Raw genomic sequence first — 274,048 nt, 5'->3', positions numbered from 1 at the left:
GTGACAGCCAACACCCAGCCTTTTATGTGAATATTCTGGTATTCACATATCTAGGTTCACCCAACCTTTCAGGGGGGTTATTTATTTGAAAGGTAGAGTTGGGGGAGGGGAGACAGAACCTTCCATCCACTGGTTTACTCCCCAGCTGCCTGCAACACCCAGGGGACTCCACCCAGGTCTCCCATGTGGATGGCAGGGACCCAAGGGAGCTGAATCAGAAGTGGAGGCCCAGACTCAAGCCCATACTCGGAGGGCTTATCTTACAACTCCTTTCCTTAGACTGCGTTGCTCTCCTGAGCCAATCTAAGTCGATTTTGCTGGCTCGTTCCATTTTTTATCCTTTGGCCCCAATTTCTTGTCCAAAGCCCAGTATTCAGAAATAAAACAAAGAAAATCATTGGTAGAGACTTTTTTCCATGCTGTGGCGCTGGATTTCTTTGATCTTAGAAATGACTTTTTCCGAATTCTGCAGTCAGAATTCCCTGAGGGAGTCAACTCACAGCCCAGGCAGGCCTGGAATGCAAGGGTGACTGGGTTTTCCCAGTTCTTCTAGTTACTATTATGAAAGTGTTACACTTGGTAGGGGCCAGTGCTGTGGCGCAGCAGGTCAAAGCCCTGACCTGCAGTGCCGAGATATTCCACTTCCAATCCAGCTCTCTGCTGTGGCCTGGGAAAGCAGTAGAAGATGGCCCAAGTCCTTGGGCCTCTGCACCCATGTAGGAGACTCGAAGAAGCTCCTGGCTCCTGGCTTCAGAGCGGCATAGTTCCGGCCATCTGGGGAGTGAACCAGCAGATGGAAGACCTCTCTGTCTCCACCTCTGTAACTCTTTCAAATAAATAAAAAAAAAATTAAAAAATTTTAAAAAAGGTTACACTTTGTGGAAAATGAAATCTCCACATGATGGCACCGTAATCTACAGAATGAGAGGCTGTCAGTTTATAAAGGCCAAGAACTTGGCAATGATAGTGGGTGGTTATTAATAAAGCGTGATTTATGAGGCATTTCAGGTATATGGTGATATGAAGTTCTCTCGTTTCATACACAGGCTCAGGCTGTGTTTCCCTTTACAAGTGCATTTTCCCACATGGTTTATTTAATAACTGCATCTAACTCCTCATTACCTTAAATATTTTTTCTGATAAAACATGGAAATGTTACACTTAAAATTATTTTTAAAAGATTGATTTATTCATTTGGAAGTCAGAGTGACAGAGAGACAGACAGACATCTGCCATCTGCTGGTTCACTCCCCAGATGGTTGCAATGGCCAGGGACTGGGCCGGGCTGAAGCCAGGAGATTCTTCTGGGTGTTGCACACGGGTGGCAGGGCCCCAAGCACTTTGGCCATCTCCTGTTTCTTTCCCACGCCATTAGTGGAGCTGCTGGGATTTGAACTGGTGCCCATATAGGATGCCAGCATTGCAGGTGGCAGCTTTACCCAATATGTCACATGCCAACCCCTAAAATTTTTTATGTCTTTAAAGATTTACTTATTTATTTGAAAGGCAGAGTTACAGAGAGAGAGGACAGAGAGAGAGAGAGAGAGAAAAGATACATCTTCCATCTGCTGGTTTACCCCCCAAAATGGCTGTAATCACCAGGTCAAAGAGAAGAGCTAGAAGTTCCTTCCAAGTCTTCCGTGTTGGTGGCAGAGGCCCAGAACTTGGGCCATTTTTTGCTGCTTTCCCAGATGCATTAGCAGGGAGCGGGATTGGAACCAGAGTAACCAGGACTTGAACCGGCACCCATATCGGATTCTGGCATTGTGGGCCATGGCTTAACATGCTGCACCACACCACTGGTCTGATACCGAAGGCTTCAACGACAGATTTCAAACAGAGAGAGGATAAGGAAACAGAAACGCTCATCACCCTTACTGGTCGGTTCACCCCGCATAGATGTGCTGACACAATGCTATACCCCATAAAGACGAACAAAGTCACATGTTACTAACTTGTACAAAGAGGCCTGCTTTGGAAATTCTGACTTAGCTGGACAGCACAGGCCTCAGGGAAGTCCTTCCAGCAACCTCCTCAGATGACTGAGGTGCAGCACGATACGAGCGCCAGGGATCAACGCGGAGCAGCGTTGTAAACTTAAGTCAGACCCGAAGCATGAAGCCAATAACAATCCCACGACAGAGCTTTTCTTTAATTAAAATTTCATTTATTTTCAAGTACATGAAGCATTCATGCAGTACAAAATTCACAAGGCCACCAAAGGGAAAGTAGTTTATATTCTTCTATTCTTTTACACCTCATCCCGATTGGAGAGATTTCATTTTCCACAAACTGTAACCTTTTTTAAATTTTTAAAATTATTTTTTTAATTTATTTGAAAGAGTTACAGAGGTAAAAGGAATAGGACCTGGCACCTTGCACAGGACCCAGAACATAGCAGGCTCTTCACAGTATTTGCCAAGTGGTTCCTGGGTGGTCTGAAAAAGAGAACTGTTAGGAAACTGGCGCAGTTGTAGCCACAGGTGGCCACATGGCCCAGCTACCTGAGCCAGGCTCCACCCCCATCCTAATGGGATTCGCTGCTCCCGCTTCCCTGCCCGCCCTCAGGCAAAGTTTTAAAAGGGCCTGTTCCTGACACGTGCTCTCTCGGTCCTTCTCTCCTGCTCTCTCTCAGCTCTGCTCCCTGCTCTCTCTCGGTTCCTCTCTCTAGCCTCCTCCTCTGGGCTCCTGGTTCCTTTCTCTCAGTCCTTCTCTCCTGCTCTCTCGGTTCCTCTCTCTAGCCTCCTCCTCTGGGCTCTTGGCTCTGCTCTCCTCTCTCCTCTTTGCTTTATCTTCTCTCCTTGCTAGCTCTTCTCCTCTCTCTCTCTCTCTTACAGTCTCGCTCTCTTCTTTCCTTCACCACCCCTTCACTCCAGTCTGTAGGTTGTTCCCCAATAAACCCTTCCCTTACTCCGGTGTCCGGTGTGCTTTGCGACAGCTAACATTAAGATATAACAAGAACTACCGAAAGGTTTCAAGGTTTGCAGGCAGGGTGGTGAGCTGACATCCCTTCTAGAATTTACTATGCTCTTCACAATGGGAATCAAGATGAGACCTGGAAAATCAGCCTTTAGCATTTCTGATCACATGACTGACTGACTCGCAGGAGATGACCCTAAGCAGCAGCAGGTTTTTCAGGAGTTTATCTTCTTCTGGAATGTTTCACCGTGGGCTGTGGGGAAACAGAATGAGCCCACCTCTTCTCCAGATGTCCTCCAGGTGTCTAATTGCCAACACCTGTGACTAGGTCAAGTCTTGTTGCAAAAAGGTTGCAGATGCTGAGATGGGAAGACTTCCTGTGGCGATCACATGGGTTCTTCCAAGTGCAAGAGGGAGGCTGAAGAGAGAATGAGAAAGAGCAGCAAGGACTGGCCTGCCTGTGCTGGCTTTGAAGATGAGGGAAAAGGGCTGAGTGACCCCAGAAGTCGGAAGCTGACTTACCACTCCACAGCCACACGTCAAGGCCTTTCTCGTAAACACATATGCCCTTAGGTAAACAACATCAGGAGCAAATGAGCAGGTGGAGAAAGGGATTGATCACGATTTCCCTAAGTCTATGACCAACGGCCATCTAGTCACCCAGCACAGGGCCGACCTCGGTCCCCTGTGAGAGTCTATGACCAACGGCCATCTAGTCACCCAGCACACGGTCAGCCTCAGTCCCCTGTGAGAGTCTATGACCAACGGCCATCTAGTCACCCAGCACACGGTCAGCCTCGGTCCCCTGTGAGAGTCTATGACCAACGGCCATCTAGTCACCCAGCACAGGGCCGACCTCGATCCCCTGTGAGTCTATGACCAACGGCCATCTAGTCACCCAGCACAGGGCCGACCTCGCTCCCCTGTGAGAGTCTATGACCAATGGCCATCCAGTCACCCAGCATAGGGCCAACCTCGATCCCCTGTGAGTCTATGACCAACGGCCATCTAGTCACCCAGCACACGGTCAGCCTCGGTCCCCTGTGAGAGTCTATGACCAATGGCCATCCAGTCACCCAGCATAGGGCCGACCTCGATCCCCGGTGAGAGTCTATGACCAATGGCCATCTATTCACCCAGCACACAGTCAGCCTCGGTCCCCTGTGAGAGTCTATGACCAACGGCCATCTAGTCACCCAGCATAGGGCCGACCTCGATCCCCGGTGAGAGTCTATGACCAACGGCCATCTAGTCACCCAGCACACGGTCAGCCTCGATCCCCTGTGAGAGTCTATGACCAATGGCCATCTAGTCACCCAGCACAGGGCCGACCTCGGTCCCCTGTGAGAGTCTATGACCAATGGCCATCTAGTCACCCAGCACACGGCCAACCTCGCTCCCCTGTGAGAGTCTATGACCAATGGCCATCCAGTCACCCAGCACACGGTCAGCCTCGATCCCCGGTGAGAGTCTATGACCAATGGCCATCTAGTCACCCAGCACACGGCCAACCTCGCTCCCCTGTGACTTTCCAGGGTCTCCTAACCTGTTTTGTTTCCTGCCCCCTCCCCCCTTTTCTCTCTCCTCCTAACGACTCCCTTTTCTGAGCTAAAATACTGATCACGTAGGGATAAATATCCTGTGTCAGTCTCTAAACCACACACACGACTCATTTTTTTTGCTCATCTTCCCCCCCCCCCCAAGATTAATTTATTTAAAAATCAGAGTCACAGAAAAGAGGGAGAGACAGAGGGATCTTCCACCTGCTGGCTCACTCCCTAGATGGCTGTAACGGCCAGAGCTGGGCCAGGCCGAAGCCAGGAACCAGGGACTCCATCCGGGTCTCCCACGCAGGTGCAGGGCCCAAGCACGTGGGCCACCTTCCTCTGCCTTCCCAGGCCATCAGCAGGGGGCTGGATCGGAAGTGGCGCAGCGGGACTCGAACCTGCTCCCATAGGGGATGCCGGTGTCACAGCAGGTCCCTTTCTCTCACCTCTGCTTACCGCCAGGTCAGGACCCCGCCACTCGCGGCCTCGGGGCTGGCGGAAACCCACCGAGCGCCCCGCGTTGCCCACCCCCGGCAGGGCCTCCACCCGCGCGACTCCCCACGCGTCCTCGCCCGCGGGCCCTCGTGCGTGCCCCGCGGGGCTCCGTTCGCCGTGGACGGCGCGCCTCTTCGAGTCCCCTGCCGGAAGGCGGTCGCTCGGCCCTCGGACCGCCGCGTTCCCGGGGCAGGGCAGCTCCACTCCCCGCCCTCGTGGGTGCCCGCGCACTGACCGGCGGCCTGGGCGAGCTGAGGGAGCTGGGAACAAGCCGGACCGCCCGACAGCCCCCAGGTCCGCAGGCCGCGCCCGCGGGGCTCGCCCCAAGCACGGGCTCGGTCCAGCGGCTCGGCCGGCCACCAGCCCGCGGGCTGCACGCAGCGGGCTTCCGGCGCACGCGCGGCGCATCCGCTTCCGGCCCCTCCCCTCCCCCGCTGGCCCCGCCCCTCCCCGCTGGCCCCGCCCCTCTCCCCGTGGCCCCGCCCGGCCCCGGGTTCCATTGAATTGTTGGATTGTCCCGCCGCACTCCCGCTGGCGACCGGCAGGGGGCGGAGTTCGAGGCTGGGTCTCGGCCGGGCGTCCCCCGGGCGGCGGTCGCGGAGTGGGGGAGGGGGCGCGGTGCCGCCGGCCGCGGCGCTACTTGTGGTTGGTGTCGGAGGGGAGGCGGCGGCGGCCGCCTCGGCGCTGACGTGGGGGCGCCTCGCGTCCGCAGCCAGTGACGAGTCCGCTACGTAAACGCCGTCGCGGCGGGTAAGTGGCGCGCCGGGCGGGCCCGAGACCCAGAGCCGGCGCCGCGGCGCAGGGGGCGGAGGCGGAGGCGGGGCGGGCCGGGGTCAGGGCGCCCGGCCGAGGCCCCCCGGGGGTCCCCTCGGAGCCGCGCGGACCCCGCCGCCCACGCCCAACCGCCGCGGCGCTGAGGCGGTCGCGGCCGGCGGGAGACGCCCGCGGCTCGGAGGGGACCCCGGCGGGGCGGCTCCGTCCCCACAGCCGCCGCCGGTCGCGCCGGGCCGCCCGGCGAGGGTCGGAGTTGGGGTCCGCGGAGGTGGGGGTCGGACTTGGGGTCCGCGGAGGCGGGATCGGACTTGAGGTCCGCCGGGGCAGGGGTCGGACGCGGGGTCCGCGGAGGCGGGGTCGGACTTGGGGTCCGCCGGGGCCGGGGGTCGGACTTGGGGTCCGCCGGGGCCGGGGGTCGGACGCGGGGTCCGCCGGGGCGGGGTCGGACGCGGGGTCCGCAGAGGCGGGGTCGGACTTGAGGTCCGCCGGGGCGGGGGTCGGACTTGGGGTCCGCCGGGGCGGGGTCGGACGCGGGGTCCGCAGAGGCGGGGTCGGACTTGAGGTCCGCCGGGGCGGGATCGGACGCGGGGTCCACCGGGGCGGGGGTCGGACGCGGGGTCCTCGGGGGCGGGGGTCGGAGGAGGGGTCCGTGGAGGCGGGATCGGACTTGGGGTACGCCGGGCGAGGGTCGGATGCGGGGTCCGGAGAAGTGGGGGTCGGACGCGGGGTCCGGAGAGGTGGGGGTCGGACGCAGGGTCCGCGGAGACGGGATCGGACTTGGGGTCCGCCGGGGCGGGATCGGACGCGGGGTCCGCAGAGGCGGGGTCGGACGCGGGGTCCGCCGGGCAAGGGTTAGACGAGGGGTCCGCAGAGGCGGGATCGGAAGCGGGGTCCACCAGGGCGGGGGTCGGACGAGGGGTCCGCAGTGGCGGGATCGGACTTGGGGTCCGCCGGGCGAGGGTCGGACGCGGGGTCCGGAGAGGTGGGGATCGGACGCAGGGTCCGCGGAGACGGGATCGGACTTGAGGTCCGCCGGGGCGGGGGTCGGACGCGCCTGCACCCCCGGCTCCATCCTCCGGGGGAGCGAGCTGCTTTTCCCCTAGAGGAAGGAACGCGCGTGGCACAGCGGTGCGTGAAGCCCCTGGCGGCCCGGGAGTGGCTCGGAGCCGGGCGCATGGACGCGTGGGCCGCCGACACGGGCGCTTCTCTGTCCGTTTTTCGTGTTGCCCCGAAAGTGAGCGCGGGTTCCCCGCTGATGGACTGAACCTGCTCCGGCTCCTCTGTGGGGACCAAGTGGCCTGCGCTCGGGGCCACTGCGGCCGCTTGGTGGACAGCACGGAGCGCGTCCCGCGGTGAGCACCGGGGCGGGGTCCTGCACGGACGCGCGGCCAGCTCGCCAGTGTCCCGGCGCCGCCCCGAGGAGCTGCGGGTTCGGAGCCCTTGCTGTCCCGGGCCGCGGCCCGCATTCGTCCCTAAGGAGAAGCCTGGGATGCCTGACTCGGTGAAGCGCCCTGAACTGATGGGTTCCGCTTGTAAGAGGCAGCTTTGTGAGTCACAAATCAGCGGTGCAAAAGCGCATCTCCGAGAACACACGTGGTCCTTACGCGCGTAGAGACGAACGTTTCGTGATTCCTTGTGGAGGACACGGGAGGGATTGAAAGTGGAAACCGCAGTAGATGAGCTCACGGCATCTCTGACGCCTGAGAAAGCAAACAGGAAAACCCAAGGCTCGCGTTCCTGTCCTCATGACAATAAGTCTTACGGCGTAATTCAGCTGTAGCATTCACAGGGAAAGGTGAGCCCACGGCCGGCTTTCCTGGGCGCGTCTGCGAGACGTATGTGAAACTGCTTTTGTAAGCAGAGGAACTGTACAAGCTATGAGTTATTCGGGAGTTTTGCTTAAATAACTGTCTCATTGGAGAGTAGAGGTGTTTGCCTCTAAGAGAGCTTTAGAAGCTCTTTTTTTTTTTTTTTTTTTTAGATTTATTTATTTATGTGAAAGAATTAAAGAGAGAGATCTTCCATTTGCGGGGCCCCAGGTGACCACACCGGGAGCCAGGAGCTTCATCTGGGTCCCACGTGGGTGCAGGGGCCCAAGCACTGGGGTCAGGGGAGCTGGATTGGAAGGGATTCAGCTGGAACTCGAACCGGTGTCTGCCCAGTGTAGACGTGGGCTGACCCACTGCTGCAGGCCTGGTCCTGAAGCCCCCTCCTGTGAAGGTTTCTGAAACCCCTCCCCTCTCCCCAGCTGGGGAGCATCATCGGGCACGTTCTCTCCAACTGGTGCGCACATGGGTGCCGGCGCTGTAGGCGGCAGCTGTACCCGCTAGGCCACAGCTCAGCCCTGGGGCGTGTTCTCTCAACGGTAGTACAGCCAGGCCAACTACATGGCAAGGCTCTGGGAAACTTTAAGAGTGGTGCTAATGTGATTTCAGTATTTTACTTGAGAGTAAAAGTTTATAAGATAAACTCCCTTCAAAGTTATCTCAGTGAAGTTTTAAAAAATAAAAAGCAGACCTAAAATTAGATCAGCTAATTTAGAATGACAAAATGTCATGCAGTTTTGTTCCTACTCTCAAAGAGCCTTATTTTTTTTTTTTCATGGGTAGCACAGAAAATGATTTATATTTCCTTAAAAGTGTTTCGGACTTTGGATACTAGCATTGATTACATGAAGGCGTCCGTCTCTGGAACTGGGGCGGCTGTGTCACAGGTGCAGAATCGTGCGCTGGCCGTGGACAGTGGCGTGCTGCCACTCTTAAAGTCGCTCAAGCAGTGACATTTCCTTAGGTGCCTTCCTGTGCTGAGAAGGAGACAGGTTTGTTCAGGTGTGCCACACAGGCCGATCCAGGTCGGGCTGAAGTTCAGTTAATCCGAGTGTCGGCTCTAGGTTCCCAGGTTTACTGGTTAGTGATCAGTGTGTGAGTGCTTACCTGCAGATGTGTTTTGAACGGGACCTAAAGTGCCATCACGCAGCCTGCTGTTGGAAGAGCCGTGAGGGCCAGGATGGTGGTGCAGCAGGCTAAGCCGCCACCTGCTGCGCCAGCAGCCCACATGGCCGCTGGTTCGCATCCCAGCTGCTGCACCTCTCCCATCAGCCCCCTGCTAATGGCCTGTGAAAGGCCGCGGTGGATGGCCCAACTCCTCGAGTCCCTGACCCCACATGGGAGACCCCCCGAAGCTCCTGGCTCCTGGCTCCTGGCTCCGGCCTAGCCCAGCCCCTGCCATTGCAGCAGTCTCGGGGTATGAACCAGCAGATGGAAGAGCTCTGTAACTCTTTCAAAATAAACAAATAAAATCTAAAAAAGAAAAGAAAAAGCTTACCGTGAGTGAGGCAAGCAGGCCAGTCTTCTCCACAATACAGCATTTGGTTTCCCTTCTTCAGCGCTGGCGATGGGTGCTTGAAGGCTGGAGGCAGGCCACGACTGTGTGAATTCATTGTTCATCGCCACCTTAGCAGCTGATCCTGCTTGATTGTGAAAAATTGAATTGAAAGAGCAAGCTGCTTGGATAGTTAGTCCTTTGATGACTTCAAAAGAGTTAAGATTTCTTAAATAAAAGTTTTAAACAAATTGACTGGAGGAGCCCTGGACCTGTGTCTATTAGGGAACTTACTGATTTGATGTGTACCTTGTGTTTGCAACATTAAAGACATTATTTACAAGTGTTTGAAATATTTATTTACAGGTATTCCTCCTGGCTATTTCTATTTTTACACACAAGTTAGATTGTTACGTGAAAATTTTTCTAACTTTGCTTTAGAAAGAACACAGAGCTTTAAAAGTGGCACAATTTTCTGATTTTATCTCACTTCGTTTTTCCCATACTCCTCTTCACTTAAAATACCTGACAACCCTGGGCTTGCCCCTGCCAACTTGAGATGCTGGCGTTTGGAATGAATTCTCCCTTGGGCTGGTCCTGCCTCTCCCAGCCTTGTAGTCAGGCTGGCCGGGAGCGCTGGCTCCATCCTGTGAGCTTCATTTTCACTCTCTTTCAAGCCTTACTTGCTGTTAGGACTTCAGTTTTCATCTATTAAGACTGCTTTCCATCATGGCCGTGTCCAAATAAGGTCGGAGTTTGTGGACTCAAGAGGCTTCCATAGCCTTGGCAGCTCATGACAAGAGCCTCGGGTGATCACTGACGTCATAAGTAAGAGTGTCAATTGTTAAATCAACAGCGGGAGTCACTGTGCACCTACTCCCTATGTGGGATCTCTGTCCTTAATGTGTTGTACTATGCGAATTGATGGTAAAACCAGTCTTCAAACAGTACTCTATACTTTGTGTGTCTGTGTGGGTGCAAACTTGAAATCTTTACCTAGTATGTGCTAAGTTGATCTTCTGTATATAAAGATAATTAAAATGAATCTTAACATGGGATGGGAGAGGGAGTAGGAGATGGGATGGTTTGCGGGTGGGAGGCTGGTTATGGGTGGAAAAACTGGTATAATCCGAAAGTTGTACTTTCAAAAATTATATTTATTAAATAAAAGTTTTCTAAAACAACAACAACAAAAGACTACTTCCCCAAACAACTGCACCTGCTGCAGCCCAGACCTGGAGAAACGGACTGCGCGCTCGGTTCTCTTTCTGCTCTGGGAGCTGACTGCTTTTGATTTCTACTTCCTTTCCTTTTGACGATGCTAGTAGCATTTGTGGATTCTTTTTTTCTTTAAGATTTTCTTGCAGAAACCAACTCAATAATGCGTAGTTTGATCTCATTTTTGGGTTTTTACAAGTGGAGCAAGGGGGTAGTGTTTAGCCTGCTGGGTGACACACGGTACGGATGCCTGCTCCCAGTGCCTGGGCTGAAGGCCAGCTCTGCTGCCGACGCCAGCTTCCTGCCCGTGCAGACCTTAGGAGGTGACAGGCAATGACTTAGCAGTTGTGATTGTCACCCGTGGAGGAGACCTGATTCGAGTTCCTGGGTCTTGGCCTAGTCCTGTTCCAGCCATTGCTGGCATCTGGGAAGTGAGCCAGACAGCTCCGTCTGCCTCTCAAAATAGACATTGAGGAGAACAAGAACGTAGTCTGTTTCACAAGTGTTTTATAGAGAACTCTTCATTTTTATAATTTTCCCCAATATTTTGCAGTTATCTGCAACTGTGAAATCTAATACAAAAAGCAGGACTTTTTTTTTTTTTTTTTTTAATTTGAAAAGCAGAGAGAAATCCTCTATCCTCTGGTTTGCTCCCCAAATGGCCACAACAGCCAGTGCTGGGTCAGGCTGAAGCCAAGAACCTTGAACTCAGTCTGGGCCTCCCACATGGGTGCAGGGGCCCAGGCACTTGGGCCATCTTCCACTGCTTTCCCAGGTGCGTTAGCCGGGCTCTGGGTCAGACCTGAAGCAGCGGGACTTGATCTGGTGCTCCTGTGGGATGCTGACATTGCAGGTGGTGGCTTAACCTGCTGTGCCACAGTGCTGACCCCCAAGCAGGACTTTTTAAATACGTTTTTCTCTTATTATATTTCCAAATTAGTTTTCATAGGAACAGCTGCCTTTTTAAATGATTTCATCAGTTGCATAATTTTATTTGATGAGTTCCAAAACTGCAGCAGTTGGCTGGCTTACTCAGGTTTGGTGATTGTCAGCACTGACTCCTGGTGAGCGTCTGTCGCTGCCGATGGGGGCAGAAGTGCTGGGGCGCACTAGAAACGCTCTGCACAGGGCGTTAGCTGCATTGTAGGTTTCACAGAGGACTGGAGAACATTGGGTAACAGAGTGGGTCGATGAGGTGGGAAGTGATGCGGGACGCTTTCACAGTCTAGCAAGGTTGCCCAAGAAGTTTAGTTCTTAAATATTCCCAAGTTTCTCAGAGCTACATTAAGAGATTAATATAGTTAACCACAGCAGAATAGGTGTTCAGAATTGCCTAAATATGTGTCTAATACTATCCTTTTCTATAAAAGGATATATATTTTATATATTTTAAATCAGTATAGAGAGCTGTCCAAGAGTACTTCCAAAAGTTAGATAAGTGGAATTGAAAGGTAAGTTTATTTTGATGCAAAGTAAACTCAGAATCCATGCCTAGTTTTTTGTGATATTATGCATTTTCCATAAATTTTTGGAAGACCCCTCATATGCATGGGTATACATTTTTTACACCAAATAAGTTTATCCTTCAATTCCATCATCCATGAATGTTTTGAAGTACTCTCATATATGAAAGGATACTGATAACAATGACATTAAATGGGACTGTTAAACCACAGGTGAAAAGTACAGCGAATGCCAATGTTAATTCTGGAATCAAACCTAATGGTATAGATGGTATCGAACAGAAATCCACATCTGGGAATATTTTTTAAATATTATTTGAAAGAGTCACAGAGAGGCCGGCGCCGCGGCTCACTAGGCTAATCCTCCGCCTAGCGGCGCCGGCACACCGGGTTCTAGTCCCGGTCGGGGCGCCGGATTCTGTCCCGGTTGCCCCTCTTCCAGGCCAGCCCTCTGCTGTGGCCAGGGAGTGCAGTGGAGGATGGCCCAGGTGCTTGGGCCCTGCACCCCATGGGAGACCAGGAAAAGCACCTGGCTCCTGGCTCCTGCCATTGGATCAGCGCAGTGCGCCGGCCGCAGCGCGCCGGCCGCGGCGGCCATTGGAGGGTGAACCAACGGCAAAAGGAAGACCTTTCTCTCTGTCTCTCTCTCTCTTACTATCCACTCTGTCAAAAAAAAAAAAAAAAAAAAAAAAAAAAAAAAGTCACAGAGAGGCAGAGGCAGAGAGAGAGAGTGTTCTATCTACTGGTTCGCTCCCCAAATGGCTGCAGGGGCCAGGGCTGGGCCAGACCGAAGCCAGGAGCTCCTTCTGAGTCTCCCACATGGGTGCAGGGGCCCAAGCACTTGGGCCTTCTCCAGCTGCCTTCCCAGGCATGTTAGGGAGCTGGATTGGAAGTGGAGCAGCCGGGACTCGAATTGATGCCCATATAGGGTGCCACAGGCAGTGGCTTTACCCACTTTGCCACAGCACTGGGCCCCAGAATATTTTTTTAATGTTTAATATTAAGAGTCTTCTGTTCCCCCAACGCGACGATGGCCGGGATAGGGCTTGACAGCACCAGGAACTAAGAGCACAACCAGGTCTCCATGTGGGTGGCAGGAGCCTAACCACTGAGTCATCTCTCTCCCAGGCTGTGCATTGGCGGGAGCTGGAGTCAGAGTCAGATCCAGGGATTCCTGGACGGTGAGTGAGGAATGCATGTTTGCATTTGCATTTCTCGTTGAGCAGATCAGGGAGGTAGAGATGAGGCTTACGTGCGCCGGAGTAATTTAAGCAGAGGCTGTTGCTTTAATGATGTCAACAGAAGATGGGAATCAGCGCTGAACCGGTGGCCCTGTCTGAGCAGGGAGAGGATCAAGCGTTGCTGGGAAGGTGGAATTACTGGGTTAGCTAAGCTGGTGTTCCTGGCTCAGTTAGACGTTTTGCATGTGTTATGCTGCTTTCTCCTCCCAAGGTGACTTGGCAGGACAGAATGTCTCCAGAAGTATCCACCTCTTATGTCAGTGTTCTGCATACCACACCACTACTGCATTGCTAGACCACCTTGCTGCCTTGAACTGGGAGGAGGGGAGGGGATGCTGGGGTTGCGTGGCTGAGTCAGCCGCGTTGCCTTTGCCACGAAATAACGGTGCGACAAGAGGAGACTGGTGAAGCAGGAGAAGCTACCTGGGTTTCATTGAACATGAGTCTGGGGATCTGTGAACAGCTCCTAAGAGATACGCACCAGGCCGGCCCTTAGAGAGCTGGGGCTCAGGAGGGAGGCGGAGGCTGGACCAGAAGCTTGGACTATTGAAGAAGGCTGCAGTCGGCAACCCCGGGAGAAGGGGTGGAGGAGATGGTTGGGACTGGAAGCCTGGGGAATGACAACCTGCGCTCAAGGGTGGGCCGAAGGAGGCAAAGCAGAGCTAACGGGTTGGAGGGGAAGCCCGAGTGCGTGTCCTCAAGACTTGAAGGAGGACGGCGTTTCGGGGCGGTAGGGAGTGTCGTGGGGATGTTAGAGGGACTAAATGTGGCCTGCGGGCTTGAATTGCTGCTGACTACAGGAGAGCAGCTGGATGAGAGGATTTTCTGGACTGCCGAGCCAGCCCGAGCGGCTGTCCTTCTGGAAGGCGGCCCGTGGTGTTCCTCTGGCACTGCGGCTGCCTGGTGGCAAGCTGGTGCCTCCCTCCATGCCGACTGCCTCTGGGAAGAGGAAGTGCTGGCTGCTCCTGGGCTCCGCTGAACACCTTTTTCTATTTCTAAAATTATTTTGATCTATAAAAATGTATTACTGAAGTAAGACACGATGTTTCTGAGAGAAAAACAGCAATTAGCAGTTGTTACACGGCCCTAGGCTCATCGCCATTGTTACATAATATTATCATTCTTCATTTGCACATTTTTTAAAAAGATTTCTTTGGGGCTGGCGCTGTGGCATAGCCGGTGAAGCTGCCGCCTGCAGTGCAGGCATGCCATGTGGGCACCGGTTCAAGTCCCGGCTGCTCCACTTCTGATCCAGCTCTCTGCTATGGCCTGGGAAAGCAGTGGAGGATGGCCCGGGTTCTTGGGCCCTTGCACCCATGTGGGAGACCCGCAGGAGGCTCCTGGCTCCTGGCTTTGGATCAGTGTAGCTCCAGCCGTTGTGGCCAACTGGGGAGTGAACCAGCAGATGGAAGACCTCTCTCTCTCTCTCTGTGCCTCTCCTTCTCTTTGTGTGTAACTCTGACTTTCAAATAAATAAATAAATCTTTAAAAAAAGATTTTTATTTATTTATTTCAGAGGTAGAGCTGCAGGGAGAAGGAGAGACAGAGAGAAAGGTCTTCTATCCACTGGTTCATTTACCAAATAGCCACAATGGTGGGAGCTGGACCGATCAGGAGCCAGGAGTTTCTTCTGGGTCTCCCATGCGGGTGCAGGGGCTCAGGCACTTGGGCCATCCTTCACTGCTTTCCCAGGCCACAGCAGAGAGCTGGATAGGAAGAGGAGCAGTCGGGACTAGAACTGGTGCCCGTATTGGGTGCCGGCACTGCAGGCGGCTGCTTAGCCTACTGTGCTACCATGCTACAGCGCCAGCCCCTACACAGTGCTCTTAGATGTCCACCTTCTGGAGAGCAATGTGTTCCACTGTGTCCCAGTGCCCAGCATAAGAGCCTGCCATATGATGGATGCCAGGCACTGCCTAGAAGATGAACGATCCAGCCTTCTTGCTTGCACAACTGCCAAGGGGATGAGAAGTCCACGTGTAAAATGCCAGCGTGGTATAACAAAGCCCAGTCCCAAGGAATGGCCCGTCCTTGCTTTAGTTCACGTGCGGGTATCCCTGTGGGTAGCAGGGTGGAAATGCTCTACCCTGTCTCATGGTCCCTCTGCTGGACGGGGTGGGGAGGGGGAAGGGCAGACAAGTGGCAGCCGTGGCCATTGCTGTAGGGCCTTCAGTGAGGTCTAGCACACCCGCCTGCTGTCTGCAGTTGCAGAGGTCACTGGGACGGGTGACACCATTTCAGAGGTGACACTGCAGGGGAAGCCAGAATGCAGTGTGTCTGGAGCTGAGCAGTACCGCGGCTGGCACTGAGGGCTGAACGTCATGGTCCTTCCCAGTTCCAAAAAAATTAGGAACTCTGAGATGTTCTTTTGTCTTTTTAAAAAAAACATTTATTGTATGTTTTTGAAGGGAAAAGTTAGAGAGGGAGGAAAGGAGGGAGGGAGGGAGGGAGCGGGAGAGAGAGAGAGAGAGAGAGTGAGCTAACTTCTATCCGCTGACTCACTCTCCAGACAGCCTCAGTGTCTGGGCCTGGATCAAGCTCAAACCAGGAGCCAGCAGCTTCATCCAGGTCACCTAGTGGATGACAGGGTCCCGAGCATTTGGGCCATCTCTTGCTGCTTTTCCATAGCAGGGAGCTGGGTCAGAAGCAAAGCTGACCTCGAATATGGGATGCTGGGGTTGGTGTTATGGTGTAGTGGGTAAAGCCACTGCCTGCCATGCCAGCATCCCATGTGGGCACCAGCGCGAGTCCTGGCCGCTCCACTTCTTATCCAGCTTCCTGCTGATGTGCCTAGGAGAGCAGTGGAAGATGGCACAACTGCTCCAGCCCCTGCCACCTGTGTGGGACCTGGAGGGAGCTTCTGGTTCCTGGCTTCAGGACGGCCCAGCTCAGGTCATTGGGGCCATTTGGGGAGTAAACCAGCAGATGGACAATTTCTCTCTCTCTCTCTCTCTCTCTCTCTCTCTCTCTCTCTCTCTCCTTAACTCTCCCTTTTGAAGAAATAAATATTAAAAATGTATTGGGGCTGGCATTGTGGCGTAGCAGGTAAAGCCACCACCTGCAGTGCTGGCATCCCATATGGGTGCCAATTCTAGTCCCAGCTGCTCCTCTTCCAATCCAGCTCTCTGTTGTGGCCTGGGAAAGCAGTAGAACATGGTCCAAGTCCTTGGGCCCCTGCACCCACGTGGGAGATCTGCAAGAAGCTCCTGGATCCTGGCTTCAGGTCGGCGCAGCTCTGGCTGTTATGGCCATTTGGGGAGTGAACCAGCAGAAGGAAGACCTTTCTCTCTCTCTGCTTCTCCATATTTGTGTAACTCTGACTTTCAAATAAATAAATAAATCTTTAAATATGTATAAATATATGGGATGCCAGCATTGTGGGTGGCAGCTTACCCTGCTGTGACACTATGCTGGCCTCCTTTTGTTTTTTTCTTTACCAGTTTTGCTTCATTCTGCATGTCAAGTGTATATTAAAAAAAATCTTTAACACAAAAAAGGTTTTGAATAAGCTGTAAAAATTCTTTGTTAGAACCTGTTTGAATTTAAGACAAAGAAAAGTTGACGGGAATGTTTATTGCAATAGAGTGCAAGTTAAGACAGTGATAACTTAGGGCTATGCTGAGTACGTAGTAGGTGATTTCAGCAACATTGGGTTTTCTTCAGTAGCAGATAGTCTGAGAAGTAGCACGTAACTTAAGTTTTGTGGGTTTTTTACCCACAGTCTTGAGCGGTTTTAATTTTTTAAAAATGTTGTTATGATCTCTCAATTCCAAATTACGATTTTACTGCAGGAGACATAAAGAAGAAAACGAGGGCGGAGCAAGCACTGACTGCAGATGCCTTAATAATGAGCAAATGTAGCAGGAAGAAGTATATGAAGACAAACCCAAGGTAGGCGGGTCTTCTCTTCTCGGGGAAGTTCGGTGCTGACTGAGTCCCACGTGCGCAGGGACTCACTCTTACATTCTCATCACCCAGCCGCACGCACGGTGAAGGTGTTCACCTTCTCAGGCGCTCACTGTCCCGGCGTGGCCAGGCTACGCAGCTGTCTACACTTGCCCTACGCTGGGTGCTGGCCTTTGTGGTTAGAAAGTAGAACGCATACGTGTGTGCGTGGATTTAAAATTTTTTAAAATAATATTTGAATTCCACCTCCTTGGGCGTTTTGAAGTTCCCGCATGTAAGGATGTGAACAGTTCAGTGGAACTGTAGAATTAGAGGGATCCCGAGTTTTTGTCTTGTTACCTTTTAGGCCATGCTTGTATACCATTTTGAAAAACAAAGTTCTCACCATTGTTTTACAGAAATCCAAATAGAATTTGTCACGTATCCTTTTGATTACTTTCAGAGACATTCTGTTTCATCAGTTGGATCTAGCTCTAAAGAGAAAATAAATTTTCTATGACTTTCTTTGGTAAAGGCATTTGAAAATAAAGAACAGAACAACTTTGTTTTCCTTTTCCTGTTGAGTTCCGGTTTTGGAAGAGGTGAGAAAGGACGTGGAAGGGTGCGCACCGGCTCTGCAGTGCAGTTTGTCTTTGCCAGTCAGACACCACTGAGGTTTCAGAAGCTTACTGGCTGATTGACTACTGTAATTATAATGAAGAAACTTCCCGTGTTATTTTCCAGGCCTGCATTTCCTTTTCCCATCTCGGCCACTAACTTATGTGTTAAACCACTTACCTGGGTACCCATAATAGCATTCCTTTAAAATATTTTTCCTGGGGGCGGCATTGTGGCACAACCTGTGAAGCTGCCGCCTGCAATGCCAGCATCCCATATGTGCGTCTGTTTAAGTCCCAGCTGCCCGACCTCCTGTGCAGCTCCCTGCTAATGTGCCTGGAGAGCAGTGAAAGGTAGGCTAGTGCTTGGGCCCCTGGGCCCTCGTGGGAGAGCTGGGTGAGGCTTCTGCTGGCTCCTGTCTTCGGCCTGGCCCAGCTGGGGCCATTCTAGCCACTGGAGAGTGAATCAACTGATGGAAGACCCCTCTCTCTCTCTCTCCCTCTCCCTCTCTCTTTCTGTCTCTGTCTCTCTGCCTTTCAAATAAATAACATAAACCTTAAAAAATATTTTTCTGGGGTGGGCATTTGCTGCAGCAGTTAACCCACTGCTTGGGACTCCCCCTTCTTTATTGGGGTGCCCAGATTTGAGTCCAGGCTCAGCTTTCCATCCCAGCTGCCTCCTGACGGGCACCCTGGGAGGCAGCAGGCAGCGGCCACCCTGCAAGAAGCCCAGATGGAGTTCCTGCTCTGGCTTTGGCCTGGCCTAGCCCTGGCTGTTTGACAGCGTCTGGAAAATGAGTCAGCAAATGGGAAATCTCTGTGTCTCTCTGCCTGTTAAATAAATAAAAATTAAAATGCTTTGCCTTTTTCCTCTCGCTTTTCTTTTGTTTACATGGCATGTCTAAATAACTTTTATTAATTGCCTCTGTTTCTATAATTGTGTTAATTTTTGAAAATATGTTATAGGTTGTCTACCTTTTTCTAAATTGCATTATGCAAATAGTACTGTATTAGTATACTTTAGTATTTTGAGGATTTATACTATGATGCAAATATTCTATTATAGTTCTAGAAAATAACTGAGTAACAAATACAATTCTGCTTCTAAAAATAGTTCATCCTAGAAATCTTTAAACATTTAATGGAGGATCCCAATTTTTTTTTAAAGATTTATTTATTTATTTGGAAGGCAGAGTTAACAGAGAGAAAGGGAGAGACACACAGAGAGATTGATCTTCCATCTGCTGGTTCACTCCCCAAATGGCTACCATGGCCAGGCTGGACCAGGCCAAAGCCAGGAGCTTCATCTGGGTCTCCCTCATGGATGCGAGGGCCCAAGGACTTGGGCCATCTTCTTGTTTTTACAGGTGCATTGGCAGGGAGCTGGATTGGAGGTGGAGCAGCTCTCGTGGGATGTTGGTGTTGGGACTCCAGTGCTTATATGGGATGCTGGTGTCACAGGCCATGCTTAACCTGCTATACCACAGTGCTGTCCCTGAGTTCTGACTTATTCAGAGTGATTTGGGATAATATTTATTTTTTTATCAAAGGGGAAAAGGTTTGCTAAATAATATACAGGAGATTTCAGAAGAAATATTTAATCTCATAAGAAAAGAATATTACTGCTCTCAATTGTTAAGTTTAAATATATGCACATTTTGGAGCCAGTACCGTGGCTCACTTGGTTAATCCTCTGCCTGTGGTGCCAGCATCCCATGTGGGTGCTGGGTTCTAGTCCCGGTTGCTCCTCTTCCAGTCCAGCTCTCTGCTGTGGCCTGGGAGGGCAGTGGAGGATGGCCCAGGTGATTGGGCCTCCACCTGCATCGGAGACCAGGAGGAAGCACCTGGCTCCTGGCTTCAGATCAGCGCAGTGCCGGCCATGGCAGCCATTTGGGAAGTGAACCAACGGAAGGGAGACCTTTTCTCTCTCTCTCTCTCACTGTCTATAATTCTACCTGTCAAATAAATAAAAAATATATGTATATGTATGCACATTTTAGGAACTCCTTATCTGTCTTTAGAATTGAGGACTGAAATATTTGCCAGTATTTTGTTTCCTGATACAGTGCTTATGAACTTGCATGTTTGTTTTAGTTTTCTATTGTCTTATATGTATTTATTTTTAAATATTCTATAACATATAATTGCTAACTGGTTCTTCATCCCTCTAATAAGGATTGTTTAAAATTAAAATGGTGCATAGTTAAGAAATGTTAAGACTGCTATTAGTTCTAGTATAACTGTTTACTTTTGGCTGTTATAGGAAGAGTTTGGGGATATGTATCCTTTTTTTTTTTTTTATTTTTGACAGGCAGAGTGGACAGTGAGAGAGAGAGAGACAGAGAGAAAGGTCTTCCTTTTGCCGTTGGTTTACCCTCCAATGGCCGCCACGGCCGGCGCATCGCACTGATCCAAAGCCAGGAGCCAGGTGCTTCTCCTGGTCTCCCATGTGGGTGCAGGGCCCAAGCACCTGGGTCATCCTCCACTGCACTCCCTGGCCACAGCAGAGAGCTGGCCTGGAGGAGGGGCAACCGGGACAGAATCCAGTGCCCCAACCGGGACTAGAACCTGGCGTGCCGGCGCTGCAAGGCGGAGGATTAGCCTATTGAGCCACAGCGCTGGCCCAGGGAGATGTATTCTAAGATGCATTTAGCAATAGTAATACAGGATTATTACTATTAGTGGCTCCTTCTCTTACACTCATGAAAATCATCCCACTCGAGCAGCCAAGGCTGACGTGCATTGACATTGTCGGTTCGTCACTTACAGCCGGGTTCTGGGTCCTGCGGTCCTGCTGCAGTAGCGCTTGAGAATGCCCAGGGTGCTCAGGCCCTGAAATGCTAGCTGAGTCTCTGCCCTGAGTGCCAGCCCGGGGTGGATTTTTAGTGGTTTACAAGGTTGTACTGGAGCACAGCTGGACAGAGATCAGAACAGACTCATGAAAATGATAAGGTATACATTTTAAGTTGCTGGTGTCAGACTTACTCTTCTGCAGGTGGTTTTTACCTGCAAATAAACTGGTTTGAGTATCAAAGTTCTACTGAATGACAGGTGCCGAGCGCCGAGCGCCGAGCGCCGGAGGAGGTACGGTGGGATCACACCAGCGGGTACAGCCAGTGTGGAAGTCACAGCGCTTCTGAATGAAGAGGGGATACTCGGGCTCAGGCTGAGTCGCTGGCAAGACCTCCTTGTCATCTCCTGCAGGCTGCCTATCGTGTGCCTTGCAGACACTCCGTTTCTCTAAGCCTTATTTTCATACACTTATATCTGACCGTGACATAGTCTTCCAGAATAATCGATTGATTGAGTGATTGAACACTTAAAGTGGCTGCTGTGCTCGGCACTGGGAACACATGGAACTCTCAGACGTAACCCTGTCCCGAAGCTGCCGACATTAGTGTTAGTGCTGTGTGTATTGTATGCCAAGCCAGTGCTGTACTGGAGGCACACACAGAGTGCTTGGGGAGCTCAGGGGAGAATAGCTAATCCTGCCCAAGAGTAGGTTTTGAAAGATGCTGTCCTTGAGCAAGGCCTTACAAAACCTGTAGGAATTTGACTGTGGGTCAGACAGGCATTCTGGGAGGAGAGATGTCAGAGATGAGAGCTGGGGAGGTGGGGCGTGAGCATGAAAGAAGGGCTTGTTGGGGACTGGAATGCAGAGGATGGAAAGAAGTGGAGTGGCTGGAGTGGGAGGTAAAGGGTCACCTTGGGAAACAGATTGGTGATTAGAAAGACAGACTTTTTCTAGAAAAAAGACCTTGCTTTAGAACCTAGTTATGCTGTTTATAATACCTGTATGTTAAGATTATATACTTTTCCTCTTCAAGATTTATTTTATTTGAAAGGCAGTTACAGAGAGGGAGAAAGGGAGAGAGATCGATCTCCCATCTACTGGTTCACTCCCCAGTTGGCCACAACAGCCAGGGCTGGGCCAGGCTGAAGCCAGGAGCCAGGAGCTTCTTCCAGGTCTCCCACATACATGCAGGAGCCCAGCTCTTGGGCCCTCCTCCATTGCCTTCCCAGGCACATAAGCAGGGAGCTGGTTTGTAAGTGGAGCAGCCGGGACTTGAACTGGTGCCCATATGGGATGCTGGCCCTGCAGGCGGCCGCTTATCCTGCTGTTCCACAACACTGGCCTTCTAGGATCAGACTCTTTGGTTGTTGTTGTTAAAATATTTATTTGAGAGGCAGAGTTACCGAGAGAGAGAGAGAGAAACAGAGAGAGAGAGAGAGGGACAGAGAGAGAGAGAGAGAGGGCTTCCATTCGCTGGTTCACTCCCCAGATGGCTGCAACAACTGGAGCTGGGCTGATCTGAAGCCAGGAGCCAGGAGCTTCCTCTGGGTCTCTCACACAGTTGCGGGGGCCCAAGCACTTGGGCCATCTTCTGCTTTCCCAGGCCACTAGCAGGGCCCACGTGGGATTCCAGCTCAGCAGGCGGAGGCTTAACCTGCACCACAGCACCGGCCCCTATGATCAGATTCTTAACCCCACTATCTTCTTTTCCTTATTGTTAAACAAAGTCATTATACTACCTCATAATATTGTCAAGGATCAAAACTGCTAGGTACTTATCCTGTGGTGGTAAACAATAAGTGGTAGTTACAGCTACAGTTATTATTAAAGAAGTTTGGATTTTATCGTGTAGTCGAGAGGAACGTATCAAGGACTTTTAGGTTCAGAGTGTTTTGAGCAGTGCGTGCTTTATCTAGAAAGAGGACTCCGGTCCTGGATTGGGGCCAGGAAGATGCAGTGGTGGCAGTGGAAATGTCAAGAAGGAAACTTGACTGTTCTCTTTCTTTCTCTCTCCTTTTTAGAAGAAGATTTATTTATTTATTTCAAAATCAGAGTTACAGAAAGAGATCCATCTGCCAGTTCACTCCCCAGATGGTCACAAGGACCAGGGCTGGGCCAGGCCAAAGCCAGGGACCAGCAGTTTCATCTGGGCCTCCCATGTGGGTGGCAGGGGCCCAAGCACTTGGGCCATCAGCTAGGAACTGGATGCAAAGTGAGGCATTTGGGACTTAAACCAGCATCCACGTGAGATCCGGCATTGGCAGGGGGCAGCTTTACCCGCTACGCCAAAGCACCAGCCCCTTAACTTCTGTCCAGGTGGAGCCATCACACTGGGGCCTGCTGCTGCGGTGTTAGGGTGACACACAGGTTTCCGTCTGAACCATGGGCAGGGTGGTGAGGTGCGAACGCCAGAGGTGGAACTTGCGTGTGGAGGAAGAGCGGATCCACTGTTTGAGACCCCTGCAGGACCTCTGTGTGAAGACATTAAGTAGGAATTCAATTATGTGAGTTTGAATTCAGGAGACACTTCTGGGCTGGGCAGGCAGGTTGGAGAGTCATCAGCTTAAAACTCCTGTTGACCTTCACAGAAAAGGATGATAAAAAGCAAGGAGAGATTGGAGGGTGAGGCGAGAAAGCTGAGCGGAGCCCTGAATATGTACAGATTACAGATTACATAAACACTGAGCAGGCAGCTCCACTGCCAAGTAGCTCATGGAGGCGTTGCCAGAGAAGCAGATGAGCATAGGAAGATGTGCACCAGGACATCAGATGGTTTGAAGGAAGATGGGGGTGGGTGTTTGGAGCAGCAGCTAAGGCACTGCTTGGGATACCTGCATCCTTGGGTTTGAGCCCTGGCTCTGCTCCGGGTTCTGGTTTCCTGCTAACGTGCACCCTGGGAGACAGCGGGTGATGCCTCCAGTACTTGTGCCCCTGCTGCCCACGTGGCAGATGTGGATGGAGTTCTAGGCTCCTGGCTTCAGCTCGGCCCAGCGCTGGCTGTTATGGGCACTGGGGAGTGACCCGTGGATGGAAGAGCTCTTCCTGTTTGTCTCTGTCTCGCTATATTTCAAATAAAATGAAAATAAATAAAAAAGTGTTTGTGGGAGGGGGTGGGGGGGTTCTCTTAAAAAAAAAAAAAGGTGTCACCAGTTTGAATGCTAAGGGAGCGCACAAGATAGGACTTACAATGTACATCGGCCTTGGTGATGGATTGGTTTCCTTTTCCAGACAGCTTTGGAGCCGCAGTTCCAGGGTAGGGTGGGCAGGAAGTGAAGAAATGGGGGCAGTATTGGCAGTTTAGGGGTAGGGGAGTGAGAGCCTCGGGACAGTATCCGGAGAGCGACTTCCAGCCCAGCAGCGTTTGAATTTCTTTTGCTTATCAACAGGTAACTTTTGCTTATTGTCTGATTTTTTTTTTTTAAAGATTTATTTTTGTTTATTTGGAAGGCAGAATGTCAGGGAGAGAGGAGGGAGAAACAGAGATTTTCCATCTCCTGGTTCTCTCCGCAAATGGCCATAATGGCCAAGGCTGGGCCAGGCCAAAGCAAGGAACCAGGAGCTCCACCCGGTCTCCCAGGTGGATGGCAGGCACCCGGCACTGGGTCATCTCCCACTGCTTTAGCAAGGAGCTGGATCTGTAGTGCAGCAGCCAGGACTCAACCAGCGCTTCACTGCCGTGTCGCCTGTGGTGGCCCTTGCTGTGCCACGATGCTGACGCCTGTTTTCTGGTTCCTGACTAAACTTCATGTTGCTATCAAACTGTTAAAACTTTGTATGGAATAGGTATTTAAAGTAATTTTTTAAAAAATAATTATTTATTTGAAAGGCAAAGAGAGAGAGAGAGACAGAAAGGTTTTTCATCTACTGTTTCACACCGCAAATGCCCCAAACAGCCAGGGTGGAACATTTTGAAACCAGAACTCCATCCGGGTCTCCCCCGTGGATGGCAGGGACCCGAGTACTTGGCCCATCATTTGCTGCCTCCCCAGATGTCCGTTAGCAGGAAGCTGGGAGGGGCCGTGGGGCCAGGACTTGAACCCAGATACCTGATATGGGATGTGGACATCCCAGGAGGCACAGACCAAATGCCCATCCTTCTACAACGTAGGTGAACTCCATAGATCCTGCAGGACCCAGAGGAGAGGAGGCGTCTGAGTTCGGTGGAAAGTTTCTTTCTGGAGTGTTCAATCTGTCCCTAAGTTCATTGTATCCAACTCCACCTGCCACGCACGTCTACCAACGCTACCCTGTCTCCCACACCGCATCCCCTGCCACGTCTGCCAACGCTACCCTGTCTCCCACACCGCATCCACCTGCCACGTCTACCAACGCTACCCTGTCTCCCACACCACATCCCCTGCCACCTCTACCAACGCTACCCTGTCTCCCACACCACATCCAGACCTCCCCACGCCTCATTCAGGTTGTCTGCTCCGGTCAGCTGTTCTGTTTCAAGGCAAACTAGCTTTTTTCCTCTTGTGGTCCATCTTTCCTTTTCTGCTTGGGGAAGTCCTTTTCATCCACTCCATCCTCATGCAGACTTAATCATTCCCTCCGGTTTTCCAACGCATTTCATGCGTAACATGCTTCATATAATTTGTGAAGATACTCTGTGTTCATTACTTGTCTCCTGATAGGCTAAGTGTTTCTTAAGTCAGTTGGCTGTGCAAAGTTAGATTGCCCCAGGAAATTTGATTTTAGTGGGTTTGGAGTTGAGGCTGAGTATCTGCGTTTTGTGATTAGACACTTTGATTCTGATGCAGGTTGTCCGAGGACCATACTTTGAGAAATCAGGCACCTGCTTGTCAGAGGGTTCCTTCAGGGCAAGGGCCAGGAGTTAGCATGCACATGTGTGTTTTCAGGGCCTGCCACATATCAGTGCTAAATGAATGCTTGGAAGATGACCCGAGTTTACTAGGGGAGCCCCTGCTATCTACAAACATTGAGGAGAGAGTTAAACTGTTGGCAGAATCTTGAGAAATCTGTTAACAAGCGTGTAAGAAATAGTACAAGGCAGCATTTCTTATGTTTCCAAAATACTCTGCTTCGGCCTGCTTTGTGGAAAAGGGGTTTGTGTTAGGGTCAGATGCTATAAGACAATGCTGACTCCTGCATCTGCAGCCGTCTCCTCGGGTGTAGTTGCATTCCCAAGCTCCTGTGATGTTTGGCCACTATTCTAGAAGCCCTTTTAATCTGGGACGTTAGAAGGCTTGGCCCCCTCTCCCCAGGTATTGGCTTTTCACGTCCTGGGCACTGATGTTCTGAGGTGCTGTCTCTGGGAGCTGCTCACAGCAAAGACAGAGTAGCGGGAGTTGGTGGTTGAGGCGTTGTGATGACCTGGCTTAGCTGGAGTTGGAGAGGCCACGCTGGGAAGTAGTAAGGGAAGAGATAAAGGAATGGGAGAATTTAAGAAAGACATTTTCCCACGGTAGGCTACACGCTGTTGTCTTGGTATCATTGCTCTAAATTCTAGTGTAGCCTGCAGTGAACGGGTGTGAGAATGGCATCATGTAATGGCTAGTGAAATGCGAAAGGGGGTGTTCAGTGACAGTGGATGAAGGGTCTGCAGGATTATGGCAGTTAAATCTGGAGAAACAGTGAGACCTTCAAATTCAAGTTCTGAGTGGCTAATACACACACACATGCCTTTAGACCACTAAGGTGAAACAAATTTTGTTGACAATTGAAAAGATATATTACAGCAGGGAGCAGTTCCTATAAGCAAGTTTTAAAATTTTAATTTAGTTTCTGTTTTGTATTTTCTGTTAATAGGATACAGTTTACTGGGGCGGGTGCTTGGAGCAGTGTTTGAGACACCACATCCCTCCTCGCAGGACCTGGGTCCAGGATCTACCTCCACTCTCAGTTCCGTCCTCCTGCGAATGCACACCCTGGGTGACAACTCAAGTACCAGGGTCCCTGCCGCCCCATGGGAGACTCTGACTGAGTTCCGTGCTTCTGGCCCGGCCCAGCCCTGGCTGTTGAGGACATTTAGAGAGTGAACCAGTAGATGGGCAGTTTCTCTCTGTCTCTGTATATGTATCCCACTGCTTTTCAGATAAATAAAACAAATAGTTTTTAAAGGGTAAGATTTATTATAGAATGGTTTACCTTCTTGAGAGACTCCATTTAGAAGTCATTAGCTTAAATGGAATTCATAAGCAAATGAAAATCACACTGAAAGTTTCTTGGGCCGGCGCCGTGGCACACTTGCTAATCCTCAGCCTGCGGCGCTGGCACCCCGGATTCTAGTCCTGGTTGGGGCGTTGGATTCTGTCCCAGTTGCCCCTCTTCCAGGCCAGCTCTCTGCTGTGGCCCGGGAGTGCAGTGGAGGATGGCCCAAGTGCTTGGGCCCTGCACCCCATGGGAGACCAGGAGAAGCACCTGGCTCCTGGCTTTGGATCGACACAACATGCTGGTCGTAGCGGCCATTGGGGGGTGAGCCAATGGAAGGAAGAACTTTTTCTGTCTCTCTGTCTCACTGTCTAACTCTTCCTGTCAAAAAAAAAAGAAAAAAAAAAAAGAAGCTTTTACTGGAAGAATTAGATTCTCTTTAAATAACTGGGGAGCTGCAGGACAAATGGTCACCTGGCTGATACTCAAGGCTTGTTCATCAGAAAGTGGTCGGTGCTAGCAAGACGCGTTTTTATACGGTGGCACAACTGAGATTATCACATTGCATCATAATATAAAGCAAGTGTGTCGGCCTTGAGAATCATATTTAGACCTATCTCGTCAAATAGAAAGCTGGATTTGTATTCATTCACACTGAACAGAAGGCTTACAGTAATTATCAAACTTTATTTTAAGCTTTTTTGTTTTAAGTTTTGAAACCAGCTAATTCCCATAGACATTCGCAGTGTTCCCTTGGAAGTGTCCATATCCAGGGAGCAGAGAGGTCCCTTCGTTTGGAGGCTTAGGATTCTGCCACTGAACTTACTTGAAAAAATAAGAGTACAAGTAGATGTCAGAAATGGCTCTCAGAAAGCAAGGTAAAATGGGATTTTCATTAGTTCCAAATTCCTCAGGGCCTTCATACTCTTCCTTTTCACTGTGTTTTTCAGACAAATGACCATGGAAACAGTTGCATCTCAGCAGGATGGAAGTGTGGCAGATTCCGGGGCTGGGAGCACATCCGCCCACGCACAGCCTCGGCCTGGGCAGAGCTCAGTCCCCGCGTTAGCTCAGGTAGGCGCAGGCAGGCAGTGTGGGAGCTCCATCTGTGGGCACAGGCAGTGTGGGAGCTCCATCTGTGGGAGCAGGCAGTGTGGGAGTTCCATCTGTGGGCGCAGGCAGTGTGGGAGCTCCATCTGTGGGCACAGGCAGTGTGGGAGTTCTCTCTGTGGGCACAGGCAGTGTGGGAGCTCCATCTGTGGGCACAGGCAGTGTGGGAGTTCCATCTGTGGGCACAGGCAGTGTGGGAGTTCTCTCTGTGGGCACAGGCAGTGTGGGAGCTCCATCTGTGGGCACAGGCAGTGTGGGAGTTCCATCTGTGGGCACAGGCAGCGTGGGAGCTCCATCTGTGGGCACAGGCAGTGTGGGAGTTCCATCTGTGGGCACAGGCAGTGTGGGATTCCATCTGTGGGCACAGGCAGTGTGGGAGTTCCATCTGTGGGCACAGGCAGTGTGGGAGTTCCATCTGTGGGCGCAGGCAGTGTGGGAGTTCCATCTGTGGGCACAGGCAGTGTGGGAGCTCCATCTGTGGGCACAGGCAGTGTGGGAGTTCCATCTGTGGGCACAGGCAGTGTGGGAGCTCCATCTGTGGGCACAGGCAGTGTGGGAGCTCCATCTGTGGGCACAGGCAGTGTGGGAGTTCCATCTGTGGGCACAGGCAGTGTGGGAGTTCTCTCTGTGGGCACAGGCAGTGTGGGAGCTCCATCTGTGGGCACAGGCAGTGTGGGAGCTCCATCTGTGGGCACAGGCAGTGTGGGAGTTCCATCTGTGGGCACAGGCAGTGTGGGAGTTCCATCTGTGGGAGCAGGCAGTGTGGGAGCTCCATCTGTGGGCACAGGCAGTGTGGGAGCTCCATCTGTGGGCACAGGCAGTGTGGGAGTTCCATCTGTGGGCACAGGCAGTGTGGGAGTTCCATCTGTGGGCACAGGCAGTGTGGGAGTTCTCTCTGTGGGCACAGGCAGTGTGGGAGCTCCATCTGTGGGCACAGGCAGTGTGGGAGTTCCATCTGTGGGCACAGGCAGCGTGGGAGTTCCATCTGTGGGCACAGGCAGTGTGGGAGTTCCATCTGTGGGCCCAGGCAGTGTGGGAGTTCCATCTGTGGGAGCAGGCAGTGTGGGAGTTCCATCTGTGGGCGCAGGCGGTGTGGGAGTTCCATCTGTGGGAGCAGGCAGTGTGGGAGTTCCATCTGTGGGCACAGGCAGTGTGGGAGTTCCATCTGTGGGAGCAGGCAGTGTGGGAGCTCCATCTGTGGGCACAGGCAGTGTGGGAGCTCCATCTGTGGGAGCAGGCAGTGTGGGAGTTCCATCTGTGGGCACAGGCAGTGTGGGAGTTCCATCTGTGGGCACAGGCAGTGTGGGAGTTCCATCTGTGGCACAGGCAGTGTGGGAGCTCCATCTGTGGGCACAGGCCGTGTGGGAGGTCCATCTGTGGGCACAGGCAGTGTGGGAGCTCCATCTGTGGGCACAGGCAGTGTGGGAGCTCCATCTGTGGGAGCAGGCAGTGTGGGAGCTCCATCTGTGGGCACAGGCAGTGTGGGAGTTCCATCTGTGGGCACAGGCAGTGTGGGAGTTCCATCTGTGGGCACAGGCAGTGTGGGAGCTCCATCTGTGGGAGCAGGCAGTGTGGGAGCTCCATCTGTGGGCACAGGCAGTGTGGGAGTTCCATCTGTGGGCACAGGCTGTGTGGGAGTTCCATCTGTGGGCGCAGGCAGTGTGGGAGTTCCATCTGTGGGAGCAGGCAGTGTGGGATTCCATCTGTGGGCACAGGCAGTGTGGGAGCTCCATCTGTGGGAGCAGGCAGTGTGGGAGCTCCATCTGTGGGCACAGGCAGTGTGGGATTCCATCTGTGGGCACAGGCAGTGTGGGATTCCATCTGTGGGCACAGGCAGTGTGGGATTCCATCTGTGGGAGCAGGCAGTGTGGGAGTTCCATCTGTGGGCACAGGCAGTGTGGGAGTTCCATCTGTGGGCACAGGCAGTGTGGGAGTTCCATCTGTGGGCACAGGCAGTGTGGGATTCCATCTGTGGGCACAGGCAGTGTGGGAGTTCCATCTGTGGGCACAGGCAGTGTGGGAGTTCCATCTGTGGGCACAGGCAGTGTGGGAGTTCCATCTGTGGGCACAGGCAGTGTGGGATTCCATCTGTGGGCACAGGCAGTGTGGGAGGTCCATCTGTGGGCACAGGCAGTGTGGGATTCCATCTGTGGGCACAGGCAGTGTGGGAGTTCCATCTGTGGGCACAGGCAGTGTGGGATTCCATCTGTGGGCACAGGCAGTGTGGGAGCTCCATCTGTGGGCACAGGCAGTGTGGGAGCTCCATCTGTGGGCACAGGCAGTGTGGGAGCTCCATCTGTGGGCACAGGCAGTGTGGGAGCTCCATCTGTGGGCGCAGGCAGTGTGGGAGTTCCATCTGTGGGAGCAGGCAGTGTGGGAGCTCCATCTGTGGGCACAGGCAGTGTGGGAGTTCCATCTGTGGGAGCAGGCAGTGTGGGAGCTCCATCTGTGGGCACAGGCGGTGTGGGAGCTCCATCTGTGGGAGCAGGCAGTGTGGGAGCTCCATCTGTGGGCACAGGCAGTGTGGGAGTTCCATCTGTGGGAGCAGGCAGTGTGGGAGTTCCATCTGTGGGCACAGGCAGTGTGGGAGTTCCATCTGTGGGCACAGGCAGTGTGGGAGCTCCATCTGTGGGAGCAGGCAGTGTGGGAGCTCCATCTGTGGGCACAGGCAGTGTGGGAGTTCCATCTGTGGGCACAGGCAGTGTGGGAGTTCCATCTGTGGGAGCAGGCAGTGTGGGAGCTCCATCTGTTGAGTGGAATTCTGTGCATATCCTGTTTCCTTGCAGTTGGCCTTCTATCTCCCAGCTCCCTGGTTGTCAGTCACTCTTCCTGATTCACACTGAAGATTTGTGTTCTCGTCACTTTTTGCTCATGACTGATACTTAGGACTGCCCCTCTTTCACTACCGTTCCCACCACCGCTGTGTGAAGGAAAAGCTAAAACCTCATGTAATATGGAATCAAATTATTATTTGGGAGAGTTGCTGGCTCCCAACTGATAGAGCTCTGATGTTCCTAGCTATTAGAAGTACTGTAAAAGTGTGTAATAAAAGCCAATATGTTCCTTTTGCAAGAGGTCTCGTTTGAGTAGGAGTGTGGAGGGAAAGGGTAGGGGGCGCATTGCAGGTGGAGGGAAAGCGGGGCACACAGCTCAGGCAGGTGCGGTGCAGAGCTGGTCATAGCGAGGCACACAGCTTGAGCAGGTGCGGTGTGGAGCTGGTCATAGGGAGACACACAGCTCAGGCAGGTGCGGTGCAGAGCTGGTCGTGGGGGCGAGTGGGGATCGTGCACGTTTCAGAGAGTGTCCTGTGCCTGAATTCTCACCGAGTTTAGGATACTAGTAGCCACGCCGGGGTGGGACTGGAGGTCCACATCCACCGAGCGAGCACCAGGGGCCCCAGCGTCCTGTGCAGCACGGAGGTCAGGTGTGCGCAGTGTTTGGAAGGGACACGGAAGAGGGCCCCGCGGCAGGGGGAACGGGAGGCCTGTCTTGGCTCTTGCTAGCGCTCTCCTTTCCTCTTCAGGCTGCGGGTACACACCCCCTGTCCTGGAGGCTGTCTCTGAGAGCCCCATGTGGCTGCTGCCCGAAGACAAACACTTTTACCGTAAAAGTTAATAAAATATTATTAAAAAGAATATAAGAACGGGGAGTTAACAGTCGACATTTTGCTGCATCCCCTTTAGTCTTTTCTGCCTGTGAAAACAGAATACAGCAGGATGGGAAGTATGTGTATGTTGGTCTTGAATCCAGTCTGAAGTTGTAGTGGAATCTTGCGCTTTGGGTCCTGGCTGGCTAACTTGGTGCACGCCTTTCCCAGGCTTCTGCCTGGGTCGCCAGCACAGTGGAGCCCAGGTCTAAGGACGGCCCCGCGTCATGCTCTGTGAGCCTTGGAAATTGCTAAGAGGTCAAGCAGTCTGAAAAGAAGCCTTGGATTTGTGAGGTTTTGGAATTGGAGTCAATGGATAGAAACAGGGTTTTATTTTAGTAGTTTGTGGATTAAATAAGAGGAGAAGAAATACAGAAATTCAAGAGATCTGTCTGCGAAATAATAGAGAAAGATGGGTTTGTGAGACAGAGTGAGAACTGGGGGCTGGCGTTGTGGCCCAGCAGGTTAAACCACTAGTTGTGATGCCAGCATCCCATAACAGAGTGCTGCCTTGAGTCCTGGCTGCTCCACTTCCAGTCCAGCTTCCTGTTAATGCACATGGGAGGGCAGTGGAAGATAGCCCAAGTGCCTGGGCCCCTGACACCCGCATCAGGGAGACTCAGATGGAGTTGGCTCTTGGCTTCTGGCCAGACCCAGCTGTGTGGCCTTTGGGGGAGTGAAACAGTTAATGGAAGATCTTTCCCTCTCCCTCAGTCAGTCTCTCCCCCCCCATCTCCCTCTCTCTCTCCCTCTGTCTCTCTCCCTCCCTCTCCCCCTCTCCCTCCCCCTCTCCCTCTCTCCCTTCCTCTCTCTCTCTCTTCTTGCTGGCACTCGTCTCATTTTCTTTGAACCTGAGGGTCGTAAACTCCCTGGTGCCTTAGGTTTAGGTTCAGTCTTGCATCAGGAGGAATCTGGAGCACTGCAGTTCCCTTGGCTCTGCGATGTGGGCCTGGGTTGACTCACTCCACGTCCACTCCAGGCTTGGCCTCACACCTAGACAAGCGTTCTAAGTGCAGGCGCGCATACGCAGGTGAACACAGAGAAATACCTGTCGTGAGTGGGCAGGGGACCAGAAGACTGCTCGGAGAGGAGAGGTGGAGGAGGGCAGACAGACATCGGGCAGCCTCCATCCGTGTTCCAGGAGAAAGAGAGAGCCCCTCCCAGCTGTTGGCCTCTTTGAGGAAGTGGGGGCAGTGCCTTTACAGGTGTGAGGCCCCCTGGGAATCATATGGCCCCTGCACGAGTTCCGCTGGAGCTTAATATCCATACTTCATTGCTGCTTTCCCCCACCTCCCCGCAGTTAAGTCCCAGAGGCTTCCTGGGAAACAGGGCTTTCTGACCTACAGATAGAAGAGTAGAAATATACCTGGTGGCTTGTAGCAGCTTCCAGCTCAGCAGACCTACACTACCTACCTGCCTGTCCCACGTCATCTACAAGGTGAACTAATCATTAGACAGGGGGAGGAAGGAGCTGTGACCAGAAGATTCCGTGGGTTTCCCCTGTGCCTAGTGTCTTCCACTGATAGTAGTCCTGGCTGCCCTGGCCCGCCCAGAGCTGCTGTGAGCCCAGAGTGCTGTGAAATCATCCTGTGTGCCAAGACCTGAGAGGACGGAGCTTGCTCCTGGCCCGGGGACCTGTGTTCTGCTGGGGGCTGGAGGGGAGGCAGTAGTGCACCCAGGAAGGCTGGCGCTTCCCTCTTCTTAACTTCCCGCTGAGAGATGAAGCCTTGCTCTCCTGTGGGGAAGTGAAGTCCAGAAGTTAGAAGCAGAAGTTGTGATTCACAAACCCTAGAGTGGCAGAATAATTGCGGGTTAAGTGTTGTGACTTGGAATTCTTATCTGTATTATTTTTATGTTAATTTATTTTTAATTGAAGCTGGTATCTTATTTATTAAGTGTATATGTTGACATATGAGATGAAATTCCACCTGACTCTGGAAAACTCTTGGTAATAAATTGCAGAATCGGCCGTTGCTACGGCTCACTAGGCTAACCCTCCGCCTGCGGCGCCGGCACACCGGGTTCTAATCCTGATTGGGCTGCCGGATTCTGTCCCGGTCGCTCCTGTTCCAGTCCAGCTCTCTGCTGTGGCCCGGGAGTGCAGTGGATGGCCCAGGTCCTTGGGCCCTGCACCTGCATGGAGACCAGGAGAAGCACCTGGCTCCTGGCTTCGGATCGGCACAGCGCGCCGGCCGCAACACACCAGCCATTAGCAGCCATTTGCGGGGTGAACCAACGGAAGGAAGACCTTTCTCTCTGTCTCTCTCTCTCTCACTGTCTAACTCTGCCTGTCAAAAAAAAAAAAAAAAAAAAAAAAAAAAAAAAAGTTGCAGAATCTATTTTAGGTAACCAAACCAGGAAGAAACTCTTTTCAAAGTGATAAAAAGCCAAAATGCTGTATAGACAAGTACTTTAGAAATGGTTACAGTTAGATCCACTGGAAATACTCTTTCATGAGTAGTAGGAAGTGAGAACTTTCATTGTGAAAGGTTTCCAACATGCGTGGGAGTGGAGCAGTGATCTCATGTGTGTACTGACTTAATAATCACCAAGATTTCATAACACTTGCCTCATCTACTTTTTTCTTTGAAGTCGTTCAAACAGCTCTGCATGTCTCAGGCATCGTGCCATTTTGCTTCTCTTTACTTCTGGGCATGCAAGTCTTACAAAGTACAGTGATTTTCTTACGTGACCATACGTCATCGTGCTTCGTAAAGGCAGGTGTGATGCCTTGGTGCAGTGGTGCAGAGTACGCACATTTGCTCTGTATCTCACAGTGTGTGCTTCGCACTGACAGCCACGTGAGGCCTTACAGCTGGCTGAGTCTCCTGGGATTAGTCGTGCTGCTCTGGAAGTCTGGGGGTGAGGTAATGCAGCCGGGGCCCCTGGGAAGGCTTTGCCGGATTGCTGACAGAGCAGCCCCGGGGGCTTGAGACTGACACCTCCACTCTGAAGGCCGAGCAGCTCTCCTCTGTAAATGGCCAGCGTCCTCTGTAAATGGCCAGCATCCTCTGTAAGTGGCCAGCGTCCTCTGTAAATGGCCAGCGTTCAGGACGGGCACAAAGAGAAGGGAAAGGTAGGAGCGGCAGAGTCAGCACTGGAGGCACACTGTGGAGACCGTCAGGGTCAGCACACTGGCGGAAGAGCATCTGTTCTGGTGTGAGGTTCACCCTCCTCCAGGAACTGTGTTTCTGGAAACCAGGAGGCATGGTGGGAGCAGTCAGAGCCACCAGGAAGTGCTGTTCGGAGGCCGTGCTCACTGATCTCCTTTCTCATCCCTTGCATGCTGGAGGCCCACATTCTGCAAAGAACAGGCCTTGCGAGCAGTAGGAGACCTGGAGACGGTGCATGGGGGAGGATAAGCTGTAAATTTCTTGATCCAGTGGAAACTTGGCATGGCTGTTCTCATTCTCTAGCTCTGCCCAAACTCCATCTTCTTGGTCCTCAGGAGGACCAGAAAGGATGTAGATGATTATCAAAAACTGAACCACACACACACACACACACACACACACTTTTTTTTTAATATTTTGTTTATTTATCTGAAAGATGGAGAGAAAGAGAGAGAGAGAAAGAGAGGTCTCCCATCCACTGGTTCACTCCCCAAATGGACGCATTGGCCAGAGCTGGGCCAATGCGAAGTGAGGAGCCAGGAGCTTCTTCCAGGTCTCCCACGTGGGTACAGGAGCCCAAGCACTTGGGCCATCTCTACTACTTTTCCAAGCCATAAGCAGAGAGCTGGATTGGAAGAGGAGCAGCCGGACACAAATCACACCCATGTGGGATACCGGTGCCACAGGAGGAGGATTAGCCTGTCATACCACAGCACTGGCCCAGCAACATTTGTATTGCTAATAGGTGAACTGTGCCCATGTGGGACACTGGTGTCACAGGAGGAGGATTAGCCCACTTACATCACTGGCCCATTTGCATTGATAATAGGTGGGCAACATATCTGTCCATTGAATGTGGTGTGAATCATGTTGAGTTATTTATTTATTTTTTTCCAAAGAAACCTTTTATTTAATGAGTACAAATTTCCTAAGTACAACTTTAGAAATATAGAGATTCTTCCCATCATACCGCCCTCCCACAACTACTCCCACCCCACTCTTCCTCCCTCTTCCATTCCCTATTAAGATTCGTTTCAATTGACTTTATTCACAGAAGACCAACTCTGTACTAATTAATGATTTCAACAATTTGTACACATATACACAAAATGTAAAAACTGTTTGAGAACAAGTTTTACAGTTAATTCTCATAGTTCAACTCATTGAGGACAGAGGTCCTACATGGGGAGTAAGTGCACAGTGACTCCTGTTGTTAATTTAACAATTAACAATCTTAGGTATGATGTCAGTGATCACCTGAGGCTCTTGACATGAGCTGCCAAGGCTATGGAAGCCTTTTGAGTCCACAGTCTCCGTCAGTATTAGGCACGGCCATAAACAAACTGCAAGTTCTGTCCTCCATTCAGAGAAAAGTGCATACTTCTTTGATGGCCCCTTATTTCTACTGCAGCCTCACCCACCAAGATGCTTCATGTAGGACATTTTTTTTTTTTTTTGCCACATTGTCTTGGCTTTCCATGCCTGAAATGCTCCGATAGGCTTTTCAGCCAGACCAGAATGCCTTAAGGGCTGATTCTGAGGCCAGAGTGCTATTTATAATGATTTTCATTCTATGAGTTTGCTATGTGGGTTGCTTCCCATGTTGGAACATTCTCTCCTTTTTAATTCTATGTATTGTGATCACTTCTCGACCTTTTGGCTAAGATCAAGTGCAATTCTATGTATTGTTATTACCAGACTCTTGGCCTTATTTATGTGATCCCCTTAACACTTAATCTTATCTGTATCATCAATTTAATACTTAATATGATCACTTTAACACTTAGGATGGCATTACTACCACCCAGATTAATGGGATTTGGAGTACATGGCAAGTTTTTAGCTGTACCCTTAGAAGTATGACCATAGTAATGTATGCAGAACTATATAGCTCCTCCCTCTCTTATTCCCACTCTTATTTTTTACTGGGATATATTTTCACTTGACTTGATACACATACGATTAATTCTGTGTTAAGTAAAGAGTTCAACCAATGGTATTAAGAAGGAAGAGATGGGGCCGGTGTGGTGGCACAGTGGGTTAATCCTCTGCCTGCAGCGCCAGTATCCCATATAGGCACCGGTTCTAGTCCCTGCTGCTCTTCTTCCCATCTAGCTCTCTGCTATGGCTGGGAAGGCAGTGGAGGATGGCTCAAGTCCTTGGGCCCCTGCACCCGGGTGGGAGAAAGGAGGAAGCACCTGGTTCCTGGCTTTGGATTGGCGCAGCTCTAGCCATTATGGCCATTTGGGGAGTAAACCAACAGATGGAAGACCTTTCTCTCTGTCTCTCCCTCTCATTGTCTGTAACTCTACCTTTCAAATAGATAAATAAAATCTTAAAAAAAAGAAGGAAGAGAAAAAAACAAACAAATAAGAAAATTTTTCCTTAACAGTCAAGACAACGGCATTTCAAGTCACTGCTTTTCAAAGTGTCAATTTCACTTCTACAGATTGACTTTTAGGTGCTCTGTTAGTTCTCACAGATCAGGGAGAACGTATGATATTTGTCCCTTTGGGTCTGCTTATTTCACTAAGTATGATGTTTTCTAGATTCATCCATTTTGTTGCAAATGTCTGGATTATATATATATATATATATGTATATATATATATATTTACTGTTCTATAGTATTTTTTTTTTTTTGACAGGCAGAGTGGACAGTGAGAGAGAGAGACAGAGACAGAGAGAAAGGGCTTCCTTTGCCGTTGGTTCACCCTCCAATGGCCGCTGTGGCAGTGTGCTGCGGCTGGCGCATGGCGCTGATCCGAAGCCAGGAGCCAGGTGCTTTTCCTGGTCTCCCATGCAGGTGCAGGGCCCAAGGACTTGGGCCATCCTCCACTGCACTCCCGGGCCACAGCAGAGGGCTGGCCTGGAAGAGGGGAAACTGGGACAGAATCTGGCGCCCCGACCGGGACTAGAACCCGGGGTGCCGGCACTGCAAGGCGGATAATTAGCCTATTGAGCCACGGTGCCGGCCTCTATAGTATTCTATAGAGTTACATATCCCATATTTTCTTTATCAAGCCTTCAGTTGATGGGCATTTAGGTTGATTCCATGTCTTAGCTATTGTGAATTGAGCTGCAATAAACATGGGGGTACAGAAAACTCTTATTTACCAATTTCATTTCCCTTGGGTAAATTCCCAGGAGTGGGGTGGCTGGGTCATATGGTAGGACTATATTCAGATTTCTGAGATATCTCCATACTGTCTTCCATAGTGGCTTTAACAGTTACATTCCCACCAACAGTGGATTAGGGTACCTTTTTCCCTACATCCTTGCCAGCATTTGTTGTTTGTTGATTCCTGTATGAGAGCCATTCTAACTGTGGTGAGGTGAAACCTCATTTTTTTTTTTTTTTTTTGCGTTGCATTTCCCTGATGGCTAGTGATCCTGAGGGTTTTTTCATGTGTCTGTTGGCCATTTGGATTTCCTCTTTTGAAAAATGTCTGTTTAAGTCCTTTGCCCATTTGTTAACTGGGTTGTTTGCTTTGTTGTTGTTGAGTTTCTTGATCTCTTTATATATTGTGGTTATTAATCCTTTATCAGTTGCATGGTTTGCAAACAATTTTTCCCATTCTGTCAGTTGCCTCTTCACTTTCCTGACTGTTTCTTTTGCAGTACAGAAGCTTCCCAATTTGATGTGATCCCATTTGTTAATTTTGGCTTTGGTTGCCTGTGCCTCTGGGGTCTTTTCCAAGAACTCTTTTCCTGTGTCAATGTCTTGCAGAGTTTCCCCAGTGTTCTCTAATAATTTGATGGTATCAGGTCATAGGTTTAGGTCTTCAATCCACTTTGAATGGATTTCTGTGTAAGGTGTAAGGTAGGGGTCCTGCTTCATACTTCTGCATGTGGAAATCCAGTTTTCCCAGCACCATTTACTGAAGAGCCTGTCCTTGGTCCAGGGAATGGTTTTAGCTCCTTGGTCAAATGTAAGTTGGTTGCACATGCTTGCATTGATTTCTGGGGTTTCTATTCTGTTCCACTGTCTATCCCTCTGTTTTTGTGCAAGTACCAGGCTGTTTTGATTATAAAGCCCTGTGGAAAACACAGAGGCTTTGGGGAATTTTCATGTTACTGTATAATTATGACAAGTTCTTCAAAGTACTCTTCAGAATGTGAATTTTCTGAGCCCTATTGGAGATAAAACTCCAGTGGTTTTCCAAAAAGCCTGGGAGAGGAAAGCCTGCCTGCAGTGTTCAGCACGCAGGGGGAGGCCCTCAGAGCAGACGACTCGAGGTGTGTCCGTTACCAGGTACGCCGTGCATGCCACAGCGAGTCCTGCCGGCACAGTTGGTTCCCCAGGTCTTCCTGCTCCGAGCTTTTGTCTGTCTTCTCAAAGGGCTTGTTTCTTGATTGGTACTTGGTGTCGGAAAAGGAGCCCTAATTTATACTCAGTTTGAATTTCGTTTGGTTTGTTTACTTAAAGGTAGTGCGGTATGAGGTGTTCTTAATATTCTGTATCTAGTATTTAGTATTATTTAGTATTTCCATATCAGAGACATAGTAGTCTTAATTTTATGGTTTTAAGTATTAAGACTGAATTATTTGGGGCTGGCGCCATGGCTCACTTGGTTAATCCTCCGCCTGCAGCGCCAGCATCCCATATGAGCGCCAGGTTCTAGTCCATGTTGCTCCTCTTTCAGTCCAGCTCTTTGCTGTGGCTTGGGTTAGCAGTGGAGGATGGCCCAAGGGCTTGGGCCCTCCACCCACATGGGAGACTGGGAGGAGGCTCCTGGCTCCTGGCTTCGGATCGGCACAGCACCGGCCGTAGTGGCCATTTAGGGGAGTGAACCAACGGAGGGAAGACCTCTTCTCTCTCACACTGTCTGTAACTCTACCTGTCAAATAAATAAATAAAAATCTTTAAAAAAGACTGAATTATTTGGTCATTGTTTGCTTTCCTTTGTAAATATTCATTTGTTTGAAAGTCAGAGTTACAGAGAGGAAGGGACACAGATAGAGTGAGAGCTTCTATCTGCTGGTTACTCCCCTGGTGGCTGCAGTGGTGGGGCTGAGCCAGGCCAAAGCTAGGAGCCAGGAGCTTTATCTGTGTCTCCCCCATGTTGGTGGCAGGACACAAGCACTTGGGCCATCTTCTGCTGCTTTTCCTAGGCCTTAGCAGGGAGCTAGATTGGAAGTGGAGTAGCTAGGACACAAACTGGCACTCATAGAGGATGCCGACGTCGTAGGCAGTGTCTATCTGCTACGCCACAACGCCTACCAATACTAATTTCATAGATTAAATTAAATGAGATGTTTTATGTGAGATGCAAGCATAGTCAATATGCAATGAACATGTTTTTATTGTTACAGTAATCCGCTTCAGTATTAATGAGGCTTTAAGGTGAAGTGGCTTATGCTGGCTTAAAAGTACGTTGTTTTAGGAATCCATTCTAAAGCAACATAAATCTGCTTACTATGCTTAATGGGCCTCCAGAGGTTACATGGAATAAAAGCTAATTTATAGCTGTTTCAAAAATAAAGTTTTCCCAATAGGATGTCTTGAGCTTATTTTAAATTAAGTTTTATGCTCCTAAATTTAAGTACTTCTTTAAGAGATTTGACAACATTTAATGGTCCTTCAGACCATTTTGGCCCAGATAATCTCAAATATAATTTATACCTAGGTTCCAGATTTTATGAATAAGATTGAATGTCACTTTAGGAGCCTAATGCATAGACTTTATTAATTGTGAGCTCTATTGAGCTGGCACTGAAAAATCTTAAGGATTGGCTGGCGCCATGGCTCACTTGGTTGATCCTCTGCCTGCGGCGCCAGCATCCCATGTGGCCATCATGTTCTGGTCCCGGTTGCTCCTCTTCCAGTCCAGCTCTCTGCTGTGGCCCGGGAAGGCAGTGGAGGATGGCCCAAGTGCTTGGACCCTGAACCCGCATGGGAAACCAGGAGGAAACACCTGGCTCCTGGCTTCACATTGGCGCAGCACACCGGCCATTTTGGGGGTGAACCAACGGAAGGAAGACCTTTCTCTGTCTCTCTCTCTCTCATTGTCTAACTCTGTAAAAAAAATTAAAAAAATTTAGAAAAAGAGTTCTTTGTATTGTGTGCAGCCCTGTCTCTACTGTTGAGGAACAGTGTTTTTTTCTTCTTCCTGTTTGTTGAATTAATGTAGGGTTAGGCTTATGATTATAAAATAAACTGAAAGCCTGTTATTTTAAAAGTTAAAAGAATGAGAAAGGAAGGAGGAGTGAGGGTGGCAGCATGGGCAGGAAATTTGCATTTTGTCCATTTTGATGAATTAGGAATCATTTCCACGTGAACTCCTGGCATTCTGTTCATTTACTTGTAATTCTGGGGCCAGAAGTCCAGGAGTGTCCAGAGCTTCAGAGTTACATCTTTTTAGATGATGCCGTTTCAGTGCAGTCTGTTTGTTGAGTTTTTTCCTGATGAGAAGCAAGCGTTCATTATCACATCCACCAAATTTGAGGCCATAGTTACTTTTTAGCATAGTTTTGTAAAAAGAAAAACAAAAACCCGACAAAATATACCATCTTAACCATGTTTAAGTGTATACTGTTGAGTAGTGTTCAGTCCATCTGCAGTGTTGTAAAATAATGAAATACACCTCCAAAGCTGAAACTCCGTGTCCATATTTGAGTGAGACAGCAGATATGAGAGAGATAGAGAGAGAGAGAGAGGGCCCTGCTCTCTGAGGATGCCCTGCCCAAATGCCCGCAATGGCTGGGACTGGCCAGGCTGAAGCCAGGAGTTGCGACTCAGCCCAGGTCTCCCAGTGGATGGCAGTGAACCAAGTGCTGGCGCCGTCACCTGCTGCTGCGAGGGTCTGTGTTAGCAGGAAGCCGGGCTCAGAGGTCTTGGACCCAGGTGCTTATACCAGTACCACCGTGTTGGGGACCCAGGCGTCTTAACCAGTAGGCAAATGCCCAATCCCTACCATTTCCCTTCCTTTTCTGACTGAATAGTACTCGATTGCTTGTATATACCACATTTTATTTATTATTCTGTTTTTTCAAGGTTGTTTGTGCTAAGTGAGTATTCTTTAGACTCATACCAAGTGATTGGTAGGAGAAATATGATAAAATAATTTAAACAAATTGTGGTTTGTTTCATAGACATTCTGGTAAAGAGTTGTTCTAGGACGGGGATCTGGCATAGCGCTTACAATGCCATGTAGACCAGCTACATCTCAGAGTGCCTGGGTTCTAATCCTGGCTCTGTTCCCCAGGTGGTGGCTCAGTTACCTGGACCCCTGCCTGGGAGACCTGGATGGAGATTCAGGCTCCCAGCTTCTGTTTGACTGAGCCCCAGTTGCAGGCATTTGGCACGTGAACCAGTGGATGAGAGATCTCTCTATCTCTGTCTTTCTCTCTCTGCTTTTCCAATAAATGAAATTTAACCATTTTAAAAAGAATATTCTGATTTTTTTTGAAGAATTGTTTTAGGTCAGAAATGAAAATTAACATGAAATTTTGGACAAGCTGCTTTTAGATATTCCTTCTGTGGTTTCTGGCTTTTGGCATGTACATTTTCTGTTAATTGTTAGAAAGACCTGTGTTACCATTAAGAGGAATTTTAACTTCCATTGTTTTCCTTATAGGATGCCTGCTGCATAAAATTCCTTTTTGGCTCAAGATTTCACTGCAACTTGTGTATGCATTTATTACTTAGAAAAGAATCTGGCTAGTAATTTATGGTCAGTTTGAATCTTAGTGAAACCAAATATAAGATTGACTTTTGAAAGTTCTAGAGCTTGGTTTTTGATTTCTATAAAAATGACATTCATTTTCATTGTACTTTTAAAAATATGATAGTCAATGAAACACAGTCCTTTTGGTTAAAATATAGAAATCATGCTCTAAGTATTACAAATAGGAAATTTTATGATGCTTTAAATATAATAAATGGGAAAGTCTAGATACTTCCAAGAATTAGGTGAAGGAAAAGAACATTTCTTGATGGATGAAGGACCCTAGTTTTTCTTTAACTGCTTCCTGGAAGTATTGTCAGAATTGACAGTACTTGATTGGTGATACTTGTTTTGCTTTCAGTGGGTGAATTTTTTAGAGACATAAAATTTGACCATTTATATTTACAACACCAGAAACTGTAATCCACTTGCCCTAGTTTTATTCAGATTATAGGTTTCAGGTGACAATTATGTACTAGACCCATGAAGAGGATTTGCATGAATGTCTTCATGGAATTACAGCAAGTAGATATAAAAATAATAGTTTCAGCTCAGTTATTCACAAAAATGTTCCGCTGATGTTCTGGAAGTACAATTTTATTAGTAAAATCTAACTGTTGATTTTGCAATTTATTAGCCACATTTTTTTTTTTTTAAACTAAATAGGAAGGAGCTCACCAAAATGCGGACCAGTTCTACATTTTTCAGTGTGTATTTGTCTTCATTTAGTTCAACTAAATACAAATGTAAAACAATAAAATGAGATTTTTTCATCTTTATGTAAGTGTTCAGTTTGTAGTATTCTTATTTTCCTGTTTTCAGCCTTAAAATATTTGATACAATCTTTAAAGGTTTTTTCCAAAGAAGAAACAGAATCCTTTGAGAATCTTATTTATTTATTTTTTTAAAGATTTAGTTTTATTTATATGAAGGGCAGGGTTGCAGAGACAGAGGAAGACACACAGACATACACACACGCACATACAGAAATCTTCCATCTGCTGCTTGACTCCCCAGATGGCCAGGCCGAGCCAAAGTCAGGAGCCTGGAACCCCATCTGGGTCTCCTACGTGGGTGGCAGGGGCCTCAGAACTTGGCTCTTTCTACTGCTTCTCTAGGCGCATTAACTGGCTGCTGGATCAGAAGTGGAGAAGCTGGGGCTTACACTGATGCTCATGTGGGATGCTGGGCCTTGCAGTGGGCAGCTTAACCTGCTGCACCGTCGTGCCAGCCCTGAGAATCCTGTCTTAATACATAACTTCCAGCTTAGATTGTCAGTGGATTTTCATCATAAATCTTGAAATTTAATTAGGTGATACTGAGGCTTGGTTTTTTCAGGCAGCAGAGTTGACAGAGCAGTCTACTGTCTTGGGAATTCACATTTTTTCATCCTTTGTTACCTGCACTGAGGGAGGCCCGGTAGCTCTGTGACGTGGCAGCTCAACTGTGACATCATAAATCCTTCAGTGGAAACCTGGCTGCAGGCTGGAGCTGGTCTGCTAGTGCTGATCACATCGGAGTTGCAACATTGTGAGGTTGTCCCAGTCACAAGTGTCATTAGCAGTATTTTTTTTAATTGCAAAGCCAATTAAGGCTGTCAGTTGTATCATCTTAATACTTCTTCCAATTAACTGCTGTCTACGTGGGGTTTTTGGTGGATGTGGTGGCATCAGCATAATCTATGTTTCAGGCATCCCATAGAAGAGGACTACCCTTCAGGGGATTTGGAAGAAAAGGTAACTTCTATCTACTAAGAGTTCCTTCGCACACTCCTAAAACCTCATAAAATGCGGTATAAAAACTATGAACCATTTCATGTTTTTCAGCTTTTGTTTTAAAAGATTTTATTTATTTTAGCGGTAGAGTTACAGACAGAGAGGGAAAAACAGCGAGGAAAGATCTTCCAACCACTGGTTCACTCCCTAAAAGGCTACAATGGCCAGAGCTGGGCCGATTTGGAGCCAGGAGCCAGGTCTCCCACGCGGGTGCAAGGGCCCAAGAGCTTGGGCCATCTTCCACTGCTTTTCCAGGCCACAGCAGAGAGCTGGATGGGAAGAACAGCCAGGACGCGAACCAGCGCCCATGTAGGATACCGGCACTGCAGGCTTAGCCTGCTCTGCTATGGCGCTGGCCCCTTTGGGTTGCTTTTTGAGCAGTTGCCTACTTGATTATTGGCATGGAATAGAAATGCTTGCAGCTCTTCCTGTGACTCCTCTTCCCGAGGGCCTTCTGAGCAAACGTGCCCTCTAGGCAGCCGTCCACAACAAGCAGCCTCCGCCCTGCTCTGCCCTCCCCGTGCCACCCCTGCCGTCGCCTGCTGACTGCTGCTGCCGCTTTATTTTTCTTCTAAGAAATGAGCCCTTCTTCTGTTCACTGCTGAATCCCACTATTACACAGTGGACCAAGGCGGGCTCCCAGCGTGTCCTGTGGTGTATTTCCCTATGATTTTTGCTTATGAAAATCTTGAGGAGTTGGGTTTTGGCCTAGTTAGTAGGATGCTGGTTAAGATAGCTGTGTCCATGGGGCCAGTGCTGTGGCATAGTAGGGTAACTGCCGGCATCCCATATGGGCGCTGGTTTCGAGTCCTGGCTGCTCCACTTCTGATCCAGCTCTCTGCTGTGGCCTGAGAAAGCAGTAGAAGATGCTCCAAGTCCTTGGGCCCCTGCACCCGTGTGGGAGACCAAGAAGAAGCTCCTGGCTCCTGGCTTCAGATCAGTGCAGCTTTGGCTGTTGCAGCCAACTGGGGGGTGAACCAGTGGATGGAAGACCTCTCTCTTGCTCCCTCCCCCTCTCCCTCTCTCCCTCTCTACCCCCTCCCTCTCTCCCTCTCTCTCTCTGCTTCTGCCTCTCTGTAACTCTGCCTTTCAAATAAAATAAATAAATCTTTAAAAAAAAAAAAATAAAAACCTGCGTCCCATCTTTAGTTCTTGGTTTGGTCCTGGCCCCAGCTCTGGGTTCCAGTTTCCTTGGTAATGCACACCTTGGGAGGCAGCAGGTGGCGGCTCAAGGTTTTGGTTCCTGCCACCCATGTAGAAGACCTGGATTGAGTTCCCATGTCCTGAGCTGGCCCAGTCCCAGCTCTTATGGGCATTTGGAAAGTGAACTAGCAGATGGATGCGAGAGATCCATTCATATTCTAATATTCTGTCTCCCTCTCTCTGCCTTGCAAACAATTAAGTACCAAGAAGAATATCCATGTGTTTTTGAAAAAGCCATTATACTCTTCCCTGTTCTAATAAACAAATAAATCTTTAAAAAAGAATGTAAAATAGTGCCACTTTTCTCATTAAATATTTTTTGTTTTGGAAAACATTTTTTCATAAAGTGTTTTTTACATATATAATGGACTTATGAGCATTATTTCTTAAAAGGTTTATTTATTTTGAAAGTCGGAATTATAGAGAGAGAGGCATAGACAGATAAATCTAAGCCGGCGCCGTGGCTCAATAGGCTAATCCTCCACCTTGCGGCGCCGGCACACCGGGTTCTAGTCCCGGTTGGGGCGCCGGATTCTGTCCCGGTTGCCCCTCTTCCAGGCCAGCTCTCTGTTGTGGCCAGGGAGTGCAGTGGAGGATGGCCCAGGTGCTTGGGCCCTGCACCCCATGGGAGACCAGGAAAAGCACCTGGATCCTGGCTCCTGCCATCGGATCAGCGCGGTGCGCCGGCTGCAGCGGTGGCCATTGGAGGGTGATCCAACGGCAAAGGAAGACCTTTCTCTCTCTGTCTCTCTCTCTCACTGTCCACTCTGCCTGTCAAAAAATAAAAAATAATAATAAAAAAAAAAAGACAGATAAATCTTCCATCTGCTGGTTCACTTCCCAGGTGGCTACAATGGCCAGTGTTGGGCCAGGTCGAAGCTGGGAGCTTCTTCCAGGTCTCCCATGTGGGTGGCAGTGTTCCAAGCACTGTGGCCATCTTCTGCTGCTTTCCCAGGCCATTAGCAGAGGGCAGGATTGTAAGTGGAGCAGGCAGGACGTTAACCAGCGCCCTTATGGAATGTTGGTGTTGCGCGTGGCAGCTTTACCTGCTGTGCCGCAACGCTGGCCCTGAATAGTATTATTTCTAAGTAATAACCAAGTATTTGAAAGTTGTCCGGTTTTAATTTCTAGTATGGTGGATATCAGTAGGGAGGGCCAGTGAGGTGCCGAGGCTGCTCCTGCTAACTTAGGAGAGGCAGCTGTATCGGTGTTTTCCCAACGGTGTGTCCGGAAGCTTCAGATCAGCCATAGGAGGAGGACGTCGGTGCTTACAAAGGCTTGTGGAAAAACGAGCTAAAATATGTTTACTTTGGTGCAAAAAATTTGAAATTACTGTGTGATTTTTTCAATACTTATTTTCCACGAACTTTTTGAAGAACTACGTATTTATACCAGAAACCAGCAGAAGCTACACTTCTCTTCCCAAGATCTGGTTATTAAATGTGTATCTGTACTTGATGGAAACCATCTAAGCACTGTCTTCAGTAATGTTTTAAAGGGCTTTAAGGTGTCCTGAGACGACAACGTGTGAGGATCAGTCGCATGGAGAGAGATCTTTTGGTAATTTGTCAGCCTAGGGCTGAGTGCCTTTGTGAAATTCAAAGTTGCCTTTTGTGCTGGGAACATTTGTAGAATAGGTACAATTTTTTTTTTTTAAAGATTTATTTATTTACTTGAGAGGCGGAGTTATAGACAGAGAGAGGGAGAGACAGAGACAGGTCTCCCATCCACTGGTTCACTCCCCAGATGGCCAGGAGTTGGGCTGATCCGAAGCCAGGAGCCAGGAGCTTCTTCTAGTCTCCCACGTGGGTGCAGGGGCCCGAGCACTTGGGCCATCTTCTGCTGCTTTCGCAGGCGTGTGTGTAACCTGCTGCGCCACAGCACCAGCCCGGGTCCATTCTTTTTAATTGTAGTATTTTGGTTGTTAAACCTGCTGGTTCTGTATGGGACGATCCTTTCCTGTCCCCTTGTGATCCGAGGGGGACAGTTAGAGCGGCGGGTGAGCTGAGCTTGTGCGTTGGGCTGCACATTGGTTATCTGTGCTGCGGTTTCCCCCTGACGTAGTTTTGGCTCAGATCCAGCTGGCTCAAGCTCTGATTCTGTGCACAAGTCCTTGCCTGCGGCTCAGGCCCACGCTGCGGTCTCTGCTCCGTGCTGCTGTGCCATCCCTGGCCTGGAAGTGGAGCAGTTGGTTCTATAGCTGTTGGTGAGCCGCTGTTTCTTAGGGTCAGCTTCACTGATTCTGCCCTAGTGTGCCTAGCGTGATGGCCACACGGTCCTCTTGCATGGATAGAAGATTTTTAATTTTTGGATTGCCTGGGAAAGATGATGTAAATCAGCCTATAGTTTTCCTAACTCAGCTTTTGGATAATTCTGTCTCAAAGTATTGGTATAGGTAGATTGGAAATCACTGGTGTTCCTCCACGTGAGGTCACACACACAAGCGTTCCTAACTGTTGGATTGTGTGGTTCTCCTGCCGCTCAGAATAGAAACTGGCTTTCAGAACTGGTCTTCGACTGCTTTGAGTAAGTCGTAATGAATAGCAATCTTAGTGACATTGAGCAAAGTTCCTAAAATGACACAAGCCCACAGGGCAGCGTTGTCTAGCACTTAGAAGGTGTGGCAGGCTTGGTGACTAAGGGGAGGCATTCCTGGCATGGGGCTGGTAGGGCTAGACCTCGCTGGAAGGCACCGAGGAGCTGGGAACTGACTCGCTCCTCTGTGCCAGCCGGGCCGCGCTTCTGGGCTCTCTGCATGCTGCCCTGGAGGGGAGCGAGTCGGGGACCACCTCGGCTCCCAGACAGGAGCTTCCTCTGGGCCGGAGACACAGAGGACGTGGAGGGCTTGGATTTCTTTGGCCTGTGCCTTTTTTGTGATTATGGGGGCATAAAAATTGCTATGCTTACTGTACACTGGTACCGAGCGTAATGCTAGAACGGCATGTGTGGAACATTACGTTTATTGCAAGATAATCCACTGGTTCTTAGTTCCAGCCCCCGTTTCTCTGAAGTGAGAGAGGGTAGCTGTGCCTTGGCCTAGACGAGCTGTGCCGTCACTGCTGGCAGTCACGAGGTCGTAGTGAGGTAGTTTAACTGCTTTAGAACTCTGCGCTCGGAACATTCTTAGCCACTGACGCACGGGCACCGAAAGCGAGGAGCATGGGTTCTTTAACATCTGTTACCTCAGAGAATGCCTGTTCCAGGACAGTAGCCACCTCCTGATGGTAAGTCCCCGCTGGGTCGCCGCGTCCAGAAGCAGGAAGAGCAGCGAGAGGCCGGTGCAGTAGTGAGGCGTGTTTCTCGGAAAGGAAGCCGCAGACAAGGCCCAGCTCTAACCCTCCGCGATGATCACTCTTGCAGGTTTCTGTAGCTGGATCAGGCACCGGAAGAGGCTCTCCGGCCGTAACTCTAGTGCAGTTACCTTCGGGCCAGACTGTGCATGTCCAGGGAGTAATTCCGACCCCACAGGCACCGGCTCCTCACTCACCACAGATACACACCGTCCAGGTCAGCGTCCTGCCCACGTGCTAGCCGGCGGCGTCGAGAGCCGCCGCCGCCTCCTTTCTCCTTTGTCAACGCGTGGGTCCTTATTTTTCACCGTGAGCTTTCACTCTCAAGTTTCTGAATTAGCAATGTGGCGGATTTCTTTTCGGGCGTGAAGTGTCACGTGTCCTGCTAGATGGCTGGGCTCGATGTAGGAGGAGCTGCAGTTGGTCGTCAGCCCCGAGTGCACCCCGGAGTCACTGCCTGTGGGCAGGTCTTGCTGCCTCGGGAGTGCTGTGTGCAGAGCTCTGCGGGGGCTCCCAGAAACGCATGCAGGTTCTTTGGAGAAGGTGTCTGGCAAACGTCAGGTCTTGATGGTGTTTGCACGACCGGTTGAAGTGCAGTGTGTGTGACTCCTAGCACGTCCTGGCCCGTGCCTGTCACTGAGTGTTAGGTTCATCAGAGGAAAGCCTGGGTTTTGTGGACTTAGTGTTGTGCTTGCAACTCATAGCTGTTTTATTACTGGTTATTCCAAGGGTGGCCTAAACCCTGAGGACTTCACAGCACAACATTTTTTTTCATCAATAGATGTAAGTTATTAAGCATGTGTATTTAACATATTTTTTCTTGTTGACTAAACTTATTTTGGTTCCTTTTTTGGGGGTCAGTTTATTGCTCTGACCATTTGAACTGAAGTGGTGACCAAAAAACCCATGTGTGAGGGGACTGCAGGTGCACGCACTCCTCCTGCCCCTGCCCTGTGTGTTAGAGGACCGCCCGTCACAGGACAGACGAGGGACGGGCCGTCCGTGGGCGCTCAGAGCTCGCCGTGTCACTCAGAAGTCTAGGAGTGATTCTCGTCATTCTTGGTTTCTGTGCTGACCATTAATTCTGAGTCTCCTCGGGACTAAAATTAGAAAACAAGTCTTCCTAACCTGCTTTTTTTGTATTACGACTTTCACTGGGACGCTGATGTCTATCTCTCTCTGTTTAGTTTGAAGCTGGGTGGTTTTTTGGAAGAAAGTATTTGGGAGAAAGTATATTTAGTAGATTTTAATAAAAATTGTTATTTGAATAATCTGATTGCCTTTGCAGAAATCAGCATTAGTGAATCTCGTCTCGGTGTTCGTAACTGTTGAGCCTCTGGGTTCGCCTTTCTAAAATGGGTAGAGTAGCCTGCCTCGTGCAGCGGTTCCAATTGTGACGCGTGTGGCGAGTCCAGTGTACGGAGTTCAGTGTTTAGTGGTGATCGTGTTGTCTAACGCAGCAAGGCTTGTCTTCGGTAAGCTCTGCTCGTTGGCTTCCACGTGTTTATGTGTGGAGTGTGCGTCACAAGAGAGGCATGGGTATACAGCCAGGAGCTTTAGGGAAGTTTATATTCTTGCTTGCACTGTTGATAATTCTTCTGATTTTCCCAAATCACATTCCCACATAATTGTAATACTGAGAAAAGTGAGTTTTCTGAATTCAGCTACCCTGGGCCCTCCGAGTAAGCTGCACTAAGGTAGACCAGATGTGCTGATGGCAGTCATGGGCTATGGAGGTTCATGCCTGTGGTCTTCTGATTTCCAAGATGGTCAGAGTGTGACATTGGTACTTGACTTGAGAGAGGAAGTCAGACCCTTACCTTCTTGAAGGAGAGACTCCATCAAGCCTCACCTCACCTACTTCTTGTACTGTACACCCTAACCTATCTCCTTAAATGCTTTGGGGGCCTAATCCCTAATTTGAAGACCCGGCTGAAGTCAGTGGTGGTACTGTGAGGAGAGCGGAGAGACTGGGGCGTGCTCTTCTGCCCTGTCGCTGGCTGGCTCACTTCCTGCTGGACTGCAAGGAGCGCATGTCTCTGTGCGTCCCTGCGAAGCTCCCTTGATGCAGGGACCATCTTCCCCGTGCGTTCCTGAGGAGCCGTCATCCCTGCCACTGCGTGCCACAGCTCAGTTCACAGCTACGGCGTCTGTCCGTGCGGCCCTCCCTAGCGCGCGTGAACCTTGTCAGCGTGGGCTCACCGTGTTCTTCCGCTCTGTGCCCCACACAGAGATCCCTAAGCACCGTTCTTTGAATGAGGGAGAAAATCACACATTTTTTATGATGCATTTCAGAAACTCTTATATTATAGGTAGCAACAATTGCAGAGACAGATGAGTCTGCAGAATCAGAAGGCATAATTGATTCTCATAAACGTAGAGAAATTCTTTCACGAAGACCCTCTTATAGGTGAGTGACCTCCATTTCCTGCCGTAATCCTACTTCTTCCAAAATGGTAGAATAATCATACGCCAGAACATCCTTCCTTGATAGATGTAGTGCGTCTCCTTCGTGCATCTACTTACTGTGTCGTTACACTGTGTTTTAGAAAAATCCTGAATGAACTTTCCTCTGATGTGCCTGCTATTCCCACGATTGAAGAAGAAAAGTCCGAGAGAGAAGGAACACCGCCTACCATCGCTACCATGGCAGTGCCGACTAGCATATATCAGACTAGCACGGGGCAATACAGTATGTATGCTGAGTTCCTCTGACAGTGCTGCTCTCAGTCCTCCCCGTGACAGGCACGCTGCATTCCTGACACAGTTGGCTCTCAGTGCTCCCTGTGACACACATGCTGCATTCCTGACACAGTGCTGCTCTCAGTCCTCTCTGGTGACACACACGCTGCATTCCTGACACAGTACTGGTTCTCAGTCCTCCCTGTGACATGCACACTGCATTCCTGACACAGTGCTGCTCTCAGTCCTCCCTGGTGACACACATGCTGCATTCTTGTGACACATTTGCTCTCAGTCCTCCCTGGTGACACACATGCTGCATTCCTGACACAGTGCTGCTCTCAGTCCTCTCTGGTGACACACACGCTACATTCCTGACACAGTGCTGGCTCTCAGTGCTCTCTGGTGACACACACGCTGCATTCCTGACACAGTGCTGGCTCTCTGTCCTCCCTGGTGACACACACGCTGCATTCCTGTGACACAGTGCTGGCTCTCAGTCCTCCCTGGTCACATACACACTGCATTCCTGACACAGTGCTGCTCTCAGTCCTCCCTGGTGACACACACGCTGCATTCCTGACACAGTGCTGCTCTCAGTCCTCCCTGGTCACATACACACTGCATTCCTGACACAGTGCTGCTCTCAGTCCTCCCTGGTCACATACACGCTGCATTCCTGTGACACAGTGCTGCTCTCAGTCCTCCCTGGTGACACACATGCTGCATTCCTGTGACACAGTGCTAGCACTCAGTGCTCCCTGGTGACACACATGGTGCATTCTTGTGACACAGTGCTAGCACTCAGTGCTCCCTGGTGACACACACGCTGCATTCCTGTGACACAGTGCTAGCACTCAGTGCTCCCTGGTGACACACACGCTGAATTCCTGTGACACAGTGCTGGCTCTCAGTCCTCTCTGGTAACACACACGCTGCATTCCTGTGACACAGTGCTGGCTCTCAGTCCTCCCTGGTGACACACACGCTGCATTCCTGACACAGTGCTGGCTCTCAGTCCTCTCTGGTGACACATATGCTGCATTCCTGTGACCCAGTGCTAGTTCTCAGTCCTCCCTGGTGACACACACGCTGCATTCCTGTGACAGTGCTAGTTCTCAGTCCTCCCTGTGACACACACGCTGCATTCCTGACACAGTGCTAGTTCTCAGTCCTCCCTGGTGACATACACACAGCTCAGCTTATGGTATTATATTGTTCCATTTTGAAATAGGTTGTTAGTACCTAAACCGTGTATCAGTAAATGCAAAGTACATGTTAACAAATTGAAAGATTTGTACTTACAGCTGTCATATTCTTTTGAAAAGTAAAATATCTATTGCTTGAATATAGAAGAAAATTTGGGGTACATAATCAAGGGAGGATTTTCCTAATTATGTTTATATCCATTTCTCGTAAAGGTAAAACGTACTGTTGTTTGTTGTCTTTATGATGCATGCCAACATACGTGTCTGTATTTCCCTCTTGTTGGCTCTGTTGCCCAGTTACTGACATTATACTTGAACCCCAACGATACCTTTGTGTCTGCATCGTGTGTAATGAATTGTTTCACTGCTCTCTGCTGTTCACTTGTGCTCCAGGTTTTCTTGCAGAGAATGGAACAGTCGCAAGCTCTCGCAGTTGGATAGATAATTTTATTTGAAATTTTACGCACTGAAAGCTGTAAATAAACAGATAAATTCACATTTAGTGGTGTGCATCTTACTGGACTATGAATCCTGTGCTTTTTGCTCTAATTAGAGCACTAGTTTTTCTTTTTTCCAGATTAAGAACGTTTGACACATAAACATAGTAAAAACGAGAGCTAGCTAGAAAGAAAAAGGACAAGAAAAAAGCTACTTAGGTTCTGAGTACGTGCAGTATTCAGTACTGTGTGTGTCAATATGGTGTTAGGATTGTAGATATGCTTCCCTTCAAAAAGTAGTAATATCTAAGAAAAAACCTCAAGTCGTAATGTAAGATATGGCTGTTAAAATGAGTTATGATGTTTCATGTGTGGGAAGGCCTTATATGGTCATTAACTTTTTGGAGTTTTTTTAGGCTTTTCTCGTAGTGGAGGTAGATTGGCAGTATCAGATGATTGCACTCACTCTCCTTTGTAGTTCTGGCTAGCTCCTACCCGGACACCTGCTATAAGTGGTATAATCTATTCCCCACCTCTTCTGGACTCTTGAGTGGACGTGTCCAAAATCAGACAAAGAATTCTCTCTACTGTCTGTAAGAATTCGACCTTGAGGGTTTCCCTGCGACTTCTTTCTGTCTGGTCTGGTCATGTGCTTTGGTCTGGCCCACGGGGCATATGTGGTAAGATGCCGGAACTGCGGATCTGGGTCCGCTGGCTGCTGGATGCCGAGTGCCCAGCCTCTAGGACCCCAGGGACACAGGTGGGCAGGCTCTCCTGACCACCCCAGCTCTGCCTTGGAGAAGTTTCCTTCAGTTACTGCAGCGGCTGTTCAAGTAGGAGACGCCCATTCTCGACGGTGGCATGACCGGTAGAGGTGCAAATTCCTGCTGAAATCGTGCGAAGACTTCTTAGGCTTGAGGGGCCATCGCAGATGTGTCGTCTCACTTCCTTGACGCTCCCTAGTGCCGCTTAGGAGTTCCCAGAGAGGATGATCCCGGGATCGGGACATGGATGCGTAAAGTCTCAAGTAATCGTGAAAACGTAGGAGGTTCAGAGAATGGCGAAGCCGGAGACAGCGTGGGGAGGGCACCCCGTTCCTGCCGTTTGCTAGATCGGTGATCAGAGCAAAGAGGTTTATTTTCCAAAGTCACGTTTCTGTCTTGGAAAGGCGAGGAATACTGAGCTGCCAAGCTGTGAGGTTGGCGTGAAGACAGAAGGAGAGAAGGGGAACGTAGGGGAGAAGCCAGGAAAGGAGAAGTGTAAGGTGAGTGTGGCCGTCTCGTACCCGCTCACCCAGCTGGGCCCAGCCTCTCCCCCTCCCGCTGAGGGGGCCCGGTGGCTGGGGGAAGAGAGGCAGGTGTTCCGGCTGAGAGCTGGCGAACTGCTCGCTTAGAAACCAGACATTCCTCTCTTTGGGACCTGGCGGTCCAGGACTCTCTGACTTAGGATTCGCCGTTTGGGCCAGTGGAGTATGATCCTGGAAACTGTTGCAGTGAGAAATCGTGGTGGTTCTGTGTACCCAGTGTGCAGGTAAAAGTGGCCATTCATCTAAAGCAACAGTGCCTCTGTTAAAAATGCATTTTTCAGGATTTGGTGTATTTGTTTATGTATTTGTTTCATGCAAAAAGTGGTTACTAACATGTGGATTTGTTGGAAGAATGTACTGTAATTGGAGCTTAAAGGTGCATTTACTTACATGCAAGAGCCATCCTATCAGTCCTGTTTCTTATTAGGAATAATACCAGGTTTTACTAGCTACACCTCTAGAAACAGAAAAAAGTGTGGTATCCTTTCCTTGTCAGAATCCAGGAGCTTGTTTTATACTAAAACTTCTGTATATTTTTGTGGGTTTGTTGGAGACATTTTTATAATTTTTTTATAAAAAATTGTTTAGGTTTATTTTTTCAACTTTTATGCATGGGTGTCTTCCCTTCAGCCTTAGCTTTTGTCGCCCTTTTCAAATGTATTTTATTACTTATTTTTAATTTGGTAAAATGAGTTTAGCTGGTGTTAAAAGCAAACAAAAAGTTGAATAAAATAAAAGTTAAGTGTACTCAGGTTTTCCCCATAAATATCTTTATTTATTTACTTATTTATTTTAAAGATTTATTTATTTATGTGAAAGGCAAAGTTACAAAGGGAGGGAGATACAGGAAGAGAGAGATCTTACATCCGCCCGTTCACTGCCCAGATGACCACAACAGCTAGGGCTGGGCCAGGCCACAGCCGGGAGCCTGGAATTCCATGTGGGTCTCCCACATGGGTGGCAGGGACTTGAGCACTCTGGCCTTCCTCTGCTGCCCTCCCAGGCGCGTTGGCAAGGAGCTGGATCAGAGTGGAGCCGCTGGGGCTTGAACTGGTGCCCCCGTGGGCTGCAGGCATTGTGGGTGGCACTTAACCAGCTGCCCCACCACGCCAGCCCACCCACTTATGATTCTAATGGTCGACAGATATTTGACGGAAGTTGGCCTTCTTTTTTCAACGTACTTCTTGTCTCAAAAACTGAAAGGGAAAAGTGGACCAGGGTAGGAAAAATAGACCAGGGCTTGGCATTAGCTGGGAATGGGCGGGCATTCATCCCTGCAGCTGCACCCGCAGCACAGCGGCTCACCGGTTCTGGCCAGAGAGAAGCCGCCCTGCCGCGGCACACAGCAGTCCCAGATACAAGTGTTACTGCTGCGGGAGCCATGTGCACACCCGCTCAGTTAGGGAGTTCAGAAAAGCGCGGGAGAAGCGACTAAGGAGACTGGATGTTCGAGGTTTCCTAATGTATCCAATGTCTCCTAAAACAAAAGTTTGTTTGTTTATTATTTATTTATCCTCCACTCTTCCCTTACCGCTTGAGGACTGTCACTCAGGCTACACATTTTTTTCCCTCTCTAAATGTCCCTTGTCTGTTTGCTTGCTCCCACTGCATTTTACTGGGAATCTCAGTAGAGTGGTCTCTCATCTTCGGGATCTGTACTGAAGGTAAGTGGTGGGTCTGCATTTCCTGGTACAGGGACCCCACGCAGGCACGCACAAAGCCCGCTTTCAGGATCCTGAAGCACTGGGCAGTCCTGCTGTTGTCCAGCCAGAGAGGACCCTGTGACTGGGAGGGTCCCCTGCCGCCCGACGCCCACATCAGGAGGCCTCTGTAGAAGTGAGAGGGACGCGGAAGTGTGAGATTACCCTCCACAGGTTTCCCCTGAAGCAGCTGTGTGTGCGCACATGTGTGTGCATGTGCGTGTGTGTACGTGTTTGTCCTTTGTGTGTGCAAGTGTGCAGTGAGTGCATGCATGTGTGCATGCATGTGTGCATGTATGTGTGCACATGTGTGCACTGCACGTGTGTGCACTGCACATGTGTGCATGCTTGTTCTTCATTGTGTGTACACACATGTGTGTGCATACATGCATGTGTGTATGTGTGCGTGTGTGCGTTTGCACAGTGTGTGAATGTGTGGATGCATCTGTGTGCATTGTACATGTTTGTCATTCATGTGTGCGCGTGTGGGCATATGAGTGCATGCATGTGCGTATGTGTGCACATGTGTGTACACGTGAATTTACACATGTGCATGTTTGCAGTGTGCATCTGTGTGCACATGTGTGTGCTTGTTTGTGCATGTGCATGCACATGTGTACGTGTGTGCACCTGCAGTGTGCGTGTTTGTGTGTGTATGTGTGCGTGTGCATGCATCTGTGTAGTGTGTGCACGTGTGTGCTTGTTTGTGTGCATGCACATGTGTACGTGTGTGCACCTGCAGCGCGCGTGTTTGTACATGTATGTGTGCACATGTGTGCATGTTTATGCACGTGTGTGAGCATGTGTGCATGTTTTTGCACGTGGGTGCGCATGTGCACATGTGTGCGCGTGTCTCCAGCACGTTGTGCTCATGCTGTCCTTGGCTGTTCTCTCTAAAGCACTGTCTCCGTGACATCACGCCAGTGTCCATGGGAAATACAGCCCCACAGAGCACAGCGGATCAGATTCATTCACGGGGAGGCGTGAAGATGCAAGAAGCAAAGACCTCTTGTCTTTCTCACGCTTCTCTGTTAAGACGTTGCACGGATTGTCCCCAGACCTTCTACTGTTGTGAAGCTGCGTGCTGAAACCGGGCCAGTCTGGAGTGTGGTTGAAGGTGTCCTGTCCTGAGACAGTGTGGCAGGCTCCTCGGGGTCCTCAGGCCCGGCGTGTTCTCTCTGCCCGTCCGCTTCCGGCAGGGCTGTGCCGGTGCCGCTGTCGTAAATGTGGGCTCAGCCCGAGAGCCCCTGAGTCAGAGCCCTGAAATTCTGCTGTTTGTCTTTCCATGGTTCTGGTGGCTTTGGACCTCAGTGGGCTTTTGCTCAGCTGCCCTTAAAAATGCTTGAGAAGGACTTGGAGATACTCAGAGCGTGTTTGAAACACCAGCCTTTCTATAAGGCATTTGCATCGCACTCTGTGTGACTCTGACCGTGTGGTGTTTACATCTTCATTGTAAAACTGGCTAGTTTATGTGCAGTTTTTTAAAAGGAGCCTTTGGTTCCCCAGAATCTCTGCTGTTTAAAATTCACAGTTGTAATATTTATGTTATACAGACTTTCTGATGTGTTAAACAGGACTTAATTATCTATTAGAGTGAAATTTTAAAATACTTGCTCAATTATTCTTTTGAAACTCTAGGTTAACACGTTAACTTTTCAACATGACTGGGAAATTCTAGTATTTAGAGAACATTAGCTGTAATTATTAAAGGCACTTGGTAAATATTATACAACAAAAATGTTGAGTAGAGTTACCTTTTAAGATACCCTCCAAGTTAACATTTTACATTTCTGAGAGAATGGAGTAAGCGAAGAAGTAGGACCCCCCTCCCTGCTTGCTCCTCCTCTCTTACACAGTTCAGTGGGTTGGAGGCCAGGGACAAGGAAGCCTGTGGGCTCCATGGGTTTCAGGAAGTCCTGAATGTAGAATGCTAGTCTTTCCTGTGTGCAGGGTATTGTCCCCCACCAAAGCCCATGTCCCTTGTCAGTTCAGCATAGAGCGATCAGGGTGACTTGAGAGTGAGAAACAGTGGTGACAAGCAGACCCAGAGTGTATTCCGCCAGTGTGGGATTATCAGAAATTAATCTTGAAATTCTCTAATATGTCTTTTCTTTTTCTGTTAAGTTGCTATAGCCCAAGGTGGAGCAATCCAGATTTCTAACCCAGGATCTGATGGTGTTCAGGGACTACAGGCACTAACAATGACAAATTCAGCAGCTCCTCCACCAGGTGCTACAATTGTACAGTACGCAGCACAGTCGGCCGATGGCACACAGCAGTTCTTTGTCCCAGGCAGCCAGGTTGTTGTTCAAGGTATATTTTATTACTCTCGTACAATTAGAATACCTATGCATTACTATTGCACACCATGTAGTAGTGATTTTATGCTTTGCTGAAACATACAGGAGGTAGATTTTTGGCAGGGGAGTGGGGTGGGGGTCACTTAAAAAGGCTTAAAGAAATATTTTAGTCCATTAAGCAAGTCAAATAAATGGTCTGATCTTCATTTTATTATTCATTTATTTTTTATTTTGCGAGGCAGGAAGCATGTGTGTGTGTGTCTGTGTGTGTGAGAGAGGGCACGACCAGCTGCTGGTTGGCTCCCAGTCGTCTGCGGTGGTCTCAGCCGGGCCGAAGCTGGGAGCCAGCGAATCAGCTTAGGCGAGAACCCAGTCCCAGCCAGCAGCACCGCCTGCAGGGTCTGCAGCGGCAGGAGCTGGGGTCGGGAGCGGAGCCCGGGCCCTCCTGCAGGGAATGCAGCGGCAGGAGCTGGGGTCGGGAGCGGAGCCCGGGCACTCCTGCAGGGTCTGCAGCGGCAGGAGCTGGGGTCGGGAGCGGAGCCCGGGCCCTCCTGCAGGGTCTGCAGCGGCAGGAGCTGGGGTCGGGAGCGGAGCCCGGGCCCTCCTGCAGGGTCTGCAGCGGCAGGAGCTGGGGTCGGGAGCGGAGCCCGGGCCCTCCTGCAGGGTCTGCAGCGGCAGGAGCTGGGGTCGGGAGCGGAGCCCGGGCCCTCCTGCAGGGTCTGCAGCGGCAGGAGCTGGGGTCGGGAGCGGAGCCCGGGCCCTCCTGCAGGGTCTGCAGCGGCAGGAGCTGGGGTCGGGAGTGGAGCCCGGGCACTCCTGCAGGGAATGCAGTGGCAGGAGCTGGGGTCGGGAGCAGCGGAGCCCGGGCCCTCCTGCAGGGTCTGCAGCGTCAGCCACAAGGCCAACACCAGCCTCGGCCGGGATTTTTTAAGCAGGTTTTACTGCTCATAGGAAAAGCTCAGTTCAGAGTAGCATGGTAGAAAAGGGGAGTTGAAAAGGGGTGAGTATTTCAATTATGTAAATATCCTGCATTTGGGGGTCACAGTGCCGACCTAGTAGATTTCTGTTGCCTGTTTTGTAAGGATTTAAGTTTTCAGCCCATGATGCCTTGAATTTGGGTTTTCCCCTAGCTGTTAATTCAACTCTAATTTCTAGACAACTCATTTCAAAACAGTTGCTTATTTTTGGGCTATGCTAAGTGTACTTTGGTTCTGAGGGTGCCCCTTCTAGCTCTAACAGTAGTGAAATGAACAGTTGGAATGCCGCCCTAAAAGCTTACCTAAGGTTTCAATGCAGTTTAGTTGTCCCTGTGATAATGCGAACAAATGTGTTGAATACAGCTTTCAAAGGCTGAGTTGGAAGTCTCTCGGTCCACTTACTTAAGGGAAGCAGTAACAGCCCTTTTAGTTTAAAAGTCTCACAAATGTGGGTGAACAGATTATGACCGATGAATCCCTTGACAATTAGCTCTACTCCTGGGCGTTCTGGGGCTTACTGTGACAACGCCGTTTACGTAGGACACTCAGCACTTATGCAGCACTTCAGTGTTTCCTTCTAAATGTGCGATTAAAGCCACCTGCTGTGTTCCACCCATGCTCGTGAGCGCTGCGTGTCTAACTGAGTAATCTTACAGCGGAGTGCTGTGTCTTGTTTGTATTTCTTACATGCATCTGGGAGGCACCTCTGGAGACGGTGCCCGGTGGGGTCCGGTTTTGACTTCTCTGTATGTCCTTTCTCATGACATATGTGTGCAGGTTCTCATGTGCCTTGGATCTGTGTCAGAACTCTCTTCCGAGCTGCGCCTCTCCTGCGCATCAGCCCTATGCTGACTCTCACAGAACCGGGTCCCCTTCTTGGTCTTTTTGGTTTGTTGTCGCTTCTTAGTGCTCAGTCATTTGTGAACCATAATTCTCCCATGTGCGTTTAGAATAGATTTTTAGCTTCCAAGTGGTAGTGGCAAGAAGAAGAAGAAGAGGAAGAAGAGGAGAAGAATAAAACCAAAGATGAGATTGCATTTAATCTATGGGCTGACTTAGGGAGAACTGAAGTCTTTGTAGTATTATTAAATTGACCTAGCCCAAACCATAGAATGTCTCATTTATGCAGATCCCGTTTTACTGTTAGCAGCTTAGATATTTTCTCTTCGGAACCTCACCTATTCTTGCCCGGTTGATTTCTAGGTGCTTCCTGGTTGTGGGTACTGTTGTGAATGCACTTTTTCCTGGTACATTTTCCAGTCGTGTTTTTGTAAGCTCGTCTTCTCAGGAGCCTGCTCACCTCTACTCCTGAGACTATGCTGATGATGAATTACTGTGCGATGCCACGTGTTTGTTTATACCATGCACAGCTCATGGTGCGTATTTCTCCCTCTCTTTCGTCCTCATTTTCCCTCTTCTTCTTTCTTTCCTGTTTTCTCTTTCCTCCAGGAGCCCTGGTTCCGTGTGAAGTCCAGCGGCGTCATTGGGCATTCTTGTCGGGTCTCCCTGCGCCTCCCGGGCTGCTCTCCCTGCCCACCTTCCGGCCTGCAGCGCCCTGACAGGCCGCCGGCCTCTGTCGGAATCCCAGTCCTGCTCCTGGTTGGTCCTTCCGCGTGGGGCAGCGTTGCTGACTCGGCTTCCTCCTTCTCAGAGGCACCGCATTCTCCTGTTTCCTGCCCCCCCCCCCCAACCCCACCGCCGTGGCTGCTTTGCTGGCCTTATCTCCCTCTGCCCGTTTCCTAGCGTTAGGGCCCCTCTCCCTTTGATCCGAGCACCCATCCCCCACGGCTTCCAACTCTGTAGATGTCGATGTCCCACACTGTCTCCTGACTCCAAACCTGGACCTCCAGTTTTAACCCCCCACCCCGATCCTCTTGTTGTCTCTGTCTCAGTGACGGGCAGTTCGTCCTCCTTAATTGGAACCCTGGTGTCCACCCAAAGCCACTCCGTAGGCTCTTCCCCCGGCTCATCCACACGTCCTCCGCTCCTCCCCACCCCACTGTCCTTGCCCTCCTGTCCTTGTCGCCTGCCATCTGCCCCACGTGGGCTGTGCCTGCCACGTCCCGAGTTGGCGGGTCTTCACGGCAGACCTCGGTCCACGAGCAGGGACCTGCGGGTGAGGGTCTGCCTAATTCATACTGTGCCCCGCCGCGCCCCCCCCCCCCCCGTTTCCCACTAGCTGGAAGGGGCAGGGGCTCTCTGGGGCCTGCCTTAGGAAGCGTGGATCCCCTTCCTGAGGGCTCCCCCCTCAAGGCCTCGGCAGCTCCTGGAGGCCAGCAGCCGAGGCCGCCTCCTGATGCCACTGCTTTGGAGGCTGGGAGACAAAAGCCCGCAGCCCGTCCTGCGCTTCCAACCTTGGCCTGACCTGGTCTCCTCCCCTCTCGGATGGCAGCTGCGTCTTCCTTGCCTTGGTCGGCTATGCTTTCTCTCCTTACCAGGCCCCGCTCCGTCCCTAGGAGAGCACTTTCCCGCATGGTACGCGTTGCTCAAGTCTGGGCTTAGAGGGCCCTCCCTCCAGGAAGCCTTCCGTGATCCTCTGGATCTGCCTCAGACACCTCCAGGAGGTGCCTCGTCACGAGTGCCGCGGTTCTCGGGCTCTGTGTCCTGCCTGGGCGCCAACTTCTAAGTGGACCAGGATCCTTAGCGGCTTCTGGAGGGAGGTGCACTGCACTCTGTGAAGACGTCGGCTCTGCTCCCCGTCCACTGAGTCCGGCTAGTCCAGGGAATATATGAAACCCACTGAGAGCGGTAGTCAACGGGTTAAGCGACCCACTTCCTTCCACCCTTGGCTTCTTCTGCCCTCTTTTTTACACTAATATTTATTGAGCAGGTCCTTTTGCCAATTTAAAGAAACACTGAGATAAACAATAAACAACATCAAGTTTAAGGGGTGAGTGTGTGGCCTAGCAGTTAAGCCACCAGTGGGAACGCCCACACTCCACATCGGAGCGCCTGGAGTCTGTCCCAGCGGCTCTGCTAATTCCAGCTTCCTGTTGAGGTGCACCCTGGGAGATGGCAGGTAGTGGCCACCCACACAGGAGTCCCAGATGGAGTTCCCACCTCTGGGCCTTGGCCTGTCCCGGACCGGGCCCTTGAGTATATTTGGGGAATGAACTAGTGGATAGGAGATTTCTGTCTGTCTACCTTTCAAGTAAATAAATTAATGAAAGTTCCCTTTAAAAAATGCAATTTGAAACAAAATGTACTGACGTGCTCTCGGGCTCACACCCTGAGGCGTGACTGGGACAGCAGAGCGTCCCTGGTGAGGTCCCCTGACGGGGGTGGACGCTCTGCAGGGGCCTCAGAATGGGCGGGAACACTGACCGCTCCCCTCCGAGGCGCTGACTAAAGTCCCTGCTTCCTTCCCCGGGAAGCTGCTTCATGGAGTGAGCCAGATGTGCGGGGCTGTCCGAGGCTGCGTGCCCGCCGTGCGGGGCATCGTGCAGCCGCAGGCCGGGCGGCAGGTCACTGCTGTAGTGCAGTAGACGGACATCCTCTTTTCCCAGGCCGTGGCCTCCTCCACAGCCATGTCTGACCGGCTTCCGTCCTGCTTGCCGTCACGATTCCGCTCTTCATGTGCTGGATCTTTGTTCAACGAGACAACTGCAATGACGTGTTTTTAGAAGTTTTTGAATAGTGATTGTGATTGATGTGTGAAGTTCAACAGTCACAGCACTCTTCAAGGGGCTTTTATCATGGCGGATAATGTCTTAGGGGACCCCACGTAACGGCCGCTTCTGTGGGCCCAGAGTCCACAGTCGGCGGGGGGATGCGAGCTACAGTGGCGTGGGGTTTGGCCCTCTCAGTATCCGCTCCTTTCAAGTGGAATTAGTTCTGCCTCCCTAGAACAGTTGGCTTTACGATGTTGAACAAAGTGTTCAGCAAATAAAAGTATGTGAGGTGAACAAAGGTGGCTGGGTGTTTCTTACGTGGTGGGTTTGGAAGCATCTGTCTGTCAAATGCAGTATTTCTGTGCTGATTGTCAGAGATCAAACCCCCATGTATCACCCTAATCTCCTGTTTGTTACAAAAAATACACAGGGTGCGTTCCCTGGTGTCTGCCTAGAAACTGTGGACGTCAAGATCGCAAAGAAGTAGCCCCATGAGAACGGTGCGGCATTTAATGCTAGGGAGGCGTTTTTGCTAGAGCCTGTCTCCAGATTTTTTTTTTTTTTATGTGAAAGAAACAAGACCGTTCAGATGGTTTATTACAGGAAGGGTTTTACAGGGCTTTGGTTTCGGAGAGCTCGCCTGTGACAAAGCCAACTGATGGCAATGATAGGCAGTGACGTCACAGTGATGTCAGCACTCCTCCTTATCCCGCACATGCCTGCTGGTGTGGAACACTTTCTGTGGCCCTGTGAGAGGGGACACAGGGCGGCTCTGGATGCAGAAGCCCGTCATGGCTGTGACCGGAGAAGAGACAGGTAAGGCTTTGACCAGGGGGCGTGCAATGAACCCGGCAGAGTTTTCTCGGAAGTTTAGAGAGTGTTTGAAGAAGTGTGAATTTCCTCGTCAGGAGTGAGAAGTTTCCGTTTACAGATCTCTCTGCTGAGCGCCGTGTGAAGGGGACTCAGTGTAGTTGCGTCTTTGCTCAGTATTAGACTGCTTTCTTGTGGTCTGGGAAAGCAGCACGCACAGTCTCTCCCTCTCCCTCCTCCTCGCTCGCTCGCTCGCTCTTGCTCGCTCCCCCCCCCCCCCCCCCGCTTCCTGCACACCATTTTGCACTACTGAAATAAGCAGATAAGGGATTATTTCATCTGCAACCTGTTGCAAACTCACTGTGCCTACAAGGTAAACGTAAATGCTGTCCCCATTGTAAAACAATTTAGCTCCGGGTTTGGTTACCCTGCGAGCCGAGCAGGAACCCTGGGGGGGGGGGGTGTTTGCGTGCCCGAGCCCCGTCTCTCCTCCCGCGTTTCAAATGGTCTGTTCCCCAGCCAGCTGAGTTCCGAGGGCTGACGTCATTACATTTCCTGGAATCCTGTTTCAGCAGGGGCGTGGACGAGTTAAACTCGGAGCCCTCTGCACGTTGACGTCAGCCCCAGTCACGCTGCCGGTTAGTCAGTTCCTCTCTCTGCTCACCACTGCCTCTGTCTCCAAGGTCGCTCACTCTGAGTAGCTTTGCTCCTTAGCCTTGCTCTGGCTTTTCTCTCTCGGTAAGTGTCCGCTTGAGGAGGGGGACCCTGAAGGCAGTCACGTGGCCAGGTGCTCCTCCTGGAGAGGGGTGGGCCCTGCACAGGGCTGGGTCCGGGAGCGGTGGCCTTTGTCCTGGTTCCCTGGCCTCTGGCATTGGGTTGGTAATGAGCAGTTCTCTCTGGAGGTTTACTTTTCTTAGTGATTGTGAAAGACTGGGATTCGGTGACTCGTGTGTGGTTGCGACACTGTGTATGCAGTGGCCCCGGACTGAGCCTGTAGCTGAAGCTGGAGAACCCGACCCCAGGCCAGCCCCCCAGCCCCTCAGGGTCTTCGTGTCCCCAGCAAGTGTGACCTGCACACGCCAGTGCTAAAGCTGCCTGGAAGAGCTGCTGTTTTCTTAATTCTTCTTTCAAATACTGTTTATACAACAGTTCATTTTCCAATTTAAACTTTTTTTAAATGCTGAAACTTAAAACTGCCGGACAGTGGCAGAACACCTGTTCTCAGACCTTGACTGTCCCTTGGAAAGCATGGTTTAAGTCTGGTCCGTTCTCACCCCATCAGTGCTATTCTTGACCCACAAAATTAGAGTTTTTGACCTCACTAATGGTATACACCTTAGTTTGAAAAACTGATCTCAAGTCCCCAGCCAGGCTCTAACTCAAATGACTGGCCTGGGAAGGATTTCCTTACGGAACATGGCCTTGAACATAAGAAGGGACCCTCTGCAGTTGGTAGGATTACAGATTATTGACTCTACTGGGTATAATTTAAATTCTTACTAGAAATATGGCATTTTGTTTCTTAAGCTGACTACGCTAGGAGCTTGCTTTCAGTTGCGTCTCTGAGTGTTAGCTGTATTCAGGAGAGCTTTCCGAACCGCTCAGGACAGACAACTCTACAACCTCGGGAGACAGCGTCCCACGGTTGCTGCGTGGGAACGAGGGCAGGGCTGCCGCTGGAAAAGCAGTCGGCCGTGGTCCTTAGTGAGAAACTTTCCCGGGGAAGCATGGTTTTGTGACAACTTGTTGAAATCGGTAGCAAAGGTGAAGTCGTGTGGAAAGTAAAAAAGCGGAAGTCACTGGTCTACATGCAGTTTCAATAAAACTAAATCGGCGTGGAAGGTGAAGTTGAAAGTTGCCGTTAAGCTGTTTTCCTGCTGGTTTTGGAAAAGATTTCAGTACAGCTCGAGTGCTGATTTCACCCGGCCCTGTTCTAGTTCCCCGAGTGAAGACACTGCCAGATAAGACCACTGTGTTACCACTGCGTTACGTCAGCTTTCCCCGCACTATCAGGCACATGACGTGCTGGCAGAGGGGCTGGCCGACGCCAGTGCTCACGGGACGGGGTGGGCCCAGCTCAGGAGGTCGCGTCTAGAGAGAGCAGCACGCACGCGGTCTCCCTGACACACAGGGCAGGCAGCGTCGTGGTGAGCGGGCGGGCCTGGCACACTCGCAGGGGTGCTGTGCCGTAGTGTCTCACCACGTCACCACGTGTACACAGTGGCAGCGTCTCCCGCTGTTCGCCTCTCCTTTGTTTCTCTGTCGGCCCTGTCACCCTCCTGTGTCTGCTGCGGGTCACTGAACTCCTGTCCCCTGTCTCCCCATCCTGCTCAGCCTCTGGTGACCACTGGCCCAGGTTCAGACGCCTTTCTTAAACTTGCGCGTCCGAGAGAGGCCGTGGACTCTGTCTGTGTCTAGTGTGTTTCACTTAACGGAATGGCCTCCAGTGTCTGTCTGGCTGCCAGTGGCGATCCGTGGCGTAGGGCTGATAGAGTCACACCGCCTTCTGTGGGACAACACCGATTCGGGGTAAGGTGACTCTCCCGAGCTGACAGGGCCCACCGGTGCTGAACCAGGGTCGTCAGACCCCGCCTGTGGCTCTGTTCATGCCATACCACATCGCTGCTCCGCTTGACCCCGTGTCCTTAGCGTGACTGTGACAGGAATCGCAACAGGAGGCTACATACTGCTTCCAAAATGCATGCAATGATGGAGCATCCTTGTAAAACTCAAAATGGAGGGTTTTTTTCTAGAATATTTGTTATTATTCTTGTAGGATGCAGAGCATCTGTTTGCCACGATCCAGAGCATTTAATTCCAGTATTCATAATTTCTTATCTTTAACACAGGATGTTCCGTTAATAAACACCTGCGAAGGCCCCTTACGTGTGACTGACCGCCTGACTGTGGCAGTCATTTCCCAGGGTATGCGTGTATGAAGCAGCGCATGTGCACCTCAAGGACACACCGGTTCTGTCGACTGTACCTCAGTCGAGCTGACGGCAACACTTAGCGACTTCATTCTGCGTGGTTTTTTTATTTTTTATTTTTTATTTTGACAGGCAGAGTGGACAGTGAGAGAGAGAGAGACATAGAGAAAGGTCTTCCTTTGCCGTTGGTTCACCCTCTAATGGCCGCCATGGCCGGCGCACCATGCTGATCCGAAGCCAGGGGCCAGGTGCTTCTCCTGGTCTCCCATGGGGTGCAGGGCCCAAGCACTTGGGCCATCCTCCACTGCACTCCCTGGCCACAGCAGAGAGCTGGCCTGGAAGAGGGGCAACCGGGACAGAATCCGGCGCCCCGACCGGGACTAGAACCTGGTGTGCCAGCGCCGCAAGGCGGAGGATTAGCCTAGTGAGCCGCGGCGCCGGCCTCTGCGTGGTTTCTGGCAGTCACACGCGTGCAGTGTTGAGTGCTTAGACATCCTGGAGGAAGTGCAGCAGTGGAGGGGGCGCAGCCTGGCCACGCCTGCCGGGAGCCTCAGGAGCAGGCCGGCTTGGGGAGGGGGGCGAGAAGCCCCTGCCCCTGCGTGTGGTTTCTGAGCTCCCGCCACAGTGGACGTAGGGAGGTGACGCAGGAAGTCAGGAAGACCATGTGAGAATGCTTTTATTCAAGTAACGCGCTCAGCGGCACAGGTATCTTCATAAGCCAAAAAGCAGTCAAAGCACTGAGTCACCGCTTGCGGGGTGCTGAGGATGGCTCTACTTCGGGAGCACGGGGATGGTCCTTCAGCCGGAGCTGGTGCCTCTTGGCCTCCTAGTCTGGCGCGTGGGGTTTTGTAGGGCCAGTCTGACAAGCGTGCATTTTGAGATCATCTGTGATTCTCCACCTTCAAGGTTTTAAGTGACGGTACACTTTGAAAAGGGACACCTTACGTTATCACTCAGTAACTTGTTCTCTCCAGGGGTAGAACTGTACTCTAGAGTTTAGGGGTTTTTAGTAGGCTGATTTTTGTACAATAAGGAATAAGCGGTGTGCGGGAAGGGAGGCCCCGGGGACGATGTGTTTGTGGGTGTTCGGTGCCTGCTAACGAAGCCCGATGTAAGCTTGGTTTGGAACGCTGTCTTTCAGCACTTGAGGAAGGGGAGAGGAGGGGAGCTGACAGGTGCCAGGCACTGTCTAGACACTGACACACAGCACAGGGTTTGTTGTGAGTACCAAATGAGATAATGTATCCCCGTTTTTCAGATGAGGAGACTGAACTTGTCCCAAGTCACATGGCTGGTAAGTGGCGGAGCTGGACTAGAACCCAGGCTCCAAATCCCATGCTTTTCTGCTGTGCCGTGTTTAACGCTTGCCAAGAGAGGTATGACGTTCATAACCAGAATGGAGGGTTCCAGGAATCTCCTTCCACAACATGGTTCACACTAAGCCTAAGTAACTTTTTCGTGTTCTGATTAGAACTTGCCACGGGAGACATGTGCATGCACAGTGCACCCGGGGGCGGGTGGACACGCGGAGCCTTCTGTTAGGAAAAGACCCTGCGGGAACACACGAGTCTGGAAGCTTCATCCAAGCGTCCCGGATGACCGAGCTGGGGCGAAACCTTGGGGAGTTCAGGTTTTGCCTCGTGGCGCTCACATCACCTCATGCAGCGCCTGCTACACACCCAGCACTGTGCCAGACCCTGGAGGCATCCAGGGGGCATCCAGGGCACAGGGGCCGCATCCCCGGCTGGCCTTAGAGCTTGTGCTGGCCCGAGAACAAAACTGGTGTGTCAACAGCTTCTTCTCACGTCTCCCTTCAGTCGGGAACTTTTAAGCCCCCATTGATGAAAACAAAAATGAAACTTTAGGATTAAAAAACAAAACTCGGAAACCCTGAGCAGTTGGATGGGACAGGGGTTGGCTTTTATGAGGGGACAGGGAGAAGCGTGGCTCTCTGATCCTGGGTTCATCCTCTTGGAAACTGAACCTAAGATAAGCGCTTTTTAAAATAACTCATTTTAAAAATAAAACTTTTTGACATTTAGACTTCCTCCAAACCAGAGATTCTCACTGCCCATATCTTTTTAGTGTACTTAATCACAAGATTATATTTGAGTATTTGGAAGTTCTCCAGTGCCCATGAGAAGTACACAGACTCCTTGGGACAGAAACTCCTACTACTTCCTACTAACTTACACCAATTCTTACTTCTGGCTTGAAATCATGAGCTGTAATCTTTGATTTTTATAGAAGGAAATCAAGCGAATATATATCTGAAAAATTATAACAAAGCCCAGTTTGTCACCTAACGTCTCCTAACTAATACAGCCAAAACCACCACCCTGTGCAAGTCCCTGTAGGGTGACGACTTTCTGAGCGACTGCTCTCGCGTGGCCATCAATCGGCCTTTTGGCCAGATGGCTCCTGCCCCGGCACCTGGGCTTTTGGAACCAGGCAGAATGTTCTGTCGAGCCGTTTCTGGTAAAGACAAAACCAGTGGGTGAACTTCACTTTTCGTCCGTGAAGTGTTCCCAGCGCCCCCTTTCTCCCCTTTCCAACAACGGATGCCCTCAGCCTGGCCTTGGCCTGTCTCGCAGGCGTTCTGCTCTGACTGGCGGGTGCAGCGCCTCTGCACCTCTCTGTCCGCGTCCCTGCACTTCCCGCAAATGTCGGCACGGGCGCGCCCACTGCTCAGGCGTCACTGGCCATTGTTCCCGTTTTAGAAAGCCAGCGGCCCCCAGTGCCGCCCTTGTTGCAGCCCCCTGGACGTGGGTGAGGAGAGGCGGGGAGGCGGGCCCTCTGCCTGGTTTCCTGTGACGGTGGCGTGCTTGAGACTCTAAATATAGTCTCAGTTCCCTCACAGCTGGTTTTCTTCTTCAGCGCTGCCACACTACAGCGCGCAGTGAGACATGCGTGCAGACCGCACTTCAAAAAGTTACCAAAACAAATGCACTCTTTCTCTGTTTTTTGCTGGGGACCTTTAATCACTCTGTATCAACATTGTTTTAAAAATGACACACAGAGGAAGAGGCAGGCAGCCCTATAAATAGTAATTTTTTTTATTCATTCTGCAAAGGCCTTTAAGTGATCTCTCCTCCAAGCCATGTTTTCAATTCCATTCTTTGGTTTAGTTCCGAAGCCCAGGGAGAGAAGCCGGCACTTCCTCCACGGACGCCCCTAAGTCTGTTACCTTGCATTTAACTTTCTAAAACTGCTCGGCTGTTCTCAGGGACATCGTCTCCTAGCTGAAAGGGCAAAACGTCTCCAGGGCCAGACAGTGCATTTAACAATCACGGAGGAACTGCATTCCTCTCTGGACTGGCATTTGGTCCAGACTGCTTTTTACAGAATTTAGTACCTTTTTTTCCCTTAAGACCCTTTTTTTTTTTTTTTTTTTTGCATTTTGCTTTGAGAGACCATGCACTTCGTCATGTCTCTGTGGAGTACCAAAATAACTCTGGGCCAAACGTTCTTAAAGTTAAAGCGTGGGTGGCAGAGACACGTGGCGTCACTGGGGCCCCGCTGTCTTTTCCAGGAAGCCCTGGCCACGGCGGTAGAGAGACAAAGCACTGATACGAATTAGGAGCCTTCGAGAACCCTCAGTATTCATTGTGAAATCTAAGTACATCTGACATCTGTCTTCTAACTGTATGATTCTGTTGTTAGAAAACGCCCTTTAAAAACGAGTACTTAGAAATGTCTCTTTATCCCGAGAAGCCCGGCTCCCCAGAGCCACCATGTGGGGGCGCTGTGCTGTTCCTGTTGTGGCCGCACGCCGGCAGCTGGGCCCTGCCTTTGGCTGTGGCTCTGGTCACAGGACTGGCGCCTGAGTAGGCTCGGTGCGCAGTAGAGGACTGGGAGGGTCGACCGCCCTCCCAGTGACCATTTCCTTGTGGGGGGGCTCGCGCCAGCTCCCTCTGCTGGACTGGTTTATAGCATACACCTGTGGTAGCCGGTTGTTAATACAGCCATGATTAAACCGTCGCACATGCCACACACACAGCGTTTATACAGCGCACGCACACACTTAAAGTGCACTCAAAAACAGCTCTGGCGCTGAAGCCGTTTCCAGCTGCTGTGTCTGTGCCCTGGGCGTGAGGACATCTGCCCGTGCTGCCCTCTGCAAATCCCCTCCCAGCTCTGCCCTCGGTGAGGTCGTGTGGGGAGGGAGAGTCCTGGGAGTCACCAAATACCACGGAGAGTGGCTCCTTCCCCCAGAGCTGACCCCAGACACCCACCAGCACACCACTGAACTGGCAGTGGAACAGCCTTTGACTGGAAAAGCACAAACGCAGAAACAGCCAGGCCTGACTAGAGTGCATCAGGACGCTGGCTGGCTCACACGTGTGCAGCAAGCTGGGTACTCCTACCACTGTCTTCCCCGCTGGAGGAGGGCTCTGATGCCTAAGGTCCCACAGTCCTCAGTTCATCCTCTGCATCATCACCTCCTGGGACATGTCAGCGTGTGTCTTGTATGAAATACCGACTTGCGGACTGCTTACAGAGGCTCGTAATATTCTGTTCCGTTGCAGCCGCCACGGGTGACATGCCGACGTACCAGATCCGAGCCCCCACGACCGCCCTGCCCCAGGGAGTGGTGATGGCCGCCTCGCCAGGAAGTCTGCACAGTCCCCAGCAACTAGCGGAGGAGGCGACGCGGAAACGGGAGCTGAGGCTAATGAAGAACAGGTGAGCCCTCGCACCCCACTCAGCACCCGGCGCGCGGGCCCTCGCACCCCCTCAGCACCCGGCGCGCGGGCCCTCGCACCCCACTCAGCACCCGACGCGCGGGCCCTCGCACCCCACTCAGCACCCGACGTGCGGGCCCTCGCACCCCACTCAGCACTCAACCACTGCAGGGCCCTCGCACCCCACTCAGCACCCACTGCAGGGCCCTCGCACCCCACTCAGCACCCACTGCAGGGCCCTTGCACCCCCTCAGCACCCGGCGCGGGGGCCCTCGCACCCCACTCAGCACCCAACCACTGCAGGGCCCTTGCACCCCACTCAGCACCCAACCACTGCAGGGCCCTCGCACCCCACTCAGCACCCAACCACTGCAGGGCCCTCGCACCCCACTCAGCACCCACCCACTGCAGGGCCCTCGCACCCCACTCAGCACCCAACCACTGCAGGGCCCTCGCACCCCACTCAGCACCCACCCACTGCAGGGCCCTCGCACCCCACTCAGCACCCACCCACTGCAGGGCCCTCGCACCCCACTCAGCACCCACCCACTGCAGGGCCCTCGCACCCCACTCAGCACCCACTGCAGGCCACAGAAGGTGCGGTTGTGAGGCCTGTAAACAAGCTATGTTCCCCGAAGCTGTTTCTTCCAACCTCACTGTTTGGGCTGCTGATGGCCATGGCCTTCTGGTCAGTGTCGCCCGCTGTGAACCCATTCCGGCTGAGCCGCGTGCTTTCCAAGGGCCATGTGCAAAAGGTAATCAATTTATGTCTTGACATACGATGGGAGGAGTTTATGAGAGATACTTATTTTGCCTTTGGAACTTACTTTGTCAAGTAAGTCATCAGCAACAGAGATGTGAGTTAAGCGTTCTGTAAGCTTGCTCCAGGTTTGTGTGTATCTGTAATGCAGCTTCGCTTTTTCCCCAGCGTGGTACTCTGCTAACCTCTAGTCACAGCCTAGGATCCCTTCTAACTCCTGCTAGGTGCACGTCCAGTCTGCTCGCTCTCACTTTCTCTCTTACGTTCTTGCGCCATATTGCTGAAATTCTATTTTTTACGCGACAGCGTATCATAAAATGCCATTTTCCAAGAAGCTTTTTTAAACACGCGAACTTGAACAGAATTTCCTTTACCTCGCGTGTGAGTTTGCTGCTGCGGAGAGCGGTGCACGTGAACCCGACCTGGAGAATGTGCAGACGCGGGCTGCCCGTCACCTCGCCACCTCGCTGTGAAGGGTCCCAGACGCCGGCCCCGGGGGTCCTGCGCTTGCCGGGGTCACCACCACCTACTTCCTGTAAACTCTTGCCCCTGCACCCCTCAGATCCAGGGCTGAGGTCAGCTCTGCCCTTTGTCCCTCTGAGCGCGGACCAGAGCGGCCACAGTCGGGTAGTGAGCAGTCTCCTCGGTGGCACGGGGTGAGGCGCTTTGGGAATCCTCACACGGGCTCCTGTACCACAACGCACATGGCGTTCCGTGCCCTGGAGACAGCGGCTGCCTGGCATCGGTGTGTCTGCGCCTGCATGCCAGCCTTTCTGCCGCTGCTGTAACCGGCACTGCCTCCCCTGGGCAGAAGGCTGGCTGGCACCCCCCCCCCCCACACACACCGCGGAGCACCTGCGGCCCACAGAAGGTGAGCAGGAAGTGGCTCAGGATTGCACGGAACCAGGGTCTGCAGCCAAGCAGTGTGCGCGCCCGAGCCTGCGCACTGCGCCAACCCCAGGTCGCCTCGAAAAGACGGCCGCGTGGACTGGAAGCGCACCTTCACGGGAAGTGCGTGGGCTTTAATCCGTCCCGTGCCACGCACGTGAGCGGTCTCTTAGGCCTTTCTCCTTTTGTTCGTCAACATCTACAAAAGACTTTGGATTATATTTCTACCAGTGTAGCAGCAACTTTTCTTTAAAAAAAACCCATATTTATTTATTTGAAAGGCAGAGGTAGAGAGAGAAAGAGAGAGAGAGAGCCAGAGAGCTTCCATCTGCTGGTTCACTCCCCAGAGGCTACAACCGCGGCGTGGGACGCGGTGTCTCAGCCGCGGGGCTGGACCCCACCGCGGCGTGGGAGGCGGCGCTCAGCCTCCGGGCTGGACCCCACCGCGGCGTGGGAGGCGGCGCTCAGCCGCTCGGCTGGACCCCACCGCGGCGTGGGAGGCGGCGCTCAGCCGCGGGGTTGCACCCCACCGCGGCGTGGGAGGCGGCGTCTCAGCCGCCGGGCTGGACCCCACCGCGGCGTGGGATGCAGTGTCTCAGCCGCGGGGTTGCACCCCACCGCGGCGTGGGAGGCGGCATCTCAGCCGCTCGGCTGGACCCCACCGCGGCGTGGGAGGCGGCATCTCAGCCGCTCGGCTGGACCCCACCGCGGCGTGGGAGGCGGCGCTCAGCCGCTCGGCTGGACCCCACCGCGGCGTGGGAGGCGGCGCTCAGCCGCTCGGCTGGACCCCACCGCGGCGTGGGAGGCGGCGCTCAGCCTCCGGGCTGGACCCCACCGCGGCGTGGGAGGCGGCATCTCAGCCGCTCGGCTGGACCCCACCGCGGCGTGGGAGGCGGCGCTCAGCCTCCGGGCTGGACCCCACCGCGGCGTGGGAGGCGGCGCTCAGCCGCTCGGCTGGACCCCACCGCGGCGTGGGAGGCGGCATCTCAGCCGCTCGGCTGGACCCCACCGCGGCGTGGGAGGCGGCGCTCAGCCGCTCGGCTGGACCCCACCGCGGCGTGGGAGGCGGCGCTCAGCCGCTCGGCTGGACCCCACCGCGGCGTGGGAGGCGGCGCTCAGCCGCTCGGCTGGACCCCACCGCGGCCGTGTTCATTTCTGCCCAGTCGTGTCAGCTGCAGTTTCCTCCGGAAGCTGCGACGTGACTCCATGCCGACAGAGCTGACTATTAATAGAAGAAACAGGTGTTTTCCGTAGCTGGGAATGTGCCATCTAGTTCCAAGCTTGTGCTGGCGACATCTTGACGCTGGTAACAGGCACACACGCGCACCGCAGCCGCGACACTTACAGAAAAGTTTGCGTAGTAACATTTTAAATATGAAGCACCCCACAGCACTGCTATTAGGTGTTTAAACTTCTCACTTGATGATGATCTGTTTCGTAGCATGAGCACTTTCCTTCTAGATCTGGTAGTTAATATAATGCTTAATCATGAAAACCTTGGTATTCAGAAATTATTTTTAGTTCCTTTGTAGGAGAAACTGAATTATGTTCCCAAACTGGCAAATATCCAATGTGAATGGATTTATTCTTAACTTTTCCCTTTGCACCATTCTGATAAAATTAATTGCTGTCTTATCAAGTTCAGTTTGCTTTTATACATTTTTTAAAAATTTAAGGCCGGTGCCGCGGCTCACTAGGCTAATCCTCCGCCTTGTGGCGCCAGGACACCGGGTTCTAGTCCCGGTCAGGGCGCCGGATTCAGTCCCGGTTGCCCCTCTTCCAGGCCAGCTCTCTGCTATGGCCCGGGAAGTGCAGTGGAGGATGGCCCAAGTGCTTGGGCCCTGTACCCCATGGGAGATCAGGATAGGTACCTGGCTTCTGCCATCGGATCAGCGCAGTGCGCCGGCTGCAGCACGCCGGCCGCAGCGGCCATTGGAGGGTGAACCAACGGCAAAAGGAAGACCTTTCTCTCTGTCTCTCTCTCTCTCACTGTCCACTCTGCCTGTCCAAAAAAAAAAAAAAAATTGTTAGGTAGCTGGGAAGTCCAGAACCGTATGAGTTCCTGGGGTGAGCGTGTTACTCCTGACTAGGGTGTAGGGGTTGGTCTTTTCCTGCCATTTGTTGGGATTTCAGGGTTTCCTTAGTGCTGACTCCTGCTTCCCATAGTGAAAACACAGCCACCACGCAGTGAGAGGGACCTCTCCCAAAAATACAGCGACGGCCACACCCTCCGACTCTCACACTTAATGTGGGATCCCAGCCGTGCACGCGGGCACTGTAGTAACTGTATGTAGACAACTCTACACTACTTTTGTTAAAGTGTACTCGAGGGATCGTGTCTGTTTCAGGATAGTTTTTTTTCTGTGAAGGGGAGTGATGTACCCAGTGGCAGTTATTGTGAAAATGAGTCCAAAATGAAGATGTGTTCAGAGTGTATCTTTCACGGAGGACTTGAGTGCCGTAGCTTCCATCCCTACGCTGGAAAGAAGGGGAGAGAGAATGTTGGCTGTGTTTCCTGTTTTTTGGTGGGGTGGTACATGGACATTAGTAACTCGTCCATCTGTTTCCGTGTGTTTGTTGCGTTGGCTGTCAGTCCGTTCTCTCCTTTGGCATACTTGTGTGCCTGAAGACTGCAGTGTGTGGGGTATTAAGTGCGTGCCCTGAGGCTCCAGTTATGAAATGACCTGTGGGTCGTCCAGCAGCTGCTCTGTCCTAATGCAGAGTGCGGTGCTGTCACTTGTGGGTTGACATGGTCTGAATGATTGAGTGTTGTATTATGTAACCCCGTTTTTTTCCTCCCTTAATTTTCAGAGGTAGCATCCACTTCATTTTGGTTTGTAAAAATGTGCACGTTTTGTTTATTGTTATAATGTATTTGTGTTGTGTTAATTAAACTGTCCTCCCAGCCATGAGCGACCTTGCTCTACTGAGATTTAAGTCTGCAAAATCCCCGGTGTTGACGTGTGAGGTTTCTGAGGCTTACTTCATGTGACTGTTTTTGATCCAATAAAACAAACCTATTGTGATGGAATCCGTAGCTCCCGGCAGGCAAGCGTACTTACGAGAGCCGGAAAGGATCTATAAACGCTTTTATAGAAATTCCACTCGGGGCTGTGTCCTGTTGTGGGAGGTTCCTGGACACAGTGCTGGTCATTGTTGCTGTGGGATGTGTGCCCTGAGAACGCGCCGTTTGCACCGAGGGCTAAGTGGATCCCGTCCTCGAGTTGTTCCTGTTGTCTGACGTAATCTCACGAGAAGGCACGAGCTCGCTGGCATTCGTTGTGTGGCTCCACGCAAGCCAGGAGCGCCTGGCTGTTGAGTTTGGGGGCCGGAGTTGATGGAGCTGATCTGGACTGTGCCGACGGGTCGTTCCTGTAGTCATTTGCCTTGTGTTGGTTCCAGGGAAGCCGCCCGGGAGTGTCGCAGGAAGAAGAAGGAATATGTCAAATGTCTTGAAAACCGTGTGGCTGTGCTTGAAAACCAAAACAAGACCCTCATTGAGGAACTCAAGGCCCTCAAAGACTTTTACTGCCATAAAGCAGAGTAACTGCCTTTGGCGTGGACCTTGTTCCCGTGACCTCTGAGCAAGGCAGGAGACGCAGCAGCTCCGCTGATTGCCGTGTGGACTTGCGCGAGGGACCCGCGGGCCCCTTCCGACCCCGTGTGGCTTAGTGTGTGGCCCGGAATTGGGAACGTAGGTCTCAAGCTCTGGAAAGCAAGCGTGACCCCGCTTAGCGAGCTCTACTTCCGCGCGTCTGCCGGCCGCGTGCCAAACACGCTGTGTCTGCCCTCTGCTTCTCCCCTCTCCAGGGAAGCGGCTAAAGAGTGCCGGCGTCGGAAGAAAGAGTACGTGAAGTGTCTGGAGAGCCGGGTCGCCGTGCTGGAGGTGCAGAACAAGAAGCTCATCGAGGAGCTGGAGGCCCTGAAAGACTTCTGCTCTCCCAAAGCGGACTAGCGGAGGTGCTCACCCGGGACCCTCGCCACGCGCACAGTTGCTTTGGAAGGCGATACATGCAGAGCCGGCAAAGATTGTGGCTTCCCCCTTTGTGTCATTCCTCTGTGCCCTGACCCTAACATTCCTACAGCGCTTCACTGTACCCAGTTGACTGACTCTTAGCTGTAACTTCCGTTTTTTATTTTTAAAGAGACAAACTGTAAAAAAAAAAAAAAAAGAAAAAAGAAAAATGTGTGTAACGAATTCTTAAAATATTTGTAAGACTTGTTGCAATGCCACATATTTGCAGTTTGCAGTCTCTGTGTCATGAATAGTGTCCGATGCAATAAAAAACTTTGCAGGTCTTTAAAAATCATTTTAGGAAAGGATTCTCCGAGACAGCACACCACAGAAATGCTCCAGGAACGAGCTGCAAGAAGGTTTAGCAGCCCAGAAATGAATCGGTGGCATTTCCAGATTTTTGTACGAATTGCTTTATTAAATATATGTGCATATATTTATAGCATTGCTGCCCTTGACAGCCATTGTTGAGTCTTTAATGGAACCCTAGCGGTTGCACTTTGTAGTATTTGGTGCTCATCTAAATATCTGAACATTTACCACAGTTTTGGTGGTACATTAAGAGAGATCTTGCAAAAGTTCTCAGTGCTACTTGGATACTAATGAAAGGGGCAGCGTAGTTTTGCTATGTGGCGGGAGTGAAGAGCCTATTGGACTTGTACTGCCTGCCCACGAGGGCGCTGCTGCAGCCCCGGGGCCTGGCCCTCGCCCGTGCCCTTTCTGCTGTCCCATCAGAGAGATGGCCCCGGAGCTTTGCACACACACAGCGCAGGGCAGAGTGACAGGCCCGGCCCTTGTGACAGACGGGGCCTCGCTAGAGTTGGTCCCGAGACGCCTGCTCATGGCCTCTGCTTCGAGTGTCACCGGAAGACTTGCAGGCCTTTTAAAACAGAGACAACACCAGCTTTTAGTTTCATTTCAAAACAACTGAATTGCTGAATGGCCGTGAGGCTGAGTCCACGCTAGGGTAACTGTTCTTGTCTGTGCTTCCTGGCGAAGTTCCTTACGGCGGCGGCGGTGTGGCAATGCCATCCCCGGCGTCTGCGTCTCACCCAGTTTCCCAGCCCCGAGCTTCAAGGGATGAGCCCAGAGCCTGACCTGGTGGCGCTTGTCCCCGGAGTGCGAGCTGTGTGCAAGGCGCCGCTGCGCGTTCTGCGCGTTCTGCCCTGACATCTGCTGCGCTAACTCCCCTGTCCCGCCCTCCAGGAGGTAGAGACAGGCGGCCGTTTGCGAGAGTGCACCTGCTGCTGCCCCATTGCATCATGGTTCTTTCCTTAACTGTGCCTCCCAAGGGCAGCCCAAGATGTCCTCTGGCTTTCTTTACAAATACCGATTCTTCCTCAGAGTATGAGCTCGGAGCGTCTTTTATTCCAACTTTTGTCTTCGACACAGAAGTCAGACGAGGGAAGCGGCTGTTTGCATGCACAGAGCAGTCGCTGCCGATAGGCCGCGTGCTGAGGCGGACGGGCAGGGACCAGCAGCCAAGGCGAGGCGCCGAGAAAGGCACAGGTGCACATTAAAGGAGCTTGGTTAGGGAGTGGGTTTGCACCTGGGCCCTGAAGGGAGGGCTGGTATTCCGGTCAGGGGGTGCAGGGCAGGCGTGCTGCTCCGAGGAGCTGGAACTGGGCGATCCAGGGAGGAAATGAGGTCGTTTGATTTGGAAAGGAGAAGGAATGGATGTGACGTGGTCTGCCCTAGAACAGGCCATGTTCTTTCAGAGGAAGGGGCCGGGAGTAACACACGTCTCCTCCCTGAACCTGCTCCCTCTCTGCCCGGAGCTCGGAAGTCCCAGGGTTGCGTGGCCATGGCGTCGTGGCCAGACTCTCCCTGCGGGATCTGCTGTCTCTGCAGGTTCTGCGGAGCCTAACGTTGCTTCCACAGTTCTAGGCACCAAGGGTGGGAAAGACACCCCCGCCCCCCCCCCCCCCGCTCGTCCTGAAACCCAGCGTTTGCCACCGAAATAGCACAGCCTCACAGCCGTCCGCGGGGCCTCACGGCAGACGCAGCCCGCCGCCTGTCGCTGGTGTGCGAGCAGCGAGTGGGAAGTTTTGTGTGGACGCTGTGCCTCCCGTGCACGGAGACCATGGCTGTCACGCACTGTCGTCTTTCTCTAATCCGCAAGGCTTCAGACGCTGGGCCGTTGGATGTGGAAGTGAGTGCTCCCGCATCCTGGGCTCCCACGGCCTCGCCTGCCCTGTAAGTCACGTGACGTGGGAGGAGCCAGGAAGGGCACCTGGGCTGGTCTTCACACGTGTGTGGGGGCAGCGGCCATGGTTTAGCGGCTGGGAGCCTCCTCGCGTGCTCACCACATCCCACCCTCCTGATGTCCGTCCAGCGTGCAGTTTGCTGCGTTCCCAAAAGCCCGGTTTACAAAACAGTTGGCCTGGGGCACCAGCATGGCTTTTGCAGTCTTTCCCACAATGAATGGAGCGGTGTTGGCGCCCGAGGCGAGCCGAGCCGTGGCCCCGGGCATTGGGACGCCAGGCTGGCCAGGGTGCCGCAGGTCCCAGGGTTTTCAGAGACCAGACGCACTTCCTGTCTTGTAACACAGGCCAGGGTCTGAACCCCCTGAGCGAGGTGTGTTTTCACTTTCGTGGGTGGCTTCCCCCTGCACATTCATTTTCCCATCAGCGCCGTTCCTCTTTGTCCGTTTACACATTTCAGTGGGTTCTGAACACACGGCACCTTGCTCAGGGCACTGTGTGCCAGGGACGGCTGTGTGGTGGGCAGCTCCTCCCCGGGGCCATCTCACACTCACCCACAGGGGAGGAACGCGGATGACCGGAAGGAGAAAACCAGCTCTGTGCTTTGTGATGCCGACTGCGCTGGCTCAAATAAAATAGGCCTGTTACTCTCCAGCCACTCTTAGAAGGCAGGCTTTCTTTTCTTGTATTCAAAAGTATTTTGAAAAACAACCCAGGATGAGCCAGCATGGGTTCTGTGGACTGTACGCGTACACACTCACACACACACACACACACGTGTACACACACACACCCGCGTGCGTCTACACCTCTTTCACCCTCTGTCCTTTTCTATACTCAGGCCTGCGCCTTTGCTGGTGGTAACAGCACAAGATGCGGGACTGCAGTCAGAGGCGAAGCTCTGCTTCACACCCAGGACAGGAATTCCTTTGGCTGTTTTGTGGAAAAAAACAATCGAATCCTGAATAATCCTGAATGAACAAGGTTTTCCCTGGGGCTGGTGCTGTGGTGTAGCCGGCAAAGCCACGGCCCGTAGTGCTGGTATCCCATATGGGCACGGGTTCGAGTCCCGGCTGCTCTACTTCCCATCCAGCTCTCTGCTGTGGCCTGGGAAAGCAGTGGAAGATGACTCAAGTGCTTGGACCCCTGCACCTGCGTGGGAGACCCGGAAGAAGCTCCTGGCTCCTGGCTTCGGATCGGCCCAGCTCTGGCCACTGTGGCCATTTGGGGAGGGAACCAACGGATGGAAGACCTCTCTCTCTCTCTCTGCCTCTCTGACTTTCAAATAAATAAGTAAATAAATCTTTATAATACTAGATTTTCCTTCCGATCCTGCCTGTCTTGAGGAAGGCATAACCATTATTATTTTTTTTTGAAGATTTTTATGTATTTACTTCAAAAGCAGAGAGAGGGAGAGATTTCCCATATTCTGGTTCATTCCCTGAATGGCCACAATGGCCAGGCTTGGGCCAAATTAAGCCAGGAGCCAGGAGCTCCATCCAGGTCTCCCACGTGGGTGCAGGGGCCCAAGCACTTGGTCCATCCTCTTCTACTCTCCCAAGTGCGTCAGCAGGGAGCTGGATCGGAAGTGGAGCAGCCGGGACTCAAACTGGGATCACAGGTGTGGCTTTACCGCCGACACCACGATGCTGGCCCCGAAAGGCCTAACCTCTTTCAATGCCAGTGGTGTCTTCACTTTCCAAAAAATGACTTTGTTAAACGTGCCTGATTTTTCACTGTAGTGAGACATGCCTGAGGTTCAGATACGACAGGCGCGTGTGAGTCGAGTGACAAGTGACCCTCCCCGTGGCGGCCTCTGAGCCCCCGCTGCTGTGTCCTGCCCCCACCGCATCGGCAGGGCGGGGTGAGGAGGATGTGGGAGGCCCCACGTGCCCCCGCCCCCGCCCCGTCTCAGCCCCTGCGCTGGAGGCCAGGAGAGCCAGCGCTTTGCTGGGCTTGCTCAGCTCTGGACGGGATGTGACGCACAAGCACAAAGAACAGGTGCCCCCTGCCGAGTGCTTACCTGTGCCGGGCACCACACTGGATTCCCACACCCAGCCAGCCCGGGGCAGGCTGGGGAAGGCTAAGCGACTTGCCCCAAGCCCCAGGGCTGCCGGGGCTCAGGACCCGCACAGAACCTGGCCCTGCCGCTCTCGGCCAGCCTGGGCCCCCCGCCCGGGAAGGGGTTGATCCGAGAGTGAGTTCTGTGGTCTCAAGTGGTTACTTTAGCAACACCCACAGCCGTCCTGTCCAAACATATGAAAACGATGCTGATGGGACAAAACGGATTCAGTCCGAGCGAGGAGAGGCCGCTGGAGGACCAGCCCAGTGAGGGAGAGGCTGGGAGAGGCCCCCCGGCGTGGCTCACCCCATTCTCTAAACGAGGAACCACGCTGCAGGGGAACTGAAAGTCGATGCGTAGTGACAACGGAGACACCGGAAATACAGCGCTCAGATCTCCTTTTTAAAGATTTACTTAGTTATTTGAGAGGCAGAGATAGGGAGGGAGGGAGAACGAGATAGAGCGAGCTGCCATCATCTGGTTCACTTCCTAGATGCCTGCGATGGCTGTGGCTGAGCTGATCCGAAGCCAGGAGCCAGGAGCTGCATCTGGGCCTCCCACGTGGGTGAGAGTTACCGAGCGAGGGAGAGAGATCTTCCACCTGCTCATTCACTCCCCAAATGGCCAATGGGAAGCCAGGAGCCAGGAGCTCCTTCCGGGTCTCCTACGTGGGTGCAGGGGCCTGAGCACAGACGTCTGTGCAGTGGTGTGGGTGTCCCCGCGGGGACGTCCCTCACGGCTGTCTGCTGACACTCTGCTCACGGGAAGTACTGCAACTCACGGCGTGTGTTCCCGGCAGTGCCCCTGAGCGCCATTCGAAGTGTCGGGTTGAACGAGTTTGAGCAAGTTCACCACCGGGCCGTGTGACGGCGGCCACTGAGCAGAACTCTTCGCCGCCCAGCAAGGTCTCCGTGCCCACCTGCGCCTGGTCACTCGGTTCCGTTTTCCTCGCCCCTCCCGCATCTAACCAGCCAGGCCCAGGTGGGCTGTGCTGGCTGAGGCTTCCAGGAAGGTAACCTGCGAGCTTCCCTGTTCTCCCAGGCAGACGGCCCAGGCCCTCCTGCACCGGGGAGTTGGTGCCCACGGCGGCACCCTGGGCACCGCGAGGCCTCTGTCTCGGGCTGCTTTGCCCTGTGTGGGAAGTCCTCCCAACAGAAACCTGCACATTTCCGAATTCTGCGTAGGATCTCCTGGCTCTAAAGGGTCCCATGGAGTCCAGGTGAAAAACTCTGTTTCCCCCACCCCTACCCCTCCCCGCCCCCAACATTGACTGAGATGACCAATGTAGAGGCCCCGTCGGATGACAAAGCATATTATCCGGCTTCTACAGCACTGGGACACGGGCCCGATTTATTCTCCTCTTTTCTAAATTTTCAGTGGCACTGCATCCACTTCTCCCAGAGACTTGATGCGCCTCGCCACAGGACCTCATGTCTTTTCTTTTCTTTTCTTTTTTTTTTTTTTTTGGATTTATTTGCTTATTTATTTGAGAGGCAGAGTTACAGAGAGAGGAAGACACAAAGAGAGGAGAAATCTTCCATCCACTGGTTCATTCCCCAAATGGCCATTCCGAAGCCAGGAGCCAGGAGCCAGGAGCTTCTTCTGGGTCTCCCACACAGGTGCAGGCGCCCAAGGACTTGGACCATCTTCCACTGCTTTCCCAGGCCATGAGCACGGAGCTGGAAATTGGAAGTGGGGCAGCCGGGACTAGAACCGGTGCCCGTATGGGATGCCAGTACTGCAGGCAGAGGCTTAACCTACGGCGCCCTGGCAATGGCCTGGCCTTACGTCTTCTAACCTGATGGGTGTCCAAATAAGTCATGGTGCACCCAGGACATGAAATACTACAGCCTTAGAAGTGAGTGAGAGCGATCCGTGCTGACCAGGAGGCTCCCGGAGACTTGTCTGCTGAGGGTGGAGCATTCCGGCTAGTACACAGTACAGTCTCTGTAGATCCACCAGGGATGCACACGTTTCTAGAAGGCTGGCCAAACTTCCGCCCGTCCTGAGCAGTTGCCCGGGGGCTTCCTGTAGGGGTGGGGGAGGCCCAGGGCAGCGCTGTCCCCCGCAGGGTTGGGGAAGGGCTCTGCAGGGAGGCTCCCCGAGGGCGCGGAGCCAGTGAGTGGCCGGGAACCCCAGAGGGCGAGCACAGGCAGGCAGCAGGAGAGCAGCGCTTCACACGCAGGTTTGCATCTGCCAGGAGGGAGGCAGACTCACGGGGTGCCAGGAAGTTGGCCGTGCACGTGGTTACTCACCAAGGACCTCATAGGAAGTCCAGGGCGCAGCGGCCCCCGGGGCCCCTGAATGGAAGCCCCCGTGCTGGGTTCTCTGGGGCACCTTGAGGAAAACTCGGGGTGAAACAATGGGGAGACAGCAGGGGAATGGAAGCGTTTGGTGTTGGATGGGCCTCTTTTAAAAGATTTGAGGGGCTGGTGCTGTGGCGCAGTGGGTTGACGCCCTGGCTTGAAGCACCGGCATCCCATGTGGGCACCAGTTCTAGTCCCGGCTGCTCCTCTTCCTGTCCAGCTCTCTGCTATGGCCTGGGAAAGCAGTAGAAGATGGCCCAAGTCCTTGGGCCCCTGCACCCATGTGGGAGACCTGGAAGAAGCTGCTGGCTCCTGGCTTCAGATCAGCTCAGTTCCAGCCATTGCATCCAGCTGGGGAGTGAACCAGCAGATGGAAGACCTCTCTCTCTCTCTCTCTCTCTCTCTGCCTCTCCTATCTCTGTATAACACTGACTTTCAAATAAATAAATAAATATTTATTTGAAAGCAAGTTAAAGCGAGCTTCCCTCCTCTGGTTCCCTGCCCAGAAGGAAGACAGGAACCACGTCCGGGTCTTCCACGTGGGTGCAGGGGCCCAGCACTCGGGTCCTCTTGTGCGTTCCCAGGCCATCAGCAGGGAGCTGGATTGGAAGTGGAGCAGCCTGCACTTGAACCCTGGTAACCTGCGGAATGCAGGCGTCCAGGTGGCTATGGGGACCTCCCTGCTGTTCCAAACGCCTGCCCCAGTGTTGTTTTTTTTTTTTTTTTTTTTGCTAAGTCTGCCAACTCTATATACAAACCTTAGTGTTTTTAAAAGTACTAAATATAATGTTTGCTTTAAAAATCTATGTCCTGTTAATTAGTTTCAATCATTTCCCCCTACACCTTGCCATGAAACTGTTCAAAGCTGCTGACATTTACAAGCTGACCTCTAGAGGGAGCCAAACTGCCTGGTCACGAGCTTTGATAGTGGATTCAGCGTGAGCCCCCTGAGAATTAAATAGCTCCCGGAACACACATTCTTCATTGCCCAGCACGGTCAGTGCCTAACAAGGACAGCAGACGAAACCTGCTCTCTGCAGGAGACTCCTCTGTCCTGAGGCTTTTCCATTTTCCCTGGATGGAGGTGGACGTGGGGGCTGGGAGTCCGGCGCAGACTCAGCCAAGACACCTGCACAACGAACTCTAAGAGTGATTATGGGCGCTGGTTCCTGTCCCAGCTGCTCCTCTTCCGACCCAGCTCTCTGCTGTGGCCTGGGAGAGCAGTGGAGGATGGCCCAGGGGCTAGGGCCCTGCACCCGCGTGGGACATCTGGAGGAGGCTCCTGGCTCCCGGCTTCAGCCTGGCTGTTGTGGACATTTGATTAGGGAGCCAATGAATGGGAAATCTCTCTCTGCCTTCCAAATAAATAAAATTTAAAAAGTTTTTTTTTGACAGTTTTAACTAATATTTATGATTCTTGAACAACGTCATCTGCCCAGCCTTATCAAGTACTTATGCCTGATGTTTAGACAGTAGCTGCTCGGATCCAAGCAAACAGAAATATCCCTGACCTCTCTGTGCCAACATCCGAGAGCAGAGAGTGGCACACACCTGTTACTGATGCCATCAGCCACGAGGCTGTCGCCGGAGCCGAGCAAACGCCGGGGCCACGCTCTGTGAGCTGCGGGAGCCTCCTCGTGTATAAATCACCATGCCTCCGTGTTCTTACAGCAATGCAAAACAACTCACACAGCCGGGTTGCAGATACCCTGGCTGAGACACTTATCTTCTGGAAAGCGGCGTCCCACAATGAGACACTTTATAGGGTGGACTGCAAAGGCATGCGGGCTACTTATGTACTACACAGCAGAGTGGAGGGGCTCCAGGAAGTCTGTGAGACATGGACCCACATTTCCCGTGAGCGTTTTGTTTATGAAGGCCAGAACTTTACTGTTTGGCCAGCATCCTCTCCCTGACGCCAGACAGGATCTGATGAATAATGAGCACAAAAACAGCTTTTGAAAGAATCAACGCAAGTTTCTCTTTTCAAAATAGGTTCTTTAAAAAAAGTATTTATTTATTTGAAAGACAGAATTACAGCGAGGGAGAGAGAGAGAGAGAGAGAGAGAGAGAGAGAGAGAGAGAGAGAGAGACCTTCCATCCACGGGTTCACTCCCTAGATGACCGCAACAGGGCTGGCCACCCCAAAGCCACGAGCCTGGAATTCCGTCCAGGCCTCCCACGTGGGTGCAGGGGCCCAAGCACTTGGGCCACCTTGCGCTGCTTTCCCGAGTGCATTAACACAGGGAACTGGATCAGAGGTGGGGCAGCCAGGACTCCAGCTGGCACCCAGATGGGATGCCGTGTTGCGGGCTGCTCACCTGCTGTGCCACAGCTCTGGCCCACTGTAACTCTCTGAGGAGGCACCATAGTGGTTTCCATCGAGGCTGCAGCCTTTTACACTCCCACTAACAATGCATGTTTCTAACTCTCGAGTGTCCTGGTCTCGTGGCCTTGTGTGGACTGGAAGCGGTCCGTAGGTAAAATAATAGCACCAAGTGTCATCTGGCAACCTAACCCTGGGGACAAGAACTCTGAGAGCGAAAAGTCCGCCCTGGGTCATCGCAACATCCAACAATCCGTGATGCTGTGGACTCCCATTGGTTCCTTTCTGTGTAGAGAAACCGGCACCCATGCCCGTGCCAGGAGGCTGGCCATCCACTCTGTTACATCAGCGTGGCCGTGCTGAGCTCTATCGTTTCAAAAACTTAAGGAGTTCCATCAGACGTGGTGAGATTTTTCTCAGGACTGGTCTTTCAGTAGGTTATTTTTGTTACCCAGAAGTCTGTGGGGGGCTCCCTTCCCTGTCAATGCCACCTTAGGATGCGTTTCCGTATATCATAGAGAACATGAACGTCTTCCTAGGGAGTGATGTTGCAGGGACAGACACTGAACTGAAAACTGTATGTTTACAGAATGGTGTTTAGCAAGAGAGAGGGCATCCTAGCTGGGGCTGAACCACGAGGCCAGGCACCCACCCATGTCCGAGAACCTGGGTCTGACGCCGGCTCTGGCTCCTGACCCCGGCTTCCCGCCGATGCAGAGACCCCGGGGGCAGCAGTGGGGGGGGTCCACTCACGTGGGAGACCTGGAGGGTGCTCCCTGCTCCCGACTTGCACCCCAGTCTAGCCCAGACATCGTGGGCAGAAGGCAGTGGACCAGTGAATGGGTGATCCTTGTCTGCCTCACTTTTTCTCTTAAGTCCAAAAATTAATAGAAAAAAATGGTTTTAAAAAGAAAAGAGGGGGTTTGCATTGTGGTGTAAGGTACCACCTGGGCACCAAATGGTGTCCAGGCTGCTCTACTCTGACACAGCTCCCTGCTGATGGCCTGAGAAAGCAGCAGAAGATGGCCAAGTGCTTGGGCCCCTGCTGCTCACGTGGGAGACCCGGATGAAGACCACAGCTCCTGCCTGGCCCAGCCGTGGCTGTTGCAGCCATTTTGGGCGTGAACCAGCAGATGGAAGATCTCCCTGTAGCTCTGTCTCTCCCTCTCTCTGTGCCTTTTCCTTTCAAATAAAATAAGTTTTTTTTTTTTTTTTTTTTTTGACAAGCAGAGTGGACAGTGAGAGAGAGACAGAAAGGTCTTCCTTTTCCATTGGTTCATCCCCCAGTGGCCGCTGCAGCCAGCGTGCTGTGGCAGATCCGCACTGATCCGAAGGCAGGAGCCAGGTACTTCTCCTGGTCTCCCATGGGGTGCAGGGCCCAAGCATTTGGGCCATCCTCTACTGCACTCCCGGGCCACAGCAGAGAGCTGGACTGGAAGAGGAGCAACAGGGACAGAATTTGGCACCCCAACCGGGACTAGAACCCGTGGTGCCGGCGCTGCAGGCGGAGGATTAGCCTAGTGAGCTGTGGCCCTGGCCAAAATAAGTCTTTTTTAAAAAGAAAAGAAAATAGGGAAACGAATTACCTAGGAAGAGCCCTGTGGAGTTGGCAGTTAGGCACCTATGAAGTAGGACATTTGGGGGAGAGGCTGGGAGCCAGGATTTGGGAGTGCTGGGCTGTCCCTGTGGTCTATGGAAGTGACAAGTCTGATGACTGGCTACCTTTTGGGGCCACTGCATTACATACAGAGTTCTGGGAATCTGAGAGCAGTTAGAGGTGACACAGGCCCGAGGAGGGTCATGACAGGGCGATGACACACAAGGGGCATTGTGACAGTGTCGAGGGCTCTGGCTGGGAGGGATGGGAGGCAGGGAGAGACGTGTGCCCTGTCCTGGGCCAGAGCCCCTGTGAACACCACACTGGTCCCCGGCTGGCTGGCGGACTCGTCCAGGGAGAGCGTGGGCAGAGACATGGAGGTGAGCTCTGGAGGGAGGGGCCGAGGGCGCTGCAGGAAGTAGGAGTCACTTCCCTGGGGGTTCGGCAGCAGACTGGAGCCGAGGGGGCATGGAAGGCTCTGGTATTGGACTTGAGGGTAAGCCAGGGATAAATCAAAAACGGCAGAGCCACTGGTGGGGGTGGGGACCTCAGCAGAGGGGAGGTATCGCTTCACGTCCAGTGCTGCCACGCCCACCCTGCCTTTGTAAGTCAGGTGGCTCCTGTGTCAGTGAGCCCCAGTCTCGTCTGGTCATAGCGACATCAGGACCACACCTGGCACCAGGCCCCACTGCTGCCGAGGGAGCCTCGATCTGCAGTTTTCCAAAGCTACAGCTCATTTTTCTTCCAAGGAAAAGATTTTGCTGCTTCTTCTTTTTTTTTTTTTTTTTTGGACAGGCAGAGTTAGACAGTGAAAGAGAGAGACAGAGAGAAAGGTCTTCCTTCCATTGGTTCACCCCCCAAATGGCCACTACGGCTGGTGCTGTGCTGCTCTGAAGCCAGGAGCCAGGTGCTTCTCCTGGTCTCCCATGCGGGTGCAGGGCCCAAGCACCTGGGCCATCCTCCACTGCACTCCTGAGTCACAGCAGAGAGCTGGCCTGGAAGAGGAGTGACCGGGACAGAATCTGGTGCCCCAGCCGGGAGTAGAACCCGGGGTGCCGGCACCGCAGGTGGAGGATTAGCCTAGTGAGCCACGGCGCCGGCCAAAAAAAGCCACTTCTAGTTACTTAGAAACAAAACAGTTCAGTGCACTTCTGTGTTCTGAAATGCTCTGCACGTGTGTTTAGGACGTTTAACAAGGATTAGGAGGGTATCCAAGTGGGAGGGGCTGGCTCCCGCCTGCCATTCACCTCCAGCACTTGGGAGGTGACCTTGGAGCTCTAAGAAAGTCCCACTGTGTTCTGAAGTGAAGGACGGGGACGGCATCCGCGTCTCCCACGACACACAGGTGCACGTGTGCCAGAAGGGGCCGTTCCTGAGCCTCGCCTAGAACCGCCAGGGACGGGCTTGGAGAAGGAAGTGTGGGGACCACAGCTGAACACGTCTCCAGGCCACGCTGTCCCTGCGCCAGAGGGCTGAGGTGTCCGCCACCCCCTGCCCCCAGTCTGCTGGGCAGAGCCTCCTCCCGTCCCTCCATCACGCCCATGGCCACGGGATGAGAAGGGTTTCCAAGAACTGCTTTTAAAAAATGACTTATTTATTTGAAAGAAAGAGAGAAAGATGGAGAGAGCTTTTCCATCCACTGGTTCACCCTGTGAAATGCCTTCAACGGCCAGGGTTGCGCCAGGAGACCGGAACTCAATCCAGGTCTCCATGTGGGTGACAGGGACCCAAGTACTTAATGCTGCCACCCAGTGCCTGCAGGTTGCCCATCGCAGGGAGACGGATTGGAAGCAGAACTGGGACTCAAGCCCAGGCACTCTGCTATGCCACCTGACGTAGCAGACGGCAGACGGCAGCCCCACAGTGGATGTCCTGACACATCTTGAAGTGACAGATCTACGTCAGGAAATGAAGATAGATCTGGGAGGGGTGGGCTCTCTGCCCAGTCCCAGCTGCTCCAATACTGGGACCTTGGATAGAAAACAACATGGCCTCAGCATTGTAACTTAAGACTATTTTCATAATGCTACAAATACCCAAGCAAATAGAATACCCAACTTCTGTGCAGACAAATTTTTTTTTCCCCCACAGGAGTGGACAGTGAGAGAGAAAGAGACAGAGAGAAAGGTCTTTCTTTGCCGTTGGTTCACCCTCCAATGGCCGCCGCGGCCAGCGCACCGCGCTGATCCGAAGGCAGGAGCCAGGTACTTCTCCTGGTCTCCCATGGGGTGCAGGGCCCAAGCACTTGGGCCATCCTCCACTGCACTCCTGGGCCACAGCAGAGAGCTGGCCTGGAAGAGGGGCAACCGGGACAGAATCCGGCGCCCCGACCGGGACTAGAACCCGGTGTGCCGGCGCCGCAGGCGGAGGATTAGCCTAGTGAGCCGCGGTGCCGGCCTGCAGATAAATCTTACTGATATCTGAATACAAAACAAGATGTACAAGTGAAACGCAAACAAAACTATGTCGCTAATAAAAATCCCCACTGGCAACACCGACGACAGACAGGTGGTGGCGCTGTTGTTGGGCTTACGGTGGAAAGACGCAGCTTTGGGTCCACTGCTACTTTTTGTTAACACGACTGCAGACATGGCTGTGTGTGCTAAATCAGGATAATCAGATTTCATGCTTAACTGGACTTCCCCTAGCAAGCAATGCTCCAATACCACTTTTTTTAATGTATTTATTTATCTGAAAGAATCACAAAGAGAGAGAGAGGGAGAGAGAGAGATCTTCATCCACTGGCTCACTCCCCAGATGACCACAACGGCCAGGCTCTGGGCCAGGTGGAAGCCAGGAGCCAAGAGCTCCATCCAGGTCTCCCACGTGGGTGGCAGGGGCCCAAGCACTTGGACCATCTACTGCTGCTTTTTCCAGGCCATTAGCAGGGAGCTGGACTGGAAGTGGAGCAGCTGGGAGATGAATTGGTGCTTATATGGATACCAGCATCACAGGCGGTGGCTTTACCCACCATGCCACAAACGCCACCAGTGCTACTTTCAATGAGGTTTCGCTGCGACTCTCAAACACCCACAGCCTTCTAGGTCCAGGGCGTGGCTTTTTCTTTCAAGGACCAAACAGCAAATATTTTAAGTTTCACAACTACATATATATACTTATGTAACAGGAAAACGTCTTTTTAAAGGCTAATGGCTGAACACTGGTATCCGTCAGGAGCCATGATCTTCACTGAGATATTCACTGATCGGAGTGGGGGGCCCAGTGAGTAAACTTCGAAATAGGAGAAGACGTGGTTCTAAGATGGCGGAGTAGGGAGGGCGCTTACTGCTCTAGCCCAGGAGAAGATGGTTTAAAAACGTGGAGATAGTGTAGTCTCAGGGAAGAGTTAGGGAAAAAATGGTGGAGGAACTTCTTCCAAAATTAGAGGGACACAGTGGACCTATGTGGAGGGTGTGGGAACCCACAGCTCGGGACTCCAGCAGAAGAGAGGCTATGCACCAGCACTGGAAAGTGAGCTTCCTATAAAATAAATAAATAAATAAATAAATAAAATACTGGGGCCGGTGCTGTGGCGCGGCAGGTTGAAGCCCTGGCCTGAAGCGCCGGCATCCCATGTGGGTACCAGTTCTAGTCCTGGCTGCTCCTCTTCCGATCCAGCTCTCTGCTGTGGCCTGGGAAAGCAGTAGAAGATGGCCCAAGTGCTTGGGCCCCTGCACCCACGTGGGAGACCAGGAGGAAGCACGTGGCTCCTGGCTTCGGATCGATGCAGCTCCGGCTGTTGCGGCCATCTGGGGAGTGAACCAGCGGATGGAAGACCTCTCTCTCTCTCTCTCTTTCTCTTTCTCTCTGCCTCTCCTTCTCTCTCTGTGTAACTCTGACTTTCAAATAAATAAATCTTAAAAAAAAAATAGGAGAATTTCCTTTGTACCTCCATTGAGGTCCAAAAAACACTGCTGGGACTCTATGTGGAGCTTAGAAAATATCCACTCTGAAGGCCAGCGCCGCAGCTCAACAGGCTAATCCTCCACCTAGCGGCACCGGCACACCGGGCTCTAGTCCCGGTCGGGGCGCCGGATTCTGTCCGGGTTGCCCCTCTTCCAGGCCAGCTCTCTGCTGTGGTCCGGGAGTGCAGTGGAGGATGGCCCAAGTGCTTGGGCCCTGCACCCCATGGGAGACCAGGAGAAGCACCTGGCTCCTGCCATTGGATCAGCGCTGTGCGCCTGCTGCAGCGGCCAATGGAGGGTGAACCAATGGAAGGAAGACCTTTCTCTCTGTTTCTCTCTCTCACTGTCCACTCTGCCGGTAAAAAAAAAAAAAAATACTGGTTGGTTGTAGATGCATGGATTGATTTCTGAGGTTTCTAGTCTGTTCTAGTGGTCAGCGTGTCTATTTCTGGGCCAGGACCGAGCTGTTCTGATTATAAGTGCCCTGTAATATTTCTTGAAATGTGGCGTTGGGATGCCTCCAGCTTTACTTTTATTGCTTAGGGTTGTTTTATCTATTTGGGGTCTCTGGTTGTGTGGAATTGAGAAACAAATCTAAGGAAATCATTTACGAAGCCATTACATTTGTCTCTTCTGGAAAAGCCAGAAATGGGACAATGCTTGCCGGGCACGGCAGCCTGAGCAGTCAGTTCTTCCATGGCCTGAGCATTTCTGTTTTATGCAACTGGGGGGAGCAGAAGTACTTGTGCACCTGTTAGTGGAAGCCGCCATTCTATTTACATTGCTTTTGGCTCACTGTGCAGGAATTTCCTGACAGATAAGGCTGTCCTCCCCATGCTAAGTCACGTATTGTTGACTCCACACTGTTACCTTTGAAATGTGAGGCAATGTCTGGAGGTCACAACCACTCAATTTTAGGGCAGGTCTGGGGAACAGGGACATGAAATGTATGTCAGATGCCAACAACCTGGTTTTGAAAAAAATCTGCAATTTGTTGTTTATTCCAAGGAACCCACCAGGTGTGAGTTGGGTTGCTGTCACCAGTAACGTGGCAGTCACATCTGGCGGCACATGAAGGGGTCAGAGCTGCTGCTGACCCAGTGAGATGAGGCAATGTTGGGGCAGGAGGGGCCACCCATGGTTTGTTGCCCTGGCGTGCTTTAAGATTTTTTTTTTTTTTTTTGACAGGCAGAGTGGACAGTGAGAGAGACAGAAAGGTCTTCCTTTGCCATTGGTTCACCCTCCAGTGGCCGCTGCGGCCGGCGCACTGTGCTGATCTGTAGGCAGGAGCCAGGTGCTTCTCCTGGTCTCCCATGGGGTGCAGGGCCCAAGCACTTGGGCCATCCTCCACTGCACTCCCGGGCCACAGCACAGAGCTGGCCTGGAAGAGGGGCAACCGGGACAGAATCCGGCGCCCTCACCGGGACTAGAACCCGGTGTGCAGGTGCCGCAAGGCAGAGGATTAGCCTAGTGAGCCACGGCGCAGGCCTAAGATTTCATCATTTATTTGAAAGTCAGAGTTACAGAAAAAGAACAAGAGACAGAGAGATCTTCCATATGCTGATGCACTCCCCAATTGGCCATAACGGCCAGGCCTGGGCCAAATCTAAGCCAGGGGCCAGAGGCCAGGAGCCAGGGGCCAGGGGCCAGGAGCCAGGAGCCAGGGGCCAGGAGCTTCTTCCTGTGGGTGCAGGGGTCCAAGCACTAGAGCCATCTTTTGCTGCTTTCCCAGGCACGTTAGCAGGGAGCTGGATCGGAAGTGGAGCAGCCGGGACTGGAACCAGTGCTCATATGGGAGGGTGGCACTGCAGACAGTGGCTTTACCCGCTGTGCCATAGCACGAGCCCCACTTCGTTCTTTCTTACTCCTCCGAGGCCCTGCCCCAGCCAGAGTTCCAGGGGAGGCCTCACACCCACCTAAGGATGCTGAGGGTGGACGTGGATGAGACGTCTGGGTAGACGTCCGCTGGCAGGTGTCTGCTCGGGGCCGTTTATACTGAGGATGGCGAGACGAATTCTCTGCCTGGGACCTGGCTCCCGACACAGGGACCTCAAGGCCCGCTGGGGACCTTCCAACATCTTAGACACCCTGAGGCCAGTTATTTACTTACTTATTTTAGAAACTTGTTTGGGCCGGCGCCATGGCTCACTAGGCTAATCCTCCGCCTTGGGGCGCCGGCACACCGGGCTCTAGTCCCGGTCGGGGCGCCGGATTCTGTCCCAGTTGCCCCTCTTGCAGGCCAGCTCTCTGCTGTGGCCAGGGAGTGCAGTGGAGGATGGCCCAGGTGCTTGGGCCCTGCACCCCATGGGAGACCAGGAGAAGTACCTGGCTCCTGCCATTGGATCAGCGCGGTGCGCTGGCCGCGGCGGCCATTGGAGGGTGACCCAACAGCAAAGGAAGACCTTTCTCTCTGTCTCTCTCTCTCTCACTGTCCACTCTACCTGTCAAAAAACAAAAACAAAAAAACAAACAAACAAAAAAAACAAAAAAAAAGAAACTTGTTTGAAATGTGGTTACAGAGATGGAGGGAGAGAGCGTGAGCCATCTTGAATTGGCTGGTTCTATCCCCAGGTGGCTGCGCCAGGAGCTTCATCGGGTCTCCCACGGCTGGAGGGGTCTGAGCACGCGGTCCATCCTCCTCCGCTTTCCCAGGCCCATCAGCAGGGAGCTGGAGCAGAAGTGGAACAGCCGGGACTCCTACTGGCGCCCATTTGGGCTGCCTGGGTGGCAGCGCTGGCTTAGCCCACTGTGCCACACCCGTCTCCGGAGGCGGGTTCCCCGCGCTCCTAGCTTCCCGGGGCGTGGCGGGCGTCTGGTTGAGGCTCCTGCCTCCAGCGACCCTCGGCCATCCTGGCTCCTCAGGGCGCACCTGCTGTCTGGGCCCGAGGGCGCAGGCGGCCGTCGCTGGCCTCTCTGGGTGCACCCCACTTCCCGGGGATCCTGTCTCCAAGCCGTGCCCTCCTCCCTCCTGTCTTCCTTCACTTGCTCAGTGCACAACACGATCTTCCGTGCCTCTGGCTCCTTCCAGGGCGTTCAGTCAGGGGGACCAGGCGTGTGGCACGGGTGCCCCCCGGATCGCCTTAGAGGGTCATGAGCAGGAGGCCAGCCCGGCTCCACGGGCCGTGCAGCCCCGAGAGGAGCCCCAGCCCCGTGTCGCCGCGGGTCGGGGAGCACAGGGCCGCCACCGGGGAGACGCGGGACAGCACACGCTTGAGGCCGAGTGTCAGCGCGGTAGCCCAGGGAACAGGGCCGGGACCCTGTGTGAAGGCCGGGTGCTGCGAGCCCAGGAGGGAGACCCTAGAGGGGCCCGACGGCGGCTGCGCCTGCGCCCACTGCGCACGCGTCAGGCTTCTGGCGCGCTACCCAGCATGCTCTGCGCACACCCCACCCCTCTTACTCCCTAACCAGCATGCTCTGCGCACACCCCACGCCTCTTACTCCCTAACCAGCATGCTCTGCGCACACCCCACGCCTCTTGCTCCCTAACCAGCATGCTCTGCGCACACCCCACCCCTCTTACTCCCTAACCAGCATGCTCTGCGCACACCCCACGCCTCTTACTCCCTAACCAGCATGCTCTGCGCACACCCCACACCTCTTACTCCCTAACCAGCATGCTCTGCGCACACCCCACGCCTCTTGCTCCCTAACCAGCATGCTCTGCGCACACCCCACCCCTCTTACTCCCTAACCAGCATGCTCTGCGCATACATCAGGCCTCTTACTAACCAGCATGCTCTGCGCATCTGCACGCTGCTGGCTCACTAACCAGCATGCTCTGCGCATTCCCCACACCTCTTACTCGCCATCTACACTGGGATTTTTTTTTTTTTTTTTTTTGACAGGCAGAGTTAGACAGTGAGAGAGAGAGACAGAGAGAAAGGTCTTTCTTCCATTGGTTCACCTCCCAAATGGCCGCCATGGCCGGCGCACTGCGCTGATCCAAAGCCAGGAGCCAGGTGCTTCCTCCTGGTCTCCCATGCGGTGCAGGGCCCAAGCACTTGGGCCATCCTCCACTGCCTTCCTGGGCCACAGCAGAGAGCTGGCCTGGAAGAATAGCAACCGGGACAGAATCCGGCACCCCAACTGGGACTAGAACCCGGTGTGCCGGCGCCGCAGGCAGAGGATTAGCCTAGTGAGCCATGGCGCCAGCTCCTCTGGGATTTTTGCCCGTCATCCCTCCGGGACAGGCGCAGATCTTCGCTCCAGGCACTGGGATATAGGAATAACCCTCCCCACGAGGCCAGCCTCCCCGCTGCAGGCTGCGCGTCCGCAGACCCACGACAATGGACAGACCGTGTGTGGGGCCCGCAGGTGTGGTGCAGTGGGTTAAGCTGCTGCCTGCAGGCCGCACCCCATAGGAGCCACAGCTGGAGTCTCTGCTGCTCCACTCCCCATCCAGCTCCCTGCTAGGGCGCCTGGGGAGGCAGCGGAAGGCGGCCAAGGGCTTGGGCCCCTGCACCCACGTGGGAGACCGGATGGAGTTCTTGGCTCCTGGCTCCTGCTGGCCAGCCCCAGCTGTTGTGGCCACCTGGGGAGTGAACCAGTGGATGGAAGATCCCTCTCTCTCTGTCTCTCTCTCTCTGCAACACTGCCTTTCAAATAATAATCTTTAAAAAGAAATCATGGCTGTGGGTCGTTTTTCTTTCAGTCTTCCCTAAACAATATGGTGTAATGACAATTTACATAGCATCTACATTGTGTTAGGAATTCTAAGGAATATAGAGAAGGTTTAAAGTACAGGAAGATGTGGGTAGATTGCACACAATCACTGTGCTGTTTTTTTTTTTTTTTTTAAAGATTTGATTTGAAAAGCAGAGCAATAAAGAGAAATACAGGGAGAGACAGAGACTTTCCATCTGCTGGTTCACTTCCCAAATGGCCGCAACAGCCAAGTCTGGGCCAGGCCAAGGTGCCTGATACAGTTAAAACTATGAACTACTGCTGGGCACAATCAAAGACCTAAGTAACTGGAGAGATAAACCATGTCTGCGCATCACAACACTAGATATTGCTAGGGTGACAGTTCCTCCCAAACTGCTCCACAGATGCGATGCAATATTTAAGTCGTAGCAGGCAGTCCTGTAGCCTCTTCTGAATTTATATAAAACACAAAGGACTTAGAATGCCAACAATTTTTTTGAAACCAAAGTTGGCATATTTAAGCTCTCAGCTTTAAAGAGCAATTGCAAAGGTACGTTAGTGTAGGACAGAAAAATGGATCAAGGAAACAAAATGGAGTCCACGGCAGGCCCACACAGAACCAAGTCACCGTTAGCAAAGTGGTCAGAGTAACCCAATGCGGGCGAGGCCGCAAACGGTGCCAAACAACTGCACATCCCCACTGGGAAAAGGGAACCTCGACGCTTAGCTTACCCCATACACAAAACTGACCTCGAACTGGAGAGTAAACCCAGGCTCAAAAGGTGAGACCTGGGACGGGCACTTGGTGCAGCACTTAGGATACCACTGGGGATGTCTGCCCCAGGCTGTAGTGCCTGGCTTGGGTCTGGACTCCCTCACCCCAAAGTCAGCTTCTGGTGGCTGAGGTCCTGGGGTTCCTGCCACCCACGTGGGAGACTTGGGTTGAGTTTCATGCCCCTGAGACAGCCTGGCCCACTCCTTGCTGTTACAGGCGTTTGGGAGAGTGAACCAGTGGATGGAAGGTCTCTGTTTGCCTAACTCTGTCTCTTTGCCTTTCAAATAAAATGAAAGTAATAATATAGCATTCTAAAAAAAGGTAGAATTTAAATTCTAGTAGAAAATCTACATGACCTGGGGGATTTCTTAGGACACAAAACTGATAATTCACACTTTTATAAAGATAATTTATTTTCAGAAGACAATGCTAAAAGAATAAAGAAAAGTCATACACTGGGAGAAATATTTACAAAATACACATCTGCTGAAACAGTTGTATACAATGAACTATTACCACTGAATAAGAAGACAGTGGGGCCGGTGCTGTGGTGTAGCAGGTAAAGCCACCGCCTGCAGTGCCGGCATCCCATATGGGCGCTGGTTCAAGTCCTGGCTGCTCCACCTCTGATCCAGCTCTCTGCTATGGCCTGAGAAAGCAGTAGAAGATGGCCCAGAGTCTTGGGCCCCTGCACCCACGTGGGAGATCCGGAAGAAGCTCCTGGCTCCTGGCTCCGGGCTTCAGACTGGCCCAGCTCTGGCTGCTGTGGCCATCTAGGGAGTGAACCAGCAGATGGAAGACCTCTCTCTCTGTCTCTCTCTCTCTGCCTCTGTAAATCTGCCTTTCAAATAAATAAATAAATCTTTAAAAGTAACCAGAAGACAAACAACTCAAATTGGGTAAAGAGCTTAAACAGACACTTTGCAAGGTAAGACATATTAACGTCCAACATGCACACAGAAAAGCACCCACACGATAGTCGTCAGGGACGTGTGGAGTAAGACCACCATGAGATGCCACCAACTCCCCAGAGGGATGGGGACAGTCAGATAACTGATAGCATCACGCGCTGTGAGAACACAGGGCAACTGCAGCTGCCACACAGTGCTGGCTGGAATGTGAGATGGCAGCACTCTGAAAACCCGTTTGGCCATTTCTCATAAAACTAAAAATACACTTAACCACATAACATATAACCCAGTCTTCCTCCCAGAAGTCTACCTGGGAGAAACCATATGTTGACACAAAAATCTTGTGCCTGAGTGTTCATGATGGCTTTATAATACACAAAAGCTAGAAACCACACACTGTCCACTCACAATCGTGGGTTATAAACAGAGTGCAGAATATACGAGCATTAGAAAACCCACACCGTGACGAACGCTGACAAGGCAAGGGTGTAGGCAACAGCGCATCTCAGAGCACAGGAACCCCACCCAAACGGCACGCACAGACCCTAGGGGCCTCCTGGAAACACAGCTGCCCCTGGTGTCAGCAACCCAGTCAGGGCAGGGAGCCCGGCCTGGCTGGGAAGGCGTCTGGGGACGCTCACATCCCCATCGTGCTGAGGGTGGCCACACAGGCACACGCGTTTCTCAAAGCTCACCAAAATGCAAAACAAAGTGAGCGCCGTTTGTTTCGTTAGCTGCACCTCACTAAAGTTGATTTCTTTAAAACTGGAAGGGGATGGGGAGGCAATGCCAATACAATCAGGTGTAGACTTTTTGTCCAAGTTCTGATCCTGTTTCTCTGAGGTTACTCTTGTCACTTGTTTAGACAGATCTAGACTTGCCAAAAATGTGCTTCGCAGATAATTTATGTAGCTAACTAATTTGTTACATTTTAGAGGATGCTGATTCTTTTTTTTTTTAAAGATTTATTATTTATTTGAAAGGCAGAGTTACAGAGACAGGGAGAGACCCAGAGAAAGAGAAAGAGAGAGAGAGATCTTCCATCTTCTGGTTCATTCCCCCTAAATGGCTGCGATGGCCTGGGCTGGGCCAAGTGGAAGCCAGGAGCCGGGACTCCATCTGGGTCTCCCGCACGGGTGCAGGGGCACAAGGCCTTGGTCATCTTTCACCGCTTTCCCAGGTGGATTAGCAGGCAGCTGGGTTGGAAGTGGAGCAGCTGGGACTCAAGCCTGCACCAACATGGGATGCTGGATCACAGGTGGCGGCTTAACCTGCTGCACCAAGATGTTGGCCCCAGACTATGCTGCGTCTCAACACGTCAGTTGGTTTCAGTGGTTGTAGCAGTGGGCTGACGGTGGGTGGTCTTAGTGTCGTGGTTGTCCCAGTGGGCTGACTGTGGGTGGTCTCAGTGCAGTGGTTGTAGCAGTGGGCTGGTGGTGGGTGGTCTCAGTGCAGTGGTTGTAGCAGTGGGCTGACGGTGGGTGGTCTCAGTGCAGTGGTTGTACCAGTGGATGACGGTGGGTGGTCTCAGTGCAGTGGTTGTACCAGTGGATGATGGTGGGTGGTCTCAGTGCAGTGGTTATAGCAGTGGGCTGACGGTGGGTGGTCTCAGTGCAGTAGTTGTAGCAGTGGATGACAGTGGGTGGTCTCAGTGCAGTGGTTGTACCAGTGGATGACGGTGGGTGGTCTCAGTGCAGTGGCTGTACCAGTGGATGATGGTGGGTGGTCTCAGTGCAGTGGCTGTAGCTGTGGGCTGACGGTGGGTGGTCTCAGTGCAGTGGTTGTAGCAGTGGCTGACGGTGGGTTGTCTCAGTGTAGTGGTTGTAGTAGTGGATGACGGTGGGTGGTCTCAGTGTCATGGTTGTAGCAGTGGCCTGATGCTGGATGGTTTCAGTGTAGCCATTGCAGAATGCCTACTACAGCACACCCAAGTAATTCAGAGAAGTGGAGTGTTAACAAAATATGCTTTATGAAGACCACCCTTAAATACAACCGGAAGTTTCTTTGGCTTCAAACACAACTCACAAGCTTGCCGGAAAAAGCTGGGGCATACAAATAGCACTGCATGAGTACGACTTGGTTACTGCTCTTTCGGATGTTCGCGTCTGAGGCGGGAGGAGGCTTCCACGAAAGCCCCTTCACATGCTGAAGTGTGACACAAGGCTTCCTCCCGGATCTCAGAGCAGGTCCTGTGTGTGTGGCTTGACTGGCAGGCTACCTCTTCCATGCTCTCTGGTCCCTTGGCAATGACACCTGCTGATCCTCACGCTACAAGAGGTAACTCAGCCTTTGCTGGTCTAATTCTTTGCTGAATCCAGGAGATTTATTCTGATAAGGGTATTTAAAAAGGTTCACGGGAAATGAGTATTAGGAAAGAAACTATGCGTGGATTTCAGTTATTTTTGCACCAAAATAAATTCATCCTTTTAATTCCATTTTCCCATGAGCCTTTGAATGCGGCCTCACCCTTTGCTTGTGTTGCCCTCACTACAGATCAAAATAAGCGCGTGTGCCTCGTAATTCCACAGAACGGCTGCAGGCATGCCGACTGACGCTCCATCATACCATTTCATTCACAGAGCTAAGCTGCACGTAGCAGCCTCCTGAGCAGACGATGTAGAGCAGACGCCATCGGTGGAGGAGCAGGTGAGTGGTGTTCCGCAGCGGGCAGTGGCAGGGTGAACCGGGCTTCACTTCCGCACGCCTCTCGCCGCCCTGTTTGCACCAGGCTCAGAGCTGCCCAAGCCGATGTCTCCTTGTAAGTGGAGGTTTCTTATAGGAGCAGACCTTCATTTGCTAGGCTTGAGGTCGCTTCCTTGCACGGCACGTGGCTCCACCTGTGCCCTGGTCACACAGCCGCAGGGGACGGCCCTCCGGCCTGGATTCGGTTCCATCACGGGCGTGGATTCCGCCCTACGGGCCTTGCTGTTGCAGCAAATCACAGTGGTTGAGACGGAGATGAGGAGCAGGGAGCACCTGAAGCTCTGGGATGTAGCCGGCTCTTCTTTCTCCCCCGAGCGAGGGAAGGCATTGTTACATCGTTGTTTTTGGAAAAGACAGAAATTTGAAGCAGCAAAGGAAAGCGACAACTGGGCAGAGGAAATAAACGCATCTCAGCGACGAGCAGTGAGAACCCTCTACGCGGGCAGGCACTCGCCCGCCTGCTTACGCACCGCAGCTGTGGCCATCAGCAGGGCCAAACAAGGCTTTCCGTCTTGCGCTGTTTTTGCCCTCAACAAGACTTCATGCTCTTTTTGGGTCACAGCAAATACACAGGCATGGATGTCCTTACGAGAACTCCATCCTGTGAGGCAGGCTGCCTTCAGGTTAGGTGGTGCTGGTGAGCATATTTTGCTCAATCGACAATACAGGCGGAGACAGCTGACTTTCTGTACCTGTGGGTTCTGCATCTGAGGATTCAGCCCACTGTGTATTGAAAATATATGGGAGCCGGTGCTGTGGTTAACGGCTTGGCCTGAAGTGCTGGCATCCCATATGGGTGCTAGTTCTAGTCCCGGCTGCTCCTCTTCTGATCCAGTTCTCTGCTATGGCCTGGGAAAGCAGTGGAAGATGGCCCAAGTCCTTGGGCCCCTGCACCCATGTGGGAGACCTGGAAGAAGCTCCTGGCTCCTGATCGGCACAGCTCTGGCCGTTGTGGCCATCTGGGGAGTGAGGATGGAAGACCTCTCTTTTTGTCTCTACCTCTCTGTAACTCTGCCTTTCAAATAAATAAAAATAAATATTTTCTTTAAAAAAGAAAATATTTAGAGGGGCTGGCGCTGTGGTGTAGTGGGTAAAGCCGCCACCTGCAGCACCGGCATCTCATATGGGCACTGGTTTGAGACCTGGCTGCTCCACTTCTGATCCACTCTCTGCTATGGCCTGGGAAAGCAGTAGAGGATGGCCCAAGTCCTTGGGCCCCTGCACCCATGTGGGAGACCCCGAAGAAGCTCCTGGCTTCTTTCACCGCTTTCCAAGGAGCTAATATTAGCAGGGAGCTGGATTGGAAGTGGAGCACCTGTGTCTTGAACTGGCACCAGTGTGGGATGCGGGGTCGCAGGCGGTGACTTAACTCACGATGCTGTAACGCCAGTCCCTCATGGCTCTGTCTGTGGACTGGGGAAGCTTGTGGGGCTGCGTGGATGCCCTGCGCCCTGTGACTCTGAGATTCTGTGACTGTGCCGGAGAGCTCTGGGCCATCACCGCCTGGCTTCAGAGGCTTGGGGTCACATGTGCACACCGAGGACTGTGCAGCTCCCTCCATGGTGCACGTGCCTGTGTGGGGCACGTGCCTGTGTGGGGGAGGCTCCTAGGCACCGTGGGCTCACCCTGGGCAGCTGGTTCTCCTGTGATCACCCCCCGCCCCGCTAATCATAAAGATGGACCACAGCATCGTGGGTATCACTCAGGACCCTGGCACCACCCTGCAGCACTGCTCTGAGCACCCTGGCCCCACCCAGCACACATCTCTGGATATCCACTGAAGGTGCAACACTCCCCTATGACACAGAGGCACGGTTCAAAGGTAAAAGCTGTCCAAGGGGGAAGACCAACAAGTGTGTGCAGTCCCTGATAAATGTAGAAACACGAGAGATGTGAACAAGGGAGACACTAGGACACCCCAAAAGGAGCACTTCCACATTACAACTTCCCCATCACAACTTCAACATAATTACAACTTCCACATCACAACTCCCATATCACAACTTCAACATTACAACTTCAGTATTACAACGTGAAGATGAAGAGATTGATGAATGCCTGAAAAGGAATTCAAAAGGATAAGATTACTCAAAACCACAGAGAAGCAAATAAATCATGAGTTAAATCCATACATGACATGGATGAAAAGTTCTGCTGGGGGAAAGAGATAGTGAAGAGAAATCCAATTGAAATAGTAGAAATGAATTCAATATGTCAAATAAAAATACAGTGGAAAGCCTGCAGAGACTTGGTGAGGCAGGAGAAGAGAATTCCTGAGATAGAAGACAAATTTTTAGAAATAGACAAAAAAAAAAGAAGAAAATTTAAAAAAAATCTGAAAACCGTAGAGTCTGAGTTGTATGAGACACTATCAAATAACCAAACATATGTGCCTTTGGAATTCCAGAAGGTGTGGAAAGAGAGAATGGATTAGAAGGGCTATTTAGTGAAACAGTAGTAGAAAACTCCTCCAATTTGGAGAAAGACAGGGATATCCAAGTACAGGAAGCATAGAGAACTCCTGATAGACATGACCAGAAAAGATCTTCACCTTGACACATTACAGTCAAACTTTCAAAGGTAAAACAAAAAGATCCTAAAATGTGCATGAGAGGGCCGGCGCCGCAGCTCACTAGGCTAATCCTCTGCCTGCAGCACCAGCACCCTGGGTTCTAGCCCCAGTCGGGGCGCCGGATTCTGTCCCGGTTGCTCCTCTTCCAGTCTAGCTCTCTGCTGTGGCCAGGGAGTACAGTGGAGGATGGCCCAAGTGCTTGGGCCCTGCACCCGCATGGGAGACCAGGAGGAAGCACCTGGCTCCTGGCTTCAGATCAGTGCTGTGCGCCAGCCGCGGTGGCCATTGGGGGGTGAACCAATGGCAAAGGAAGACCTTTCTCTCTGTCTCTCTCTCTCACTGTCCACTCTGCCTGTTAAAAAAAAAAAGTGCATGAGAGAGAGCCAGATTACCTTCAAAGGATCTCCAATTAGATTGACAGTTGATTTCTCATCAGAAGCCCTATAGGATAGGAGAGATTGAGAGACACAGTCCAAGTCCTAGAAAAAAACAAATATATGAACCCAGAATATTGTAGCCAGCAAAGCTCTCATCTGTAAATGAAGGTGAAAGAAACTTTTAGAAACTGAAAGAATTTTCACCACTCATCCAGCCTTACAAAAGATACTTATGGATGTGCTACACACAGAAACAAAGGTAGCATCATGAAAGGATGTGACGGCAGACAATCTCCTAGAAAGAGCACCAAGGAAATCTAAAACAACAGGAATATTTACGGAAAAATGGCAGGAACAAGTCCTTACTTATTGATAATAACCTTGAATGTAAGGGACCGAAATTCTCCAATTAAAAGACAATGACGGCCAGCGCCGCGGCTCACTAGGCTAATCCTCTGCCTTGCGGCACCAGCACACTGGGTTCTAGTCCTGGTCGGGGCACCAGATTCTGTCCCGGTTGCCCCTCTTCCAGGCCAGCTCTCTGCTGTGGCCCGGGAGTGCAGTGGAGGATGGTCCAAGTGCTTGGGCCCTGCACCCCATGGGAGACCAGGAGAAGCACCTGGCTCCTGCCTTTGGATCAGTGTGGTGCGCCAGCTGCAGTGGCCATTGGAGGGTGAACCAACGGCAAAGGAAGACCTTTCTCTCTGTCTCTCTCACTGTCCACTCTGCCTGTCAAAAAAAAAAAAAAAAAAAAAAAGACAATGACTGGCTCAACAGATTAAAGAACAAGACCCATCAAGAAGCACACGTCAATAACAAAGACACAGACTGGAAAGTGAAAAGATGGAGAAAGGTATTCCGTGCTAATGGAAAGCAACAATGAGCAGGAGTAGCCATCCTAATATCACATAAAATAGACTTTAACACAAAAAGCTGTTAAAAGAGACAAAGACAAGGAAGGGCACTATGTAATGATTAGGGGATAAATCAACAGGATGATGTGTCTGTAGTAAATGTATATTCAGCCTGGCTGTTTGAAACAAATGTTAACGCATCTAAAGGGAGACATAGGCTCCAACACAGTACCGACGGGGGACTTCAACACCCACTTCCATCAATGGGCAGATTGGCCCTCGCGGCTGAGTGCATTCTAAGCTGATTCTTGTGACTGTTGACCTCTCTGGACTGTGCACTTCTCAAGGGCAGGTTCTGTATCTTATCCTGTTCCGTGTCCCCAGCGTGCCTGGCTCAGTCCATGCTCAGAAAGAGTGTTATCAAGTGAGTCACCTGCTCTGGCCAAGGGCAATTAGCTGTCACAGTCAATACTTCCTGTGTAGCTGGCGACGCTGTGGGTGCTCCCGGTCACGTTCTGGAGGGAGGCCTCTGGGAGAGGGGGTCACCGGAAAACAGAACAGGAAAAACATCAGGAGTATGGCCAACCAAAGTCTAAGTCGTCGCACAGCTGTCTGAGAAACACTGGACAACCAGCACGGACGCTGGCTACCAAGTGTGCGTAAGGGCAGCTGCACAGGGAGGGTATTTTTATCTGGGGACTCCATGTGCTTTCCTTCTGACCAAGGTTTCAGGTTCTGGGGCTAAGCCGGCTCCTCTGAGTTCACTGTGCTTCTGGAGGTCATCCGGGGAAGGGTGTGAAGGATTTGACTCGTATCTCACGGACGCGCACGTGGACGACAGAGACCAGTTATGCTCCACCTGGGTCTTGCTGATTTGCTTTCTTAGTGCCTCTTATAATTTATATAACAGTAATATGATGGTACTGGAAGATAGATCTTAGTAAAAACAAAGCGCGGACTTCACAATTTCTGGCCCCAAATGAAGTCATCTTTGATTTCAGTTTTCCCACGAACCCCTGGAAGTCACCCTCTCACGCTGCTCAGGGATCAAATACTGTGGTTCTCCAGGACATTCCGTGGATACCAGAGCCCCCACTGCTATGAACACGTGGAGAGCACTGGCGTGGCGAGTGCCCACATTAGGGGGAGTGTGAGAAGCAGGTGATCACCAAGGGTTCTTTCTGCGCAGAGAGCAGGGTCTACGTGCGTAGTTCCGGGCTGCGTTGTTCCGAGACGGCTGACGGTGTTGAGGGCAGGGCCTTGGGGAAGCAGCCCTATCGCCCCTCCTCTTACCCACTCTGTCGCCGGTGCGGCTACGGGGACACCCACTGAGGAGCGTTCTCCGTGCTGATGCCCACGATGCAGTGCTCCAGCTGCTGTGGGAGAGGCCCACGGACTTCCTCAACACCTCCCCTCCACTCGTCTGTCCCCTGCGCTGGCCAGGGCGGCTGAGCCCCACAGGACCAGCATGCCGTGCTGCATCCCTGTCTCTCTCCTCTTCAAGTCCAGTCCTCAGCAGTCAGAACGAGAGCAGAAAAGGGAAAACGAAGAGGAGAGGCGCCTCTAGTCTTCTCCACTGGGGAATGTCCTTCCTTCCTTCCTTCCTTCCTTCCTTCCTTCCTTTTCTTTCACAGGCAGAGTGGACAGTGAGAGAGACAGAGAGAAAGGTCTTCCTTTGCCGTTGGTTCACCCTCCAATGCCCGCCGCGGCCGGCGCACTGCGCTGATCCGAAGGCAGGAGCCAGGTGCTTCTCCTGGTCTCCCATGGGGTGCAGGGCCCAAGCACTTGGGCCATCCTCCACTGCACTCCCGGGACATAGCAGAGAGCTGGCCTGGAAGAGGAGCAACCGGGACAGAATCCGGCGCCCTGACCGGGACTAGAACCTGGTGTGCCGGCGCCGCTAGGTGGAGGATTAGCCTAGTGAACCGCGGTGCAGGCCAGAAAGCATCTTAATTTATAAAATGGAGCAGGACAGCATACACCTAGATGAAAAAAAATGCTTAGCACAGTACAAGCCACCCAGCAGGTGCTCAGAAGTATCTTTCGCCGCTATCATTTCAGCCTCACCGTGCCTCCGCCTGGGGAGGGTTACTGTGTGTCCCCCACGGCGTCACCACCGGCCAGGCTGGGAGCATCTCTGCCTGCCCAAGACTGAAGTGTGCGTGGGGTGGTTGGGAGGGAGGGTTGGCGCCCGGTAAACCACCAGTGAGGCCTCGGGCTGGGTTCTCTTTCCAGGCCAAGTCCACACTGGTGCATCCCTAAGGAGAATCCCTAGGGGGCGGGGACAGAGAAAACCATGTGACTCCCAGATGCCCTTGTAGGTTGACACTGTCTGTGTTGGGCCTGGACAGGAAGTATGCAGCCATGCTCTCTCCTTTTTTTTTTTTTTTTTTAAGATTTTTTATTTATTTATTTGAAAGGTAAAGTTACAGACAGAGCAAGAGACAGGGAGAAAGGTCTTCCTTCCGTTGGTTCACCCCCCAAATGGCCGCTATGGCCAGCACTGCACTGATCTGAAGCCAGGAGCCAGGTGCTTCTCCTGGTCTCCCATGGGGTGCAGGGCCCAAGCACTTGGGCCATCCTCCACTGCACTCCCTGGCCACAGCAGAGAGCTGGCCTGGAAGAGGGGCAACCGGGACAGAACTGGTGCCCCAACCGGGACTAGAACCCGATGTGCCGGCGCCGCAGGCAGAGGATTAGCCTAGTGAGCCGGGGCGCCAGCCGGCCCCATGCTCTCCCCTCTTAAGCGCTTCACATCACCACAATGGCATAAATCTTACGAGTAGATAATTTACTTAACGTGCCCAGGTGGATGTGCTATTCACGGTGGTTTTGTGATTGGTGTCCACTTCCAGACGGTGGCTCCCGCTACAGCGTGCTCGGTTTCAGCCACCAGCTCTGACACGCAGCCCACAAGCCTGGAGCGCCCATGTTCAGTGCCTTGCAGGCAGCTGCCAGCCAGCCTTGCCTGGGTGGGTGGCCAGCACAGCACCATTTTGCCTCGGTGCCGTCCAAGGGCTGCAGTTCCTTCACCGGCTCAGATCATCGCCTGGCAGCCATCTATCTTCCAAGGACAACTTCTTCCAACCCAGTTCAGGGCACGGAGCTTTTTATAAAGTACTAACCCCGGCCAGCGCCGCAGCTCACTGGGCTAATCCTCCACCTGCGGCGCCGGCACCCTGGGGTTCTAGTCCCGGTTGGGGCGCCGGATTCTGTCCCGGTTGCTCCTCTTCCAGGCCAGCTCTCTGCTGTGGTCTGGGAGTGCAGTGGAGGATGGCCCAGGTGCTTGGGCCCTGCACCCCATGGGAGACCAGGAGGAAGTGCCTGGCTCCTGCCTTCAGATCGGTGCAGATCTGCCACAGCACACTGGCCGCAGTGGCTGTTGGGGGATGAACCAACGGAAAAGGAAGACCTTTCTGTCTCTCTCTCTCTCACTGTCTAACTCTGCCTGTCAAAAAAAAAAAATAAAAATAAATAAATAAAAATAAAAATAAAAAAATAAAAAGCACCAAGCCTAACCATATAACCATTAGTGTAACCATTAGTGTAGATGGACATATGACACAGCCTGAGACAAGCCCAGGAGAGGGCGTTTGGCACACTGGTAAGCCGTTGCTTGCGGTGACCACATCCTGTACCAAGTGCCCGGCTTGAGTCCTGGCCTTCCACTCCACCTCCCAGGAATGTGTACCCAAGGGAGGCAGCCGGTGATGACGGCTCAAGTACCGGGGTCCACGCCACCCATGCAGAGACCCACGTGGAGTTCCTGGCTCTCGTCTTAGGCCTGGTCTTGCCCCAGCTGTTGACGGCATCTGGGGAGTGACCCAGAGGACTGCAGCTCTCTCTTTGCCTTAGAAATGCAATACAGATGTTGCACCCACCCCCAGCCCCGACCAGACGGAGAGAATTACACGCTACCAAACCTCTGGCACGACGTCCACACATGACCGATGCGGGGTCGGCGTCACTGCCTGGATCTGTCATTAAGGACAGTTTGGGCATTTTGTCGCCCTGGGCCTCCACTGTCCTCGGACATAAAATTACGAGGATTGTGCAAGTTTTCTCGTCTTCAAAATCCCCTTCCCAGAGGGCCCTGTATCCGGAGGGCCTGCCGCTCCCAGGCCCCTAACGCTGCAGGGCGAAGCCAAGGGGCAGTGTGCGAGTCGTGGTCACTCGGGTCCCCAGTGGCTGACGTCCCCACCTCCCGGTTACCCGCCCTGTGAACGCAAAACCGGTACTTCCTGGTGAAAACAGGCCCCCAGGGTTCATTTCAGAGCTCAGAAGCCGGCGGCCAGGGACTCCATCCCGGGCGCCCACGTGGGCCCTCGCCGGCCGCCTCCCAGGGTGGGCACTGGCAGGGCGCAGGGCGCAGGCGAGCAGGCCCCGGCCCGGGGGCCCTCTCCGCCCCGCGCCGCCGGGACCGCCCCTCGCGGCCGGATCTGCTTCCAGGGCACCGGGAAGGGGCGGGCGCCGGGGCGGGCCGGGGCGGGGAGCGCGCGGGGCGGGGAGCACCGAGCATCCTCGCCGCCGCGCCGCGCCGCGCTGCGCTGCGCCCCGCGCCCACGCCGCCCGCGCCGCCCGCGCCCACGCCGCCCGCGCCCACGCCGCCCGGCCTGGCGCGCGGGTCCCCGGCGTGAACCGGAACCGCTTGCCGAGGCCGCCGGGAGCCGGGAGCCGGGCGCCGGCCGGGGAGCGCGGGGGGACGCGGCCTGCGCGGCGCCGCCCGCCATGGCCGCGGCGGGCTGAGCAGGGCGCGGCGGCCGCAGTCGCGCGGACCCGGGCGCTCTCCGCCGCCCGCAGGCCCCGCGGCCGGGCCGGGCCGGGCCGGACCGGGCCGGGCTGGGCGCGCGCGCGGAGGCCGAGGGGAGCCGGGGCCGCCGCGCCCGCCCATGGCGAGGCCGCGCCGCCGCCGCCGCCGCTGCTGCCGCCGCCGCTGCTGCTGCTGCTGCTGCTGACCGGGCGGCCGCGCCTCGCGCCCCGCCGCGCCCCCGCGAGGAAGCGAGAGGCGCGCCGGCGGGGGCCGCCGAAGATGGGGAACACTACCTCGTGCTGCGTGTCGTCCAGCCCCAAGCTCCGCCGGAACGCGCACTCGCGGCTGGAGTCGTACCGGCCCGACGCCGACCTGAGCCGCGAGGACACGGGCTGCAACCTGCAGCACATCAGCGACCGCGAGAACGTGGACGGTGAGCGCCCCCCGGGGGGCCTCGGGCACGCGTGGGGCGCGCGCGGGGCCCCCGCGGAGCTGCGGCCGGCGGCGGCGCCTCCGGAGCGCGCGGGGCCCCGGGCACTGCGCGCGAGGACTCCGGGGCGCCCCTCGCTCCCCTCCCCCGATTCCGGGTCGAGGCTAGGAAAAGCCTTTGAAATTAAAAATAAATAACTGAATCAGTAAGAAGGCAGGGGAGGGCCGCGGGGCGGCGTCGGGGGTCGCTGTGCGTGGGTGGGTGGGCGCGGGTGGCCCCTGCGGGTTCCCCGAGCGGCGGACGCCGGGCCGCCTCTGAGAGACGCGGGATAGGAAGTGCGGGCTGCTGCCGGCTCCCCGCAGCCGGGGGAGTGCGTGACGCGTCCCTTGCGGGTCTTGGCGTGCGTGGGGCGGCAGGCTTGCTGGACGATGTCCACGCAGGAGCCGGTCCGCAGTGGGCGCTTGGTGGATGGCGGTCCCAGTGCTCCTGGGACACTAACCCACCCCTGGCTGTGCGTGAGCTGCAGTCCTGCTTCGACACCTGGAAGGGTGTCGCGGCCAGATCTGATAGCCCAAGCGCCTGAAAGAAATGCTTAGAATAGAGGTGCAGTGTTTTGCCTGAGGAACGAATGAATGAGTGAATGATTGCAGAAGGCCCTTGCCCAGCCGTGAACTGTGTCGGGCAGTAGCGTTTGGGAATAGGTGGACGCTTTGTTGCAAATCATGGATCATCATCAACAGCAGAGTTAGAGAAAGAGAGTTTCCATAAGCTGGTCCACTCCCCAGATGGCCGCAACAGCCTGTCCTGGGCCAGGCCGGAGCCAGGAGCTACTTCTGGGTCTCCCACGCGGGCGCAGGGGCCCAAGCACTTAGGCTGTCTTCCACTGCTTTCCCAGGTGCATTAGCAGGGAGCCGGATCGGAAGTGGAGCAGCTGGGACTAGAACCCGCGGCCATATGGGATGCCGGCACTGCAGGTGGCAGCTTAGCCCAGGATACCACAGAGCCAGCCCCCATCAAACACTTCTCTAAAGTGTTTCTTTGAAAGGCAGAGCAACAGAGAGCGAGCGAGCGAGAGCAAGAGAGAGAGATATTCTATCTGCTGGTTCCCTGCCTAGGTGCAGCCGACAGCCAGGGCTGGGTCCGGCGGAAGCCAGCAGCCAGGAACCGCAGGTCTCCTGCGTGGGTGGCAGCGACCCAGGTACTAAAGACTTCAGGTGCTGCCTTCCGTGCTGGAGCAGGGAGCTGGGTGGGAAGTGGAGGTGGAACCACGCACTTTGATCTGGGCTGCGGGGTCTCGAGCCACGGTTAACTTGCCACGCCTCAGTGCCTGCCCTTGGTCAAGCATTTTTGAGAGAAGGTTGGGAAGTGCAGGTTCTAATCTGGGCTGGGGTCCCCTCACTCCACATCCTGGCTCCTACGATGAGGCATTTAAACAATGTTCTGTCTCCCAAGCTCGGTAAGTAATGGTTCCGGGACTTACCTAACCAGCGCTTCTCAGTGTTGCTTTCGGTTGGACCAGAAGTCTAGGGCTGGATGTTGGCATTAATAGTTTATTTAGAGCTCCCCAGGGAATAATAAGATGTAGCTCCGCTTGGTAATTGCTGGCTGGGTGGAACTTGGAAGCGTTACCACCTGCTGTTCGGAGACAGTTTTGGTAAAAATTAGTGTTGGAGGCTGGGAGAAGGAGACAGATTTATTTAAATGGCGTGCATATCCATATATATATATATATGTATCTATGTATAACTATCTATATTTATATGTATCTGGACTCCTGAGTTAGGTTATCAGATTCTTAAAACTACGTCTCAACAATTCTTTTTATTTTTTTGACGATTTATTTATTAATTTGAAAGGCGGAGTTACAGAGAGGCAGAGGCAGAGAGAGAGGTCATCCGTCCACTCATTCACTCCCCAAATGGCTGCAAAGGCCGATCCAAAGCCCGGAGCCAGGTGCTTCTCCTGGTCTCCCATGCGGGTGCAGGGGCCCAAGCACCTGGGCCATCCTCCACTGCCTTCCCAGGCCACAGCAGAGAGCTGGATGGGAAGTGGAGCAGCCGGGCCTCAAGCCAGCGCCCACGTGAGATGCCGGCCCTGCAGGCGGCGGCTTTACCTGCTACGCCACAGTGCCAGCCCCTGGAGAATTCTTGATCCAAGTGTAGTGTGAAAGCTGAAGTGCTCAGTTCTGTCTTATTTAAATCCCGAAAAACTTCCTAGGCACTGATCTTGAAAGAGACAGAGGCGTGCTTGTATTTCTGTGGTTCCTTTGACTCCCGGGGGTGAGACCCGTTCTCCGTGTTTTCCGCGTGCTGCTCCCAGGCGTGTAACGGGGGCACTGACTTGGGTATTCCTTGGGTATTCCTGCTGCTGCTGACTGGCTATGTCCTCCCGTTGGTGGGGTCAGTGTGTCTTTGAACTTTGTCTCACTCCCCAGGGATTTTGGCTCATCCATGTCCAAGTGACTGAGAAGCAGCCAAAAGACCCAACAGTGAGGGTGTTGCAGCGGCCAGCGGCGTAGGTGGGCGGTCTGTTGACAGTGACTGTGGTCAGCGGTGTCCTTCCCTGACAGAGAGATGTGGCAGGACAGAGGTGACTTGTGCAATCACGCAGCCAGGGAGTGGCCAGTCTGGGGTTGCTTCTGGACGGGGCGTGTATGGGCCCTGCGGCCTTATCTGTCAGACTCCCATGATTCAATTATCTGTACAGGAGGGGAGGGCACTGGAGGGAACTTGAAACGTGGTGAGACCAGATGAACCAGGGTACCTGTAACATCTGAGCCGTAGTGTCGCTGTGGGGCGGGGTTTTGCCTCAGTATGATTGATCTTCGTCCTTTTTCTTTTTTTAAAATTTATTTGAGAAGTAGAATTACAGACAGAGGGAGAGACAAAGAGGAAAGTCTCCCATCTGCTGGTTCACTCCCCAGATGGCCGCAACGGCTGGAATTGAGCCTATCTAGAGCCAGGAGCCCGGAGCTTCTTCTGGGTCTCCCATGTGGGTGCAGGGGCCCAAGCACTTGGGCCATCTTCCCCTGCTTTCCCAGGCCACAGCAGAGAGCTGGATCGGAAGAGGAGCAGCCGGGACTCAAACCGGCGCCCACATAGGGTGTTGGTACCACAGGCGGAAGCTTAGCCCACTACGCCACAGTGCTGGCCCTGAGGTTTCATCCTCTATAGCTCACCTGTCATCCTGGACGACTGTTTCTCCCTCGTGTGTGCAGTCTGCTGGGACCCTATGGCTCTCCACCTCCAAAATCTATCCAGAACCTGAACACCTCTCCAGACCTGTCCTGCTGCTCTTATGGCCGGAGGCACTGCGGTCTCTGCCAGTCCTCCTGGCCTCCCAGCGTCCAGCCCTGCCCACTACAGCCTGTTCCCACGCAGCAGCCACTCTGCTGGGGGTTGTTGCTAACCTCACCACGTATCACTCCTCTGCAGGGACTCCCAGTTTCACACTGAATGAGAGCCGTCTCCTTACGGTAGACTCCAAGCCCCCCGACATTCCTGCCTTTGCATGCTGGCTCGTTCCAGCTGGACTGGCCTCCTGTGCTGTCCATCAGTGCAGCAGACGGCCCGTGCCCCAGGACCAGGCTCTGTGGCTTTGCCTCAGGTGTTCCCGTGTGTTCTGGTGGATGCTCATAGCCTTGGGCCTTGGTTCAGGTCTCCTTTCCAGCGAGCTTCCCAGTAACCTCACTGCATCCCTCTGATACCACTCAGTGTGTCACCTGTGCTACCCTGCACACACACAGACGTGGTCACTCCCACTTCACCTGTGTGCAGTCCTGGTGAGTGTTCTGTACCCTGTGTGTCACCTGTGCTACCCTGCACACACACAGACATGGTCACTCCCACTTCATCTGTGTGCAGTCCTGGTGAGTGTTCTGTACTCCGTGTGTCACCTGTGCTACCCTGTATACACACACACGTGGTCACTCCCACTTCCTCCTGTGTGCAGTCCTGGTGTGTATTTGTGTTCTGTACCCTGTGTGTCACCTGTGCTGCCCTGCACACACACAGACATGGTCACTCCCACTTCCTCCTGTGTGCAGTCCTGGTGTGTGTTCTGTACTCCGTGTGTCACCTGTGATACCCTGTATACACACAGACATGGTCACACCCACTTCACCTGTGTGCAGTCCTGGTATGTATTTGTGTTCTGTACTCCGTGTGTCACCTGTGCTACCCTGCACACGCACAGACAAGGTCACTCCCACTTCCTCCTGTGTGCAGTCCTGGTGAGTGTTCTGTACCCTGTGTGTCACCTGTGCTACCCTGTATACACACAGACATGGTCACTCCCACTTCCTCCTGTGTGCAGTCCTGGTGTGTGTTCTGTACCCTGTGTGTCACCTGTGCTACCCTGCACACACGCAGACATGGTCACTCCCACTTCCTCCTGTGTGCAGTCCTGGTGAGTGTTCTGTACCCTGTGTGTCACCTGTGCTACCCTGCACACACACAGACATGGTCACTCCCACTTCACCTGTGTGCAGTCCTGGTGAGTGTTCTGTACCCTGTGTGTCACCTGTGCTACCCTGCACACACACAGACATGGTCACTCCCACTTCACCTGTGTGCAGTCCTGGTGAGTGTTCTGTACCCTGTGTGTCACCTGTGCTACCCTGTATACACACAGACATGGTCACTCCCACTTCACCTGTGTGCAGTCCCGGTGAGTGTTCTGTACCCTGTGTGTCACCTGTGCTACCCTGTATACACACAGACATGGTCACTCCCACTTCACCTGTGTGCAGTCCTGGTGAGTGTTCTGTACCCTGTGTGTCACCTGTGCTGCCCTGCACACACACAGACATGGTCACACCCACTTCCTCCTGTGTGCAGTCCTGGTGAGTGTTCTGTACCCTGTGTGTCACCTGTGATACCCTGCACACACACAGACGTGGTCACTCCCACTTCCTCCTGTGTGCAGTCCTGGTGTGTGTTCTGTACCCTGTGTGTCACCTGTGCTGCCCTGCACACACACAGACATGGTCACACCCACTTCACCTGTGTGCAGTCCTGGTGAGTGTTCTGTACCCTGTGTGTCACCTGTGCTACCCTGTATACACACAGACGTGGTCACTCCCACTTCACCTGTGTGCAGTCCCGGTGAGTGTTCTGTACCCTGTGTGTCACCTGTGATACCCTGTATACACACAGACATGGTCACTCCCACTTCACCTGTGTGCAGTCCTGGTGTGTGTTCTGTACTCCGTGTGTCACCTGTGATACCCTGTATACACACAGACATGGTCACACCCACTTCACCTGTGTGCAGTCCTGGTATGTATTTGTGTTCTGTACTCCGTGTGTCACCTGTGCTACCCTGCACACGCACAGACAAGGTCACTCCCACTTCCTCCTGTGTGCAGTCCTGGTGAGTGTTCTGTACCCTGTGTGTCACCTGTGCTACCCTGTATACACACAGACATGGTCACTCCCACTTCCTCCTGTGTGCAGTCCTGGTGTGTGTTCTGTACCCTGTGTGTCACCTGTGCTACCCTGCACACACGCAGACATGGTCACTCCCACTTCCTCCTGTGTGCAGTCCTGGTGAGTGTTCTGTACCCTGTGTGTCACCTGTGCTACCCTGCACACACACAGACATGGTCACTCCCACTTCACCTGTGTGCAGTCCTGGTGAGTGTTCTGTACCCTGTGTGTCACCTGTGCTACCCTGCACACACACAGACATGGTCACTCCCACTTCACCTGTGTGCAGTCCTGGTGAGTGTTCTGTACCCTGTGTGTCACCTGTGCTACCCTGTATACACACAGACATGGTCACTCCCACTTCACCTGTGTGCAGTCCCGGTGAGTGTTCTGTACCCTGTGTGTCACCTGTGCTACCCTGTATACACACAGACATGGTCACTCCCACTTCACCTGTGTGCAGTCCTGGTGAGTGTTCTGTACCCTGTGTGTCACCTGTGCTGCCCTGCACACACACAGACATGGTCACACCCACTTCCTCCTGTGTGCAGTCCTGGTGAGTGTTCTGTACCCTGTGTGTCACCTGTGATACCCTGCACACACACAGACGTGGTCACTCCCACTTCCTCCTGTGTGTAGTCCTGGTGTGTGTTCTGTACCCTGTGTGTCACCTGTGCTGCCCTGCACACACACAGACATGGTCACACCCACTTCACCTGTGTGCAGTCCTGGTGAGTGTTCTGTACCCTGTGTGTCACCTGTGCTACCCTGTATACACACAGACGTGGTCACTCCCACTTCACCTGTGTGCAGTCCCGGTGAGTGTTCTGTACCCTGTGTGTCACCTGTGATACCCTGTATACACACAGACATGGTCACTCCCACTTCACCTGTGTGCAGTCCTGGTGTGTGTTTGTGTTCTGTACCCCATATGTACCTGTGCTACCCTGCACACACACAGACATGGTCACTCTCACTTCCACCTGGCATGGAGCTCTCGTAGCCGTTTTCTGTCATGCTCGCTGACGTTTCCTCTGTGCCTAGAGTGGTGCCTGGTTTGCTTGATGACCTCTGAGTCCTTCCTGAGTGAGTGAAGGACATCCGAGTCAGAAGGTCATCCAGGTGACGGGGTGAGAGGCCGGCACTGTGGCATAGCAGGTGAAGCTGCTGCCTGCGAACGCTGGCATCACATCTGGGCGCCAGTTTGTGTCCCTGCTGCTGTGTTTCCTATCTGGCTCCCTGCGAATGCACCTGGATAAGCCACATGAGATGTCCCAAGTGTCTCGGCCCCTGCCGCTCATGTGGGAGACAGGGAGGAAGCTCTTCTTCGGACTGGCTCAGCCCTGGCTGTTGCGGCCATCTCGGGAATGAATCAGCTGATGGAGAGATCTCTCCCCCTGTCTCTCCCTCTCCCTGTGTAACTGACTTTCAAGTAAATAAATCTTTAAAAAGACAGTGTTCAGGATCTGTAATAACGAAAGTCGAGTGGATGTGAAACTTTGGTTTCGTTTGCATTTTACCCTGAGAGGTAGCGGAGGTAGGGTGAGGTTGTGAAAATAAAAATCCAGAAAGGGTTTAGAGCCTACGGAAGGAAGAAAGAAGCCACCCAAGGGGGAAGCAGCTCCGGCCAATGGCAGTGTGTTCGCTTGTGTCTTCCCGTGAGTGACTCGAGCTGTGGCCTTATGCATGTCCTTAAGGATGCAAATGAGACTCAGAGGTTTTGTTAAAGTACGAGGTGAACACGTGCCGTGACAAACGTGTCACAGCCTGTGCAGCAGCTGGTGTTTGGGAGGAGCCGCGGGGACGGGTGCTCAGTGCCGCAAGGATACCTGGGAAGTTTGCTCCCTCTCTAGGTCGGGGAGCAGCAGCGCAGAATCCTAAGCGTCTCTTGCGGCGTTAGCTCGCTTGTTGCTCTTGGTTCCTTTGGGTTTCCGCCCCCTGCTTTGCCTCCTCCCTTCAGCCCCCTTTCTCTGAGTTTCATGAACCTCACTCGCAGCACCCAACCTGCTGGGCAGAACCTTTTATTCCTGGCCAGGAACGGTCAGCCCTGTGGCCGCAAGGCGGGTGAGGACGCCGCGGGCAGCCGGGCAGGGTGCAGTGTGCGTGTGGAACTCGTTGGCACCGCCCGACGATCCCCGACTGCTGCGGACCCACTTGTCTTCCTCGCCACGTGGACTCCGCGAGCTGGGCGCGTTGCATGGCCTCGTTTGTCAGATGAGAGACCCACATCCTGGCTCTTGCACTTCATGGACAGTGGTGGTAATTTTGGGCCAAGAACTATGCTAATTGCTGGACCTGTGTTTTCTTTTCTTTTTTTGAAGACTGACTTTTTGCAAGGAAGAGTTAAAGGGAGATATATGTATACATATACATATATATATAGAGAGAGAGAGAGAAAGAGAGAGAGATAGATATGGAGAGAGAGAGAGATCTTCATCAGCTGGTTTACTCCTCAAATGGCCTCAACAGCCAAGAGTGGACCAGGCCAAAGCCAGGAGCTTCCTCTGGGTCTCCCACGTGGGTGCAGGGGCCCAAGCACTTGGGCCATCTTCCACTGCTTTCCCAGGCCATCCGCAGGCGCTGGAACAGAAGCGGAGCAGCTGGGACTCAAGACGGCACCCGTGTGGGATGCCGGCGTCGCAGGTGGCGTCTTGCCCTGATGTACCACAGGCCCTGCCCCGTGACCGTCCTTAGTCCTCATATCACTTCCTACATACTGAAAGTTGCAGGCCAGGGTGCAACTCCAGGTGGCTCCGAGTGTGGATGTTTTTCACGGGGGTCGTTGACAGGACCCCGCTGGTGCCCGAGCCTTCGATGACTCAGCGTTCGGGCGAGGGGCGTGTCCCCAGCTCTCGGGGTGTAGCTGGAAGGAGGGGGGCGTCCACGGTCCCCGCCGTCCCACGCCCCCCCCTGGAGAGGTGCTGCCGGCAGTCTTGGGAAGGAGCCCGGTTCTCTCCCGTGCGCTGAGACTCCGCGCCGTTCCCTCCCGGCTTTCTGAGCGAGCCCTGCTCTCCTCTTCTGCCTGAGCAAAACGTGGCTGCAGATGCCGCCTCCTCTCGCCTCCTGCGATGCCTCTGCAAGGGTCAGCAGAGGCCAGCATGCTTAATAAGCCAGAAACGCACCGGCGGCCGCGTGCCAGCCGCGCAGCTCTCCCGAGTCAGTGCGGCTGGTGAGGCAGCCCTGAGCTGTCACTGGAGGTGCACAGCCGTGGGGCCCGGGTGGGAGCTGGCTGGCTGGCTGGCTGTGGGACGGGCAGAAGTGCTACTCCTCGTCCCTGTTCCCCCTGGGTGCTTCCGGAGCCCCAGCTGGTGCTCGCCGAAGCTCGTCCCGCCTGCCCAGGCCGTCTGCGGAGCCCGTCGGGGAAGCCACGTTCCCAGCACGTCCACGTGCAGCCTCGGAGGGAAGCCGAAGCCGCAGTTTTTTTGCTGCGGGGATCGTCGGTCCGTGCCAGCGAGCCTCTGCATGCACACTGCGCCCTGCCCGGCTGCCCACGGCGTCCTCACCCGCCTTGCAGGCCGCGAGGCTGACCGTTCCTGGCCAGGAATGAAAGGTCTGCCCAGCAGGATGGGTGATCCGGTTCTGTGTCTGTCTTCGAGGGGCTCCTTTTGGCTGTCTGCTGGCTTGGCGGAAGGAGGCGCCCCGCGGCCAGCCCTGGGGGTTCTCGGTCTGATGCCACCACGCAGGCCCTGGCATCCAGTCTGCCCGGACCATCTCACTACTCTGACAGGGGTCATTTCCAGGCGGGCAGGTGCAGCCCAGCTCCGTTGCCTTGCCAAGAAGGTTGCTTTTGAAGCAGAGCAGTGGGCAGGCTTGCGGTCTCTCCGCCTCTGTCAGTGTAGACGCTTTGTACACGATAGCTTGTACTTGGCAAAGAACCTCCTGCTCTCTGTGTCTCAGCGTGGGTTTAAACTCCAGAAGGGCACCACGTCGAGATCGGCTGATAATCTCTCATCCCAGTCCGAGCCACTGGTGTCGGCAGATCTAACGACGACTTCGAGGCCCGCGCTGCAGGCGGCCCCAGCAGTGCGGGGTAACCCCGAGAGGGAGAGAGGCAGCACCCCGACTCTGAGGAGCCCAACGTCCTGCCGCCTCGGCCGACAGCGGGGAAACCAGGAGTGCACAGGAGGAGCAGCCGCGGCCCCTCAGCCGGCGCCCGACCCGGGCTCCTCCCTACCGAGAGCCGCCACGGGGCGGCCTGGCCATGGCCCCTACAGTCTAGGGACCCTGAAGGGCACCCACACTTTGACGGGGACGAGATGCTGTCCAGCTGCGACGTGGGCGTCCTTGGGTGTCGCCGCGCTGCAGCACAGGGGCCGGGCTTCTCCCTCTGCGATCTGGGCGGCACCCGTGGCACTTCCCTTGGCAAGACGCGCGTCCCGGCCTGCACCTGTTGTCCGGTGCACGCCTGGATGTTCATGCTCCGCGGGCAGCACCGGCTCGTCACCCCGCAGGGGCCAGAGGAAGACGGAGAGGCAGGATCTGAGTTCACGGGGCCGCAGCTGGAGGAGTTGCGTGAGCAGCCACGGACACCGCTGGGGAAGAGGACGCGAGGGGAAGACTCCGACGAAGAGGAGGAAGTGCCAGAGGAAGGCGAGAATACGGGCCCCGGCAGGCAGGGTGGTGACAAGGGGATGCCCTCGGGTGGGAGGAGGCGCTGTAGAGGAGGAGGCCTTCTAGATAGCGGATCCGGAAAACACTGAGGCTTTCGGCTCTGCAGGGTGAGAGACCTGTGGTGATTCAGCCGGGAAACAGCTGCTGGATGTGGACTTGGTGAGGAGGGGCAGGCTCTGCAGGGTGAGCTACCTGTGGTGATTCAGCTGGTGGCTCAGGCCACTCACGAGAAAGCAGCAGCAGCGGTCAGTGGTCAGTGCTCGCTGAAAGCTCGTCGGGTACTTGGTTCTCCGGGATCGCTGAGACAGGAAGCAGTACCTCGGAAAAGGAGAGCCAGGCTGGGAGGGTGAAGGCCTTTATGACAGTGAGGATGCTGCGTTCCTCGATCGTGCCGCCTGGTTGAGAGGAAGCGACCCAAACAGGTGAAGAAAGCCGGAAAGACAGACGAGCAGCCAGACGGTTGATCACCGGGCGCGCAGCTGAGAGAGGCAGGGCCCCGCCCCTCGGTGTCCCGGGGTCCTTTAGATGCACTCATGTCAGAAGTGGGGTCAGGAGGTTCACTGGACGGTGTGTCCCGGGAGAAACTGAGGAAGGACAGACAGAGACTTAAAGGGTCCATAGAAGCTGGAAAGCCAGCCGAGATTCCAGAACTGGAAGTCAGACTCCAGGGGCAGACGACAGAGCTAACCAGCTCACGTCGCCTCCCTCTGGTGCCGTGAAAGGAGGAGGCAGGTTCACAGTGAAAGCTGGCACTGTAGGGAGGTCACCCCCGAGTGCCCAGGGCTCCCTCCACCTCTCATGAGCAAGGGGAGCCTGAAATAGAAGAAGAAGAGAAAGGAAAAGAAAAAACTGGAGGATAACAGTAGGCTCCAGCAGGAGGACCGAGCCAGAAACAGCGCAGGAAACAAACCCTCTGCAAGGACTCACACGTTCTGACATCCTGTCTCTCTCAGCCGTGTGGGGCGGAATCCAGAGGTCAGGGAAACGGCTGTGTCTGTCGGGAGCCCCCTGCTCACCTGATGAACGTGAGACCAGGGGAGCAAACTGTCCAGACACACTCCCACCGGTACATTCTCCCAGGTACCCAGACTGCTGTGTGCGGGTCCCACCTGAAGGCAAAGTGCAGGTGGCAGAACCCATGTTCATGACAAGCCTGGCTGCGCACTGCTTCGGAAGCCCAGAGAGGGCCTGTGGGCCCTGAGGCCCAGGGCACTGGGGATGGGTTCACGCGGAGGAGTCAGAGAAGCCCAGTGATCATAATACCTGTCACTGCCCTTTACCCCTGCTCTTGGTTTTCTAAGTTCATCTGCTCATGTGATTCTCCTGACCTTGGTGTTTATGTTTAAAAGTGTTGTGCATGGCCGGCGCCGCGGCTCACTAGGCTAATCCTCCGCCTGCGACACCGGGACACCAGGTTCTAGTCCCGGTTGGGGTGCCGGATTCTGTCCCGGTTGCCCCTCTTCCAGGCCAGCTCTCTGCTGTGGCCAGGGAGTGCAGTGAAGGATGGCCCAAGTACTTGGGCCCTGCCCGTGGGAGACCAGGAGAAGCACCTGGCTCCTGGCTTCGGATCAGCGTGGTGCGCCAGCCGCGGCAGCCATTGGAGGGTGAACCAACGGCAAAGGAAGACCTTTCTCTCTGTCTCTCTCTCTCACTGTCCACTCTGCCTGTCCAAAAAAAAAAAAAAAAAAGTGTTTGTGTATACATGTAGAAAGGGAAGTGTATACTGTGAGAATTAGTAGTGAAAAACTTGATCCTACTAAAATGAAAAAAAAAAAAGCCAATGACTTGAAAAGGAGTTATAAAACATTTGGGCAACGTGAGCTCTCTAGCTGAGGGTCTAGTCTCCCGTGGGTATCATGCCTCAGTATGTGATTTTAATTTCTGTGTCTGTGGAGTGTGTGCCGCCCTTGGCAGAGGTCCTGTGGCGTCTACAGGCAGACAGCTGGCTTCCCGATGCCGAGAGAGATGCGGTGGGGGTCCGATGAGGGTGGTGGTTAGCGACTGCAGGGGGCCTGTGCCTGCTTTGCGAGCTTTGTAGGAGTACAGGTCAGTTTTATTTTGGGTGCCGCTGATCACGGACCTGGCTCCAGGAAGGGAGGGTTGGAAGTGCCCGTCGGGGGAGTGCGTGTGGTTCGGCGTATTCTGCAGAGGTGGGAACGGTTCACAAGCAGGGCCTTCCCCGTGGGTGTGTGTCCGGGCCTGCTGGGCCCAGAGGGAAAGGAGAATGCTTTGTGTGTGTCTGATGAGCTCTGGTCGCACACATGTCACACCGGACATGATTTCGCTCCAAATGTGGAGTTCTGTCCGTTGCCGATGACAGGATTTCAGGTTTAAACTGACGTTCAGCATTGTAATTGGTCACTGCCGTTCAGTAAGTGTAGTCACGGTTACCCTGTGCGTTTTCTCTTGCTCCAGTGCTGGGAGGGTGGTAGCTGATGGGAAAGAGGTCACGAGGCCGCGTGTGTCGGGTCTCAGACTTTCAGCCTCACAGGTCTGTCAGGATCCCGTTCCTGTGCAGCGGTACTGGCGGATGACGTGGCTGTCTGGTCTCCGCCAGCCTTCTCCCGCTGTGCATAGTGTGGACTGTTGTGTTAGTGGCTAGTGCTTGCTCCGGGCTCGAAGTGTTGGCGAGCTGCTTACCCTGGAACCTTAGAGACGGCTCTGTCTCCCGAAAGCCGAAGTTGATGTGACTGAAGACGCACTTTAATTTTAACCCATGTGGCACTGTGGTTTTGAAAAGATGGTTTCTTTGAGAGGCAGTCACACACACAGACACAGACACACACACACACACAGCGAGCTCCTGTCTGCTGGTCACTCCCCAGATGCCTACCACAGCCAGGGTTGGGTCCGGGCTGGAGCCGGGAGCAAGGAGCCAGAAACACAGTCCAGGTCTCCCACACGGGGTGCAGGGGCACAGTTGAGCCATCCCTACTGCCTCCCGTGGTCTACACTGACAGCAGTCGGGAGCTGGGGCACAGACTCCAACCCAGGTGCTGTGATGTGGCACAGACTTCTCACCGCTGGTTCTCCTCTGTGGCACAGACCTCGCGTCTGATCTCGATTTCTTCTGTTCTGTGTAAGGAGCCCCGAGGCGGCCTAGCAAAGCCGGTGCCGTCAGCGGTCTGTGTCTGGGCTCCTCATTTGCGAAGGAAGTAACCGTGGTGGACAGATACTTGGAAACGTAAAATGGGGTCTGTACCGAGCGCAGGCAGGTTTTTTCTCGTCATCGGCTGTACCTGCGGCGCCACAGCTGTTAGGAAGCACTTGCATCGCGTTAGGTGTTGTAAGTCACCTGGAGATTGTGTGTCGTGATCCTCTGGATTCTACGTCATCTAGAGAGAACGGGTGTGGTTACATACCAGTGAGCTGCCACCTCGCAACAGGGGCTGCAGCATCAGCAGATGGTGGTCTTGGGCAGTGCTTGGACCACACAGACGTATGGTCACCGAGAGGCGGCTGTGTCCAGGAAGGTGACTGAGTATTGAGCACGTGAGGGTGGACCTAAGCCGTGGGAACGGGGTTTGCTTTGCAGACTGTTGGCGTCTGTTGTCACTCCGTTAGGCCCATGTCTTGAGTCCTTGTGTGCTCTGTAAGTGCGCTGTCCACCCACACAGTGCTGCTTGGTAACTTGGGGTATGGAGGACTGAACAGGAGGGTGAGTAGGGCTCGGGGCAGCACACACCAGGGAGTCCCGGCTGGGCCAGGGGTAGGCAGCCAGACATGGTGGGCGCCTTTCTTCTTGGTCTTGTTGGTTTGCCTCTGCACCCTGGGGACTGACTTGGGCTGGACAGCGAGCCTGGCTGTGGTTTCCTGAGCCCGGGTGGGGGCAGGATGGTCTGCTGGGGTGGGTGGGCGCTGCAGACCGCTGACATGAAACTGGACAGCTGACGTTGAGAGGAGCACTTCTGGAACCTGTGGAGGGTCACCGCGGGGCACTTGGTGGGCAGGGGAAGCGCTGAAGCTCAGGGCCGTTTGGCTGCCAGCTCCACTCAGGAACGAGCCTGCCTGGCCGGGGAAAGCGTGGAGCCGGGGAAAGCAGGTGCTGCGGCTCCAAGTGCACACCTCGGGGCGCAGCCCGGGGCACCAGCACTCAGCCTCTGGCTGTCCTGCCCACCCACCGCTCCCTCCGTGGCCGCGCACTCCCACTGCCCGGGGAACTCGCCCACCCGCCGGGGGCCCTGGCCTCCGTGGGCTCGCTTCCTGCGACCGGAGACTAAAACGGATGATGTTTCGTGAGACATCACTGTGACAGGAATAGAAGGAAAGAGTGAAGGGGGCTTCGGGGGGGACTGCTTGCTTGGCCCCAAGGACATCACAGGGAAGGAGCCTGGGCTCCGGAGGCGGTGGGCGGGGGACAGCGAGCCCGCTCTGCTCCTGCCCGCCGGGCGGCCTCGCTCAGTGCCTGGTCCCTGAATCCTCATGCTCCACCCGTGCTCCCCTCTGCGCGGTCGAGGTGTCCAGTGAGTGCCCCCAGCACCGTCCGTGCCTGTGCAGGGTGTCGGCCCCCCGTTCTGATGCCCACCAGAGGAGGACGGGCCGTGGTCCAACTCGGCACTTCCCGGTGTGCGATTACCGAGACCGATCGTCCCAAGTGGGTTTCTCCCACTGGCCCGTGTTCAAGTGTGAGAATACGTGTGCCCAGCCTGGCTTCCTCGGGTGGGGTTCAGGGTGCTTTGAGCAAGGCAGGGCTCGGGCAGGTTTCTCCGTCTGGGGTGGGGGAGGCCTGCTGGTGTGGGTGAGGTGGTCGGCGGCTTCAGACGCGGCTACTCGTGCCCTCCCCTGGAGAATCAGGGATGAGGTCTAGGCTGTAGAACTCCGGTGGGAGACTTCCCTTCCCTTCCACCTGTCTCTCCTCTTTGCTGTAGCACACCCTCCATTTCTCTTCTTTGAGCCGGCAGTGTTGCTGTCCACGTCTGCAGTTTTAAAACCCGCTGGTCCTGTGTGTGTGCGTGCACGCTGCCTCTGGCTAGCAGGCAGCAGCTGTGGGAAGTACCCACACCTCGCGGGAGGCACTCAGGGAGTGCAGTGAAGGGGGGACAAGATCTCGTGTCCTGGGAGCGGGTGCTCGCCTGGCAGCCGGCGGCAGTGACGTGTGTCCCAGCATTCTGGTCCCTCCCCGGCTCCAGGTTGGCTGAGTGTGAGGGGTGTGCACCCTGCCCAGGCCCCCCGCCTTCCTCCTGCTCGGCCGCTCCGTAACAGCCTGTTTGCCACGTCTGCAAGTCTGCCAGCAGCGGGTTTCCTGGCTGTGCTGGACGTGGACCATCTTCCTGCTGCAGTGGACTTCGCTCTGGAGTCTGCTCCGAGCAGGGAGCACACGAGTCGGGTGACGTTCAGAGTCCGAGTGTGTTTGTTTTCTGAGGCTACGCTGGGCTTGGTTCCGTGTTCCTTGTCACTTTGTATTTCTGGCCCCTTTGAAATCTCGCGCAGAGCTGCGGCGCCCCGGCCTCCTGAGGCGGGCGGCCAGCGGCTGGGTGTTTGAGTCGGGGGTCTGGGTGCGAGGACATCCTTAGTTGGAAACCGGGTGTGCTGTGGTCCTGCGCTCTGCAGGCCGGAGCAGCCAGGGCCGAGCCCACGTAGACGACCCGATCGAAGAGTCGCTTTCTCGGCTCACCAGGCAGCTGCGGGTGGAAGAGACAGCAGCCTGGGTTTCCTGACACAGAGGGTTAGGGGTTCACGGTGGTCCGCAGCTTGTCTGGGAAGGACACGCCTCAGAAAGTGCTGGCAGAGCACCCCGACAACCAGACATCGCTCCCCGGAGTTTCAGCCGCACCAGCTGGGTTGGTCGGTGCCGTAGAAGTCAGCGTGCTCATAAAACACACGTGGAAGCCGTTCTCTCTGAGAGCGAGCGGTGTACCTGCCACTGTGCCTGTGGAGCACATACAACATACGTGACATGCCACATACATAACACGCTGCACACAGCACACCATATATGTAACACAACACACCCGATATAAATAAATACATACGTAATGTGGCACACACATAACACACCACACAGTTAACATAGCATATATACAACACACCACATATATAACATATCACGTGGTTAATATACTGCATACATAACACACCACATATAACACACCACATGCATAACACACCACATGCATAACATACCATGCACGCAACACCACACACAACACACTGCAATGTAACGTGTCACATATATAGCACATCACACATAAGATACCACACGTATAACATACCATGCATAACACACCACACAGTTAACATACCATATACATAACACATCACATGGTTAATATAACAAATACATAACACACCACATATAACACACCACACGGTTAACACACAGCACAATAACATACCCTGTATGTGACACACCACACATGTAGCATACCGCACACATCATACTCATAACACACGGCACACGTAGCACACTGTGCACATAACATCCTGCACACGTAACACACCACTCATAGTAGGTGTTACGAGTCCTTGGAGGTGGCTTTCCGCACCGCCCCCTAGCACAGAGCGACACTGGTTTCCTGAGCATGGCTGCAGGACTGGGAGCGCCCTGGTGGGGACCTGGGGCCCTGGTGACTGGGCTGTGACCGCCAGGGGCTGGCTGGGTGTGAGCCTTGAGCCCTGGTGGGGACCTGGGGCCCTGGTGACTGGGCTGCGACCGCCGGGGGCTGGCTGGGTGTGAGCCTTGAGCCCTGGTGGGGACCTGGGGCCCTGGTGACTGGGCTGCGACCGCCGGGGGCTGGCTGGGTGTGAGCCCTGAGCAGCGCTGTTGGGGGTTGGGAGGGTGCCCGTCTGCTTGTTGCTGTGGCCGCCCTGGAAGCGCGTGGAGGGTGACGTTCTCAGATCGGGTGGGGGTGCGCACAGGCAGGCAGGCCTGGCCGCTGTGTCCGCCTGCTCCGTGCGCCCAGGCCTAAGGTGGCGGGAGTCCCTGAGTGTTGTTCCCAGGGTGAGTCTGAAGCTTAAACAGACCAGGACGTGCTGATGCCGCGGCACACGGGGCCTCCCCGGGAGGGCCAGCCGCACCCAGGTTTGGGTATTCTTCCGTCTGCCCCTGCTGGTCAGATGCACTTGATCTGAAGTCTGCAGGGTGACAGTGTGGCCAAATGTGTTGTGCACGACACGGCTCACGTGGTGGTGCTCAGAAGTGTGTGGGGACCTGGGACAGAACTAAGAAACGGGAGAAGTTGTGATGAGATATTAAGTGCTTTTATTCTGAGTGTATGTGACCGTTAGGATCAGATCAGCAGCTGCCCCTTTCAGTAGGTGAGCAAGGAGATTCTGTTTCGGTGAACAGGTGCCCAGCTAACAGTTCGGGCATTACACACAGAGGGGTGTCTGTAACGAGCGTGAGGTCATTCTCTCGTCACGAAGGCCCACGGCCCTCTTGACGGTCTTCCGCCTGATAATCTAAGGCACCACCTCGACTCATCGTGGGTCAGTCGGACAGCGGGGTGGGTCATTCGGACAGTGTGTGGGTGGATTGGACAGTGTGTGGGTGAGTTGGACAGTGTGTGGGTGGGTTGGACAGTGTGTGGGTGGGTTGGGTGGCATGTGGGTGGGTTAGACTGTGTGGGTGGGTTGGGCAGCGTGTGGGTGAATTGGGTGGCATGTGGGTGGGTTGGACAACAGGGTGGATGGGTTGGAGGGTGGGTGGGTGGGTGAGTTGGACAGTGTGTGGGTGAGTTGGACAGTGTGTGGGTGAGTTGGACAGTGGAGTGGGTGGGTTAGACAATGTGTGGGTGGGTTGGACAACAGGGTGGATGGGTTGGAGGGTGGGTGGGTGGGTGAGTTGGACAGTGTGTGGGTGGTGAGTTGGACAGTGTGTGGGTGAGTTGGACAGTGGAGTGGGTGGGTTAGACAATGTGTGGGTGGGTTGGACAACAGGGTGGATGGGTTGGAGGGTGGGTGGGTGGGTGAGTTGGACAGTGTGTGGGTGGTGAGTTGGACAGTGTGTGGGTGAGTTGGACAGTGGAGTGGGTGGGTTAGACAATGTGTGGGTGGGTTGGACAGCAGGGTGGGTGGGTAGGACGGCGTGTGGGTGGGTTGGACGGCGTGTGGGTGGGTTGGACGGCGTGTGGGTGGGTTGGGCAGTGTGTAGGTGGGTTGGGCAGCATGTGGGTGGGTTGGACAGCAGGCTGGGTGGGTTGGAGGGCGTGTGGGTGGTTAGATCGGTGAGTGGGTTAGACTGGTAGGTGGGTTGATCAGACAGCATGGTGGGTAGCTTCAGCTGTTTTAGTGGGAGTCCTCAGTGAAATCTGAGTTAGCTGTGTGGTTTTGTTTGCTTCTGAGTGTGTCAGCGACCTGGCTCACTTTCAGCGTTAAGATGATTGATCTGTGATGTTTCGGCCTTCAGTTGACTTAAAAATTGTTTTTTGAAGTTGTATTTAAAAGTTTCAGCTGACGCAAGTGTAGCTCTCTGTGGGTACCTGTGATCAGTTTATGTGATGTGCACTGATCGGGTCAGGACGGTGAGCGGTGGCAGTTCACGTTTTACTCCTTGGCAGTCGTGACCCGGGGCGCATGTGTCTCGCTGCTGCTTTTGTATGCGAGAGGACGGGTCCTGCTTGCTGTTGGGGTCGGCGTCGGGCTGGCGGTGGCAGATCTGGTTGCCAAGCTGTGTTGGTTTTGTCAGGGGCCAGAAGCGGTGGCAGGTGTTCAGTTTGGAGCTCCTGCTGAGAAGAGGCCGGATAAGCAGAGGGTCAGCGCTGGCAGGAGCGAGCCAAGCCAGATACCGTAGTGGAGTTCATTTGCTTAAAACTCGCACGCCTGGCCGGTGGTCCCAGTGGTCACCTCCCTGGCTAGGAAGGCCTTTTAGGGTGCTTTCTGGTCAGCCAGAGGAACTGATGGGGAGAACGGGGACTCAGAGAATCCCCGGTGCTTGGAGCTGTGCCACTGTGTGGGTCCACAGGTGGCTCGGCCTGCAGGAAGGGGTGCCAGTGAGTGTGGGGAGGTGGTGTCCCCTTGGGCAGCGGGCAGACCGAGGGCTAAGTTGCAGGCTCCCAGCTGGGTGCAGGGAGTGGCTGAGGTCAGTATTGCTGGGACCTTGTCCTTAAGGACTTGATGATGTGTTAGGGGATTAGCCGGCCGCACCACAGTGCTGGCCCCTGATGTCCTGCTTTTGATTGTTGTAGGTGTGTACCCAGCAGGGGGCTTGCCGGAAGGGCTACTGTGTTTTAAACCTTAATTTTTGTTGAATCGTGTTGTCACAGTGTTAAATGTGCCAACAGAATTGGTCAGGGAGCTGGCTCTCGGGACCAGGGTGGTGAAGAACAGGGGACAGGCCCCATGTTGCCCGGCGGGGCAACTGGAGACTGTAGTGACGTTAGGTACAAACAGAAAGAAGAGAGGGAGATGCCTGGTTTCATCCCTTTGCACTGACGAGATACGGCACAGTATCCATAGAACGTACGGCTATCAGTGTTAGAAGGAGAAGGCACAGCAGGTTAAGCCGCTGTCTCCATGTGGGCACCAGTGTGAGTCCCGGCTGCTCCACTTCTGATCCAGCTCCCTGCCAATGCACCTAGGAAAGCAGCGGAAGATGCCCAAGTGCTTGGGTCCTTGCACCCACTGGGGTGGAGCTCCTGGCTCCTGGCTTTGGCCTGGCCCAGCCCTGGTTGTTGCGGCCATTTGGGGAGTGAACCAGCAGATGGAAGGTTCTCTCTCTCTCTCCCTCTCTCTCCCTTTCTCTCCTTCTCTCTCTCTCCCTCTCTCTCTCCCTCTCTCACTGTTAACTCTGACTTTCAAATACATAAATAAATCTGTAAAAAGCCAAAGGCAGCTGGCTTACATGTGCCCTGTGAGGCGGATAGACATATTTAAATTAGATTTTATTTTTGAAGGCGATGCTGTGTCCTTCTGTGAGGGTGAGAGCCACGGATGCATTGCAGAGCATGTGGAACACGGGGAAGTCACTTAGGGCTCCTGCTCGCAGAGCAGCGTCGCTCTCCCACTTCGTGCTCGTGTGTTTCTGTTAATGCGAATTTGCTCAAGGTCGTATGTGTGTGCACGATTACATACAATGTACGGCTTCAAGAAGACTAGGAGTAGGAGTCTGTGTTGGGAAGCAGGCTTATGTGTTAGAAATGGACCAAATGCTGGTATTTATCTATCCACTCACTCCCTGGGAGGGCGGGTATACGTATTTTGTAATTAGGCCCACGCTGTTTCTGTTATTGTAAAGATGATGTCTCACGTAGTCTTCCACAGACTTGATCAGGGATGTGCTGGGTGCAGCCGTTATCTGCCGCGTGGGGTGCCCGTATCCCTTCCCAGAGCGCTGCTTTGCTTAGCACCCAGCGTCCTGCCAGTGCACGCCTGGGGAGGCGGCAGGAGATGGCTCCTCTGGTTGGGTCTGTGCCACCGTGCGGGAGACCCGTGGGGAATTCTGACCCCTGGTTGTCGGCTTTTGGGGAAGTAACCAGCAGGTGGGAGATCTTGTTGTCTCTGCCACTGTTTCTCTCTGCCTTTGAAATAAAAAATGAAAATCAAACATGATTACTAGCTGCTATAGTGAATACTTAGAAGGAATCTCAATTTTAAAATTAGATTATGACAGTACTAACTATTACTAGCATTGAGTCCTTAGATTTAGATTGTGTTACTTTGGTTTTATTATTTTTTTCTGTTTTAAAAATTCCCATAACTAGTAGTAACATCATATATTGTTTGCAAGTCTTTGGGGACATTTTTATAGGATAAATTTCCAAAAGTCAAATTTCTGTGACAAAGAAATGAAAATTTTGATACATTTTGAGTGGGAAGGAAGTTACCCAAATACTGAATTCTGTTTTTCAGGTATATATGATTTTAGTGTAGGTTTGAAAATTGAAGTCTTTGTTAGTTCTTTAAACAAAAAACTTGTAATACTGGAATTAGAGGAGAAATTATATTAAGAATATAGATATTATGTACATAAGTTCTAGAGATAACAGGGGAACTTCAACAAGTTCACGGAAAACACGTATTTTCATGCAGAAGAAAACTGCCTGGATTTCCAAATACTGTTACACAGCCTTCTAGTTCCATTTTTCCATGGACTTCCTGAGGTCTCCCTGTGGGAGGCGTGGCCTCTGACTCTGCGTCATGGAATTCTGACCTTGAAAGTGAAAGGTACGTCTGTCATCTTCCTGACCGTGTGTGGCTGGTACTGGGTCAGCTGGACAGAGACGGGCGCTGAGGTCACAACACGGGCGGTGCACGGAGCACGGGGCTGGGGGCTGGGTCTTGGGAGCTGCAGAGCACAGAACACTTGTGGCGAGGGGCAGGTGGAGAGGGATCTGGCGAGGGGCAGGGGCGGATAGAGAGAAAAGCCTAGAGCTGGGAAAGTGCAGGATTGATTCTGGTGTGAGAGGACAGAGTCGGCATCTGGGAGAAGATGGGGAGAGCGTTCTGGTGGCAGCCTGAAGGCTTTGTGTGGTGCAGAGACCCCGGTGAGGGGAAGGGGGTGCCCGGGGCTTTGAGCAGTGGGCTCACCTGATCCAGGGGCCCCAGGAAGGCGAGTGGGCTGCAGGTGCAGGAGCTGGAAGGGACTGGGGGAGCGCCATTGCGTTGGGTCAGTGAGGAAGTTGAGGAGTGACAGCAGAGTAGAAGAGCCGGCTGCCCTGTTCCAGCTCACATGTTCGGGGCGTGCTGACTCCTGTCAGAGCAGCGGCCTCACGCTCCCTGCCCGTGTGCCCGTGTGCCCGTGTGCAGCATCTCCCAGGGAGAGGGGACTGGCAGTGGGGTTTCGTGCCTGCAGCATAGAGAAGGGGAGGATTCGGAGCTGGCCCGAGTCCTCGGAGCCGGGTGACTGCTGGATGAATGCTGATTTTAGCAGATGGAGGTTGGCTTTGAGGAGGAATCGGGGAAATCTGGCTCTGGGCAGGTGTGTGCAGCCTCCCTTCATGTTAAGGGGTAGTCAGGGTCTGCAGACTTCATGGCGGATAGTCCTGTGGGGATGTGATTTTCTGCTCCAGTGCCATTGGTGCAGAAACACCCACACGCGCTCATCCCTGCGTGTTGTCGGGCATGGTGGGAGGCCAGGGTCCGCTGGGGGAGCTGTGCGTCTGCAGCCGCTCCCGCCGGCTTGGGACTGCTTTGTTCTGGTTCCTCATGGGCTTCTGGTCTTCGGCCCTTTCGCTCATCATTCACCCTCGGAACAAACGCAGAGACAGGCAGGCGTGCCATGCCAGGACTCAGATTTAACCAGAGCCTCCTCTCGATGTCTGTGTCTGTCCCAGCCAGTCTTCTGTCGCTGCAACAGTGCGTCGGAGGCTGTGTGCTTATCCAGGGCTTATCATGGCTCACGGTCGTGCAGCAGGGCGCCTTGGCTGGAGGTGTCACACGCGTGACGGGGTACACGGGGAAGAGAGGGGGCCAAGAGGACAGTCCAGCCCTGTGGTCCCTGACCAGTTCTGCAAGGCCCAGCTGACTCCTTGACCCTGTTGACCTCATCACCTCTCCTAGCCCACCCCCGCCCGATGCAGCTGCCTGGGGGCCCTGCCTGCTGGTGCAGGAACCTCCGGGGGAGGAGCCACGTCCAGGCCGCATCCACACGCACACACCTGTGTCATCGCGTGCTCCACAGGTGCTCTCGGACCCCCTGTCGGGGGAGGAGCCACGTCCAGGCCGCATCCACACGCACACACCTGTGTCATCGCGTGCACCACAAGTGCTCTCGGACCCCCTGGCGTGGTTTAAATGAGTTGAGCGGATTGTGAAGTGTTTTCCTGTAAAGACATTGGTGTGGAATGGGCAGTTGCATGGTTAGGATGCTCTTTGGGTTCCTGTTCACAGCAGTGTAAAATCTTAGCGAGGAATACTCCTGCAGAGCTTTGAGTTCCCTACAGGCATTTCACTTCTGTGAGTTGTGTTTTTAAGATTATTTGAAAGGCAGAATAACAGAGAGGGAGAGCAGGAGAGAGACTGCTATGAGAGAGAGAGAGATTGATGTTTCGATCTACTGGTTCACTTCCCAGATGACCACAGTGACTAGGGCTGGGCCAGGAGCTCCCTTGGGGTCTCCCATGTGGGTGGTAGGGCCCCGTGTGCGTGGGCCATCATTAGCAGGGAGCTGGCTCGGCGGCGTGAACCAGCACCCTGATAGGTGGTGGTGGAGTGGCAGCTTAACCTGTGGCATCACAACACCAGCCTCTGTGCTTTATTTTTTAAAGCTGTTGTTTTAGTGTATTTTCAAAAAGATTGAATTCTTTAAATTTTTTTCCCAAGCATTAAACAGAATTGTTTATCTTGAGAGACACAGAAAGGGAGAGATGGACCTGTGGTGGTTCTGGGAGCCAGGAGCTCCTTCCAGGTCTCCATGTGGGCGGCAGGGGCCCAGGTACCTGAGGCTTCCCTGTTGTCGCCCAAGGGTGCGCATTAGCGGGAAGCTGGAACCCGGAACACAGCCAGGTACGGAGTCCAGGCCGTCCGTACAGGACACAGGGGTCCTCACTGGGGTTTTAACGGCTGGGCCAAGTGCCCGCCCTCTCTGCTCCACTCCCACTGTCCATTTTTGAAAAAATTTTTTTAAATCATTAAAAAGTTAAATATTTTGAGAGGCAAAGAAACACAAATGAAGAGTTTATTTTTTAAAAAGATGTATTTTATTTATTTCATAGTTAGACAGATGGAGAGGTGTAGACAGAGGTCTTCCATCCAGTAGTTCACTAGGGTTGGGCCAGGCTGAAGCCAGGAGCCCGGAGCTTCCTCCGGGTCTCCCACGTGGGTGCAGGGGCCCAAGCACTTGCACTGTCCTCAGCCGCATCCCCAGGTGGAGCAGCCGGGACTGGAACAGGCGCCCATGTCAGATGCTGACGTGGCAGGCGGTGGCTTCACCTGCTACACCACAGCTCCAGCCCCGCGACTTCACTCTTTTTTTTTTTTTTTTTGACAGGCAGAGTGGACAGTGAGAGAGAGAGAGACAGAGAGAAAGGTCTTCCTTTGCCGTTGGTTCACCCTCCAATGGCCGCCGCGGCTGGCGCACTGCGGCCGGCGCACCGTGCTGATCCGATGGCAGGAGCCAGGAGCCAGGTGCTTTTCCTGGTCTCCCACGGGGTGCAGGGCCCAAGCACCTGGGCCATCCTCCACTGCACTCCCTGGCCACAGCAGAGGGCTGGCCTGGAAGAGGGGCAACCGGGACAGAATCCGGCGCCCTGACCGGGACTAGAACCCGGTGTGCCGGCGCCGCTTGGTGGAGGATTAGCCTAGTGAGCCGCGGCGCCGGCCCGCGACTTCACTCTTTACAGAGTGCCTGGAGACCCATCACCATCGCTGCTTTCTAAACCACTGTGTGCACAGTGTGAGGGGTTTATCTAAGCAAGACTGTATAAATCTGACTTGGGGAAGAGCTCCATGTGAGAGTATGTGGAAATTCTCTGTCACGAGCTCTGTTTAAATTCAAGACACTGTGTGCACCTTGGACGCTAGCCAGGTAGGGTGTGTTTGTCCGTCTGCTGCAGCACGCTTGCATCAGGCTGAACTTCGCACACTGGGCTGGGGGAGGTGGAGCATTCCCAGTGTAGACGAAAGGTTCCTGTCCCTGAGCTCTGTGCTCAGCAGTCCGTCCTTATCTGCCGGTGTTTATTTGGCTCCTGATGTTTGCAGAGTACCAGCAAGATCGGTTCTCTCTCCTGGAGGACATTTGAAATTGAGAGAAAGCAAGAGGAATAAAATGGATAATCAGCTGGAGACAAGATCACGCATATATGTACGTTTAACTTTTATGACAAAGACAAGACTTTCATGCTTTCCAAAAAAGTGCTTTCCTTTCTAACTGAAGGCTTAATATCTTCACAGTCAGGTAGAACCTAGATTCACTTCTCCCGTGCTGAGTGATCAGAGTTTTTTTAGAATTATTTATTTGAAAGGTGGAGAGAGAGAGAGAGAGAGACAGACAGACAGACAAGACAGATCTTCTACCTGATGGTTCACTCTCCACGTGGCCGCATGCCAGGGCTGGCCCAGGCTGAAGCCAGGAGCTTGGAACTGTGTCTGGGTCTCCCACGTGGGTGCAGGGCCTAAGGACTGGGGCCGTCTTCCACTGCTTTCCCAGGTGCATTAGCAGAGAGTGGGATCAGAGTGGAACAGCCAAGGCCTGAACCTGCTCCCATGCGGGGTGCTGGCACTACAGGCAGCGGTTCAACCCTTGCCCACCAGCCCCGGTCTGGATTGAGGTTTTCAGTACTGATTTATTTAGATCTAATTTTAAGAAAAGAGATGGAATTCGTTTCCAAAGAACGGTGCAGCTCTTGTGTGTGCAGGGCCGCGTCCTTGACCACAATGCCGCGTTGAAGGGAGGCCTCTTGGACATGTTACCCTCATGTGTGTGCTGCGTGGACGTGCTCCTGAACCCCGCTTTCCACGGGGTCTGGGGTAGCACCGTGTGCCCGAGCTGTCTGGGAGGGTGGGGGACAGTGTGTGTACTGACCGGAATGGTGGGGCAGCACCGTGTGCCCGAGCTGTCTGGGAGGGTGGGGGACAGTGCGTGTACTGACTGGGATGGTGGGGCAGCACCGTGTGCCCGAGCTGTCTGGGAGGGTGGGGGACAGTGCGTGTACTGACTGGGATGGTGGGGCAGCACCGTGTGCCCGAGCTGTCTGGGAGGGTGGGGGACAGTGCGTGTACTGACTGGGATGGTGGGGCAGCACCGTGTGCCCGAGCTGTCTGGGAGGGTGGGGGACAGTGCGTGTACTGACTGGGATGGTGGGGCAGCACCGTGTGCCCGAGCTGTCTGGGAGGGTGGGGGACAGTGCGTGTACTGACCGGAATGGTGGGGTAGCACCGTGTGCCCGAGCTGTCTGGGAGGGTGGGGGACAGTGTGTGTACTGACCGGAATGGTGGGGCAGCACCGTGTGCCCGAGCTGTCTGGGAGGGTGGGGGACAGTGCGTGTACTGACTGGGATGGTGGGGCAGCACCGTGTGCCCGAGCTGTCTGGGAGGGTGGGGGACAGTGCGTGTACTGACTGGGATGGTGGGGCAGCACCGTGTGCCCGAGCTGTCTGGGAGGGTGGGGGACAGTGCGTGTACTGACCGGAATGGTGGGGTAGCACCGTGTGCCCGAGCTGTCTGGGAGGGTGGGGGACAGTGTGTGTACTGACTGGGATGGTGGGGCAGCACCGTGTGCCCGAGCTGTCTGGGAGGGTGGGGGACAGTGCGTGTACTGACTGGGATGGTGGGGCAGCACCGTGTGCCCGAGCTGTCTGGGAGGGTGGGGGACAGTGCGTGTACTGACTGGGATGGTGGGGCAGCACCGTGTGCCCGAGCTGTCTGGGAGGGTGGGGGACAGTGTGTGTACTGACCGGAATGGTGGGGCAGCACCGTGTGCCCGAGCTGTCTGGGAGGGTGGGGGACAGTGTGTGTACTGACTGGGATGGTGGGGCAGCACCGTGTGCCCGAGCTGTCTGGGAGGGTGGGGGACAGTGTGTGTACTGACCGGAATGGTGGGGCAGCACCGTGTGCCCGAGCTGTCTGGGAGGGTGGGGGACAGTGCGTGTACTGACCGGAATGGTGGGGCAGCACCGTGTGCCCGAGCTGTCTGGGAGGGTGGGGGACAGTGCGTGTACTGACTGGGATGGTGGTCTCCAGCCACGTGTGGCCGCTGGGCCCTGGAGATGCAGCCAGCGTGGCCGAAGCTCTGACCTTGCCGTGCTGCCTTGGGAGAATGAGATTGGAGCCACACGTGCTTGGTGGCGGCTGTGCCAGCCCAGATCCGGAGCTGCTGTGGCCGCCTGGAGTGTCCGATTAAGTGTAAGGAAAGGAAGGTGCACACTTGGAGGGTCGCGTAGCCACCTGTGTTTGTAATTACAGTTTCCATCGCAAGGGCTTGGCTCGAGAGTTGGTCCCCAGTCTTGTGTTAATGGTACTGAGAGGTGGGACCCTAACCCACTCAGTGGTGTGTGGAGGTGGGTGATTATTGTTACTTCCCTGGGGGCTTCGTCAGAGACCACAGAGACACCCCTCCCTGCCTGTCACCGTCACTTCCAGAACCTCCCGCCTCCTCTCTGAAGACGCTGCAGCGACAGCAAGCTGACTCGTGCGGACTTGCTGTGCCCACTGCTTCCGCCTCGACTCTTGGTCCTTGGGCTGCCTCCTGAGTCCCGTTTAAAAGTCCAGTTCTTTTTTTCACATAAACTCTTCCCTGTCTGTGAGTGCACTTCTGTGTTATGGTTAACATCTGTAGCATTCTGGTCTATGTGGTACCATATTTATGTATCTGGTCTCCTAATTATCCGCTTTCAGAGTTTCTCTATTATAGAAAATTCGGAGATGTCCAGTCACGCACATATACACGTGCATGCGTGAACACGTGCACACACATACATGTGCACAATGTAGACACATGCACACACACACATACATGCATACGCATGCCTACACATGCACATTTTGGGGCTACATCCTCCCTTTCTTGCCTAGAAATTCCTAGGATTAGAATTGCCAGGTCGAGGGGTGGGTGAGCTGTCTGCTGTTGAATGCACCCCGCCGGAGTCCCACCTGCGGTCAGCCCCCAGCCCGGCCGCGCCCCTCTGCCCTCTGAGCTGGCCGCTGCGCAAGGCTGCTGTTCATGGAGTGAGGAGGGCGGGTCAGGGGCAGTGTGTGTTTGTTTATTTTAAGGATTTATTTACTTCTTTGAAAGAGTTCAAGAGAGGCAGAGGCAGAGAGAGAGAGGTCTTCCATCCCGCTGGTTTGCTCCCTAAATGGCCACAGTGGCCGGAGCTGGGCTGTTCTGAAGCCAGGAGCCAGGAGCTTCTTCCAGGTCTCCCACACAGGTGCAGGGGCCCAAGGACTTGGGCCGTCCTCCACTGCTTTCCCAGGCCACAGCAGGGAGCTGGATCGGAAGTGGGGCCCTCGGGACTTGAACCAGCGCCCATATGGGACACTGGCACTGCAGGTGGTGACTTCACCGGCCGCACCACAGCGCCAGCCGCAGGGACTGTGTGTTGTGGAGTCAGCCTTAGGTGCGGCTGCCTTCTCATGGTTGTTCTTTCTGCTCTGTTCAGGGTGAAAGGCGAAGTGGACTGGGAGGAGGGATCCAGGCTGATGTGTGTGGGGGGGGGGCGGCTGGTCTACAGGGACCTTCTGGGTTGGCTTGTTCTCAGCGGGAGGTGCCTGCAGGGGGAGGGGTTTGTGCCAAGCCGTCCCTTGTGCTGCTCAATAGAGAGACTTGGTTCCTGGGACGGCGAGGCCGGCGTTCTCCAGTGCGCGCTTTACCAGCGAAGGAACAGGGGCTGCTGTGTCCCTGCCCTGGGTCAGCCCCGCGGCCCGAAGGCCCCGTTGGCGCAGGGCTGTGCTTCCTCGAGGCGGAGCTGCCCGGTCCGAGCGGGCCAAGTGCTGAGCGCCCCGGTCTGGCACTGACGACAGGTGCTTGTTGACAGTTCTGGGACGGGGAGAGGCTCTTTCCTCCCTGCACCTCCGTTAGGACGCCGTCTTGTCTTAGTTTTGAGAAGGGTCTCCAGTGCAGGGCCTTGTCAGAGAATCAGAGACCGTGGTGGAGCCCGTGCTGTGGTAAAGCCTGGGTCTGGGGCTGTGCACGGCCCACTGCCCCCAAGCTTTAGTGTCCATGGGGAAAGGGTTTTCCCCTTCCTCCTCCTCTTCCTCTTCTTCCACTTCTTCTTCCTTTTTTTTTTTTTTTTTTTTAAGATGTACTTTTTATTTGAGAGGCAGAGTTAGAGAGAGAGTCTTCCATCTGCTGGTTCACACTGCAAATGGCCGCCAGTGACCTTCTTCCAGGTCTCCCACATGGGTGCAGGGGCCCGAGGACTTGCGCCATCTTCTACTGCTCTCCCAGCCCATAGCTGGATCAGAAGTGGAGCAGCCAGGACTCGAACCGGTGGCCATGTGGGATGCCAGCACTGCAGGTGGCAGCTTTACCCACTATGCCACAGCGCCAGCCCCGATTTCTCTTACTTTTTACGACTCTGTGTCTTTTCTCAGCTGTGGTAGAGGGGCAGACATTGTTTTCTGCCACTCAGATGTGGTAGGCACACACCCAGCTGCCTGCCAGTGTTCCAAGAGGGCTCCATAGGGCGGCAAGGACTGAGGGTCTCCTGGGGGCTTGGGAGCGCCCTCCTGGCTGGGGGTTCAAGTGGAAGCTTTCTGACGGGAAGAGGCACAAGATCCGGGTGCCGCGGGCCATCTCTGGCTCTCGGGAGAGGACTCGGGCACCCGAGGGCGTGAGGCTGGCGGGTGGAGCAGGACTGAGCAGGCCGGTCGCCCGGCCTCAGGCCAGGAGCTTCCCCCGCTGAATTCTCTGTCCCTGTCACTGCGGCTCTTCAGAAGTCAGAGTGTGGGGAGGCACGGCAGTCACCTGCCTGCGGCCCGGGGGGCTTCCTGCCGACCTGGCTGGCTTTGTGGAGGGAGTGCAGTGCTGTCATGTGAAGAGCCATGTGGACGAACGCGTAGCCACACAGAAATGACCTTGCCGTGCAGTGTGGACGGGACGGTTAAGAGAGTACCTGGGGGGTGGGACTGTGTCCCTGGAACACACACACACACACACACACACACCTGGGGACTCAGCAGCCGTGTGGTGCAGCCCACCCGCGGGGGCGGACGTGGAGTCGGCACATTGGCACACAGGATCGGTCTCAGCACAGCTTGGGGAAGCCGTGGCCACTGGCCAGGTTAAACAGGTGTGTTTCCTGTAATCCTTGAAAACCTGGGTTCTTACTCTCAGAAAACTGAAGAAATTCCAGTGTACCTTTCCCAGGACAGAATTAGGGAAACGTACGCTCTGGGAGTGACAGCTCCTTCACCAGCCCCAGCCCCCCCCCCCCCCCCGGGTCAGTTCCTGCCCGAGGGAGGAGGCACGTCCGGCTTGGAGATGTGTTCCTGAGACGAAGTCCCTGGCTGTTTCCCACAGGTGCACGCTTCGTAACTGCCCCTCACAGATGTGCGTTTCTAATCAGTACCTTTATCAGCCATGTCTTGGTAAAGTGCGTGTTGATGTACACCTGTGTGACGCTGAACGCTGCAGACACCCTGTGATGGGATTGTCCTCTCAGCCCTTGTTTGTTCTCCTGGGGAACTGCCGTCTCTCTACCCTTTACTTGCTGAATATTACGGTTACTGCTGCATTAAGCCTGTGATTATGCAGTGCACTGAAATTATGTTTTTGCAGAAATTAAAAGAAAAAAAGGAGGGAGAAAGGGAAAGAGGGAAGAATGGTTATAGAATGGTTATCTTGTTAGAATTGTTCCCATGATCAACAACAGCAACACAGGCAACCCAGTTAAGAAAGGCGCAAAGGACTCGAACAGGCATTTTCCAAGAGAGGAAATCCAAAAGGCCAACAGACACATGCAGAAATGGTGAGGATCACCAGCCACCAGGAAAATGCAAATCAAAACCACAGTGAGGTTTCACCTCACCCGATTAGAATGCTCTCATACAGAAATCAGTAAACAACAGATGCTGGCGAGGATGTGGGAAAAGGTCTCCTGACCCACTGCTGGTGGGAATGCACACTGGTAAAGGCCACTGTGGAGACAGTGTGGAGATGCCTGAGAAGTCTGAGCACAGACCTGCCATGTGACCCAGCCATAGCACTCCTGGGAATTTTCAGCACATGCAAGAGTGATCCGTTCCCCCTTGTTCATTGCAGCTCAGTTCACAAGAGTTAAGATAAGGATCGACCCAGATGTCAGTCAACTATTGAACAGATAAAGAAATTAGGTTATATATACATGATGGAGTACTACTTAGCTGTAAAAAAAAATGAGATCCAGTCTTTTGCAACAAGATGGATGTAATTGGAAACCATTACACTTAGTGAAATAAGCCAGTCCCGAAAAGACAGATATGATCATAAGTTTACCCTGATCCAAGGTAACTAATAGAGTACCCAAACTGTAATGTATTGAGTGAAATAGACATTTGAGATTCGATGGTTGTTCATAGCCCTTGTCTATACTGTTGAGGAACAGTGCTTTTTTTTTTTTTCTTCATACTATTTGTTGAACTTTTTTTTTTTTTTATTTGACAGGTGGAGTCATAGACAGTGAGAGACAGAGAGAAAGGTCTTCCTTCCGTTGGTTCACCCCCCAAATGGCCACAACGGCCAGCGCACTGCGCCAATCTGAAGCCAGGAGCCAGGTGCTTCCACCCGGTCTCCCATGCGGTTGCAGAGCCCAAGCACCTGGGCCATCCTCCACTGCACTCCCGGGCCACAGCAGAGAGCTGGCCTGGAAGAGGGGCAACCAGGACAGAATCCGGCACCCTTATGGGATGCCAGTGCCGCAGGTGGAGGATTAACCAAGTGAGCCTCGGTGCCGGCCCCTGTTGAACTTCTTTGCTTAGTGTACTGTACGTTAGTGTACTGTATGATCATTAAGAAACTGTGGTCTCACCGCCACCTGGCCCTCTAAGTGTCTTGCGCTGCTCTTTCTGCAACATAGCGGTGCCAGAGGCCGCCAAGTGCCCTGGCACTGCCCACAGTTTGAAATGTGGGCGTGGGCTTGCAGGCTCCAGGAGGCTGGCCTTGGAGGGCTAGGACAGGGCCGGGGGCCTACTGTCTCCTGTCTGGGAGGCCAGAGGGGGTGGGCAGAGAGCGAGGTCCAGAGCCAGGACAGCCATAGAAGCCAGAGCGGGACAGAGCTTGAGGGTGAAGAGGGGTCGGCCACGGTGGGTGTTGAGGCGAGTGCCAGGAGGCTGGGGAGCGCCCGGGGCGTCTGCTGAGTGACCGAGGCCAGTGTGTGCTCAGAGATTACCCCTGTCACGGGAGCCGAGCTGGCATTCGCCACGGTGACAGGAGGATGGACCTCGCGCTCGTGACACCCAGAGGTGGCTTTGTTTCCAGTGTATTTCCCCCAAGTGGCAGACGCTTTTGTGCTTTGAAGGCTCAGAAGAGTGAGCCAGTACGGAGAAAGAGGTTCCAGATAGAGCCCCACCCTGCAGGGGGAGGCAGGAGCAGACAGCGGGGAGCCTCCGCGTCCCCGGGAGAGGGGTTGTACACTTGAGGTGGTCACAGCCATCCTGCAAACACTGCCTGCCAAAACTGCTGTCAGCCACACAGCAACTCACCACGAGTGCCCGTGTCAGCCCGCTGCCCAGCACCGTGTGCACAAGGCCGTGCCGTGTGTGTGGCTGCTCCCGGGTCACAGGGCGTCCCAATCATTCCCGCCACCGTGTGCAGGAGGCTGTGATGTGTGTGTGGCTGCTCCGTGTCACAGGGCGTCCCTCTCACTGTGTCACAGGGCGTCCCTCTCACTGTGTCCCGATCATTCCCGCCACCGTGTGCACGCGGCCGTGACGTGTGTGTGGCTGCTCCCGTGTCCCTGGCCGTCCGCCCCTCTCACTGTGTCCCGATCATTCCCGCCGCCGTGTGCACGAGGCCGTGACGTGTGTGTGGCTGCTCTGTGTCACAGGGTGTCCCGATCATTCCCACCACCGTGTGCACGAGGCCGTGACGTGTGTGTGGCTGCTCCCGTGTCCCTGGCCGTCCGCCCCTCTCACTGTGTCCCGATCATTCCCGCCGCCGTGTGCACGAGGCCGTGACGTGTGTGTGGCTGCTCCCGGGTCCCTGGCCGTCCGGCACTCTCACTGTGTGCCCCTCAGACTGCTGCTGTGTCCCCGCTGGGCATTTGGGGCTTGTGTGCCTGCAGGGTGCCTGGGTTACCCCTCCAGCTCTGCCCTCCTCCTCTGTCCTGTCGCATATGAGTTAGCCGTGTAACTGGCCTCAGAGCTGAAACACTCTGCTTAAAATCGTGGCTGTTTCTATTCCGTTTGTTGTTTCCTCTGCTGGGACGTAAGCCGTGAGGGCATTTCTAAACCCAGGAATGACTTGAAATGTGGCAGGAAAACAGCGTTGCGAGGCAGGAGGTGAGCCCGAGTCCAGCTGGGCAGACTCGAGTTTGGACCCTGGCCCTGCGCCTTGCTGGGTATGGTTCCGGGTGGGCACGTCCTGTCACTTTGTGCACGTAATTAATCCGTCAAGTGGGGTAAGGAAGCCTGCTCCGGGACGAGCTGTGCACAGCAGAGGGGAAGCGCCCGGTCGGGCTCACACCTGCTGCCCCGGAGGGCGCCGCCGCTCTCCCCTCTGGGTCGGGTGAGTGGCCGAGCGGAGAGGGTTCCGGGGGTGGCCTCCGCTCTCTGTGGGGGCAGGGCAGGCCTGCCGGCTGGCTGTGTGCCTCCACTCCTCTGACGCCGGCCTGGGACGCAGGCTGTGTTGGCTTGCTTTCCAGCATGCCCCGCCAGCCAGGTAGCATTGCTGTTCTGGGGCTGCTGGCTGCACAGAGGAAACCTTTACTGTGGGGAAGCAGAGGCCTGCGGGCCACAGTGTCGTTTTGTACAGTTCTCACCAACGCGCAACTTGCCAGCGTCGTGGCGGAGCCGGTAAAGCTGCTGTGGTGCTGGCATCCCATGTGGGCGCTGGTTCAAGTCCCGGCTGCTCCACTTCCAATCCAGCTCTCTGCTGTGGCCTGGGAAAGCAGTAGAAGATGGCCCAAGTCCTTGGGCCCTGCACCCACATGGGCGATTTGAAGAAGCTCCTGGCTTCGGATTGGCCCAGCTCTGGCCATTGTGGCCATTTGGGGAGTGGACCAATGGTTGGAAAACTCTCTCTCTAAGTCTTCCTCTCAAATAAATAAATAAATATGTAAAACAAAAGATAATCTCTCTGTTTCTTGCTGTAACTTTCAAAGAAATAAATCTTCAAAAGAAAACTGACAGAAATAATATAATTAGATGCTGTAACATTTACAGCAAGAGGCACGGCTTATAAAAATTGTTTTTCCCAAATAAAGTCCCTCTGCTTTGCTTTTGACCACAGAACTCTGACATACTGATACTGAATGATTTTTTTTTTCCTTTTCAGAACAAATGGTGAGACTGAGAATTTTTTTTTTTTTTTAAGATTTATTTGAAAGAGTTACAGAGAGGCGGAGAGAGAGAGAGGGAGGAAGGGAGGGAGGGAGGGAGAGAGGGAGAGAGAGAGAGAGAGAAAGGTCTTTCATTCACTGGTTCACTCCCCAAATGGCTACAACGGTCAAAGCTAGGCCAATCCAAAGCTAGGAGCCAGGAGCTTCTTTCAGGTTTACCATGTGAGTGCAGGGACCCACTTGGTCCATCTTCCACTGCTTTCCCAGGTGCGTTAGCAGGGAGCTGGATTGGAAGTGGAGCAGCCGGGACTTGAACTGGCGCCCATGTGGGAGGCTGGTATTGTAGGAAATGTCTTAACCTGCTGTGCTACAACTCCAGCCCCCGAGAATTCTATGAAACCAGAGGTGGAATGTTACCGTGGGGTCCTTTTTTTTTTTTTTCCCTTTGAATCTTTAATGCCTTTGACAGGGTTCCTTCCAGGGCTCAGTGGGAACACGGATGTCCCCCCGCCCCCGACAGAAGCAGGAGAGGAGCTTGCTCCGTGGGAGGCGGACAAGCTGGGACAGATGTCCTAACGGTGCTGGTCTCGGGGCTGCACCCCTCCTCCAGCTCTGATAACCCAGTGCACATCCGTTCTCAGTGCTGTAGAATGTGCCGTACGTATTTAGCCATGAAGATATTTCCAGCCGAGAAGGGAGCCAGTTGGAAGTGTTCCATCGAATGGTGATGCACTGTCGATTTTTTTTTTGGCTTGTCAAGTTGTCTGGGCCTGTTTTTATGCATAGCATCCTGAAGTCCTATATCTGTGTCTCTAAAAAGAAAAAAAGGTAAACAAGCCGAAGAGAGAGCTGGAGGGGTGGGGAGGGGGAGGCTTTGGGTTGTAGGGACGCGGACACGGAGGACGAGCGGTTTGTCCTTCGTACCTGTGCGAGCGGCGGCGTCGCGTGGTGCTCTGACGTTCTCTCCTGACCCTGCTCCAGGGCGAGATGTGGGCAGCAGTGCCTCTGTCCTGGGAGGTGGGCTGTTGGGGAGGGGAGGGCTCCGAGGGCGTGGGGTTCTTAAAAGCACTTGCACCAGTACCCTAAGTAAAGGATTAAGCTGCGTTAGCTACTGCTGCTGGCCTAGCAGGTTACCCTGAGGTCTGTGGCGTAGAACCTCGCGCCGTTTCACGGTGCTGTCAGAGCGCTGACTTCACACAGGCTTCAGGGGGCAGATCCGGCTGTGGGCAGCCCCGTCCCTCGTGGGCTCTGGGGACTGCAGGCTGTGGCAGGCCCCGTCCCTCGTGGGCTCTGGGGGACTGCAGGCTGTGGGCAGCCCCGTCCCTCGTGGGCTCTGGGGGACTGCAGGCTGTGGGCAGCCCTGTCCCTCGTGGGCTCTGGGGGACTGCAGGCTGTGGGCAGGCCCTGTCCCTCGTGGGCTCTGGGAGACCCTGCAGGCTGTGGGCAGGCCCCGTCCCTCGTGGGCTCTGGGAGACCCTGCAGGCTGTGGGCAGCCCTGTCCCTCGTGGGCTCTGGGAGACCCTGCAGGCTGTGGGCAGGCCTTGTCCCTCGTGGGCTCTGGGGGACTGCAGGCTGTGGGCAGCCCCGTCCCTCTGTGGGCTCTGGGGGACTGCAGGCTGTGGGCAGGCCCTGTCCCTCTGTGGGCTCTGGGAGACTGCAGGCTGTGGGCAGCCCCGTCCCTCGTGGGCTCTGGGGGACTGCAGGCTGTGGGGCAGGCCCTGTCCCTCGTGGGCTCTGGGAGACTGCAGGCTGTGGGCAGGCCCTGTCCCTCTGTGGGCTCTGGGGGACTGCAGGCTGTGGGCAGCCCCGTCCCTCGTGGGCTCTGGGGGACTGCAGGCTGTGGGGCAGGCCCCATCCCTCGTGGGCTCTGGGGACTGCAGGCTGTGGGCAGCCCTGTCCCTCGTGGGCTCTGGGGGACTGCAGGCTGTGGGCAGGCCCTGTCCCTCGTGGGCTCTGGGGGACCCTGCAGGCTGTGGGCAGGCCCTGTCCCTCGTGGGCTCTGGGAGACTGCAGGCTGTGGGGCAGGCCCTGTCCCTCGTGGGCTCTGGGAGACTGCAGGCTGTGGGCAGCCCCGTCCCTCGTGGGCTCTGGGGGACTGCAGGCTGTGGGGCAGGCCCTGTCCCTCGTGGGCTCTGGGGGACTGCAGGCTGTGGGCAGCCCCGTCCCTCATGGGCTCTGGGGGACTGCAGGCTGTGGGGCAGGCCCTGTCCCTCTGTGGGCTCTGGGGGACTGCAGGCTGTGGGGCAGGCCCCGTCCCTCGTGGGCTCTGGGGACTGCAGGCTGTGGGCAGGCCCTGTCCCTCGTGGGCTCTGGGAGACTGCAGGCTGTGGGCAGGCCCTGTCCCTCGTGGGCTCTGGGGGACTGCTGGCTGTGGGCAGCCCTGTCCCTCGTGGGCTCTGGGGGACTGCAGGCTGTGGGCAGCCCCGTCCCTCGTGGGCTCTGGGAGACTGCAGGCTGTGGGCAGGCCCTGTCCCTCGTGGGCTCTGGGGGACTGCAGGCTGTGGGCAGCCCCGTCCCTCGTGGGCTCTGGGAGACTGCAGGCTGTGGGCAGGCCCTGTCCCTCGTGGGCTCTGGGGGACTGCAGGCTGTGGGCAGGCCCTGTCCCTCGTGGGCTCTGGGGGACTGCAGGCTGTGGGCAGCCCTGTCCCTCTGTGGGCTCTGGGGGACTGCAGGCTGTGGGCAGGCCCTGTCCCTCGTGGGCTCTGGGGGACTGCAGGCTGTGGGCAGGCCCCGTCCCTCGTGGGCTCTGGGGGACTGCAGGCTGTGGGCAGGCCCTGTCCCTCGTGGGCTTTGGGGCACTTCAGGCTGTGGGCAGGCCCTGTCCCTCTGTGGGCTCTGGGGGACTGTGTCTTTGCCTCCTGATCCAGGAAGCTGCTCATATTCCGCGGTACTCATCCTCAGAGCCAGCCACAGTGGGTCGGGTCCTTCTCACATTGCGTCTCTGACTCCTTTTGCCCCCATCTTCCCCGTCTAGGGATCCTGGAGTTACCGCTGGGTCCACCTGGAATAACCAGGCTAATTTTTATCTCTTCAAGTCAGCCCTTTGAATTAGCAACTCCAATTCCACCTGCAGCCCTGATTCCCTTTGCCGTTTAAGTTAGCGTACTGAAAGGTAGTTGGGACGTGGCTGTCTTTGGGGGTCATGTTTATGCCTCCCACAAAAACTGTACAGTATCTTAATATGCTTTTATTAATATCCATAGCTAAGTCTCACTGGCTCAGTTAAGTGACTGTAAACCCACATTCTTAGTTCTCTAGTTGTACGCCTTAGGGTCGCTGTGTCTCAGCGATTTACATGTTGATAGTCTTGTTTGCCTTGCGGAGGGCTGTGTTCCCTTATGGAGGGAAAGTGCTCCCTCCAGGAGTGGTCTGAGGCCTGGGCTCCCTGGAGCTGGCCGTCTGTGGAGGAACTCTTACACAGTGGAGTCCACACTGCAGAACCAGAGTCGTCCCTCCAGGCCGTGGAGGGGCAGGCAGGGGAGGGGGCTCTGAGCCTTAGGCAGGGAGAAGGGAGGGAGGTGTGAAGGTCCTGGCAGGTGCAGGGAGGAGCTTACCAGGTGCAGGGCTCCAGCTCCCTGCTGGCCTCTGCGAAGGCCAGGGGACAGTGATGGGGCCCTGATGGCTGGTGGGCCGTGGGCTTGGGCTGCAGGGGAGACACCGAATGGAGCGCAGCTGCGTGCTCTGGGCGGGGCCTGGGGCAGCAGCATGGAGGGCTGGCGTGTGCAGCCCTCTCTCTGAGTCGGCTCCTGGGCAGGCATCGTGATTTGTCTCCGTATGCCCGCAGCCTAGCACAGCCGTCCTCAAATGCTTTGGTCTCAGGACCTTATCTATAGTGTTAAAAATTGACTTGGGTAAACTTTGTCGTCTGTTGCTGGTGGGAGTGTAGAATGTTGTAGCTGGTGTGGAGAAGTTTGGCAGTTCTTCAAAATGTCAGTCGTTGAACCACCGCGTGATGCAGCCGTTCCCCTTGTAGTTACACGCTGGTGGTAGCTGCAGACCTGGGTTCACACGAAGGCTTGCACACAGATGGCCGTAGCGGCAGAGTCCACGGTGGCCAGGCGGTGGGTGGAGGAGCGGCAGATGTGCACGGTGGATTTCGCTGGGCCGGGACAGGCGGGCAGTATTGGTGCGTGCCATGACGCAGATGAACTCTGAAAGCATTCTGCTAGTGAAAGGCCATGTAGGTCGTACGGCTCCGCTTATGTGCAGTGTCTGGAGCCGGAAGCAGGTGTGGCTGCCTCGAGCAGGCAGAGGGGCGTGGGAGGGACGTTAACAGGCGTGAGACAGCTTTCTCGTGTGATTGCAGTAGGCGATGATTGTGCAACCTTGGGAGTGTGCTAGAACACACCAGAACGTACGCTTTCCACTGGTGTGTGACTTCCATCTCAGCAAAAAACTACATCTCCATAAAAAAGTTGAGCACCCCAAAGGGTCTTTGTCTATAGATACTGCTCATATTTGAAGCTGAAATTGATAATCTGAAAATACTAGATGTTAAAGTAAAGTACTCGGGCCGGCGCCGCGGCTCACTAGGCTAATCCTCCGCCTGCGGCGCCAGCACACCGGGTTCTAGTCCCGGTCGGGGTGCTGGATTCTGTCCCGGTTGCCCCTCTTCCAGGCCAGCTCTCTGCTGTGGCCCGGGAGTGCAGTGGAGGATGGCCCAAGTGCTTGGGCCCTGCACCCCATGGGAGACCAGGATAAGTACCTGGCTCCTGCCATTGGATCAGCGCAGTGCTCCAGCTGCAGCGCGCTGGCCGCGGTGGCCATTGGAGGGTGAACCAACGGCAAAGGAAGACCTTTCTCTCTGTCTCTCTCTCTCACTGTCCACTCTGCCTGTCAAAAAAAAAAAACTAGTTAAAGTAAAGTAGCCATCATGCGTAGAGATAACGTTTTAGAACCCAAGGGTCACTAAACTTTCCCAAACAAGGGCTGCCTTGTTTCACTTTGGTGTCTGGTCGCCGGGAGGCACCGGGGTGTCTGTCTGTGCCCCTGTCTCTGTTGGTCTTCTGCGAGGCATTGCTTCGGCGGCAGTGCGAGCGTGGCAGAGGTCCTGCCCCACGCAGAGGTGATTGGACAAGGAAGCAGTGCCTGGAGTGACGTCAGACTGGACAGATGGTCATTGTAAGGGTCGCTGCACGTGGCGTCTGAAACCGTTTTCTCTGTTATGTTACGAGTTGTTGATGTGGCCTGCACTCTGACTGGACTCTGCATGGGTGGTTCTGTAACACGCCCGTCCCCTGGGGAAGTACCGGCTCAGCGAGTGGCGTCCGCTCACTGGCACCTTTCACTCTGAGGTCCCCTGTGTTCGCGTCACCGTGGAGACCCACTGGGAGGAGGCTCTCGGGGGCACGGGGGCAGACGGGAGCTTCAGAGCTCTCACTTTTAAGAAGGCCCAGCTGTGACTCTGTGGTCAGCGTCCGTGGCTGTGGACTTGACTGGCTCACTGCATAAGAGAGGAGGGAGGGACACAGGGGGCGGGACTTGGCCTCGTGCTAACCTGTCCGTGCTGCAAGCTCAAGGCCTCTGTGGCTGCCTCGTGTGTGTGTGTGTGTGTGTGTGTGTGTGTGTGGAGGAGAGTCTGCAGGGACTTGGGGTGGCGTCTTGTTTGTGTGGCAGACTGGCAGCAGAGACTGAGGGCAGAGGGGCACAGGTCGCTGCAGTTCAGAGCCGTGCTGTAGCCAGCCCTCATCCTTGCTCGCGAGCCGGGGAGGGTGCGGTACACTGGCTCACAGGCCTGGAAACAGACCCAGAGAGGCAGTGGAATCGTCTGCAGCGGGGTGGTCGGTCAGCGGTGGAGCGTGCGCCCGACCTCAGGCTGCCTGCTCCCTGATGTGTGCTGGCTGGTTGTAACGGGAACCTAGTGAGGGGCTGAGATGGGATTCCTCACGGCCAGAGACGAGGCACACGCCGACGAAGCTGAGGGCAGACGTCCACCTGAGATCAGACGTGGATGGAGACCAGAGAGAGAGAGTGCAGGGCAAATGCTAGCCACTCTCCAGGGGTGGCGTGGTCACTGCCCAGAGATTGGTGTGGCTGTCACAGTGTGAACATCAACAGCTCTGAGGGGCTCCTGGCACGTAATCCCGGCACTGATTGGCTTGGCTGTGACGGGCATGGTGCTGGCTGGGGGCCTGGCACATAATCCCGGCACTGCCGCGTGTCTCGAGAGAGCAGGGGGCAGGCTTGGCTTGGCTGTGACGGGCATGGTGCTGGCTGGGGGCCTGGCACATAATCCCGGCACTGCCGCATGTCTCGAGAGAGCAGGGGGCAGGCTTGGCTTGGCTGTGACGGGCATGGTGCTGGCTGGGGGCCTGGCACATAATCCCGGCACTGCCGCGTGTCTCGAGAGAGCAGGGGGCAGGCTTGGCTTGGCTGTGACGGGCATGGTGCTGGCTGGGGGCCTGGCACATAATCCCGGCACTGCCGCGTGTCTCGAGAGAGCAGGGGGCAGGCTTGGCTTGGCTGTGCGGGCATGGTGCTGGCTGGGGGCTTCCTTGCCTGCCCCCTTGGACTTACGTGGTTCGAGTGTCCCCATGGGTGCCAAGGGAGAGGGCCCACGCGTCTGATCGGCTTGCCCATGGAGGAAGGCAGGCGGCACACGCCCAGCGCGGAGCCGGTCTGCCTTACAGGAGACGTTTCTCTCTCCAGCGACTCAGCAAACAGTAGTTTGGTTCTGAGCTCAGGGTTAAAGCAGCATGGGGAGGGGGCAGGCAGCGCCCGGCGGGACGGCTGACTTAGCTGTGACTCTGACCGCGCAGGGTCTGGGAAGCCCCGTTTCCTCCCCCATGCTAGGCCCACGCGTTAGCGGGGCTGGAACGTCAGGCGGTGGGGAGTGAAGCGGGCCGAGGGGTGCAGAAAGGCCACGAGGGCCGGGTCCTGCTTTCCGAGAGCGAGGACTCCTCTTGCTCTTGCTGCCCTCCGTCTCGCCCGCTCTGTGCACCCTGGTGGCGGCAGGGGAGGGAGTGCCCCGGGGCCAGGGAGCTGTTGAGCAGTCGTCAGCCTGAGGCGTGGCACCAGGGAGGTCCCGAGGCCTGGGGATGACCGCGAATGAGCCAGCAGATTATGCGGGGGGTGCTTTGACGAGGGTGTTGGACTGGGACACCGGCTCCGCGATCGGGCAGCTTGTACCTGTCAGGAAGTGTTGGGAAGCCAGCGTGACGCACGCTGTGAATTCTAAGACTGCCTGAGCAGTCGTGGATCTGCAGGTGCCAGTCCGTTTTGGCTCGCGTCTCGTTGGGAACACCCGGAGTGAGTGCCGCCTCCCACCACTGAAGCCTTGTTACGGTGTCAGGCGTTGATCTCGCAGTGATTGGGACAGTGGTCAGAGTTTCTGGAATATTCTCCCCCCCACCATCACTCCTGACCGCCACCCTCTTTCCAGCCCGGGGTATTGAACCGAGCCCAGTGGAATCAGGGCTGGATCGTACTCCTCCCCCGAGCTGTTGTGTTCTGAAGAACTGCTGCAGGGACTAGAGTTGTGGGACTGCGCATACGAGCTGCAGCGGGGCCCCTTTGGAGTCCCTGTTCTCTGCTGGACGCCATGCACCTGTGGACACCCTAGAGCAGAGACCGCTCGTCACACGGTGGGCCCCCAACACCTGTTCTCTGCTGGACACCATGCACCTGTGGAGTCCAGAAGAATGGTGGGCCCCAGACCTCCCCGGCCTGAGCCCCTGACGTGGGGCGGCCCACTGTAGCGCACTCCATCCATTCCTCATCTCTCCGATGGGAGAAACTGTCCGGCCTTCCTCACGAGGTTGGAAAGCCCTGGCAGCATCCCCCGAAGTGAAACTCGAGCTGTGGAGTCTTCTCTCTTCAGCACATAGCAAGGCACAGACGGCGCGCCTGCGAACCAGGAGTCTCCGCAGCGCCGGTTCCGCAGTGTCTGGTTCAGGGAGGAGCGGCAGACATTGAAGCGGCCTGGAAGGGAAGCCGAGGGGAGTGGCCGTGCCGCGGAGGAGCTGGGCTGGGACACGCCCCCTGGCCGCACACTGAGGCCATCCTGGTCTGCGCTCTGGCATGCTGGCCGCGGGCCAGGCCTGTGCGCGTGGTTGGCCCCAGCCCCAGCCCCAGGGGGCTCTCAGTGTCGGTGTGTGAAGGCACTTTGTTCGGGAAGTAGCTCCGTGGCTCTGGGCACGCTGTGCCACGTCCAGTGGGGCCCTGGGAGGCCTATCCATTTCTCCCCTGGGCCCACACCCGTGCTGTCTCAGGAAGCTGCTGCCACTGCTCCGGTCTCGTGTGACGGACGAGTTCCGGCCCCGCTCAGCCGAGGGCCGTGGTGCTAGGAACTCTGGTTAATGTGCAGCGTCAGGCCCCGGGGCTGTGTTCCCACAGGACGGGTTGAGGGTGTCTGTGTGTCACGTGTCGATGGCAGCAAGATCGTGGTGGCAGAGAACTAGAGAACTGGCATGTGGCAGCTGTGGCCGAGAGTCGGTGGTGGCTGTGGCTGATCTGGGTACCCGCATCTTTCATTACTGTAATGTGATGACATCAAGTCAGACACACACACATGGGAATTGAATTTTTTTGAAGACTGATTTATTTGAAAGGCAGAGTTACAGAGGCAGAGGTATATATAGAGAGAAAGATCTTCCATTCCCTGGCTCACTCCCCAAATGGCTGCAACGCCTGGAGCTGGGCCCATCTGAAGCCAGGAGCTTCTTCTGGGTCTCCTACACCTGTACAGGAGAGAGGCCTTGGGCCATCTTCCACTGCTTCCCCAGGCCATAGGAGAGAGCTGGATCGGAAGTGGAGCAGCCGGAACTCAAACCAGCACCCATATGGGATGCCGGCACTGCAGGTGGTGGCTTTACCCGCTGTGCCACAGCACAGGTCCTGGAATGTAAATTTTTTTAAAAAAGATTTATTTATGTATTTGAAAGGCAGAGTTACAGAAAAACAGGGAGAGACAGTCCTTCCATCTACTGGTTCACTCGCCAGATGGCCGCAACAGCCGGAGCTGGGCCAGATCAAAACCAGGGGCCAGAGCTTCCTCCTGGTCTCCCACGTGGGTGCAGGGGCCCAAGCACGCACACTGTTCCTGCTGCCTTCCCAGGTGCACGAGCAGGGAGCACTGGATCCTGAATTGGTGCTCACATGGGATGTGGGCGTCATAGGCAGTAGCTGAACCTGCTGCTGCTTAGCGAGCACAGGCCCCGGGAATCTAAATACAGGCAGAGCAGATGAAACCTGTAGTTCCGAGTGTGTCCTTTCAGTGCCACACGGCGTTCAGTTACATGGTTACGCTGCGTTTCATTGAGCTTTCTCCTACTTTTTCTCCCCTCATCTCTCATTCATAGAAGTATCGATGCCATGAACGTTTCACACTTGTCTCTGGAGGGTGTCACAGTGGTGGCTTAACCTGCTGCCCCACACAGAGCCTTGCCTTGGCTCCCGAGTGACAGCCGGTGGTCCCTACTTCAGGTGTTTCCTCCTGTTTGGACAAAACATAGCCGATGACGTCTGGAGCCCCGCCGAGCCGCTGGTGTGCCGTGGTGTTCAGAGGGCTGCCTGCTTGATTGTAAGTTAATACATCCTGGACTTGTGTCGGGGGAGAAAATCTAGACCGATGCTGACAGTACACATAGCAGACGCGTCCCCGGCCCCTCCTCTGGTTCATGGAAGCTGATGAACAAAGGAAAACACTGGAATTTTAGCTTTAAATTTATTTGAAATCAACATCAACTTTGTATTCATCCTATACAGATACTACCGTGGACTGGTGAGATGTGGTTAACCGTATGTAGATTACCTTATGTGATTCCCGCTGTATGTGAGGGTTAATACTACTCGTGGCATTTTTGCAGGAATACCGGGACACTGGTCCCTAACCTGAGCGCCCTTTCTTTTCCTCCTGCTCTCCGGTCTGCAGTGTTCCTCCACCAGCATCCGCCCGGGCCCCTCCTGACAGCCCCCGCCCCAGATGCTTTAGATTCTTCGTAAATGAGATCATGCAGCCTTTGTGCTTGGCTTGTTTCAGTGAACACGCTGTCCTCCAGGTCCATTGCTTTAAAAAAAAATAGCTGGAAAGTGTCCCATTGTGCCTGTGCGCCACGCTTCGCTTCCTTTGTCCGTTCCGCAGTGGTGGACGCCGGGTGAGCCCAGCCCTTGGCTGTTTGAACCGTGCTGCGGACGTGGAGGTTCACTGACTCCACTTCCTCTGGCTGTGTACCCAGCAGTGCCATAGCTGGCTCACGCGCTGGTTCTGTTTCAGCGTTTTGAGGACTCTCCGTGCTGTTGTGTGTGTGCAGGCGGTTCCCTCTTCTCCACATCCTCACCAACATGGTGAATTTTCTCTGGGACAACAGCCATGCTAGGTGGAGTGGAGTGATACAGCGCTTTCGGTGTTCATTTCTCTGGTGGTAAGCATTGTTCCAGAAACCCGTTGGCTGAGGTCGGCATTGTGGCCTAAGCGGGTTAAGCCACTGCCTGCCATGCTGGCATCCCGTAAGGGCGTGGGTTAGGGCTCCAGCTGCTCCACTTCCAATGCAGCTCCCTGCTAATGCGCCTGGGAAAGCAGTGGAAGATGGACCAAGTGCTTGGGCCCCTGCACCCATGGGGGAGACCTGGAGGAAGCTCCTGGCTCCTGGCTTCAGTCTGGCCTTGGCTCTGGCTGTTGTGGCCACTGGGGGAGTGAACCAGGGGATGGAAGACCTCTTTTTGCCACCCCCCCCCCTTCTTTCTGTAACTCTTTCAACTTTTTTGTTTAGGTTGACTTTCTGTATGTCTTCCCCTTGAAAAACATCATGTTCAAGTCCTTTTCTCATTTTTAAATTGATTTAGTTGTTTTCTTGCTATTTGATTGTTTTTTTTAAAAAATGACTGCTAGCGATACATTTCTTTTCCTTCTCAGGATTTTGGTTAATTTCCGTCTTTGTGTACTAAATGGGTTGTAGGAGCTCTAGTAAGCAAATGTAACAAGAGTGGGCATTCAGCACAGGGGTTCAGATGCTGCTCACAAGACCTGTACCCCGTACTAGAGTGCCCGGGTCTCAGCCCCAGCTCTGTTCCACACTAGGTCCTGCACCCATACTGGGCTGCCCAGGTCCCAGCCCCGCTCTGTTCCACACTTGGTCCTGCCCCCATACTGGGCTGCCCGGGTCCCAGCCCCGGCTCTGTTCCACACTTGGTCCTGCCTGCATACTGGGCTGCCCGGGTCCCAGCCCCGGCTCTGTTCCACACTTGGTCCTGCCCCCGTACTGGGCTGCCCGGGTCCCAGCCCTGGCTCTGTTCCGGGTCCAGCTCCTGCGTTACGCTCTTAGTGACTAAGAAGCGTGCATATGCTTGTTTCTCATGCCTTCTAGTTTGAAGTCTGACATGGATGTCACTAGGCTGGAATCAAGGCCTGGAGGAGCATTCCTCGTGGAGGCCCTGTGGGAACTCCTGGCCTCTCTCCTCGGCTCCTGACCGCCTCCCGTCTTTGAGATCAGCACCTGGCTTCTAGGGTCTGCTTCTGTCCTCACCTCTCTCTCTCCTTCCGTCTCCATCTCCTGCTTGTGAGTGGATCACACTTAAAAGAGAATCCATGTAATCCAGGGTAATCTATTTAAAGCAACTGTGATGCCGTCTGCAACCTCCATTCCCCTTTGCCGTGTAAGATAACCTACCTCCAGCTCCAGGGGCAGAGGACTGGGACGTCTGTGGGGCTGTTAACCTGCACATCTAGTACCCTGATCCTTATCAAGTCGTCTTTCCGGTATTTCACTACTGCTGAATCCAGGGCAGACAGCAGCAGGTGCGTGCACGTGGGGTGATAGTGTTGCCAAGGGCAATGGCGCTGTGGTGTAGTGGGTTAAGCTACCACCCACAGGGCATTGGTTCATGTCCTGGCTGCTCCACTTCCCCTCCAGCTCCCTCCTGATGTGGCTGGGAAAAGCAGTGAGGGTGGTGCCAGTGCTTGGGCTCCTGCCACCCATGTGGGAGACCTGGAAGAAGCACTTGGCTCCTGGCTTTGGCCTGGCCCGGCCCTGGCCATTGTGGCCACCTGGGGAGTAAACCAGTGGATGGGAGATCTCTCTCACTTTGTCTCTCTGTCTCCCTCTCCCTCTCCTCCTCCCCTCTCTGTGTAAGTCCTTCAAATCAATCAATCAGTAAGTCTTTTAAAAAGTGTTGCCAAACCGGACAAAATCTTTCAGCCCCTTGACTTACTGATAAACACACTAAGAACTAAGCATTGTGACTTTCATAGCGAACGTGGTGAGAAACTCACAACCCTTTTATCTCTTGACTTCTGTAGAGCCATTCATGGCCAGGCTCAGATCTTCGGTGCTTGGAAGGAAAACCCGTGTGTCCGTAAGAAAGCTTCATTGTTGCCTCTCTCTTAAGGCATGTCCGCTGCTGGTCACGAGTGCACAGCAGCAGGGCAAAGTCAGTCTTGTGTCCAGACTCCGTTCCCCTGTGAACAGGCTGCCGCAGAGTCCCGGGTCAGCTCAGCATTTAGTCAGGGGGAAGACAGCCATGCACTGGCTTTCTTGGAAGGGCTGTGCTCGTAAAACGTGGGCGCCGTCAGGTTATATTGGCATAAGATGCAGCGTGTGGGTTCTACCAGCACGGCAGCGTGGCGTGACCCTGCTTTGAGCGTGTGCACCATCCCTGTCAATCACTCTTGGCTCTAGCTAAATGCCGCCCTTCACTGATTGAAGGTGGGGGTACACCCAGGCTGGAGCCGCACGCCAGAACCGTTGCCCGGGATAGCCCATGCGCAGCGGGTGGTGTTCCCACTCTACGAGCAGGAACGCTGAGAGACTCCCGTTCCTTGCATGATTGACACACGTTCAGGGGCTTTCCAAATAGTTATCTGTTGCATTTGTTTTGTTACTTGATCTTTGTTTTTTCAAACAGTGAAACTGGTTCTAAAGAGCACAACGGATTGCCTTCAGTTTTTGGTTAAATGTTGACAGCTTTGAGGACGTGTCTGCAGATTCGGTTTTGGTGTGAGCCAATGACTGACAGCTCTCAGTCTCTAGGAGGGCTTCCTTCCCTCTGGTCCACTGCAGAGCGTCTGGGAATCTCTGGGCCCTCACGGCTCAGTCTCATTCCCCTCTGCACTGTGACACGTGCACAGGGTGGGCCTCAGCCAGCTTTGGTGCGGGAAATGTCTCACCCGTGCACGCAAGAGGTGGGCTCTGAAAGTGGAGCTTTATGGCCAGGCTCGCAAGATTGGGAGTCTGATGACAGGCACACACAGAGCAGACAATGTGTATCCCAGCACAGAAGACCCTCCCCCGGTTCCTCATCGGCTGAATACTAAGAGGAGCAGGTGCAGACAGTGGGTATCCCAGCCCAGAAGTCCCTCCCCGGTTCCTCATTGGCTGAGCACTAAGAGGAGCAGGTGCAGACAGTGGGTATCCCAGCCCAGAAGTCCCTCCCCGGTTCCTCATTGGCTGAGCACTAAGAGGAGCAGGTGCAGACAGTGGGTATCCCAGCATGGAAGTCCCTCCCCCGGTTCCTCATTGGCTGAGCATTACAGGATGAGCAGTCTTCCTGGACGTTGCCTAGGTCACACAGTCACTCTCCTACTTCTTCTGTAGGTTGATTTCCTCTTGTGAATTGGCTGCTCCCTAACATCCTGTTTACCTGGTATTTTTTTAAAGATTTATTTATTTATTTGAAAGAGTTACACAGAGAGAGAAGGAGAGGCAGAGAGAGAGAGAGAGAGAGAGAGAGGAGTCTTCCATCCGCTGGTTCACTCTCCCATTGGCCATAGTGGCCGGCGTTGTGCTGATCTGAAGCCAGGAGCCAGGAGCTTCCTCCAGGTCTCCCACGTGGGAGACAGGGGCCCAAGGACTTGGGCCATCCTCCACTGCTTTCCCAGGCCACAGCAGAGAGCTGGGTCAGAAGTGGAGCAGCCAGGACTCGAACCGGGGTCCCTATGGGATGCCAGCACTGCAGGCAGCAGCTTTATCCGCTACGCCACAGCGCCGACCCCTGCCTAGTATTTTTGCTACACCTGCAAGTCAGCTAACAGGGATTTTCCTTGCTGTGCTGTAAATGGGCCACCAGAGCTGTTCTTACGTTTGGTATCCCCCAGCTCAGCTTGGTGTTACTCCTGCCAGATACCTCTCATCTGCCACATCCTTTGTGTAGCAATATGGCCGCTTTCAAACTGTTGCTTAGTTTTGAAAGTACCGGAAGGCCTGTATCCAAAACCATTTTACATATAGTTTGTTTATTAGAGAGAGAAAAAGAGATGCCTGTCTACAGGTTCACTCCCTCAATGCCTGCGATAGGCAGGACCTGGCCAGCTTGGAGCCTGGAGCTAGGGGCTCCCTCTGGGTCTCCCGTGAGGGCGGCAAGGACCTGAGTAGGTGATCCCTCACCTGCTGCCTCCTGGGGTGTGCATTAGCAGGGAGCTGGAGTTGGGAGTGCAGCTGGGGCTTGAACCCAGGTGCTCAGACATGGGGCCCTGGGGCGCCTGCCTGGATCTGTAACTGATAGGCCAAACACTGCCCTGGTGTTTCCTTTGGTCCTGCGTCATGGGAACCCTGTCCTAATAATTGAGATTTAGATTATTTAACAAAGTATTCCTGTGACTGCACTTGGACAGCTGCGTGTGGGAAAGAGGAGGCAGTGGTCTAGGCTGAGGTATAGGACGGCAGGCGGCTCTCACACAGACCTTGGTGGTCACGCTTTCTGTGTCTCGTGTGTGACAGCCCCCAGGTGTGCTGCCCCAGGACCCTCTGCTGCTGCACACCGGGGCCCTCTGGTGTCACGGCTCCCTGCACACCTGTTCACCGCTGGTCCCCACCGGGGCCTTCCTCTCTGCAGGGGAGCAGGGCTGTGTGCCCGGGTGTCTGCCCACTCAGGCCGACCCATGCCGGTGACCCCTTTCCTCTCCCTGGGGGCCCAGTGAGCTTCATTTGGGTCTCCCACGTGGGTGCAGGCGTCCAAGGACTTGGGCCGTCCTCCTGTGTCTTTCCAGGGGCAGGGAGCTGGATCAGAAGTGGCGCTCACAGGGGATGCTCACAGGGGATGTCATTTGATGCGTGAATTCTGTTTTCCTTTTGAGAGGAGGCGCTGGAGACGTGTGCTCTGTGGATCGCTACAGCCTGAACGGGGGGTGGCATCCTTGGAAGGAGGCAGGGCGGAGATGGCCCTGGCCGTGCCTCAGCTCTGCGGGCGTCTGCAGTCTGCTCTAGTGGGATTTTATGCTGGGTGCCACGTGCCTAGACTCCTGGCCCCCACCTGCCTGCAGGCTGCTTCCTTCCCAGGTCTCCTGAGAGTAGAGGCCTGGGTGAGCGCCGAGGTGTGCGTAGAGGTGACGCCTCTGCCGGGAGGGGAGGCCGTGTGTTGTGCCTGGCGGCGGTGGTCTGCTTGTCTGTCTCTGGACGTCGCCGCTGCCTGGGACCTGCTGCCGTACCCTGGGCCCAGAGAGGGCCACAGAGCCTGTCTCCCTTCCCGCTCAGCCGTCCCTGCCTTAGATGACCACCTGCCAGTCTTCCTGGGACAGCGGCGCTGAAGTCGGCTTCGCTGGGACAGGGTGAACGGTAACTTTCTCACCAGTACGTGTTTGGGAGGTGCGGAGGGGAGAATGGCAAACTGGAGGCACAGGCCTCTTCCCTCTTCCCTCTGAGACACTCTCCGTCCCCGTGAGCAGGAGCAGCCTGTGTGGCATCCCTGGCTGAGGGACCTGTGTCGTCAGAAGAGTGGCGCATGCTGACGGGGAAGGCAGGGGCCGGGGTTGCAGGTAGCCGGTTAAGTGGCCACCTGCAGTGTCGGCATCCCAAGCGGGCACCAGTTCGTGTCCTGGCTGCGCTACCTCCGATGCAGCTCCCTGCTAATGGCCTGGGAAAGGCAGCAGAGGATGGCCCGAGTGCTTGGGCCCCTGCACCCATGTGGGAGACCTGGAGGGACCTCCTGGCTCCTGGCTTAGGCCTGGCCCACTCCTGGCCATTGCAGCCATCTGGGGATGGAAGATGCGCGCGCGCGCTCTCTCTCGCTCGCTCGCTCTCTCTCGCGTGCTCTCTCTCTTTCTCTAGATCTTTTGAAAAATAACAAAGTAAATTCTAAAAATTGGGAAGGCAGAAGCGTGGATGGGAAATCGATTCGGGCTGACCATGTCCTTGCCCCATTCTCGGCTCCGGTCACACTCTTCCCCCGCTGTCCTGCTCACTTCTAACTCTCTCCTGATAGTGAAGGAAAACAGACATAAACAGGTGTCTGGTGTTGCCCGACACGGAGCTGAAGGCAGAGGTACATGCGGTCCCTGTGGTCCGTGTGACAGCTTGGTGCTGCAGAGAAAGCGACTGCTTGGAGAAGGCCGTGCTCCCCCAGGGGCTGCCAGGCACCTGGCTGGGAGTCTGGGCTGTGCCACCTTGCAGCTAGCTGCCTCGAGGGGCCAGCCTGCGCCTGTGTCTCATCTGTCGAGCCGACCCTGTCCTCTTGTTGCCACACACCAGTGAGCCCTCGCCTGGGAGAGGCCCGGGCACTGACCCCGGCCTGCTGCCACTGCAGCTGCCGTCCGGGTATCGGGACCTGGCAGGGGCACGCAGTGCAGCTGGGAGGTAACAGCTGTGCACAGGGAGAAGGCTGGCGTCTTGTTCTAAGGGGGCCTGGCCAGCGCAACAAGAAGTCAGGGAACAGAGCCCAGGACAGAAAAACGTAATTCTAACATAAAAAAAGGTGTCTGAACTCTGACTGTGAGTTACAGGTGCTCCCCAGGCAAGAATGGTATAGCCTAGGAAACGCTATGAAGGGCCCATGCCAAAATAAAGTAAATAAATAAATATTTCTCCATGCCACAGACCGAGGAGAGGCACCTGCTGGTATGTGACAAACTTGCCTTTGATTACTGGATGCAACTTGGGTGCTGCAGAAAGCAAAGGGAGAAACAACACCCAGCACCGTCCTGTTAACGAAGAAGGAAGGACTTGTAGACAGAGCGGGAGGAGCTCTGCTCTTTTGAAAAAAGAGTTGTGGGGGCCAGGAGGGAGAGAGAGATTTTGACGAAACTGGGCGTGTCCTATGGGAAGAGACCCGGCTGTTTGCAGGGGCCCTGACAGAATGGAGGTGCCCTGGAGTGGTAGAGGGAGCCTGGCTTGCTGAGTCTTGGACCACGTAGGAGTGACACGGTCACTGCCCTCAAGCGTTTGATGTCTGACCTGTGGGTAAAGCAGCCCGTGACTGACAAATGGTGGGGTGTAAGCTTAGCATCACCAGTATTCCTGTGGGCTGGTGCTGTGGCGTGGGAGGAAACCGCCACCTGTGCCGCTGGCGTCTCATCTGGACGCGAGATTGGCTTCCAGCTGCTCTGCTTTCCATCCAGCTCCCTGCTGTGGCCTGGGAGGGCAGCGGAGGATGGCCCCAGTGCTTGGCCCCTGCACCCCATGGGAGACCAGGAGAAGCACCTGGCTTCGGCTCAGTCCAGCCCTGGCTGTTGCAGACATCTGGGGAGTGAAGCAGCAGAGGGAAGGCCTTGCTAGCTCACTATCTCTCTTCTTGACTTTCAAATAAATAAGTAAATAAATCTTTGACTGCTAACCCTTTTAGCATGGTGCAGTAGAATTCCTTCAAAGCAGTGAGTGTGATGATAACTGGTGCATCGAGGTGAGAATTGAGGCCTGTCGTCAGGAACGAGCTGGAAGCCCTTGACGGCTTTGCCCTGTGACAAAACCAGTATCTCAGTGGCACCTCTTTCTTTCCTGCCTTTGCGGCAGACTGCAGGCTGCACGTGAGCTGTAGCACACTCGGGACCCAGGCGGGAGGCGCAGCAGCTGTTGGGTCTGGGGCCTGCTGTTCTCCCGGGAGACGGCGGGGGTGCAGGAGGGTCTGAGCCTGACCACGTGGTCCTGTCTGTCCGTAGCTTCTGTAGGGAGTGGAAGGATGTCACGTGTGCCTCCATCCCGTCGGCCAAGGACTCTGTCTGGCTAGGCTCAATGAGTGGAGACATGAGCTTTCGTACCCGTGCCGGGCATGGCCTGTGACAGGGTGGGAGCTGCAGCTGCAGCACAGAGGGGTCATCTGGTCCACCCCAGCCAGCGAGTCCGTGGACTTCACTCGCACTGCTGGCCTGTGGATACCCAGGCATTATGCTGAGGCATGGAGGATTCAGACATCAGTGGGAACAGTCCCGTGAGGAGCTCCGTCTAGAACGGCAGACGGAGCTGTTACCAAGTAAAACCCAGCCCAGCCTGATGAGAACAGAAATCGTGTTCCTGAGCGCAGGGCAGAGGGGATGGGGGGGTGTTCCCGGGAACGGGGCATCTGGCCTGCAGACGGAATGCGGCGGATGGGGGCAGCACACACAGTCAGGGGACGGAACAGCCGACGCGGGATGCGATCGTGTGCAGGGCAGGTCCTGTCCTGGCTGGGCCCGGCCAGTGACGGTGCCACAGCTCATGACAGACGTTAAGAGGATAACCGAGGAGTGTATGAAGGCATGTGGTGCCAGTGTGGGAGGAGCTCCTTGCTGTTTCTGTCTCCTTCCCCTTTTCTGTCCTGGAAAGAGCCGCTGTGCATGGTACGCTCGCTCGGCAGCGGGTTTTCCAAGGGGAGGAGATAGTTGTACTTGAGCAGGTTGTGACATGGAGAATGCTGTGGTGGCCGGTGTCCCGGCACACGACCCGGAAGTGCGCGATGCCTGGGGCGTTCACGAGCTGGCATTTGGGTAATGGGGCATCCTTTTGGTGGGGAAGACACTGGAGTCTCATTTTTGGGAGGGGTCCTGGATTTGGAGAAGCACCGTGCCCTGTGGCTTCCCAGTTACCCTTTGCGGGGCCGGGTCAGGCTTCCCTGAGAAGGTGGTGTGAAGGGGCCAGGCAGTGGAGCAGGGCCCCTCTGGCCTCTGACCTTCGTTTCTACGTAAAACTGCGTGGCAGTGGCTTGCCTGCACTTGGCTGGCTTCACACATGAACGGGTTTTCACAGGTGAGCGGGCGGGAAGGAGGGCCCTGCCCTGCCCTGGCCGTGTGTGGCCCAGGGGCAAAGCAGACTGCGGAAGGAGAGGTAGAAGTGGAGACACCAGCCCGGGGCCGTCAGGGTGGCTGATCCTGGCGTTCACAGCCCAGCCGAGTCTTCTGTTTACTGCGACCCAAGTTTACTTTTTTGTATTTTTGAGACTGTTGTAGGCATTTAGGGAATGAACCAAGTGGAAGATTTTTCTCTCTCTCTTTCTCTCACTCTCTCTCTGCCTTTCAAATAAAAAAAAAAAAGTTTAAAAAGTCGTTAAGCACGGTTGTGTGAGGAGGGTGTTGTCCGGGAGTTGACATGGATCTGGGCGGCAGCAGGGGAGGCTGTGTGTGGGACTCCAGGGAGCGCTGCGTCGCGGCGGTGGGGCCAGGAAGGGCTGAGTTGTGTCAGACTTTCCGTCTTTGTGTTTCTGCACTGTGGAGGGTTTTAAAGGTGCTAAATTACAGGCTGAGGGGATGATTAGATAATTTGGAGATGACCCAACAGCAGCTCATCCCCAGTCCCATAGATTCAGCCTGACTGCTTTGTCTCAGAACCCTGCCTTTATGCACATTTGCGTACACAAGGTGCTTCAGAAAGCTCCTGGAAAACAGAGTCAAAGATTGATTTTGATGCGGACATTTTTGAAGTCCTGCGTAGTTTTTCCATAGTTTGTATTTCCGTAAGCGTTTTGAGGTTCCCGCGTCTGTGTGTGTGTAAACGTGCGGTAGTTTGGGTTGTGACACTTTGAGGTCTCCGTATAGCGGGAGGGCTTCATTCTGCTGAAATAGCCCCACGTAAATTTCCACGGCTGTGCCGTTACTAAGCAGTTTAAAGTGCACTCCTTTCCTCCGCATTGCTGGTTTATTTTCCTTAGTTTCCCTGTGTGAACGGACTTGACTCTGGTTTTTGATTTTCTGTCCTTCATTCAGGTCCTATGCCTGTGCTTGCCTGGGTTTCCTGTGGCTGCCTCTCTTACAGATGAACTAGCAGAAGCGCCGTCACACATAGACTCCAGAGAGTTTCACTGAGCCCCTTCGCTGCCCGCGGGAGGCGGCATTGTGCTGCAGCCTGTGCGTGTGCGTGTACGTGGAGGTGTGAGCCGCCTGGGCCCCGGCTTGCCAAGAACGTCTGACTCCCGCCGCAGCCGGCCGTGGCGTGCAGGGAGGGTGGGAGCTGGCTCCTGTGGCCCTGGGGGCGCAGTGGCAGCTCCGGGGAGGGGTCCTCCCTGATGTCCCCGTCTGTTCTCACGAGGGTGTGCACTAGCTCTGCAGAGCCTGTGTCGGTCACTTGCGCAGGTAGCTTTTTGGTGACTTTACAAGCAACTCTCCTTGCAGACCTTCAATCTGAGGCTCAAAAAGGGCGAGAGTGGCTGGAGTGGGGTCCACTGATGGGGCTCTGGAGAGCGGAGCCTGGGACCCCGGGGCTGCCTGCCCAGTTGCCGACGACGAAGTCCTGGTAAAAACTGCGCACTGGGTGTGAAGTGAACATTGTTAACAAGCTCTGAGTGCCAGGGCAGGTGCTTCCTTGTGGCCGTTCTCGTCCAGCCTAACTAACTCCTCTCTCAGGGTCTCGGTGGGCATCAGTCAGGATTCTTTTTCCAAGATCGGATTTGAAAAATCCAACTCTGAAAAAAAAAAAAAAGTATCGGGCCGGCGCCGCGGCTCACTAGGCTAATCCTCCGCCTAGCGGCGCCGGCACCCGGAGTTCTAGTCCCGGTCGGGGCGCCGGATTCTGTCCCGGTTGCCCCTCTTCCAGGCCAGCTCTCTGCTGTGGCCAGGGAGTGCAGTGGAGGATGGCCCAAGTGCTTGGGCCCTGCACCCCATGGGAGACCAGGAGAAGCACCTGGCTCCTGCCTTCGGATCAACGCGATGTGCTGGCCACAGCGTGCCGGCCGCGGTCGCCATTGGAGGGTGAACCAGTGGCAAAAAGGAAGACCTTTCTCTCTGTCTCTCTCTCTCACTGTCCACTCTGCCTGTCAAAAAAAAAAAAAAAAAAAAAAAAACAAAAAAAAAACCAGTGTCATTGTTTACTAAATCAGAAGCACTCCCTGGAGCATTTTAAGCCAGGTCTGGTTGAGTCACTGCCAAGTGTCACTTGCATATTTCAGTGTATTTCCTAATACGCAGTCAGCTGAATCGATAGGGCTGGCTCCCCTCTGAGCTTGGCCCTGTGCCCCGCGCCAGTGCCTGCTTCTCTTTGCGCTGGACCTCGGGTGCAGAGCCAGCTTCCGAAGACCTTGCCGAGGACAAGGGGACCTGCCAGCCGGCTAGCAGGCGACGCCGGAGAGGCCCCCTCGACTTCTGTCCCTGGCTGCCTTTTTCTAAGGCCAGGGCTAGCAGAGGAGGACATGGCTTCTGTGGTGTGGCTTTCATGGACGCTTTGCTACTCTTCCCTTTCTGGGAGTTGCCCTCTTCACCCCCTAGGGCAGTTCAAAGGCAGTTTATCGTGGTCTCTCCCTTCATGGTCCTTGCTGAGCTGGGTGCAGTGTACTGTACCAGCGCCTTCCAGACTGGGATTGAGTCGTAGCTCCCTGCTTCCTGTGGGTGCGCACCAGGGGTGATGGCTCACGAGGTCGGGTCCCTGGGTTGGGTTCAGGGCTCCTGGCCTCCGGCTGGCCCAGCCCCCAGTTGTTGGGGGGCATCTGGGGAGAGAATCAGTAGGTGGAAGATGTCTTTCAAATACGAATGAAAGTAAATGAAAAATTTCAAAACGGCTTGTGTTTTTCTTATATTTTAAAAAGTGGAGGACTGCCATACGCTTTAAAAACATGTTATTTTATGTTCCCAGTTCCTGCTGGTTTATAGTTGGTAAGAATAGCCATGAAGGAGGGTTTCTCTTAATTTTCACTCAGTTAAGGGGGAAGCAAGGAATGTTTACTTTTATTACATATGTGTCACTTAGAACGAAAGGACAGGTGAGATTTTGCCATTCAAAACGAAGGACCACCAGCGTGCACCTGGGGCGGAGTTCAGTTTATCTCTAAAAATATTGGCTCATTGTCTGACTCGATACAGGGTAGGGAACCTCTTCTCTGCCAAGGCCCATTTGGACGCCTATAGCATCATTTGGGGGCCATGCAAAATTATCCACTTAAAAATCTGAAAAGTCAGTCTGCTCCAGGTTTGCCTAACCCCAAGTCCCGCCCTTGTTGCCTTGGCAGGGCCAGCCAGGTGATTTCCCGGGCACGTCCCCACCCCTGGATTGGGCTTTGTCTAGAAGCACGGTGGGAGGGGAGCACTTTCACGTAATTGCAGGCTCTGACCCGGCCACGGTGACCACGGTAACTGCAACCGGTGTCGCACATCCACGGGCGAGCCCTTGCTGAGGTCGTGCACGACCGGGCCGCCTCGGCGTGGTCCCGTGCCGTCTCTCTCCGGAGCTGAGTCCCGGGTCAGGACTCTTCATGGGCACGGTCCTTTCCCAGTTGTCCCCGGCTGCTCTGGGCTCCAGGAGTGCTGCAGCCGTCCTCGGGTCACTTGTCCCTCCTGAGGGTGGTCATCCGGTGGAGGACCCCTCTGTGCAGACCGGAAAGTGAGGAGGGGGCAGGGCCGCCTGGGCCTCGTTCACGTCCGGGCTCTGCTGCTCTTAAGCCTTCGGCACCCAGGTACATGGCCTGGGCTTTCAGGGCCTCCTCCCCTTGTCTGCCGGGAGGGGCAGGGCTCCAGGGTGAGTGACAGACAAGCCCCCAGGCCCCCTGGAAGTTCCGGGGGCAGCTCTCTGCAGAGTGTTCCCGCCATCGAGGCTGACGCTCACTGAGCTCTCTCAGCGAGGTGCGTGCGGTGTTGAGAGATGACCCGCGGTCATCCAGCCGAGGATCAGGGTGTGCCTGGCAAGGTTAGCCTTCAGCCACTCCCTATCTCCTTTCAGAGGGGCCGCCACACCTTTGCCGAGAGCCTGTTTGCTTTTGGGTGCAGTTTGAAGGGACATGGGTGCCCAGGGTATGCTCACTGTTCCCTGTTCCAGAAACTGCGGGGGTGGGGTGGGCTGCCGCCCTCCAGTGGGACCAGCTCTGGGGTTGCAGCTCCCACAGCGGCAGTCCTGGGGCCCACGTGTTTGACGTCGCCCTGTGTGTTTCCTCCTGTCCTCGCAGGAACCTTGGTTGGAACTGAAGGTTGTAGCGTTCATGTTGAGCCAGATTCAGCTACTCAGATCTCCTGAATCGGGACAATGTGATTGGAAGGGCAGCTGTTTACATTTTTTCACGTCCTGTGGCCTGGGTACTTCGCCCGAGCAAGTTTATCCCCGAAATACCCGTAGACATTTGCCCCAGCGTCCATAACTCCTGCATCGGAGAGCAGACGAATTTTATGGTCCATTCATAGCATGGGATATTGTATATGGATGACAGTGCATTTTATACGTACTAATGGGAACAGGTACCCAAACTATGTGAGAAAGCTTGCATGAGGGGCCGGCGCCGCGGCTCACTAGGCTAATCCTCCGCCTAGCGGCGCTGGCACACCGGGTTCTAGTCCTGGTCGGGGCGCCGGATTCTGTCCCAGTTGCCCCTCTTCCAGGCCAGCTCTCTGCTGGGGCCTGGGAGTGCAGTGGAGGATGGCCCAGGTGCTTGGGCCCTGCACCCCATGGGAGACCAGGAGAAGCACCTGGCTCCTGCCATCGGATCAGCGCGGTGCGCCGGCCGCAGTGCACCGGCCACGGCAGCCATTGGAGGGTGAACCAACGGCAAAGGAAGACCTTTCTCTCTGTCTCTCTCTCTCACTGTCCACTCTGCCTGTCAAAAAAAAACACAACAACTAAAAAACTAGAAAGCTTGCATGAGGAACACCGACAAGCAAGGTTAGAATGATCCAGTGTTTCTGACGAGTGTGTGTGTGGGGGGGGGGTAGGTGAACGCCACGGGAGGCCTGAGTAGTAGGAATGGAGTTGTTGTAGGGGACTTAATTATTTCATGTTCTTACTAAAGTTATTTTATTTACTTGAAGGCAGGGTCACATGGTGGGGTGGGTGGGGAGAAAGATCTGTCCGCTGGTTCACTCCCCAGATGTCTGCAATGGCAGGGCTGGGCCAGGCCGAAGCCAGGAGCCAGGGGCTCCACCCGGGTCTGCCATGTGGGTGCAGGGGCCATCTTCTGCACACCGCGGGGCTCTGTGTCCGGGAGCCTGGTGCTCAGAGCCTGTCCCGCTCTACACACCTCACTGTGGGAAGGTCCTTGGTCCCCAAGGGTCACGACGACCATGTGGGGGTGGGGGCAGAGCAGGCGAGAGAACGGTTGACGGCGCCGTGTGTGGACAGCTCTGGTTGGGTGTGAAGCGTTTCGGGAGTGCCATTAAGATGTCTCTGGAGCAGTCTGGTGCCGCGTCAGTTACCCGGGTTCTCTGCTGCTGGGCCAGAGGCCCCCCTGCCGGTACCGCCCGTTTCTGTGTCTGACAGCAGAGCGTGTCAGCTCCGTCCTGGCGCAGTGCTCTGAGCTGGCAGATCTGCAGAGGAGATTCACCTACAGAAAAGTCCTCTCCGCTTTGTCCTGAGGGAGGGGCCGGATTTCCGCCTGCCCCTGCACGAGGAGGGGCCTTTGAGCCTGCGGGGCTTCCTGTCTTGGTCCCGAGAGGGATAGGGCAGTCGCAGAAAGGATTTCTGACACACACCCGTGCACCCTGCAGGAGCGTGCCTGTGTCCTGTGCCGAGCAGAAATAAAATCTGTACCGTCCGAGGCCTGCAGGCCAGCCCTCACCGGGCATCCTTACCGCAGGGCTGCCACTGAGCACGAGAGACAGCACAGCGCGGCTGGTACCCTGGGGTGGTGGAGGAAGAGCGGGGCAGGGAGGAGAGGTCTTGCCTGCAGCATGGGTGGGTGTGGCCCGGCCTGAGGCGGACCCTGGGCCCTGCAGCGCCCGCCGGGACCCCTCACTGGCTCCGCAGTCTGCTGTGCCGGAGCCCCTCCCAGTCCTGGGGGTTGAAGCTTTTGGGGTGTATCAGTGAGCAGGGCCATCCACCTGTCTTCCCCGTTCCTTGCTGGCCCCATAGGCCCCGGGACGCAGGGCTGTCCCCTGTCTTCCCCGTGCAGGCCCACAGGCTCTGGGTCACAGGGCCATCTGCTATCTTCCCCGTGCAGGCCCACAGGCCCCGGGACACAGGGCCATTCCCCATCTTCCCTGTGCAGGCCTGCAGGCCCCGGGACGCAGGGCCGTCCCCCGTCTTCCCCGTGCAGGCCAAAGGCCCCGGGACGCAGGGCCGTCCCCCGTCTTCCCCGTGCAGGCCCACAGGCTCCGGGTCACAGGGCCGTCCCCCGTCTTCCCCGTGGGGACACAGGGCCGTCCCCCATCTTCCCCGTGCAGGCCCACAGGCCCCGGGAGGCAGGGCCGTCCCCCGTCTTCCCCGTGGGGACACAGGGCCGTCCCCCATCTTCCCCGTGCAGGCCCACAGACCCCGGGATGCAGGGCCGTCCCCCGTCTTCCCCGTGCAGGCCCACAGGCTCCGGGTCACAGGGCTGTCCCCCGTCTTCCCCGTGGGGACACAGGGCCGTCCCCCGTCTTCCCCGTTCCTTGCAAGCTCCCTCGTGCGTACAGCGGAAGTTGCCCTAACACCCAGCACGACTGGGACAAAACCACAAGAGAATTACAGGGTATTTTGTCCTCCTCGCGTGAAGGTGCAACTTTGCAAAATTAATGTGGTGATTTCATTACTAAGAAAGTTAAGTAACCGTTTTATGTATCTTCAGATCTGTATGGAGTGACTTCAGTCCTTTGGAATTTGCAAAACAAAACACAGAGGCAGATCCCTTTTTTTTTTTTTTTTTTTGGTCATGAAGGACCCTTATGTCGTTTCCCACTTACTAACATGCAGGAATGTGCTAGCATCACACAAACTGTACTTAAGTTATCTTTCATGACGATCACATCTTTATGAGAGAAGAAAAACGAAGGAAATGCACGAATGTGGCTGAAGGCAGCGACTTGGGGTGAGTTCTGTGTTTTCTGTTAACTGTCCTGCTGTAAGGATTGTGCTGCTGCTCTGAGCAAGCACGCAGGCGGTGGACGCTGGCGTAGAGCACAGCCTGTGGAAATGCCACGCGAAAGCCCTGGGACCTGTTCGCAGGCGTGGGCAGCCCTGCTGGGCAGCGACGCCCGTGGTGCTGGCGCCTCTCCGGACTCCGACTTACCCTTCTCCCCCTCAGTGTTCATGGGTACGACGGGCGACAGGGACTCGGACAGCTGCAACCAAGATGGAGAAAAGCAGACATTTCTGAGCTGCCGCTGAGAGTCAGGCCGCTGTGGACGCGTGCTGGGAGTCAATTTGAACCTGAAGATGCAGCCTACATGGTCAGCAGCTCTTTGGGGGCTCCCATAATTTTGAGTCATGCGGGGTCCTGAGGCCAAAGAATTTGGAAATAGCTCCTGTGGCTCCTCGGTGGCGGTATGCTATGTGCTGGGCTGTTTCAGTTCCTCATCTCAGCGCACTGTCTGCAGACGGGAGGAAGCAGGGTGGCCGTGGGCTGGAGGGTCTGTGTTGCGAGGGACCCGGCTCCGCTCCTGCCGTTCAGCGGTGGCTGCACTTGGAGCGCTCCGAGGGTTGTGGCCGCGTGTTAGGGGAGAAGTGCACACACTGTCTGTGCTGCTGGGTCAGGTGTGTAACACTCGCCTCTTTTTTTTTTTTTTTTTTTGACAGGCAGAGTGGACAGTGAGAGAGAGAGAGAGAGAGAGAAAGGTCTTCCTTTGCCGTTGGTTCACCCTCCAATGGCCGCCGCGGCTGGCGCGCTGCGGCCGGCGCACCGCGCTGATCCGATGGCAGGAGCCAGGAGCCAGGTGCTTTTCCTGGTCTCCCATGGGGTGCAGGGCCCAAGCACCTGGGCCATCCTCCACTGCACTCCCTGGCCACAGCAGAGGGCTGGCCTGGAAGAGGGGCAACCGGGACAGAATCCGGCGCCCCGACCGGGACTAGAACCCGGTGTGCCGGCGCCGCTAGGCGGAGGATTAGCCTAGTGAGCCGCGGCGCCGGCCAACACTCGCCTCTTAAACAGTGGGTTGGAAAATCGCTCAGCGAGTGCCCTTGGAGAAAATCCTTGCCGGTTCCGGAGCTGCCTTCACGTCTGGCTCAGGCGTGGGCGGCACGGGCTGCTCGGTGGCCGCTCTGTGTGTGATTAAGGAGCACTGTGGGGATGGAGAGGACGCTGTCCCCGGAGCTGTGTGCCTTACCTGGGTCCCTGCCTCGCCGGCTCCTCATTAGGGAAACAGAGCCTGGGAGGTGGGGAGGTGCTGAAGCCCGGCGAATGTCGTGCTGATTAAAAAAAAAAAAAAAAAAAAAAAAAAAACACCAAGTGAGGGAAGCAGTGGGAAAGGAAACAGAGGGAGCGAGGGTCATCTTGTGACTGAACTTCAGAGGGCACCCGGCAGACGGGCGCCTCAGGGAGATCACGGGGGCCAGCGGCGGAGGGAACCCAACCTCCTGTGAGCGCTGGTTCCAGTCCCCTATGGCACAGGGCCGGCGTCCATGTGAGCACTGGTTCCAGTCCCCCTACGGCACAGGGCCGGCGTCCTGTGAGCACTGGTTCCAGTCCCCTACGGCACAGGGCCGGCGTCCTGTGAGCACTGGTTCCAGTCCCCTATGGCACAGGGCCGGCGTCCATGTGAGCACTGGTTCCAGTCCCCTACGGCACAGGGCCGGCGTCCTGGGAGCACTGGTTCCAGTCCCCTACGGCACAGGGCCGGCGTCCTGGGAGCACTGGTTCCAGTCCCCTACGGCACAGGGCCGGCGTCCTGGGAGCACTGGTTCCAGTCCCCTACGGCACAGGGCCGGCGTCCTGTGAGCACTGGTTCCAGTCCCCCTACGGCACAGGGCCGGCGTCCATGTGAGCACTGGTTCCAGTCCCCCTACGGCACAGGGCCGGCGTCCTGGGAGCACTGGTTCCAGTCCCCTACGGCACAGGGCCGGCGTCCTGGGAGCACTGGTTCCAGTCCCCTACGGCACAGGGCCGGCGTCCTGGGAGCACTGGTTCCAGTCCCCTACGGCACAGGGCCGGCGTCCTGTGAGCACTGGTTCCAGTCCCCTACGGCACAGGGCCGGCGTCCTGGGAGCACTGGTTCCAGTCCCCCTCCGGTGCTCCCCTGCTGATGCGCCCTGGACAGCAGAGGAAGATGGTCCTAGTACTTGGGCCACTGCAGCCACGCGGGAGATCTGGGTGGAGTTCCAGGTTCATGGCTTCTGGCTGGCCCAGCCCCAGCCATTGTGGCCATTTGGGGAGGGAACCAGTGAATGGAAGATCTGTCTCTACCCCCTCTCTTTAACTCTGCCTTTCAAGTAAGTAAATAAATAAATAAATAAATCTTTTTTTTTAAAAGGAAGTTTGTGGGAAATGGAATCAAAGGGTGCTTGTGTTGGTGCAACAATTTTGACCATGCTTATTATTGTTTTTTCGTAAAAAGCATTTCCTGTGAACTTTTTGAAGATTCCTTCATATTTAGGAGACAACCATTTGAATTGTAGTTTTTTTACTTCGGGACTAGGTCAGCCACTTAACAGGAATCTCAGTACAAACTGTTAGCTTCTTAACAGAGAGGATTGAAGAGTGAAAATTAGAGTTTAAAGTTTAACTCCTGTCTGCGTACCCATTAAAACTGAAGATAATGATTACGTGAAGTTTAACACCGTTCAAGAAGCAGAAGGCTTTTCCTGCCCATGCTTGGATCATCAGCATAACATTTTTTTAAAAAAGATTTACTGATTTGAAAGGCATAGTTACTGAGAGATGGGGGCAGAGAAAGATACTCCATTGCTACTTCACTCCCCACATGGCCACAACGGCCAGAGCTAGCCAGGAGCCTGGAACGCCTTCAGGGTCTCCTTGGGTGGCAGGTGCCCGAGCATCTGTGCCGTCTTCCACTGCTCTCCCAGGCACATTAGCAGGGAGCTGGATCAGAAGTGGAGCAGCCGGGACTTGAACTGGCACTCATACGGCGTGCGGGGCGTTGAAGCGCTGGCTTAACTTGCTGCGCCAGAGTGCTGGCCCCTGGCATAGCATCATTTGAAGCAGAAGGAATATTTCCCCCCAAAATTCATGTGTGTAGCGTTGTCAACAACTTAATGTGTAAGTTAACCTCTGGTGTTTTGGCTAAGCCTTGAGCCGGCGGATTGCACGGAAGCATAGGCTGAATCGCTGCACTGCTTCCTTTAAACCCCTCCTGCCCTGAGACTTGTAGAGAGAGTCGGGGAGGGGCTGCCCCCGGCCTGTGGCTGCAATCTGTCATTTGTCACCCCTAGGAATGAGGCCCTGGGCTCAGCCTCGGGAGCCTGGGGGGCTGGCTTGGACCCCCAGTTCCAAGGGTGTGGCCTTATGCGGGTCCCTTAGCTGTGCGGTCTTGTCCTGTTTCCACATCTGTACAATGGAGGCGGCGAGCGTGGGTGTGGCCGTGTGAGGTCAGCGCGTGGCCGGGAAAGTGTGGCGCGGCTCTGGTGAGAGGCAGGAGCAGAGAGCGGCGGTGTCAGCGCTGGGTGAGGGAGCGCTGAGTGCGTGAGGACAGGGAGAGGAGCTGTGTGGGCGCCCTGGCCCCGCTGCTCGCTGTGTTACTGGGAGAAGTTGTCTTCGTCAGTGTCTGAGTAGTGACAGGAGAGTACTGAAGGCTACCTCTGAGGACTGTTAGACGCCACGGGAGATTCCACAGAAGAACCACAGAGCGCCTGCTCTGCACGGTAGCCTGTGCTGCACGGGCTTCTCTGAATTCTCTAAGCAGAGCTCGGTCTGACTTTCACGGCACTGGGGAGTGACGCAGGCGCTTGCAGTGAGTGCTCCCCGCTGTTTGTTCTGTGTGCTCCTTCCCCATCTGCGTGTCTTCCTGGAACACCCGGCAGCGCTAGGGAGTGAGCGCTCACCTTCCCGAAACGCTGCCGCTTCCAGAGAAAACCCAGCATCCGGTGGAAACCCGTCTCCCTTTAATTTTGACTTACTGTTCATTTTATTTTTAAAGACACACAGAGAGAAAGAGAGCTCGTCCATCCTCTGGTTCATTCCCCAAATGCCCACAACAGGTAGTGCTGGGCCAGGCGGAAGCCAGGAGCCAGGAGCTCCATCCGGGTCTCCTAGTGGGTGCAGGGACCCGAGCACTGTGCATCACTGCCCCCCGGGGTGCGCGTGAGCAGGGAGCAGGGGTCGGGGTCAGGGGTCAGGAGTTCCATCCAGGTCTCCTGTGTGGGTGCAGGGACCCGAGCACTGTGCATCACTGCCCCCCGGGGTGCGCGTGAGCAGGGAGCCGGGGTCAGGGGTCAGGAGCTCCATCCGGGTCTCCTAGTGGGTGCAGGGACCCGAGCACTGTGCATCACTGCCCCCCGGGGTGCGCGTGAGCAGGGAGCCGGGGTCAGGGGTGAGGAGCTCCATCCGGGTCTCCTAGTGGGTGCAGGGACCCGAGCACTGTGCATCACTACCCCCCGGGGTGCGCGTGAGCAGGGAGCCGGGGTCAGGGGTCAGGAGCTCCATCCGGGTCTCCTAGTGGGTGCAGGGACCCGAGCACTGTGCATCCCTGCCCCCCGGGGTGCGCGTGAGCAGGGAGCCGGGGTCAGGGGTGAGGAGCTCCATCCGGGTCTCCTAGTGGGTGCAGGGACCCGAGCACTGTGCATCACTGCCCCCCGGGGTGCACATGAGCAGGGAGCCGGGGTCAGGGGTGAGGAGCTCCATCCGGGTCTCCTAGTGGGTGCAGGGACCCGAGCACTGTGCATCACTGCCCCCTGGGGTGCGCGTGAGCAGGGAGCCGGGGTCAGGGGTCAGGAGCTCCATCCGGGTCTCCTGTGTAGGTGCAGGGACCCGAGCACTGTGCATCACTGCCCCCCGGGGGAACGCGTGAGCAGGGAGCCGGGGTCGGGGTCAGGGGTGAGGAGCTCCATCCGGGTCTCCTGTGTGGGTGCAGGGACCCGAGCACTGTGCATCACTGCCCCCCGGGGTGCGTGTGAGCAGGGAGCCGGGGTCAGGGGTCAGGAGCTCCATCCGGGTCTCCTAGTGGGTGCAGGGACCCGAGCACTGTGCATCACTGCCCCCCGGGGTGCGCGTGAGCAGGGAGCAGGGGTCGGGGTCAGGGGTCAGGAGTTCCATCCAGGTCTCCTGTGTGGGTGCAGGGACCCGAGCACTGTGCATCACTGCCCCCCGGGGTGCACATGAGCAGGGAGCAGGGGTCAGGAGCTCCATCCGGGTCTCCTAGTGGGTGCAGGGACCCGAGCACTGTGCATCCCTGCCCCCCGGGGTGCGCGTGAGCAGGGAGCCGGGGTCAGGGGTGAGGAGCTCCATCCGGGTCTCCTAGTGGGTGCAGGGACCCGAGCACTGTGCATCACTGCCCCCCGGGGTGCGTGTGAGCAGGGAGCCGGGGTCAGGGGTCAGGAGCTCCATCCGGGTCTCCTAGTGGGTGCAGGGACCCGAGCACTGTGCATCACTACCCCCCGGGGTGCGCGTGAGCAGGGAGCCGGGGTCAGGGGTGAGGAGCTCCATCCGGGTCTCCTAGTGGGTGCAGGGACCCGAGCACTGTGCATCACTGCCCCCCGGGGTGCGTGTGAGCAGGGAGCAGGGGTCAGGGGTGAGGAGCTCCATCCGGGTCTCCTAGTGGGTGCAGGGACCCGAGCACTGTGCATCACTGCCCCCCGGGGTGCGTGTGAGCAGGGAGCCGGGGTCAGGGGTCAGGAGCTCCATCCGGGTCTCCTAGTGGGTGCAGGGACCCGAGCACTGTGCATCACTGCCCCCCGGGGTGCGTGTGAGCAGGGAGCTGACCAGAAGTGGAGGGGTAGGGGCTCAAGCCCAGGCTGATACGGAATGACACAGAACAAAGTGGAAATCAGGAAAACAACATGTTGGTTTTGTAAATTTAATTTTGCTTAAGTTTAGAGATGAAAATGTTGTCCAAAAAGCAGCTTCTCAATTCTCCCTCAGAAAAATCCAGTATTGGATATGAAGACAAACCCAGTCTACTCATCACACAGTGCGAGACCGGACAGGGGCCTTGGCACGTTTTCTGTTACCTCCTGCGGCTTCTTGTTTGCACTGCGTCCTTGGAGCAGGAAGGTAACCCCAGAGAATGATTAATCTCTCAGCGGAGGAGCTGGTGGTCAGGCAGAACGGCCTTCCCGGGAGACCACGTGCCCTGGCTGCCCGTGTCCATGTGCTTGTCCTGTCGGGGCCTTCCCCTCTGACCTGCGTGTCCCTGGGTGTGGGGACGTCGGGCCTTCCCCTCTGACCTGCGTGTCCCTGGGGTGTGGGGACGTCGGGCCTTCCCCTCTGACCTGAGTGTCCCTGGGGCGGCGTGGGGACGTCGGGCCTTCCCCTCTGACCTGCGTGTCCCTGGGGTGTGGGGACGTCGGGCCTTCCCCTCTGAGTGTCCCTGGGGCGTGGGGACATCGAGCCTTCCCCTCTGAGTGTCCCTGGGGCGTGGGGACGTCGGGCCTTCCCCTCTGAATGTCCCTGGGGCGTGGGGACGTCGGGCCTTCCCCTCTGACCTGCGTGTCCCTGGGGTGTGGGGACGTCGGGCCTTCCCCTCTGACCTGCGTGTCCCTGGGGCGTGGGGACGTCGGGCCTTCCCCTCTGACCTGCGTGTCCCTGGGGTGTGGGGACGTCGGGCCTTCCCCTCTGACCTGAGTGTCCCTGGGGCGGCGTGGGGACGTCGGGCCTTCCCCTCTGACCTGCGTGTCCCTGGGGTGTGGGGACGTCGGGCCTTCCCCTCTGAGTGTCCCTGGGGCGTGGGGACATCGAGCCTTCCCCTCTGAGTGTCCCTGGGGCGTGGGGACATCGGGCCTTCCCCTCTGAATGTCCCTGGGGCGTGGGGACGTCGGGCCTTCCCCTCTGACCTGCGTGTCCCTGGGGGGTGGGGACGTCGGGCCTTCCCCTCTGACCTGCGTGTCCCTGGGGCGTGGGGACGTCGGGCCTTCCCCTCTGACCTGCGTGTCCCTGGGGTGTGGGGACGTCGGGCCTTCCCCTCTGACCTGCGTGTCCCTGGGGTGTGGGGACGTCGGGCCTTCCCCTCTGACCTGCGTGTCCCTGGGGTGTGGGGACGTCGGGCCTTCCCCTCTGACCTGCGTGTCCCTGGGGCGTGGGGACGTCGGGCCTTCCCCTCTGACCTGAGTGTCCCTGGGGCGTGGGGACGTCGGGCCTTCCCCTCTGACCTGCGTGTCCCTGGGGCGTGGGGACGTCGGGCCTTCCCCTCTGACCTGCGTGTCCCTGGGGTGTGGGGACGTCGGGCCTTCCCCTCTGACCTGCGTGTCCCTGGGGTGTGGGGACATCGGGCCTTCCCCTCTGACCTGCGTGTCCCTGGGGTGTGGGGACATCACAAGTGTTTCTAACAGGGCTCATGAGCCACCACCATGTGACATAACAGCACTGGGCTCACCTGCTGTGGGAGAATCCTGGTGGCTCATGGGTGTGAAGTCAGCTTCCCTGAGGATACCCTGTAAGCCAAGAGAGGGAGGGTTTCCTTCATCACCCCTCCCCACTGGAAAATCATTAGACTCAAAACATTCTTTTCGCTTGTGCTCTGGTTTTTAAAAAGTATTTGGAGCCCTAGAGAGACACACGCAGACACAGAGAGATTTCGCATCTGCTGGTTCGCTCGCTGGACACTTGCAGCAGCCAGGATTGGGCCAGGCTGAAGGGCAGAGCTGAGCTCTCCCTGGGGATGGGATGGACCACGCACTTGAGCCGTCAGTGCCGCCCCTCCCGGTCCGCAGGAGCAGGAAGCCGCCGTGGACAGTGGAACTGGGATTGAGCCCGGTTGGGATGGAGTGTGGGCATCCCCGGGTGGTGGTTTACCTGCCGTGCCAGACGCCCGCACAATGAGTTATTTTTTCTCTTTGGATTTGAGAGGACAGTGCGCCCGTCTGCTGGCTCACCTCTCAGATGCCCGCGGCGGGCACCTGGTGAGCGAGCTGGGCCTCAGCCCAGGCCTCCAGGTGGGCGGCAGCAGCCCAGCGGCTTGCCCGTCACTGCTGCCTGCCACGGTCTACACTGGCAGGGAGCGGAGTCAGGAACCAGAGCTGGGACTTGAACCCCGGCCCACTGACGTGGTGTGGGCGTCTGAGCCGCTGGGCGAAACCTCCTGCTCCGTGTAGCCTTCTTCTCAGCTTTTAAACTTGCTGTTTTCAACTTGTAGAACTTTGCTCTGGGGCCGGCGCCGTGGCTCACTAGGCTAATCCTCCGCCTTGCGGCGCCGGCACACCGGGCTCTAGTCCCGGTCGGGGCGCCGGATTCTGTCCCGGTTGCCCCTCTTCCAGTCCAGCTCTCTGCTGTGGCCAGGGAGTGCAGTGGAGGATGGCCCAAGTGCTTGGGCCCTGCACCCCATGGGAGACCAGGAGAAGCACCTGGCTCCTGCCATCGGATCAGCGCAGTGCGCCGGCTGCAGTGGCCATCTGGGGGGTGAACCAACAGAAGGAAGGCCTTTCTCTCTGTCTCTCTCTCCACTAACTCTGCCTGTCCAAAAAAAAAAAAAAAAAAAAAAAGAAAAGAAAGAAAGAAAAGGCTGGCTGTCCCACTCCTGTTGCAGCTCTGGGATTGAGGCGCTGTGAGACCCTGTTGCCGCCTGCTGCCCGGGGTGTGCCGCCTGCCATTTCAGCAGCCCATCGGCATTGCTGGAGGCCCTTCCCTGCCAAGGCCCCTCGCTGCGCCCCTTGAGGAACCAGGGGGAGGCCGATGTGGCTTGTGGGTGGAGCAGATGCTGCCGCACTGGCAGGTGTCTGGGCCCCTTCCTCCTCCATCCAGCCTTGTTGACCGTGCTGCAGAATGGGGCCATTGTGAGCGGAGAACAAGTCGGCTTTCAGACTCCGGGCAGCGAAGGAGCAGGAGCAGTCTTGGCGGAGACTGCTCTCACTGTGGGAGGAACAGTGGCCAGGCAGGCACAGCGCTCCCAGATGCTCACTCTGGCTGCAGAGCGTGGTACCGCGTCTTCTGGGCGTCCACGCTGTGTGTGCCTCTTGTTTGCTTAATGACTTCAGCTTAGAGATGGGGCTTTTAAAATTTTGTTTATTGGAAAGGCAGAGAGACTGAGAGAACAAGAAAGAAGAGAGCTCTCCCATTCACTGGCTGACTCCATAAATGCCTACAACAGCCAGGGCCGGGCCAGGCAGGGGCTAGGAGCCAGGACAAATCAAGGCCTCCCACGTGGGCGGCAGAAGCCTAATCACTTGAGCCAGCCCCTCCGCCTCCCAGGGTGCACACTGGCAGGGGGCTGGGCTCCAGCTCAGGCCCTGTGGTGGGGTGCTGGTGTCCCGGGGGCTGCGGAAGTGCTGCCCCTGGAGTCGGGCTTTGTGCGTGCAGAGAGTAGCGGGTCATCGCCATAAACTTGACAACGGCTAACCCTGGTCTTAGAGGTCATTTCAGTGAGTGAAGCTCGTTCGCCCTTCTCTGCTTGTAAAATAAAAATTCCTTTCTCTGGAAAGGAAACCTGCCCTGGTGATGCGGGATGACCGTGACCGAGAGGAGACCCAGTGTTGGAGGGTACTGCATGAGGGCGGTTTCCACGGAGAGTTGTAGGCACACGGGTGAAACGAGTTTGTAGAGAGGCTGGGATCGTTACTAGGACAGTGGCTGCAAAGCGTAGGCCGACGGGCACGCACCGGGTTCTCACGGGGTGGACGTGTCGCTCAGTGGGACGTGTTGATGGCACTGTGGCCGGTGCCATGGAGGGGAGGGCTCAAGGCTGGCGTCTCTTGCATCTTCCGTTCAGTGAACCCTGGAGGTCAGTGCAGAGGAAACAGGAGGGAAGGAGCACCCCGCCAGGGTGCCCGAGTGACGGCGTGAGCGCTTCCGTGAGCTGGCAGTGCCGCCAGAGCAGGGCAGGCTGCCCCGATGCCCGTCTTCATCAGTGCAGGTGCGCCTTGTGTCCCATCCTGTGGGGTGGAGCTGTTGCCGTGGAGACCCCCCCCCCCAGTACTTAGGCATGGTCCTTTGTGCAGAGTCTGGACCACCTGCTGGTGGAGAGGGGAAGATGTGGTGCAGACACACAAGGGCCTGTAGGGTGGGAGGGCTCTAAGGCAGATGGACTTCCCAGTAGCAGTGCGAGTCCTTAAAAGGACATCAAAGGAGTTCGCAGTGTTTTAGTCACCAGCCAGGCAGCAGGCGCGGGGTGCGGCGGGGGAGTGACTGATGACATCGGTAATGAGGTGGGAGAAGCCGCCTGGAGAGGTGGCACAATGCCCGTCCCTCCACGGTGTGCACGCCCAGGTGCCCGCACCGAAGGGAGAAGCGCAGGGCACACACCCGGCCCCTCCTCGCCCAGCAGCCTGCTCACCTGTGCTCCGAGCACGCACGTTAGCCTGCAGTCGGGCAGAGTCGTCCAACACAAAGCCCGTTTTATGCTCCGATGCCGATGTCGCCTAACTCACGGAGTGCCTGGCCGTGTGGTGCCCGTGGAGAGTGGGCGTTTTCCCCTGTGACCGCGGGGCCACCGCTGCCGCCCGGCCGTGAGAGCACGGGACCACCCACAGCTCGCCAGGAGACTGCCAGAATTCAAAGCACGGCTCCTACCGAACGTGCGTCCTCTTTACACTGTGCAAGTGGAAGGGTCGGAGCTGAGCCATCACAAGGACGCAGGGCCGACTGTGGGAGGGAAGTGCGTAGTGAGGTCAGGAGGGGTCAGGCAGTGAAGACCTGGGGGTGGTGGATGGGGAGGAGCCGTGAGGGAGCTTTGTGCCGGGAGCGGGAGCGGGTTTGTAGGGTTTTCCATACCAGGAGTTGATGGGAGCAGGCAATGTGCGCATCTCAGGTGCCGGGAGCCAAGCCGCAGGATCAAGAGCTGAGTCCACACCCCCAGCAGAAAGGACAGGGACACCATCAGAACCGAACCAGTGGCCCAGGCTGTCCCGGGAGACCTTGATGAGGAAGGCTGCGGACAGGGGCAGGGGCAGAAGCCAGGCTTTGGGGGTGCTGGGAGCGGGGACAGAAGCTTGGCTTCGGGGGTGCTGGGAGCGGGGACAGAAGCCAGGCTTCGAGGGTGCTGGTGGGGGGAGAGGAGGTGGGGTGCTGGGGGGAGAGGAGGTGGGGGTGCTGGAGGGGAGAGGAGGTGGGGGTGCCGGGGGGGAGAGGAGGTGGGGGGGGAAGAGGAGGTGGGGTGCTGGGGGGAGAGGAGGTGGGGTGCTGGGGGGAGAGGAGGTGGGGTGCTGGGGGGAGAGGAGGTGGGGTGCTGGGGGGGAGAGGAGGTGGGGTGCTGGGGGGAGAGGAGGTGGGGGTGCTGGGGGGAGAGGAGGTGGGGGTGCGGGGGGGAGAGGAGGTGGGGTGCTGGGGGGAGAGGAGGTGGGGTGCTGGGGGGAGAGGAGGTGCCAGGTCCCTGACAGCTGGAGCAGGGGTGGAGGCTGCGAGGGTGGAGCATGTGTGCAGGAAGGAGTTCGGGTGGACCTAGCGAGGTTTTGGTGAATGAGCCTGCGGGCACGTGCTCGTTGCCATCGTGTGTGGAGACAATTGCAGAAAAGACGCGTAGAAGTGACTGCATCTGTAGCCCTGGTGAGCGTGCGGCTCAGTGTGCTTTGTCATCCCTTCCCTTCTCTGAGCCACTCAGAGCAGCGTGCAGACAGCAGGGATGGCCCGGTGGCTTCCTTCCGTGCCGAGGCAGACCGGGGGAGTGGCTCAGCGAGACCGAATTGTTCTCTCCTCCTCCTGCTCTGTGCGAGACGGCATTCCCTCTGGCATGACCCTGAACTAGGCAGGCCAGGTGCCCGCCTCAGAGAAGGCCTGAGACGTCCCCAGGGCCGCAGAGGGGCATGGGTGGGTGCAGCGGCAGCTGTGCAGCTGAGCCCCCGGAGCCGGAACGCGGACTCTGTCACTCGATGGCTGGGCGACTTGGGTGCTGTGTTCTCCCTGTGTCAGCAGAGTCCTTGCATGGACGTGTAGCCACCGTGTGCTGGGCCTGGCCATGCCTGTGTAGAGCGAGGTTGTGAGCAGGGAAGGTGGGTGTCTTTGCAGCACAGCGGGGTGTACCCTGGGTTTGAAGGGCAGCCAGGGAGTCCCCTGCCAGGGCCACCTGTGGTGGTGTCTGAGGGGCAGCGGGGTGGAGCGTGTGCTGCCGGGGGCCGCCGTGAGCACGCTGCACTCTGCAGGGGGGACCAGGGCTGTTGGTGTAGCTTGACCAGAGTCCCCTGGCCTCGTGGACCTCGCGGGAGAGAGAGGAAGCCGCAGAAGCCTGATCCAGCTGGAGGCAGTGGCAGGTGGTCCGGGGGCGAGTGGATATGCTCTGATGGGGTCTGCTGTGGGTCAGTGCGTGGCCGTGGCAGACATGGCCCATGCGTCCAGGCTTGAGGGGCGGGGTTGCCGTTTGGTGAGCTGGGATGGACCAGAGGAGCAGGCCCTGGGCACGCTGACGTTGATTTATGTGTTAGTGGTCAGAGGGGGGTACTGTGGGAGTCCTGGCACACGAGGGTGGCTGGAGTCCTGCGGCTCAGGTCACCAAGCAGGTGAGCTGGGTGGACGGTGTGTGTGTGTTTACTTTGTACTCTTCCTTGCAGGAAGAGGAGGAAGAGGTGTGGACCTCGTGGTAACCGAGGAGCAGTGGAGTGAGCGCCGGCTCAGGCAGGGCCCCAGAGAGGACTGGAGAGAGGAGCCCAGCACCACTGCGCCGGGCCGGGTGTGACGGGGGGGGGGGGGGGGGGGAGGGAGGCTGGGTCCGAGCTGATGAGGGATCCTGGGTGTGACGCACGTGACCGGGACAGGGATCTGTGTGGTGGGGAGGCTGGCCCTGGGCAGGGCATGCATGTGCCACGTGTAACTCAAAGAAAGGTTTGGCTTCTTGGAAGGGAGCGTGCAGAGTGGAGACGTCTGAGGCCGCTGGCCCCGGGATCAGCACGTGTGTCTGCCTTCCCCTCCCTCAGGCAGAGGTGAGGTCGAGGCTGCAGGAGGAGAGGTGGAGCTGCACATCACGGCTGAGCGGCTGCCCGGGGCCAGCTGCGGTGGCTGCTGGACCCGGAGCTCGCTCGTGCGTGCACTTGGGAAGGTGTAAATGTCACCAGTGCTTCAGGCCTGAGCAAGCAGTAACTTTCCATTTCTTCCTAACGTGACCTGAAATCAGGGACGAACAGACGTGTTTGATAGGAAGAGGCCGTGCCCAACAGGAAACCAGAGTACTTTTCCAAGCAAGCTTTGGTCGCTGCCTCTTTCGCAGGCCCTCCCGTGGCACTCAACAGTGGTGGGCCGGTTTCAGGAGACTCATGGTCCCCACTCAGCCCGGAGCTGGGCCTGTAGCTGGGGCAAGCTGGGGCTCTTGCTTTCACGCCCCACACTGCAGCCTGACCCCAGGGACCAGCCTGGCAGGGAGAAGCTGCCCTCTGCAGCGCCTGCTTCTGTCCCACGGAGACCAGGGTGGCAGTGACCTCTGTCACTGAGACTTTGATGTCAACTCTGGAGGGGAGGGAGGTGGTTAATAAGACATTCTTTCCTTGTTGTTCCTTAGTGATTCAAATTGACGTGAGCCAAGATCAGATTAACATTTTGTCCTTGAATGATTTTCTTCTTATGCCTCCATGGGTGAATGTGTGCAGCGGGCCAGTGGGGGGGAGGGCAGCCCCTGTGACACTGGCCCCTGTGACGTTGCTGTTGGGGAGGCAGGTGCTGGCCGTGGCGGTGGGAGGGCCACCGTGGCAGTGTTTGCATGGCCTCCCCACGTGTGGGCCCAAGTGGGTGCAGCGATTTCTGCAGTTATTAGCTGGTTCAGTAACTGGGACTGTTGGTCTTATGAATGCGTTTTTTTTTTTTTAAATGTCGTTCATTTTTTTTGAAAGTGGAAATTGCAGAGAGAGAAAGAGAGAGAGAAATCGTCCATCCTCTGGTTCATTCTTCAGATGGCTGCAAATGGCCAGTGCTGGGCCAGTCCAGCCAGGAGCGTCATCATGGTCTCCCATGTGGGTGCAGGGCCCAAGCCCTTGGGCCATCTTCTGCTGCTTTTCCCAGGCTTAGCTGGGAGCCGGATGGGAAATGGAGCCGGTGACCAGATGGGTGCCGGTGTCTCAGGCAGTGGCTTCACTGCTGTGCCACAATGCCAGCCCCTGGGCGTGCATTTTCAAATCATCAAAGCTACAGGAAGGAGAAATAAAATTGAGATGCCGTAGTTCTTATCAGATCAGTGATCCTGAGTTTGACCTCTTAAATCAAGCACAACCCTGCGGGTCTTTGAAATGCTGCTGTTCAGAGGTAGGTGAGTGGTAACTGGTGTTAGTCACGTGAATGTTTGTCTTCCTTTCCATCCGGCCTCTTCCTTCCCCCGGGGGGCTGCCGAGGTGCCCCCACCTCAGAATCCATTTCTTTTCTGTGGGGCTGGAAATTTAACACAAACACGTAGAAATCCGCGGTGTTGGCGTTCTAGCGCTCAAACAGGAAAGGCGGCTACATCGTTCTCTCATTTTGAGTGTGAAATACGTCTGTTAGGAAAAATTGGAAAGTAGAGAAAAGGAAAGGCGCTCCCGTGTTTGCCTGATACCACAGAGAGCCACTGTGCACATTTATGTGTGGCATTTTTCGTATGCTTAAACGCTGGATTTGTTTAAGATAAAACCACCTGGGGCCGACACTGTAGCTGGCATCCCCTGTGAGCGCCGGTTCAAGTCCCAGCTGCTCCACTTCCCACCCAGCTCCCTGCTTTGGCCTGGGAAAACAGCGGAAGATGGCCCAAGTGCCTGGGCCCCTGCACTAGCATGGGTGACCCAGAAGAAGCTCCTGGCTCCTGGCTTCGGATAGGCCCAGCTCTAGTCATTGCGGCCATCTGGGGAGTGAACCAGTGGATGGAAGACCTCTCTCTCTGTCTGCCTCTGCCTCTCTGTAACTCTGCCTTTCAAATAGATAGGTGAATCTTTTTAAAAAATCAAGAGGATAAAACCACCACCACAAAAACAATCAAACCCACGCCCTCGGAACCTGTGTTACATATTCGTGTGAGGGGCACTGCACGTGAAATGTGCTCTCCTCCCTTGTACTGAGCGCGACCAGCAGGACTGTGGCTCCAATTACAAATGCGTTAACTGCTCAGAAAAGTGATTGACAGCTGAATCATTTTCCATGGAGTAAATTTGCCGTCTAATTACTTAGTCCCTTATTACCAGACATTTGGACAATGGGCTGTTTCCTGGTTAAGTGACATCTTTGTGCCTGGAGACGTGTGTGCAGACCATGTACACAGATTTGCCTGCGTACAGGCACAGACTGCAAACTGCGTACGCGCAGAGGCATGTGTGCAGGTGCGTGTGCCCAGAGACACGTGTGTGGGGAGACACGGGGTAGGGGGGCCGAGTGGGCCAGGCCCGGGAGACGGAGCGGTCACTCTGGGAAGGACAAGTTCAGATTGTGGTCAGCACAGGAAGTAGCAGCTCAATGAGGTTTACCCGGAGGAGGGTGAAGAGCCGCGTCTGCTCCCGTGGGACTCTCTGGGAGGCAGGGAGGCAGGAGAGGGGGAGAGCTGGCGGCCCCGCCCCTTCGCCTCTACCCCACCTCTGTAATCGGAAGGGGTCTCCATGGATGTGGAGGGGTTTGGTGAGAATCCCTGGAAACCAGAAGACCAGGGGGAATCGGACTGTGAGGACCCAGGATGACTTTTAATCTTGCGTATATTTTTTTAAAGATTTATTTTTTTATTTTGAAGGTCAGAAAGACACACATCGCTGGTGTGCTCCCCAAGGCTGCAGGGGCCGGGCTGAAGCCAGGCGCTTCGGCTGGGTCACCTCCCATGTGGGTGGCAGGGGTCCAGACACTTGGGTTAGCCTCTGCTGCTTTTCTCAGGCCATTAGCAGGGAACTGGATCGAAGTGGAACAGCGGGGACTTGAACCAGTGCCTGTATTGGATGCTGGCATGGCAGGGGGCTGCTGTACCCACTGCGCCCCAGTGCAGGCCTCTGTTCTGCGTGTTAACTGCACAGACTAACTCAGAAGGCAGAGGGCCAGGCACCGTCCTGTAGGGCCCTTTATTGCCAGCTGTGCTTCCCGATGCAGGTTCTCCAGGTGTGGGGGAGGGGCCTTTTCAGGCCAGAGGGCATGAGGATGGATTGAGAGAGCGGCCAGCCAGAACCAGCCTGTGAGGCCCCCTCCCGGGTCACGGCGCGGGGGTGGGGAGGCAGCAGTGACAGGCGTCTCCAGAGTCCCCGCGTACTTAGCTGCACCCTGCCTGGGTGAGATGAGTTTCGGGAAAACACGCAGGAAAGCCAGTCTGCAGAGACACTGTGGAAGCCAAAGCTGTCGATCGGCTGGAGATCTCTGATGTTGGAAGTGAGGACTTGCCGCTGGCACCGCCGTCGTCGGCCTGATCTTTGGGGCTTTAAGGGACGTCTTTTCCTGGGGCGGTCCTGCTGGAACTTTGTGTTCGAGAGGCTGGGCGTGAGAACGTGGCCGTGCTCCCGGTGGGAAGCGGGCTCTGCCTGCCGCACACAGAGACAGCAGCGTCAGGAGTGTCGGGGTTGGACCCAGAGCGTGGCTGTGGGTGAGTGAGTGATCCGGAACAAAACCCTGGCAGCGCCCAGCTAGGAAGGGGAGGAAGGGTCAGGAGCTCACCGTGGGGGCACCTCGGAGGGCACGTTTCAAGCAGGACTGTAGAAAAGATTTAAAATGGTTTGGAAAAAAAAAAGTCTGATGATTGCGTCTGGCATCACATCCTTAGCTGGGAGAGAAAAAAAAAAAAAAAAAAACACGAAAAAGCTCCTTCGCTAAGACCCGGATGTAAGCACACAACGAGGACGGGCTCCCAGAAGGAGGGCAGTCGAAAGGCAGGCTTCTTCCTGCTCCAGGGCGGCTGGGACCGGCTGGCTTTGGGGCTTAGGTGCCCCCGGGAAGTGCTGCCCTGGCTGGGTCACCGCTAGTGTGGCATGGGAGCAGGTGTTGTGTGGAGGCTGCAGGAGCACGTCCCGGGGCGTGGGGGAGATGAGCCAGGTGAGGCCTTTGGCCCAGCTTTGAGAACCCGGTGTTCCTGTTCCCACAGGAGGGCCCAGCCTGGCAAGGGTTTGCCCGGCCTCTTCTCAGCCTGCCACGTGCTGGCCGTGCCTGTCATCGGCACCGTCATCTCGGTGCACCCACTCCCCGGATGCACCGCCCACTGATCGGTTCCTTCCCACCCGGCCTGCGACCACAGCCCCCGACAGCCTGCCTTCCAGTCCCGGCCTCCTTGGGTTCATTCCCCCCCCCCACCCCGGTGTGCGCCCAGAGCCGTCTTTGTTAGTGTGTGCGGCCGTGTCACTACGCCGGTGTCCCAGGGCCCTGGCCGTGAAGTGGGGATTCTCACGAATCCTGTGTGGCCACTTCCCACTCTGCGGCTCCCCGGCCCCACTCGCTCCTTTTTTTTTTTTTTTTTTTTTGACAGAGTGGATAGTGAGAGAGAGAGAGAGAGACAGAGAGAAAGGTCTTCCTTTGCCATTGGTTCACCCTCCAATGGCCGCCGCGGCTGGCATGCTGCAGCCGGCGCACCACGCTGATCCGATGGCAGGAGCCAGGTGCTTCCTCCTGGTCTCCCATGGGGTGCAGGGCCCAAGCACTTGGGCCATCCTCCACTGCACTCCCGGGCCACAGCAGAGAGCTGGCCTGGAAGAGGGGCAATCGGGACAGAATCCGGCGCCCCGACCGGGACTAGAACCCGGTGTGCCGGCACCGCAAGGCGGAGGATTAGCCTAGTGAGCCGCGGCGCCGGCCCCCACTAGCTCCTTTTAAACATCTTAAACCGTCGTGGCTTTGGTGTTCTGACGCCTCTGTCTCAGAAACCCTTCCTGGCCTGACTTCCCAGCTCCTGGGTTCTCCCAGGGCGCTTGGCTGGAGCAGTACAGCTGCCCCCGGCAGCCTAGGCGTCTGCCCCGCCTCACCCCACTCATCCCCAACTGGCAGCCGTGGGCTCTTTCCCTGCTGTGTGTCTTGTTCACGCGCCCCCGCCCTGTCGATGTTCAGCAGTAACGGGACTCGCCTGCTGCGGCCAGCGCTCAGGGTGCCATCACAGCCGCCGGTGGTGGTGGTGTCACCAGTCCGCTGTGTTCCTTTGACACAGCAGTGACAACGCTGCCGCACCCCCGGCCCCTGGCGTTCCCTGGCGTTCGGCTGGTTTATTCAGTGGTGTTGGTGTCAGGGAAGACCCAGCGTGGAGGGCCTGTGTTCAGTCCGTTCCAGTCCTGAGGTGGTGGCTGGCCCGGTAGGGATAGCGGGAGAAGCTCTGGACCCAGGAATCCCAGCCAGAGCCTGGAGTTCTGTCCCGGGTCTGTCATCCGCCAGCTGGACACTTGCCCTGTGTTGCCTCACTGCCCTCATCGATGGGTGTGGTGGAAGGGCGTGGTCTTGAAGTCTTCCTTGAACGCTGTGGGATTTGCACGCCTGCCCATCACCCGTCCGGAGGCTGCCTGGGACACGCTGAGCACTGGTCAGAGCTGGGATGCCTTCCCTCTGCACTTAGCGTGCACCTTCCGCAGGGAGGAGTGGGAGGCGTGCCTGCTGCCTGGCTTGTCCACGGGACACCAAGCAGGTGCCCCACCCTTGCCCTCTGGGCCTGCTGAGAGCAGAAGGAGGGGGAGACAGATGCTGGCTGCTGGCAGCGCGCGAGGGCTCCTGGCCCACGGTTCCCACGACCTGAGTATGAGTGGTACAGCGGGGCCCTGCCTGGGACCAGGCGCACCTTGGTGATTGGTGGGGGTGGGGGAGGCCTGCAGCCGCGGCACGAGGGCCTCGGGCATCCTGGGAGCATCTGTGGCAGGGAGAGCAGTTACGGCCAAATCGGCCTGCACAGGTTGTGTCCTAGAGAGGGATCTGTAAATGATGGGAGTTGAAAAAGCAAACCCACGGAAGGGCACTCGACTGAGAAAACACAGAAATGCAAAAACCAGCTCACTGTGTTGTGCTACAAGACGACCACATATCCGTGCATATCCGTGCAGCTTTTCTGTTTTCTGTGCCTGTCTGTGTTTCCCTCAAAATGCTGACCACACCGCCCTCCTCACCTGAAGATGGACACGCGTCTGTGTCCATGGCGGTGGCTGTGGTCTCACATGGTTTGTAATGGTAGGGTAGCATTTCGTCGCCTAGATACAAAATTGAGAATCCCGTGTCCCCTGGGCGGGGACTCTATGTGGCATAGTTGCATACACCTGAGATGCCTTGGGGGTGGGGCCAAGCCCTAACAGGAAATCTGGTTATGTTTCATACACAGCTTACACACTCAGCCTGCAAGTAATTCTATACACACTCTCAATTTTTAAACACTTGTAAGGTTTTTAAAATGTTAATGTTTTTGCACAGGGGACCGGTGTTGTGGCACAGAGAGTTACGTTGCCTTCTGCAGCAACGGCATCCCACATGGGCACTGGTTTGAGTCCCGGCTGCTCCACTTCCTAGGCAGCTCCCTGCTCATGTGCCTGGGAAAGCAGTGGAGGATGGCCAAGCTGCACTCAAGTGGGAGACCAGATGAAGCTCCTGGCTCCTGGCTTTAGCCTGGCCCAGCCCTGGCTGTTGAGGCCATTTGGGGAGAGAAGCAGTGGAGGGAAAATCTCTTGCTCTCTCTCTTCTCTCTCTCTCTCCCTTCCTCTCTCTCTGCAACTCTGCCTTTCAAATAAATTACTAAGCAGGGGCCAGCACTGTGGTGTAGTAGGCTAAGCCTGCACCTGTGACTCTCAGTTCTCATTTGGGCCCTAGTCCTGTCCCCGCTGCTCCTCTTCTGGTTCAGGTCTCTACCTGGGAGAGCAGTGGAAGATTACCCGAGTCTTTGGACCTCTGCACCCATTTGGGGGACACAGAAGAAGCTTCTGGCTCCTGGCTTCGGATGAGCCCAGCTCTGGCTGTTGCGGCCATTTGGGGAGTGACCCATCAGATGGAAGACCTTTCTCTCTGTCTCTCCTGGCCAAGAGGGCTGGGGGGAGGGGAACCTGGGGCCTGTGTCCGCTCGAAGGGGCTGTGTTGCCAGATGATCTGCTGATTTCTCAAGCTGGGAAATAGTGATGTGTGTGTGCGTGTGTGCGTGTGTGTGTGTGAGAGAGAGGGAGAGGGAGGGAGAGAGGGAGGAGGAGAGAGAGAGGGAGGGAGAGACCTTGTCTGTTGGCTTTTAAAAGAATGTGGATCAAACAAAACACATCCATGGACCAGATGAGGCCTCTAACAGCCGTTTTTCAGGCTTTGCTTAAAGGTCAGTCTTGCGTCGTCAGAACATGAGCCCCGCGGTTCAGTGGAGATGAGGGTGCTGGTTTGTGACCAGGGTGCTGGTTTGTGACGAGGGTGCTGGTTGTGGAGATGATCCCCTGTCTAAGGAAACACCGCCTGCGTCCTTGGAGTCCGGAGGCGTCACACAGCGCCCCCCTGTGGCCGGTGATGGCGCTGCCCTGTCGCTTTGTGCAGAGCACGCTGTGACAGACGTTCCGGGTGCATGGCTCTCCAGCCAGATGTGTGGGTTTCGGGTGCGGCGTTTTCAGATTTCAAGCCAGTGCCCCCAGTTAAACCAAGAGAATCCATCCGCACAGCAGCTGTCTGCTCCCGGGGCCTTCAGTGTGGAAGCAGCTGCAGGCTGGAGGGGCTGAGATCAGTCGTGTTATCAAACGGTATTCATGTCGTTTCTTTCTCTCTCTTTAAAGATTTGAACATGGAATTCAACCCTTCAGACCATCCTCGGGCCAGCACAATATTCCTCAGTAAATCGCAGACCGACGGTACGTCCCTGCCTTATTTACGCTTCTTTGAAAGGAAAAGAGAAGGGCTTGTTGCTAACTGGGTCACTGGGCTTGGCTTTCCAGGTGAGCTAGAGCCCCCTGCAGGTGTGCTGAGAGCAGTGGTGCCCGGTGAGCTGGGTCGCAGTCATTTCCTGGTGTCGCCAGTCAGCCCACTGACAAACGCATCCCTTCTGTGGCAGGGGTTCTACCTGAGGGTCGGAGGTCTTCCCTCAAGAGTTGACACTTGCACAAATCCTCCTAAGGTCAGAAGGTTAGACAGTATGCTGAAGAAATCAAAATGCATTCCTTAAATTTAAAAAGCACCATGAACTGTCTGGATCGTCTGGGAGCTGAGTCCAGCCCCCACCCTAGGCACAGGTGGTTTCTTTTTGCCAAACACAATGACCAGTTTGTTCTTCCGGACCCGGGATCTTTGTGGTCGGCTCCCGGGGTGTGTAGGACTTGTCCCCAGGGTTTCCCTCTCATTCCAGCCTCTGATTTATCTCCCTGCTCCCTGGGCTGCAAAGGAGGCGGAAGATAAAACTTAGAAATGAGTGAGCACACAGCGTGGCAGGAAGTGTTTGCCCAGCCTTGGCAGATTGCCCGGAAGGTCTTTGACCACTGCCAAGGTCCTACACGATTCCCTCTGTCTTGGAAGATTGCTAAGCCCTGACGTAGAGACGGTTACGGTGCTAACTTGACTACAGAATAAGCAGACACTGTGAAGACAGTAACTCTCCAGTAATGCTTGTGTGGCAGTTTTGGCAAGGTATTAATGCGGGTGTAATACTGGTGATCTCTAACTAAGCAGGCCATTGGTTTGATTTGTAAGATTTGAATGCATTTATGAAAAAAAAAAATAGTCTCCAGTAGTAAGAATAAATCAGCGTAGGCATCAAACAAAAACCATGTTTTTCCTTGGAGAAGCAGGGTGCCGTTAGAAGGTAAGGCAGCCACAGGGAAGGACAGTTTCCGTGAGGTCGGGGGCTCAGGGGCTCGGGGGCTCGGGCTCGGGCTCGGGGGCTCGGGCTCGGGCTCGGGCTCGGGCTCGCGCTCGCGCTCGCTCGGGCCTGGGAGGCCTGGGAGGCACAACAGGCCACTCCAGGAAGTGCAGTGAAAACAGGTTTCAAGGCTAGCTCACGGCAGGCTTGGTCCTTGCTTGCTGTGAACCTGGGGCCCGGGCTGACGTCCTGGAGAATGTTCTAGAAAGACAGATGCTCATGAACTCGCAGTGGAGCCTCTGGGTGGGTGCCAGGTGTCTTCAGACAGGATTGCTGCGGAAGCTGCCTGGGGTGCCACCTGCTTCCCCATCACCCCTCTCTCGGGGCCCTCGGGGCGTCCGAGGGTGTGACTCAGTTCCTCCTTAGGTGCTAGGTCTGGCCCTGGCCCTGGGGTCTTGCCTGTCTCACTGGAGAAAAACCTGAGGAGGGGGAATGACTGCTCGGTGTTCCTCTGTGGCTGTGGCTGTGTCTGCTGCTTCTGCTTGCCCCCTCCCACGGGGGTCTCCCACGGGGGTCTCCCACGGCACCACCGCCCACACACGCCCCGGCTCCAGCCCCACCCACTCTTCCGTGCGTCCTAAGACTCCCCTTGCTTCCACTTCCAGTCTTCCCCTGGGCCAGCCCCATCTAAGGAAACACGACTTTCCACATCATCAAATGAAGCAGGTTTTAGAATAGGTACAGCTGGTAGCTCTGTCTGCTTGCCGTGTCTCTGACTTGCACACGAGCTCCGTGTTGGCTGAGGGCCCGGAGCTTCCTGCACCCCGGGCGCTGCCCTCCGTGTTGGGCAGCTGCTGCTTGGGCCATAGCCTTGTGGCTCTCCGGTCTCTGCAGCTCTGTCCTCTGTAGACCCCACCTGCACCCTGTCCCTGGCTGCTTCCTTCCCCAGCCCTGAGGGTTGGACAGGAGGGCCGGGAGCTGTTTTCCTCATTGTTCAGATGGAGACTAGGACCCGCAGCAAAACTGAGTGACCCGGGGTGCCTGCCCCCAGCCCACCTGGGGGCTGAGTTAGAGGCGTTTTATCCAAAGCCAGAGGGGCTGCTTTCTCTGCTTTCTCCGGCACAAGAGGGGTGCGCTGCAGACTTTACCGTGCAGGAGCCGTTGAACAAGGAAGGGGCCAGGGCTCCTCCGAGGGGCACAGGAAGTGGGTGAGAGAGGGACTACCTCACCGCCCTGGCCCGACCCTCGCGCCATCGTTTTCTGCTATCTGTTTAATTGTCTGCGACCATAGGCGAGCTTGTTCCTTAGCACTAGGAGGAAGCTGCCAAGCTGCGGGTGTCTTTCTTACAGTGAGTGTGGGTTTTAGAGATGTCTAGGCTTAGAAAAGAAGTTGGACAGAAATGAAACTCTGTGTGCAGGGGGCGCAAGTCGCTGTTTCCCAAGAGTCCCTTGAGATAATTAAAGGAAGTGCAGCTGCTTGTCCCACGAGTGGCTTGATGCCCAAGTGAAAACGGCCCCTACAATTCAGAAGCAGAAGCACGGTTCTTTGAGAAACGCTGTTGTTGGCACGTGTTCGCGCCCATCCTGTTCGCGATCCTGGTTTTGTTCCCGGCCAGCGTGGCCCGTTGGCACGGTGAGAGGAGCTCTCCTTTCAGCCGGCATCAGGGGATCCTGGCCCTCACGGCGGTGCCTGGTGCCTGCCCCCCATCCCTACCTCAGCCCCATTCTCCAGTTCTTTCTCCCACCTCCCTGTGCCCTGGTCGTGGGATGGCCCTTTCCCCAGCTGCCCGCCAGTCTTCCAGGGCTTCCCGGGGGCTTGCCAAGGCCCCACACAGGGAAGGTCTGCAGTGAGCGGTGGAAGCATCGGCAGGAGCTGCCGCTCGTGTCTGCCGTCCTGGGAGTCACGGACACTTCATTACCTCTGATAACGGCTCTGATCTCAGCCAGTGCCCGGGGGCCTGGGGAAGTAGGCCCCTGATCTCAGCCAGTGCCTGGGGGCCTGGGGAAGTAGGCCCCGATCTCAGCCAGTGCCCGGGGGCCTGGGGAAGTAGGCCCCGGATCTCAGCCAGTGCCTGGGGGCCTGGGGGGAGTGGGCCCCCGGATCTCAGCCAGTGCCCGTGGGCCTGGGGGGAGTGGGCCCTGGATCTCAACTGGTGCTCGGGGGCCTGGGGGAAGTGGGCCCCTGATCTCAGCCAGTGCCCGGGGGCCTGGGGGGAGTGGGCCCCTGATCTCAGCCGGTGCCCGGGGGCCTGGAGGGAGTGGGCCCCTGATCTCAGCCGGTGCCCGGGGGCCTGGGCGAGTGGGCCCCTGATCTCAGCCGGTGCCCAGGGGCCTGGGGGAAGTAGGCCCCGGATCTCAGCCAGTGCCCGGGGGCCTGGGGGAAGTGGGCCCTGGATCTCAGCCGGTGCCCGGGGGCCTGGGGGAAGTGGGCCCCTGATCTTAGCCGGTGCCCGGGGGCCTGGGGGAAGTGGGCCCCTGATCTTAGCCGGTGCCCAGGGGCTGGGGGGAGTGGGCCCTGATCTCAGCCGGTGCCCGGGGGCTGGGGGGAGTGGTCCTTGATCTCAGCCGGTGCCCGGGGGCCTGGGGGGAGTGGTCTCTCAGCATCTTGCAGCATCTCTTGAGCCTGGAGCTCGTTTGAGAAAACGCTGCACACTCTCGCTGTGAACATACCGACAGTGTCAGACCAGCCGGTTGGTTCAGTCCTAACTTCTGCCAGAACAGCCTGAGTGCCCGTCTGCGACCCCTGGGACACAGCGGGGTGCACACCTGGCCCCTGTGACCCTGGGACACAGCGGATGCACACCTGGCCCCTGTGACCCTGGGACACAGCGGATGCACACCGGGCCCCTGTGACCCTGGGACACAGCGGATGCACACCTGGTCCCTGTGACCCTGGGACACAGCGGATGCACACCTGGCCCCTGTGACCCTGGGACACAGCGGGATGCACACCTGGCCCCTGTGACCCCGGGACACAGCGGGGTACACACCTGGCCCCTGTGACCCTGGGACACAGCGGGATGCACACCTGGCCCCTGTGACCCTGGGACACAGCGGGATGCACACCTGGCCCCTGTGACCCTGTGACCCTGGGACACAGCGGGGTGCACACCTGGCCCCTGTGACCCTGGGACACAGCGGGATGCACACCTGGCCCCTGTGACCCTGGGACACAGCGGGGTGCACACCTGGCCGCTTTGGCCCTTGTGGCTGGGTGCAGCTCACTGTCAGCACCAGCGTCCCGCCCACACTGTCTGCCCAGGCCTGGCTCCTCTTGTCCCTGTCTTCAGGCGGCTGCCTTGTGCCTGACCTCTGGAGAGCTGTGCTCCAGGTCCTGCCCGCCATCCATAGATGGGGCCAGCGGGAACCCTCCTTGCCCCACATAGGCTGTGCTGCGGGTTCCTGCGGTCGTCCCGACACCGACACCGTGACTGCTGGCTCTCTGCTGGCCGACCTGGCAGGTGTCTGTCTTGGTCGGGGCAGGCCCTGGGCCACAGGTGGCCTTAACTTGGGCCACCAGCGCCGGCAGCGTGAGGGGGGAAGATGCTGGGAGCCCGTGTCCCACCTCAGCCCGTCCCAGTGTCTCTCTGAGCACCGTGGCCATGCCTGCTCAGGCCCAGCCTGGGGTCACCCCACGACAGGATCGCCCCCAGGGGAGAACCACAGAGCTGCCCTGCCTTCTCTTCGTCTCCAGCCCTGGGCGGTAGCGAGGGGGTGAAGGCCGGCAGCCCCCAGCACCCCCCACGCCCACCACACTCTGGGAGAAGTGGATGCAGGTGATGCGTCTTTGTTCTGCAGCCTCCTGGAGCACCCTGCGCCCTCGTGTCTGGGCGGGAGGGGGCTTGGCCTCAAGCAGAGGATGCTGTCCCCTGGGGTCTGTTTGCCTTAGCTGGGAGGTACGTCCTGGGCCCCTCAGTGCTGACCCTGGGAACTCCCCTAAGACCTGTTATCCGGGACCCCTGACCAGGAGGAGCTACCTACCTCCTGGCACTGAAAGATGCAAGTGTCCTGTCTGGAGGCCCACACGCCCCCAGCTCACCTCGTACACTTTGCGCGTCTCCTTCCTGCTTTCTCTCGGGTGAACCCCTTGTTCTCTAGGCCTGGGCTGTCACCCCGGAGTCCCGTGATTAGTGACTGGCCTCCATCCAGTCCCTCCCCGCCGCCCGCCTCCAGCACCCAGCTGGGCCCCTCCCCGGGCTGGGGGCCATGGCCCTCTCCCAGCCCCCCTCACCTGCCTCCCCACACCCCACCCTGTGTGCAGGTCCCTTTGCCGCTCCTGCGTGTGACGGGCACTGGCCCCCGCTGTGGCGTCTGTGCAGTAGGCCGTCAGCGACCTGCCGCGTCTGGCTCCTTTCTCCGTGCCACGCAGGGTCGCCGTGTGCCTTGAACTCAGGCACAGGCTGCCTATCCCTGTGTTGTGGAGGCGACTCCTCACGGTTTGTCTCTGTGCACCCACCGGTGTGTTGCTGGAGGGTAGGGGCTGTCTTCCTCATGTCGCAGTCTGTCCCCGCCCAGTGGTTCATGGATAGGAGAAACTCAGGAGCACAGAGGGAGGCAGGCAGGTCCGGGCAGGCGTGCCCTGGCTGGTGGCAGCGGCACCGCCTCCCACTCTGCCTGGCTGCCGGGATGCGGGAGGCCAGGCAAGTTAGACTTCAGCTTCCAGGCCCGACTTGACAGGCTCGTCCTACCCCCGGGCAGCTCTCTCCAGAGCCGCAGGTGTAGGGGCTGGGCCAGGCCAGGCACTGGGAGTCGCCCTCGGAGGCCTGGGGTCTTCCCTGCCTGGGAGCAGTGCCCCTCTCCAGGGTGGGCCCTCCAGGCTGGAGAGAGCTTCCCCGTCACGAACTCAGATGGAATCCGTTAGACCCCTGGGTCCCGTCTCCTCGGCTGTGCTGTGCTGAGACGCAGCAGTTGGGGGCTTGCTCAGGGAGTGCAGGCCCAGAGCAGAGGTGAGGGGCGGTGGGTCTCCCGGGCTGGGCTGGACGGCCACCCTCGCCCTCGCCCTCGCCCTCGCCCTCACCCTTACCCTCACCCCCACCCAGGCCCCATTCTGCCTCTGCCGTTGGTGCTGTGTGGCCTGTTGGTAGCAGTCTTACCTTCAGGCGGCACCTCCTGCAGACTCACCACCCACCTCCCGTGCTTCCTGTTTCCTACAGCCGCCGGCCTCGCGACTAGTGAGGCAGGTGCACTTCATCCGTGGTCTGACTCAGGCGAGCGTGACCTGAAGACTACGGGGATGAAGATCTCAGCCCTCGGCACTCAGAGCACCGGGCTGTGGGCCCCTCGCTGCCCCCGGGCACGTGCTCCCGGTCACGGTCACCTTCCTGACCTCAGGGCCTCGCCTGTGAGACACTGGCAGACTGAGCATGCCGCACACCAGAGCCCTGGGGGCAGTCCCCGGGCAGCACGCGGGTGGGGCTCTTGAGTAGTTGTCCTGGGTCTGGTGTCCTCCCATGTGGCAGGCCAGCCAGGAGGGCCGGGCGGCAGCACCCTGCTGTGCCCAGGCCCTCTGGTCTGTCTCTCCTGGGTACTGATGGGTGGGTGTGGGGTGTGAGGCCCCCCAGTGACAGTCCCTTGCACACACCTTGGAGGAGCTCAGGAGACAAGGTTTGAACCAGCGCCCATATTAACACACACAGCGTACAGCAGCACGGACAGCACTTTGTCACCTAAAACATCAAATGGCAGCATCGCTTCCGCCACGGGCCAGCTTAGACTTAGAGGGGATTGATTGTGGATTGGCATCTAGAAACAGTATTAATGCATACGTAATCTCCGAGTGGGGAAGCGGAGGAGATGGCTTAAAAACAGAATTATCAAGTAGGACGAATTCTGTGATATACACAGCGAAGGATCAGCACTGTTACATGCTGGAGAATTACTGTATGACCAGTGAAAATGCCAGCACGTTGCAGGAAAGTGGACACGTCCGTGTATATGTCCACACGTCTGGTGCACATACATCCACCCGCAGAAGTGCACATCAAAGCCGTGTGCGGATACACGGAGAGGAGCCGAGAAGGATCCGCGCCATATAGTGGTAGTGGCTGCCTCTCAGTGGATGGATTATGTCGATAGAGCGATAGAGCGATAGAGATAGATCTGTGTCTGTCTCTATATCTTCCAAGTTTTACTTTTTTGTGGTTGCGTTTTCTTTCTCCTATGGCGCTGTGCCGTCCAAACTTTCTACAGTAGACAGTCACTGCTTCTGTATCAGGAGAGAAGCTGTAGGAGATCCCACTTACACAGTTCCCTTGCTCCGGAAGGAGCCCTTCTGCCCGGGAGACAGGAAGCCTCCGCGGCGGCCGGCTGGCTCTGCACCAGTCCTCCGTGGGAGCCTCTCCCTGCCTCCGCCTCCCGTTCTCCCCCTGCATTCTCCTCTCCTGCCTGTGTCTGCCCCCGCCCCGGCGTCTTGGCACCCCTCCCTTCCCCTGGCTGTGTTCTTAGTGCACCTTGCACGTCTAGGTTTCCTTCTGGGTGCACAGGACGTCCTGTTCCCCTGTGCCGGGCTTTAGAAATAAACACAGGCCCGGGACAACTCAGCTCCTTTCCTGCGCACGGCAGGGCGCCCGGGGAGCGACCCCACCAGGAAGCCGGAGCCGGGCGTGGGAGCGTGGGGCGCGCACTCAGAGTTCTGAGCTCCGCAAGGCGGGGCTGCCCAGGGACTCAGCGCTGTGAATCCGTGGAATTACTGAAGCTGCTGGGAATCCCGGGTGCTCTCTTCAGTCAAAGAAAAACGGGAATTGGACTTGGATTGTTCAGAGCCCAGTCTGTGCCACCCACAGGGAAGGAGAAAGGGAAACATGACGTCTGCTTGTGAGCCTGATTTCTGTGCTCTCTGTGGGCCCTGCCTTCTCAGCAGTCCGTGCCCGTCTCCACACGGAATTCCCCAGCTGGCGCTGGAGGAGTGGAGGCCGCCTGCCTCTGTGGCCGGCCAGCCCACCCCCGGCAGCGGGAGCAGGGAGCCAAGGATCCACGGCTCGCGGGGGTCTCCCTCTGGTTTGCGAACCCTGCCCTGTTGTGGTGGAATGAGAAGGACATGCCAAGGTGGCCACTGGCAAGCGAGCATCAGTTACTCAGGAATGGCTTTGAAACCCACCTGGCAACGGAGCCTGCCTGGCAACAAGCTGTGATTGGATGGATTGGAAACTGCCTGGCAGGCTGTGATTGGATGGATTTGGAAACTGCCTGGCAACAGACTGTGATTGGTTGGGGCATAGACCGCCCCTTGACCAGATTGGCTGGTCTTGGCTATATAAGATGTTGTACCAACTGAAATAAACGAGTCTGCCAGCTGCTGGCCTCAAGCCTGCTTTCACCCGACTCCCGGGGTCTGTGTGGTGACTCCGCGCCTCTTGCCCCCACCATGCTGCTCCTCTCAGAAAGGAATCCACAGCAACATTGTTGAGAAATCAACTGCAACACCCTGTGTGCCCCACTGCCCGCTGTATCCAGTGAAGACATTGGCTGCCGCTCTGTGAAGCCTCCAGCAGTTACTGCTGAAGTCCCCGTGGGCCCCCGCCGTAGCTGGTTCCGAAGCCTCCCAGCCAGGGAGCATGGACTGCGTGAAGGGAAGCGGCTCTCCTCCGCGGGAAGACAAGGCTCACATCCACGTCAGTGCACTGCCCATTCCCCTGCACACTACAAACGCCAGCGGCTGGTGCAGTCGGTTGTGTAGGGACTCTGGGAACACCACACATTTGATGTGTTGTTGGTGACCCAAAAGACTGAGGTTTAAAATAATGTTAGGCATGAGTCGGCGTATCACTTCCGAGCTGGTGAATGGCCGCGTGCACTGTTGGGGCCCCGAGAGCCGCTCTCGTCAGCTGGGAGACCGGAAGTCTCAAAGTGCACGTTCCCAGGCGGCAGCCAAGGGCCTGCCTGGCAGGTGGCCCCCGCGCTGCGTCCCGCACGGTGGGGATGCGGCCAGATCTGTGCCCGCCCAGTACAGCCAGGACAGCATCACGCACGTGTGTGTCTCCGCCTCAGGTTCCCAGGAGAGAAGCAGCCCAGGCATGGCTGGGGTGTGCCCTCACCCAGGCAGAGTGGCCAGGGGAAGGGGCGACCCCGTCCGAACGTGGACCTCAGGAACTCTTCCTGCATCTGTCTGGGGCTCAGAAGGGACGCCAGCGGCAGCGCTGCCCGGGGTGACCTGTCCACACGGCGCCTGCCCTCCAGGACGTCACCTGTCAGTGCCGCAGAGTGACGCGCCCGCTCGGGGCTGCCGTCACACTGCACAGGCCGAGCTGTTCCGAGAGAGGACCTTGTGTGGGTGATGTTTTAACAGATCAGTGACTGCCTACAAGGCTGATAGATTTAGGTCCTGAGTTCCCCCCCCTGCCCCGCCCCGGTTGGAGCCTGTTGGGGCTATGGAAATGGCCTGCTTGGTCCCTCCCGTGGATCCTGGCAGGTGGAGACCGAGAAGAGCCGGTGCTGTGGGAATGCCCTCCTGGCCTTGAAGCCTTCTCGGGCAGGATTTCAGCCAGAGCTCCGGCAGGTTCTGTGCTGGAACCCCTCCCCCGAGTTGGGAGGAAATCTTGGTTTTCTCGAGGCGTGGGTGCCTTCTCCCTGTGGGAGGCAGAGCCGGCGCCGGGCCTTGGGGTGACCTTGTCAGCCGGCCTGGGGCCTCTCTGCTACACGGACCTGCGGCCGGGCTTCTCTGGAGGGGCTGAGTGTCGGTCCCGAGCGTGTGGGGACCCCGTCAGCCTGGGCTCTGTGTCCAGCCCTGTAGCCAGCGGGGGGCAACCGCGGAAGCATTCTCTTACCCCGCCCCGGCCACACACCTAGGATGTTGGTGTTGAATGAAGGTAAAGCTGTGTGTGTGCACCCGCCCCCACACACTTGTGCACACCTGTACACATGTGCCAGGAGCTTCTGGCCGGACCCTCGTTTTTCTCCGTGCGGCTCGCCTGCAGATGCTCACCCAGAGCTAGGTCGGGAGTGGCCCTGTGGCGTCCTCGGTGTGTGCGTGGCCGGCCGTGCTTTGTGGCTGCCACACGCTCACACTCCAGGGGTGCCGGCTCCCTGGCCGGGGACAGGGCCCACAGAGGCGTCCATCTGTCCCTCACTCCGACGGGCCCAGCGGTATCAGGCTGTGTTGCTTTTGTGTCTCGAACGTCTTTGAGACCAGAGAGGGCGGGGCTCCTGTGGACAGAGAGGTCTTCCCTGTGAACCTGGGAACTGACTGCAGGCGGTCGGTGGGGCGTGGGGCGTGGGGGACGGTTCCCGGAGTCGCGCCCACGGGGACGCCGGGCTCCCGGGACCTGGGAGGGCGCCTCCTGCACACCCGGGAGGATCAGCTCAGTAAGCTGCGCTGGTCTGCACCCACGGAAGTGAGTCTGTTGGGGCAGACATGTGGATTTCAGTGACGCTGAGTTCCTACAGCCTCCTCTGGACTCCCGGTCTCCCGTCCACGTCTCTGGGCCTGCGAGCTCCCGTTCTGACCAACACTGAGAGCGGGGCCCGCTGGGCAGACGGCAGGCCGAGAGGCCTTCGGGGTAGGCAGAGCGGGGCTGGTTTTTGTGAGGTTGGTCAGCCTGGCTGAGGGCGGGGGTGCTGCAGGGTGCTCCCGGGGTCTCCTGGGCAGGAGCTGGCCTGCTCAGCAGCACCCGGCGTGCAGAGCGGTTTCCATGGCAGATGGGACCCAGCTCAGTCGCACCCGCCCCCTGTCGTAGCACTCCACCTGTTCAGTTTTCACTCACAGGGCTGGGTGGGTTAGAAACCAGCAGTACTGCTTCTCGATAGTCCTCGTGAGCGTCGCGCGCACACAGGCCTGGTAAGGCGCACGCGGCCGGTGGGACTGTGTCGCACGTGATCGCTCCAGCTGCTGTGCCGAGGTGGGGGTGCTGGCTGGTGGGAGGGGGGACCACCACCCGAGGCCCGGTGCTCAGCACCCTGCCCGGGGCTGGCGTGCAGGCGTATAACGTTTCTGTCGCATCTTTTGTTTCCACAGTGAGAGAAAAACGCAAGAGTCTCTTCATTAACCATGTAAGTGAAGCTGTCTCTGTGTTTCGTGCTAATGACTGTATGAGCTTTGGTGGCTGTGTCTGCGCTGGGTGCAAGTGGTCCATGCGTTTGTCCACCCCGGGAAGAATGCCGCCGTGTCCCTGGTCTCGGTTGGGGTCGTCACTGGACAGCCATCGCTCGGTGTTTATCCACCGTCCCAGAAGTGTGTCTGGAAGCCCCGGTCTCCGTTGTCTGTGGGAAGACGGCGGGCGCGGTGTCGCAGTGGATACCACACAGGCCCAGAGGGAAGCCGCCACTCCGAGATCACCAGTCCTTTCCTGCCCTCGGCCTCTCCTCTTGGAATGGACGCGTAGAGCTAGAGTAGGCACACGTCTCAGGGCTCTCAGTCTCCGTACACGCTCCCCTCCTCAGCCTGTTTGCAGGCCCAGTGGAGTCTGCACGCTGTTGGTGCTCAAAGAAAGTGGATAAACTTGGTAGCACTTTAAAGGGTCTCTGCAAAGCCCAGCCCTCCCGAGCGGGACCTGATACACCTGGTGGCCAGGTGTGAGGCGTCCCAGGAAGGTCTCTTATCCTACTTCCTCGAGCGACAGGTGCATCCGGCTGGCTCCGGCTCCCCAGCCCCGTGGTCCAGGGCGAGCCCTGCCGGCAGCCCGGTGACAGCTGCCCCTTCCTCTGCTCCCAAGTCAGTGAAAAGAATACTCCCCCAGGAGGTCTGGAGTGAGGACAGCTGAACGGTCGGGATGAGCGTGCGGTGTGCGTCCTCCTGCTGAAACCAGGCTGTGTTGGTCCTGACCGAGGTCTTTGGACCTGTAGATGCTCTCTCTGCATGTGATCACGTATGTGAGCCTCGGGGTACCTGGCACTAGAGCCGCATGTTGAAGAGATTCAGAGCCATAATGCCGCATCCCTGGCCCTTTGCGAGGGACAGAACGCGGTTAGAGAGAGGGGTCCCTACCAGGTACTTGACCTCCAGGTGTGGGCAGCGTCTGTGTGCGTGCTCGCGGCTTCCATGGGGCCAGGTCGCTTCACGGCAGTGTGCGGCCCGGACGATGAAGCGTGGGTGGAAGGGGTCTGTGGAATCAGTGTGAGGGTCCTTCTAAAAGTGTTTGGAAACTAGGATTGCACGAGTCTGTCTCGGTGCAGGAACAGTCGGAAAGCCACCGCGTCTTTCCATGATGCACGTTTTCATGGGCTTTCGGAAGATGCCTTGTTGGCCTGGATCCCCAAAAATCTTTCAAGAAAGTAAACTGACCTTTTTAGTCCTCTTCCACAGACTTTTTGAAGGCCCCTCATATGTCGTCAGTAGGAGATATTGAAAATTGCCAGGGTGTATTTTGTTGATTATTGGGATTTTTTTCTTTGAAGGAGCGTGTGCTTTGGTGTAGAGATGTGAAGGCCAGAGCTCAATCTAAGTCTTTGGTTCCATTTATTTGGCTGCTGGGGGCCCTTAGCTGACTCCCCACCCGGTAGCGCATGTGCCAGGCGCTGTGCTGGATCTACAGCCGGGCCACCCTCACCGTTGGTGTGCAGAAGGACAAGGGCAAGAGTTTGACCAGCCGTGCACACATGGTGTCTGTCCCGTGGTGTGCTGTCCACTTTCCCCCTGCACACGTGGTGTCCCGTGAGGTCTGTGGGCCTGCCTCGCCCTGGGTGAACACCTGTTGGGCTCGGGGTGTGATTGCCTGTTCTGCCTGCAGGTGTTGTCTGTAGCCCCGCCCCACCTGCAGAGCCCCGGTAGCCTCCTGTCTCCTGCCGTACAGCGAGCGATGGAGGTCTGCTCCAGTGCCCTTCTCCTGGGTGGCGGACGACCATCCTAGGAAGTCTGTGGACAGATCTTGCTGAGAGTGAGCGTGGCTGGGGGAAGCCAGCCGCAGGGCGTGCCATGCCAGGCGGCCGAGGTAGCACGCAAGCCGTACTCCTGCAGGGGCAACAGGCCGGCCAGAGGTTCGGGTAGGGCTTGGTGATGTCCCCTGAGCACATGACTGCGTGTGCTGGACTCAGCACAGGGTCCCTGCTTGGGGCGGGACCCCTCCTCATTGCCCTTCTGCAGAGGAGGAGCCCGAAGCTTAAGGAAGTCTCCAAGTGCGTGGTAGCACCAGGCAAGGAACCCAGGAGGCCCGGCCCCGAGCCCCCACGAGCTCCCGTTCTGCACGCTCCCCAGGTACAGCACCAGTTCCTGCCACCACTCGGGGGCTTGGCCGGTTTCTCTGAAGCTGGACACCATGTCTGTACGTGGATTTCTGCGGTAGCATCTGTGGGTCTCATTTCTGAATCTGATTCTGATGAAGTTTGTGGTTTAACTTGCTGTTGAACTTGAGAATGGCAGTTAACCCCTTGTGCAGGCCTGACACGTGTTGCTGGGCGAATCCACACCGGGGCCGTGGTTTAGGGAGGAGGAAGGCGGTGGGTGTGGCTGTGCCGCTCGGCTCTGCTTCCTGCTGCTGGCCCTGGGCGATCGTCCCCTGTCCTGTTCCAGCCCAAGCAGGGTGGGAAGCAGACTGTCCTGGTGCACTCCCCTGGGGGAAGGCAGGGGGCGTGGCCCTCAGCTGGCTCAGAGCAGAGGAGGGGGCTCCGTGGAGGGAGGCTGTTTCTGGAAGGATCCCTGGGGGTTCGAGGACCTCCTGCTCTGGGAGTCTGCAAGCAGGTGAAGCCGGGGGGGAAGTACAGATGCTGCTGCCGTGAGATGCAGTTAGTTCTTACAGGAAAATCGAGTGTGTTCCGTAAGAGAAACAGGTATTTTTAAAAGGCTTGCGTGATGGTTTTATTTCGAGTTTGCTCTTTATTTAAAATTTAAATTGTGGCTTTTTAAAATTTTTTTATTTTTTTATTTTATTTATTTTTTTTTGACAGGCAGAGTGGACAGTGAGAGAGAGAGACAGAGAGAAAGGTCTTCCTTTGCTGTTGGTTCGCCCTCCAATGGCCGCTGCGGCCGGTGCGCTGCTGCCGGCGCACTGCGCCGATCCGATGGCAGGAGCCAGGTGCTTCTCCTGGTTTCCCATGGGGTGCAGGGCCCAAGCACTTGGGCCATCCTCCACTGCACTCCCTGGCCACAGCAGAGAGCTGGCCTGGAAGAGGGGCAACCGGGACAGAATCCAGCGCCCCGACTGGGACTAGAACCCGGTGTGCCGGCGCCGCAAGGCGGAGGATTAATTGTGGCTTTTTTTAAAATAAAAAAAAAAGATTAGCTATTTCAACCCATCGTTTAATTGAAGTGAAAATCTTGCCGTGGTAAGTACCTGTGGGGCCCTCCCGACACCAGGCCAGACTCAGGACTTTGGCGTTCAGCTGCCTTCTTCTGCCTCTCGGCGAGAGTGCACCTAAAACGAGTTGATTGTCCTAAGAACTTAGAAAACAAAAAAAGATTGAAACAGAAAAAAGCCAGGAGTGGCATGGCCAGTCTGCCCCACATCTGATTTGCTGTAACGCACTTTGGAATGAGAAAGGTGTTATTTGGTGTCATCTTCATTTAAAAAAAAAAATCAACATCGACATAGGGAATATTCTAGAACCTCTGGGGAAGTAAAGCAGTTAGGGTTATTGTCCAGGTGAGCAGGAGCCATGCTGTTGGCTGGCCTGGGAGCCGCCGATGGCCCAGGAAGCTTGCTCTCTGGGTTTTCTTGTCTCCTGGTTGGGTGGCACTTCCTGGCCTCCGGGCCTGGGTGACGAGCGGAGGGCGATGCAGGAACTGCCCTGGACTGAAAGTGGGTGTGACACCGCTGGTGGAAGTCTCTCTGGTACCTGCAGCGTGGATACCGTTTAATCGCAGTTACTAAGACCCGGGGTTGCTCCCAAGGAGTGTGTGTGGTCGGCTCCTCTGGGAACACTGGTGAGTGGTGTTCGCTGCTTCGTGGTAAGATGGTCATTGATTATTTGAAAGGCAGAGTCACGGCGAGAGGGAGTAGAAGTCCGTCTTCATGTCCTTGTTCACGTCCCCCAAAGGCTGCCGTGGTGGGGGCTGGGCAAGCTGAGCCAGGAGCCTGGGCCCCCGTGGTGGTCTCCCATACGGGGGACAGGGGCCCGAGTCCTGGACCATCTTCCCGCTTTCCCAGACGCAGGGTCGGAAGTGTGACAGCCAGGACTTGGCCCTCGCCTGAGTTGCGGTGTCCCGGGGGCTGCTTAGCCCGCTGGCTCCATGTCTGTTCTTACACGGGGTCATTCTGAGCTGATTTCTGCATTTTAGCTTTGAACTCCTGTGGAACGGGCCCTGTCAGGTTACACTCTTCTCTGGACGCCCTGAGTCGAAGTTAAGCGAGCTAGATCCAGAAACCACAATTTTAAAAATCCTGTCCCTGCCTTTGCCCCCGGGAGACCCAGTGCTGACGCAGCAGGCGTGCGCAAGACTCAGGCGTGGGTCTGCAGTTGGTCATTCCCTCTCCTCTTATCCCTTTACTTAAATTGCTTCTCCTCTATTTCCTGGCTGCCCAGCCCCCACCCTCCTCGCTTTTGCGGAATGGCCAGACCTGCTGATGCCCCCTACACAGCCGTGCTGGTGCAGTGGGCAGCTCCGAGGAGGACTCTCCCTTTCTCACCGGCTGTGGCCTCCCTCCCTTCCCTCTGCCCTCTCCCTCTGCAGGAGTGGCCCCGGGAGGGTGGAATGGTTTATGCCAACGTAGGCCAGCTGACAGGTGGAGCCACTTCGCTGGTGCCTTTGAGGGGGGTCCTGGGTACGACTCCCACGGGAGGGGTCGCTCTGAGGGCTGCTGTGCTGGGAGCCCGACCTCACACGCTTTCTGGGTGTCGTCCCTGAACAGGCCGGCGCAGATCCCTGGCCCTGCTGCCGCTTCTCACGGTGCTCGGGTGCCACTGACTCTGGCTGCCCAGGGCCGTGTGGCGCTGCATCCCCTGCACCGCGCACTCTTAGTTTTCTCTTCTTCGTTGCTCGGTTTGCAGCTTTTCCCTCTCGCTCGGGGCTGTAGACCGAGGGAGCCGTGAAGTCTGACAAGGAACAGACTTGTGTTTGAAGTAAGCACTTTTCTCAGGAAGGCCTTTGAAGAGGCAGCCTGAGGCCGGGCATCGGTGCAGCCGTTAGGAGGGCACGTGGGATGCCTGTCCCGTGTCCCAGTGCCTGGGCTTGGGTCCCAGCTTTGTTCCCCATCCAGCGTCTGCTGATGCCACCCTGGCAGGCACAGATGGTGGCTCAAGCGTTTGGGTCCCTGCCACCCATGTGGGAGACCCACCTTGAGTTCTGGCTCCAGCTTCAGCCTGGGCCAGCCCCCTGGCTGTCGCTGGCATTTGGGGAATAAACCAGAGGGTGGGAAATCGGTCCTTGTCCATGTGGCTCTCTCTGTCTCTGTGCCTTTCAAATGGAAAATACACACATGCACACATAAGCAGCAGATTCTCCCGCTGAGCCGTGCGCCAGGCTCCCAGGGCAGCGTCTGTGTGCATGGTGTGCATGGCTTTTTTGTTTTGAAAAGCTTTCAACTTGTCAAAGCAGTTGTACTAATACAGAAAACTCTGACCTACTCCTTACTCAGACTCACCGCTTTTTTTTTTTTTTAAGATTTATTTTATTTGTTTGAAAGACAGAGTTACAGAGAGAGGTAGAGACAGAGAGAGAGGTCTTCCATCCACTGGTTCACTCCTCAGATGGCTGCAACAGCTGGAGCTGCATGGATCCAAAACCAGGAGCCAGGAGCTTCTTCTAGGTCTCCCATGTGGGTGCAGGGGCCCAAGGACTTGGGCCATCTTCCACTGCTTTTCCAGGCCACCGCAGAGAGCTGGATCAGAAGTAGAACAGCCAGGACTAGAACCGGCGCCCATACAGGAGGCCGGCGCTTCAGGCCAGGGCGTTAACCCGCTGTGCTACAGCGCCGGCCCCAGACTCACCGCTTTTAAACCAGTGACCATCACTGTCTCTTGTGACCCTCTGACCAGCAGCCTGTGTTAATTCTCCTGGCTCATCTGGGAGGTGGTGGCTCCGCCATGTCCTTGTGTATTTCCGGAGGCCACGGCTGTTCTCTGTCACCACAGCAGTGTCGTCAGAATTGGGATTCTCCATTGGTTAGAGTTCTTTTTGGCTAGCTGGCCTGCCTTCACGGTGTGATGGGACCCCAGACACAGGCCTCCGTGGGCCCTGCCCTCTGCCACGGCTGCAGGCCAGGGCCGCCCTGGCATTCTCTAGGGGCGCCGTGGCATCCTGCCGTCTGGAGCAGGTCCCCGCCTTCCTCTGTCTTCCGTGTCACAGACACTGGTGCAGAACTCGGGGCCATTTGTGTCTGCAACAGGACCCCCCACCCCCACCCCGGCTCACCCACGGGACTCAGGGAGCGCTCGCCACAGAACCAGCTGGGGCCTGCTCCTGCCCTTCCAGGGCCTGCAGGCGAGGCCCTGGGTCGCTGGAGTTGACTCTGATGGTCAGGAAGCGGCTGTCTGGATTCCCCCCCGTGCGAGCACCGAGTGGGCAGACACTTTCCTGCTGACTTGGTTATGTATGTGAGAGGTTTACAGGGAGAGAGGGGAAGCACACGCAGGCACGGGCACTCCCATCCTCTGGTCCTTTGCCGCAGACGCTGTCTGACCACGTGGATGCGCTGCTCTGCTCCCCAGCCCGAGTTAGTGTGTGCTGTCCACGCTCCTCACAGCCCATCTGTGTCGCCATCCCTCGGCCCCCCACTCCCCCACACTTGTAGGTTGCCGTTCTCCTGCGGGGTAGGGCTGCCTTCGTCCGTCCATCCATCTTCCGTGTACACCTGCGGCTTCCGTTGTTTTGGGGAGACACAGCTCACCCCCATTCTCCATCATTTGAATGCTTGCCTTGTCCTGGATTTGGCCAGTCACACACTTCGGGGGCCCCGTGCCCTGTGACACGCCCTCATTCTGTTTGTTTTGGGGACTCCTTCGCTTTTTGGCATCAGCCATTCCTCCAGGAGCCCTGCTTCCTTCTAGAGCAGACAGCCCGGGGGCTGAGGTCAGTCGCCACGGGGGTGGCCCTGCATCCAGGCCGTCCGCAGGGTGGCTGGGACCACGTTGCAGAACTCAGAACCCTGACACCCTTGGTTCCCCTTCCAGTCTCCCGTGAGGTTTTGGTTTCTGGACTTTGGTCTTTGGCTTTTGCCATATATATTTTTTAAAAGACAACTTTATTGATATCTAATTTACATGCCATAAAATTTTGTGGGTTTGGTGCACTCCCAGAGTGCTGTGCCCCTCACCAGGGTCTGCATGAGCACACACTGGTCTCCCAGGGTCTGTGAGCACACACTGGTCTCCCAGGGTCTGTGTGAGCACACACTGGTCTCCCAGGGTCTGTGTGAGCACACACTGGTCTCACAGGGTCTGTGAGCACACACTGGTCTCCCAGGGTCTGTGTGAGCACACACTGGTCTCCCAGGGTCTGTGTGAGCACACACTCGTCTCCCAGGGTCTGTGTGAGCACACACTCGTCTCCCGGGGTCTGTGAGCACACACTCGTCTCCCGGGGTCTGTGAGCACACACTGGTCTCCCAGGGTCTGTGAGCACACACTCATCTCTCAGGGTCTGTGTGAGCACACACTGGTCTCCCAGGGTCTGTGAGCACACACTCATCTCCCAGGGTCTGTGCTCACACACTCGTCTCCCAGGGTCTGTGCTAGCACACTCGTCTCCCCAGGAAGAAGCCCAGGCCCAGGAGCTGTCGCCTCCTGTTCTCTACCCGTCCTGCGCCACTCTGTCTCCGTGCATTTGTCTGTTAGGAGGGCGCTCACCGGCAGGTGGTCTTCGTGAGTGACGTCCTCCTTGTAGTTCGCCAAGTAGCAGCACGAGCCAGACCTCCTTCCTTAGGTCGCGCCTCACCCTACTCCTGCGCTCATCACCGAGGGGCGCTGGCTCCCTTCCCCTTCTGGCCATCAAGGAGCCAGACTGCTCTCTGTGCTGTCAGCGGCACAGGTGCGCCCGGCTGCTGGGTACACCGTGGTCCTCCCTCCCTCCGCACACCCAGAACGGGGAGCAGCCTCAGGCCAGGAGCTTCTCTGGTCGCTTGAGCTTCTTGGAGATCTGGGGTTTAGATCTAGAGAATGACGCTCGGCCGTCGCGGTCGGCCTGACGTCCACCCGATGGCTTCACGCCCAGGTGGTGATCAGGGTGTCGGATCCCTGCAGCCAAGAATCCCCGTAGCTTAACACCTGTGGGCCCGGGAGGCTGACGAGGCCTCGCCTTGAGAACTTGGCAGATCAGCCCTTGGTTCTGGGCCGCGCCCCGGGCCAGGCCCCTCGGTGTGGCTGGTTTGTGTTAATCCTGACTCCTGGGGCTGGGCATGCAGCACGGCGCCCCCTGCCGTCCGTGAGCTCCGGGGGTGACCTCTTAGAGGACAAGGGGGCAAGTGCACGCCTGCTCTGCCGCGCCTCGCTTCCCGGCCCAGGAAGCTTTGTTCCCGGCAGTTCCCTTCGCAGTTGAGGTCCGGGTCAGAGGGAGAGTGGAAACCGCCCGGGAAGCACAGGTGGCGTCTCCGACCCTCGGAAGGCTCTCTCAGTCTGGGTGTCGGGTTGATGGCGTGTGCTGAGAGGTGGGCGCCTGTGGGGAGAGGATTTGAGGCTCTTCTAAACGCTTGCCGCCGTGTTGGTGGCTGTTAGATTCTGCGTTTCAGTGTGCCCTGCCTGATCGCAATGCGATTGCCATAAGAGCTGCCGAGAACCGACAGGGATGGTCTTGGAGTGGCGTCCTGAGAGTGCTGCGGCCTGCCACGTTACAACCCACGAGGTGTAACCCCTGCCCCCCCGCCCCTGCCCCCAGCACAAGGCGGCGTCAGGGGGAAGGGAGTGTGCGTTTCCTCCCTCTGGCTGGTTCCTTCCCACCCACGCCTGGGGAGGGAGGCGGGCCGGGGGCTGCGGGGTGCAGCGCCCTCTAGCTGCGCTGTCAGGAACCGGATGCCCGAACGGGAACCAGGATCCCCCAGTGTGTCCCTCTGATTGTTTAGGTACGGAACGCTCACCGCGTGGGAAGTGAGTGACAGCGTCCACACCTTTGCTTAGTGCTCAGCTAGGCCTCGGCGTGTAAATTCAGCACCACCTCCCTTCCTGGCCCTTCCGGGAGGAGTGCTCCGTGCTAACGTTCTCCAGGAGCACAAAACTCGGCCGTGGAGAACAGGCGGGGCTGGGCCCTTGGGGCGGGCTCCTGACAGACACAGCAGGTGGAGCCGCTGTTTGGGATGCCAGCACCCCAGATGGGCTCCGCTTCCCGTCAGCGCCCTGCTAATCCACTCGGGAGGCAGCCTGGGGCCCTGCCCCCTGGACGAAGCTACAGGCTCCTGGTTCAGCCTGGCCCAAACTTGGCCGTTGTGGCCATTTGGGGAGTGAACCACAGATAGCTCTCTCTCTATTTCTGTCTCGCTCTGTGCGCTTTTCAAATAAACGACCAAATCTTTAAAAACAACAGCCTGCACAGTCCCACCACCTAGTGTCACCCAGCGCTCGTAGTTTCTGAAGTGTCAGGTAGTTTTCCTCTCAAACCTGCTTTGTCCCTAACAAAGCAAAGATTCTTCTCCTTCTCTATGACTTCAGCTGCTGAAACCCAGAGCGTCCGGAGAGTCTAACTTAGCGTCGCCTGCACTTTCCGGGCCCCGGCGAGCCGTAGCCCAGGGGCCCACGCGCACGGCAGACCCCTGGATTGACCCCAGGGCACAGGAGCAGGATGCCAGCCAGCCGTGGGCCTCCCTCCTGGGGTGCACGGTGCGCCCTGTGTGTCGCAGGGTCCCCCAGGTGTAGGAGACTCGGGGCTGGGCGGTGCCACGCGAATGTGCGGGGGTCCCTCTTGTGAGTGGAATGTTCCCTGTCGGCGGGGGCCTGCGGTCGGTGCCCAGCAGAGGGGGTGACGGGACGTGGGGCCCTGTGTGACTGTGCTTGTCTTGTTCCCCTGTCTTCCAGCACCCTCCAGGACAAATAGCAAGGAAGTACAGCTCCTGCTCCACTATTTTCCTAGACGATAGCACAGTCAGTCAACCGAACCTCAAGTATACAATTAAATGGTGGGTATGCGGACGCCTTTGCTGCCCCTTCACCTGACGGACAGCCGAGCCGGGGGTGGGGAGGGGCAGCGGGGGTGGGGGTGGGGGTGGGTGGGGAGGGGCAGCGGGAACAGCCGAGCCGGGGTGGGGGTGGGTGGGGAGGGGCAGTGGGAACAGCGGAGCGGGGGGAGGGGCAGCGGGAACAGCTGAGCGGGGGGTGGGGAGGGGCAACGGGAACAGCCGAGTGGGGGGGGGACAGCGGGAACAGCCGAGCCGGGGTGGGGGTGAGGGTGGGTGGGGGTGAGGGTGGGTGGGGAGGGGCAGCGGGAACAGCCGAGCCGGGGTGGGGTTGGGGGGTAGGGGTGGGTGGGGAGGGGCAGCGGGAACAGTCCAGGACTTCTGCTTAGCGAGGGGTTTTGGTGGTTAGATTGCAGGGAGCTCGAAACATGCTTACATAATGCTGTGTGCATAGAAGGCCCGAGTCGTAAGTCAGGTTTAAACGCAGGTTCTGTGAGGCTTGTTGGTTCTGCGCATGCTCTCCCCCTCCCACTGCACACTGAAGCCGACCTGGCACAGCCCCACCGGCGTTTGCCCTTCCAGACACTGGAGGCTGCGCCCGGGCCCCGGTGTGTGTGCCTGGAGCTGGGCGCTCTCTCACTGGGGAGGTTGTGCGGGGCTGGGCCGGAGCAAGCAGGGGGCCGCGTTTCCCTGCCGCCTTTGCCAGCCATCATGGAGACCCTGGGGTGCTGGGGTCTGGCCCGGAGCTCTCCAGTGGAACGCCCGACGGTTCACGTCTGTGCCTTGGAAGACGGTCCCCCTCCTGAGCCACCCTGCAGCCATCCTGCGAAGCGAGCGTTCAGATTTCTACCTCAGAAGCCTTCTGTAGCCCGCTCGGCGTGTGAGCCCACGTGACCAGCGCCCGTCAGGTTGCCGTGAGGACGGCGTGCCTCCCTCCCGCCTGCTGGGCTCCAGCTCCCTGCTGTCCCCTGTCTGGGTGGAGACGAAGTGTCACCCTACCCCCGTGCTGCGGCGTGGCCTTGCCTGGGCTGGAGCTTCCTGCCGGGAAGGGAGGCTCAGTGCCTCTGGGAATGTTTCCTGCATTACGTCATGGGGACAGAGATGTGGAAGGGCCGGAGCGGTGCCGGGCGCTGAGCTGACATCCGCTCTAGCCCAGAGCGACTGACGTCCCCTGCCTCCGGGCCTCTCCTAGCAGGAGCAGAGGGACGCTGCGTGTCGGGGACAGGGAGGCTCGCCAGGGTTGCCAAGGTCAGGTGGGTCTGACTCAGCAGCTTGCCGTTAGGCGGCTTAAAATTGCCAGTGGTGTGACACACTCCTGGGAGCCTGGTGCTGGGCCTGTCTGCGGGGTGCACCTGAGATACGTATATGTCCACATAAAACACCTGTGCCAGCCCTGGGTGCTCCTGGGAGCCGCCAGGGAGCTTAAGAGCACACAGCCGGTGGGCGTCCCCCCACAGACCTCGGCTGAACCCTCCCGTGGTGTCACTGCCCTCCCCCGGAGATTCCGGTGGGCAGCCAGGCTTGGGGGTCCTGGTGCAAGTGGGCAGCTGCCTCCTGCTCCCCTTGACACGTCTGAATAAGCTGTGAGTTGAATTCACGGGTGGAGGAAGAGGAAGCCGAGGCCGCAGGAGCCGATCAGAGGAGTCAGCTGCGAAGACCAGATGTCCATGGAGACGTCGTGGCTTGTGTGCACTGCCCGGGGCTCTGAGGTGTCAGGAAAGCGGTCCCCTGACAGGGGAGGCGAGCAGAGGAGTAGGAAGGTGCTGCGTCCTGACGCCTGCCCAGCCCAGAGCACCCCGCACCCACCCGCAGGGAGCTCCCGGAGCCGTCTCTGCTCTCTGCGGCCACATCCAGACCTTATCCCCGGAGCACCCCGCACCCACCCGCAGGGAGCTCCCGGAGCCGTCTCTGCTCTCTGCGGCCACATCCAGACCTTATCCCCGGAGCACCCCGCACCCACCCGCAGGGAGCTCCCGGAGCCGTCTCTGCTCTCTGCGGCCACATCCAGACCTTATCCCCGGAGCACCCCGCACCCACCCGCAGGGAGCTCCCGGAGCCGTCTCTGCTCTCTCTGCGGCCGCCGCATCCAGACCTTATCCAGTGTTGAGATTCAAGCAGTCACTGATACATTAGGCTTCACCGCTCCAAGTCTCCTTGCTCCAAGTCTCCTTGCTCCAAGTTCTAGACAGCTCACGTCTAAGCTGATTTTTAGAGTTCAAGGGCCCTGTCAATCGAGGCCTGCCCAAGTTACAGACACATGGCCGGCCCCTTGTCTGCACCCAGGAAGGCAGCCTGGCTGGCTGGGGTGGCAGGTGCTTAGCTGGTGTTCCTGCTTCCAAGGGTGTGGCTCTTGGCCATGTTCACATTCAGTGCTGCCTTGGGCTAGGGAGACGGGGACCGGGGGTCTTGAAGGTTTGCACCAGGCTGGAGAAGCCAGATCTGTCACTGGGCAGGGACAGTAACAAACTGTTCACCCTGGACGATTGTATCTGGGGTGGCGCTTCCTCTGCTTGATTTCCTGTGGCCACAGCAGCTCTGTGATGGGGGCTGTGTCGTCCCAGTGTTACAGAGGAGGCTCCCGAGGGGCGCACTAACCCTAAGCGAGGGCTGTGACGTCAGCCCAGTGATGTCCGTCCCACGGTCCTGTGTCCGGCTCCCTCGCCGGGGCTAGCAGGGCAGTCCAAGATGAGCGTAATTATTACACTAGCCCCATCGTCCAGATCGCTCCTTTTAGACCTCACACCAGGCGAGCAAAGCAGCCAGCGAGGTGACCGTGAGGTAAAGAACACAGGAACTTCTCCCTTCCAGAGGGCACAGACCTCACGCAGACCAGAATCCCTGGCATCCACTGCTCCTTCCTGACGTAGGATCAGCCGCATCTACCGTCTTCACTCCCAGCGCTGCTAATGTCTACAGTGACGATGCCAATGTAAAACCCCGGCGATAAGTGTTGACTGCGATCCTGAAGCCCCTTCGCAAGCCCAGCTGGAGTCCTCCTCGGCTCGGGTGCTCTGGGCGAGGAGGACACCGCCACAGCACCGCGGCCTGCCAGCGCCGGCCAGCTGTGCTCTGAGCAGCTCAGGAGAGTTCAGATGGAGTAAAGATGGTGCAAGGATCTAGAGGACGCTGTTCACGAGGAAATCACGAACCACGTGGCCGTCAGCCTGAGTGACAGCCCATGTCCCGGGACCGCTGCGGTGGCGCAGCGAGTAAAGCCGCCCCCAGCGATGCAGCAGGTCAAGTCCCGTCTGCTCCAGTCCATGCTGATGTGTCTGGGGAGGCAGCAGAAGGTGGCCCCAGCGCTTATGGCCCTGCCACCCACGTGGGAGACCCGAAGAAGCTTCAGTCTGGCGCAGCCCGGCCGCTGTGGCCGTCTGGGGAGTGAACCGGCAGATGGATATAGATGGATCTCTCTCTCTCCCTCTGCCTTTCCAATACATCTTTAAGAAGCTTGCTTGAGTAAAGGCCCCCATTTGCCTGTGCCTTTGGAGAACTTTCCTGTGACACATTCTGGGTGGGTGTCAGCAGCGTTAGCTGGGACAGGTGCACTGAGGATGCACGTGGCCATGGTGTCTGCAGAGGGCCCTGGCGCACGGCACCAGGGACTTACTCCCACATGGACAGTGGAAAGAATGTGGTCGTAGCTGGCATGGGTATTTGTGAAGACGGCCGTTGTGGTGTGAATTGTGCTCCATAAATATTAGAGAACACCTGGAAAGTTCACCACTAGAGAAGTGGTTAAGGCACTCAGTGACCATGGAATGGATTATAATTAGCCATTTAAAGTCGTGGTTTTGAAGGATGGTTTAATGGTCAGAAAACTGCTGACACAGTAAGGATAAGAGGATGCCAGCCTGTTTGTTTAATTGTATAGGTTCTAGATAGGTGTCCTTACATCGCCAGCTAACAATGCTACCTTTGGGCAGAAGGATTATATTCCTTTATGCGTAAGAATTTTCCAGAATGCCTACAATAATTACAATGTATTCACCGTTAGGAAAGCCTTATTAAAAAAAAAAAAAAAACACCAGGGAAGAGGCTGTAATCACTGATTAAATGGAGATCTGGAATGTAGGGTGAGCACGTGAAAGCGGTCCCACAGGTGGACGTCACGGTGCCGTCGAGCAGAGAGTGGGTAAGCTTTGTGGACCCCAGGAGACTTGCTCAGGCCCAGGCAGAGCGGAGTGCGGTGGGTGCTACTCAGGCTTGCGGTGGCTACAGGGCAGCGCTGATCGAAACTGGCGGGGGGAGGGGCAGGCTCCAAACACTGTCTAGGTCCCACCACCTGGGTTTTACACAGCACCTGCGTCGCGCAAGTGAGGGCCGTGCGGAACTTGGGACAGAGTGCTTTGTTCCTAAAGGCACTAGGAGCGTGGCAGGGTTCCTGGGGCGCGCCCCGGGCGCTGTGGTTTGAAGAGTAAGTTTCCCCGATCGCCTGAATGACATGACACTGTTTGGCTTTTGCCTGGATTTAAGTGTTTGTGTTCGGAATACGTGAAATCCTGAAACACTGAAATCCTGCCTCTTATTTTACAGTGTAGCTCTTGCAATATATTACCACATCAAAAACAGGTACGTAGATGCCTCATTTGCCTTCCATGTGCTTTTCCCGTGTGTTTTCCCCGTGCTGTCCCGCTCGCCTCCGCTGTTGAGTTTGTCCTCTACTCACATTGTCTGGGATTCCCAGGTGTGTGTGTGTGTGTGTGTGTGTGTGTGTGGTGGAAGCCAGCTGAGTCGAGCCGGGCTTCTCCGTGACAATGACTCTTCCTCTTCTCTCTTTTCTGTCTGGTTGGTTGAAGCCTTCTGTGTTCTATAAGATATCCACTTAAAAATTTGTTACGTACAGCGGGCTTAAGAAATGTTCATAGCTTGAAGTGGGTTGAAATTTGGTGTCAGTGTAGACTGTTGATATGAAGTGTATCTGGCAGTGGTTCAGTTAATTTAAAAGGTCAGTTAACTCAGGGAATAGCAAACTTAAATGCTTATTTCAACATAAAACATGTATGTAAATGCATTCATTAAGACTTCTGCTTCAGGCGCGGGGCATTGATTGGAGTGCCTGAGATATCTTTCAGAAGCCACGTTTCTGAGTTGTCCTCTTTAAACGTCTTTAAGACGTTTGCAGCACTGGGCCACCCTGACCACACCTGATGGACGAGATTGGTCTCTAGTGACTTCCTTTTCTCGCGTGTCTCCAGGGCATCGTCCTCACTCCTAAGCACAGAGCCACCTCTCTTGCAGCCCTGTTGTGTTGACTGATGGGATATTCAGGGTTGTCGTATGAGCGTGATAAACACAAGTGGTGGGAACCAGAGTGGGGCGGGCAGAGCTGCCCCTTGGTGGGTGTGGGTCTGGACCCCTCGGAGCCCACACGGCACCACCAGTGTGCCTGCAGGGGCAGCGTGGACGTCTGTGAAGTGAGAGCAGGGGCCGCGGGGGAAGGTGGTCTGCGCCGTGGTCTGTTTCTGCACTGTGATCGTGATTCTTGGATTGAAGAAGTTAGAACGGCATAGCCTCGCGACCCCAGACCTTGGCCTAGAATGAGCCAGCCGTGAAAGTACAGCTTGTCCTTTGCTCTTTCTGGAACACCAGCGCCAGCTTTCTAAACGTTTAAGGCTTCAGGGACCGTGCAGTTCCATGAGTGGAACCCAGCCCGGCCCTCAGACTGGCCGTGCACCAGCGCCTGCAGGACACGTGTGCGTCTGGAGATGGGCCTGGACCTGGAGGCTGGTGCAGGCACAGCTGATGGCCACAGGAGCCGGCTCCATCACGCGCTTCCTGTGCAGCGGCCAGGTCCACACGTGCCTTTGCTTAGAGTTTGGAAAGCGGCTCCGTGAGGTCATCCCAGCATGGAGACACAGCGAGCCTCAGTAGCGTGCCCAGGCTTGTGCAGCTAGCTAGCTGGGGGACTGGGACCGCACCCGGCCCTTTGATCGCGGCCGTCCTGGACGAGTGGTGATGAGCTGGGCCAACAGTGAGTGAGCAGAGTGGAGAAGTCCAGGGGGAAGAGTGACCATTGGTGAGCCACATGGTCAGTGGACAGACTGCCAGTCTCCAGAGAGGAGGAGGAGGAGGGGCAGAGTGGTGTGCACTCTGTTAGCCTGAGCAGGTGGGGCCACGCGGCTGGTACCCACGGCTGTAGCGGGAGGAAGGAAAACAGCCCAGTTCTCAGAGGAGTCTGGGTTTTTCCAGACTTGTCAGGGTCTGAACCCTTGTTTCTATTTCAAACTTGCACTCTCCGCCTTAAGGTATTTCTGTAGAGTGCTGCCTGGCTTCTCAGGGCCCACCTGCCCACCCCTGCACGGCGAGCTCAGCTGTGCGTGCCCAGAGCTTTCCAGTCAGTTCCTGCCGTGCAGGTGTTGGGACGAAACATGAGCTGCCTTGTTAATGCTTTCTGTGGTGAATCTACAAAGCAGAAACGGTAGCACCGTCTGTGACCCAGGGACAGCCTGCAGCCTCTGGCGTCCCTAAGCCTCGGGCCGTAGCATTGACTGTGGACATGACCCAAAGAGGGCTTCAAAACTCAGATCACACAGTCCGGCGATGGCAGAGCCGCGCGTGGCGAGAGCCGGGTGGAGGTGGAGGCCCCCGCAGTCAGCGGCTCTGTGCACGTGTGTTCTGGGGCCAGCCGGCTGCTGTGTAGGTGCAGAGATGATGGAGTGAAGCCCTTCCCTCTTGTGTTTTGGCATAAAGCGGGCAGACTGTGGTTCAGGGTGGTGATGGTGGCACAGGTCCGTCAGCTGTAGGACGGTGCAAGAAATTCTGTCACCTGCTGAGAAGGGGTTCATTTGCATACTGAAGTCCGAAATCTGGATTGTGACTTAACCCAGCTAACCGTGGCTCGACCTTCGCTTCGCCGGCTGCTCACACGGCCTGTCGCGCCGGCGTGTCCCCGCGCAGTCGGTGTCCGTGTGCTTTGGTTTCTGTTTGACTCACGGTGCCGCGTGTTCCTGCAGAAAGTAAACTGTCCTTGTCTTCCTCTCCAGGGACTCAGATGGGAGGATGCTCCTGGATATTTTTGATGAAAACCTTCACCCTCTCTCGGTAACCCCCCCCCCCCCCCCCCCCGTGCACGTGAGGCTCTCGGTGGTTTGTCCCTTTGCCGCTGTTGAGTGACCGGTCCCCTGGGACCCCTTCCTCCCCACCCCAGAAATCCGAAGTGCCGCCCGACTATGACCGACACAACCCGGAGCAGAAGCAGATCTACCGGTTCGTGCGGACGCTGTTCAGTGCTGCCCAGCTGACGGCGGAGTGTGCCATCGTCACCCTGGTGAGTGCCTGTCTGTGCGCTGGTGCTGGCCTGGCCCGTGCCCCGGGGACGCGGGCAGTTTCCTTGGGGTCACCCTGGTGAGTGCCTGTCTGTGCGCTGGTGCTGGCCTGCCCCGTGCCCCGGGGACGCGGGCAGAGTTTCCTTGGGGTCACCCTGGTGAGTGCCTGCCTGTCTGCGCTGGTGCTGGCCTGCCCCGTGCCCCGGGGACGCGGGCAGTTTCCTTGGGGTCACCCTGGTGAGTGCCTGCCTGTCTGCGCTGGTGGTGGCCTGCCCTGTGCCCCGGGGACGCGGGCAGTTTCCTTGGGGTCACCCTGGTGAGTGCCTCTCTGTGCGCTGGTGCTGGCCTGCCCCGTGCCCCGGGGACGCGGGCAGAGTTTCCTTGGGGTCACCCTGGTGAGTGCCTCTCTATGCGCTGGTGCTGGCCTGCCCCGTGCCCCGGGGACGCGGGCAGAGTTTCCTTGGGGTCACCCTGGTGAGTGCCTCTCTGTGCGCTGGTGCTGGCCTGCCCCGTGCCCTGGGGACGCGGGCATTTTCCTTGGGGTCACCCTGGTGAGCGCCTCTCTGTGCGCTGGTGCTGGCCTGTCCTGTGCCCCGGGCACGCGGGCAGAGTTTCCTCTGGGGGTGCAGTGTGTGGATTATCCCCAAAGAGGATGTCATGCCCGTCCAGATTTTTTAAAATATTTTATGTATATATTTGAGAGGAAGAGCCACAGACAGAGAGAGGGAGAGACAGAGAGTCTTCCCTCTGCTGCTTCATTCCCCAAGTGGCTGGAGCTTGGCTGATCTGAAGCCAGGAGCCAGGAGCTGCTTGCAGTTCTCCCACACGGGTGCAGGGGCCCAAGCACATGGGCCATCCTCCACGTCCCCCGGGCCACCAGCTGAAGAGGAGCAGCCAGGACGTGAACCGGCGCCCATGTGGGATGCTGGCACGCGGGCAGAGGCTCAGCCCATGACAGCACAGCGCTGGCTGCTCCCAGAGTCGTTTGTAAATCACACTGAAAGCTGTGAGAGGCGGGGCTGAGGGAGAGCCCGGCGCTGGCGCGTGGGAGGAAGCAGCGGGGTGCGTCAGCGGCAGCCTTGCCCCACCTCCCCAGGTGTACCTCGAGCGACTCCTGACGTACGCGGAGATCGATATCTGCCCGGCCAACTGGAAGCGGATAGTCCTGGGGGCCATCCTGCTGGCCTCCAAGGTGTGGGACGACCAGGCCGTGTGGAACGTGGACTACTGCCAAATCCTGAAGGACATCACCGTGGAGGACATGTGAGTGTGGCCGTGGAGGACGCGTGAGTGTGGCCTGGGCGCCCGTGGGCACAGGGTGGCCGTGGAGAGCGCGTGAGTGTGGCCGGGTGCCCATGGGCACAAGGTGGCCGTGCAGGACGTGTGAGTGTGGCCGGGCACCCGTGGGCACAGGGTGGCCGTGGAGGACGTGTGAGTGTGGCCGGGGTGCCCGTGGGCACAGGGTGGCCGTGGAGGACGCGTGAGTGTGGCCGGGGTGCCTGTGTGCACAGGGTGGCTGTGGAGGGCATGTGAGTGTGACTGGGCACCCGTGGGCACAGGGTGGCCGTGGAGAGTGCGTGAGTGTGGCCGGGCACCTGTGGGCACAGGGTGGCCGTGGAGGACGCGTGAGTGTGGCCGGGGTGCCCGTGGGCACAGGGTGGCCGTGGAGAGTGCGTGAGTGTGGCCGGGCGCCTGTGGGCACAGGGTGGCCATGGAGGACGCGTGAGTGTGGCTGGGCGCCCGTGGGCACAGGGTGGCCGTGGGGGACGTGTGAGTGTGGCCGGGGCGTCCGTGGGCACAGGGTGGCCGTGGGACGCGTGAGTGTGGCCTGGGCGTCCGTGGGCACAGGGTGGCCGTGCAGGACATGTGAGTGTGGTCAGGGCACCCCTGGGCACAGGGTGGCCGTGGGGGACGCATGAGTGTGGCCTGGGCGTCCGTGGGCACAGGGTGGCCGTGGGGGACGCGTGAGTGTGGCCTGGGCGTCCGTGGGCACAGGGTGGCAGTGGGGGACGCGTGCGTGTGGCCGGGGCACCCGTGGGCACAGGGTGGCCGTCTGCGGTGGACAGCAGGCTCAGCCTGTGGAGGAGATGCACTTGGGTGTTGGGCGTGAGAGGCTGCTGTGCGGATGGCTGATGAGCAGCAGCGAGCTATTGGGCAGGGTGTGCGAGGTGGGGGCGCCCGCCGTGACTGAGAACGCCTGCTGAGGCCGGCCCGGGACCCTCTCGTCTCACTCGCCGTGGCTGGCTTAGGAAGACGGAGGCTCAGCTGCCTAGGGGTCGGGAAGGAGAGAGAGGAGAGGCGTGTGGCGGGATGGGGGCAGGGCTCTCTGCTTTGTGCCCTTTGTGCTTAGTCCACCCAGTTCTGTTAGCCAGAATGCCTACAGAACCCAACTGTCATGTAAATTCAGGATCAGCGCGAAACCCTTTAGGTTTGCTTACTGTGTCCAGGAAACGCTTAGGAAGCCTCCGTCCAGCTGCCCGTGGTGCAGGCCGTGCTGACCTGAGTTTGCTCTCAGCAGCCCCGTGACAGCCACGCTCGTCACCTGCACAGCAGACGTGGCTGCTGAGCCCTGGACAGGGGCAGGAGATCCAGAGGGGGGTGTCCACCCCCGAGGCGCCCGTGGGAAAGCAGCGGCCGCGGAGGGTGTCCGTCCCCCGACTGTCCAGGAGGATGCTTTAACCGAAGCAGTCATTTTTCAATTCGCCACTCTCTCCTTTAACATAGGTGAGAGGGTGAAAATAACACAGAGTGCACAGTGCCGGCCGCTGGGGCTTTAAATGACCAAGCTGGGAAGAACCAGTGCTGCGAGTATTTCTTACTTATTTCTTATTTCTCTGGGCCTCAAAGGAACAGTGTGTGTGTGTGTCTGTGTGTGCGCACGCGTGTGTGTGGTCTTTGACCATTACACACAAGGAAGTACTGTTACTGCTAAAATTCCCCTTCGACAGATGAAAATGCCAGATCAGTTGGCTGGCAATTAACAGAGCCAGGATTTTTTCCTGTTCTAAGCAACTGAAGTTAAATTGCTTCATTTATCTCATCTAACAAAAAAGAACTATTAAAACAACAACAAATAACACATCCTTGTCCACACAGAGAAGTCAGAAAACGTGGCCCCAGTTCATTCGGCAGAAATGAAACTTAACGTCCGGTACCGTCTGGCTAGTGGTGTTTTTAATACGTACTGTCTGGGGGGACAGTCAGCGCCTTCAGCGTTTAAACATCACAGTGCAGCTGCATTTTTGTGTTTGTACGTGATTTACTGCATGATGCTGCTTGATTGAGTGTTCTGAAAGGCACAGCACGGAGTTGAGTGTAATGTTGAGCTCATGTGACAGGCACTTCTGGAATGTGTTCTTGTTACCGTGAATACATTTCTTATAATTGCCCAAATGCGGGGAGCAAGCAGCTCCTTGGAGCCCCGTTAGTTTTCAGATAATTTATCCCTGCCAGATGTCCCTGGAAGATGCATTGTTGCAATCGGGAATAATCCTGATTTTCTAAATCTTCCCTTGGTTTGAAAATGGATCAGTTGGAAAATCCTGATTTTCCCCAAACCTCAGCAGAAGCATCGGGAGCCAGGAAGCCTGAAGCAAGGCGGAGAGATGGCCACCGTGTGCGGGTGTCCACGGTGCAGAGCGGGTGTGCCTGCCATGTGGGCAGGACTCCTGGTGCGGGCTGCGCTTGCTCCGTGCCCAGGCCGGCCCCGTCCTCGGCTGTCCCCGCCCCTCCACGCACGGCTCCTTCGGTGCTGACGCGTTGTTGTACTGGAGTCTTAGCTCAGAGGCCCACGATGTCACAGGACAGTCTCTCTCTCTCTCTCTCTCACTTAAATGGAGCGTAAGTCACTTACAGAAATAATGAAACAAATAAAAGGGAAATAAAAAGTGATTTAAAAGTGATTTAAACTTCTTTTTTAGAGATTTATTTATTTATTTGAAAGGCAGAGACGCATAGAAGCAGGGAAAGAGAGAGAGAGAGAGAGATCCTTCATCTGCTGGTTCACTTCCCAAATGGCTGAGGCCAGGCCAAAACCAGGGGCCAGGAGCTTCTTCCAGGTCTCCCATGTGGGTGCAGTGGCCCAAGGGCTTGGGCCATTCTCAGGCGCACAATCGGAGAGTTGGGTTGGAAGCTGAACAGCTGAGACTTAGAGCAGCACCCGCGTGGGTGCCACACTAGGCAGAGGCTTAGCCCTCTACTCCCCAGCGCTGGCCCCTCTTTAACTTAGAGGTAGGAAGCGTGGTGCACACACGTGGAGCCGCTGGCTGCCTCCACGAGGCTGCCTAAGCCACCGCGACCCCAGGGACTTCCCCGAGGCCTCCATGAGCGGTGCCCCAGGTTTCCTGGTCGGCCGCCGGGTCACCAGTGTCACCGGCCTTGCCACCCGACCACCGCGGTGCCTGGGGCCTCGTCACAGCAGCTGGAGCTGGGCAAAGCCTCGGTCCCTCGTGGCTGGAAAGGCCAGGCTGCGTGTGGCAGGGGCGGGGCCGAGCTTGGAGCGTGGCGAGGGCAGCGGCCGGGTCGGCATCCCGGCGTCCTGTCGGTTCATCTTCACTTCCAGGAGGTGGGGACTCCTGCAGTGGCCCCCGCCCTCCCGCGCTGCCTCAGGGACCCTGTATCAGGTACCGTGGAGGGCGAGGTGCCGCAGCTCCTGCCGCGAGGACCCCGCGAGGGGGACGATGGCGCCCTGTGGTCAGGCAGAGCCCGAGGACACAGCGTCCCGTGGGTGGCTTCACGGAGTAACCCGATTGGAAGGACAGCTTCCCTGAAGTCCCGCAGGTTTACGATTTGTCCCACTGCCTGTCAGTCATTGTCACTGCCACCGAACTTGGAGGCTGGGCGGGACTTAGCTTCCCTGCTGACCTGGCCTTCGGTTCTGCGGTTCTCCAGGTGTGGGCTGGAGACCAGCAGCCCCAGTAGCACCAGCCCCCGGGAGCTTACTGGAGATGCAGATTCTCAGGCCACTCACCCCCGGGCCTGCTGAGAGCTGGGGTGGCCCCGGGTGGCCGGTGCCTGCCGCGTCCTGCAGGGTCAGGGAGTTCCCTTTGAAAGGTGCTGGGGCTGGGTTGAGCTCAGACACCATGAGGGTCCCAGCCCTGCCCCTGCGCGCTGTGGGCCTGCTGGTATAGCGCTTCTTGTGAGGGTCCCAGCCAGTCAGACCTCTTCGTTTTGGACACTGGCTCTGCCTCTCTAGCCCCCCGGGGGCTGCACAGTGCTCTGGTCTGCAGCCAGCGCTGTGTCCGGTCCCCGTCTGTCCGGAGGCCGTGGTGCTGTGGGCCCGGAGGCCACAGCTCGCCTGGGCGTGGCCGCTGAGCCGGGCTCGCTCTCTCTGCAGGAACGAGCTGGAGCGACAGTTCCTGGAGCTACTGCAGTTCAACATCAACGTTCCCTCCAGCGTCTACGCCAAGTATTACTTCGACCTGCGCTCCCTGGCCGAGGCCAACAACCTGAGCTTCCCCTTGGAGCCGCTGAGCCGGGAGAGGGCTCACAAGCTGGAGGTGAGGGCGCGGTCGGGCGAGATGTCACCGTGACAGCTCCCTCTGTGGGGTGGGTGCGCCCAGGTGGCAGCTGCTGGGTTAATTTCGGTATAGTCTGCCGCAGCATCTTCCTGGTGCCAGGTTTTACTGAATACGCGTTCTGTTTTGAAGTCACAGGTTTCCAAAGGCCCCATTCTCTAGCTAGGTTTATTATTATTATTATTACCAGTTGGAGCAGGGCCAGCTCCCGTGTCTGGTCCGGCTTGGTGCCTGCGCTGTCCCCTGTCTGACTTGGGGTCCGGCTCGGCGCCTGCGCTGTCCCCTGTCTGACTTGGGGTCCGGCTCGGCGCCTGCGCTGTCCCCTGTCTGACTTGGGGTCCGGCTCGGCGCCTGCGCTGTCCCCCGTCTGACTTGGGGTCCGGCTCGGCGCCTGCGCTGTCCGCCGTCTGACTCGGGGTCTGGCTCGGCGCCTGCGCTGTCCGCGGTCTGACTCGCGTGCAGAGCCCCGCCCTGTCTCCTCCAAGTTCTTCCCTTAAGGAAAGGAGGCGGGGCTGCGGGAAGGGTCACTGGCGAGACCCCCTCTCCCGGAAGAGTGCTGAGGCCGGGTCTCGTCCCCCAGCACCATCTGCTCTCACCCACTGCACGGGGGACAGCAGTCACGCCCCACACTGGGAGAGGCCCAGGGTCTCGTGCTGCCCGCCATGTGTCCATCCCATGCACAGGACCGGACGGGCAGGTGGTGTCCAGCAGCGCTAACAGGCGGGAACAAAGCCAAGTCTGTAAGGTAGCGGAGGGGACTTGGTGCGGGTTGCAGAATGAAGAAAGCACAAGGGTCGAGTGGAATTTTACAGAGCGTGAGTGACGCGTCAGTCCCAGAAGGGAAGTGGGGAAACCAGGGGGAAGAGGGCGTGCAGAGCCCTGGGCCCAGGTCCACTGCATGAGCTCGTGCCACTCGGCCGTCGCTCTGTAACCTTGCACCAGCCGTTGGAACAGCAGTGTCCACTCCCCAGAGCATTCTCTCTTTTTAAGTGTATTTATTTGAAAGAGTTACACGGAGGGGGAGAGAGAGCGAGCGCGCGCTTCCATCTGGGGAGTGAGCCAGCTCTCCCACGTGGGGGCAGGCACCCACGCGCTTGGCCATCCTCCGCTGCTTTCCCAGGTGCATTAGCAGGGAGCTGGGTCAGAAGTGGAGCAGCCGGACTCGAGCTGGCGCCCATGTGGGATGCCGGCACTGCAGGCAGCTGCTTCACGGCTGTGGCAACGCTGGCCCCGTCTGCTGTTTTCCATGTGTTCAGGAGGAAGAGTGGGAAGTCCCCTCTCTGAAGAGTCTTGCCCCAGGCAAGGGTGAAGCAGGATTGTGGTTTCCCAGTGAGCCTGCCCTCAGCCTGGGCAGCCATGGACCCCGGTTGCTCCTGCAGGGCTGAGGGCAGAGCGCCCGGCAGTCCCAGAGCCGGGCGGGAAAGCCGGCCGGCCAACCCAGCGCGCCGCAGGCTGAGGCTGCTGGAGCCCGTGCTGTGTTCACTCCCGTAGGTCCTCCTTGGTGGGCTCCCCGGGCAAGGCTGCTCCCTGTCTTCTGAGGCCCACGCGCTCCCCCGCGTGCGGGAGCCCCTTTGCCATCACGCTTCCTGGGGATTCTCCAGATCAGCCCCCGGGTAGCACGCCCGCGGGGCCGAATCGAACGGTAGAGGATGCTGTAGCTGTTCAGGTGGGAGGCAGGTCCGCGTGCTGGCCGCTGGGAAACTCCTTGGGGCGTGTCAGTGTGGCTGTGGCCACGTGATGAGGGCTGCCGTCACCACGCGGAAGCGTCTCCGATCAGACGCTCACGGTTTGTAAAGAAACCAAGGAAGGTCGTTTCCCTGGAGAAAGGCAGCTCCGAGGCCTTTAGAACTCCCGTCTTCCCATTGAGAGGGGCAACTGCAGCCCCGTCATCGTGCCCCTGAGTCCTCGGCGTCTCGGGGCTCGCCTGCTGCCCTGTCTGGTTCTCGCTGGTGCAGAGTTCTCCTGGGTTCCCCCGTGCGCTCCCACACTCGTCCTCCGTGCTGGAGGTGTTGTTCTGAAACACGGACAGCCTGGGCAGCTGGCATGGGGATGGCAGGGACAGCCGCCTCCGCCCGGCCTGGTAGCACCGCTGTCTCCGTGCCCCTGCCCACTGGGGCGCAGCCTGGCCCACCGCCCAGCACTGTCTGCCCTGGGGCTGGGATTTCCTGCTGCTGAGAGCCCGCTGCTCCTCCACCAAGCGCAGCCCTGGATGCCGGTGCTGGCACCTGTCCTAGGTCCTGAGGGGCAGACCCCGGGTCCCCTGAGTGCATACAGTAAGCCCTACCTGCCGTGCACCTTCCACGGCACTGCCGGGGACAGGCACCGTCCTGGAGGCGGGGCAGCCGGCCCAGCTGAACCATCCCTCTCACCCGCAGGCCATCTCCCGCCTCTGCGAGGACAAGTACAAGGACCTGAGGAGAAGCACGCGGAAGCGGTCGGCGAGCGCGGACAACCTGACCCTGCCCAGGTGGTCCCCGGCCATCATCTCCTAACGGCGGCCGCCGGGGCCGGCGTCCATCCGCAGTCTCCTCCCGCCTGAGAAAAGACAAACTTGGGGTGGTTTTGGTTTCCTTTCCTTTTTTTCCCCCCCTATCCTTTTCTTTTTTTTTTAACTCATAGCTCCGTCAGGCCGCCTTCGCCCTGCGGGGAGGCGGGACCCGTGCGGTGGGCACCCCCCACCCCGTGTCACACCTTGCCCCATCGGCATCGGCGTTGGCGTCGGCGTGGGCAGTGCCTCCCGTGCCGCGGGAACAGACTCTGACCCCGGAGGAGGAACCGAGGGAGAAGGGAGCGTGTCGGAGAGGCAGGGAAGGCGGCCAGGGCGAGGCCGTGTCGTAGGGGCCTGGCCGGCCGGTAGTTGAGTCCAGTGGAAGACGCAGCAGTAGATAACAAAGATGGATGTGCATTGAACACAGGTGTGTGCCGTGGTCACGCGTGTGGACCCGTGTGTTCTGTGGGACTCCTCGCCTTCCCGCCCGCCGCTGTCGTGGGCACGGTCTTCACTGGGGTTCGGTTTTTGGTCCCACAGAGCAGAGAATATAGTTTGTACCCACCATGGCACAGACATCCAAATAAATAGTACTGGTTGTTGCTCTCTGCACCGTTTTTGCAAGCTGTCTTCTGAGTTTCGTTCTCCCACGTGGATGTGCTCGTCCCGTCTCTGTACCCCGTGCCTGTGTACGGTTTTTCGTCAGCAGTGGCAGCATTAACTTGACCGAAGTGATGAACCGGAGCTTTCCCTCTCTCCGTGTTCCTCACCCCAAGAACATTCTAGATCGTATGGGTGCTTGTGCCTTCCAGTTTTCTTGCAGTCTTTTTTATTTTTTTTTCCCCTCTTCTCCCCGCTCTGACCTGACGTTGCAGTCTGAGAAAGCGGTCAGAGCTCGTGGGCCGCAGCGGGCAGCGTGCCCGCCTCCCGGGCGTCCTCCAGCCGAGCGCGCTGGCCGGAAGTGACAGACGCGCCCCGCCCTGCCCATCCCATCCTTCCACATCCATTGTCTGAAGCAATATTCTCCCCAATTTTTATATGTTTACTTTAAATCAAAGTCAGTCTATTTGTATAAAGTTTTTTTAAAAACTTAAAATTTAAAAAAAAAAGGTGGGTGGGTATTCCAGTGGGGAGATTACCAAATGGAAAAATGTTACTATTTACTGAGGTATTTTTCACAGAGTGGTTGAATAAAAAAACGAAAACAAAAACAAAAAAAAACTCCACTTGCATTTTCGTCGTGGGTGCTTCGAGGAGCTGTACAAAACCCAAGCTGGGATGGACTGAGCTTCCTGAGTGCCGGCCCCACTGGCCCAGACCAGAGCCTGCCCACGCGACCGCACGCGCTCTGAGCTCACGGGGACACAGGCCGCGGAGGGTGCCTCCTCCCTGGGAGGCTGGAGCCGGGGGCGTCCCCTGTGTCCGCCTGGAGCCCCTGCACTCACGCACCTGCAGGCCCGGCCCCTGTGGAGTCGGTGCTGGGCGTGGCCGGAAAGCTCCGTCAGGTTCTCCTGGCCCCGGGCGAGCCATGAGCAAGCAGAGCACGCAGCGGTCTGGCCCTGGCGCCGTGCGGACACCAGGCTCTGTGCGGGCAGCACCGTCAGCGTCTCCCTTCAAGTCAGAGGTGAACTGGGAACCCTAAGTAGAGACCTCGCCGTGTCAGAATCCTGCGTGTTCCCCGACCTGTGCAGCTCACAGAGGGACGTGTGTGCTTAGCTGAATCCAAATACCTCTAAACGCGAATCGGTTCCTCTCTCGCGAAGTTGCTTATTTTGCCAGTCCATCCCAGGAGAAGAGGGCCTGCCGCCTTTATAGCAGAAATCTTATTTTTTAATCCCTTTTGTTCGAATGAGAGATCTGAAATCTGAATTCTGTAAATATTTCGATGCATCCGCTATTATTTTGTGGAGTTTATTAAACGACTTAAAAACGTTGTACAGTCTATTTATTGTATGTACATACGGTCCGACACCTGAAACTTAAAGTGGATTCCGTAGCCTGGCTCAGTCTCGGTCAGACTGTTGGGTGTTGTTTTCGCCTTGTGCCCTGGACTCTCCCTCTGTGTAGGAGCATCCCCGTGTTCGCTCAGTAGTGTGGCTCTGTATTAACTGCTCATGTTTCTTGCGGGAGGGGTTTTGAGACTCTGCTGTAAGCTTAGAGTTTAGTTTTACTTTTCCAGTTTGAACCACCTGACAACATAGGTAGGTAGTCTAGCTTCTTCTTCTTTTTTAAATAGTGAAGACAGTGTTCTGTTTCTCTAACTTGTTCTGAGTTGGCCGAACAGCCAGCGGCAGAGCAGTGCGGAGGCTGCTGGGAGCCGGCAGGGGCTGTTTGTCCACAAGGGGCTTGCCCTGCAGGAGCGGGCGGCCCCGGGGCAGCGTCCCGGCCGAGAGGTCTCCCCGTCAGTGAAGGGAGAAGACGACCAGGCCGTCTGCCTTTGCTGACTCTAATCTAATTGCAGATGTGTCTCAGCAACAGGTGAAAGCCACTGGGACGACAAATGTTTCCCGATGAGTTTGTTGTTGTTGTGTTTTTTTTTTTGTTGTTATTTTTTTTTCTAACTGGCAAGAGGACGAGAGGTCAGGGGCGTGGGGGCCGGGTGAGCCTGATGCCGCGGTGTGGCGTGGCGTGGCGTGCTCTGGCGCCTGCCCTGTGCCTCAGGCCCCCCTGCCGCCTCCACCTGACCCTTGGCAGTCGTGTTCCCGTCGAGGGTTTCCCTTGGTCTCAGCTGAGCTGCGAAGCAGAATTTGGGGACGGAGCGATTTTGACTTTCCCTGCTGCTGTTGGCAACCTCTCACCTGGAGCCATATTTTACAGCTTTGAATTTTTAATGAAATACGATTCTGGGTTCCTTGTAGGTGTTTATTAAGTGTTAAATAAACAAATACACAGAACAAGTAGCGTCTGCCTTCCTGTTGCATTCTTTGAGTTTACGATGTTGAGATTCTCCCAGAGAACCCGTCCACCCTCAGCAGCAGTAGGTACTGGTTAATTGTAAAATATAGACCTTTTTAAAGATTTATTTATTTGAAAGGCAGTTACAAAGAGAGAGAGAGAGATCTTCTACCCACTGGTTCACTCCCCAAACGGCCACAACCACCAGGGCTGGGTTCCCACCTTGCTGGTCCCCTCCCCCCCAGGCACATTGGCATGGAGCTGGGTTGGAACTGGCACAGCCAGGACTCTGAACTGGCACTCTGATGTGAGATCTGGCGTCACAGGCGACAGCTTAGCCTCCTGTGTCAATACCTGCTCACCCGAGCTCTCGAGCCTGGGACCAGAGTATGTCCTTCCCCCCACCTCCACTGTCACCGCCAGGCCCCCACAGGCCCCGCGAGGGCCTGACCGCGTCATCAGGCGGCCTCGCCTGCTTCTAGGTTCCCCCGCTGCCTTGCGAGCCTGCACCGTGGGAGGGTCTGTCCGGCACCCGCACGTGTCCGCAGCCTCCGTGAGAGATGAGCTCAGGTGTGGCTCGTGGAGTTCATTCCCTTGCAGAACTGGTACGGTTTCTAATGTGGGCGAAGAGTGGCGGTCTGCAGTCAGCATAGCTGGGTGTCAGCCTGCCATTGGGTAACCGGGATATTGGGCCGGGGGAGTGGTGGAGCCTCGGGTTTCTGTCAGCCCACAAGCTGTGATGCCGGGCAAAGCACTGCTCCTCCATGCACCGCTCAGCCTCAGAGGTCACTGCCAGCTGCTCGTGCGCCTGCCTGTCCCGAGCACACCCTGCCCGGCTGTTCTTGTGTCGATTGCCCTGTGTGCATGCACAGTGGCAGGACCTAGGGAGAGATGCCTACAGGGCGCCCAAGGCCCCCTGCTGAAGACGGGCTGCGTGGGTAGCTGTGTGGGCCCTGTGCCCTGATGGCCGCCGAGCGCGCGACTCTCCCAGGCCTGGTGCCGCAGTTCTGGTCCATGTGAGTATGGGGCTCTGCCCCCTGGGGAGCCTGCCCTGGGAAGGCTGCGCCCCGTGGCTGGCCCCTGCCGATTCCCGTCCTCAGCCCCACAGATGGCAACCTTGGAGGACTTTGCCGCTGCTCTGCGGATGGACGACACAGCAGGCTCCCGCCCCCCTCTCTGTGTCCTGCTCTCCGGTTCCCCACAGGGCTCGCCTTTGAGGGGCACCGGAGGAAGTGGGGTCGAGACGCTCATTGGAGGGCCAGCGGGTCAGGATGGTGATGGTGAGGCCCGGGCGCCGGGACGCGAGGGCTGATGGCCGTTGGCCGGGTCTCGAGGCTCCTGTGCCTTCGGTGTCGCCTTTTCCTGGAGCCATGTGCTCCAGCGCCGTGCCTCAGCCGTCCTGGAAGTGACTGGGGGGTTCCAGGAGCAGTCCTGAGACCACGAAGGACAACAGACTGCACCCCTGCAGGCTCTGGGGGGTAACAGGCACAGGATCTGGAGAGGGGGCCAGTGAAGCAAGCCGGCATCCCACAGGCGGCACGGTGCCCCGCAGTAGCCGCCTGCCCCGTAAGTACAAGCAAAACCAGCAACAAAACTCCCTTCTGGAATGTTTGCTAGAGGATGTGCCTTCATTTGTGAGCGGTGAGTTCTAGCGAAGGTTTTAGCTGACCCAGTGATTTCCACAAATACTGGTTGGGGTCCACCTGACGGACCCCCAGGTCTCAGCTTCCCTGGGGATGCTCCCGTGGGCATGTGGCCGGTCTGCCAGCAGGCAGGTGGCTGCTTCCAGCTGCACAGGTGTCCTGGAGGAGCCCGGGTGACGCCAGCTCTACCCTTCCCTAACCGGCTCATCCGAGAGGAGCCGCGGCGGTAGGAAGACGTTTGCTTCACCTTCTGCTTCGGAGGTTGCAGTTCTAGGTCTGGTGGCCTCGTTAGCGCCTGGTGGAGGCCGGTGCAGAGGAGCAGTCACATGGTGAGCCGGGACGGGAGAGGGAAGCTGGACCGAACTCAGCCCCAGTAACCGACTCTCACCAGATCCGCCTTCCAAGGGCACGCCCCCATGACCTAAGACCGCCCACCTCTCACAGCCAAGATTAGATCAGGTCCCCACCATAATCCATCAGCCCTTATCATAGGACTTTAGAGTTAGAATGCCTGGTGCAGGGGGGTTGCCTGGCTAGTGTGGCTATGTGGGGAGTGAACCATTGTATGGAAGAATCTCTCTCTGCCCTTCCTTGGGGAGCCAGGTTCTGTTCAGTCTGTAACAGGTGATGCGACAGTAGCCAGGAGGTGCAGCCTTGGGGCAGAGCAGAGATAGAGGAGGAGAGGGAGAGGAGCCAGGAGCCAGGAGCCTCCTCCGGGGTCTCCCAGGTGGGTGCAGGGGCCCAAGCACTTGGGCCATCTTCCACTGCTTTCCCAGGGGCATTCGCAAGGAACTGGATGGGAAGTGGAGCAGCTGGGACTCGAACCGGCACCCATATGGAATGCCAGTGCTGCAGACAACGGCTTAGCCCTCTGTGCCACAGCGCCAGCCCCTCACAACACTTTTTGCCCTTGTCCTTTAGCTCATCTTGAGGTTACTTAGAAACCGGAGGTGGAGGCCGTGTAAACTGTTGTCTATGTTTGGGGAGAAGTGCCAAGGAACAGTCTGCACCTGGTGTGTGTGGTTGGGGGCTGACGGCACCGGTGCAGGCCGTGAGGATGGGGTGGAACCTGGAGCAAACCCCACAGAAGCAGAGAGCGGAAGGAGGTTACCAGGGCTGGGGAAGCTGGGGGCCGAGGCGGGAGGTGGCAGGGAGAAGCCGTGCTGAGCGCTGCAGGTGCAGGGCGCCACGCACAGTGATCACGCACAGTGTCGGGCAGAGCTGCCCAGAGAGGAGGTCTCCAGTGCTGCGGAGCGTGACGTGACGTGTGTGTCCACGCGGCTGCTCTGATCACTGGGCAGTGTGCCCTGTGGCCAGCTAGGATTCTCATTTAGAAAGGAAGGAGGCAGGGCCGCGGGGCAGCTTAAGGAGAGGGACGGGGTTGGGGGGTGGGAAGCAGCTCCAGTCTCCAGAAGTTGCCGTCTTCCACCCCCACCCCTGCCTGCTCTGCGGGGGCTGGTCAGTGTCTCCGGAGCCATCGGGGCAGGCACAGGACTGGACGGCAGCCATGGCATTCGGATGGCATTGTCGGGTCGCTTGCCTTATCAGAAACGAGCGTTGGGTGTTCTTGGCGATGTGTGAGCCTTGCAAGGCCTGCTCTTCGCGGCAGACGCCCCCCTCCTCCCCACAAAGACCGGGCCAGGCTGGAGGTCTGGTCCCTCGTGGCGCCCGGCGTCTCCCGGGGCCCCCAGGCCCGCAGCCCTCTCGGGACAGAGCGCCAGCTGCAGCGCCGGCTCAGCGGGCAGGCAGTGCTCCTCCTAGCACGAACGGCGGCTGAGTTCTGCTATTTTTGTGGCTGCCGAGTATAGAAGCCACACAGCTGGTGGGTCTGGCCCGCTCGCGGGATCCCACGTGGATCCAGGCGCTGCTTGCTACTAAAGACGCGCTGCTGGGCCCCCAAGTGGCAGCCACTCCCTGCAGCTCGGCTGAAGAACTGTCCAGAACCTGGGATTGGGGGTTTCCCACAGAGGCGTCCCCACTCCCCCCATGGCTCATGCGTGCTGGCAGCTTTGTGTTTTAACAGCCCACGGCCCTGCCCATCCTGTGACCTCTCCGATGTCTCAGTGTGGACAGACCCCCCACACTCAGGTCATCTCCTGCTGGCTTTCCCTGGCCACGTCCACAGTAGTGCCCGTCTCCCCTGCCACTCGCAGTACAAACCACCGTGACTACGTCCTGGGTGGAGTGGTATCCAGAGTGGGTCTCACAGCAAGCCGGGCTGTGTGCTGTGTGTTGGGAGCTCCATCTGCCCACAGAGATTTGGGAAGTTTGACAACGAGCGTGCACGAGGGAAATACAAACACTGGGAGAGCAAGGTGGATCTGCTGGAGCCGCAGAGGTGGAATTCATGGTGGGGTCACAGCTGGAGAGGACGGCGTGTTGTCTGTGTGCGGAGCCCGTCTCAGTGAGGACGATGCTTGTGAATATACCTGGGGCTCACCTGTCACTTTTTATTGCAGGTTTTCGCAGGGGTACATTCTGCTCCTCCGATGTCTGGATGCGGCGACTACTGATCAAATGCAGGGAGTCGGTATTTCCCTCTCCTCAAACTTCTAATTGGGATTAGCACACCAATAACTAATACGTACAGAGAACTCATGGGAAATGCATAGTATGACAAAATAGATGCACGATGTTCCAACGTGTTTTCACCAAAACAGACATCCGTTAATTCCATTTGTTTCATGAGCTTTTCGAAGTTCTCTTGCGTCCTGGGCCAGCTCCGATGCGATGAACTGAACAATGCGTTCGTGCCACCTGTGACGCCAGCATCCCACCCGGGGCACCAGTTCAGGTTCCCGCTGCTCTGCTTCTAGTCCAGCTCCCTGCTGATGGCCTGGGAGAGCCGTGGAAGAGGCCCGGGTGCTTGGGACCCTGCACGCTCATCGGGGACCAGATAGAGTCCCAGCCTCCCAACTTCCGCCTGGCCCAGCCAGGCCGTTGCAGCCATCTGAGAAGTGAACCAGTGGGTGGGGGCCTCTCTCTGTGTGTCTGTGATTCTGTCTTTGCAGAGCTGCCGGTGAGTGAACCTCAGAGGCAGTGAGTGGGGCAGAGCGGAGGCTGACCACGCCGGCCAGGGGTTCAGTTTCCCGGAAAAGGCTGGGCCAAAGATGACTTCTGCTCTGTTCCGGAGTTCACGTTCTGGCTAGAGTCGGGGTCACCTTCGCCTGCGGTGAGCTCACTCGTTTGGAAGGTGATTGGCTGGACTGCTTTGTTAGATTTGCATATGCAGATGAGCATTCTCAGCTCAAGTCAGATCATAGAGCTATTCCTTAAAAACACACACAGCAAAAACAGATGTCATGGCCGGCACCGTGGCTCAATAGGCTAATCCTCCACCTTGCGGTGCCGGCAAACCAGGTTCTAGTCCCGGTCGGGGCGCCAGATTCTGTCCCTGTTGCCCCCCTTTCAGGCCAGCTCTCTGCTGTGGGCCGAGAAGGCAGTGGAGGATGGCTCAAGTCCTTGGGCCCTGCACCCCATGGGAGACCAGGAGAAGCACCTGGCTTCTGCCATCGGATCAGCGCAGTGCGCCAGCCGTGGCGGCCATTGGAGGGTGAACCAATGGCAAAGGAAGACCTTCCTCTCTGTCTCTCTCTCTCACTATTCACTCTGCCTGTCAAAAAAACAAAAAACAAAAAACAAAAAACAAACAAAAAAAAATCCCAGATGTCATGTCCGAGCGCCCCAGGAAGTCAGCTCTGTGTTCCTAAGCCCTCCACCACTTAGGGCAGGGGAGGAAAACTGTCTTGGGTTTGGCTGGACAGCCAGCCCAGGACTCCGGCACCTGCGCCTCCCTCCGTATCCCACAGGTTCCGCTGGTCTGCGAGGGACTGCACACAGCTGGCGCACGAGTGGACGGCAAAGGTGAGTTCCTTCTGGTGCCTCAGTGTTAGACCCGTGCGCATTCTCCGTGAACTGCACAGACCCAGTGTAGGTGCCTCGGGCATCTTCTCCCCCCCCCCCCCCCGCACCCCGCACTGGGTCTTCTCAGGAGACCGAGTTGGCTTCCTCCCCTGAGGTCGCACTGTCACATCTCAGAGCTGAGGCCTGGAATTCTCCAAGGGTCTTTGTAGACCAGGGCAAATCTTGGTCAGTGCACAAAAGGTAACAGGGAAATGGGCTGGGGGGGACTGGGGGGAGGTGTGGGAGCGTCTGCAGCTGGGGTCCCCCTCGCCCCGGAGCTGCTCCGGCTGTGTCTCTTCCCAACTCACCTTCCCTCGGCTTCGGCCTCGGCCTCCCTGCTCTCCGGGCCAGTCCTGTCCTCAACTCAGTAGTCGCAAGTTCACCTGCACTCACAGTCCCTGGGGAGTCCCGGGGGCCTGTTCCCAGCCCAGGCCCTACAAGGCAGGTTCTGCCCCCTGCCGCAGCTCCCACAGGTCAGCCAGCACTTTGTCTGCTCGGTGCCACGTGTCTCCTTGGTGGTTTGGCCATAACTTGTGTATTGATTATTATTGTTTATAACATAGTGTTTATTAATGTCATTACATATTAAATAATATGTTGACACGAAGTGTCTCTAAACAGAAACACACGTAAAGCAAAGCAAGGTACTGACCGATGGACAGAAATGTGCCCGGGGCCTCACAGGAACCCAACCCTGTGTTTCCCTAGGGACACCCAACCCTGTGTTTCCCTAGGGACACCCAACCCTGTGTTTCCCTAGGGACACCCAACCCTGTGTTTCCCTAGGGACACCCAACCCTGTGTTTCCCTAGGGAGCCCTGATGTCCAGGAACTCAGGGCTGGAGCTTACTGCACTGACCATAGTCATGGGTCTCTGAGAGCCTCTTACAGGCCAGTGAATGGCCAGGACGTTGCTTGAATCAGCAGTTAGGTGTGTGGTTCCCCCGGCCCAGAGGCGGTGCGAGTGAGCCCCACATTGTTAGCCGCCGTCACCAGGCTGAGAGCGCTGAAGCCCGGCCGGCGCCCGAGTGGCTGCGTTCTCCTCTCTCCGGCTTTCGTCAGGTGAACTGCCTGGTGGGCTCCTTGCACAGCTCCCCCACGGCTCCGCCCCGACTTGGCGTCCTCCCCACGGCCCACCGCTCAGGGCTGTCCCAGGTCCTCCGTCTTCTCCACAGACGGCAAGCTCCCCGCCCGAGCCGGGAGAACAGTTGTGATGGCTAATTTTAGCCGTCAGCCTGGCTGGACCGAGGAATGCCTAGAAACTGGAAGGCTGCTATTTTGGGTGTGCCTGTGAGATGGCCAGGCAGGGGCCTGCCATGTGGTTGGTGGTTGGGGGTCCCAGGAGGCCGCACGCAGAAGCTGGGACAGGCTCGACTCCCACCTTGCACAGCCATCGTAGCCACGACCCCTCCTAGCCCCCGCCCACCCCCAGCTTCTCTGGCGCTGAGGCCTGGGCTTGGACTGAGCCAGGCTCCCGGCACCCCGGGGCCCCACGCCTGCAGACGGGCTGCCGTGGGACTTCCCTGTGGCCGTGTACCGGTGCACGTAGCCTGTCGGTTCTCTGTCTGCAGGCACCTGCTGGATGCGGGAGCGTTATGACGGCCATGACACCCTGCCTTCTGTCTCCACCTTGCCGCTGGTAGCCATTGAGGATAAATGTCTCTGAGCAGGACACAGCAACGGAGACCAAGACAACGGGGGCTGGGATGGACTTGGGGACAGGGCAGGGGCGGGAGGGCGGAGGGAGGGGCGGGGCGGGGAGCCGGGGTGGGAGGGTCCTGTCGCTGGGCGGCAGCTGGTGAGACGCACACCTCCCTTTTACCACTTGGCTGATGGGGCACGGAGGGGAGACGCACACCTGTGACCCGCTCAGAGCCCAACTGTTCTGAGTCGCTCCGCAGGTGGGACACGGTCAGCAGTTGCCTTCTTGGTGCTTCTGTTTCTTTCTCTCTCTCTTTTTTTTTAAATATGTATTTGAAAGGCAGAGTTACATAGATAGGGAGACAGACACAGATATTCCAATTGCGGCTCACTCCCTAAATGGGCGCAACAGCCAGGGCACCCTGGAGAAATCCCACCGGCGTGGGCTGCGTGCCCGCCACGTGCCTGGCGCCCGCGCTAACATCGTGAATGCCGAGTGGCTCAGCATGCAGGGTGAGGCCTTCGGGACAGAGTACGTGACCGTGACCACAGGGCTTGGCCGCGGTGTCAGGCTCCTGTCATCACCACCCTGCCCGCCCCCCAGGGAGCGCTCAGCAGGGTGGATGAGCAAGGAGGGGTCCCCACTGGGGAGGTGCAGCCGTGGCCGCCCAGGCGATGCCCCCCGGGGGAGACAACCGTAAGCAGGGCCGTGCAAATGTTGTCAGGACGCCACGTGGAGTTGGCCTTCTCGGGCTAAAAGGAGCTTCTTCAGCTATATCCAGGAGCTCCCGGCTGTTCGGCTGCAGACGTTTGAGCAGCACTGCCGGGCCTGGAATAGCCCCCAGGGTAAGAATAGCCCATGGCCAGAGACGGCGCCTGCTGTCCGGGGGCTCTGCAGTTGTCAGAAGGCCTTGGCCCCCAGGCAAACGGCTCAGGGCTTCAGCTCCTGGCCCCTGGGCCTGAAACCTCCCCTTCCCACCTCCAAATCCCTCCTTGGAGCCTGAGTGAGGAAAACTCGCTCCTTCCTGCACAGCTCGCCGGCCGCCCCGGGAGAAGACAGCGGCTCAGCGGCGTCCTAGCGGCCTGGACATGGAAAGTGTGGACTGGCTGGGGTTCCTCCTCGTCACGCTGGACTGCAACGTGACCATGCTGGGTGAGTCTCCAACGCCCGTCCTGGTTCTGCCTCCCCGCTGCACTCTCCAAAGCGCCCAGCTCTGTCCCGGTTTCTCCGTAACCTTTTCGACACACCCCTAAGCATGGCTGGCTGATTCCTGGCTTTCTCTGACTTCGGCAGAATTTATCCCAGTCTCCTTGTGTACAACGCCCACATGGCTTCAGCACCCAGTGCGATGATTCTTTGAGACCTGTTTCTCTGCTCTCTGCCCCCACCACAGAGCGGAGAAGTTGCGAGTTACTTTGGCATGGTCTCCAGGTCTCCCCCAAGAACTGACCCCTGGCGTACAACGGGGGCCTTAGTGCCACTCTGGTTCCCTCGCTTGGTCTCGTTAATTCCTGATGCGGTGAGAAGAGGCAGCCCCCATGAATTTAGAGCAGCTGAGGACCGGGATTTTCTGCTGAGCTATCGAAAAGCTGAATGTTCTTAAAGAAATTCCATTTCAGGGAGTGTAGACTCCCGTCTGTGCATCTGTCCGAAGCCCTGCCGTTAGAGCCCTTGTCGTGAAGACTTGCTCAAAGCCGCAGCTCGCAGGGCCTGTGCCTGGGCACAGGGGCACCTGGCCTCCCCCAGGGCCTGTGCTCCTAAGAAGGGGGCGACAATACTGAGGTCATCAGTCTGTGCAGACTGTGGGCTGGATGGGGACGCCAGCAGCCCCTGGATGTCCGGTTTAAGTCCTGGGCACTGTGTGCTTCTGGATCAGCTCTGCTGTTTTTTTTTTTTTTTTTTTTTTAATGCATTTATTTGAAAGACAGAGTTACAGAGAGAGGAGGGACAGAGGGAGGGAGGTCCTCCACCCGCTGGTTCACTCCGCAGCCGACGGCAGCCGCATGACAACCGCAGAGTCGGGTGGATACACAGGTGCGCCCTGGCAGTCGAGCTGTTTAAAAAGCCTCGTGCAAGCAAGCAGGGGTGCCCCAGCCTCTGGCTCGTGCCGGGGGTTCCATGGACGTTTGTCAGACAGACCAGCTGGCCAGCTGGAGACGTTGCTGCCACTGGGCATGAGGGCCCTCCAGAAGCTCGTGGGAAATGGAGTTAGAGGGGAGGTTCATTGTGGCACCAAAAAGAATCGAAATCCATGCCTAGGAGGAGTCTTTAAAAATGTCTTGGAAAAGCTGCATCACGAAGACTGTGCACGGATTTCTGTCTCTTTTCCGCACCAAAATACACTTAGATTTCAATTCCATTTCCCACAGACTTTTTCTATTGACTTTGTAAAAAGAATGTCTCTTTTAAAAGAAAGATTTATTTATTTGAAAGGCAGAGTATCAGAGAAGGACCTGCAGAAACACAGTCTGGGGTGGGGGAGGGAGTGAAAGAGGGCTGGCACCCTCTGGTTCACTTGGCAAGTGCCCACAACAGCCAGGGCTGGGCCAGGCCGAAGTCAGGAGCCAGGAGCTCCATCCGGGTCTTCCCTGCAAATGGCAGGGACCCAGGTACTTGAGCCATCACTGGACCTCCCAGGCAAGAAGTTGATTTGGGAGGGGGGCAGGGCTGTGGCGCTGGTTTGAGTCCCGGCTGCTCCACTTCCAATCCAGCTCCCTAATGCCTGGGACAGCAGCCACAAATGGCCCAAGTCCTTGGGCCCCTGCATCCACATGGGAGACCTGGAGGGAGCTCCTGGCTCCTGGCTTGGCCTGGCCCAGCCCTAGTCATTGCCATCATTTGGGGAGTGAACCAGCGGGTGGAAGATTTCCCTCTCTCTGTCTCTCCTCTCTCTGTAACTCTGCCTTTCAAATAAATACATCTTAAAAAAAAAAAAAAAAAAAGCTGCCCGGGACTTAAACTTGATACTCAGGGGATGATGGGATGCAGGTGCCCTGAGTGCCGGCCTAACCACTGTGCCACGAGGCACACTCTAAAATGCATTTCTTTAGAATGTATTTATTTGACAGTGAGGGAGAGAAAATTCTCAACCAGTGGTTCTTGCTCCAGATGCCCCCAACAGCCAGGGCTGGGCCAGGCTGAAGCCGGGAGCCAGGAGCTCCCTCCAGGTCTCCCATGTTGGTGCAGGGGCCCAAGGACTTGGGCCATCTTCTGCTGCTTTCCAGGGTGCGCGTGAGCAGGGCGCTGGATCCTAAGTGGAGGCAGGACGTCTTAGCCAAGGGACTGCCACCTGCCCTATCCCTGCCTGTGGGCTGCTGGGGTCTCCAGCTTCGGTCCCCCAGCCCCCGGGGGAAGGGCACCTCTGTGGGGTGACGCGGGGTCTCTCCCCTAGGGAAGGTCTGGCTCCTGCTCACCGTGCTGCTGAGGCTGGCGGTGCTTGCCCTGGCCGCGCTCCCCGTCTACCAGGACGAGCAGGAGCGGTTCGTCTGCAACACCCTACAGCCGGGTTGTGCCAACGTCTGCTACGACGCCTTCTCGCCCGTGTCCCCTGTGCGCTTCTGGGTGCTGCACAGCGCCGCCGTGCTCCTGCCCTACGCCGCCTTCACTGTCCACGTGCTGCACAGGGCGGCCCGGCTGGCTGCCCACCGGCTCCGCGGGGAGCGCCGCCCGCTGCGCCTGCCCGACTTCTCCTGGAGCTACATCGTGCACCTGTGTCTCCGGACCCTGCTGGAGGTGGCCTTGGGGGCCTCCCACTACCTCCTCTTTGGGTTCCTGGTCCCGGCAAGGTTCTCCTGCAGCCATGCCCCCTGCCCCGGCGTGGTGGACTGCTACGTGTCCCGGCCCACGGAGAAGTCCCTGGTGACACTGTTCATGTGGGCGGTCGGTGCATTGTCCCTCATCCTTGGGGTCCTTGACTTGATCCTTAGCCTGCGGGCCCGGACCAGGCCAGCAGCCAAGGGCTCCTCCATCATGGAGCAGCGTGGCCATGTGGGGAGCCCAGAGGATGTAGATGGTGGGTGGCAGGGAGAGGGGGTGCCCACGCGCCCTGTCCCGTGGCCCCGAGGCGAGGGTGCCGCCAGCCCCAGTGGCACATTCCGTGGGTCCGGGCGCTTGGAGCTTCCGGATGAAGACGGGAGTGAGGGGATGGCCTCAGTCAGTGACCAGCTGGCCAGGGCATGCAGAGAGCCAGTGGGCAGCCCCTTCAGGGAGGCCCCCATAGACCCCAGTGGCTCAGGCCCCACTGGGGTGGTGGAGCAGCCCTCCCCGGGGCCTCGGGGCCGCCTGGCTGCACACCGCTCCTGCAGTCAGCTCCAGCCATCAACCCGGCCAGCCAGCTCAAGCAGTGCTCCCCACCTGAGAGCCAAAAGGTCCGAGTGGGTGTGAAGGGGCCACTGCCCCAGGCAGGGGCGCCCCCCAGCAGGTGCACAGCGGCCCATCACTGAGCCACGCTCCAAGAGGGCAGCATCGGCAGGAAGCCAGCCAGCCAGCCTGGGACAGGCGACCCCGAGAGACCCGGCTCAGACTTGTCGGCAGGAAGCCAGCCAGCCTGGGACAGGCGACCCTGAGAGACCCGGCTCAGACTTGTTTGGACAGCCCTGTTCCTAAAGGCACCAGCATGAGACACCCACGCCGAGCCACAGCCGTGAGTGGGACCGTGTGTAGCCTCACTCCTCACAGCCCTGTGCTCTCCGTGGTTCCTGGTGGGTGGGTGGGTGGTTTTGAGATGAGTGTTTGTCTTTCAGAGGCACCTGTGATGCATGGGTGACATTAATAACTTCTCCAGTGCTCCTAATAAAGCAAAGGCCGACGGCATCGTGACCCCACGCTGGCCGCTCTGCTGTGTGGTCGCTGAAATGGCCCTGCTGGGGGACACCGGGCTTTGCAGGGGCATCGCGTGTTGCCGCCGGTGGGAGCAGGGTTCCCTGGGCGAGGGGAGCCCCGGCCCATGGTCTCCCATGAGTCTGCCAATGGCCGCCCTGACCGGGGAGCGCCTGGCTGTGGGGCAGTGTCCCTAGGTTTGTCACGAGGCTTTCAGTCCTGGCGTTGCAGCCTGAGCCCTCCTGTCCCCGTGGAGCAGGGGGGATGTTGTGGGTGCTGTGGCACACGCAGTCATGAGCTTCCTGTGTGGACGCAAGACGCAGGCGCTGCCCCTGGCTCGGGACAGGGCTCTCAGAAGACGCTTTTGCATTTCCCTGTGCCTTGTGGTTTCATCTAAGTGCCTCCAAGTTCAAGTGCAGGAGCGCACGCTGCAGCACAGACAGCTGTGTGAAGGCTGTGGGCCCAGTGCGGCTGCTCCACCTCCAATCCAGCGCCTGCTGTGGCCTGGGAAAGCAGTGGAGGACGGCCCAAGTGCTTGAGCCCCTGCACCCACGTGGGAGACCTGGAGGAGGCGCCTGGCTCCTGGCTTTGGCCTGGCCCAGCCGTCATCTGGGGAGTGAAACGGCAGATGGAGGATCTCGCTCTCTGTTTCTCTCTGTAACTCCACCTTGCAGATAAATAAATCGATCTTAAAAAAAAAAAAAAAAAAGACATGTTGGCTGGTGCCACAGCTCACTAGGCTAATCCTCCACCTGCGGCGCTGGCACACCGGGTTCTGTCCCGGTCGGGGTGCCAGATTCTGTCCCGGTTGCCCCTCTTCCAGGCCAGCTCTCTGCTGTGGCCCGGGAGTGCAGTGGAGGATGGCCCAAGTGCTTGGGCCCTGCACCCCATGGGAGACCAGGAGAAGCACCTGGCTCCTGGCTTCAGATCGGTGCAGCGCGCCGGCCATGGCGGCCATTAGGGGGGTGAACCAATGGAAGGAAGACCTTTCTCTCTGTCTGTCTCTCCTGTCTCTCTCACTGTCTAACTCTGCCTGTCAAAAAAAAAAAAAAAAAAAAAAAAAAAAAAAAAGACACACATGCACTCTAGTCAGGAATCCTCCTTCGTTACTTGGGAAAGTATCTTTCTCTGGGTTTCTTCTTGTTAGGCTTGTTACTTCTTTCAAGGTACTCAGAGACTAAGAGCAGGGGGAAAAAAACCCCACAATTTTTGCACTGAAAAAAAAAGTTGTAATTCTGGAACTTTCAGGATGTTCCAGCCCTGGGGGAGGTTGTACAGGTTCCCTTTGAAAGATGTGGGGTAGAGACACAGGTCCTGCAGGTTCGGGGCCAGGGAGCAGCATGGACTCTCTGGACCCCCCAGCCCAAGGCAGGCGTTCGCAGTGGCTAAGATCCCCTCTGGGGGTGCCCGGGTCAAGCCCTGGCTCCGCTCTCAATCCCGACTTCCACTAGCGCACACGCGGGGAGGCAGCAGGTGATGGCTCAGGTACCTGGGCCCCTGCCACTCCCCAGATGGGGTTCTTAGCTCCTGGCTTCTGCCCAGCTCAGCCCTGGCTGTTTCGGGCATTTTGGAAATGGACCACCAGATGACAGCTCTCTCGCTGTCTATTTTTCAACAACAACAACAAAAATAACCAAAAAACAAGAAGAGGGGGTGTGGTCTAGAGGTCACTGGCACCCCAGGGCAGGCAGAGCCTTTATCTCCAATGAGGCTCCCTCGGCTGGTAGCACGCGTTCCTGAACAGGGGGAGGACGCGGTGAGGTCGGCCGGGGACATAAGCTCCATGCGCCGACACCGACACCACTGTCCCTCCCAGGCTCCCGGCTCCATCTAGTTTCTTGCTTAATAGAACCACACAGTATCGCACAATTCAGTTTCTTTCTTTGCAAGTCTTTGGTTACTAACAGGGCATGAAATTCTCCGTTTGCACCAGGTGAGGGCGCTCTGTCCCCTCCCAAGCATTTACCACTCCTGGAGTTGAAACAAAACAAAACAACACAAAACACCATGGAAACCAATCCCATCTGTCTCCAGGAGCCCAGGTGGGTGACCGCAGCTGGCTGGCCTAGCGGATCCGCGGAAGACCCCCAAGAATCCCCAGGGCGGCCTTGGAGAACTCTGGCATCTCAGTCCCAGGGTGCAGCCTGGGCGCTGTGGGCAGAGGTGAGGACCCCCGCTGGGCTGCTAAGCCGTCCAAGCCTGGGCCCCGGGGTGTCGCAGAAGGGGAGTGGACAGGGGCTTTGGTCCTTGTCCCCTGGGCTCGGTCACTTGGTTACCTTGGTGCTGACTGCTTCTGCCCCTGGCCGCTCCTCCTCTTGCCGCACCTCTCTCTCCTGCCGCAGGTGCCGGCGCCCTGCTCAACCCCTCTCCACAGGTGCCGCCTGCAGGCCTTTGCTTGCTGTGCCGCCCGTGCTCCCTCCCTGACTGCGCTGGCCAGAGTGACTCCCCTCCCCCCCGCCCAGTCTGTCCCTGCAGCTCCTCCTAGGGGGCTGGGGAATTCCTGGGGAATTCCCTCCTGGAGAGGAGGGACCATGTGTTCTCCGTGCCCGTGGGTCACTGGCAGACCACGGGAGCCCACGGGGCGACTCTGGGACCAGGGCGCACAGCGGGGTGCACAGGGGGCCGCTGTGTCAGGCCTGCAGGACAGGCGCTTTGCTAACCTGTCCGCACCCCTGGTTTGGGAGCTGCAGCGCCCTAACTTGCCAAAGGAGGTCTTGGGTGTCAGGGTGTGCATGTGTGTGCGTGTGTGGCACTCCGGCTGAGCTGCCTGTCACGGCATCTGGCGACCCCACGGCCTGCGGGTCTGCTGTGGACCCCACCCCCTCCCCAGCAGCCACCCCGCTCCTCAGGACCCAGGGTTCCAGGAGGCCCTGGGGTCCCCTCCTGTAGAACCTGGCTTCCCACACTGCTGTGTTCTCCAGGGGGGCTCTGGAAGGCCACAGCAGGCCCCCTCTACCCCTTGGCTGGCCTTGTCGGACACCTGGGGACAGCAGGGACAGCCCTGCCCCCTGGCCGACCCCACAGCATACGTGTGCAGCTCCAAAGGCTGACACTGGGCTCGGCCGACAGCCAAGTGTGGGGCGTGTGAAGCAGTGCAGTAGCTGGTGTAAAACCGCCACCTGCACTGCCGCATCCCGTACGGGCGCCGGTTCGAGTCCCGGCTGCTCCACTTTTGATCCAGCTCTCTGCTACAGTCTGGGAAAGCAGTAGACAGATGGCCCAAGTCCCTGGGCCCCTACACCCACGTGGGGGACCTGGATGAAGCCCCAGGCTCACCCAGGCCTGGCCAATGCAGCCATCTGGGGAGTGAACCCGCAGATGGAAGACCTCGCTCTGAGTCTCCTTCTTCCTCTGTAACTCTGGCTTTCAAATAAACAGAAAACTGAAGCCTACTCCAAACAGTCTCTATTACTGATTCTTCCTCCATTGAAGGGTTGGTAGGACAGATCTTTGGCAAGCATTCCACTCTTTAAATAAGAGTAACACAGAGGCTGGCACGATGGCTCACTAAGCTCATCCTCTGCCTGCGGTGCCGGCACCCTGGGTTCTAGTCCCGGTCGGGGCTCTGGATTCTGTCCCGGTTGCCCCTCTTCCAGGCCAGCTCTCTGCTGTGGCCAGGGAGTGCAGTGGAGGATGGCCCAAGTGCTTGGGCCCTGCACCCCATGGGAGACCAGGAGAAGCACCTGGCTCCTGGCTTCGGATCTGTGCAGTGTGCCGGCCGCAGCAGCCATTTGGGGGGTGAACCAATGGAAAAAGGAAGACCTTTCTTTCTGTCTCTCTCTCTAACTCTGCCTGTCAAAAAAAAAAAAAAAAGAGTAACGCAGAAAAGAATTTGTAGGAAGACAGGCACTTGGATTGCCACCGACCTTAGTTATATTTTTAGCTTAACAGTGACACTGAGGATTGATTGATTGAGCGGAGGTTAGCAAAAGTCACCTTAAACTGTGTGGGAGTGATGTCCTGTGAGGCCTTAAACAGATGCAGTTTTGAGGTCAGGCATGACCCCAGATTCTGAGAACTTGGAATGATGAACACAGAACGCCTGCAGGAGCCCTAGGTGGGTGCCTGGGACAGGGTCTGCCATCTGGGTCGTCAGTTTTTCTGAATGAATTGGAAGGGAAATGGCACTGTGCAGCCACAAGATGGCAGCAGAGCACCGACTGTGGACAGCGGCCGGCGCCGGCTCCGCTCTGAGCACCGCTCTGCACCCACTCTTGAAGTAGCACATCTGCTGTGCAATCTCTCGGTGGATTTCTGCTCGCAAGATGATCTGTGGGCCTCCCCCGCAGGCTCTGAGGCACCGGGGCGCCCCAGCGCAGCCCGCGAGGGCTAAGGGACTGCCGCTTAAACTCTGCTGAACTTGGTGCCCTGTGGTCCTTCCCGGTCCCGCAGCTGCCCCGGCAGCTTGCTGTAATGAGCTCTGGCCTGACTGCAGGTTTTCATCAGGTTAGATTTTATTGACATTGATCTAGCCACACAGTAATGACGTCTTTCCCCACGGACCCCGGTATTTGACAAGGTGTCCAGAAACAAATATTTGTTTCATAGTCACTTAGGTCACACCCTGGGAGCCCAATGGGGTGTCCGGGGCAGGTGCACCAAAAGAATCAGCCGTGGGGTTTTGATTTCACGAGCAGATGGCACTGGGTATGGGGCAACTTTGCCAGGCAGGTTTTGGCCTCAAAGGCAGAAATCGAGCACACGGCGGCTTTCAGCTGGGGTTGCGGGGAGCCCAGGTGCAGGGGGGTGTCAGCAGTCCACAGGGGCTCTGTTGGTTGGCTTCATGAGCCTGCTGAAATTGAACACAAGCAGCCACCTGGTAAAAGGAACCAACACGGCATTTGACAAGGGTTCAGAGAACCAATAGCTAGCAAGCCCCTCAGCTGACCACTTGGCACTGTGGCCCATGTTCAGAACTCTGTCACTCATGGGAATGGCACACTGGAAGCCCAACATGCCAACCAAGGACTTTCAGCTCTGTCCCCGTCTGCCAGGTACAGCTCTCGTGGCACCTGCACCCTCCAGCCCTGCAGTCCCCACTTGGGTGGGGAGCAGGCCCCTTCTGGGCACCTAAGGCACACCCCCATGGTCCCTTCATGACGACAATGGCGGCAGAGGGGAGGTTTCACAGGGCCCCGCCTCGGAAAACGCGGACTGGCGGGAGAGCCGGGGCCGCTGTTCTTCCTGTAAATCCGATTTTTAAAAATGCAATTAACAGCAAGCACGACTCTGGGAAGGATTTGCAAAATGTCAGGACGTGAGAAGTCGCCCACAGTACGGAAGTTTCCACCCTATTAAGAAAACCACCGAAGATTCCGATCTGGAGAAGTAAAGAGAAGAAACATCTTAGCAGGATGCCCAGGACAAGTCCCCTCCCACCACGGTGATTGATGCCTCCATCATTAGCGGAGGATCTGCCCGGTTCTTATCTTGATTGACAGGTTAATAAGGGACCTGGGGCTATCTTTTCAGTAGGAACACACAATCCCACCAATTACTTTTAAATTATTGCTAATGTGTCAGAAAATAACAAGCATCAGGAATAAAAATATCTTTAAAAGAGAGAAACCTCTGCCGAACCAGCTCCTACTTCCGGGTTCAGAAAACTTCCCAGAATTTAGTGAATAGAATTTAGGCACTGAGGATTTTTTTTTTAAAGAAAAACTTGTAGATTATAATAGTTCATTGGTTCAATTAGGAGCGAGAAAGAAGGGAGTTTTGTAATGCAATTGTCCAGGGAAGGAAAAGGCTTTAAATTGGGGGATTCTGTGCCGAGACCACCTGTAGGGCATTCAGCAACGCCGCAGCGCAGGCTCGCAGCCTGCGGGCTGGCCAACAATACCGGGAATGGCTGTTTAAAAGGCGGAGCGCACTTGTGCTCCCGGTCCCCACTGACTGTTACAAGTGTTCCCGGCCCCTGGCTCCCTCTCCTTTTTAAAGTAAAAGTCCCACATCCCTTCAATGGCCGAGCGCTCAGGCTCCGTGGTGGCCAATGGAGCCGGCTGCAAGGACGGAACAGTGCGGCCTTTACAAACGCCTTCGAAGATCAAAGTTTTTCCAACTCAAAGGACCAAGTTCCCTACAGATTAACCCTATTCATCCGGCTCCTCTTGAAGGGATGGTGTGCAGAACCACTGGACAGACAGGTAGGGAGCGCCACCATTGCCGAAGCTTTCTGCTAATGCAGCAGCCTTCTGCTTCAATACATTAGCTTAGTCTTGACAGAGGGATAACAGGTTTTCTTTTCTCCTCCAGAGAAGGCAGCACATTTGGGACACACAAGCAGGGATGATTATTAAGATGTTAACCCATGAGAAGAATCCATTCTTGAGCCCTCCCCTGCTCGCGACCAGGCTGTCCAGTGAGTCCCACGGCCAAGAGCGCCCTGAGCTTTAACAGCGCACCTGGACGTCCCAGCAGCACGTGCAGTGACCGCACCACCAGGGGCTCTGCGGACTCCAGACGCCAGAGAGCCCAGGTGGGCTCTGGAGACCTTGGCGGGCACGACACGGGGGAATGGCGGGGCCCAGGCCCAGGGGGCTGCTGCCTTGCGAAGCGTCCGGCTCACCCACTCAGGTGCGAGCTGGATCCAAGATCTCCACTCTGCTGTCAGTCCCACAAGGACCTGGACGGCGGTAGAACCAGCGCGTTTGCCGGTACCTTCCCCCCACTGCCAAGGTCCCCAGGGAAAGTCCCTTTCCGGCTCCTGGTCCTGGCCAAGCTGGCCAAGCCCTCTGGAAGGCAGCAGCAGCTCAGAAGACGCAGGGAGAGCCGGCGAAGCTTCCGATCATTTATCAAAAGTCGTTTTATTGACAAAATAGAATACTTATATTTGTTCTTACAGGGGTCGCCTCTACACTTTTTACAAAAAAAATGTACACGTTGTATATCTTTGGATATATACATATGGTACACGTTTTTGTTTTTTGTTTTTGCTTTTTACAATGTAACAAATAATTATATAAATACATCCTCTAACGTCAGAAACCCGTATTTACTTGGATTGGGTGATTAAGACATTTCTTGCTTGCTTATTTAAGGCATGTGCCCGGTCAGGAAAGATTGACCCAAACCGTGCAGCCCCGGACGGCCGCAGTCGGCTCGCCCCTCGCTCCAGAGTGGACGCACAACACAGGGGGTCTCCGGGCGGCATCGTGGAGCGCTAGCTTCCAGGTCGGCGAGGGGCACGCGGCGAGGGGGCTCCGGAAAGCCCGGCGGAGTCCACCCAGCCGGGCCCGCGCGGCAGGAGCGCCCGGCGCGGGAGGAGGGGGCCGGCTCCCGGGGGGCTTCCATGCCAGCTACTTTGTTCTAAGGGAGTCCTTTAAGTCCCAGCTAATGGATACCATTAAGAGTTCATTATCATGCTAATAGCAGTCAACACCACGGGGAAGGGGGTGGGGTGGGTGGGAATCCCGCGCGCGCGCGCGCGCACGCACGCACGCGCCCCCCGCGTTCAGACCTGGGACAGGGGCATCTGCTTCGGATAGGACCCCGAGCTGGCCGTGCCCGAGCGCCAGGTCAGGCCGGTGCTGACGTCGCTGTAGAGCGAGCCCCCTCCGCCGCCGGGCCCCGCGCCCGCGCCGCCGCCCCCCGGGCCGCCGCGCCCCTGCGCGCCCGAGCCGCCGCCGCCGCCGCCGCCGCCCGCCGTGCCCTTGCTGGCCCAGCAGCAGCGCGTGCAGAGCGCGCGCCAGGACTCGAGCGTCTTCCCGGACCAGATCCACACCCCGGAAGTGATGCCCACCACCAGGCACATGAAGTACTTGAGCATGAAGACGGCGTAGTCGGGCCTGCGCGCCTGGTCGGGCTGCAGGTCCCGCAGGCAGGGGCAGTTGTGCGTGGCCTCCCAGCGCGGCCGGTTGTGCTGCTCGTAGAAGAGGCAGGCGACCACGACGGCGGCGGGCACGGTGTAGAGCACCGTGAAGAGCCCCAGGCGGATCATGAGCTTCTCCAGCTTGTGCGTCTTGGTGGGGCCGCCCTGCTGCTTGATGACCGAGCGGATGCGGAACAGCGACACGAAGCCGGCCAGCAGGAACATGGTGCCGATGAAGAGGTAGATGACCAGCGGCGCCAGCACGAAGCCACGCAGGTTGTCCAGGCTCTGGTTGCCCACGTAGCAGATGCCCGCCACCGGGTCGCCGTCCACCGAGCTGAGCGCCAGCACGGCGATGGACTTGACGCTGGGCACGAGCCACGCGGCCAGGTGGAAGTACTGCGAGTAGCCGGCGATGGCCTCGTTGCCCCACTTCATGCCGGCCGCCAGGAACCAGGTGAGCGACAGGATGACCCACCAGATGGAGCTGGCCATGCCGAAGAAGTAGACGAGCAGGAAGACCACGGTGCAGAGCGCCGGGCCCGTGGTCTCGTAGCGCACGTGCTGCTCCACGGCGCCCAGCTCCTCGTAGTCGCCGCGCGCGCCCGCGCCGCCCCCGGCCGCCGCGCCCGCCGCCGCCGCCGCCCCCGCGGCCGCCGCGCCCCCCGCGCCGCCCGCGGCCCCGGCGCCCGGCGCGCCGCCGCTGCAGGCCACCTTCTCGTGGCCGGCCACCAGGCGCACCAGGTAGCCGACGGACACGAAGAGGTAGCAGGCCGAGAGGAAGATGATGGGCCGCTCCGGGTACTTGAAGCGCTCCATGTCGATGAGGAAGGTGGACACGGTGGCGAAGGTGGACACGAAGCACAGCACGGACCACAGGCCGATCCAGAAGACGGTGAAGGCGCGCTCGTCCTGGCTGAAGAACGGGTTGTGGCAGGGCAGCGCGCAGTTGGCGATCTGGCCCGTCTTGACGCGGTTGTAGAGCGGGTGCCGCTCGCTGGACACGCTCACCATGGGCGCGCGGCACTGGCAGCCCGCCTCGCAGGGCGCCGCGCCGCCGCCGCCGCCAGGGGGCCGCGCCTTCCCGCCGCCGCGCGCGGGGGCCGCGGCCGCCGCGTCCCCGCCGCCGCCCCTGCCGCGGTGCGGGGGCCGGGCTCCGGGCGCGCGGCCGTGGCCGCTGCCCGCCGGCGGCTGCTCGCCCGGAGGCGGCGGCGGCGGCGGCGGCGGCGCGCGGCGCGGCGGGCCGGGCGCGGCCGTGGTGAGGTCGGTGCGGTTGTAGTCCATGCACAGCGTGTCCGGCTGGCCCTGCTCCGGCAGGCGGTCGCAGCGCATGCGGTCGGGCCAGGCGAAGCCGTACTGGCGCATGAGCGGCGCGCAGCCGGCCTTGGCGCGCTCGCACACGGCGCGGCAGGGCGGCAGCGGCTTCTTGTAGTCCTCCAGGCAGATGGGCGTGTACATGGAGCACAGGAAGAACTTGAGGTCCGGCGAGCACTGGATCTCCACCAGCGGCCAGAACTGGTGCACCTCCAGCCCGGCCTCGTCCTGCGTGTCGTGGTTGAACTGGTTGGGCATGTAGGTGTAGTTGTAGCCGATGCCCCGGCACAGCGGCACGGTGATCTCCTGGCACGCCAGCTCCTTGGCCGACGCGGCCGCCGCGCCGCTGGAGCGCTGCAGCAGCGCCAGGGCGGCCAGCAGCGAGGTCACCTCCAACAGGTAGCCCCACTCCATGCCGCGCGCGCGCGCCCGCGGCCCCCGCGAGCGGGGCCGGCCGCCCGCCGCCGGGCTCTGCGCCTCGCTGCGGGCCGCGCTCAGCTCTCGCGGGGCGGGCCGGCCCGGCCGCGGCGCATGGCCCCGACCCGCTCGCTCGCTCGCTCCCCCTGGCGCGCGCAGGGCCCCTCGGCGGCGCCGCAAGTTTCCGCCCGCGCCGCGGCGCGCAGTCAAGATGGCTGGGCCGGCCGGGCCCCGGTCAACCCCGTCTCGGGCCCCGGGCGCTCATGCCCGCCTCCGCCGCCGGCTTCCTCCGTGCGTCCGCCTGGCCGGCCGCTCCTCCTCCTCGGGCGCAAGTCCGCGCCGCGCCCCGGGCCGCTCCTCCTGCCCGCCGCGCGCGCCCCGCTCGCCCCGGAAGCGCAGCAGACCCCCGAGCTGCGCGCCCGGCCCCGCCGCCGCCTCGGCGGGAGCAGCACCCTGCACCCAACTTCCCGGCCGCGGCCCCCCGAGCGCCGCGCGCCCGGCTCATGAATATTTATACGGCCCCGGCGCTGCCCCGCCCCCTAGTGCCGGCCAATCGGCGGCGGCGGGGCGGGGTCCGCGCGCGGGAGGCGTGGCCTCCTGGCCGCCGGCGGGCCGGGGCCCCGCGGGCTGTGCGGGCGGCCGGGCCCGGCGCCTGGGGGCTGGCTGCAGGGCGGCGGCGGTTCCCCAGCGCCCCGCGCGGCCCGCAGAGGGGCTGGGCTCGGGGGCAGGTGGCGAGGCGCGCTCTTCCCCGCCGGGCGACCCGCGCGCATGGTGGAGGCCCGCGCCGCCCGCCTGGTCTTCGTGGCTCGCGGCCCGGAGCCCCGGGCGCCCGCAGCGGCTGCGGGTCAGGTGCGCGCCCGGCGCCTGTCCGCGCCGCGTGGCTCGGGGTGGGGGAGGGTACTGTGTCGGTATTCGGGTGGCGCTGGGACGCTGGGCTCCCTCTTGCAAAACAATCCAGTATCTTCTTAAAAAAAGAAAAAAAGAAAACAAAACAAAAACTTGTAAATCAGCGGCGGGGGGGTGGGGGGGCTCGGGCTCCGGTCTGGGTGCGCTCGGCTCACGCCCGTCCACGCGGAGCGCACCAGCTCCGGCCGGCCGACCCGCGGCGGGCTGCCCCGGGCTGCGGTGCCCGCCCGGGCCGGGGGGCGCCGGCCGGCAGCGGGGTGCGCGCAGGTTGGTGGGCGCCGGCTGGGCCGTCGCGGGGGGCTGTCTTTCTCCCGGTGCGGAGCGTTTGTTGTTTAATTGATGTCGCTGTTCCACTTAGCGCTCGCGCGGGACTCACGCTGCGGCGGTAATTACTGTAACCTCGGGACTAGCGCCGCGGCGCCGGCGCCCCCGCCCGCCTCGCTCCCCTCCCCTCTCCCCCTTCTCTCCTCCTTTCTCTCTCCCCTCTCCTCTCTCTCCTTCCCTTCTCTCTCCTACTTCTCTCCACGTCCCTTTCCCTCTCTCCCCTCCTCTCTCCCTTCCCCTCCCTCCCCCTTCTCTCCTCTTCTCTCCCCCCACTTCTCCTACTTCTCTCCTCGTCCCTTTCTCTCCTCTTTCTCTCCCTCTCCCTCCCTTCCTCTCTCCCCCCTTCTCTCCCTCTCCCCCTCTACTTCTATCTTCTCCCCCTCCTCTTTTCCTTTATCTCTCTCTCCCCCCTCCTCTCCCCCTCCCTCTCTCCCTCCTTTCCTTTCTCTCCCCCCTTCCCTCTCTCTCCCTCTCCCCCCCCCTTCTCCTCCCTCTCCCCCACTCCTTTCCCCTGCTGCAGAGCCCAGCCCCCACGCGGCCCAGAGAGGGGGAAGGCACCAGCCTCTCCAGGTCCAGGTGGCTCCTGGCGGGCACTGCGTAGTCAGGGGACAGGTGAGGCTGGCGAGGGCGCATGCGCGCTGCTCTACCTGGCCCCCACCTCCGAAGGCTTCAGGGGCTCCCCCAGCCTTTGCTGGGCAGGGAAATGTCACGCGGAGATGGTTAGACTTGCGCGCCGTGTAAACTGACCAGAATGAGGGAAAAAAACAGCCTGACATTTGAAAATCGAGGCTGCAAATAGTTGGTTTTGGCTGTTCACTGGCATTCGATTCTTTCTCCTTTTTTCTTTGGAGACAAGATGAAAGCTTTGATGATGTGGAATGTGGAAATTTTTGGTAAGTGTATTAAGCCTGCGTAAAAAAAATAAGCAGACAGAAGTTCAGACTTCTAAAAAATCATGTTATAGGCAATTTGGGGAAACTTTTTACTGATTTGGGACATAAAATCATGAAAGATTTACTTACATAAAATCCTGAAAGATTTATTTTTAATCGTCTATGAATAGCATCTGAAATTTGCCAATAAATGGGAAAATTAAAAAAAAATAAGTGACTACTTGAGAAGCTTTCAGAGGGGGAAAGATTTCTAAAGCCAGCAGCGGTAGTGTGCCCGCCAAGACCAGAACTGCGGACACTTTGCTTGTATGTAAAACAGCATTTCCGGGCAGGGAAGCCGGTGGGTGGGGGATGAATGAATAATGCAGAGTGCAGGAGCAGATGTCCAACAGGTAGAGGGGGAGGCCGGAGGGAGCTGGAACACGGGGTGGCCACGTGGGTGTCAGGAGAAACTGGGGTGAAGGTACTGCAGCCGGACTTCTCGCAGGTCGGGCTCCGCACCTGCAGAACACGTGATGTGAGCGTGGAGTGGAGGACCCTCTGCACCTGATGGCGTCTCTTGGATGTTACCTAAGACACCAGCCGGTTTTCCAGAGGCTGCTTTTCTTCCAGAGAAACGAGTATCGCACGTTCAGAGAGTTTAAAACTCTATCCGGTGACGCTGGGTACTTGACGTTTTGAAGATTTAAAACATTTATTTGGAAGAGGGAGGGAGAGCGAGCGAGCTTCTCTCTGTTGGTTCAGTCCCCCAAAACACCCAGGCCTGGGCCAGGCTGACGTCAGGAGCCAGGAATTCCTTCTGGGTCTCCGTGTGGGTGGCAGGGACCCCAGGCCTTGGGCCATCACGGCTGCCACCTGGCCCCTCAACAGGAAGCGGAGTGGAGGCTGGGCTGGGTCTGGAACCCAGGCACCCCGCTATGGGATGCCTGTGTCCCAAGCAGCATCTTGACCACCAGGCCTCACGGCCGCCCCGTCTTAGTGGGCTCAGGTCTGCAGCACACCAAGCGTTGCGTCTTCAGCGGCCAGCTGTGTGAGTGGACGGGAGCAGGAGATGGACTGGTCAGGGAGGGTATTTGAGCGCTCTTCCTCCTCACCAGCAGCGAATGTTTACAGAGCTGTCTCCTGCTTTCTCTTCCACCAGGGAGGGAGGCTCCTGTGGGTGACAGGCCGCGTGCCCCTCGCTGGAGGTCACTGCTCCCTTACATGGAGCCGCCATTTTGGAAGATGGCGCCTGCAGTGTGGTGCTGCCTCTCCAGCCACTCCAGCGCGTGCTCCCGCGGGCTCAGTTCTTGTTCTCATTTGCACAGGAGTACGGGCGGGTGTCCAGGCTCTTGAGGACACAGTGTGCACTCATTTGGGAGCTTTCTTTCTTTAAAGATTTATTTATTTGAGAGGCAGAGTTACAAAGAGAGGGGGAGAGAGGTCTTCCATCTGCTGCTTCACTCCCCCAGTGGCTGCAATGGCTGGGGCTGGGCCAGGCCGAAGCCAGGAGCCAGGGGCTTCCCCGAGGGGTGCAGGGCCCAAGCGACTGGGTCGTCTTCGCTGCTTTCCCAGGGATCCAGCAGGGAGCTGGGTCGGAAGTGGGACTTCCTTCCGCCATAACCATCTTGTAACTCAAACTGCCAGAGCCAAGCAAGGACACCTTCCCTGGCGCTGAGCGTAGAAGCCAGAGTTCACAGTCAGTCCCCCGGGCTCGTGGAAGCTCCAGCTGCCGAGTCATCCCGTTTCAGGCCACCCTCCATTCTCTGGAAGCCCTTGGCTGACTGGCCCCGAAGCACGGTGGTCTGAACCTGCCTGGTGGCCAAGGTTGGCACCCAGCACCAGACAGGCTGTGACGGTGGGCGGGCTCCAGCAGGGGGCTGGTGACGGGGCCCCGGGGAAGGCAGAGGGCAGGGAGGCGGGGCTGCCAGCGGCACACCTGACCACGAGCAGCCCAGTGCCCAGCCCCCAGCACATCGCACTCTGGATTAGGAATCAAGGATGCTCCAGGTCCAAGCAACCCTTAATATCCGGATTCTCTTCCCTGGGCCGTGCACAGCATCAGGTTCTCTGTGCACTGGGAAATGGCCAGCAGTTTACCACGCGTTTTCTTGATAATGTTTATAAACTGTGCAGTATCATTCCTGAGTGCCTTTGTGTTGGGCTTTTACCCTAAAAATGGACAAAATTCTGGGAGTCAGAGGGTATTTGTTGTTAAGTCCTAGACCCTATAACCTTTTTATTTTAAAAGGTGATTTGAGGCCGGCGCCACGGCTCACTAGGCTAATCCTCCGCCTAGCGGCGCCGGCACACTGGGTTCTAGTCCCGGTCGGGGCGCCGGATTCTGTCCCGGTTGCCCCTCTTCCAGGCCAGCTCTCTGCTATGGCCCGGGAAGTGCAGTGGAGGATGGCCCAGGTGCTTGGGCCCTGCACCCCATGGGAGACCAGGAGAAGCACCTGGCTCCTGGCTCCTGCCATCGGATCGGTGTGGTGCGCCGGCCGCAGCGCGCCGGCCGCGGTGGCCATTGGAGGGTGAACCAACGGCAAAGGAAGACCTTTCTCTCTGTCTCTCTCTCTCACTGTCCACTCTGCCTGTCAAAAAAAAAAAAAAAAAAAAAAAGGTGATTTGAGATGGAGAGAGAGAGAGAGGGAGAGAGAGAGAGAGAGCGAGCCGGCATCTGCTGGTTCACTCCCCAGTGCCTGCAACAGTTGGGACGGGGCCAGGCTGGAGCCAGGAACCCAGGACTCCACCCGGGTCTCCCATGCGGGTGGCAGGGACCCAGGACTCCACCCGGGCCCCCCCACGTGGGTGGCAGGGACCCAGGACTCCACCTGGGCCCCCCCACGTGGGTGGCAGGGACCCCAGGACTTGCACCACCACCTGCTGCCTCCCAGGGAGTGCATTAGCAGGGAGCTGATGGGGACTCAAATCCAGGCACTGCAACATGGGAATGTGGGTGTCCCCACTGGGGGTCTTACCACTAGGTCAAACGCCCACCCAGCATAACAGTTTGTATTGGCAAAATTATAATTAATGTAGGAGAATTGTATTGAAGCCCCCTCTGAGCTGCTGCTGGATGGGAAAGGGCTTTTATTGCAAAGCAGTGTTGGTCCAGGCGAGAGTTTACGTCTGGTTACAGTGTAATCTGGTTTAAGCCGTGGTCTGGGCTATGGAGACTTGACATTAGTAACATGAATACTTATTAGGGCACTAAAGCCTGGGGGTGGTGGCTTGATTCCTGTTTTATGTTTGTTTCTGACCAGAGTCAGGGGAACACATAAAGCATTTTTTGTCTGGAAGTGACAACATTTGATTTTTCTCGTCTTTGTTGCTGTTGGAAGCACATATGCTTCAGGAGAGTCAACCTTAGTTTATGGAAGCATGGTTTGTAGCATAATAGTCGAGTATAGAATAAAAGTGGATGCGTTACCACGTTGAGTGTATTGGAATAATTTCACAACATAAAGATGAACCCTGGCATGCTTTCTTTTTTTCTTGAAAAAGGTTAACTTATTTGTTTGAAAGTTCAGTGTACAGAGAGACAGAGAGAGACAGAGAGAGGTCTTCCATCTGCTGGTTCACTCCCCAGAGGACCACAATGGCTGAGCCAGGAGCTCCATCCGGGTCTCCCACACGGGTGCAGGGCCGCAGTCCTTGGGCCATCTTCTGCTTTCCCAGGCACATTGCAGGGAGCTGCTCTGGGGACTGGACCTGGTGCCCATGTGGGACGCCCGCGTCACAGGTGGCGGCTCCACCCGCTGCGCCACAGTGCCGGCACCAGAAACACTGTCCCAGGTGGGGTTCTGTGCCGAGCGCCACTGTCGCTGGGGAAATGAGAGTGGTCAGATTCAGGACGCGGTGCGGTCTGCTCAGAGCCACGTGGTCCCTTGTCCTGGAGGGGAGTGGGCTGGGGTGGAGGAGAGACACGAGCCGCCCTTCAGAGCGTGGTGCCAGGTTCTGGGCTCAATGCTGTCTGTCCTGTCTCGGCGACTGGCTGCACACTGGCTCCTGCAGGATGGAAATTATTATCTCCTAGCACAGACAGTCCAGGAGGGTGGTTCATAGCACTTGGAAAATGTCCTCCAGGATCCAGATTCTTTCCCTGCCCTGCCCCCCAGGGGTGTTGACAGCCCTGACCTCATGGTCACAAGAGGGCTGCAGTGTTCCGGGCATCTTTCCAGAAGTCTCCTGGCAGACTTCTTTCTTTCAATACTTATTATTTTTTTTAAGATTTAGCCATTTTTAACATCCTATTCACTTTGTGGGTGAATATTATATGCATGCGCATACATACTGTTTGTTCTTGAAGGTGCCTTCCCCAGGCATGGGCAGGTGTTCCTCTTTCTCTGTGTGGATAGCGGCGCGTCTGTAGTGAGACTAAGGTTTGTGAGAGCTAAGGAGAGACGTGGAGGGGGCGGGGACCGGCCACCCCCACGGGGCTCCCTGTCTCAGGCTCCACCTCTGTCACTGTGTACAGGTGAGGTCTAGGGCACAGCAAGACGCCAGGAACGTCTCCCCTTCCACAGCCTCACAAGCTGGCGTCCTGGCGTAAGCTCAAAGTAGGGAACGCGCGATGAGAACAATCTAGAAGCCCAGTGAGGCCATCTTCCTGAACACAGAAACCCGGACCACTGGTGTGGCTGCGGTTGGTCGTTTGGCAGGGTGGAGCTCATGGCCCACCCCGGGGCGCTCTGCTCCCAGGCCTGTCCCCCGGCGTCACGGCTCCCTCCGGGCTCCGGGGCTCAGGGCCATGGGAGGGGGCCTCAGCTCAGCGTGGGACGGGCGGGCTTTCTCTGCAGTGCAGACGGAGGCTCTCCCAGGGGTTCGTGGAAAGTGTGTGCACTGGCAACCGTGCAGGGGCATCCCACGTTCGTGGCGCCAACACAGACGGATTTCTGATTCTCTGTTCCACGGGCGAATGACGGCCCCTCACGGGTCTAACTTGGGGAAGGGTCTCTCCTTCTGTCTCAAGCGACTCCCCCCGGCCGGCAGGTCCACGGCCCAGGCCGCTCCCTGGCTCCCCCACTGCTTTGGCCGTGACTTTGGAAGGTGGCCTTGGCCGAGCCCTGCCACTCACCCCGACAGCGAGGGGAGGTTTCCAGGGCCAGCCCCGCGGGTGGGAGGATCCGGCTCTGCCTCTGCCGGTGACTCCATCCTAGTGTCCTGCTTGCTGGTCCAGGGTGGGGTCCAGTTCTTCTCCTGGTTGCTGTAGGCTGGGAGGTAAATGAATACTGTGTTACTTTCCACCTCCTAGCCCCCTTCCATGTCCCAGAGTTTAGTGACCAGAACAAGAAAGCCACGCTGAACGGAACTCAACACTTCGGAAAAATGTGCCATACAATCCGTGTTACTGCTTCCTAGCCTGCCGTCAACATTTGTGTTTTTTCTTTCCGGAAAAAGAAACAAAAATTGTGAGATACTTCGAACGTAGAGAAAATGAACACAACTATAAGCCATCCTTGATGTGTCCGTGTTTTCACACCTCGGCCTCAGATTGCTTTTCTTCCAGAGAAATAAGGCATCAACACCCCTCCCTCCCCCCTCCCCCCTCCCTCCCCCCTCCTCCCTCTCTCTCCTCCCCCCGCCCTTTCTCCAGAAGTAAGCAGTGTCCTGAAGATGGCTTGACTTGGACCCTAGAATGGTTTTGCACTCTATGCACATGTATATGTACACAGAGTGTGCAGTATTTTAAAATATTTTATAAGTAGCATTTTACCTACCCCTTTTTTTTTTGACAGAGTTAGACAGTGAGAGAGAGAGAGAATGGTCTTCCTTCCATTGGTTCACCCCCAAAATGGCCACTACAGCTGGCGCACTGCGCTGATCCGATGGCAGGAGCCAGGTGCTTCTCCTGATCTCCCATGGGGTGCAGGGCCCAAGCACTTGGGCCATCCTCCACTGCACTCCCTGGCCACAGCAGAGAGCTGGCCTGGAAGAGGGGCAACCGGGACAGAATCCGGCGCCCTGACCGGGACTAGAACCCGGTGTGCCAGCGCCGCAAGGTGGAGGATTAGTCTAGTGAGCTGTGGCGCCGGCCTTACCTACCCTTTTATAAATAGCTTTCTGGCTGATGTTGATGTGGTTGAAACATTTAAGAATTTGTTTTTTTGAAAGGCAGAGAGAGCGAGAGAGGTCTTCCCTCTGCTGGTGCATTCCCTAAATGCCCACAGCAGCCGGGGCTGGCTGAGCCTGGAGCCTGGGGTTTCATCCTGGTTTCCCTTGGGGGTGCCAGGAACCCAAGTGCTGGACCTTCACATGGCTGCCTCCCAGGGTCTGCATGAGCAGGAGGCTGGGGTCAGAGATCAGAGCTGGGACTCAGACCCAGGCTCTGATATGGGACACGGGCATGTTAACTGGGGTCTTACCCAGTAGGCCACACGGCCACCCCCTTTGTCCTTTCTGGTAAATTGTTCCTCGCCTACAGGCGATAACCCTTTCCACCTGCGACAGTTCCCCTGCCCTGAAACTCGATTCTGCTGTTGACTACAGGTTTCTGTGCAGTTATGCTGCTGTTACTGTTGGCAGCTTTCAAATATCACCACCATTCTTTTTTTAATGATTTATTTTATTTATTTGAAAGACAGAGTTACAGAGAGGTAGAGACACACAGAGAGAGGTCTTCCATCTGCTGGTTCACTCCCCAGATGGCTGCAACAGCCGGAGCTGCGCCGATCTGAAGCCAGGAGCCAGGACCCTCCTCTGGGTCTCCCACACAGGTGCAGGGCCCCAAGCACTGAGCCATCTTCCACTGCTTTCCCAGGCCACAGCAGAGAGCTGGATCGGAAGTGGAGCAGCCAGGACTCGAACTGGCGCCCATATGAGATGCCAGCACTTCAGGCCAGAGCGTTAACCCAATGCGCCACCATGCTGGCCCCACCACCCTTCTTTCACTTGTCATTTTTCTACATTTTCATATTTGAGTCTCTTGTGGACAACACAGAACTCAGTTTTCAAAATGCAATCTGCAAGTCTCTGTGTGTGTTATCGGAGAGGCATAGTTTCTTTATATTTATTATGCTATCCTTATACTGTATTTCATTAAGTTGCTGCCAATTTTAAGAGGGAGCATCATGTTAGGCCTGAGAAAGGAAGAAAACCTTGCAATTCAACAGTGAAATGATGCTCATTTTGGAATGACTTAAAGAAATCATTTAGAGTTAATAAAAACTATTTTTAAAGTTTATTTTTATTTATTGAAAGTCAGAGTTACAGAGAGAGAGAGAGCTTCCATCGGCTAGTTCATTCTCCAAATAGCTGGAATGGCCAGGGCTGGGCCAGGCAGAAGCCAGGCGCCTGCAACTTCATCTGGTCTCCCACGTGGTGCAGGGACCCAAGCACTTGGGCCATCTTCTGCTGCTATCCCAGGCCACTAGCAGGGAGCTGGATCGGAAGAGGAGCAGCGGGACTGTGCCCATAGGGGATGCTGTCATCTGAGGTGGAGGCTTTACCCGCTAAGCCACAATGCCAGCTCCACGTAAGTCATTTAATCTGCGGCCCACCCTGGGAGATCATGTTATTTACCTCTTAGACATGCGATTAGCCTAGTGAGCCAGCCGCTGCTTTCTCTTTGACACAGCTTTTCTGTTTATGCCACCTTCTTGCCTGCCTTTTACTACGCTGGTTTTCTTTAGTCTCTTGCTGCGCACTTTAACTTTACTCTTCCTCAGTGCGTATTATGTTTCTTGCATCCGAACCTGACTCAGCAACATCGACTCAGTCCCTCTACTATCCGAACATGACTCAGCAGCGCTCACTCAGTCCCTCTACTATCCGAACCTGACTCAGCAACATCGACTGGGTCCCTCTACCACCTGAACCTGACTCAGCAACATCGACTCGATCCCTCTACCACCTGAACCTGACTCAGCAGCGCTGCCTGGGTCCCTCTACCACCTGAACATGACTCAGCAGCACTGCCTGGGTCCCTCTCCCACCTGAACCTGACTCAGCAACATCAACTCGGTCCCTCTACCACCTGAACCTGACTCAGCAGTGCCGACTGGGTCCCTCTACCACCTGAACCTGACTCAGCAGCGCCGACTGGGTCCCTCCACCACCTGAACCTGACTCAGCAACATCGACTCGGACCCTCTACCACCTGAACCTGACTCAGCAGCGCCGACTGGGTCCCTCCACCTCCTGAACCTGACTCAGCAGCGCCGACTGGGTCCCTCTACCACCTGAACATGACTCAGCAGCGCCGACTGGGTCCCTCCACCACCTGAACCTGACTCAGCAACATCGACTCGGACCCTCTACCACCTGAACCTGACTCAGCAGTGCCGATTGGGTCCCTCTACCACCTGAACATGACTCAGCAGCGCCGACTGGGTCCCTCTACCACCTGAACCTGACTCAGCAGCGCTGACTGGGTCCCTCCACCCCCTGAACCTGACTCAGCAGTGCCGACTGGGTCCCTCTACCACCTGAACCTGACTCAGCAGCGCCGACTGGGTCCCTCCACCTCCTGAACCTGACTCAGCAGCACCGACTGGGTCCCTCTACCACCTGAACCTGACTCAGCAGTGCCGACTGGGTCCCTCCACCTCCTGAACCTGACTCAGCAGCGCCGACTGGGTCCCTCCACCACCTGAACCTGACTCAGCAGCGCCGACTGGGTCCCTCCACCACCTGAACCTGACTCAGCAGCGCCGACTGGGTCCCTCTACCACCTGAACATGACTCAGCAGCGCCGACTGGGTCCCTCTACCACCTGAACATGACTCAGCCATATCGACTGGGTCCCTCTACCACCTGAACCTGACTCAGCAGTGCCGACTGGGTCCCTCTACCACCTGAACCTGACTCAGCAGCGCCGACTGGGTCCCTCCGTGGGCCTCTGATGCCCTTGACTGTGCTCCCTCCTCACCACTCTTGCTTTCTGCTGTTATAGTTCCTGTTCACTTTTACTCTGTAGGCTCTGTACTCACACTGTACATATGCAAGTTACACAAGAACTGAAGATTGAGGCCCCCCGCATTCTGGTCTCCTGAAGCCTTGGGCTCCGGCTGTGACACGTGGGCTCTGAAGCCTGGCTGCACTCCGAGGCCTTCTCCTCCAGCTGGCTGGCTGCTCAGGTGTGAGGCCAGCACGCAGGAACAGCTCAGACCTGCAGTGTCTCTTCTTGGGGTCCCAGCCTTTGGCGGCGGGAGGCACTCGGGGGGCGGGCTCCGGCTCCCACTGCCAGGGTAGCTGCTGAGTGGGTGGGCCCTGCCCTACCCTTCCCTGGGTGAGGGCCAGACGAGGAGAGGAGGGGGTGAGGGAAGAGCAGAGGAGGTGGGCACTGCACAGACAGCGGCGAGGACACCGTTCTGGATGCCTGTGGGCTGCCTGTGTCTCTCTGGTAAAAGGGCGTGACATTTGCTCCTGGGGCCAGCTTGACGCTGGCTCTGCTGTGGACCACCCCGCGCCTCCTGGCACAGAAGCACTCGTTCTTTGGCCTGGTGCTGTGCGGGGCTGGGCAGCTCGGGGGCTGGCAGGCTGGTCGGCCTGGGACTTCTCAGCGGGCCATGGGGCCTCTGCTCCACCTGAGCCTTCATCCCCACCACAGGGGGCAGCCCGGTGTCTTCCGTCACTCTGCCTTCTGCCTCTGCAGGGGGCTTGTTTGTTGATGGCCTTGGCTCAGAGTAGCTCTGTGTCCAAGCCCAGGAGACTGCATTCTTGTATTTTTTTAAAAAGATTTCTTTGAAAGGCAGAGTGAGAGCGAGAGCGAGAGAGATAGCATCCATTTGCTGGTTCACTCCCCAAAACGCTGCAACAGTTAGGGCTGAGCCAGGAGCTCCATCTGTGTCTTCGATATGGGAGGCAGGCACACAAATGATTGATCTCTCGCCTGCTGCCCCCCGCCCCCAGGATGCATTAGGAGGGAGCTGGACTGGAGGTGGGGTAGCTGGGACTGCCGCTGACACTCTGATATGAAACATGGGTGTTCCAAGGGGGGTTGAGCCAGTGGCCTGAAACATTGGCCCGCGGAAGATTGCTCTGTTAGTGAGAGGAGAGTCACGTGCAGCCTGTGTCATCGAGGAAGTGTGAGCTGCTGTTGTCAGCTGTCGTTACAGAATGCACGCTTTTCAGTGTCCCTGCTGGAGGGTCATGGGCGTCTGTGACATCACGCGGATCAGACACCCACAGGGATGCGGATCCCAGTGTCCCCTCTCACAAGAGAAGCCACTCAGAGGCTCCGGAAGTGAAGGTGAGCTGGGGAGCAGCATCCGCATCCCTGTGCTTGAAGGGCATACAGGAGAGAGAGAGAGAGAGAGAACGGCACCGATCTCACGCAAGCGCTGGACAGATGTGTTCTGTGACAAAGCTGGTGCAGCCAGGCACCTCTCGCCTCTCCCATCATCCACGTAGAAACTCCCTCCCTGCAGGCCGGCCCACAACTCCATGCTTGGCACCGTGGCAGCAGCGGCTACTTCTGTGGAGGGGTGAGGGCTTGGGGGGGCGTCCATAGGAAACCTGATTGCATTTCTCGGGATCTCATTTGTAGTTTGCACAGAAGTGAGTGCATTTATGGACATGTTAATTTAAGAATCAATACAGTCTAATTTTAAAACGAGGAGAAAGAAGGACGTGGTGGGATATCCAGGCACGGGGGCTCCACCTTCCCCTCGGCCGTGTGCTGGCGTTAAGTGTGTGCCGGACGTTCCCCACTCTGCTCACTGCCTCAGGTCAAATGCACTGCTCCCCTGGGGTGTTCTGGGGTTAGTGAACCAGAGCCACGTGAGGGCGAGGCCCTGGAATTGGCCCTTTTACAAATAGGGTGGTCAGCCTAGTCCTACGGTGCCCTGTTCCATTCCTGTGGCCTCTGACTCCTATGGGCAGCACCTGCAGGATGCCATGGTATCCGTCTAAAACAACCGCCTCTCACGCTGAAGTGGGTCGGGAGTTTCGGAATCCAGTGGGTTGTACTTTTGAGGCTGACGCAAAAGCAGATGAAATTGTTGCCATTTCCTGTTTATCCCAGTGCAATTCTTGATCTTTTGGACATTCCTGGTGTTTCCACCATGGAGCGCCCAATGTGAGTCCACTGTCCACAGGGACTGCCTGGCCGTTTAATTATTGCCTCTCTGTTGGGATCGGTGATTTGTGGTCCTGTGGTTGGGAAAGCAGTGATGCCAGACAAAATACCCAAGGTATCTCTTTGGGATGCCCGTCACATACGGACAGCAGGGCAGGAAATGCTTCTCATAGGAACAGGCCAACACTCTGTAACGGCCACAGCATTTTCCTTTAAGAATCCACTGAATGTCAGGGATAATTGCGTGATTTTTAAAGTCAGTTTTTATAATTGGCTTGGATGAAGACAAAATATTGATTTGTTATTTCAAAGGGAAAATGCAAAGCTGCCATGACCAAACGCAAACTTTAATGGAAGAATTTTCCAGAGTAATGCAAATGTAGTTTTTAATGTAAGTATCAATTTACAGGTGTCGGAACTTTTGTGCTCCTCACCTCTTCTGCTTCTCCACGTGTGTGCAGTTTTACACATATGGGTGCATGCAGGCACACACGTGCACACTCACACGGTGCACAATATGCACACGCACAGGCACGCATACATGCACACACACGTGCCGGGCACACAGGCTGCACGCATGCATGAACCCATAGGCAGATGCACACGCATGCACACCACGCACCCCACGACTGCTCCTTGGACCTCTAGGGAGGACCAGATGCCCCCAAGCATAAAGCCGGGGTGTACTGCTTTGCAGGGGGATTCATGCCACCATTTAATACACGGCAGGGCTGCTCCTCTGGGGAACGCCAGCCTCCTTGGTGTGTACCTTTACGTGGGACCAACCACGGTGACAGGTCCTGGGCACACCCATCAGCCGTGAGGCCCTCGAGTCCCTCCCCCGGGCCACACTGGCACAGCGTGGGCGCGTGGTGACTCAGGAGTGCCCTCCTAGTGCTGTTGTACGGATTGGGTGACCTTGTACTGCCAGCAGTGCAGGTGTGAAATGTTAAACAGTCAAGCTTCCCTTCAACCTTAGTGGGCTGCATAAAATGGCTGCAGTCAGAAGATCCTGAGCACCTGTGACAGCTGGAGTATAAGGTCACTGCTACTCAGCGGCAGCTGCAGAAGGCACAGTCATCGTTTTGGCCAAGAAGGGTTTTACAGGTGATGTCACGAAGGTGTGATTTGTCAAAATGTTTCTCATCTATCCAGGCAGCATTCTTATACACATAAACATTCCTTATTAATACACTCGTTTACTTGCAACATTGTAACGGTATGAGGCTTCTATAGATATTTAGCCTTGTTTTCCTGAATGTGAAGGAGACTGCGCTGTAGTCCTATCTTTGGTGCAAATCCATGAACTTATGCTAATGGCAATCCTATCACTAAAAGTTCAGATAGGCAGATAGGGTGTCCCATCTGCTGGTTCACTTTCCAAATGCTTACAATAGTGGGATGGGCGAGGGCTGAAGACGGGAACCGGAACTCCATCCAGGTCCCCCACGTGGGTGGCAGGGCCCCAAGTGCCTGAGCCATCACTGCTTTCTCCCGGGGGGCCAGCGAATACTAAAGCAGGCCTTCCGATGCGGGATGCGAGTGTCCCACATGGCATCGTAACTGCCAGGCCACACCCCGCCTGGGGAGGGTGCTTATTCTGAGGGCGTGCAGGTTGTCAGTGAAGACTGATGTTGGTGACCCTGGTTTTGTACTGAACAGCACGATGAGGGAGGGCAGATCCCACAGGCAGGAGGCGCTGCTCCTTGTCCTCGGAGCGCCGTGCGTGATCTCGTCACTGCGTTGTTGACACACAGCTGTCTGCATGACAACCCAGCTCCCTCTCATCCCCTCACTGGTCTACCTGTCCCGGTTATCCACACCCCTCACTGGGTTTACCTGTCCTGGTTACTACACCCCTCACTGGGTCTACCTGTCCTGGTTATCCACACCCCTCACTGGGTTTACCTGTCCTGGTTATCTACATTCCTCACTGGGTCTACCTGTCCCGGTTATCTACACTCCTCACTGGGTCTACCTGTCCTGGTTATCCACACCCCTCACTGGGTCTACCTGTCCTGGTTACTACAACCCTCACTGGGTCTACCTGTCCTGGTTACTACACCCCTCACTGGGTTTACCTGTCCTGGTTACTACACCCCTCACTGGGTTTACCTGTCCTGGTTATCCACACCCCTCACCTGGTTTACCTGTCCTGGTTACTACACCCCTCACTGGGTCTACCTGTCCTGGTTATCCACACCCCTCACTGGGTTTACCTGTCCCGGTTATCTACACTCCTCACTGGGTCTACCTGTCCCGGTTATCTACACTCCTCACTGGGTCTACCTGTCCTGGTTACTACAACCCTCACTGGGTCTACCTGTCCTGGTTACTACACCCCTCACTGGGTTTACCTGTCCTGGTTACTACACCCCTCACTGGGTTTACCTGTCCTGGTTATCCACACCCCTCACCTGGTTTACCTGTCCTGGTTATCCACACCTCTCACTGGGTTTACCTGTCCTGGTTATCCACACCTCTCACTGGGTTTACCTGTCCTGGTTACTACACCCCTCACTGGGTTTACCTGTCCTGGTTACTACACCCCTCACTGGGTTTACCTGTCCTGGTTATCCACACCCCTCACTGGGTCTACCTGTCCTGGTTATCCACACCCCTCACTGGGTCTGCCTGTCCTGGTTACTACACCCCTCACCTGGTTTACCTGTCCTGGTTATCCACACCCCTCACTGGGTTTACCTGTCCTGGTTATCTACACCCCTCACCTGGTTTACCTGTCCTGGTTACTACACCCCTCACTGGGTCTACCTGTCCCGGTTATCTACACTCCTCACTGGGTTTACCTGTCCCAGTTACTACACCCCTCACTGGGTCTACCTGTCCCAGTTACTACACCCCTCACTGGGTTTACCTGTCCTGGTTATCCACACCCGTCACTGGGTCTACCTGTCCTGGTTATCTACACCCCTCACTGGGTCTACCTGTCCTGGTTATCCACACCCCTCACTGGGTTTACCTGTCCTGGTTATCCACACCCCTCACTGGGTCTACCTGTCCTGGTTATCCACACCCCTCACCTGGTTTACCTGTCCTGGTTACTACACCCCTCACTGGGTCTACCTGTCCTGGTTACTACACCCCTCACTGGGTTTACCTGTCCTGGTCATCCACACCCGTCACTGGGTCTACCTGTCCTGGTTATCCACACCCCTCACTGGGTCTACCTGTCCTGGTTATCCACACCCCTCACCTGGTTTACCTGTCCTGGTTGCTACACCCCTCACTGGGTCTACCTGTCCTGGTCATCCACACCCCTCACTGGGTTTACCTGTCCTGGTCATCCACACCCCTCACTGGGTCTACCTGTCCTGGTTATCCACACCCCTCACTGGGTCTACCTGTCCTGGTTATCCACACCCCTCACCTGGTTTACCTGTCCTGGTTGCTACACCCCTCACTGGGTCTACCTGTCCTGGTCATCCACACCCCTCACTGGGTCTACCTGTCCTGGTCATCCACACCCCTCTCTGGGTCTACCTGTCCTGGCTATTTGCAGGGGGCAGTGCTGCTGATCAGCCCTGGGGAGAGGGCAGGTTTCTGCACTCTCTCTTGGCTGTGGCCTGTGCTGAGACGGTCCCTATGCCAGGCACGGGCCACTGTGTTCACAGCACCTCGTGAGGAATCGAGCATTCTGTGGAAGTCGGAAGTACTTTTCTTTCCTCCTTGGAGACTTGCACACTCTGGTTCTGGAACTCTCTCTGGCAGGCACAGGCTTTCTCGGAGACGGCCTTCCCCACATAGCACCGACAGTGCAGGCTTCAGATCTCCCCGTGGACGGAGCCTCATGCGGGAATCACGTGGTACTTGGTGTTGACAGACGGAGCCAGGCTCATCTTAGTAAACCGGGCCTGGGTAAGCTGGGCTCTGAAATTCCATTCACAGCCTCCTGCTTCCCATAGTTCCTGGCCCTTGCAAAGACAACCTCCCTGTGTGCGGGACGCCGGTGAGTAATTTGGAAAGGTGAAGTTTAATTATGAGGCTGCGTGCTGGGAAGAAGTAGGACCAGGCTGCAGGCTGGATTTCTTTTTGTTTGTTTACACTAAACCCACCGAAGGGCTCTTTCACGTGGCTTACATTTATATTACTCTGCCGGGGACAGACGCTTTGAACATTCTCTGTTCCTTTCGAGTTGAAGCTGTTTTTAATCTGTACAAGTGAAGGGAAGGTGCTTAGGCTTAGGGGGAAGGCACCTGGGCTGAGGCAGGGTTCACTGCTGTTTGGAGAGACCCAGCCTGTCTGGAGCCCCAGATAACCTGGGAACAGCCCGCCTGGGGTCTGTGGCTGTGGGCCTGACGGGGGCCGACTGCTTTTGTCCCCTCTGTTTTGTGACTTTGGACTCAGCCTTAAGCCTCTTGTGCCTCTGTTTCTTCATGTGTTTGCTGGGGTAAAACAACAAACACATGGGGAGGTGTTGGGGGGGGTGAGAGAGAGAGAGAGAGAATATATATTTATTTATATATGTATCTCAAAGAGAGAGACAGACAGTTCTCCCATCTACTGGTTCACTCCTCAGCTGTCCTCCAACAGTCAGGGCTGGGCCAGGCTGAAGCCAGGAACTCCATCTGGTCTCCCACCTGGGTGGCAGGGACCCAAGCACTTCAGCTGTCAGTGCTGCCTCCCAGGGTGTGCATTAGCAGGGCGCTGGCATTGGGAGCGGAGCTGGGACTTGAACCCACATCCTCCAGTGTGGGATGTGGACATCCCAAGCTATGAGGCTTTTAACTGCTGTGCCAAACGTGCACCCCAATGATGATGTTTTTAAAAACAGCTTTAATTTTTGTCTTTACGAATAAAATATCGAGTCTTCACGGGTGATAGACATCCATGGAGAACATTTATGATCATATATATTTTTATGCACCACACAATATCGTCCGTAATCTGACTGCTTGGAGGCAGCCTCGGTTCCAAGCTGGTTTGGTTCCAGTGGGCTGGGCATCCTTCTGTGCAACATGCGTGTTGGCACGTGTGCTGGCACATGTGTCCCCATCTGCTAACAGGTTCTAGGCTACACAATAGCTACCCTGAATAACCTGTGTGTGCAATCTCTGCGTGACTGCCTTCCCACAGGGTAAGATATTCCTCCATGTCCTGGTCCTTGTTTTAGTTTTGAAACAAAACCCCGTAATTCCCTGTACCGGGCCCGTGTTGTTAGGCTCTGGTTGTCCCTCCTGTGCGAACCACAGGGACTTGGTGGTGGGTGGGCATCAGGCTGAGCGCCCTCCCAGGCATTCTCCACTCTGCAGCAGTGGTTTCCACCTCCAGCATTTCTTCTTGACTCTCCCTCCAGGTCTGCATCTCTCCGTGTGCGTTTCTCATCTGCTGTGGAAATCCACTTGCTGTCCCGTGAAAGCCCCAATCGTATTAATCTTAGTCTTCAAAAAACTCCTGATCTGAAAATCCCAACATCCCTACCTGCAGTGCTCAAGCTTTTTTTTTTTTAATTCTCACCTAACTCTGCCTCTTGCTTTTCAGTATGCCTTGGCATTTTTGTTGAAAGGCATAGCTGATGGCCTGGCTCAAAGGTGTTGTGGGGAATACGTCTTAGTGGTGCAGAGAACACTTGCAGGGGTAGCTGGGAAGCTCCTGTTGCAGTCTGGGTCTGGGACCTTCACCTCCATCCCCTCCCAGGGACAGCAGGACCAGGCACTGCCTTTCCCCCACAGGCTCATCTGTGATAAAGCCTCAGAATTGATTCTGGTGGAACAGCCTCTCCTGAAGACAGGTTGCTGTAACACCAGCAGAATGCTGCAAAAGATCATTCCTTCCCGCTAATCCTTCCTGGGAACAAAAGGGGACTTTCATTTACTTATTGAGGAGCCAGGAGCTTCTTCCAGGTCTCCCACATGGGTGCAGGGGCACAAGGACTTGGGCCATGTTCTACTGCCTCCCGGGCACGTTAGCAGGGAGCTGGACAGGAGGTGCAGTAGCCACCTATCTGGGATGCGGACATCGCAGGCAGAGGCTTACTCGCTATGCCACAGCCTTTCTTTGCCGTCAGGACTTGGCGGAAGCACCTTGCTGGATGGCGTCTTCTTCCTGGAGGTTCAGTTTCCCAGTTTTGTGCAGATGGAATCCGCGGCAACTCTTCCGTCATGGTGCCCGTTTTCCACCCTTTGCTCCCAGGAATGTTTGTGCCCATGGCTTCCTCCTCTGCTAACGTGCCATTGTCTTCATTTGCTTTCCTGACTCAGCAGTTTTGGGGGCAATGCTTTGCCCGTGACCTCTGTTCTTGGAGGGATTTTTAGTTTGCTCAGCTTTTTTTCTTGTCACTGGGACAGAAGGGGGACTTGTCTGCTCTCTGCACGCAAGCGAGAGCAGACACCAGACGTCTCCCTGATGATTCCGTTCTTGGAGAGTTCATTTTAAAAGTGGAGAATTTACACTGTGAACACGTTTGTATGTAAGAAAAAACGTGCAAAACAAAAAAACTGTATGAAAATACATTGTGTTCTGCCGAGGAGGCCACGTGACTTTTCTTCTCAGATTTATTTACTGGGGGGGGGAGCATTGTGGTTTAAGTAGGTGAAGACTGTAATGCTGACATCCCATATGGGTGCTGGGTCAAGTCCTGGCTGCTCCACTTCTGATCCAGCTCCCTGCTCATGGCCTGGGAAATCAGCAGGACATGGCCCACGTGTCTGGGCCCCTGCACCCATGTGGGAGACCCGAATGGAGTTCCTGGCTCCTGACCTCAGCCTGGCCCAGCACTGTTTGTTGTGGCCACTGGGGTAGTCAACTAGCAGATGGGAGAGCTCGCTCGCTCGCTCTCGCTCTCTCCCTCTCCCCTGCTAATTCTGCCTTTCCAATAAATAAATAAACAAACCCACTGGTTCAGACGACCACAGTGGTGAGGGCTGGCCAGGCTGAACCTGGGAGCTTGGAGCTCCACGGTGCAACAGAAGTGGAGCAGCCAGGACTCCAGCTGGTGCTCACACGGCATGGTGGCATCGCAGGCAGCAGCTTGCTCCACGCCCGTCCCCAAGTGGCTTCTCAAGAAAACACTAACGACAAATATCACAGCTGAGTTTGGTTCCATTATGGAGCCTTTAGCTAAGTGTAGATTTGCTTGTATATGTGGGATACAATCATTTTGACTCTGTGTGGGATACTCTGGGGTTGAAGGGGCTTTGGCAGTTATACCATGTCAATGCACTGATATTCATATGCACATTCAAATTAACTTTACAAATGAATTGGGCTCAATGTAGACTTTGGCAAATGGAAAGACGCATGCCACCAAAATACTTTAATATCTAACGAGCATGCTATCTAAAAAGAGCTTGCTACTTTAAGAACAATTAATGTTAATTGAAAAATTCTAGAATGCTTTCTCTGGGTTGGCTGCACATTTCTTTTGGAACATTTTTGGAGTATGAAGTAAGACGGCATTGACCAGTGATAGATGTGGAATTTAACTGATTAAGACTCAGAGGGCTGGAGAAGGCTTGGCCAGTCTTGTGGGTGTGTTTGCAGTGTTCTCAGCGTGGTGTTCAAGAAGGAAGAAATGTTAAGTGTTATCCATTAATAGAACTGTGACCTTGGCTGCAAGGAATTTCAAACGTGTTAAAACATTCGATCTTTACATTGTAGTATTTTAATTCCGATTCCACAAATAATACCTACTTGTTAAAACATTCAAAAAAACACAGGAATGTGTGTGCTAGAAATGACTAGGTTCTCACACTCCTTTCTCTGTAGTCCCTCCACAACAGATACTGCTGATTCTTCCAGGTTTCTCATCTGTGTTTTGTTGCAGTCACTCTGGGTGCATTGTAGTACATCAGAGATATTATTCTGCTGCTTTTTTCCACTGATGATTTTGTGTACCCTTTTTGGTTTATTTATATAGATAATAAACTTATCAAAAATGCCATATGCTATTCCATTGCTTATTTCACCAATTCCCCATGGTTTATTTTATCACTTGCTTTTGTTTCTAACTTCTTCACTCTTTGCTGAAAAGACTATCTTTATGCACTCAGGAAAAACTGCTTTAGGGAAAATTCTGTAAGAAGAATGGGTGACTGAAAGGAAATGTGTGTTTTCAGTTTTAAAACAAATATTTATGAATTTGAAAGGCAGAGTTATGGGGGGGAGGGGAGAGGAGAGGAGGGGAGGAGAGTAGGGAGGGGAGGGAGGAGAGGAGAGGAGAGGAGGGAGGAGAGGAGAGGAGTGAGGAGAGGGGAGGAGAGGAGACGAGAGGAGACGAGAGGAGACGAGAGATCTTCATCTGCTGGTTCACTCTCCAGATGGCCTCAACAGGCAGGGCCAGACTGAAGCCAGAGCCTGTAACTCTATACGGGCCTCCCACGTGGGTGCAGGGACCCAGGCACTTGGGCAGCCTCTGCTGCTTTCCCAGGTGCATTAGCAGGGAGCTGGATTGGAAGTGGGGTAGCTGGGACGTGAGCTGGTACTTACTGCAGGTGGTGACTCAACTATAACACTGGCCCCTGTTTTCAGTTTTAATAGCTAGTGACAAATGACCCCTGAAGGCTGGTACCAATTTGAACTCCTGTTCACCCATTTGCGAATCAACCCTTTTCTATCTTCTTAAGTCAATTTGGTGGCTGAAAGGAATCTGATTTTTAAGCTCAATACATCAATATTACAGTATAAATATACATAATACTATTAGTGAGATAGAGCATTTTTTGATTTGTTCATTTAAAATAAAGACAGCATCTTAAGGACCCTAATTTCAGGGTAGCTATGCTAGTTTAAACATGATTTTATAGTTAACTTGTTTTTCCTATTAAAAAAAGCTTCTAACAGAAGTAAAGCTGTTTGTCCTTTTACTATATAAAGCGATGCCCTTGGTTTCGCTCAGGGTTTGGATGGGGTCGCTGTGCAGCTAAGAACCCTCACCTGATGAAGCTGAGTCTGGGAATCCCGAGGGTGTCGGCATTCACCATGACACTCTGTCTACCGGCCCCCGAAATCCAGACGCTTGCCCTTCTGTAATTTGGTCACTCTTGATCTCAAGACTACTTTTCCTCTTTCTGTAGCTTGTCCCTGACCCCTGCACAGCCCCGAGTACCTGCCAGAAAAGAAAACGTATGTTTTTGCCTTTCCTGCTCTTCTTGGAAGTCCTGCAGGCTGCAGGTGTGTTTAATGTCACCATCTCCTGTGGCGGGTGCTGTGGTGTAGTAGGTTATGCTGCTAGCTGCAGCGTTGGGACGCCAGTTCCAGTCCCACCTGCTCCACTTCCCTTCCAGCTCTCTGCTAATATGCTTGGGAAAGCAGTGGAAGACGGCCCAAGTGCTTGGGCTCCTGCACCCATGTGGAGGACCAGGCTCCTGGCTCTTGGCTCCACACTAGCCCAGCCCTAGCTTTCGTGGCCCTTTGGGAGTGAACCAGTGGATGGAAGACCTCTCTCTCTGCATCCGCCTTTCAAATAAATAAATCTTTCTTTTTAAGTGACCATTTTCTGTCTGAGTTGAATAACTATTTACATGTCCCTGTGTGGAGAGAACATCGAGGTGGGCTGGGATCCTAGTCGGTATTGAGCTGGCTGACACGGTCCTCTGCACTAACAGCTGCCCCCAGCAGGTCCCCCCATTGTGCTGCAGTCCGAGTCCACTCCCCACCGCGGGGTGCTCCTTTCTCCGTGGTCTCTGAGGGGTCATCTTCCTGGCCAGGGGCACTCTGGGAGGAAGGGAAGGACTGACTGTCGGGCTCGCTTTGCTTGTCCCTTCTATCCTTAGCTTGACATTAGACCAGCGTTCTCAGCGGCCCACTGCCTGCGTTTCCATGTCACTTCACAAAGGCCTGGCTCTAAATCTCTGCCTCATTCCGACTTCCCCTCTCCTTTCTGAACACCAGGCTGATCCCTCCCTGTGGTCCTTCCCTCCCTAGGAGAGGAGCCTTGTACTTGTTCCTGGGAGTCCTCTCCCCCTTTCTCCAGGAGAGGGGTCTGAGGAGGACACTGGGTCCAGTCTCCTGCCTGTGCCCACACTGGAGAGTTACCGCACCTGCACCTGCACACCTGCACCTTCCTCCCTATGCGCTCACTCCACTGCCGCTTCCTGCACTGGTTCACTGGCTCATGGATCCAGTTATTCCAAAGACACCTATTAAACTCCCACCAGGCACAGACGATTTTTCCAAGTGCACCGAGTGGGGTGGGCGGAGAGGGTTGGTGGAGGGAGGGGGAGAAGCTATTTCGTCTGCTTCAAGGAATCTGGTGTCTGGGCAGGCTGCGGGAGTTTGCTGGTAGAAAAGCTGATACTGCGGACACCGAGGTGACACATGGTTGGTACGAGGTGGTGCGAGTAATGTGCCTCGGGGTGTCAGAAGCCTGACCGGGCTCCCCTGCTGGGAGGATGGGGCTGGAGGGAGTGGGTGAGTGAAGGAGCCGGCCTTGGTGCCCTGATAAGATTTTTTTTTGAAACATTTATTTATTTATTTGAAAGGCAGAGTTATCGAGGTGGGGGCGGTGGGTATTCTGACAGGGAGGGAGGAGATAAGGGTGGATGGCCTTGGCCGAATGGACAGGCCACTCCTCCAAGAGCCGCACCGTGATTAATTTGAGGACTGTGTGGCCAGCACTCATTGTGGTTTGATGACTGTGGTCCACTCGCTGTGGTCCCTCTTTTACTTTTTTTTCTTTTCTAGATTTCTTTCTTTCCTTCTTTATTTAAAAGGCAGAGATACAGAGACAGTGGGAGACACACAGAGGAATCTTCCATCTGCTGGTTCACGCCCTGTATGGCTGCAATGGCCAGGCCTGGGCCAGGCCAAGGCCAGGAGCCAGGAGCTTTGTCAGGGTCAAGTACTTGGGCCATCTTTTGCTGTTCTGCCAGGCCATTAGCAGGGAGCTGGATTGGAAGTGGAGCAGCTGGGACAGGAACTGGTGCCTATGTGGGATCCCAGTGTCACAGGTGGTAGCTTTACCTGCCATGCCACAGCCACCAGCCTTGTGTCTTTCACTTTTTTACAGCAAAGTTTTTAATTAAAACAGAGACAGACCTTCTTGTCTGCTTTCTGACAAAACGCTAAGAAACTGAACACACAAGGGAAGTGACTTCAAAAAGCTCAGGGAGAATGGAATTACAAGCCAAGTTTATTTTTGGGGAAACAGATGTGGCAATCCAGGACGTTCTCTTACCATTCAGAGGGACCACCAACGTCCCTCAGATGCCACACGTCTACCACGCTTTGCTCCTCTGCAGAT

The 274,048-nt window shown here is 56.1% G+C and overlaps 5 protein-coding genes, 1 long non-coding RNA gene and 1 other non-coding gene across 50 annotated transcripts; 3 read left to right on the top strand and 4 right to left on the bottom strand.

Annotated features, from left to right (window-relative positions):
* The first annotated feature begins 5,572 nt into the window (after positions 1-5,572).
* CREM (cAMP responsive element modulator) lies at positions 5,573-76,796 on the top strand. 39 transcript variants are annotated; one of them, XM_070056157.1, is made up of 10 exons: positions 5,573-5,711; positions 16,770-16,869; positions 27,339-27,462; positions 48,266-48,412; positions 50,508-50,605; positions 50,745-50,887; positions 57,653-57,841; positions 67,415-67,450; positions 70,686-70,842; positions 75,892-76,796. In XM_070056157.1, exons 2-10 carry the CDS (start codon positions 16,826-16,828, stop codon positions 76,034-76,036), a joined length of 1,083 nt encoding a protein of 360 aa, XP_069912258.1. In that variant the 5' UTR covers positions 5,573-5,711; positions 16,770-16,825; the 3' UTR covers positions 76,037-76,796. The 39 variants fall into 39 exon arrangements, with proteins under 39 accessions (XP_069912258.1, XP_069912261.1, XP_069912260.1 ...); XM_070056158.1 differs by lacking the exon at positions 5,573-5,711 and adding an exon at positions 5,874-6,003; XM_070056160.1 differs by lacking the exon at positions 48,266-48,412 and having other exon boundaries at positions 76,300-76,796.
* LOC138844906 (uncharacterized) lies at positions 5,689-6,807 on the bottom strand. The gene has a single exon (XM_070054995.1). It carries the CDS (start codon positions 6,805-6,807, stop codon positions 5,689-5,691), a length of 1,119 nt encoding a protein of 372 aa, XP_069911096.1.
* Positions 76,797-87,224: 10,428 nt separating the features above from the next.
* Positions 87,225-225,896, top strand: CCNY (cyclin Y). 6 transcript variants are annotated; one of them, XM_008274717.4, is made up of 11 exons: positions 87,225-87,379; positions 99,814-99,880; positions 189,096-189,170; positions 200,061-200,095; positions 209,915-210,015; positions 214,549-214,584; positions 216,999-217,056; positions 217,163-217,282; positions 218,377-218,543; positions 222,616-222,778; positions 225,172-225,896. In XM_008274717.4, exons 3-11 carry the CDS (start codon positions 189,104-189,106, stop codon positions 225,286-225,288), a joined length of 864 nt encoding a protein of 287 aa, XP_008272939.1. In that variant the 5' UTR covers positions 87,225-87,379; positions 99,814-99,880; positions 189,096-189,103; the 3' UTR covers positions 225,289-225,896. The 6 variants fall into 6 exon arrangements, with proteins under 6 accessions (XP_008272939.1, XP_051689443.1, XP_017206187.1 ...); XM_051833483.2 differs by lacking the exons at positions 87,225-87,379; positions 99,814-99,880 and adding an exon at positions 108,223-108,923; XM_017350698.2 differs by lacking the exons at positions 87,225-87,379; positions 99,814-99,880 and adding an exon at positions 133,618-133,640.
* Positions 204,778-211,188, bottom strand: LOC108178936 (uncharacterized). The gene is made up of 2 exons (XR_007914475.2): positions 210,863-211,188; positions 204,778-208,565 (listed from the first exon to the last, which is right to left on the bottom strand). It is a non-coding gene; the product is annotated as an uncharacterized lncRNA (long non-coding RNA).
* A 9,610-nt stretch (positions 225,897-235,506) lies between the features above and the next one.
* On the top strand, positions 235,507-240,190 carry GJD4 (gap junction protein delta 4). Its single transcript, XM_070056151.1, has 2 exons — positions 235,507-236,519; positions 238,759-240,190. Exons 1-2 carry the CDS (start codon positions 236,456-236,458, stop codon positions 239,748-239,750), a joined length of 1,056 nt encoding a protein of 351 aa, XP_069912252.1. The 5' UTR covers positions 235,507-236,455; the 3' UTR covers positions 239,751-240,190.
* A 6,782-nt stretch (positions 240,191-246,972) lies between these two features.
* On the bottom strand, positions 246,973-250,219 carry FZD8 (frizzled class receptor 8). Its single transcript, XM_017350696.3, has one exon. The coding sequence runs from the start codon at positions 249,721-249,723 to the stop codon at positions 247,639-247,641; it is 2,085 nt and encodes a 694-aa protein (XP_017206185.2). The 5' UTR covers positions 249,724-250,219; the 3' UTR covers positions 246,973-247,638.
* A 6,813-nt stretch (positions 250,220-257,032) lies between these two features.
* Positions 257,033-257,154, bottom strand: LOC127487558 (small nucleolar RNA SNORA36 family). The gene has a single exon (XR_007914492.1). It is a non-coding gene; the product is annotated as a small nucleolar RNA SNORA36 family (small nucleolar RNA).
* Between the last annotated feature and the right edge of the window lie 16,894 nt (positions 257,155-274,048).

This window comes from Oryctolagus cuniculus, chromosome 13, assembly GCF_964237555.1.
Source record: "Oryctolagus cuniculus chromosome 13, mOryCun1.1, whole genome shotgun sequence".
NCBI classification, from domain to species: domain Eukaryota; kingdom Metazoa; phylum Chordata; class Mammalia; order Lagomorpha; family Leporidae; genus Oryctolagus; species Oryctolagus cuniculus.
Note: the sequence above shows the minus strand (reverse complement) of the source record. Positions and strands in the feature narration are given on the sequence as shown.

Excerpts from the sequence above, each read along its gene's own strand:
- LOC138844906 (XM_070054995.1), bottom strand. The coding sequence starts at position 6,807 with ATGGAGCCGGGGGTGCAGGCGCGTCCGACCCCCGCCCCGGCGGACCTC.
- CREM (XM_070056157.1), top strand. The coding sequence starts at position 16,826 with ATGAGCAAATGTAGCAGGAAGAAGTATATGAAGACAAACCCAAG. Across the intron at positions 16,870-27,338 it reads TATATGAAGACAAACCCAAG|ACAAATGACCATGGAAACAG; the intron begins GTAGGCGGGTCT and ends TGTGTTTTTCAG. Across the intron at positions 50,888-57,652 it reads GACTAGCACGGGGCAATACA|TTGCTATAGCCCAAGGTGGA; the intron begins GTATGTATGCTG and ends TTTTCTGTTAAG.
- CCNY (XM_051833483.2), top strand. The coding sequence starts at position 108,770 with ATGGGGAACACTACCTCGTGCTGCGTGTCGTCCAGCCCCAAGCTCCGC. Across the intron at positions 200,096-209,914 it reads AGAGTCTCTTCATTAACCAT|CACCCTCCAGGACAAATAGC; the intron begins GTAAGTGAAGCT and ends CCTGTCTTCCAG. Across the intron at positions 217,283-218,376 it reads AGTGTGCCATCGTCACCCTG|GTGTACCTCGAGCGACTCCT; the intron begins GTGAGTGCCTGT and ends CCACCTCCCCAG.
- GJD4 (XM_070056151.1), top strand. The coding sequence starts at position 236,456 with ATGGAAAGTGTGGACTGGCTGGGGTTCCTCCTCGTCACGCTGGACTGC. Across the intron at positions 236,520-238,758 it reads CTGCAACGTGACCATGCTGG|GGAAGGTCTGGCTCCTGCTC; the intron begins GTGAGTCTCCAA and ends TCTCTCCCCTAG.
- FZD8 (XM_017350696.3), bottom strand. The coding sequence starts at position 249,723 with ATGGAGTGGGGCTACCTGTTGGAGGTGACCTCGCTGCTGGCCGCCCTG.